This window comes from Trichosurus vulpecula, chromosome 3 (assembly GCF_011100635.1).
Source record: "Trichosurus vulpecula isolate mTriVul1 chromosome 3, mTriVul1.pri, whole genome shotgun sequence".
In the NCBI taxonomy this organism is placed as follows: Eukaryota; Metazoa; Chordata; class Mammalia; order Diprotodontia; family Phalangeridae; genus Trichosurus; species Trichosurus vulpecula.
Genome location: NC_050575.1, coordinates 11,475,631 through 11,720,171, shown reverse-complemented (window position 1 = coordinate 11,720,171; position 244,541 = coordinate 11,475,631). Strand labels below are relative to the sequence as shown.

The window sequence follows — 244,541 nt, the reverse complement described above, 5'->3', positions numbered from 1 at the left end:
AAGATGAAGAGAGAATACAAATAGTTCTAATACGATAATTACAGCACAGCATAATAATATAATAATTAAGTGCAAAGGAGTGTTAAACAAAGTGGCCTCGGAAAGTTCCCTCATAGTTGAGGAGAGTCAGAAGTTTCATGGAAGAAAAAGTTGTCGACAGGTGGAAAAAGTCAGGTAGGTACTCATCAAACGAATCTGTATTATATTTATCTGGGTACGTATCTTATCTCCAGTACTGGTCTTACCTTTCCCAAGGTTGCTCACTGTGATTCTGATGCCAAGTGGGGCCTCAAACAACTCAAATTCATTCATGAGGCTGAAGATGGGCCAATAAACAACCAAGGACAGACTAAGCCAGTCAGAGCTATTCAGAGGGCCCCCAAGCCCAGCCAAGGAGCAGGGGTGTGTGGTAAATATTTAACAAACCTGTGCTCTGAAAAGGAAAACACACACGATACACTTTTTAGTTTAACCTGCATTATCATATTCTCGATCACTTTCTTAAATCTAGACAATGGACAGAACAATAAATAAGGCACTGATTCTAAGCTTTGTGAATTTTTGAGGTGTAAATGCCCTGACTGAAAATTTACAACAGGCTCTCAGGAACCAGTAAGAGGTGGCTTTGATACATCCCTGACTAGGCGACACCGCTAATCAATCAACAAGCCCTCATAAAGCACCTACTGTGCTGGGATGGGATGGGAAGGTGGGGAGGGGATACAAAAATAGAAATAAACAGTGCCTGCTCTCAAGGAACTCACATTCTATGGGAGAGACATATGCATGTATAAGTATATACAAAAAATACAATAAATAAAGAAAAGGTAATCTTTTGGTTGTGGGAAGAAGGCATTAATAGCCGGGGGTAGGGGAGAATCAGAAATGCTTCCATGTGGAAGATGGGACGTGAATTGGAAACGTGAGCTTCTAAGCAGCAGACATGAGGAGGGAATGCGTTCTAGGACTTGCAAAGAAACATAAATTGAGAAATGGAGGAAGGTCAGCTTGTATAATGAATTAACAAGATTGGAAATGTAGATTACAGCCAGGATGTGAAGGACTTTAAATGATATAGGAGTTTATATTTGATCCCAAAGGTAATAGGGAGACACTGGAGTTTATTCAGCAGGAAAATGACCATGATCAGGTCTCTTCCTTTCTTCCTTCCTTCCTTTCCTCCTCCCTTCCGCCTTTCTTTCCTCCTTCCTTTCTTCCTCTTTCTTCCTTTCTGCCTCTTTCTTCCTTTCTTTCTTTTTTCCTTTCTTCCTTCCTTCTTTCTTTTTTCTTTCTTTCTTTCCTTCCTTCCTAACCTTCCTTCTTTCTTTTTTCTTTCTTTCTTTCTTTTTTTCTTTCTTTCTTTCCTTCCTACCCTCCTTCCTTCTTTCTTTCTTCCTTTCTTTCTTTCCTTCCTTTCTTTCTTTTCTTCCTTCCTACTTTCTTTCTTTTCTACATTGGCTTTCCCTGTTTGCTCAGTCTGGAAATACAGTGGCCACTCATAGGTCCATCCCCATTGTCGACTAGCACAGAAGCTTTTCACTGCTCTGTTTCTGACTAGGGCCACTTTGTCTCAGCCTGGGGGTCCCCAGTTCCTAGGGTCTCACCTTCTTGGTGCCAGACTTAAACGCCCAACTGGCTTTAGCCCTGTTATATCTCAGACCTTCCTAACTAAAGCAATGCACCAGCCTCAGCCTCTCCAGCAGCAGGGACTATAGACAACACCACCATACACATCGAGAATTGTATGTTAGGAATATCACTGTGGAGTAAGGATTAAAGAGAAATTTTAGGCAGGCAGACCCATTAGGAGGCTGATGAAATAAAGCAGGTGAAAGTGATGGATGAGGGCAGTGGTTGGATGAGGAAAAGGGACTAATATGAGAGATTATGGAGGGCAGGATCAATAAGGCTGATTAGATATATGAACGGAGGCAAAATGAGGAGTCAGGAACGACACTGAGATTGTAAACCCAAGTGATTGAAGGATGGTGCTGTCCTCTACAGAAAAGGAGAAATGGAGATGTTGAAGGCACCACTATACTCCATTTCATAACCTCATCACATTTACTCACCCCATACGGCTACTCAGTCACCAAGTCGTATTTGTATCTCCACAACATCTCTCACATACTCCCCTTTTCTCCCCATTTACACAGTTACCGTCCCAGTTCAGTTCTTTATCACCTCCAGACTGAAATCTCAATAATCTGCTAACTGGTCCCGCTGCCTCAATCCTCTTCCTACTCCAACCGTCCCCCACATAGCTAACAAAGCCATTTCCCTAAGTTTAGGTCTGCCATGCCACTTCCCTACTCAACAAACTCCAGTGGCTCTCTATCCTTCCTAATACCAAATACATTTAACGTCCTTCACAATCTGGCCCCCTAACTCTCCCATCTTCTTACACATACTCTCTCCTACATGGTCCAGCCTTGCTGGGCTACTTGTTGTTTCCCAAACATGACACTCCACCTTCCTTCTGATGTCTTTCTGCTGACTGTCCCCCACACCTAGAATGCTCTCCTCCTTCACCTCTGCTGCTCCCTGGGCTTCCCTCAAGACTCAGCTCAAAGGCCACCTTCTGCAGGAGGCTTTTCCCAATTCCCTCAGCTGCTGGTACCTTTCCCTCAAGATAACTTTTCATCTATTTTATATGTATCTTCTATTTGCTTATCAATGTTTATGTTGTTTCTCCCTTTAAAATAAAATCTGCTCGAGGGCAAGAACTTTTCTTTTAAACTTTTTCCTTTCCTCTCTAGTACTTAGCACAGTGCCTAGAATACAACAAACCCTTAATTAATAGGTGCTAGTGTTAATATTTATTCTCTATTTCCACTCCCTTTGTTGTCTCATAGCCATGTGGAGTCGATTCTGAGTGCCTGAAGGCTTCACTTATAGAGTCCAGACTCTGGCAAGCCTGGAATGGCTTTGAAGCTGAGCTTGGTAATAAGTTTATCTTCCAAAGACCAATCTTAATAAGGTTCAGAGAGGCTCGTTACTAAAAGTCTGGACTCTATGGGATGTTGGGTTTCAGGGTTTTTAGCCACAATAACCCATGAAGGAATGGAGGGTTTGTGGCCTGCATAAAGTAAAGGAAGTACTTATATGAACAAAATCACAGATCCATGAAATACTGAGGTATTCTAACATATTGGAGGGCTGCCCCAGAGTGCCACTTGTTCTCAGTCTGCCCTGGAGGGACCTTATCTCCATCAATCAACAAACATTTATTAAGTGCCTACTATGTGCTAAGTCAGTCAACTAGATGGTTCAGTAGATAGAGCGCTTGGGCCTGGAGTCAGGAAGATCTGAGTTCAAATTTGACTTCAGACACTTAGTCACTTAACCCTGTTTGCCTCAGTTCCTCCTCTGTAAAATGAGCTAGAGAAGGAAATGGCAATCTATTCTAGCATCTTTGCCAAGCAAACCTCAAATGGTGTTGGATACGACTGAAACGGCTGAACGACACCAACACATGCCAGGCACTGGGATAAGTGCTGGGGATACAATGTGTAAAAGACAGTCGCTGCCCTCAAAGAGCTTATAATCTAATGGAAGCCAATGCATGAAAGGAAGCTGAAAAGGGGGGTGGGGGGAGAGGAGGAGGAACAGGGACCCAGACGTGGGGGCGTGGTGGAGAAGTCGATCGGATGAGAAATGAGAAAATGCTGGAGCAGGTCTCTCTATTTTAAAAAAAATAGCAACAAGCGATTTTTGTATCATTTATTTAGTGCAAAATCAGTAGTGCAAAATCAACCTTGGGCTGTCCATTTTCTTTTTTAATTTTTTTAAAAGAGTTATTTGATGCCTTTTGTTGTTTTATACTCCTGCAACCCCAGCAGTGAGCCTGGTAATATATCTTAAAAGAAAGAGGGAAAAAATTCAACCAACATATGGTTGAATATGCAATATTACACGCCCATAGACCTCCACCTCTGCAATAAAAGGAGGAGGGTTCATTTTCTCAACTCTTTTCCCAGGCTCAGCTTGGACTCAATCCTCTTGCACTTTGTATCACCCCCATCACCTCTACGTATAGTGATAGTGATCTATCTATAAAAATTCAATAAATATCTATTGAATGAATGAATGAATGAATGGCGTGGCCTTCCCTTTACTCTCCCTTCGTCCAAATCTTACCCATGGTTCAAAGCCCAGCTCGGGTCCCACTTCTTCAAGGAAGCCTTTCCCAACCACTCCCAGCCCCCGCTGATCTGTCCCTCCTCAGAGCTCATAGGCAGCCAAGTTCATTCCCAGCTCCACCACTTATTAGCCGTCTGACCTTGGGCAACTTCTCTGAGCCATCGCCTCATTTTTAAAAAGGGGATAATGATACTTAGACTATCTAACTCACACATGTTTTTGTAAGCAGAGCACTTTGCCAGCCCTAAAGCATTACAGAAATGTAAGCTCGTATTTATTATTATCAACGCTGTGTAATTTAGACCTGAATTATTCTTTAATTGTTTTGTGTTCACCGTGTCTCCCGCAGAGACTCCCCTTGAGGGCAAACATTAATGATATAACCTCTGTAGGCTCTAGTACAGTACTAGGCACCTAGGCAGCACTCAGTCCAGAATGCTTTATATTCATTTAGAGCCGATAGAGCTCTGACTTACATCTCCTGTTAAAGCCAGGCTTGGGTGACACCCAGTTAGCATGTCTAAGATCCTGTAAGTGCTGTCTGGCTGAGGAACACAATTAAGTTGGTATCTTTGCAGGTCTCTAGGCAGGATTGGGCAGGACCAGCGCAAACAAGCTTCTACTAAGTACCTGACTTGTGGCTGAACAGAGACCTTAATGTCTGGGAGCTCATGTCCACATGCACAACAGCCTCGCTATCCCCGCCAGGTGAAAATAATGCACTTTGTTTCTTAACTTCTGTCAAACCTAAGGTCAGGGATTATTCAAACATAGGCACCCGGGCCCTGGGACTTTCCTCAGCTCTAAGATGGTCCTGTAAAAGTGGGCCTTGTAGGCCCAAAGAGCAGCAGACAGAATGCTGGCTGCTTGTGAAGGATTATTCTGAGCACCTCAAGGAAGGGTTTGTAACCACAGATGATGAGAGAGTGCCAGTGCCCGTGACCCAGCAAAGCCCATGGAGCTGGGAGGGAGCCAGCAGAGGACAACTCTTCTCCATAACATGACAGCATTGAAGAATCTGGGAAGCCACATCCTAGAGGTGAATGAATGCAATCCCTAACACTGATAGGGTACATTTAACATGTTTCCATCTTCCCACCCACAAGGTAACTACTGCCTTTGAGAGGCAGGATGGTGTCATGAAAAAGACCTTTGGTCTTAGCCTCAGTTCAAAACACAACTCTTGCAGGAAACCTTGAATAATTCATAGATCAATCAATCATTAAACATTTATTAAGTGCCTGCTGTATGCCAGGTACTGTGCTAATCACAAAATGCTGCAGAGCTGAAAGGAACCTCTGAGATCATCTAGTCCAACCCCATAATTTGCAGGTGATAAAAGTGAGACTCAGAGAATTTAAAGGATTTGCTCAAGTTCATACTAGTCCATGACAAAGTCAGGACCAGAACCCAGTTTTTTCAGATTCTAGTCACAAAGTTATCATAAGGATCCATAGAAACAATGGACATGAAGTGCTTTGTAATTGTAAAATCACAGAATCTTGGAGCTGGAAGGTGACTCTCAGACCACCCATACCTGAAGAAAAATCTGTTTTACAATATACATGAGAACTGGCCATCCAGCTTATTGAGTGAGCCTGAGCAAGGCTACCCTTACGTAGAAGAAATATCCTAAGGAGCATTTCAATGGAGATCTCATCAGTGTGGGTATCCCTCCAACCCAAGGACCCATCTACAACTTCTCATCCTATGCAACTTTAACTGTGTCCTCCAATAAAGCATCCATAGGAGGCCCATCCAATATGCTAGGACCCTTCTCAGGATCTTTTGACATTGCAGGATAACAACAGAGCACAAAGGATGTCCATCAGTTATCCTATAGTGTCCCTACATGACTAACAAATCTTCTCTTCCAATCATATATCCCTATTAATGTTTTATTTTTTGTTGCTGCTGTAGAATTCTTTGTTGGTAGCATACTACAAACTACCAGAGTCATAACTAGATATTCTGGTACTTAGGATACTATGGGGAGGAGCCCTTGGGGAGAGACTTCCAGGTTGTTGCTGGGGTGGCTACTGCTGGAGGAGAGAGCAAAGAAGGCAGCTCAAGAGAGGAAGCCACAGGGGTGCAGGAAGATCTTAAGAGCCCCACATATGGCACAAACTGGACTTTACCTTCATGGTATAATAGGTAACTTATGTAAGTCACTAGTAGACAGGTATGGTCAGATGCTAAGGGAAGGGTGACCTGTCTCCCAAAGAATTTCCCTGTAATCTCATTGATTGACTAATGACCCCTAATCTTTGGCTCCCTAATTCTTGGGAGAAAGTGAAGGCAAGGAGGAAGGAGACATAATATCGGGGAAAGACAGTGCTGGTCATTTCTCTTAACATTGGGGTGTGCAAAAATGTAAAAGAGGTGTAGCAGGGTGTCACACCTCTTGGGGTGCAACACAGTCAAGGGTACTAGTCCAAGGATTGAGTGAGAAAGCAAGGAAACTCATGTCTGGGATGGGCTGCTGGACTGGCAAAGAACCAACAGTCATGGGAATGGTGAGATGGAAGCACATAAGAGTAGAAAATGGTCTCCTCAAAACTTTGGCACCCTAGTTACCCTACCCTGGAAATAATGTTGCTGTTGTTTGTCCTTCATTCTCAAAGAGGACCATGACATCAGGAAGATGACCCCATGACTTGCAAGTGAATTGGATTTAAGTGAGAGAGGGCTGTGCAAGGTCCCCAGTCTCACTCTACAACCTCCCCATACCCACCATGCACCTCTCTCCAGTGTCCTTCAGAAGGTGTACATGATTTATTACTCAAATTTTCAAACTGTTTTATAAAGAGACAAATCATCCTGAGAGCTTATCTTCCTTGCTAGGACTGAAATCTTAACCTCAACAAAGACCCCACAGAGTATACCCAAAAGAACGATGAAGTTCAAAAACTTGCAAGTTAATAAAGGGGCAAGAAAATGTTGGCATGAGGGTTAGAACTGGGTTCTTGTCTAAACCTGTCATTAATTTATTCTAACACACAATGATATGTGATTTTGAAACCCCTTATGACTTTCTAAGTTCTATAACCATGAAGTTCCTCCTGGCTCTGACATTCAAAGTTTCACGACTCTGTAAAGGCTTTCCTGTTCTATGCTCTATGACTCTAAACCCAGACTCCAGCTTGATTCAACAGGGGGCTCTGATTTAAATCATCCATCTACACCTCTCCTAAAAAGAAGCTGGGTTTTTACCATAGCCTCAATTTCAGTTTATCCACCTAGGCTTGGCTTCTCTTCCTGGATTCCCTTCCCTTGGTCTCCATAGGAACCTCATCTGCCCTTGGGCCCAGCAAGATTAAGAGAAGGAAACTGGGTCAAAGGTTTAGCCCATCCTAACAGGTCTAAGCTAGAAAGAGGGGAGAGGGCTAGGAGGGAACTTGAGCACTGGGTTTCCCTCCCAGGGTGTGTCTCCTGTGTGAAAGAGTTACCTCATTTATAGATAGATTTCTGGCTCTTTTAGCCAAGCGTGCTTAAGTGACCTGCTCACAGCACCATAGGCTCACTCCCAACCCATGTCCGGCTCCCTCCCTCCAGCCCCACTGTGTCTTCTCTCCCAGAGAGCTAAAGGGGAGTGTTACTGTTATGACTAAAGAAAGGAATTTCTGTGCTAGAAACATTACGGGTGGGAGTGAGGTGGTAAAGGATTTTGTTTTGACTCTGACTTCATCATGACAAAAACCCACACTTCTATAATGACTTTCCTCGTAGAATGAATGTTTCTTCACAACACCCCCATGCGGCAATTGGTGCTAGAATTTGTCTCCTCATTTCACGGATGAGAAAACCGAAACTCAGAGAGATGAAGTGCATTTATCGGTCTAAATTACCAAATAGGAAAATGTTGCAGACAAGATTTAAACTTCTCTCCTGAATACAAGTTCAACACTCTTTGCAGTATAATAATAGCTTGCATTTACACAGTGCAGAGCAGAAACTGTTTCCTTTTTTGTCTCTACATCTACGGCGCCCGGCTCAGTGCTTGGCACATACTGTAGTTGGTACTTAATAAATTCTTGTTAATTGTTTTAAGATTTACAAAGAACTTTCTTCACAACTATCTTGCAAAGTAGGGACCGTTATTACCCCCATTTTCCAGATAAGGAAACTGAGGCTCAGAGTAGTTAAATGACTTGTGCTTGATCAAGTAACTAGCAAATATGAGAGCCGATATTTGAAACCAAGTCTCTTGTGACTCCAGCTCAACGAATCTTTCCATTACACTGGCTGCTTTGGCTCTCTTGTATACCGTGCTGTACAACAATATCAGACTGACCCAAAAGTTTGTAAGCAAACCATGGCAGCCATGAGCCAGAGGGAGAGATGATTTGAATTGTTTCTATAACAACCAAAGGAAGTAGCTTTTATTTGGTGGAGGCCTGACCTTCTCCAAAACCTTTGAATTCAACATCCATTAGACAGCACACTTTACTAGGGGCTGGGAACTGCAGACAAAAACCAGTCTCTGCTCTGAAGAACTTCATATGAGGCAGGGAGGGAAGGAAGGAAGGAGATAGAAACAGTACAGAGACCAGTAAATACAAAGCACATATAAAGCAACTTAAAGTACTTTCAAGAGAGTATTAAGGGGAGAGAGGAAAGATCAGGCAAGCCCTGGAGTGGGAGATGTTACCTCAACTGTGCTTTGAAGGAAAGTAAGGGGTGAGATTGAGGGGAGAGTGCATCCCAGACTTGGAGACGGGACCTGCCCCAAAGACAGGAAAGTGAAAGGAGGAGGGATATCCTGTAGAGTCATCAGTAAGAGAGTTCTGGAAGGAACTGGAAGAAAAAAAAAAGTCTGGAAACAGAGATGGGAAGCAGGTTGAAAGGACTTAAATGCCAGACAATAGGGAGCCATAGAGATTTGAGAATACAGGAGTGATATGGGCGGACTTCAGTTTTAGGAAATAAGGCATCGGCAGACACGTGGGTAATAGATTGTAGGAAGGAGAGTCTGGAAGCAGGTGGACCACGAGACCATTGTAGGGCTGATGAAGGCAGAGGCTTGTGTGAAAGGAGAGAAGGGAAAGGGAGAGAGAAAGGGAAAGGGAAAGGAAAAAGGAAAGGGAGAGAGAAAGGGAAAAGGAAAGGGAAAGGGAAGGGAAAGGGGAAGGGGAAAGGGAAAGGGAGGAGAAAATTTGGAACTCAAAAACTTGTGGAACTGAATGTTGTAAACTAAAAAAAAAATAATTAACCAAAAAAAAAAAAAAAGGAAGGGAAAGGGAAAGGGAAGGAGACAAAAGATTACATATGAGAAGACCTGAGGCTCCCCCCAATTTTGTGGACCTGGGTGATGGGAAAGATAATGATAACCTCAAGATAAATAGGGAAATCTGGAAATGGTATTCATCTGGGGGAAAACGTTTCATGTTGGACATCAGTTTGAGTTGTATTCAGAACATCTAGATGGAAACACCCAACAGACAAGTGATAAGGCAGAATTGGCATTCAGGAGAGATATTAGGAATGGTTATATGGATCTGAGTTATTTGCATAAAGAAGATAATTGAACCCATGGCATCTGATGAGATAATAGCTAGAATTTATATATAACAGCACTTTAAGGTCTATAAATATTGTCTTATTTGATCCTCACAACAACCCTCAGGAGGTATGCACTATTACACCTTCTATAGGAACCTTCCCCAATCTCTCTTAATTCTAGTATGTTCCCTCTGCTAATCATTTCCTATTTAGCCTGTATAGAACTTGTCTGTATATTGTTGTTCGCATGTTGTCTCCCTCGCTAGATCATGAGCTCCTTCAGAGCAGAGACTGTCTTTTGCCTTTCTTTGTATCCTCAGGACTTAACACAACATCTGGCCCATGGTAAGTACTTAATAAATGTTTATTAACTAGTTTTACAGATAAGGAAACTGAGGCAGACAGAGGTTAAGGGACTTTGCCTGGGTCATACAGCTAAGTAAGTGTCTGAGGCAGGATTTTATTTCAGGTTTTCTGACTTGAAATCTAGCACTCCCACCTCTGTACCACCTAGCTGCCTGGATCAACAAAGGAGAGGCTACAGAGAAAAAAGAGGGTCAATGACAGAGCCTTGGGTATGGTCACATGTGGTGTAGTGAAGGAGATGATTCAACAAAGGATGATGCCAAGAAAAAGCAAAGCCAAGAAAAGAGATTTTCCGGGTGGAGGTGGAGGTGGGGGTTGACAGGGTAAAAAGCTGCAAAAAAGTCAAGTAGAGTGAGGACTGAGAAAAGGTTATGGATTTAGCAGTTAAGACATTGTGACTTAACATTTGCTTGGGAGGCCCCTTGATAGATGAGAGCCATTAAGGCTGCTTTTTACCCTGAAAGTGTCAAATGCTTTTCTGTAATCAACAAGCCATAAGCACAGCAGGATTTTGTGTTCTTTTCACCTTTCAGTCAATCGTCTCCTAAAAGGAAAATATAATCTACTATAGAAAATCATTTCCCAAAACCTTCTCTTTCCCTTCTAATTTTTTCAACAAGGATATCCTTGTTATGTGTCTAGATGATTCTCATGAAGATTATATAAAAATAAGAAAATAGAAATAGGGCTTGGTAGCAATAGATGTTCTCCTAATCACTCTTTGGGGATCATAATATTATCCATCATTTTTCGCCATTCTTTTAGTATGGTCCCCTTCTGGAGCTCGTATATATCACCCTCAGTACAGAATTCCTCATTGTATACTTGGTCTGGTTCACCTGCTCTTCAGAGATTCATATTCGTAATGGTTTTTTCAATTGACTCATGCGGCACGATAGGAATTGATGTGTTAGATTGTAAATGGAGTAGTTTCTTTGTCCGTAATGGATAAAATAAACTATTAAAATATCCTGACAAATTTTTTTTCCATTTTCCATCTATGTATTTTCCCATCTACAGCTATATCTATGAATTTTCTTAGAATGATGTGACTTAACTGGGTGTCATAACTTGTGGGATCAATAACTTCTATAGATGCACCTAAGGAAGGTGTAGGTTCAGAAATGCAGGACAAATGAAGTAACAGAAGTCACAAGTCCTTTTGCTGTTGCTCATTCAGTTCTGCCTGACTTCCCGATCCCATGGACCACAGCACATCAATACTGGCTAGGGATTTTTCTTGGCAATGCTATGGGAATGGCTTATCATTTCCTTCTCCAGTGGATTGAGGCAAATAGGGTTAAGTGATTTGCCCAGGGTCACACAGCTAGGGAGTGTCTTGAGGCTGGATTTGAACACAGGTCTTCCTGTCTCCAAGTCCAGTGCTCTAGCCACTGAGCCACCTTGCTGTTTTCAGTTTGCTAAGTAAAGCTACATACAATCTGCATTGCTCTGACACTAGCTGCTAGGGGCATGATGGGAGGAGAAGGGAATTTATTTGCTCCAAACCAAATATCAAGTAGTCTTTGGGTTTTCCCATTGAGAGGGAAACAAAGTAGTAAAATAAACAAACAAACAAATTTGACCTGAGCACACTTACTGAGTTACTTCTAGGCTACTTCTCCCTAGAGCTGCTACTATCATCATCTGCCTCTCTGCTGAATTATGGCAACTGGTACAATTTTGTGAGTGAACTTATAGCTTCAGTGCTATTTTAACCCTTTTGAAAATCAGACCCTTAGAAAGTCACAGCCATATCTAGTCACCACCAAAAGAGTCCCTGGAATCAAATTTGTCTTTTTGGCTCCTTTCCTTCCCCCATCATTGAAAACGTCCATAAGGTCACTTGATATTTGGATTGAGATTAGTAAATTCTTTCGAACTCCAATCATGCCTTTGGCAACTAGCTCCAAAGCCTTGTAGTTTACCTTGAAGCTTTGCTTAGAAGTGCTGAAAGGGTGATGTGAAATAGGTGACATTTGTCCTGTCCTGTATTTCTATAACTACACCCAAATTGCTGCCTTCTTTATACTTGTTTTCACTTCTACTGCTTTTTTGATGTTTATGATGTGATTCTTCAGTGGTAATTATAAATTTGTACTTTATAAGTTTGTATTTTATAAGTTTGTATTTTAAACCAATGTAGCCCTTTCCTGCAATGTCTCTCTGCTTTCCAAGAAGGTCAAGTGCCTCCTGGCTAAGGCAGTTAATGAGCTCTTTTGAACTTGCTTCTATGGTGACTACTGGATACCAGTAAAACTTTCACGGGAAATGGTGATGATTGAGGTTAATATCTTTACCTTTTTCCATTTCCCACTCTTAGACATCAGTGGTTTGTTTGAATAGGACAGGCTGAAGGACTTGCAATTCTTCTTGGTTTTTTCTCATTTCTAGCCATCTTATTTGATACTGATGTGTTCTAATCTGATGTTGACCTTTGTTCTAATTGTTCAATGTTGTGATTACATACAGACAGCTGCTTCTAATACATTCCCAGTTTGTTTAGTTATATATTCCATTTCCCTTTTTGTGATGCTATTTGTACTTTCCATGTTCAGTGCTTCCTTCCTGCCTCTCTTCTAGATGTAAGTCCCCATTATAGGCATGAAGCTTGTGAGTTATCTACAAGCCATTATTCTCTTGCACTTCTCAAACCTAAGCCACATTTCCCATCATATTTTTCATTATTATTTCTTATGCCCAATGTCACATTGAAGTCATCATGCATTAAAGTGTATGATGACTTGGGTGGCAAGATTTTTTCAAATTCTTCTGCAAGAAGCCTCTGCTTCTGCAATCTTCTACACACACATGTATATGTGTGTGTATATATATGCACATAAACAGAAATTATCTTCATGGGGGTCTTTTTGAAAATGGTTGTCATGAGAACTGCAAGACAAAATGACCAAGTATTACACGAAATTATGTTTAGTGTTGTTTGGGGCACAGGATGAGACCACATATGTCAAATGCATTGTTCCTCTCTCTAACAAGAATCTGTGAGTCATCCTTCAATTTATTTCTAACTTATTTTTGTTTAATTCTTTTATTTGTGAGGATGATGTCAGTATTGATGAGTTCAGTTCTTCCCAAAGTATGTCTGTTAGTTGGTCATTGAAATGAAAATCATACATTTTAGTGTATGTACATGTGTCAAAATTTATAGATGACAAAAAATCATGTGATTCCTAATACCTGTTGCCTCTCTTTCTTTTACTATACTACCATTAATGTAGAAAGGCTCCACATGGGACTGAGAGACATTTTTTACTTTTCTTTTTCTCGTGGCTAAAAGACTCAATTCCAAGTAGCCAGCCTACAAATGATGTGTCTCCATACTTAGCTGCAAACCACCAGAGCCAGACAAGAGACACAATAGACACAATATGCCACTGGGACTGTCAGAAAGGCTATCCAGCATTGTCATGTCTGCCAAAACTTGCAGTCTGCTGACATAATTTTTTTTTAAAAATTATTTTTATTTCTAATCTCTCCCTTCCTCCATCCTCTCCCTTACCCATTGAGAAGGCAAGAAATACAATATCCATTATACATTTGAAGGTATGCAAAACATTTTCACGTTAGCCATGTTACAAAAAAAAACCCCAAGAAAAGTAAAATGAAAAAGTATACTTCAATCTGCACTCAGAGTTCATTAGTTCTCTCTCTCTCTCTCTCTCTCTCTTTCCCTCCCTCCCTCCCTCTCTCTCCCTCTCCCTCTCTTTTTCTCTCTCCCTCTCCCTCTCCCTCTCTCTCTCTCTCTCTTTCTCATGTTTTTCATCATTATTTCATCATTCCTTTGGAATTGTCATGGATCATTGTATTGATCAGAGTAGCTAAGTCTCTTACAGTTCATTATTGTTTCAGTATTGCTGTTACTGTATACAATGTTCTTCTAGCTATGTTCCCTTTACTTTGCATCAGTTCATATAAGTCTTTTCAAGTTTTTCGGAAGCCATCCACTGACATAACTTTCAGCTCTATGTTCAGCTCCATGTTCAACTCTATGCCACAAAGTTATTGCAGTAAAACTTTTTGGAATTGCTATTTTGTAATTTTAATAATGATAAAAATTTAAAAATTCTATTTCTAGACATAATGGTTCAGAGCTGGTAGGGAATTCTGTCATAAATCAATCTCTGTTGCTTAATGTGTGTCTGTCTTGTCTCCTCAACTCTACTATGAACTCTCTGAAGGCAAGGAAGGACTCCAGAGGTGTCATATAGTAAAGAGAACACCCAACTTGTAGTCAGGAGGTCTGGGTTTAACTTGTGGTTCTCCTACTAATCATCTGTGTGGACATCAGTAATTTTCTTTGCTTGAGTCTCAGTTTACTTCCCTATTAAACAGTCATACTTGTGCTCCATTATCTCATTTGCCTTGCAATATTTCCTAGGAGTGTTGTGATAGTCAAATGAGACAGTGAATATAGAGGGCTTCATAAATGGAAGTGACTACTCTGCAGATTGCACAAGACTAGGCTCGTTAGAGGCATCCAGTACACACTTGCTGATATGTAGGCCATAGAATCAATAGCAGTGTGGTATAGTTTATAGGGCACTGGACTTGGAATCAGGAATATCTGAGTTCGAATCCCACTTTAGACAGTTACTTAGCTGGATGACTCTTGGCAAGTTCCTTAACCTCCTCCATCTGCTTCATTTTCCACATTTGAAAAATGAAGTGACTGGACTTGGTGGCTTTCAACATCCTTTCCAGCTCTAAATCTATGAAGAGCAACTGTCTGCTTGTTCTTTAGTCCTTGATCAAAAATCATAGAGCCATAGATCATTCATTAGATCTGGAAGAGCCTCCGAGGCTCAGCTGAGAAAACTGAGGCATGAAGGGTTTAAGTGACAGCCCAAGGGTCACAGTTCTATGTCTATGATCTTATGATCCCTATCCGGACTTCAATTTCCTTATCTATAAAATAAGGGAATTCAAATAGATGATCTCTAAGGGCCTCTCCAGCTTTAATGATCTCAGACTATGATTTTTAGTCAATGACTAAAGAACAAGAAAACATTTGTTTTTCACAGGATTACAGGTGCAGGGGTGGGGAACCTTTGACCTCCAGACCACGTATGGCTTTTTAGGTCTTTGGGTGCAGCCTTTTGATTGAGTCCAAGTTCTACAGAACAAATCCTTTTATTAAGGGGATTTGTTCTGCGAAGTTTGGATTCAGTCAAAGGGCTGCACTTGAGGATCTAGAGGGCCACATGTGGCCTTGAGGTCACAGGCTCCCCACCCCTTTAGAGCTATAAGGAATCTTGGAGATCATGAAGTCCAACCCCATCATTTTACAAATCAAGAAACTTAAAGCACAGAAAGTGTCATTAACGTAGTAGTATGCCTCAGAGGTGGGATTTGAATCCAAGTCTTCTACAACAAGAGTCAGTGACCTCTTCAACTTCCCGCACAGGGGATATGACCTGTCCAGAAAGCATATGTCTTCATATTAATCCATTCATATGCCCAAACCACCCCTTTTATGACTAACAACTCATATTTTTTTCTTCTTCTTTCATTTGTTAACAGAAAGGAAGGGTATGTGCTTTATTTAGCTTTAATTTGATTAACATCCATTCTCTTTGACATGAGATTTGTGGCCTTTTGGTGTAGTCTTCCCAAGGACATTATATTATAGTTATCTCTGTATTCCCTAGAGAGCTATTAGAATGTAATCAATCAACCAACAAGTATTTATCAAGCAATTATCATGTGATAGGACCTATGCTAAGCTCTAGGGATCAAAAGAAAACATAAAAACAATCCCCGCCTTCAAGAAGTTTACATTCTAAAGGGAGAAATTACATGAATATAAATAGGTACATGGAAGATACAGTATATGTTGAGTAGGAGATCAAAGGTAACCTTAGAGTGAAAGGCATTAGCAGCCAGGGGGACCTGGAAAATCCTCCTGAAGAAGGTGGCATGTGAGCTGAGTCCTGAACTAAAGTAGTGGCTGAGGTCATGAGCAAAGGGTTCCCATAAAAGATATGTTGTAAAGGTAGAAATAACAAGATTTGGCAACTGGTGAGAGCAAAGAGGTAAGGCTAGACAGCTGTAAAAGTAGTAGATTTTGACTCAGAGAACCCGGGTCCACATTCTGTCTCTACTACTTAGTACTTGTGTACCCTTGGAAAAATCATTGTCTCTCTGGGGCCATGGGACTCCAATGATCTGGAGGAGAGGGTGAGGTTGATGACTTTGTACAGCTCTGCCTCGCTTAAATCTAATTCACTCACAAGCAAGACGTCACCCTGGTGATGTCATCGGTCTTCTTTGAGAATGAAGGCTAAAGAACAACACCATCTCTCTGGGCTTTAGTATCTTCCCCTATAAAAAGAGGGGATTGGACTGGATGACCTCTATGGTTTCTTCCAGTTCTACATCTTATAATCTTGCTTTACGCAATTAATCTTTTCCTCAAAGTTCACATTTTTGCCAATCAAAAATCATAGTCGGGGTGCCGGAGAGAGAGGTTGTGTTTTATAAGAGTCCCAGGCTGAGTCTTTCCATGAGTCTCAACATTGGGCCATGAAGATTGCAGGCACTTTAGAAAAAGGTTCATTGAATTGAGTGAATATAAAGTCCATTCTCCCCGCTCTATATAGGTTATAAGTGTGCAATCATGTAAAACATTGTCATATTAGACTAAAGATTTTAGAAGTCAATCGTGAGGATTGGAAGCTATCTTCAAAACTCTCCCACAGGCTCACTCAGTGACCTTAGTCAAGTCCTCAGTTTTCCCTTCTCTGAACAAGGGGATTTAATTTCTAAAGCCTCCCCACCCAACATTCCATCCTCCATGATTCTAACACCCCTTCAGCTCTGACGTTTAATGGTTCAGGTAGTTGTTTACAAGAGCACATTTGGGATTCCTTTCCAGGGTGGCTGAAAGGCTGGGCACCTGCCAATATTTATAAACCAGAATCATGGCTTCCAAATTCCTAAAAGGCATCCCTGCCCAGGATGTGGTCCAGGAATTTTTAAAAGACTCGTAGCCAGGTAATTGCAGAGTAGGATTAAACACATTATGTTTATATTTTCTTAGACAACAAACAAACAAACACATAGAATCATTATTCCACCTACTAATTAAAAGAAATAAGAACACCCTGATCGTTTGTTTGGAAGGAAAGCAGTATTATTAACAATAATGACATTACTTAGGAGGTGGCATCTGTCTCACATCTTCAAAGCAGCATGCAATTTCCGAGAGGTTATATGATAATTATCTCTTGAAATAACCCTGTGGGTTATGGATGCCCCATTCTGGAGATGGGATGGCTGAGGCCCCAAAATGGTAGGAGGCTTGCTTATCATGGCTTTATGTATATATTCAACAGATCCATTTGTCAATCGGAGAGCACCCACCAAGCTTCCTATTCTGTGCAACCCTGTATTAGACACTGGGAGTGATAAAGATCTTGGCATATGTGATCTTTAAATTACTCAGTCATTGAGACAACAAACGTTGAGTACTTACTATATGCCACGTACTTTTAGATAGTCAATAAGCTTTTAATAAATGCCTACTATATGCTAGGCACTGTGCTAAGCCCTGGGGATACAAAGAAAGGCAAAAGACAGTCTTTGCTTGGAAGAAGCTCACAGTCTAATGGAGAAGACAACGTGCAAATGGCTGTGTACAATGAAGATATATACAGGATTATTGGAGATAATCCAGAGAGAAAAGGCACTATTATTAAGGGGCATTACAAAGCCTTATTGTATGAGGCGAAGTTTTAGCTGACACTTAAAAGAAACTGGGGGATAGCTAGGTGGCACAGTGGATAGAGCACCAGCCCTGCAGTCAGAAGGATCTGAGTTCAAATCCAGCTTCAGACACTTATGAGTGGTGTGACCCTGGGCAAGTTACCCCCAATTGCTTCAAAAAATAAAAATTAAAAAAAAATAAAGGAAACCAGGGAAGTCAGAAGGTATAGATGAGGAAAGAGAGTTCCCCGCATGAGGAAGCCAGTAAAAATGCTCAGAGTTTTGTGTGAGAAACAGCAAGGAGGCCAGGGTCACTAGATTGCAGAATACATGGGGTAAGGGAGGTATAAAAAGACTGGAAAGGTAGGAGGGGGCTGGGTTTTGAAGGGCTTTAAACCTGAAAAGAGGATTTTATATTTTATTGCCTGGAGGTGATAGGAAGCTGCTGTAGTTGGTTGAATGAGTAGGAAATGGGGGGAGGGAAGGGAAACAAGACACTGTTGGACACCGTCCTTTAGGAAGATCACTTTGACAGCAATTAAAGCATGAGGGTGGACTGAAGTGGGGAGAGATTTGAGGCAGGGACCTCAATCAGCAGGTTATTGCAATAGTCCAGATTACTTTGATCACGTCTTAGTATATATCTTATATGTACCTAGTTATTTACATGCTATCTTCACCATCAGAATGTAGGCTCCGTGAGGGCAGGGATTTTTTCTTTTACTCTGTGCTAGGTAGAGTCTAGCACATGGTAAGTGCTTAATGATCGCTTGTTGACTAACTCATTAATAGTACTTTAAGCCTTACTAAAGATCTTAGTGCATTGTTAAGCTACTAAAGCTTCCAACTGCACTAAGACTTCTGGGACAACTAGTATGTTGCTCTCACATATGCATCTTGCCTTTTCTGCCATCGACCTCCTTAGTCTTCCCCCCTCTGAGTAAAGGGAAACACAGAGGATGGTTCTTTAACTACAGGAAAGGAAGATCTGAGCACAAACTCACCAGGCATAGCAATGCTGGACAGATTGACCAAGGAGAGCAAGGCTGTGGTCACTGAAATCATGGGAATGTGGGTTGGGCAGTAGCAAATTTAATAAAAAGTCCCTCCCTGCCAGAAAATGAGGCTCCCTCTTGCCACAATCAATCTTAGGAAGATTCTGAAAATCACTTGCCAGGATAAGGTACCAGACACTGAGGTCCTTACTCAAACTAAACTGCCGAGCATTCAAACTCTGCTTCAGAGAGCTCAACTTCGATGGGCTGGCCATGTTGTTTGAATGCAAAATGTATGTTTGCCAGAAAGACTGTTTTATGTAGAACTCACACAGGGCAAGCAGTCACATGGTGGTCAGAAGAAGCAATACAAGGACACTCTCAAGGTCTCTCTCAAGAACTTTGGAATTAATTGTGTGACATGGGGAGACGTTGGCACAGGACCACTCAGCGTGGCGTGCCCACATCAGAGAAAGTGCTGTGCTCTATGAGCAAAACAGAATTGAAACAGCTCAAAGGAAACGCTGATGAGCAAGTTTGAAGCATGCACCCCAAATGTTCACATGGACTATCTGTGCCTGACCTGTGGTAGAGCATTCTGAGCTCCTATTGGTCTGATCAGCCACAGTCAGACACACTGAAACTTGACACAGGGATGTCATTTTGGTCCTCTTCAAGAACGAAAGACAACAACCAACCAACCATCTAAGGTTCGTACATCCCACATCACCTGGGTCTCCATTTGGACAGGGCTATAAAGGACTGGAATCTTGTCTTCAAATGATATTCAGACAGTAGCCCAACCTTTAACAATAAAGACAGAGAACTGATCAGATCATGCCTGAGAACAGTACTTTACCATATACCAAGACAGCCAAGGGAAGGTATATGTTGTAAAAATCAGGAATATTCCTTTAAGAGAAAATGATGAAAGGGGCATGTGGCCAACAATCTTAAAGGAATATTCCTGATTTTTACAACACACACACACACACACACACACACACACACACACACACAATGGAATGCAGATGAAGGATCTCCCAATTTGTCATTATGGGGAAAGGGAACTCTGGTGTGAGAATTCACTCATCTATGACTTAGAGAAGTGCTAAGTTTTCTAAGGCAAATAGAGGTTAAGTGATTTGCACAGGGTCACATAGTAAGAGTCTGGTGTGCTGTGGTCCATGGGATCACAAAGATTGGGACACAACTGTAATGACTGAACGACAACAAAACACTACAAAATATTATGCTTGTGTGAGGTGTGACTCTTTATTGTTCTCTATTTCCATGCTTTAAGAAGCTGTGATGTTACCAGTGTGCCACCTCCCTGCCCAGTGCAGACCACATGGCCTCTCCATTCCTTAACAGTCAGCCTTTGTGAGTTTCTAAGGCTGACCAAAAAAAGGAATTTCTTTGTAGGCAGTTTTGGGGGGACAAACATCTCTGCGCTTGGAGAGGGTGATCCTCAGACGTCCTCCACCCAATCTGCTGCCAGACCTGAAGTGAAGCCTTTCCATCTTGAAAGGAAGTGAACAAGCAAAATCCAAACCCCCCCCAAAAAACTTTTGGAGGCTCTTGGGGTTAAAATGACTTGCACGCAGCCAGTAAGTACCTGAGGCTGGATTTGAACTCAGGTTCTCTATTGCGAAATCTTTAAGAACCCAAGGTCACCTCTACTCTACAGCGGAAAAGCAAGATGGTGGTGGGTTATGAGTATCATCATTGGCACCCTCTCCCCACCCCTAGCAATTCCTCATATGTCTCTAACACTTTAAGCTTTACAAATCACTCTCCTCATACCTGCAAGGCGGAAAGTATAATTTTGATTATTCCTAGCCACTAGGCAGCTGGTGGCACAGGGAATGAAGTGCTGGGCTTGGGGTTGGGAAGACCTGAGTTCGAATTTAACCTCAGACAATTATAAGCTGTGTGACCCTGGGTGAGTCCCTTTAACCTCTGTCTGCCTCACTTCCTTCCATTGTAAAATGAGAAGTCATAACGGCACCCCTCCCCCAGGGGGTTGTTGAGAGGGTCGGATGGGATCATATTTGTAAACAGCATTTGATGCAGTAGATGGCATGGAGTAGATGGTACATAAATGCTTATTTCTTTCCCTCCCCTTTTTGTCTGTTTTGGATCATTGATATAGAGAACACCTTCTGCCAGCAGAGATAGTCTTAGAGAATAGGCACTAAGCGTGTAAATGACTTGCTCGGTGTCACAGAGTCAATCTGTCCCAGAGTTAGGACTTGAACCCAAGTCTGGACATTAACTCTCTGATCATTATGTCATACTGCTTCTCATCTGTATTTTGCAGATGTAATAACTAAGTGAAATGGCTTGTCCAAGGTCACTTGTTAGAGCTGGGATGAAAGCTCGGTTCTTTGATAATAACTAATGTTTATATCGTGCTTTAAGCTTTGCGAAGCGCTTTATGTACATCATCCTCATGACAACCCTAGGAGGTACATACTATTACTTTACATATGAGAAAACTGAGGCACATAGAGGTTAAGTGGCTTGCCCAGGGTCACACAGCTGGTAAGTGTCTGAGGTAGGATTTGAACCCAACTTCTCCTGATACCAAGTCCAGTGGTCTGTCACTGGCCACCGAGCTGCTTGTAGACTTCAAACCCAGACAGTGGCACAGGCTTGGGATCCTACCTTCTGAGGAGGCTGAGACTAGCAGATCTCTGGCGCTCATGATTTTCAAGCTGTAGTGGGCTAATGGAGTCTGGAAGCAATATGGTGACCTTTGGGGGTAACGGGGCACCGCCAGGTTGTCTAAGGAGAAGCAAATCAGTCTAGGTCAGAAACAGAGCAGGTTAAAACTCCCAGATGATTGGTAGTAGGAATATGCTGGTAAATGTTTAACAACCAGCTTTTGGGGGGGAGGGGGAGAAATTTATGGATGACACACTTTTAAGTTTAATCTGCATTCTTAACAATTTCTTCATCACTTTCTTAAGTCTAGATAGTCAACAAAACAATTAACCAGGCCCAGATTTCTGGGGTGTAAAAAAAAATTTAACAATAGGCTTTCTCTCCTGAACAGGTTGTAACTGACTCTAGCACACTCCTGAATTAGTAATCCTTATGCTTTCAGGCCGGCTGAGATAGGGAGTTGTTTTTATTGTTTAGTCATTTCAGTCATATCCAACTCTTCATGATCCTATTTGGGGTTTTGTTGGCAAAGATACTGGAGCGGTTTGCCATTTCCTTCTTCGGCTCATTTTACAGATGAAGAAACTGAGGCAAAGAGGATTAAATGACTTGACCAAGGTCACACAGATAGTAAGTATCTGAAGCCAGATTTGAACTCAGGAAGATGAGTCTTTCTGACTCCAACACCGACACTCCATTCACTGCATCCCTGACATAGAGAGACTCAGTTTAAAAAAAAAATTCTTTTTAATAAAAATACTTCAAAACCAGTTACCCACAGTGCTTTTCTATTACCCCAAAGTGCTTTCATAAAGTAAATGTCCCTTTATAGCAGCTCTTTTTGGGGTGGCCAAGAACTGGAAATCAAGGGGATGCCCATCAATTAGGGAATGGTTGGACAAGTTGTGGTATACGAATGTAATGGAATATTATCATGCTATAAGAAATGATGAGCAGGCGGACTTCAGAAAAACCTGGAAAGACTTATAGGAACCAATGTTGAGTGAAGTGAGCAGAATCAGGAGAACATCGTACACAGTAACAGCCACAGTGTTCGATGACGGACTTTGATAGACTCAGCTCTTCTCAGCAATGCCAGGACCTAAGACGACTCCAAAAGACTCATGATGGAAAATGCCATCCACACCCAGAAAAAGAACTTCGGAGTCTGAATGCAGATCCAAGTGGTCTATTGGCTCTCTCTTTTTGTTTTCTTTTGTTTTTTCTTTCTCATGGTTCCTCCCATTCATTCTAATTCTTCTGTACAACATGACTAATGTGAAAATATGTTTAATAGGAATGTATATGTAGAGCGTATAGCAGATTGCAGGCTGTCTTGGGGAGGGGGGAGGAGAGGAGAGGGAAGGAGAGACAATGTAAAACTTATGGAAGTGGATATTGAAAACTAAAAATAAATTAATTAATTTTAAAAAATAAAGTAAATGTCCCCCAAAGTAGAGAAACAGTGATTACATAAAGAAAGGAAACTGAAATAAAACAGAATTGGAGGATATGTCTGACTTTCTGTGGCTCTCCAAAGGACAATGAATTTTTAAGCCTCTTGCTGTAACCTGGAATGAAATATTCAGTAAGGGTGTAATGTGATTCTTTCTCTGTGTCAGAAAAAAAAAGCAGTAAATGCCACTCATCCCTCACTGTTGCCCAAAGCTCCTGTTTCCTCCTGGCAGATACTACGCAATCATAGAGCGTGCCTGCTCACCAGCTATCACCGGCAAGTGTTCACTCCCCAACAAAAGATCCTTAACACAGGTGTGCTTCAGGGAGGGCAAGAAATGAGCTGCAGAAAAGCTGATGAGGACTCACTCTTGCTCCTTGGTGTTTTTTTTTTCTCTAAGAGTCTTATAAGATGGCATAAAAGAACTCACCAAAAGAAGTAACATGGCATGGCAGTTAGAGTTCTGGAGCCAGGTTCAAATCCTGATTCTCACACTAACTGGATATGAGCAAACGACTTGGACAAGTCATTTAACCTCAACTTGCTCATCTATAAAATGGGCATGCTTGCACAAGGTTATGCTTCATAAACTTTGAAATGCTCTATAACTGTGGATTGTTATTAGCACACGTCTATTCATTCACCTGTCATTCTCCTCCCATGTTCTTAGGTTTGGTCACCTCCTATTTTGTTTCTTTTTTTCCCCTTAGCTGGACCTGTGATTTCACTGGTATTAGGGGCCCCTGGTGAGGCACTTCCTTCTACCAAAGCAGATAGCCACCTTCTCTGAATCTTAGGACCTTATAGAGTCATCTGAGGCTAAAGGTTAAGTGACTTTGCCCAGTAACATCAGAGGCAGAGCTTGAACCCAGGGGTCTTCTTGACTCTGTATCCCCCAGCCATGCTACATGCTTATACAGGGTATCAGCAATAGCGTTTGCTGGGCTGTCCCTGCCATTGCACTCAGTTCTAAGCACAAAGAAATTCAAATTCATTTCCAGCACAAGAAGCATATATTAAGTGCAATTAGATAGTTCTTCCATGCTCTCTATTCAAAGTCTTTCCAGTTCGATAGGCTACTTGATCCCAAAGGAAACACTGGAGTTTCTTGGTGGGGAATGGGGAAGGATGACTAGACCTGTGCTTTAAGAACCTCACTTTGGCAGATGTGTGAAGGATGGATTGGAATGGGAAGAGACTTGAGGCAGGGAAGCCTACCAGGAGGCTTATTGTGGTTATATGAGTAGAAAGATGGAGAGAGATGTTAAGGAAAAAAAAAAACAAGATTTGGCAATGAATTAGATATGTGGGATGAGTAAACATAAAGAGTCAAGGATGGCATAGAGGTTGTCAGCTTGGGACAATGACCGGGAAAATGGTGGTGTCCTCAACAGTAATAGGAAAGTTTAGAAGATCGGCGTGTTTGGGAGGGAAAAGAGTGAGTGGCTTATTTTTGGTGTGTTGAGTTTGAGTTACCTCTAGGACATCCAACAGGCAGCTGGCAATTTGGAACTGGAACTTAGGAGAGAATTGGTTTGGACATACAGATTCTGGAAGTCATCTGCATAGAGATGATCATTGAACTGATATAGGCTGATGAGGTCATCAAGAGGGAGAATGTAGAAGGAAAAGAAGGTGTTGGGAGAGATGGCAAGGGTTCAGTGGACACCACTATTTAGTGGGCATAACATGTATTTTGCATCAGCAAAGAAGACTTAAGAGAGGGTGGAAAAGAAGGAGTAGAACCTGGGGAGAGAAGTGCCCCCAGAACTCAGAGAGGAGACACTATGCAGGAGGAGAGAGCAGTTTCAGATAAAATAAAGAGGTTGAGAAGAATAGAGATTGAGAAGGGACCACTAGAATTGGAAGACAGAAGATAGCTGTAGATGAAAATTTCAGTGAGTGATGGGGATGGAAACCATTTGCAGAGGATTAAGAGTAGAACGGAGAGGTTGAGGGACCAACTGTAGATGGCTTTTTCAAAGAGTTTGACTAAAAAAGGGAAAAGAGATGTAGGATAATAGTTAGTAAAGATAGTAAGATGGAGTAAGGGCCAAGGTAGTCGGCCCCTCCAGAGCACTTGACTTAGAGTTAGAAAGATCCAAGTTCAACTATAGCCTCAGACTGATCTTGTACAAGTCACCTGACCTCTCATAACACCACCCCCCCTGGCAGGGTCGTTATGAGAATCAAATATAAAACACTTTGCAAATCTTAAATTGCTATGTAAATACTAGCTGTTAATAATAATAATAATAATCATGGGGAGACATGGGCCTGTTTGTAGCCAGCAGGGAAGGTATCAATATAGATTAGAGATTAAGGAGGAGTGGGGATATAGTGGGGCAATGTGCTTATGAAGATATGGGGGAATGGGATTGAGGGTACGTGAAGAAAGGATGGCCTTGTTGAAGATAAGGGTCACTTCTTCAGCAGAGACTGGGGTAAAGGAAGAAATGATGACAAATTATGTCAGGGGGATGTAAGATGAGGAAGGGGAAAAAGCAGGAGTTCTCAGGGGTTTGCCTTGATTTTGGGGGTAAAGTGTGAAGGAAGGGCCTCAGCTGAGAGGATAAGAGTACAGTGGGAACCTTGGGGAGAGAGAAGATTTGTAATAGCCATTGTGGAGAATGCGACAGAGACTCAGTTAGGCAAGAATAAAAAGATTGCTTTGCTGCAGTGAGGGCCCATCTGAGATCAAACACCAAAGTTTCAGTAGGTCCAATCAACACCGTTGCAGGACTTTCTAAAATAAGATCTGTGATTTCCAGAGCATAGGGAGTGTACTGTGTGGGGACTCCCTCTACAAATTAAGTTGTCCCTGTACAACTAAGTACATAAGCAAGGGCAACTAAGTGGCTCAGTGGATAGAGCATCAGGCCTCATCTTTGTGAGTTTAAATCTGGCCTCCAAAATTTACTAGCTGTGTGGCCCTGGGCAAATCACTTAACCCTGTTTGCTTCAGTTTCCTCACCTGTAAAATGAGCTGCAGAAGAAAATGGCAAACCACTCCAGTTTCTTTGCTGAGAAAACTAGATTAAACAATAAAAGTGTTGAGTCCTGGGGAATTTCCTAAAACACAGAGAAGTTAAGTGATAAACCCAGGGTTACCAAGCCAATAAATCTGGGTTTTCTTGACTCCCAGACTAGCACATTTAATCACGCTGCCTCTCTATTTAGTAGGTTCTTATAAATGTTTGTGGAAGAAAGATAGGAAGGAAGGAGGGAGGGAAGGTTGAGAGCCAACCTTAGTTCCAAAACTTGGACAAAGATGAGAACAAAAAGGGAGTGACAGCATTTTCAAGTTATGGTTCTGCTACAAAATAGACTTTATTCTCATCTCAAAGAATGACAACTTAGGCAAAATAATTTTTTTAATTTGAAAAATAAGGTCAAAAGAACTAATTCTAGATAACAAAAACTATATAAAGAAACGTCCCTAATCACTAATAGTAAGAAAAATTCAAATTCAAACAACACTGAGGTTGTTTGTCAGCTGTCACTGAGTTGTCAAACAACTTAGCACCCATCATATTGACAAAGATGGTGAAAAAGGAAAATGACAATTTTTGGAAGGGCTGTGGGAGGACAGGCACACTAACGTACTGCGGGTGGCACTGCGAGTTGTTCTAACCATTCTGGAGAATGTTTGGAATTCTATCCCAAAGTCCCCAAGCTGTGCGTGATCTTTGATCCAGCGGCATCACTGTTAGGCGTATATCCCTAAAGAAGTCAAGGACAGGGGGAAAGCAACCGTGTAAAATACAAGAGTATTTATAAGGGAACTTTGTGTTGTAGCGAAGAATGGGGAATAAAGTTGGCACGCATCCACTGGAGAGGGAACAAATCGTTGTGTATGAGTATAAAGCACAGAATTATGACATGTGAATATTATTATACTGTACTAAATTTTTACCAGGGTGCGGCGGCTGCACATAGTATAGTTTCTCGGAGCCACAGGTGAGGGTTGATTGAAGATGGACTCCAAAGGTGGGTGAGTAGCCCTGAAAAGGGCTCGGCAAGCTCTCACACTGGAGGTGCTAGTCCTCCTGAACATCCCATATACTCCAGATGGGGCTGTAGATAACTGACAGGCTTCCCGTCCATCGGTGAGTTAGGGGGCGTCTACCCCAAGCATGTGAAGACCTCCCCCAGGGGAATGGGCAGAGGAGAACAATTTGTTCCAACGGCCATGAAGATGACTGAAGCGGGCACTGTGGGGAGGGCACCAAAGACACCGAGGTCATCCACTGCGTCCTGGGCCAGGCCATTTGTCCTGACTTTTGTCTTGCCTCTGGACTTTGATGACTCTGGAAGAAAGAGTGAAGCTGATAACTTTGTGCAACTCTACTCTGCCTCACTTAAATCCAATTCATGTGCAAGTCAAGACATCACCCTGTGATGTCACTGGTCCTCTTTGAAAACAAAGGATGAACACGATACTAAATGACAAAAGGGATGGATTCAGAGAAACTTGGACTTATATGAACCAATGAAGAGTGAAGTGAGTAGAAACAGGAGAACCATTTATTCAATGATTACAATAATGTAAAGGAAAATAACTTTGACTATTAAATTACCCAACCGTGACTTCAGAGTACTGATGATAATGCATGCCTACCACCTCTTGGCAGAGAAATGATGAAGGCCAGGTACAAGATGAGACATTCTCTGTCACAGCCAATGTGTTGATTTGATTGTGTACTTAATTGTTAATTGGTAATACTTAATTATTACAAGGGAGGGCTTCTATTTACTGGGTGGGGTAAGGGGCAAAGAATTGGGAGAGAGGGTAAGGATAATGATAAAAAAAAGTGTCTATGAAATACTTAAAATAACAGAGGAGAACAGAAGAAAATATAGAAGGGGCACGGATAAACTGGACAATTTTATTATTATTGTGCTAAATTAAATATATACCATTTAAAAGAAATAAATTGTACTCAAAAATTCACATTTGCATATAGAATTCTCCCGTTCTTTGTACATTGAAATATGTTCATGTTTGCAAAATTCACAATAAAAACAAAATGTTAAAAATCAGAAACTCTTAAAAGTGACAGATTTCCAATGGTGTAGGAGAAAGGTTATTTAGGATTTGGAGGCAAAAGCCCTGGTCTAGAGCCCTAGCTTTGCTATTTTATTAGCTGTTAGCAAGCTATTTCCTCACTCTTGAACCTCAGTTTCCTCTTCTGAGAGAAGAGAGCATCTGAGAGAAAAGTCCAGGCAGCTGGAGACCACTTGGGAGAAGGAGCACTAAGGTAACCTAGCTCCTTCTCATGCTTTGGAAGGATCCACCTGAGCCTGAATGATGAGATATGTTGTCTTTCCAATGATATGAGTGCTACCTTAAGAAAATGGAGCAAAAGTGACCCCCTTCGGCAGCTGGGAGGCATTTTATATTCCAATATAAATGTTTTAGTATGAAATGGAAATGCAAGCCAAATGGTAGATGAATTTACAAAGAAAGAACTCAGTCTTCTAAAGAGCTTGCTTGCTGTTTCTCCATGGGAAGCAGAGGCCGCAGCCAGTGCTCCACTTGGATGAGCTCAGAATAGAATTATCTACCTGACTCTTACCAGTGTATTAGCTAAAGTCTCCTGGTGACAGCTGGTTTGATAACAGCCTGGGGGTTGGAATGCCCTTATCAGGGAGTAGCCCCAGGCTGTTTGTGACCAGCATGATCTGTCCTAGGTTCACTGATGTCTCAGAGTTCAAGAGCTCACCTTCCCAAGCTTTGCCTGTGTCTGGTATGGGAAGAGGGATACTTTATTCAAGGATTCTGATGTGACACATATGTATATAAAGGGCTCCTATTCCCTTTTTCTTGAGAATTAAAAAAAAAAAACCACACTACTCCTATGATTTTTTTTATAAACCAGGAAGATTTTCCTAACTCTTGCTAAGTGACTAAAAAAAACAGTGATTCGATACAGAACCACAGAATTTGAGAGTTGTAAGGAACCTTTGTGGCCATCTAGTTCAGCCTATATAGGAAAGAAATGAGTGCTATAACATACCTGACAAGTGGTGGTGCAGGCTCTGCTCCAAGACCTCCAAGGAGGAAGAACCTGTGATCTCTCTAGGATAGCTGTGAGCATTAGAGAGTTATTCCTGACATTAAGCCTAAAATGACTTCTTTGAAACTCTCAGCCTCTACTCCTGGCTCTGCCCACCAAACAAATAGGAATAAACAGAACAAGTCTAATGTAAAAGGTAACCAAGAGGCCTCCAGCTGGTTGGTGAATTAGGGGGATATCTACCCTGAGCTTGTGAAGACTGGCAGAATGTGCAGATGAGAACAATTTCCAGAGACCAGGAAGGCGGCTGAAGAGGGTGCTGTGGAGTGCTTGGAGCTTGTTCAAACACTGATGATGCCAAGGTCATCCACTGCATCCTGGGTCATCACCAGTTGTCCTGACTTTTGTCTTGCCATTGGTCTTCGATGACTCTGGAAGAGAGAGTGGGGCTGACAGTTTTGGGTAACTGCCTCACTAAAATCCAATTCACCTGAAAGTCGAGACGTCAGCCCATGTCATTAGTCCTCTTCGAAAACGAAGGATGAAGGACAACAGTCCCTCTTCCACATGTCAGCTCTTCAAAATCTTCAATGTTCCCCCTCAGTCTTTCCTCAGTTCCGTTAACCTGTCTCCATATGCCATGAACTCAAGCCCCCTCACCATCCTGGTTCCACCGGCATTTATATGGTGTTTTAAGGTTTGCAAAGCACTTTATATGTTCTCTCACTTGATCTTCACAAGAATCCTATGAGGCAGGTGTTATTATCCCATTTTACAGATGAAGGAGCTGAGGCAGACTGAGATTAAGTGACTTGTGCAAGGTCATGTAGTTGGCAAATGTCTCTGTCCTTTTAAAATTATGACACCTAGAACTAAACATAATACTCCAGATGAAGTTTGACAAGGTGAGACTCTTGCTTCTATTCCCAGAAGTTATATCTGAAGCCTAAGAACCCACTAACGTCTTTGGGCTGCCATATCACAATGCTGACTTATATTGAGCTCCTAGTCCTCCAAAAGCCTCAGGTCATTTGACAAACAACTGCTGTCTGCCTATTCTTCTCCCATCTTATACTTGTGAAGGCGATTTTCTTGGTCCTCAAGTGTAAGATGTTACATTTATTCTAACTGAATTTCATCTCATTAGATTCAGCCCAGTGCTTTAGCCTGTCAACATCTTTTTGGTCTCTGACTCTGTCATCCAGCCAGTTAGCTATCCATGCCAGCTTTGTGCCATCTGCCAATCTGATGAGCATGCCATCTATTCCTTTACCCAAGACACTGGACAAAACGTTAAGCAGCACAAGGCCAAGCAGAGAAGCCGGGGCCACTTCACTGACAACCTCCTGCCATGTTGACATTGAACCATTAACAACTATTCTTCCAGTCCTGACATCCAAACAGTTCTGAATTCCTCTAATTATATTATCATCTAGTTCAAATCCTTTATTCCTCCCTGCAAAAATAGTGTAATCACCAGGTGTTACAGCGGCATGGAGGTATCTGTGCTCTCCTCACTCCCCACTCCTAACTAGAAAGAAGGTGTGTGTGTGTGTGGCTGGGGGTGGGGGATGGGGAGGCAACTCCTCACAGACTACTCCTATACCTTCCCCCTGGGTTGCTGCAGAGGCAGGACTTTTCCCTCTAGTGGCTATTAGCTGCCCCCCACCCCTTCTCTTGGATTATTGTGGGAAAAGAAGGTTTAACTGTAGGCTCAGGAATATGCTCACCACTCATAAGCACACCAGCTAATTCTTCTAGAGGAAATCCAACTGAACCCTGAATTCAGATTTTAAGGTACTATTTTGGGGCATATTTATAGAATCATTCATAATATTAAACTGTACATCAACAGTTACCAGGGGACAAATAGCCTCCTAACATAAAGGGGGAGAACTTCCACTTAGGGCGTTTCATGAGATAAAGGAAATACCTTGGGGTTATTCTCCACAGCACATTCTGATCCCAAATAATGACAAGACCACAAATAATGAGAACAAACTTATTTATTTTTGAAAAGAGTACAAATTCAGCCTCAGACACTTACTAGCTGTGTGACCCTGTGCAAATCATTTAATCCCAATTGCCTCCCAAAAAAAATCTAAAAAAAAAAGAGAGTACAAACTACCATTGACAGGGGGGAATAAGAACATAGGAAATCTAGGTTTGTTTTTTTTTTTTTCAGCTCTCTCTGAATGGATAGAATGGGGAAAAGAAGAAAAAGAGGGGAGGAAACTACCTTACACCTGGATTCTGTGGACTGGGAATGATCACTAAGCTTGGGGCTCACCTCCTGGTCCCATTGCTTTTCTGCTACCTCCAGTGGGTGAAGCTTCTTGCAAGTGCAGGACTCTATCCCTCCAGCCTCTTGTAAGTGACATCTCTACCACAGCAATGATCTCACTGCCACTACTATCTTTCCACTGCCTTGCCAACTCAATACTCCATTTCTTAAGTGATATCTTCTGTGCCTACGTTGCCAATTAGAGCCCTGAAAAATCAGATCCCATGTCATCCCCAATCCTAGAACATGTCTTCCCCCAAGGGGGCTGTGCCACTAGATTCCTGCATCCTTGTCCTATGAGGCTTTCATCTGCTGCCTTCTACCCCTCAGGTGGAAGGGAGGGCTACGTTGGTATGATATACTTCATTCAAAGCTTTGTTAGAATTTGGTAAGATATATGCACAGCAATCCATTCATCTATTTAGTTTAATCTTGTTTTTTAAAAAATCAAGAAAGGAAGCTAGTGTGGCATGACCTATTCTTTTTTTTAAATTTTTTTAGATTTTTTATTTTTAGTTTACAACACTCAGATCCACAAGTTTTTGAGTTCCAAATTTTCTTCCCCTCCCTTCCCTTCCCCTGCCCCTTCCCCACAAGACAGCATGGATATATGTTCTACATATACCTTAGCATTAAACTTATTTACACAATAGTCAAGTTGTAAAGAAGAATTATGACCAATGGAAGGAATCATGAGAAAGAAGAAACAAAACCAAAAATGAAGAGAAAAAAAAAAGAGAGAGCAAATAGTGGGCCTCGATCTGCGCTCAAGACTCTATAATTCTTTTTCTGGATATAGATTGCTCCTTCCATCATGAGTCCTTTGGAACTGTCTTTGAACCTTGTATTGCTGAGAAGAGCCAAATCTATCAAAGTTAGTCATTACAGAAGCAATACGTCTATGGTTGTATACAATGTTCTCCTGGTTCTGCTCCCTTCACTCAGCATCATATCATGTAGGTCTTTCCAGGTTATTATGAAGTCCTTTTTCTTATATCACAATAGTATTCCATTACATTCATATACCACAACTTGTTTAGCCATTCCCCAATTGACGGACATCCCCTTGATTTCCAATTCTTTGCTACCACAAAAAGAGCTGCTATAAATATTTTGTACATATGGCTCCTTTTCCCACTTGTGTGATCTCTTTGGGATACAACCCTAGAAGTGGTATTGCTGGGTCAAAGGGTATGCACATTTTTATAGCCCTTTGGGCATAGTTCCAAATTGCTCTCCAGAATGGCTGGATCTGTTCACAACTCCACCAACAATGTAATAGTGTTTCAATTTTCCTACATCCTCTCCAGTATTTATCATTTTCCTGCTTTGGGCATGACCTATTCTTGATGGTACTATCATGGCCCTTTGTAGTCAGTGCTTCCCTTACTAGATGTTCACCATCATCTCTTTAATGGCCCATTCTATAATGTCCTCAAGCCCATTGGCCTAGAGTATGAACACTATGTTCTTTCTCCTTTCCTGAAAATGATGGCAATCTTTGCTCTCTCCAATCCTATTTTCCATGATCTTTTATACATTACAGACAGTGAAAATCACATCGGTCAACTCGTCCTCCCAGTACTCAAAGGTACAGTGGCTATATCGTAGCTCATCCAGACCAAGCAACTCAAGCTCTTCAAGGGCATCTGAGCGCTCTCTTATTATTCCCTTACTGATCTTAGGTATCAATTCCCTGTTGTTCATTTTTGTTCTGTCACTTCTAGGGCAACAGTCATTTTCTTTGGCAGAACAAAAAAAGAAGCAAAATGACATTTTTGCAACTCTCCTTTTCACTGTTGTCAGTTAATATTGACCCGTCCATCTCAAGCGAAGTCATAGCCCTTCTTTGATCTTCCTTTTTCTCTAACATAGCTATGGCCATGAAGGCAGCTGGAGCAGGCAAGTTAGAACTTGGTCCGAGACATCAAAGGCACCAAGCTCATCTACTGCGTCCTGGGCCACCGGCAGTCATCCTGATGTTTGTCCTGCCACTGGACTTCGACGCCTCAGGAAGAAAGAGTGAAACTGATGACTGTGCGACTCTGCCTCCCTTAAATCCAATTCATGCTCAAGCCAAGACATCACGGAGCAGTTTCCTCTTCCAAAACAAAGGGTGAATGACAACAACCACTCCCCCCTCCTGCTTTTTGGTGTCCTTTACATCCTTTACCAACCTCGGCTCATTAGGAGCTTTCACACTCCTCTTGCTATTTTTTACAGGACGATACCATGTTCTTCAGCTCATCCTCTATTTTCTGGCCTTGCTTCCATCTTCTGAATACTTCTTAAAATCTAAATTGGTTGGTGAGATCCTTGTGTAATCAAGTCCTCATGAGCATCCTTCCTGACTGACTATCCCTGTAGCATTTTAGTCTGTGGGATCCTATTTTCATTCTGAATTCTTTTAAATCTACTTTCCCAAAATCATAGGAAAAACAAAAACATGTCACACTATGACCGAATTGCCCCTTTCTCTGTCACACGCTCTATGAGGGAGTGGTCCTTGAATCAAACAGAGCTCTTGTTAGGAATGCTGGTACCGGGGGAGAATTCAGTTGCTTGCCCCATTCCTCCCCCTTACCCCACAGAAGATAGTTGTCCCCCAGCTGGATGCAGTCTCACTGGCCCCTAAAGGTCACAAGGAGTGGAGGGTGTGGTGCAGGGAATAGTCTGCTTCAGAGGGGGTACAAACTAGACTGGACAACCCCTGAGAGAAGACAGAGGCTGAGAGAAACAGCAGGAAGAAGGCAGGATTTTTGAGAGACAGGCAGGGCTGGGAAGGGACAGAACCTTTGTTGGGCTTCCTGGCATGCACAGGGAAGTGTACTTCCCAACTCCCTCCACCTATGTTGGAATCTGGAGGTAAGGCCCTGATCATCCTACCCTGCTTATGGCTCTCTTCTCTGGACTTCAAAGTTCCTCATCCATGAAATAAGAGGATTGGACTGGGTGACTTCAATGCCCCAGTTTTGATGATCTATTTCCATGGTTCTAAGGTCCTTTCTAGCTCTGATGTTCTTTGTTCTATGATTCCTTACAGACTGACATTCCACATTTAATGTCTTTTACAACTCTGACATGTTATGTTCTATGATGCTAAGTTTCCTTTTAGCTCTTCCATTCTGTCCTGTGATCCTTAGGCTCCTAATATCCCATAGCGTAATGATTACATGGTCCTTTTAAGACTACCAGTCTATGTTCTATGGTTCTAAGGCTAGTTCTGACATTCTAGGTTCTATGATCTAAGATATTTTCTAGCTCTTATCAGTTTATGGCTCTATTTACTAGTGGCATCCTCATAATACTACTCTCCTGTTTCCTTTATAGACTATTCAGCTTTATCTTTAAATGTCCTATCTCACTTACGTGGGTTTTTTTAATTCAAAAAAGTTTTATTGATACTCATTTTTTTGGTACTCTACTTTTTACATCAGTCACCAGTAATAATTAACCTCTGTCTCTCTCCCATCCTCCCTTTACAACAAAGAAAAATAGTAAAGGAAAACCAAATGACAAATCTACCAAATCTGACAACCTATGCACCGTTTTGTACCTGTAACCTACCACCTTCTTACTGAGAGAAAGGATGTATAATTTACTACCTGAGATTGGCCATTGCATTTAATCTGCCTTCTGATGGCTTTTAATATAGTTTTAATTTACATTAATTTAATCCTTGTGCACACTGCTTAGATTCTGCTTTGTTCATCCTATGTCTATTCACACAAATTTTGCCATACTTCTCTAAATTCCTCATAGTTTTTTAAAATATTATTTTATTTTCAATTCATGGAATAAAACAAGCATTTCCATAATATAGCACAATGAAAAAGATGATTGCACACAAAACTGCAAATCTACTATGCACAAATTCCTATTCCTTCAAATATGCAACAAAATTATCATGTAAATTTCTTTTTTTTTTCTTTTTTCCCTTCCCCCCTCCCCCAGGTGGCTACCATTAAACACAAATAGGTATATACATGTAAAAATAGTCTATTCTTACACTTCTATTTATAAGTTCTTTCTCTGGATGCAGATAGAGTCTTTTTTTATATGTCCTTTACACATATTCGCCAATTCTTACAGACCAGTAATATCCCTTGCACCCATGCAGGACCATTTGTTCGTCATTTTCCAGTTGATAGGAAGCACTCACTTTGCTTCCCATTTTTTGGCAAAGAATCAAACCGAAATGGTCATAAAATGATCAAATACTGAGCATTCTCCACGAGAGCCTCTTTAATTTGCTGACTGAATGGGGACTACAGGATGTAGCCTTGGAAGATAAAGTTGCTCCCAAGGGACCATGGGAGAAGTCACAACATTATGACTAGGCTAGTGGCCTCTTAGATTTCTGCTAATCAAACAAGGGGCAGTTAGAGTGTTACAGAGACCTCCGGGGCTTAATGAATTACTGCATCGACATGCTTCAGTTAAACCCTCTAAATCTGAAGTGGATTCCCACTCCCTGAAGATCAATGAGTCAAGTGCTTGAGTTTAATAACCCATGTTGCCCTGCTTGGCCTAGGGAATCCGAGAAAGGCAACAAAGCCCCACCCCACCCTCACCACGGTATTGTAGAAGGCTCTCTTGGCTCTGGAGTCAGACCAGGCTTTGAGTCTTAACTTTTACCATTTACTACTTAGATGAGCCAGTGGTAGGATTCAAATGAATTAGGCATCGTCCCCGACACTGAAGTGGCTGGTGCAGGCCCCACCCCCACTAACAACCTGCTCATGGAACTCAGTCTAAAATTAGGTACTGGTTCTACCGAAACGGGGCAAACTGGCTGAATCCCACCACTGATATGACCTCGAACAAGTTATTTAACCTCTGATGGCTTCCCCCAGTTCCTAATGTGTAAAACAGGGCTAATAACCCCTGTACGGCCCACCTCATAGGGTCGTTGTGAGGAAAATGCTATGAACAAACCTTAAAATGTTAAAGAAATGTTAGCTCTTTATTTGTTATTATTGTATAAAGCCATAGGGCTTAGTAGTACAACAGAAAAAAGCACTTGTTCTGGAGTCAGAGGTGGGATTTGAACCCAGGTCCTCTGACTCCAAAAACTTATGTGGCTTTAAGCAAATCACTTATCCTCTCTGGGTCTTAGTTTCCTTAACTATAAGATGAAGGTTTTGGACCACAGGGTCCCTTCCAGCTCTGGATCTATGATCCTTTGATCATACGAACCCAATGGAATGATAGGCTAGTTTTATTTGGGCGTCTGTTATATTTGGACTTTTGTTCATCTTGCTTTGCTTCTTATTCATATATTGGATCATTTCTACCTGTTGATGGAAGTTAAAACAAATTTATCAGTAAATTTCTAAAAATGAGACCCTAGCATCCTCAAAGCATAGGATTTATAGGTAGAAGAGATTTTAGAGGTTTAGGACAGATAAGTTCAGTAACTTGCCCAAAGTCAGATGGGTAGCACATAGTAAAGCCAGGAAAAAATATATAAAGCATTTTGCAAAGTTTGACATAAATTTCTACTATAATTTTTCCCTCCTTTAAAAAAACAAAAATAAACCATTGACACAAATTCCTTTAAGATATGAGAGGTTTTTGATTATGTTATTGACATGATAAAGGGTGCTTAAAAACAGTTTTTTTTTTTTTAACATTTAGGGGCTTGAATTTTCCACTTTATACTACCTGTTTTTCAGGCTGGAAAAAGGTGCTCCTTTGCAAATTGGCCGGGGCAATGGTAATACCAGTCAGTCAGTCAGTCAGTCAGTCAACAAGCCTTTGTGAAGTGCCTACTAGCTGCTAGATAATGTTGGCACATTACCTGGGAGTGCCCAGCTTCATTGGGAGGTTTCACTGGCACTCTGCTAAGAGCCTCACCTCGCTGATTACAGGTTAGTGGCAACAAGGGATGCGTCCTGATGCGTGTTCTACTTTCCCAACCCTTCGAGGAAAAACTCATGAGCCTGTTTCTTCATCAGAGCTTTGTGCCTGCTCCAGGCTGACTCAGAACTCAGAACCGATGGCTTGAACATGGCTTTTACAAGACAAAATGTGAGGCTCTGGTGACTCTTATCCGTGACATTAGGGCTTCCTTCATGCTCACAATTTGGTAGGATGCAGCAGCTGGACTACTAATTAATCTGAGTCATATTAAGTCTCTTCTCACTGGGGACATATAGGCACTCACTTCGCTGTGAAAGGGCAGCTGGTGAGTTGGCCTGACAGATACTGAATGGCCCCAAGTCAAATTTTACCAGGGACTTCCTCCCAGAATCACTGCCTTGGTCTATGTCATAGAGAGAATGGTGGAATAAGATTCCAGAGACAAATCTCCACAGACTGCTTTGATGAGCCTTCATTCAGTCATTTTTTGCTCATGTCCAACTCTCTGTGACCATATTTGGGGTTTTTTCGGCAAAGATACTGGAGTGGTTTGCCATTTCCTTCTCCAGCTCATTTCATAGATGAAGAATTGAGGCAAAAGGGGATAAGTGACTTGCCTGGGGTCACACAGCTCCTAAGTGTCTGTGGCCAGATTTGAACTCAGGAAGAGTTTTCCTGGCTCCAGACCCGGTGCTCTCTGTCCACTGTGCCACTTAGCTGCCCTGTGAATCCTCATATTTAACATATACTGCAAGGATCTGCTATCTTTCCTCCACCAAGGCAGGTGCCAATCCCTACCCAGCTCATTCCATGATCTTCGTGAAATGTGGGCCTGAAAAAAATCCAGAGATGGATGAATGGCGCCTAATTAAACTCATACTTGAAACCTTCCCAGTTTGGAAAGTTAGGCCCTCAGGGTTTGTGCTCCACTTGCACAGTCTTTGAAAACCCAGGCTCACTTCCATGCTTAAGACGAGGCCCCCGGAGGAGGGCTTTTGTGGAGGTTCCCATAGAGACAATGTAAGGAATAGCTCTCAGACTCCTCCCAGAAGAGAGAGCAAAAAGCTTTTCACTGTCAATCAATCAACAAGTATTTATTTATTAAGCACTGTGCTTAATGCGGGGAATACAAAGACTTACATATGAACAATTTCTGTCCCCAAGGAACTTATATTTTTACAAATCACATGTACACGTAAAAGAATATATAAAATAAACAAAAGGTAATTTTGGAGGAGGGAACCTGCAGCTTGGGGGGGGGGGGGGGGGGGGTTGGTGTCCAGTGAAGTGTTATGAAGAAAGTTCATGATTACTTGCCAAACAGGTCATTTACACAAAGAGCAAATGTACAGTGTTACCCAGGAAAGGAGCTTATTCTAATAGATTCATTAAAAAAAATTAACATTGTTTGAATTTTCATCAGTACAAAAGTTTAAATACACGAATAAGAACCCAAAGATGATATTGGAAAATCTTAAACAATAATAAAAAAGGTAAGAAATCAAACAGAAAGGAAAGAAATCAAGTTGTTTGTCCTTGTTTTTGAAGAGGACCAGTGGCATCATGGGACGATGTCCTGACTTGCGGAGGAATTGGATTTGAATGAGGCAGAGTTGTACAAAGTCACCAGTCTCACTCTCTCTTCCAGTCATCAAAGTCCAGTGGCAGGACAAAAGTCAGATGCAGTGGACGGCCTTGGTGTCTTCGATGTCTGACCGAGCTCCAAGCACTTCAGCTGTCTTCGTGGACAATGGAACAAATCGTTCTCATCTACCCATCCTGCCAGGGAAAATCTTCCCATGCTTGGGGTAGACACCCCCCTAACTCACAGACTGGTCTGAGGTCTATTGGTTCCCCTCAACCTGGTTTAGCCCATCTGCTCAGATGGTTTACCAGAGTGTGGCCACTGCTCATGCTACAGCTTCTTGCAGCCACAGGTGAGATCTGGCTGTAGTGACTCTGCACACCCGCTAATGGGGTATACAAATTAGACACTTCCAGGGACTGGAACAAAAACAAACAAGGGTCTATGGATAACAATAATACCTAGCATTTATATAGGGCCTTAAGGTTTGCAAGGCGCTTTACAAATATTACCTCATTTTATCCTCAAAGCGACACCATGAGAAAGGTACAATTTTAACAGATGAGGAAACTGAGGCAGTCAGTGGTTAAGGGACTTGCCCAGGGTCATACAACTAGTAAGGGTTTAAGGGACGATTTGAACTCATTCTTGACTCCAGGTTCCATCCTTTATTCACTCACTATGCCATCTGGTTGCTTACTACAGGCCAGCATTGTTCTAAGCACTGGAGACCCAAAGAAAACCTAAAAGAAAGCAAAAGAACAAAAATGGCTCCTGCTCTGTAGGACCCTCTAATGGGAAAAGGGAGATAGGATTTAAATAACTCTGTTGTTGTTCAGTCACTTTTTAGTTGTGTCCGACTCTCTGTGACCCCATTTGGGGTTTTCTTGGCCAAGATACTGGAGTGGTTTTTCATTTCCTTCTCCACCTCATTTTAAAAATGGGGAAACTGAGGCAAACTGAGGGGAAACTGACTTGCCCGGGGTCACACAGCTGGGAAGTATCTGTGGCCAGATTTTAACTCAAGAAGATGAGTCTTTCTGGCTACAGGCCTGGCACTGTATCCTCTGTGCCACCAAATAACTGTGTACATTTAAGATATAGCATACAGTAGAAATAGAAAATAATGTCAGATGGAAGGCACTAGAAATGGGGGTTGGGAATGGGGGGAGAGGAAGACCAGGAAAGACTTCCTGCAAAATTATTATTCCAACTAAGACAAATCCATTGATTATATATACAATAAGGTAAACCTCTTTCTCTAGATTTTGTTCAATGTAGAGAGAGAAGAGGAAGGAAATACTCTATGTCTGCACAAGTAAAGGTTGTATGGAGATCCACATCTGACAGTCTTTGTTATGGTTATGAAATTCCTCTGAATGCTGATAAAAGATCCCTTGCTGGCAAAATGCTCCTATTTCTCACTAAGAACTATGTGTATATCCCTATAGCTCTACAAAGAAGGCCTTCTCCCTCCCCCTCTCTCTCTATGAGAGAAGGTGCTTCTCTAAGTCACTCATATAGCAGGTATGCTTCATTGATAAATGAGAAACAGAACTCCCCTCATCCCTCAATCCAATCCAATTCATTCACCAATCATTTATTCGGTGCCTTTAATGAGCAGAGCCCTGTACTGAGAAGAGCCCCTCTGCATTCCAAAAAAACCAAAACACCTTTCTCTTGATGTTTCTATCCTGTCCAGGTACTGTCCTAATTCTCTCTTCCCCGTTCACTGCCAAAGCACTAGTCAAATTTTCTACTTCCTACTAATCCTTCTCCTGAGCAGTCACCTACTTTCTCCTCAACCCCTTTCAATTTGGCTTCTTCCCCCACTATTCCACTAAAACTTTCAAGGTTTGGACCAATGACTTCCTAATTGCTAGATTCCTTAGCCTTATTCCCATCCTAATTTTTTTGACCTCTCTCTGGGGATTTTGCCAGTTAAGCACCCCCTCGCACTCAAGCAGAATGGTGTGGTGGGAAGACCTCAGGCCTTGGAATCAGGTTGTGACTTCACTAGCTGTTTGACTATAGAGAAGCTACTTTCTAGCACTTAGTTTCTCCATCAGCAAAATGGGGATGTTGAGGAAGGAGATGAAATAGTAGATGAAAGGTGCTTTGTAAACTATAAAGAAATGTGGCCTAGGATTATTGCTAGCAGAACTGGAGCAAGAGAATGGTCTTTTGCATCTTAAGCCACTATTCTTTTTAATATATTGTGTTGCTTCTACTATCACAAAAATCTGTTTCATTCCTCCACAGCCTATTTAGGGAGATTATCGGCTTTGGTACCCATCTGGATCCTGGAATACCATTGAATGTAATGAGAAAATGTCATTTATTTGTGTTTTGTCTTTATAAAAGGAGCACCTACTAATGGATTGACTGCTAAAAGCCAGAGCTCTGAAGGGTGATGAATAAGATCCTTGCCAAAACTTTCAGACAGCCTGTCTCACGCAGACTGGAACACAATTAGCTCAGGCAGGAGACTGGAACCTGGACAGTTCTTAGACACTGATGGAAACTCAAAGCAGTCTAGCTTTGTCATCAGCGTGACGAAAGGGAAATCAACCTTCTGATTTCCACTGTTCAAGGGAGAAGAATTCAAAGGAGAAACTTCTCTCTACGAGCAGGGGAAAAGAGATTGCTTGCATAGTCCTTAGCAAGAAATAGGAGCATTTTGCCAGCAAGGGATATTTCCACAGCAAGGAATATTTCGAAGAAGGAATCTCAGATCCACAAAACACAGGATATGTTAGCATCCAGAGGGATTTTAGAACCATAACACCCCACCCCCACCCTGACAATTTGCATGACAACAACATTGTAAAAACAAATAACTTTGAAAACCTTAAGGACTATGATCAATACAACTACAAGGGGTTTTAGAATCCTAGAACACAAATGTCAAAGATGGATGAGGGCTTAGATTCCTAAAACACTGCCTGTGATAGAAACGACTTTAGAATACTGGAACACAGAATGTTGAAAATAGAAGAGGCCTTAGAATTCTGGAAGACAGAATGTCACTTCTCAGATGGAAGGTGCCTCAGGAATCATCTGGTTCTACTCCTTGCTTTTATAGGTAAGAAAACTGGGGCCCAAAGAGAAGTGACTTGTCCAAGGCCAAATAGGTAGTTAGTTAGAGAGCAGGCGCTAAAACCCTGGTCTCTCTAGTTAGACCTCTCTCCATCCTAGTCTCCACTCACAAGATTTAGGGGACAGTGCTTTAAACCATCCACCAATCATTTGACGAATACTTATTGAGTACCTACTGTGTACCCAGACTTGTGCATGGTGCTGTGGGATTACAGCAGACATATAAGATGTCTTCAAGATGTTTGTAGTCTAGCGGGGGAGACAAGTCAAGTACATAAAACAGCATTAATAATACATAAGTTGGCACAGAAAGTTCGTGGTTACTTGCCAAATAAGTCATTTAGACAATGAGCAAAGGTACAGCGTTACCCAGGAAAGGAGCTTATTCTAATCCTCTCACTTAAAAAAATTAATTTTGTTTTAATTGTCATCAATAAAAATGTTTAATATATGAATAAGAACCAAAAGACAATATTGGAAAATCTTAAACAATAATAAAAAAAGAAATCAAATTCTCCAACAAACCAATCATAGAATAAATAAGCAATAAACACCCTAAAATTAAGTAAAATAATATGAAAATTGTGATTATGCCTTCCACATATTGCTGTCTCCTTTCATCACTTACCTACGGATCAAACAAATAAAGGCTTTGTCTGTTACTATCCGTTGTATTTACCTTGAGTTTTGTTCATGTTTGATGTTTTTTTTCTTTCTTTACACACTTTTGGTTTTTTTCACTCTGTCACTTCATATAAGACTTCATTTATGTGTTTGTATTCTCATCTTTGCTTCTTCTTATAGCCCAATGATATTCCATTAGAATCAATTTATTTAGTCATTCTCTAATCACTGAACACAGTTTATTTCTAGTCTTTTTTTGCTATTATAAATAATGCTGTTGCAAGCTTTTTTTAAGTTAGTACTCTCCACTTGTTACATACTTCCTTAAAATTATAAACCGTAAAATTGGATTTGGGGGTCAAAGGGCATTAACACTTTAAAAAAATCATTGTATAGTTAGATAATTGTATAATGTCACACTGCCTTCCATTATGGAGAAAGGGGACCACCATCACTGGGCCCATTCATGGACCCATCAAGCAACAACTGCTGACCAATTGCCACCAACAGGCAGATAAACACAGGAGCCCTGACAGTGACAATGACCTTCCCTCCTACCCAGACTTGCAGACCTCTGAGCTCTCACAATCATCATCTGGGGAGGTGGTTCCTATGAAGAAGGGGCTTTTCATACCCACCCAACTGCTAACCAACTGCTACTCAAAGGGCAGGAAAACCAGACTTATTGAAATAGTAAGGAACTGAGAGAGTTGGGGGAGAGAGGGGAGAGAAGGGAGAGAGAGAAATGGGTGGGAAGAGAGAGAGAGAGAGAGAGAGAGAGAGAGAGAGAGAGAACGAGAGAGAGAGAGAGAGAGAGAGAAGAAGAGAGAGAGGAGAAGAAAAGAGAAAGAGAGAAATGAGAAAAGACAGAGACAGAGAGACAGAGACAGCGAGAGGCAACAGCATAGATCAGACATGTCAAACCACCTTGACCACCATGTCCCACAAACTATGATAAAGACAGACCTTCCCCCTGAACCCAAGAGCCTTGAGAATAGCAATGTTTCCAGTACCTTCAGCCATTATCTTTGAAGCAGCCTGACAACAGCTCCTATAGGTGCTACAGCCACATCTACTGAAGATCCAGAAAAGAACATTTTTGTCACCAAAGTATTTGGCACTGTCAATTTGGTTCAATGTCAGAATCTGTTAAGATGTTATCAGTGGAAATGACATTAAAGAAGTACTAACTTTTGCTGCTTCACCCTAAGGACCATGAGACCTATCCATCTGACTTGTGGCTGGACCTTCCACGTGTGCTGCCTCCCCCTTTAAAATGTAAGCGCCTTGAGACTAGGGACTCTCTAAATTTTCTATTTCTACTCCCGGTGTTCAGCACAGTGCTTTGCACACAGTAAATGCTTAATAAATGCTTTATTCTCTCATTAATTCAAAATGATAGGGTCAAAATTTATAGCTCCGCCATCAATGAATTAGCATGCCGTTTCCCACAACCCCGCCAATGCTGAATTTTGTCACCGTTTGCTATCTATCATTGCTTGTTTTCTGAGCGTAGGAGGGCATCGCAGAGTTGTTTTAATTTGGATCTATTATTGATTTTGGTTTCAAGAACAAATTGTTCATATCCTTTGACCACTTATATTAGAGAATATTCTATTACTCTTATAAATTTATGTCAATCTTCTATAAGCTGCATTAGACCTGTGAATGGGTACAATCCTTCTGGAAAGCAATCTGGAATTACATACAAAATTAACTAAACAGTGCTTGCCCTTTGACCCAGCTACAGCACTGCTAGGCTTACACCCAAAATAGATCAAAGAAAGAGGAAGAGGTCCTTTATGTAAAGAAATATTTACAGCCGATTTTTTCTTGTGGCGGCAAAAAAATGGAAACTAACAGGATTTCCAACAATTGGGGAATGTCTTAAGTTGTGATATGTGACTACGATAGAATACTATTATGTTGTAAGAAATGAAGAAATAGGTGATTTCAAAATTACATGAAATTATATGAACTCATGCAGAGAGATACAAACAGAAAGAATAATTTATAACATCAATATTGTAAAAATGAAGAATTTTGAAGACTTTTATTTATAAGCTAATGAAGAATGAAATGAACAGAACCAAGAGAACAATTTGCAAGACGGTAAAAACAAATAAATTTGAAAACCTTAAGAACTATGATCAGTACAATGAACATACATGATTTCTGAAGACCAAGATTCAGTAGGCTATTCATTACAGAAAGGTGGTAGATTTAGGGTGCAGAAGGAGATACACACACATATACATATTTGTGTATGGCCATTGAGGGATTTTGTTTTGCTGGGCTATGTATGCTTATTACAAAAAATTTTGCCATGTTTGTTTTCTTTTTTATTTTCCTAATGGGGTAGAAAGTACGAGAGGGAGAAAATAGATTTCTGCTAATTTTCTTTTTAATAGATAAGTAAGGGGATGCTACAGATGTGAAATGTTATATGAACTTTCAGATGAGATGACTGTGATATTAGTTTTGCTTAACTCTTTTACTTTGTTACAAGATACCTCTCCCAAAGTGGGAGTGATTGTACATGTTTGTAATACAGAAACAAAATATATCAATGAAACTGAAAGTGTAAGACTTGTATTAGAGATGTTTAATGTAAAGTTGCCCTCTAGTATGTATTTTTCCTCTTAGTCTGAATGTATTGCTTTTATTTAGGCCAATTCTTTGTATTTTTATATAATCAAAACAAAATATTGTGTCTTTAATTACTTCTTCTATATCACGCTAAGACTTTTTCCTCCTACCCAGTTATACGAAATTTAGGCTTCCAATCTCCTGTATTTTTTTTTTTTTGTGGTACACTCTAATATGGATGTGTGGTCTTACCAATACGGAAGTACCCTTCAAAGATACAGATTGCAATGCATCCATGCAGTGCTTGCTCACACCCTTTCATAATTTCCCAAAGGGAGTCCACTAGACATGCTGAAAACCCTGCCTCACTTTTTCCCAACTGATATCACTTGGGGACCAGTGGAGCATCCCACTTGTGTACTTTCTTTTTAAAATTTAGATCATTGACCAATTTGGAATTTACCATAATGTTTGATGTTAAATGCTGGGCTAGTTTTTCCTGAAAAAAAAAATGTTGATCAGTTTTTCTTGGAGTTTTTGTTAAATTTTGCATTCCTTCCCCAGTGAATTTTGTTTTTGGATTTTTCTAATACTAGATGGCAATAAGTATTTGGTTCATAAACTTTGCTTACCTAATCTAGTCTGCTGATCTCTTTTTTTATTTTTTTTATTCCAGTATCAGGTAATTTTGATAACACATATCATTTTAGACCCGAAAAATGCCATTTCTATTTCATCATATTTTGCCCCATTTTCCTTTCTCTTTGCCTTTTTGTGCTTCTATGTGAATTTTGTTTTTGTTTTGTCCAGTTCTATAACATATTCTATTGGTGTTTTGATTGATTTAGTGTTAAATTTGTAGATTAATTTTGGTAGTAATGTAATTTTTACTATTGTGGCTTAGGCCAAAAATACTGAATTCTGGAGGTAACTAGTGGTACAGTGGATAGAGTGCTGGGCCTGAAGGCAGGAAGACCTGAGTTTAAATCTGTCCTCAGATACTTACAAGCTGTGTGATCCTGGGCAAGTCATTTAATTTCTGTTTTCCTCAGTTTCCTCAAATGTAAAATGGAGATAAAAATCATATCTGCCTTGCAGTGTTGTAAGGATCAAATGAGATGCTTGCCACATAGTAGGTTCTATGTAAATGCTTATTTCCCTACCCCCTTTCCCTTCTCCAGGTATCTAGTTCTTCCTTTATTTCCATTTTTAAATATTGCTTTATATAAAGTCTCTATGTGTTTTAGCAGGTTAACTTCCAGATATTTAACAATTTTGCTGTTTGTTTGAATGGTATTTATTTTCTATCCATTTTTCCTAGTTTTTAAAAATAAATATGCTGATGGTTTTGTGAGATTATTTTGTATCCTGCTACTTTGCCAAAGCCATTTATTCTCTAAATTAGATTTTTGCTGTTGATTATTTTAGTAAACCATCATGACATCTGGAAAGAGATATTTTAGCCTCTTCTTTGCCAATGTTTACTCCTTCAATTTACTTTTCTTGTCATGTTCCTATCGTTAGCACTGCTACAACTATGCTGAATAATAATGGTGATAGTAAGTACCCTTGTTTCATCTCTGTTCTTAACAGGTTGTGTCATATTGATGAGGACACAGTCTCTGGGAACCTCCTTGAACTCTCCTTGAATCTTCCCACTAGATCTGGCCTTGGCCTGAGGCTATAACCTTACATAATCGTTAGACCCAAATCTCTACCTAACCTTGCCCTTTACTGTCCAGCTACTTCCCACCCTTGATACTATCAATATCCTTCAGCTACTTCCCACCCTTAATCCTATTCTCTTGGTTCCTAGAGTCTGACCTCATCCCAGTCCCATCAAGCTCCTCCTAGACTCCTCCTCAAGACCCTCCCTAACCCCTCTTCCCATCACCCGGGGACCACCCTAAATCCCTCCTATAATCCTTGTGTATACAAGTTTCATCTTGCCTCCATAAAGGTGCTCAGATTCAATCTAGCTCAGTAGATTGTGAAAACAGGTGTCACAAAGGGTGGGATTTCTTAAGACAACCCATTATGGCAAACTTTTAATAAACTTTGTCTTTTTCCTTGGCTGAGAAGGCTTGAGTTGAATTCTTTCGGTAGGACCTGGAGTGTTGGTGTTTGGGGTCTTGAGCGCCCCTAAACCTATGGTTCCCTACCATCATCATTTTTCTTTAACCTCTTCAATATTTCTTCAATATTCTTACAAATAAAGCTTCATATTGATTTCAGATAATGCTTTTTAGCATGTTGAAAAAATATTTTCTATTGTTTTGCTTTTTGGTGTTTTCAACAACATAAAGAAGCATTGCATTTTATTAATGGCTTTTTCAGAATTTGTTAGATGAAAAACCAAATAGTTTTTAATTATTTTATTATTAATCATGCTCATTGGCTTCTTAATGTTGAACCACCCTTGTATTCCTGAAATAAATCCAACTTGGTTATAATTAATTGTTTTTGGTATATGTCATTATAATATATTTGCCAATATTTAAATATATTTGCAGTGATATTTATTAGTAATATAGGTCTACCATTATCTTTGCCTTATCCTTCCCTGCTTTAGTTATCAAGACCATATTTGCCTCTGGGGGGGAGAGAGAGACAGAGACAGAGACAGAGACAGAGAGACAGAGACAGACAGAGACAAACAGAGAGACAGAGAGAGAGACAGACAGAGAGAGATTACCAACAAAGAAGAAATCACAATAGAAGGAAAATAAGCAAAATTTTCAGAAACTAATATACATAGTTCTAAAAGAAATGAATAAATACCTTAAAAATATAAAGTTCCAAGACAAAGAAAGAAATAACTAACCTAAATAAGCCCATGTCAGAAAGAGAGATTTATTAGGTCATAAATGACTACCATAGAAAAAAAAGGAGTGGACTACACAGAAAGATTTACAGGTAAATTTTAATCCTTTTGCTCTAGCAAATATTCTCTCTCTCTGTCTCTGTCTCTGTCTCTGTCTTTCTCTCCTCTCCCTCTCTCACTCTGGCTTAGAAATAAATTTATTGATATTTTAACAGACAGATACTACCCAACAAACACCCAAATAGACCTCTTTAAGAGTTAGATTGTTGGGGTTTTTTTCCTATCTTGTGTTTTCACATTGTCTAAATTTCTCCCAGTATCCCTCTCCTTCCCCATCTATTCTAATATAGCAAAGAATATTTATTTAAAGAAAAAGAAAAAATCAGTAAAACCAATCAATATATTCAAAAGTCCAAAAATCTATGCATTGTTCCATACTTATAGACCTGGAACATCAGTGAAAGAATAAGGGGAAGGTGTTCTCTCATAGCTCTTCTTTCACCCAAGCTTCTTCTTTGTAATTCTGCACCATTCACTATTTCGTGGTTCTATGGTGGTTTGTTCTTTGCATTTAAATAGTGGAGCTGCAGGCACTTAAGGCACTAGAGATTGTAAAAGGTTAAACAATTTACCTGAGGTGAAGTAGTATAGACTCGATAGAGTCAAAACTAAAATTGTTTTAAATGGAAGATATGTATATAAGGGTTGTCTCAATATAGGCACAGACAGATATGATCTGAGGTCTGGCCCACCTCTGTGGAGAGGAAGAGAAAGCTGTCCTGGAACCAGAAGTCTGCCAGAATTGAGTCTTTTATGGCAGGTAGGCAGCATCCTCTGAAACCATCTGGAGTCACGTGTCCTTCCCCCAGGCACAGGGCAGTCCCTCAGCAAAACTGCCCCCGGCTTGGGTGTTGTTACATTAAAAATAAATTCTTTTGAAGCCTGTTGTTTTTATGTCTCAAACATTTCTAGCTATCCTGCCCCCTCTAACCGTGTCCCCACCCAGTGAACTTTCCCCTCTAACCGAGAAAAAGCTGACAAATCCAACAGTACCGTCTTCTGTACCATTTCACACCCAGTCTTCAAACCTCTGCAATAAAACAAGTGTATTTCCTCCTCTCCTCTCTTGGTCATTGCAACTACCAAGGAAATATCTGGAAAGCAAATTATCAATGAAACTCCCAAGGATTTTTTTTTTTAGGCCCATGTCCTTTTCTATTAATAATATAAGTTTCTATAATCTTTTGACATTACAATTGCTTTACAGTTAATTTCACACTAAAGACAAACACTGTGTTTGGCTTAGGTAGCAGAAAGTTTAGTATGTTAACTTACATCCTTGATATCAGACACTATATTTCAACAGTTTGAGAGAACCTTTTATACTTTCTGGAATTATATATGTGTACATATAGGCACATATATATGTATAGTTGCTTTTTTAGGATGACTTAATTTAATACAACATGGAAGAACCAATTAACTTGACATCTGTTTGCAATGGTGGGAGAACAAAAGACATCTGTATATGTAGCAAAGCCAAGACCCAAATATCTCTAAAGCCAAGGATGACATATCCTTTTCAGAAGTCTCAGTTTCTAACCCTGCACTTGCTACTCCTCTCTGCTTTTCCCAAGAACTAGATCTCAATCAAAAGTGATGTATTTGAAAATTGAGTGGGAAATGCAAAGAGGAATCTCTCCCAAGGATTTTTAATAGCAGAAAAAGAAAGGAAGAGAAAGGTAGACAGTCCCTGATCTTTTTCCTTCTCACAGCAAGAGGTGCATCTCTTTGCCCCCCTAAGCATGAGGAGCTGATTAAATGAAGCAAACCAGAAAAATATTCCATTTCAGCACCTGTAGTAGTTTGATTGACGGTTTTTTAAAAGAGCCCTCCAAGCCAGGGATTCTTAACCTAGATCTATGAATGTGGATGGGGGGAAAATACATCTTTATATCCAGTGATTTCTCACCGAAATTTAGCATTTTCTTCAATTATGATTTTTAAAATTGACTGATTACATAGTTCTCTTATCCACCAATTTTGGGCAACCCCAGGTGATTTAGTAGGACTTTGCAGTTCTTATCCCACTCCATATCCCCTGGGTGAGGCTCGTTAAGTTATGCCCACTTTATTAGCTTCGGTTTCACCATTGAAAAAAATTAGTCTAATAGTACTTGCTACCCTCAGATTATCTTGAATTTGTAAACTGTAATCTTCTATAAAAATTTGTTATCATATCACTTTCCTGTCTGTGGAAACAAACACAACTGTTGCTCCCTGCAGGATGCTGGGCTAAGGGTTAGAGGTGGAATAAGAAGAAATAATAGATGCTTCTATGTCAAGGAAGGAATCCCAGGCATTTAGCCCTTGACTATGCAGTGCTGGTTATTTTTTTGTTATGTCTATGCCCTGTTTGTTTCTCTAACTGTAATCTCTTTCAGGACTGGGACAGAGTTTTAGCCTTTTTTTTTCAAGTTCCAGGTCCTTGCCTGGAATAGGGTTTCATAGAGACATCATGATGTAACATAAAGGGTGCCAGCCATGTAGTCAGGAGACTTGTGTTCAGTTCTGGTACCACAATTTAAGAAGGACATTGATGAGCTGGAGAATATCCAGAGGATGGTAACCAGGATTGTGAAGGCCCTGATTCTATGTCATATGAAGATGGTTGAAGGCATTGGGGATGAGAGAATGGAAGAACAGAGAATGGAAAACTCAAGAGGACATGAGGGCTGTGTTCAAATATTTGAAGGGTCATTGTGATACTTTCATCTTGGCCTCAGGAGGGGAGAACAAGGAGCAATTTGTTGAAGTTGCAAATGGGCAAATTTAGGCTTGATGTAAGAAAAAAAAAAACCACAAAAACAACTTCTCAACAATCAGGAATAACAATTTGGATAAGAACAAGTAAAAGTGAAACAGATTTACTCTGTTTTTAAATTTAAAATGAAAATCCTCCTTTCCTTCTCAGATCTCCCCACTCCCAACATACACACTGAGGAAATAAGAAAAACAAAACCCTTGTTACATATATGTGTAGTCAAGCAAAATAAATTTCCCACATTGACCATGTTAAAAAAAGGTCTCTGACATGTCACCTCTCAAGCAGGAGATAGGTACCATGTTTCATCATTATTCCTATGAAATCATGGTTAGTCATTGTGATGAGGTTTAAGAAAAATGATGATGGTAGGGAACCATGTTTTAGGGGTGCTTGAGACCCCAAAATACCGATGCACCGAGTCCTGCCGAATGAATTCGACTCAAGCCTTCTCAGCCAAGGAGAAAGACAAAGTTTATTAAGGATTCGCCATATTGGGTTGTCTTGAGAAATGTTACCCTTTGTAATGCTTGTTTTCACAAGCTGGCCAGATTCAATCTACTTCTGAGGGCCTTCATGGAGGCAAGATGAGACTTACATACAGAAAGATTGTGGGAGGGATTGAGGGGTGGTCTTGAGTAGTCAGGGATGACTAGAGGAGGGGTTTAGAGTGGACTGGGGTGGGGTCAGACTCCAGGGTGGGAAATAGCTGAAGGCTACAAGACCACCAAGCTAGGGTATAGATATTTTGATCCCTATCAAGGGTGGCAAGCAGCTGGACAATAGAGGGCTAGGCTAGGTAAAGATTTGGGCCGTAGGCAAAGGCCAGATCTAGTGGGAAGATTCAAGGAGAGTTCAAGGGGGTTCCCAGAGACTGTATCCCATCAGGTTCAAGGGGGTACCCAGAGACTGTACCCTCATCAATTGCATTCACTGGGCTTCCTTTAGAGGTGATGGGTTCCCTCTGGAGGTCTTCAAGCAAAGATTGGATAATCATTTGCCCACATGTTATAGATGTCTTTCTTTTAGGATCAGATGGATGCCAAGTTCCCTTCCAACTCTCATTCTGTGATTCTGCGGGTCCTCATTCATAAAGTGGGGATAATACCATCGGTCCTGCCTGCTCCCAGGGTTATAAATGTAAAACATCATATAAATGTAAGGTGTTATTATTGTTATTATGGGTTGCTATAGGAAGCTAATGATGACATAAAAGACTACCCAAATGGCAAGGAAGGCTTCCCAAAATTGTAAAAATCCCTGGCCCCTCTGGTTAAAACAAACAAACAAACAAACAAATAAACAAAAAGTAACTGGAGGGGGAAATCCTGATCCCTCCTTCTCAGCTCCTAGCAATCAATCAATTAACAAGGTTTTATTAGCATATCCTATATGACCCCAGGCATTGTAGCCCACAGGAGAGGGGGGCCATCTTCACTGCTTCTGATCTTTGTCTTGCCACTGGACTCAGATGGGTCTGGAGGAGAAAGTGAGGAGGGTGACTTTTTGCACAGCCTTCCCTCCCTCAAATCCAATTCACTTGCAAGTCATGGCATCATTTTCCTGATGACCTGGTCCTCTTTGAGAATGAAGGACAAACACCAACACAAAATCAAAGCAGTTAGTACCCTCAAGGAGCTTTCTCAAGGCCTGGAAGGCCTCCAACAGAACGCAGCACTTGAGCTGCATTTTGAAAGAAAACAGGGGTTCCAAGTGGAAGATAGCCAATCCAAAGGCACCAAGAAGGGAGAGGGAGTGTTCCGAGTGAGGAGCAGCCAGCCCAGTTTGGCTGGACCACAGAAAAAAGTAAAGCTAGAAAGGCACTATGGGATCACATTGTGAGCTTTAAATGGCAGAAGAAGTTTTGATCCCAGAGATGAAAGAATTGTCAGACCTGAAGTTCAGGAAAATTACTTTGTTGGTTATGTAGAGAGTTGAGTGAAGAGCGAGAGACCAATTAGAAAGCTATTATAATAGTCCAGGCCAGAAGTGATAAGGGACTGAATAAGAGTTGTAGCAGTGGGAGCAGAGAGGAGGAAAACAATGCAAGAGAGTAGGCAGTTACAAATGACAATATTTGGCATCTGTTGATATGTGGGCTAAGGTAGAGTGAGGATACCTATGTTGGTGCCCTCAACAGAAGTAGGGAAGTTCAGAAAAGGGATGGGTTTGGGTGGAAAGATAATGAGCTCTGTTCTGACATCTGCCAGACATTCAGGTTTGAGATGCCCAAAGGCAGTTGGTGATATAGGACTGGAGCTCAGAAGCCAGACTATAGTTGGATCATTTCTCTCTCTCTCTCTCTCTCTCTCGCTCTCTCTCTCTCTCTCTCTCTCTCTCTCTCCATATATGACATGATAACTGAACCAAAGAAAACTGGTAAGATCACCAAGTCAAAGTGTGTAGAGAAAAGTAAGGACCTGAGATGGATGAAAATCCTGCAAAAGAGACTTTATTTATTCTCAAGGATTTTATTTTATTTTATATATCTCCCATATTATCACCAACCCATTAAGTTCATTAAGGTTCTGTTAGGGTTTCAAAAGAGACTTTTTAAAGAGTGTTCAGATCAGTAACAGGACAGCCAAGATAGATCAATATGGAAAAGGTCCAAAGGGTCCGGAGGGACTGAGGAGGAGAAGAGTGGAAAATTTGAATTAAAGGCTGCCAGAAAAGTTAGAGCATCAGCCTGATGTTTGAGAATGGACCATTAAATTTGGCAATTAAGAACTCATCGATCACTTTATGGAGAGTAATAAGATTAAGAAGAGTAAAGCATTTTAGAGTCAATCTGGTTAACCTCAGTTTCCTCATTTGTAAGATGAGGATAATACTACTGCCACTATTTGAGGGGGCTGTGAGGACAGGGCTTTGTGAACCTTAAAAACCCAATGAAAGTGAGAGCTTTTATTGCAGGTGAGTAAATTGAGGCTCAGAAAAGTTACTGAGCCAACCCTAGGCCATGTTAACTCCCCGCCCCCATTTCACCTCGCCCTACCGGGTAGAGAGGTAGGAAAGGGAGCCTTCTACCACCTAGCCGCTCCCTCTTTCCCTCCGCCCTGCCCTCCCCAGCCCCGCCGAACTACAGCCCTATCAGCTGCGATCCCGGAGACCGCCCTCCTTCTCCCGGGCCCGGTTCAGATCGTTTACTAAGGAATCTGAATGGATTTTGTTTACCCTCCCAAGGCATTTCAGGCAAGCAGAAAAGGATTTCAGGATTTCAGCAAAGGCCATCTCGGTGATTATTTGGGGCGGGCAGGGAGCTGAAGGAATAGGATCGTGGTAGGGGGTGGGGAGAAGCAGAGTAGCAATCCCATCTGCTTTGAGGGGAGCTTCAACCCTACCTTTTCAACCCCGTCCCAGGCCTATTTTGTACCTGTATTTTCAAAGCGCTTTACAGCCTTCTGATTGGCTGGTGGGGGAGGGGCCGTAATATCCTTTCTCTCGGAGCAGTAACTTGAACCTGCCGGGAGAGAGCAGGGGAGGGGAGCTTTGGGGCACCGGAGGGAGGAGACAACCACAACCTGAAAAGACTCAACCATCTAGGCGTCCTCCCCCCGAGCCCATCCCGCCCCTCCCACACCCCCTCGCAATCACCCAATCCGGCTGGAGCAGGGTGGGAGCCCAGCTCCTCTCCGCCTCTGGCCGGGCGCCGGGTCCGGAGGACTCCCGGCGAGGTGCGGGTGGAGTGGGGGAGGTTACAAGGTGGGCTGGTCAGCGCTCCTCTCCGCCTCCTTTCCTCCGATCCTCCCTCCCCCCGAGCCCAGTGCTCCCGCGGGCAGGCGGGCGAAGCCGGAGCTGTTACATTCGCTCCTCCCTCCTAGGGTAGGTGGGGCCGCCTCGGGCTGGGAGGTGGGGGGGCAGGGGGAGGGGTCTCTCGGTCTCCTCTCCTCCTCTCCTCCTCCTCCAGACCTTAGAGCCCAAAGCTTAGCCACCGCGAGCGGGCTCCCAGTGCGTTGAGTCGGGCCAGGCTGACGGAGGACTAGCCCAAGGCGGGGGCAGGACGCGAGCCGAGCCGGGACCTGTGTGCCACGGTGCGTGGTTCGGGAGGGCAAGGGCAAGGCGGCCGCATCGAAGCAGATGGCCAATCGGGACTGGCCCGGGGAGGGTCTCCCTCGGCCGCGGGGCCATTGAGACTTGCCAGATGCCCGAGCCTTTCTCCCGCACGGACCAGCCCGCGCTGAGCTCGGGGCACTGAAATTTCTCCGCCTCTCGCCCGGAGCGAGGCGGCCCAGGAGAGGCTCAGGTGCGCTTCGGAGAGGAGCGGAGAGCCGGGAGCCCTAAGCCCGATCGTCTGCGGAGAACAGGCTGCTGTGCAGCCCGGAGTCCAGCAGGTGCCGGCTCTCCCTCTCACCCTGCCTCCGGGCTGGGGGAAGGGGCGCTGGGGGAGTCCGTCTGCCCCTCCCACCCAAGGCAGAGGTGTTGTGTGGTCCGAGTGCGTTGGAAGGGGAGAACGGCACAACTTACGGAGATGCGAGAGTGACCGGGGAGCCTAGAGCAAGGGAGCGCGAGAGAGGGGAGGGGGAGGAAAAAAGTCTCTTCTCTCCTCCTCCCCACCCGAAGGTGTCCAGCGTCTCCCCCTCGGGGCCGCGATGGCCAAGAACACGTCGGAAGGGTCGGGCAAAGAGGACCTGAGCAAGGTTCCGGACGAGGAGCTGCTGCGCTGGAGCAAGGAGGAGCTGGCGCGGCGGCTGCGGCGGGCAGAGGGCGAGAAGATGGGCCTCATGGTGGAGCACGGGAACCTGATGAAGGACGTGAACCGGCGGCTGCAGCTGCACCTCCACGAGATCCGCGGCCTCAAGGAGGTCAACCAGAAGCTGCAGGATGACAACCACGAGCTGCGGGAGCTCTGCTGCTTCCTGGACGACGACCGGCAAAAGGGCAAGAAGCTGTCGCGCGAGTGGCAGCGCTTCGGGCGCCACACGGCCGGCGTGCTGTGGAAGGAGGTGGCCCTGTCCCAGCAGAAGCTGCGCGAGCTGGAGGCCCGCCAGGAGGCCCTGGTGCGGGAGAACCTGGAGCTCAAAGAGATCGTGCTCATGCTGGACGAGGAGCGCAGCGGCGCCGGCTCCCGCAGCTCCATCGACAGCCAGGCCAGCCTCACCAACCTGGCGGGGGGCGCGGGCGGTGCGGGGCCCCGCGACGTGGGCGACGGCAGCAGCACGTCCAGCACGGGCAGCGGCGGCAGCCCCGACCACCATCACCACCCGCTGCACCCCCACGGGCACCTGCCGCCGCCGGGCCCCCCGCAGCCGCAGCAGCCCACCGCCCCCGCGCCCCCACTTCACAAAGCGGCGGACGCCAAGGCCGGCGCTACCAGAAGGTCCTTGGACGACCTGTCCGCGCCCCTGCACCATCGGAGCATCTCCAATGGACTCAACGGTAAGGAGCCGGCTCTTTCTTTCCCCTCCCCAGGGGGTCTGGAAGTCTTCGAAACCGGTAGTGAAAGTGCTTTGGGGGACTCCGGCTAGCGGGGGAGAGTTGGAGTTTTGGAAATTCCATGGGGTTTAGGTTTTCTTGGGACAGTTCTTCAAAATGAGTTTTCTGTACTTGGGAACTTGGGACGCTGTTCTTAACTTGATCTTTGCTAGAATTAAAAGACTTGTAATAGGTGTTTGGAGGAGTGGCTACTCTGTGTGTGTGTGTGTGTGTGTGTGTGTGTGTGTGTATCTGGACTTGGAATGCTCTGGTCCCTTCTGAATTCTTTATAGTTCAGGACCTGGAATAAAGTTCTCTTCTTGGCCTCCCCTGGGTTTTCTGGTCCATAGAGGGCTTGAACTATTGGCGTACGGATTACTGCTTTCCACGGTTTGTGTGTACCTTCACCTGTTAACCTGAAGAGAAGTTGCTAGCCTCTGTCCCCTCTCTGATTCCATCGCCGCCTCTACTCGCCCCGAGTCAGGAAAAAACAATTTCCTTCTTCAGTTTTGCATTGCTTTCCAGGGGAGTTAAACAGATGCCCAAACTGTCTCCTGACACACTGTTTATATTTACCAGGAATACCATGTGGGCGGCCCAAGCACAGACTTGCAGCATGGAGTGGGTGATTGGGTTTGTGATAATGGCTTGTATGTGTGTGTGTTTAAGTTTAATAAGAGGGTAAGCCTAGCCAGTAAAGGAAAAACCATGATTTGGAAAGGAGGCCTGGAGGGTTGGCCAACTCCATAACAAAGGTTAAAGTTCTGTGGATGTAAGGCTGCTTTAGAATCTTTCAACCTTCCCAAGGGGGTGGTAGGTGGGTGGGAGGCATGGGGTAATTGTAATGATGAAGGGGATTTAGCTAGGGGCCTGGGGCCTAATCTGTTCTGGGATTATTTGCTCCAGAGAAGGAAGTTACTTTTAGAGAAAATGCAAAGGAGGCCCAGACCTTGGGGCTAAAGCTGAATTCTTCCTCTCTTTGTTGATATCCTAACATGAAAGCAAGGCTACATTTGTCTGGAATAAAATTTAAAGAATCCTTGCATGTTTCTCTTTAGGGAGGCACAGCCTTGATAACAACAAAACTGGAGTGTTAAGATTGAAATAAAATAATAAATATGCTTATCCATTTAGAGGGGTTATCCTGCGTTATAGTATAATGTTCATTTCTAGTTCTATCTTATAAGCACAATTTTGGTTCATGAGAATAAAGAGATATCTTGTTTAACTCACATTTGTGATGTATATGTGAATATATCTATACACACATGTATGTGTGTTATGTGTGTAGATGTATATATGTGTGCACATAGGTAAGTGTATATATACAAGTACATACACACATATAGTAGTCCCTGGCAAAGAATGTTAGTGGTAGTATTAGGTCTAAAGTGTTTTTACATCCATCATCTCATTTGCTCCTATGGGGCAAGCAATCAAGTAGGAGTAGCCCCATTTCACAGATGAGGAAATGGAGAGAAGTGAGTGTCACAGCACATCCAAGAGATGACAGAATAGCTGACAGTCTAAGCATATAGGAATGTTTCATCAATGTGAAAAGGATGTGAAGGGAAGACATGATTCCCCCGTTCAAATATTCAGAGGGATGCTATGGGGTAGAAAAGGTTAGATTTGTTGTGCTTTGCCCCTCGGGGCAAAAGTAGGAGCATTTGGTGGAAGTGACCCACAGATAGGAGGCTTGATATAAGGAAAAAAATTCCTGGCAAGTAAGTGCCCCTGAAGAATGCAGTGGACTGTTTTTGGAGATGTAATGGATTTTCAGTTCCAGAAATTCTCCAAGCTCAAATGACCCACCCAACTTGTCAAAGATATTGGAGAGAGAATTCTTATTGGTTATAGGTTGTAGCGAATAGTGTAGTTGCCTGAAGTCTCTTAGAAAACAAAGGCAGTGGTCTTTTTGTTACTACTGCCTTGCATTAGGTGCCTAGAACAGGATTCAGCTTTAGTATGAGTGTTTTTTCTTTTTATGCACTGAAAATTCATATGAGATGGGGAAAACAAAACAAAACGGTCATTCTATGCTCATAACTTTTGGATCCATTTTTCCTTGAGAAAACCTTGGGATTTAGGATCAGCAAATGCCTGTCACAGCCTGTTCCCTCTTATTCAAGTGATGCTTCTTATCTTCCAGGCTGTATCTGGCTCAGCTTTGCTCTCTCTCTCCTCCCCTCCAGAGCTGTGATGGCACTTCCTTGTTCTTCCACATTTTTGACTGTTCAGTTCCGGCTTCTGGTGGCTATTCTAAACTATTTGCCTGCAGGTGAAGATTAAACTCATCTTTTCTGGTGTTCCTTAAAAGGCATTTTGGAAAATTAATGAGGAAAAAAATCTATTTTTGGATTGCAGCTCCTGTGATGAAAATACTCTTTAAGCCCAGAAATCAGAGTTTGGTCTTTCAGGTCTTCTGGTAAACTGTGTACGGGGTGAGGTAGGGAGTGGCCCAGTAGTAAACAGAGGAATCCTGATTTGTTGGGACTGGGAGGGCCCTTTAATACCTTTCAGTTCAATCCCTTCATTTAGCTGAGGAGGAAGCAAGAGAAGTGACATAAGTGATTTGCCTGAGATCACATAGGTAGTTTTAATAGTAGTTCTCAAAGGAGAAAATAAGTTACTTATTCTTTTACTTGGCCTGGTGAAAGTTTATGTTTAAATGGATATTTTGTTACACATCAGGGATTTCATTCTTGACCTCCTTTTTGTTTCCAGTTATATACTATTCATTGGGCAGGACAGAATTTCTCATTGTTAATGTCTTAATTATCCCTGCCCCCCCCCCCCCCAAAAAAAACAAAGACAAAAACCCTAAAACACTTTATGGAACACCCAGCTTCAAGTTTTCTTTGTAGGAGTGAGAAGTGCTTGGTTGTCCAGAGAAGATGTTGCAAGTAAGCAGGTGGATTTGCCTATCTCTTATTCCAGCCTGAGCTTCTGTGTTTCTTCTGATTCCACAAACAGGCTGAGAATTTTATTAGCTTAAAGCAGATCCATTTGGGGATGGGAGGGGGGGATTCCTTCTTATGTACGTAGTAAGTGCTTAATGTTTGAATTGAACTTGTTGAATATCTTTTGGATGAGGTCATTTTTTATTATCCCTGTGTCGTATAGCATGTTATGGTTGCAAAGTACCTTCACATCTGTTATTTGCCTTACCAATACATTTCTTAAGCCCCTGTAGTGTATGGAGCTCAGTGCTGGATAGGTGAAATTAAGTTTAGCTATGTAACAACAATTCAGTAGAAGATGCACAGCAGGTAGCATTATCTCCATTTGACAGCTCATTTGGTCATGTTTTCACATGGGTGACTGAGCCAGAATTAGAACCCAAATCTACTCTTCTCCAGGTTCACTGGTTTTTTTCCACTGCACCAAAAGCCAAGGAGTCACCTGTCATCTTAACATTCAGAATACCCCGAAAGTCCAGAAATTGAACAAAAGGAGCAGTAGAAGCTTTCTGTTAAACCAGAAAGTAAGTATACAGAAAGGAAGTTTCATGATAGCAGACTGCTACACCATTGTGATGAAAGCATTTGCTTGCAAGCATGGCTGTTGGACTGAATGATTTCCAATTTTCTTCTAATGTTGATGCTCTACAGTTCTGTGAAGCTAAGAATTCATTCTGATATGCTTGGTGACTCAGTCTTGTTCTTTAGCTCTAGGGCCTGAGAATTGAACTGCTTTAAATTTCCCTTCTAGCACATGTAATTTCAGCAAACTGTATAACCCTTTCTCTTTGGTCTTCTGTTTGTTAGACAGCCTCAAGAAAATTTTGGTGACCTATCAGCACCTCTAAACAAGTTAGAATTTACCCTGTAGGGGGTTCTGTTTACTGTTTAGATAGTTAACTTAGGCATTGTGATGCTTTTAACTGTGAATCTGAAAGGATGCCTGTCAGTTAGTAAAAACAGAACCCAGAAGTCCCCAGCTAATGATATGCGTATGGTTGTATAATAGCGGACTGGTTCAGGTAGGAAAGATTTAGGTGATAATTATAGTTTAAAGATGGCATCAATATCCAGAGAAAATGAATGGAGGAAATCTAGAAAATCTTCTGAATACATAGACACATGTACCTGTTTCTGTGGCATTTTTGGATTGACAGAAGGAAACTTAGCTCGGTACAGTTTGATACAGAGACTAGACAGGGATAGAATGTTAGAACTAGGAGGGACCTTAAAGAGCATTTATCCCAAGCACCGAATTTCCCAGGAGCCCAAGGAGGGACAACAACTCTTCCAAGAGCATCCAGTCAGGAACAGAGTGGGGACTAGGACCCAGTCTCTAAATTCCCAATCCAGGCCTCTTTGTGCTATTAGGCACTGCTCCTCAAACACTCATTTGCTCAATGAAACCATGTCCTTCACTTTGAATCTCGTGTTCTGTCAGCTTAACTAGCTGGATCTTAGTGATGATAACAAAATAGGAAATTCAGACAGATGAGCTAGAAAAATCCAGTAAATCAGGTTAATGAATTGAGGAGATGGCATTTGCTTATTTTTGTGGTGAGGCAGTGTGGCATAGTGGAAAAAGTACTGACTCTGGGGTCAGAAGACTGTGTTCAGGTACCCAGATCTGACAGCTTTACTACCCGTGTGACCTTAGGCAAGTCACTCACTTCCCTGGGTCTCAGTTTCCTCGTCTGTAAAATGAGGGAGTTGGTCTAAAAGATCTGTGGGGATCCCTTCTTAGGCTCCATTTATGATCATATCTATGATCCAGCTATTTTTTTGAAGTCAAGGTTTCATGCCCATCATGCATTAAATTAGAGAAGCTCTTCTATTGCTCAGATGGGATTGCTTGCTTTTGAAGCTTTATTAAAACTTTGAGAAGGGAAAAAAAAAGAGAATAGAGAAAACCCTATTTGTGTTGGTTTAACAGAGAGGAAGGGAATGGATGGTCTTTATTCCTCTGCTACTTTGTTTAAAAAGAAAATCACTCTGAATGAACTCTTTATTTTGGGCCTTTCAGCCTAGAGCCGAGGCCAAGACCTAAGCTACTACATGTTACACTTTCAAAACATAACCTAGTCTAGTGAACAAAGGTCAGCAAAGATTGATGGCTGTGGTTAGATAAGGGTTTTTTCCTTTTCCTAAACATATTAAGTGATGCTGTGATCATGTTACTCCATTGGAAAGCCTTGAATGGGCTCCCAATGTCTACTGAATGAATCCTTTGGGCTGGCATTCAATGCCTTCTGTCATCTGGCCTCAGTCAGCTTTTCCAAACGTAACTCCCATTTTTTCCCTTCAGGATTCCTGTGCTCCACTCACATATTGGACATAGACGGACTCAGCCTTTCTACCTTTATTTGATCGATTTCTTTACTTACAACAGCTTCTCCTGGTCTGCATCTTTGCGTGCCAAGCCCTTCCCTATTCTTCAATAATAAATACTTTCCTGTTCTTCAGTAATAAGAACTTGAGAGCACACACACACACACACACACAGGCTTGACCATGTCCCTACTTTATTCTAGATGTTCCAGTGGCTCCCTCTTGGTTCTAGAGTAAAATCCAACTTCTCTGTCTGGCATTTGTAGCTCTTTACAATCTGACTCAGTCCTTGCCATCCTGAGTTATCCCTAAAGGGCACAGTTCTGTTCAGAATCTTCAGTGGATGAAGGCTAGGGTGGTGCATGATATGGTTTGTGAGTTTTCCTCAAAAAAAATGCTGAAAATAGAAACCTGTTTGGGTACTTAAACGGTTAATCCAATTATCTGGGAAATGCCATATGTGTAACAGATCATTTCTTCAGTGATGTTGGATAAATGAGGCATCAAAATTAGCTTGTGATTCAATTTTTATTCTTGTTTTGCAGACCATTTCATTGCCCCAGTGACAAAATTCCCTGTTTGGGTGATACTACTACTACCACCGCCGCCATCAATAGCTAGTATTTATGTAGCTCCTACTATGTGTCAGGTACTACTAGTATTACTACTACTACTACTTCTGCTGCTGCTGCTGCTGCTGCTACCACCACCACCACCACCACCACCACCACCACCACCACTACCACTACTACTACCAATAGTTAGCAGTTATGTAGCTCCTACTATGTGCCAGGTTCTACTGGTATTACTACTTCTTCTTCTTACTAATGTTGCTACTACTACTACCACCACCACTACCAACAGTTAGCAATTATGTAGCTCCCATTATGTGCCAGGCGCTGTGCTGAGTACTTCACAAATATTATCTCATTTGATGTTCTCAGCAACTCTGCAAGATAGGTCCTGTTGTCATCCCTACTTACAGTTGAGAAAACTGAGGCAAACAGAGGCTAAGTGACTTGTCCATAGTCACACAGCTAGTACATATCTGAGGCCAGACTCCATCATACATTCCTGACCCCAAGCCCAGCAGTCTATCCACTGGCCACATCCACTGTGCCAAAGATTTACAACTAATTCTACAACTTAGAAATCTTAGAGTGTGGTAGTTCTGGGAGGTTAAAATGCCTTGCCTATGGTTACGCAGCCAGTAAGTATACTTTCCCCTCTTTGTGCTCTGATTTCCTCATCTTGAAAAGAAGGGGAGTGGGCTATAATTTCCAAGGCTCCTACCACTTGTAACACTCTGATTCCTCCATGGAGTTTAATCTATTTGGATCAGTAGGTTTAGTTTTACATTGTACTGGGTTTCTTTAGCAATTCAAATCACTGGGATGGAGGGGGAGTGGATATAGTTCCATAATGTTGGTACCCAACAACTATGATCAATACAATGACATGTGGTGTAGCCATGACACAATTTCTAACAAACTTGACTGAGGAAATGTCAATAATTTGGCTAGTTGATATAAAGCAAGAGATGTCTCTAAAGGCCTCACAGTACCGAACTTCAAACTAGACTACACAAAGCAGTAATTACCAAAATTATATGATGCTGATTAAAAATAGAACAGTAGATTAGGTACCAGGTTCAGAAGCAAATGAACACAGTAGTGTAGTGTTCAATAAACCTAAAGACCCGAACTACTAGGGGAAGGATTCATTATTTGACAAAAAAAAAAAATGTTGGGCAAACTGGAAAGCAATCCTATTGAAATTAGGTTTAGAGGACCATCATGTCATAACAGGTACTTCAGTAATCTCCAGATGGGTGTATCACCTACAGATCTGGGATGTACTACTACTTCTGATACTTTTGGGTCCTCAGGATATTGGGCTGTCCTCAACTGTGTCTGAGTGGGGGAGGTGTTAGCACCATATCATGTATAGTAATGCAGCTCCTCATACCTTCTTATGAACTGAGATTTAAGCAGGTAATGAATTTACAAGTATTTATTGAGGTCATGTTATGTCCTGAAAAACAATTCCCTCAATACATATTAGGTTTTTTTGTTTTTTTGCTTTTAAATAAAAGTGGAGCAAAAGGCATTTGTTTTAAAACAATCGCTAACCTCACATAGTATCTTTTTGTACCTTAGAGTCCTTTGTAAGACTTGTGAAGGTGTTTATTAAAAATCTGCTATATTTTGAATACTGGTCTGGGTCCTATTCAAATTATGGAAGTACAAGATAACAGTTCCTGTCCCTGGAGAGACAAAACTAATAACACACAAGAAACAATTAGAATACAATTAAAGTGCCACACTATGCAATTAAAGGCAGTCCAACCAAATTGTTTATTTACTCCAACATCTTGATTATTTAAGTAATTTAAATGTGATGCTCAGATTCCTTTATTGATTTTTAAGAAACTGAAGCAAAGGTAAATTATTTTAACCCACTGTGGGACCTTAGGTTATTTCCTTTTGGGGGCTTTAGTTTACCCTTTTGTAAAAATTAGGGTGTTGAACTGGAAGTGGATGACCTCTTCCAGTTCTGACATTCTTTATTTTGATCATTTTAAGGCCCCCTCCAGCTTAATGTTCTATGACTGCAATTCAGCCTTTTTGGATCATTGAAGTTGCATGTACACTGTTCTTAGGAGAAGGATTTTCTTGGAAGCAGGTTAGTTCCATTTTCCAGGAATCTCCTAATAGCCATGAATTCTGTGAGTCTGAGATCCTTTCCAGCGCTGCTCTTCCAAAAATGAAAATTAAGTCTGAGTGTGCAAATGAAGTTTCCTTCTTTGTAGTTCCTATTGCCTCCCCTGAATCCCATTTCTTGTTATCTGAAGAGCAGTGTTGGTTGTGTTTTGTCTTTCCTATAGGGACTAAGGAAGGGACTTTTTGTGATTGAAGGCACTACTGGCTCACAAAGCCTTGTAAGGCAATTGATGACTTTATGGGATTTACTAGTGACTACCCTGAGCTTTACTATCCTCATTCTGCTGTCTCTGGATTCCTGATCTGAGCTACCGATGCAATGGTAATTCCCCAGCCACACTGACAAAGTGTGGTATTGTCTGTAACTAGGAGTCTGATAGCCCCTACTTCTGGAGAGACCTTTGTTACTGGAAACCATTGTTGACAAACTTAATTCTTTTGGATAAATGACTGTATTTTATGGCCACTGGTGGAACTACCCACTTAGCTCTGTCAAAAGCAATCAGTAAAGACTAGTTACAGTGTTAGTGGTTTGACTCTTTTGGAGGACCATCATCAAATACAACTGAGGCAGCTCAGTGTAGTGGAAAATTAACTGGACTTGGAAACCAGTTCAAATCTTGGCTCTTAACTCTTCTGGCCATGTGACCCTAGAGAAGTCACTTTACTGGAGCCTGAGCTGCCTCATTTATAAAATCAAGAAAAGTAATGCTTATAATACTTGCCTCACTAGTTGTTGTGAGGAAGATGTTTTATAAACCTGAGCTTTAGAACTGCTATTCGGAGCCATTATATGAGGACTGGCAAGCTGAAGTGGAAAGAAATTTGGTCAGGGACACTTTGGCATACTCATGCCTTTGATAATTGATTTACTTTGTGAACCTAGCTAAGTCCCTCACTCAGCCTCAGTTTTCTCTTTCTGTAAAATGAGACGGGGTTGGATGAGGTGATCTTTAAGGTCCCTTTCACATAGTAGGTTACTGAAAAGCTGAAAAGTAAACTCCAGATCTCCTGGCTCCTAATCTTTCCAGTAAATTGTTCTGCCTCCTTTTATAACAAAAGTAGGAAAGTGCTAAGTGACAGCCACATGAGGCATTGTGCTGTAAATGAGTAATGAAAGAAATCTGCCTTTTTCTCATTGGCCCATCACTGACCTGTGACAGTAGGAGCATCTTGGGAGTTATATCTTGATGCAGTTAGATGGACTTTTTCACGTGAGTTAATGTGCTTTTCACATTTCCACTCAGCATCTTCTTATCTGTGCAGTCTCTCCCATTCCCTTCTGTATACTCCTTATTGTAATTTGTGGAGGATTTGTCACAAAGAGACATATGAAGAGGGGAACCCTGGGTGCAGAATAGCCAGATATAGGTATGTAGTGCTGACAGACATACTCATGTGAGCACAGCCACTGAGAGGAAGTTGACCCATTTCTAAAAATAGACAGTCTACTGTCAGGGGAAAAAGAAGGTCTAATTGTCTACTCGAATCTGTCTTTCTGTTGACTCTAGGGTTGTAATATAAGGAGGTTAACTCTTGTCTTCTGAATTAACAGCTTCACAAGGAACACAGGCTCACCCTTCCCAGCCACAATAGCATCATTGTCTGTGGCAGCTGGTGAAGCTGCCCTCTTCCTATCACAGATCTTGAACGCCAGCATTTTCTCTTTCCTAATGAGCTCTTCTTTGAGAAATACATCCTTTGTGAAGGTAGTTCCGGTCACTGTAATCCTCAACCTGGCCTTTCAGAATGGGGTTAGTTTTTTGGTAAAGGTTGGGCAGCTAAGATTTCTGTTACTGTTTCCTACCCGTCTTTCAGACCTAGCTTAGATCCCAGCTCTTTTATTAAATTTGATACCTATTTATTAGCCAAGCGTTGCCCTTTTGACACTGGGGATACAAAGAAGGAGAAACAGCACCATCCTTGCCCTCTAATACCTCACTTTGCAATGGAGGGGGAGACAAACTGGTATGATTAAAAAAAATGATAGGAACAGAGTACAGATCCGGATAAAGGACCAAGGGATTATCGATCTAGAGCTGGCAGGGACTTTAGGTCATATAGTCCAAGCGCCTTATTTTACAGATGGGGAGACTGGGTCCCAGAGAACTGAAACGATTTGCCCAAAGCTGGATTGGTTCCAGTAAGTGGCAGAGTTAGCATCTGGCCTTAGGTTTTATGGCTCCAAATTCTGTCTTCAGAGTTCAGCCCTCCTACTTCAGGACAGCCTCCTGAATAGGTTGTGGTAGTCTTCATTGCTCCCACTTCTTAGAGTGTTTTCATGTTTACAAAGCGGACACACTAGTACATTGTCGGTGGAGCTGTGATTTAGTCCTCCTATTTTGGAAAGTGCTTCAGAAGTAAAAAGTCACTTTTGGTACTCCTAGATTCACTAAACTGTGCATGCTCTTTGATCCAGGGATACTGTTGCTGGACCTATCCCATAAAAAAAGGTGAAAAGAGCCCATATTGCAGGAATATCAAAGAACTGGATGCTACCAGTGTGTCCATTGGTTAAGGAATGACTGAACAAGTGATGGTGTATATGTCATTTCCATCACTTTCATCACAAGCTTCCCATGAGATTGGTAGTATAGGGCTTGTTGCTCCCATTTCACAGGTGAGGAATTTTAGGTTCGGAGTGAAAAGATTTCCTCTTGGTCACATAGCAGTGTTAGAGCTACAGTGTGAATCCAGGCTCGTCTCCTGGCTCCAGATCCAGAGCTCCTTCTATCACATAAAACATTACAGACTCCAGTTGTGGGAAGCCTGTTAAACTCCCAGATTTCAATGGGAAGGCTTTGGGATGAGTCCATTTATCTCTGCCTTATCTGTCATTTGTAGTAGCATTTAATATTTCCCTATTCATCTTCAAAGCTTAATTGTCTGATGGGTAGCAGGTATTATTATCTCTCTTTGTAGCTAGGAGAAATTGAGATACTCAGAGGTTAAATGAGTTAGTTGCCTGAGGTCCAGCCTCTGGTTATATTGGCTGAGACTCAGCATTAGGAATCAGACCGTTACATAAGACCCAGGACTCTGCTCTGTGCTTGGGTCTCCTGTTTTCTGATGGGCTAGAAGGGGAGATGAGAAGTGGAGGGTGGGGGACTCAGTAACATTGTGGATGCTACTGGGGTTTTTTTTACCCAATACATTTTTATTTGTATATATTTTCCACCATCTACATTTCCTAATAACAGCAGTGTTTCCCTTAGTGGAAACTAAGCATTTTTTATTTTGTTTCTCACAGTGCTATTTCTTTTTTTCATATCAGACGAGTGCCACTATATAAACGCGACTATTAGGATTTTTAATGGTAAGCACAGAACCAGGGTCTCTCCAAGCTGACATTTGCTTGTTGGTAATGGCATGGTTTTCTTATTGCCCTCTGCCTAGTTTTAGACAAAGTCTAGCCTTTTTTTTTTTCTGGGATAAGGAGATTTTCATTCTGTTTGTAACTAGGGGATGTATCTAGAGATATATCAAAAAATTATTGAGTCAGAAATGCGTGGAACTAGATAACTATTTTTATTTGTATATCTGTTTTCTATTTTTACATCACTTTCATTTTGGAATATATCCTCCCTCCCTCCCCTCTGCAGTGAGCCATCCCTTATAAGAAGTAATCAAAGGAGAAAAAGCAGTTCAGTAAAACCGATTAATACACCAGTCAGATCTGATAGGCTCCTATTTTCCATAGTCATAGTCCTCCTGCCTCTGTAAAGAACGAAAGGAGAGGCATTAAAATTATTTTTAAAATGCTGAATTTGAACACTAATAAGCTGAGCGTTTCCATATGGAGAGGAAAACAGAAAAGGAAAATTACACATACAGCCTTAAATTTGTACAATGGATGGCTTCCCAAATACACAACACCTTCACCTTTCTTTTCAAAGTGGCCCCGATTGTGTTTCCTGCTAACCTTCTCTCTATTCTCTTCTGTGCATTTTCTCAAATGCTTCAGATGACCCACTTTTCTTTTCTCCCACTCCCTTCATTTTTGGTAACCTTATCCCTAGTTCCTCTCATCCCTCACCCTCACCTTATTGAAAGAAAAACAAAACTCCTCAAGCAAAACCTTGGACGTGTCTATTCGTCACTCTGCTGTCAAAAGGTGGGTAGCTTTATTTATCATTGCTCCTCCAGAATCATCGCTGGTCATTGCATCGATCTGATTTCTTAAGTCCTTTAAAAATTATTTTTCTTTAAAATGTTGTTATATAAATTATTTCCTAAGATCTGCTTACTTCACTCCGCATCAATTTAAACAGGACTTCCTGGGTTTCTCTGAATCCGCACATTAATAGTTTGTTACATTTGTGTCACATAAATTGCCCAGCCATTCTCCAAACAATGGCTCCTGTCTTAGTTTCCAGTTCTTTGCTATTTTTGTACGTGTTTCCTTTTTCTCTTTCTTTGATCTCTTTGGGGAATAAGGCTGTGCACAGTCAAGTGACATTTTGGGCATATCTCCAAACTGCTTTCTAGAATGGCTGGACCAATTCACAGTTCTACCAACAGTGTATTAGTGTGCTTCTTTTCCTACTGTTCCTGCAACAATGGCCATTTTCTTTTTTTGTCATCTTTGCTAATCTGGGTATGAACTGAAAACTCAGATTTTAATATTTCCTTCTCTAATGATTAGCTATTTGGAACATTTCTTCATATGATTGCTGATATCTTGAATTTCTTCCCTTTAGAAATGTCTGCTCAGATCCTTTGGCTATTTACGTCTTGAGGAATGGCTGTTCTTATATAATTGAGTTAATCCATTTTATATCCCAAATTTATATTGTGTCAGAGAAATGTGCTGCTGAGACTTTTTTTTCTAGCCAGGGAGAAGCATTTTCTTAACTTTTCTCTTGAGCCAAACTTGATCATTGTAATTACAACCTATTCACTTCTGTTTTATAAGTCATAGAATTTTAAAGCCTTAAAAACGAAGAGACCTTAGAATCTGAGAATTATATTTTTTAAATAAAGAAATGAAATCCAGAGAGGTTACATCCTGGGCTGTATACGAGTTATGCGTAGATAGGACTAGAACCCTGGTCTCTTTCCTTTATGTTCTATTGTTTCATGTTATATAATCTACTTCTACAGTCTTTCTCCTTATTAGTTGCTTCTTTCTTTCTGCTATATTCCGTGTGTGGCTCTGGGTCCTCATGTCACTTTAGGAAATGAAAGCTCTCTTTAAATGCTCTTTTGGAATTTCATGCCCCATTGGGAATATTTTTAGGTGAAGTGTTTCTTGTGGGCATATGATCAGATATGATGTTACCTCTGTTGATACTAAACCCTTTTAATAATGATGTCAAGATAGGAGAGACTTTTATTTACATGTAGTTTGAAGGTATTCAGGACACACTGTTCTTACAGTCCTGATTCATTTTTCAACCTCTCATTTTGCCCTCCTGCTCCTTTGCAGCATGTGAAGCAGGGAGGGGGGTGGATTCCAAGAGCCTGGTGCCACTTTGATCTTTCCCTTGGATTTGCAGAGCTCTTAATCCTGTTCCACTGAGTTAAAAGCTTGTGCACTGCTGAATGTGAGGTTACGTGATCTGCCCCTGTTGTGTGTGAAGGTGGTATAATATGGTAAAATACTGAAGAAAAGGCCTCTTGTTTTCTGGGCTGTGGTGCCACTCTGGCTCATTCAGCTACAAGAGGGATGGGGCTATTCTCTGCTGTCTTCCCCTAGTTTTCTTTTATCTGGCATTATTTTGTCTGCATCAGGCAGACACAGGCTGGAATTGTGGGGAACAGGCCCTTCCAGCCTTTTGACTCAAGAGGAGGTATCTTCTGAAAAGGTATCTTCTGCAGTCTTTTTGTCTGCAATTTGAAGGCCAAGTGGTGTGGAAATAGCCCAAGTCTTCTGATTCCAAGGGCTAGTTCTGCAGTGAGCTTGACCTTGTCATCTTAGGCAAGAATTTTTATTTTTCTGAGCCTCAATATCCCCTTCAAAAAAATGCTTCATTCACCTCACAAAGTGATTGTGAGGGATCAAATGAGGTAATTAACTGGGTTGTAAAGTGTTTTGTAGTGCTGTAAAAAGTGAGATAGTTCAGCAAAAGACCCAAGATTTATTTCCATGTAACCTCAAATTAAATGAACAATAGTTCTCACCAGCCTACCTGGGGGAATGAAATAGTAATTAAGGTGGGACTTTGTGCTGTTCTTCTTTTAAGTGACCTTAAGGATTCTGGCCTTTGTTTGAATGGGGCAGATAAAGTGGCATTTTGCCTTGGAGTGTCATTAAGACAATCAGAGAGTCATTGAATTATATATGATACGATACTAGGGATGGGGGACTTTCACATAGCCCTCAGGACTCTGAACAGGATATAATTGAGGGGAGCTCCGCATTTGACTTTTGGGGCACACTCATGGAAGGAGTGTTGAGACTCTCAGCAAGCTGCAAAAAGCCCTCCAGCTTTGCAACTCAGATATTGGTGTTTCTCTGGTAACTATGAATTGTGATTTGAATCAGACAAGGTCTGTCTGTTGATGTTTGTAATTTTGTTTGTATATCCCTTGAAGTTCAGAGGGCTGATCTTTTCCTCCTGAACTGTGAATGATATTTGTATGTTTGATTAACCTGAGATTGTTAACCCCTCAAAGTTACTTTTCTTAGTAAAGCAGATCAAAGAATCTGTGTTGGCAGTTTTCTGTGTGCTGGTTGTCGGTGGGTCTTACTTCCTCCCCTATAGCAGCTCCTAGCAGATTGTTGCTACAGGCAACTCAGGCATCTCAGGTGAGTGAAGCTCAAACCTGAAATTACTTTTTATTATATTGACACATCGCTTCACCTGAGATAACAAATGTGTCAGAGATATTGCATGTGTCATAGGACTGATAGGGAAGGAAGGAAGGTTATTAAGCACCTACTATGCGCCAGGCTCTATGCTGAGTGCTTTATAAATATTATCTCTTTTGATTCTTACAACAACCCTGGGGGGTAGGTGCTATTATTTTATACCCATTTTACAGTTGAGGAAACTGAGGTAGACAGAGCCTCAGGGTCCTATAGCTAGTCAGCATTTAAGGTTGGTTTTGAACTCAGTTCTCCCTGATTCCAGCCTCAGTGCTCTGTCCGTTGCACCTCCTCTATTAGCTGCTGTTAGAGCTAGAAGGAACCTTAGAATCATCAGGCTTTAGAATGTTGAGTTGGAACATCATGGGTGCAGTCATAGCACACGTAACAGCAGTAGTAGGGATCCATATAGAAAATCCATAGCAAACTCCTCCAAACCCTTTACTTTATAGATGAGAAAAGTGAGCATCAGAAGCGGCTTGCCTGAGGGTCACACAATAAATTAGTGTCAAAGCCAGGACTAGAACTTGACTTCTCTCCAGCCATTAACAACAGGTTGCTACTGAATGTGTTAGCAGAGTGCTGTGGGTGGAAGGACAGAAGCCAATTTTTTAAAAAATTTATTTTATTTTTTTATTTTTTAAAATTTATTTATTTTTAGCTTACAACACTCAGTTCTACATAATTTTGAGTTCCACATTTTCTTCCCCCCCCCCCAAGATGTCATGGAATCCCATATAACTACCACGAATGACTTCGCATTGAACCCATCTACACACTAGTCAAGTTGTGGAGAAGAATTATGATCAATGGAATGAATCATGAGAGAGAAGAAACAGAACCAAAAAAAAAACCAAAACCCAAAAACAAAAACAAGAGAGAGAAAAAAAAAGGTGGGGGGGGGGAAGGTGAGCATGGAGTGTACCTTAATCTGCATTCTTTCTCTGGATGTAGATAGCATTCTCCATTGTGAGTCCCTTGGAGTTGTGCTTGCACCTTATGTTGCTGAGAAGAGCGAAGTCTGTCAGGGTTGGTCCTCACAGAATCCATATATCTGTGGTTGTGTACGATGTTCTCCTGGCTCTGCTCTGCTCACTCAGCAATATGTCCTGTGGGTTTTTCCAGGTTGTTATGAAGTCTGTATCATCCTCATTTCTTAGAGCACAATAGTATTCCATTACCTTCATATACCACAGCTTGTTCAGCCATTCCCCAATTGGGCATCCCCTTGATTTCCAATTCTTAGCTACTACAAAAAGAGCTGCTATAAATATTTTTGTACATATGGGTCCTTTTCCCGCTTGTGTGATCTCTTTGGGATACAACCCTAGAAATGGTATTGCTGGATCAAAGAGTATGAACATTTGGGCATAGTTCCAAATTGCTCCCCAGAATGGCTGGATCAGTTCACAACTCCACCAGCAATGTAACAGTGTTCTTATTTTCCCACATCCTTTCCAGCATTTATCATTTTCCTGTTTTGTCTTTTTAGCCAATCTGACAGGAGAGATGTAGTACCTAAGAGTTGTTTTGATTTGCATTTCTCTAATCAGTAGTGATTTAGAGCATTTTTTCATATGCCTGTAGATATCTTTAATTTCTTCCTCTGAAAAACTGCCTGTTCATATCCTTTGACCATTTCTCAACTGGGGAATGACTTGTATTCCTATATATTTGGCTCAGCTCCCTGTATATTTTAGAGATGAGGCCTTTATCAGAGACACTAGTTGTAAAGATCTTCTTCCAATTTTCTGCTTCCCTCCTAATCTTTGTTGCACTGGCTTTTTATACAAAAACTTTTCAATTTAATGTAATCAAAATTATCCATTTTGCATTTTGTAATGCTCTCTATCTCTTGTTGTCTCATGAATTCTTTTCTTTTCCATAAATCTGATAGGTAAACTATTCCTTGCTCTCCCAGATTGCTTACAGTATCAGCCTTCATTCCTAAATCATGAACCCATTTTGACTTTATTTTGGTATATGGTGTAAGATGTTGGTCTATGCCCAGTTTCTGCCCTACTATTTTCTAATTTTCCCAGCAGTTTTTATGAAATAGTGAATTCTTAGCCCAGAAGCTGGATTCTTTGGGTTTATCAAAGAGTAGATTGCTATAGTCATTGACTTCTCCATCTTGTGTACCTATCCTATTCCACTGATCCACGACTCTGTTTCCTAGCCAGTACCAGGTACTTTTGATGACTGCTGCTTTATAGTACAGTTGCATCTGGTAGTATATATAGTACCATACATCTGGTATGGCTAGGCCACCTTCCCTAGCGTTTCTTTTCGTTAATACCCTAGATATTCTAGACCTCTTGTTCTTCCAGATGAACTTTGTTATTATTTTATCCAGCTCTGTAAAATAATTTTTTGGTAGTTCGATTGGTAAGAAGTCAAAATTTGATACTATTTTATTCCTCCTTCCAAAAGTTTGGTTAGCAACTCCAACTAGGGCTGTCAGTGAATTGATTTGCAGGCCAATTTCTCCTCCAGGTTTCTAGTAACTAGTAACCACTGGTTGTTTTCTTAGCTTTCATTGCTTTAGTGATAAAGGGATCCCTGTTCCCACCCTGTGTTCTGAGCCTTGTTTTCCTGGGGATGGGTGTGTAGTGATCTTGTCCCTAACCCTAGCTCACCTATCAAAGTTCTTATCAGGTTTGGATAACAATCCAACTGAGAACTGAATTATCAAGTTAGAGAGATTTTTAGAGCAAAGGTCCTTAACCTGGGGTCCATGGATAAAGTTCAGGGAGGGGTTTCTGAACTTGAGTGAGGGAAAAAATTACAACTTTATTTCAGTGTAATTGGCTTTTTTAGTAACCCTATGTATTTTACTTTATTCATGTAAAAAAATTAGTCTGAGAAGGAGTCCATAGGCTTCACTGGGCTGCCAGGAGAAGTCCATGATATTAAAAAAAAGTTAGAACGCCTGTTGTAGAACATCATGGGACTCTGAGAGGTCACTTCTTCAACTCACTACATTTTCTGATTTTATACAGCAGTAAACTCAAGCCTAAAGAAGGGAAGTAAACTGCCTTATATGACACCGCTAGCTAATAGCACAGGACTAAGCCTTTTCCCTAGTACTATGCACTTTCCACATGATCTCCACAATGTACTTGGATGCACCTTTGCCTAGGCAATGAGTGAAGCCGAAGCTGCTGGTTTTATGCTTCAACTTTTCTGATTCAGTGCCTCATCCAGGCATTCCAACTCAGAATGTTCTTTTTTTAATTTTTTTTTGACTTCTGTAAAATAAGCATCCTTAAAGAACATTGATTTTAGAATTGGAAGGATTGTCAGGGATGTCAAGTTTAGTCCAGTCCAATCTTTTACAGGCAAGAAAATTGAGGCCTAGAGATGTTAAGTGACTTGCCCAATTTCATATAGATATTTAGTGGCAGAGCCAGGGTTTGAACCCAGGCCCCATGTAGATCCAGTGCCATCAAACCAATTTCTGTAATATCTCCTGCATTTGTTCCTTTCCATTCTGATTTCTACCAAGCTGGTTCCAGCCCTCACCACCTTACACTGAGATGACTAGAATAGCATCTACCTGCCTCCACATTTCTCTTTTAATCCATAGATCATTAAATATATTTTTAAAAAATATGAACATGTTTATATTTGATTTACTTAAGTATGCCTAATATAAACAAAAGTGGGAGAGACAAGTAATTAGTGAGAATGTGACAGCACCAGGAAAGCATACATTAACTCCAAGTATATAAAAGGAACAATGTATACAGAAATAAAAGAGTAGATGGATGATGCCTTTGAAAACCTTTAAGGCCTCTTCTAACTCTAATATTTTACAGTTTATGATTACAAGGGCATTTCTGGCTCTGACATTCATCCGTTCTGTAGCTGAATCCCTAGGCAAAGAGAGAGGGAGGGTGGGGAGGAGGGGAAAGGAAAGGTAGCTGCTTTGGACTATCAGCGGAACCCAGTGGGCGGCAGGCAGGGCACCAGCCATTTATGAACTATTATCAGTGGGAGCAGAATAGAAACAGAAAAGCCTTAATTTTCTTCTTTTGAATTACAACCTTTCTGCCTCCATCCTCCTACAACCAAAGAGGCCCTCTGTGTGCCCAAGTTCTCAGAAAGAAGGCATGGGAATAGGGTGTGGGCCTTGTCTTTATGCATCGTTAAATGCATGTGTTGTTTGTATGTCCTTTGTCTTTGTCCAAGATAAAGTTTCTTTGCGGGCTGCTCCTGCCTTATACAGGACAGCCTGGAAAAGTCAGCTGTTGCTCATCTCTTTTCAATTAGCAAAGTGAAAAATCTTGCTGCGAAAAGTACCAATTTATCTTCCTGCTGGTTGTGTGATTTTCCTGCCTTAGATTGTCTCCATGAAAAAAAATGTCATTGGGGGAAAGAAGGAGGCCCTCCCTCCCTTTGTTAAAATTGGGCATGTTGTGCTTTTTAGGGGTGGGAGACTGGAACAAGTTACATTCCTGAATTGTCTGATTTGCTAATTTACTGTTGGAAAAACTGGGAAAGAACTATATGAACTACATGAGTCAATCATGTTGGCAGTAATCCTGGGTGCAACTTAGAGCCCTGTGGGAAATAGAGCCCGAGGGAGAGAAGTGCTTTATATTTAATAATTGTAGTAATAAAAATTTTAAAAGTCTCTATGTATAGCTACTGAGCTCAGACAGGGAAATTTTTCAGGCAAGAAACCCTAAAGTATTTAGAAAGGAGAATTCTTCTTTTCAAAGATGAGGTTGAAGAAATCCAGAAGGGGTCTTACAGACCCAATTAGAGGTAGAAGAGACCTTACTAGTATAGAACCATACGTAAAGGCCCCTAGAATCATAGAGCCAGAGAATGCCTGAAACGTAAGGGGTCTTAAAAAATTAAAAACATAAAATGTCAGAGCTGGAAGGGACCTTAGAATGAATGAACAAAGTCCGTGAAGAAGTGCAAAAGGCATTTACTAAGCACTTACCGTGTGCCAGGTGCATAGTAAGCACTATGTAAATGTGGTTATACTGTTTTATTTGTGTCAGATGCTATTCGACACATGACAATATACAAATAACAAAAACCACAACATTCCCCGTTCAGAAGGGACTTTATTTTTTTTGACTGACTTTTTTTATTTAGTATTTTATTTTTCCCCAGTTACATGTAAAAATGATTTTTAACATTTATTTTTAAATCTTTGAGTTCCAAATCCTCTCCCTTCCTCCCTCACCACCCTCCCCCACCCCACTAAGAAGGAAAGCAATTCAATATAGGTTATACATGTGTAGTCATGCAAGACATATCCATAATAATCATGTTGTGAAAGAAAATACAGACAAGAAAAAAACCTCAAGAAAAATAAAGTAAAAAAAGTATGTTTCAATCTGTGTTCAGACACCATCAGGTCTTTCTCTGGGGATGGATAGCAACTTTTATCATAAATCCTTCAGGATTGTCTTGGATCATTGTATTGCAAGAACAGCTAAGTCATTCACAGCTGATCATCCCACAATATTGCTGTTACTGTGTACACAGTACACTTCACTTTGTATCAGCCCATGCAAGTCTTTCCAGGTTTTTCTGAGAGCATCCTGCTCATCATTTCTTATAGTACTATAGTATTCCGTCATAATTACATATCACAACTTTTTCAGCCATTCCCCGATAGATGGGCATCCCTTCAACAATTTCTAATTCTTTACCCCCAGAAAAGAGCTGCTATAAATATTTTTATAAATATAAGTCCTTTTGTTTTTTATCTCTTTTGGGATATAGACATCACTAGGTCAAAGGGTATGCATGATATTATAGCCCTTTGGGCATAGTTCCAAGTTGCTCTATAGAATGGTTGACTCAGTTCACAATTCCACCAACAGTGCCTTAATGTCTCATTTTTCCCACATATCTTCCAACATTTGTCATTTACCTTTTCTGTCCTATTAGACAATCTAATAGGTATAAGGTAGTACCTAAGAATTGTTTTATTTGCATTTCTCGAATCAATAGTGAATTAGAGTATTTTTTTCGTATGGCTATAGATAGATTTGATTACTTCATCTGAAAACTGATTATATCTTTTGATCATTTATCAATTGGGGAATGGCTCTTATGTTCATAAATTTGACTCAGTTTTCTATATGTTTGAGAAATGGGGCCTTTATCAGAGACACTAGCTTCAAAACTTTTTTCACAGTTACTGCTGAGGACCTTGCATTTTAACAAGGGAAGGTGACACATGTAGGACAATTGTGGCCAAGAAAGGAGTATTTTGGTCTGGGAAAGAACACAAAAGGGAGAATGAGGCAATAGGTCAATTGAGTGATATGTCTTTTTCAGGAATGAAATTATTGAATAACCATACTTAGTATTCACAGAGTTAGTTTTTGGGGATAGTGAGAGTACCAGCATCATGGCATGTAGATGGTTGGAAAGCAGAGTTCTGGGTTTGAGTCAGGTCATATATTCTAGCCGGTCAGTAATATGATATAGCTTATGTTGATGTGTAGTATTCTAAGTCAATATGCAGCCTTCAGATATATGTTTGAGTTTGACATACCACTGATCCAGCCTGGTAGCTATTCCTCTTCTCTGTCTGATAGATGGAATCTACCTTACTTAGTGTTTAAATAAACATGGTAAATAATAAGACCAAAAAAAGATTCCTAGGGAACTCTACTAGAAGCATCCTTTCAAGATAACATTGAACAATTAATGATTCTTCTTTGGGTCTGGCCACCTGATCAGCTTCACATCTACTTATCTGGAGTCTTTCCTAGACCACATTTCTCTATCTTATCCACAAGAATAGAATGAGGGCCTTTGTCTAATGTAAATGTAAATAATGCCATGAATTAAATGTAAATGAACCATAGCTATAATGCTCCATCCAATAAAAAAGATTATTTTGGCCTGACTTTTTGATTAAGCTATGCTGCCTTTTTTGTGATTGCTGCTTTCCTTTCTACTTGTTCACTAACCATGCATCTCATAATATATTCCAGCATTTTTACAGGGATTAAAATCAGGCTCACTTGTCTATAGTTTACACCCTCCACACTCTCTCTTCTCTTTTTTGATAATCAGGAAATGTTTGCCCTTCTGGTTCTAGAATATTTCTCCCATTCTCCATGATCCTTTGAAGACCATTGATGGTGAGTCACATCTGCCAGCCCTTTCAATGCTGGGGTTTAGTTGATTTGGGTCTGGTGACTTGAACTCATTGAGGACAGCGACCAAGAAGGGCATTCCATAAGTTAGTGGCAGAGCTGAGACTAAAACTCAGGCCTTCAGACACTCATTGCAGTCTTTTATCTACTTAATGCTGAAGTTGCACACAGAGGGAGAATATTGGACTAGGAATCTAGAATCTGGTTTCTCGTCCCATTATATAGTCAACAAATTAGTTACGCACCTACTGTGTGCCAGGCACTCTGCTAAGTACCAGGGATACAAAGAAAGGAATCCTGCCCCCCCCCCCCCGCCCCAAAATCTCACAGTCTAATGGGAGGGACCCCATGCAAAAAACTATGTACAAACAAGATAGAGACAGGAAAGATAGGAAGTAATTAATAGAGGGAAAGTACTAGAATTAAGGTGGATCAGAAAAGGCTTCCTATAGAAAGGAGGATTTCAGCTGGGACTTGAAGGATTCCAGAAAGGCATGGGGGGTGGGGGTGGGGGAGCATTCCAGGCATGGGAGGCTCAGATGAGTGAACTTCAGTCTTTTTATTCCAAGGCAATGCTGCAGAAGAAAGAGCACTAGACTGGATTAGGAGTCAAAACACTTGAATTTCTAGTTCAGGTGCTGCCATTTATTCTGGGAATTTGGGGAAACACACTTTGTCCCCTTGAGTTGCCATTTTCCCCCATGCAAAATGAGAGTTGACCTAAATCATCTTGAAGTTGCCTTCATTTTCTTGATCTATGAATGGCAAGTGAGTGGATTATTCTGGAGCTCAGTGTTGCCACTAAGGCTTTGGTGGAAGTCATGTGAAGAAAAATTAGTCGGTGGCTTTTTAAAAAATCATGTGCTGGGCAAATGTTCTTCCTGGCTATTTATTTATTTATTTCTACTGCTCTAGGCTGAACGATTTTCAACAAAGTACCAGATTCAGGCTAGTTGCAGATCTATGTGGTTTGTCAGAGTAGGGGGATAGGGAAGGAGGGAACAAGCATTTATTTGGTTTAGTTGTTTTTCGGTCATGTCCGACTCTTCATGACCCCATTTGGACTTTTCTTGGCAAAGACACTGGATAGTGGTTTGCCATTTACTTTCCTTTACAGACTAAGGCAAACCAGGTTAAGTGACTTGCCCAGGATCACACAGCCTGGTGTGAGGCCAGATTTGAACTCGGGAAGGAGTCTTTGACTCCAGACTTGGCATTCTATCCACTGTACCACTTAGCTGCCCAAACTTTTTATTGAACACCCACCATGGGCCAGGCACTTTACAAATATAAGTGCTTTACAAATATCTCAGTTCTGAATGAAATCATTATGAGGAACTGGAAGTCTCTTTTGGAGGGTGTGCTAATGTGTCCTCATGAAGTTCTCAGCAAATTTGTTGTTCAGTTGTGTCTGATTCTTTGAGATCCCATTTGGGGTTTTCTTGTCGAAGATACTGCAGTGGTTTGCCATTTCCTTCTCCTGTGGACTAAGGCAAACAGGGCTAAATGACTTGCTAAGGGTCACATAGCTAGGGGGTGTCTGGGGTCAGATTCGAACTCTAGGTCCAGCGCTCTATCCAGTGAGGCACCTTAGCTGTCTCCTCTCAGTAAATTTAGAGACTGCTTATTGCTGGGTCCTTTTATGGTTTCTTCAAGGGACTTTCCGTGGGTGCATCTTATTTTGTGGTTCCCTGAAGGTCTCACAAGTAGCCAGCCACCTCAAACTCCTTCTTAACATTATTCTTTAAGAGATCCACTGGGAGGGGAGGAGGGAAGACCTCATAGCCACTGGGGAGGCTAAATCAGATTATGATCTGAGCTGGGTGTTGCATTTGGGTATTAGGTTGGGCTCCAGGAAATCCAGTCCTCTGGCCCAAGAATCACAGAATTCAAGTGCGACAGGCCCCTGGAGCTCATCTAGCTCAGTCTGTACCTGGACGCAAGAACCCTTTTTTATGACATCCTTAAGGTCACATTTCATTTTAGCTCTCTTTCTTTGGAAATGTCTCATTCTATTGAGTAAAAATCTGCCTCTGCTTCTAGTTCTGGCCTCTCAGAACAAACAAAGCCAATATAATGCTTCTGCAGGACAGCCTTCGACATCCTGGAAGATGAGTATTGTAGCACCTCCAAGTTTGTGTTCTTGAGGCTAACCATCCCCATTTCTTTTACTATGTGCACAGTGAATAAGAATTAAGCACAAACGGTGCTTAATAAATGCTTGTTGATTGATTCTTTTCACCAGTTCTTGTGTGGCATGGCCCTTTTGGCATCCTCCATTTTAGCATCCTCCATTTTTCCATTAGTAGCTCTGCTTGGTTTGACTCGACATACCTCCCCAGGGATAAGCTTGATCACCTGGAATCTCATCCCCATTCACATTGACTCAGCTTTTGATACTTTTTGATAAATCTTCTCTACTCCCTCAGTTTTCTCTCCCTTCTGTTTGGGGGCTGGAGGGTGGAGCATAACTCCTCCCGAAGCCTTCCTTTATAGATGGCTCACAGTCTTCCTGGTAACTGGATGGATGGTTTCCACCATCTTCTCTGATTGGCTTCAACTCCACATGAGTTGAGTCCCCATCCCTTGCTTTTCAGCTTCCTTTTGTGTGTTGCCTTCCCCCATTAGACTGTAAGCTCTTTGAAGGCAGGGATTGTCTCTTTTTCTTATCCCCAGAGCTTAGCACACAGTAGGTGTTTAATAAATGTTTATTGAATCAAATCCTGCTTGGTTTTTTCTGGCCTCTATCTAGTCTGTGGTTCATCCCAGCCACCACTACCATCTTGTCTACCATCTTCTCTCAGACCCTCATGGTGACAGCTCCCAGGACCAGGAGCCCAAGAGCCTCAAGCATAGCAGTAGTCACCAAAACACCAGACCTGCTTCTAGCTCAGTCCCTGTAGCTGTCATTGAGGGGAGAAATCATCGTGGAGAAGGGCCCCTGCTTTTCTCCATGTCACTAGTAATAACTGCTGGCCAAATGCCACCAATGAGCAGATAAGAAAAAGAGTTCTGGGAGGAGCACCACCTCCCATGATACTGGTCCTGCTTCTAGCTCTGAGCCATCATTCGGGTAAGCAGCTTCTGTGTAGCAGGAATCAGCCATCCCCACTATCTGCCAACTGCCACCCACAGGGCAGACAAGCATGTCTGAGGGAGCAGGGCACCCTGATGGACAAACAGGAGGCAGCATGTGCCAAGTGAGTCAGTACCAACACCACCATCACCTTGACCACCACCGACCACCACGTCTCCCTCACACCCAAATGGAAATATCTCTGGACCCTGAGTCAAAGAGACTCCCCATGCTTTCAGGACAGTGCCCTAAGCCATCACCCTGTGAAGCAATTGCTGTGAAGATGTAGCCATGTCATGTTGTCTATTCAAGACCCAGAAAGAAGGTTCTTCCACAAAAGTCTTTGGCTAAGATTAGGTGAAAACTCACTTATCAGAGCATAGGATCCTAGCGGCAGTGGGAGTCCAATTTCCAGAGGTGGTAGGAAGAGGATCAGAGTGGCAGTGGCATGGTTTTGGAGTTGGTCTGAAAGTAGCAGCATGGCCTGGTTCTGGAAAGGGTGAAAACTCACATAGCAGTACTTATGTCTATTAAGTAATCTGTTAGGAATCTTTTCCCCTCTGAGTATATCATCATGACTCTATGGAAGAAGTTCTGGAATGAGAACTCAGGAAGTTAGTAAAAAACCAAAAAGTGTTAAGCACCTACTATGTGCCAGGCACTGTGCAAAGCAGTTGGGATACAAAGATAGGCAAAAACATAGTCCTTGTCTCAAGGATCTTATATTCTGCCAACAGACAAAAAATTGTACAGATGAGATATGTACAGTAAAAATAGATGGTAATCTTAGAGGAAAGGCACTAGTAGTGGAAGAGGACTAGGTTCTAAGTCCTGCTATAAGTTCACTGTATAACTTTGAGCAAGCCACTCCTTTGGGCCTTGGTTTCTTCCCCTGTCAAAGGGGTTGTACTCAAGAATCTCTAAGCCTCTAGGTCCTGGGATTCTAAGGTTCCTTCCAGCTCCAACATTCTGACCACTTGTGGATTTCCCACCACTTGTCTTTGGGCCTTGATTTATTCTCACTGGTTTAAGGAGTTGGACAAGTAACTGAGACCTTGATTCTGTTCCTTACGAGCCTAATGATGGGCACATTACTTTCCCTCTCTGACAGACACTCAGCCTCTCAGTCTGTCAGATGTGGGGATGAGACTCCCTCTATAAGACCCTTGGAGTTCCTTCATTCTGTAGCTCTATGATATTCCTTCTTCTTTAGACTTTCTGTCCTAGTCTGAAGTTAGAGCTGCTTGGAAAGTTGGGAGGTGACACATAGAAATCTGCTGATGCAGACACTTCCAGTTTCCATGTATCCTCCATACAGCTGTGCTGGGCTTGCATCACCCTGTGTGTATTGGGTAGGATCGTCATATCAGAGAGACAAGATGATGCTGTAGAAAAACCAGTGGACTTTGGAGGAAGACTCGAGTCCTGGCTGGGCCATTTACTACCTGTCACTGTGGGCAAGCGCTCTCCCCTTAATGGAGCTAATACTTGCATCATCTGCCTTAGGGTTGCTGTGAGGAAAGTGCTTCAGAAACAGTAAAGCATCAGAGAAATGGGCTCATGGAGGGCTTTTGGTCTGGACTTTCAGCATAGAGAACTTCCTGGTTAGAAAACTCTCCCAATGCAAATTAACAGCTGCTCCTGAACTTTGCAGTTTTGTCTGGTACCTAACTGGCATTTAATAAATGCTTATGGATTGCTGGGTTAGACAGTTGCCTGTCAGCACTGAAAGCTGAATGACTCACCTGAGGTCACACAGTCAGATGTGTGACTCAGATTCAGGTCTTCACAGCCAGGCGGCATAATGGATAGTGCTGGAATTGGAGTCAGAAAGACGTGAGTTCCAGTCCTGCCTTGGATATTCAGTAGCTATGCAAACTTAGGCAAATCGCAAACTTCTCAAACTTAGTTTCCTTATCTGTAAAAATGCAGAGAATGGTGTTGCCTATCTCATAAAGTTGTTGTTAATATACATAAGACGCTTTGCAAACCTTAAACTACTACATAAATGTTTTTTTTTTTACATAAATGTTAATTACTCTTGCAGACTCTTCAGAACCCCATTTGGGGTTTTCTTGGCAGAGATACAGGAGCAGTTTGCCATTTCCTTCTCCAGCTCATTTTACAGATGAGGAAACTGAGGCTGACAGGTTAGGTGACTTGCCCAGGGTCACACAGCTAGTAAGTGTCTGAGGACTGATTTGACCCCAGGTCTTTCTGACTCCAGGCCTGGCACTCTATCCCTTGTGCCACCTAGCTGCCCTTATTAGTCGTTATTATTTCTGACTCTGAGGCCTACGACGTTCTGAAAATGTGTCCCAATTGAAATGTTGGCTTCCCTTGAACTAAAGGCATTTCCCTTAGGTCACATAAGTTGGATAGGTTCCAGTCCTAAGTGGGGATGATGGCTATGAAAACTCTGAACCAAAAGAAAGCCTAGAAATTTGAAGATCCTGTCTTTAACAGAGTCCCCTATTACTTGGCCCTGTTCGCAATCTAGTGAGCAAACCAGAAACATGAGACAGTGTGAATATTTTCTAAACAAACGTCCCTTCCTGATTTCCCATGCTGTATGCTTCCTTGATAGCATTTTTCTAGCTTTTATTATTTTAAGACGTCTGCCTGGAGAGGAATATATATGTATATATTGCAATGGTACTGGCTTCAATGTCTAGAATTCTGTATTCTAAAATACACTATATCCTCTAATGATATAAAAAATTTCTATAACGCTTTGAGGTTTGCAGTGCATTTTATTGACAGGATTTTGTTTGATTCTCCAAATAACCTGTGAGGTAAATACCACAGACATTGTTATCCCCAATTTACAGATGCGGAAAAGCCGGATTGATAAGTGATTTTTCTCACATGGGTTCGGCAAGCATCCAGAATTAAGTTTTGAACTGACGTCTTTTGACTGCACTCGTGCACAGTACTAAGTTGACTTTCAGGGAAGCCTATTTCAATAGTAGTTAATATTTATCTAGTGCCTTGCAGTTCACAAAGCCCTTAATATATAATGATCCAGCCCTTTCTTGTTCGAAACCCACAGCAGGCCTGGGAGCAAAGTAGGACACAGTTTATTTTTATGATTTTACAGAGAAGGAAACTGAGGCTTGGGGATGGAAAGTAATTTGCTGAAGATGATGTAGGTGGTACAGTGGCTAAAGTTCTAGGCCTGGACTCAGGAAATCCTGAGTTCAAATCTGGCCTTAGCCACTTGCTGGCTGTAGTAACTTCACCTCTGTTTGCCTTCGTTGTCTCATCTCCAAAAAAGGAACAGTAAAAGCATGTACCTGTCAAGGCTGTTGTGGGGATCAATGAGCTAGTATTTGTGAAAGGCGCTCAGCACGGTGCCTGGCACATAATGGGCACAGTACGATTGCTTATTCCCTTCCTTCTCTCTGCCCCCACACCTCATTGGAAATATCAGCGGTGTTCTTCCTTCTCTAATGGGTCAGACTTCACTATAGTATATTGTAAAGTGTTTAGCAGCAGTGCCAGGCATATGGTGAGCTCCATACAGATGTTAGCTATCTACTGCTGCTGCTGGTACTGTCTCTACTACTACTACTACTACTACTACTTTTCAGGCCTTTTCAGCCAAGTCTGACACTTTGTGACCCCATAAACCCCAAATACTAGAGTGGTTTGCCATTTTCGTTTTATAGATGAGGAAACTGAGGCAAACAGGGTTAAGTGACTTGCTCAGGGTCACACAGCTAGTAAGTGTCTGAGGCCGGATATGAACTTAGGAAGATGGGTCTTCCTGACTCCAGGTCTGGCACTCTATCTGCTGCTGCTGCTGCTTTTGCCAGGTGTTTTCTGGAATTTTAGCTCTTTTTCCATGGGTTTGGCAAAAATGAGCTACCAGGACTGAAGACAACAAAGGTGATACACGTTTAGCCGTTATTTCAACCCCCCTACCCCCACTCCTTTTTTTGGTTAAAAAAATGTTCCTGTCTGTGACACTTGCTTCTTTTTGCAGAGGGCGAGGCAGGGATATTTACCCTAAACCGCTGATGTCAGAGCTTGGGGGTTTGTACAAGTGATGTGGAGAAGATAACCTAGAAACACAGAATGTTAGAGGTGGTCCCGATCGAAGTGATCAGCTGATCTAACTACCTTCTCATTTTACAAAGGGACACCCATAGAATAGAAGTAGCTTGCCCAAGATCACACTGGTAGCTAGTGTCCAGTGTCAGGCTTTCTGATATGCAAGGCCAGTGTGCTTGTTACTACAGTATTCACCCACCCCCTCAATCCAGTTACAGATTAATTTCTTTTCCTAGCCTGTTTTCCTTCAGGAGTTCCCTAAAATTCTGGCTCTGTCTAGGCAAGGCTTTAGCCTGGGAGTCAGAGCGTTATCTTCCTAATTTATTCTAGGATGGAGTGAAAGGTCTGCCTGATGTAGGAAAAACAGTTACTTATCTGGGATTAGCCTACATAAAGCAGGCTGGGGAGGCAAACTAGGCCAGAATCCCATCCTTTTGAAAGTGATGAATGGGCGCTGCCTGCTTTGCCTTTGTCTGTGACTGGGCTGTGTGGTGGAGGACTAGTTTAATGAGAACCAACCCAGAGCTCAGATGGTGACAGGCTTCATACATTATTTCTAATAAACTTTGTTCCTCCACCAGCAGAGAAGGAGAGAGGCCTCATAGAGCTGCCTTTCAGAGGCCTCTCTTGCTGTCTTACCCAATAGGCCCTGATAGAGGTTTTATATGTGTGTGTGTGTGTGTGTGTGTTCCTCTAACCCCACCCCCATCCCACTGATTTATTGCCAGAGAAGATAAAAAAGTCCTGCTTGATGGGCAGACCTCTAAATGTGACACTTCTACTCCAGGGACAGCCCTAATGTCTCAGTCACTTTAAAGCCTCTGTTGTCACTGTATTTCCCTGGCTACAACAGGGAAGCAGTTTCAGTGTGGGGGTGGCAGGCGCTGGGCTATCCATCTTTCTGCTTGCCTCCTCAGCTTTCATTCCCGTGGCCATATGGTATGGCGAGGGGCACACAAGCTGCCTTGGGCACCCAGGCTCACTGCCCTAGTGGGCATGTTAATTTAAAGGATTACATTTTTTACTCACCCTGAGGCAGGCTTGCTGCATCTTCCCTAGGTGGGGGGAAACAAACAACTTTAAAATGACAACCAAATCTAATCAGAACATCTCCCGCTTCTGTAATCCTCCCCAAATTGTTCCTTTTTCCAGAAAGCAATTGTCCCAAATTTCTAGTTTTGCTGGAGCAGGGTCGTCATGTGACACACTGTGTGTGTTTTTGAACTGGGGCTCTTTTTGTGGCTGCTTTTCAAAGAAGACATAGGACAGGATTTTCAGTCGTGTCTGACTATTTGTGACCCACGTAGGACATGATACTATCTCGAATTTTATATAGTGTGTTAAGGTTTACAAAGTACTTTTCTTACAACAACCCAGTGAGGTCGATGGAAGGAACAAATTTTATTACCCTCATTTTTATGGGTGAAGAAATATAGGCTCGGATAAATCGACTTGCCCATGTCACGTATCTGGGAAATACCAGAGGTAGAGTGGAAGACTAGTGTTCTTTTTTTCTACAGTTTTCCACAGTTATGAACACCTGCCTCTCTTTAAGCTCTGGGTTTTGGAGGGGGGGTGCAGAGAGTTAATTTTTGTTTTTTAAAAGATAAGGTAACTGGTGTCCTTTGAGCTTCTGACTTTTCCCCAGAATGGACCGTAGCCCCAGCTTATTCCTATTAGACATCTTCCACATAATTTTAAATGAAATGTCCTTCTCCTTTTCCTGGTCTCAATCACCTGGGGATATTTCAGAAAGGGTATTCTACCTTCCTTTTAGTTTGCTCTTTTTATGTATCTGTAGCCCTATTCCTTGTCCCCACAGGATGCTTCTCTGAAAGGCTATTCAGGAATCCCCTTTGGAAAGTGCCCTACTTTGGCCTCTGTTTGGGAGGGATGGGAATCTGAGAGAATCACAGACAATGACGGACAGACAATGGAGGGAATGCTGAAATAAAAGGCATGGTTGTTGGGGGTTTTCCTAGAATTGAGGTCAGTGGATCTGCCCCTGTCTGTTGCTGGCACAGGCCTATTGTCCACATAATTGGATTTTTGCTCATTGGTGCCTGGACTTTGGTGGTGGGGAGGATGGAAAAGTGCCTGGAATGGGAGTCAGACAAAGCAGCCCCACGTAAGGGGAGGAAGCAAGGTCTGGCAGAGCTGTTGCCTCATTAATCACAGTATCTTAGAGATGGAAGGCACCTTAATTGTCATCTGCTGCATCTTCTGTGGGTACAGTCAGAACAGGAATTACTTCTATAATGTCCCCAGCAAGTGATCATCCAACTTCTGTTGGTCCTGTGGTCCACAGTTGACCACATTTTGGGAACCAACAATTTGCATATGTTTATGCAAGCTCTTCCTTGTGGCCACAGTGTGTATAAATCATGAGTAGAAAAGGCCAGAATTTGAATCCTACACCACTGACTCCATATCTAGTAATACTACGTTTCTTCTTGGAGCACAAATGTGCTCAAATGCCTGATCTCAAACGGAGAATAGGAAACAATCTCTTATCTTGTGGCCAATCAGACATATTTGTGAAATAACTGGCTAGTATTAGGGGTCCTTCCTATGACTTTGGAAGAGAGCTAAATTAACTTGATTTTCCCCTCTGCAAAATGGCAGTGAGGATGAGAATGGAAAGTTGTACAAGCTGCAGGGGCCAACTAGAATTCCATGATTCCACAGGGTGTTTACAGAAGGACTCAACAAACATTTATTAAGCATCTATTTAATGTGCTAGTCACTAGGGACATAAAGATGATGAATACATGCCCTCAAAGAGCTTCCATCTTTACTAAAGGAGAGGGACTACAGCATGTACAGAGATAAAAATACTGCAAGGTATCCAGTGATGGGAGCAGAGGAGATCCAAAGTATGCTAGAAAAATTTTGCTGTTTTGAAAATATTCTCTTTCCTTCCATTTTCCCTTCTGAATGTAATAAATACTCCAAAAAACCCAATTCTTTTTTTAATTGTAAATTTTTTATTCTGAGTTTTAATACACAAAAAGTTCAATTTCTTTTTTCCTTATTTGTGAATTTTTTTAATATGGAACTTTTAATACCAGAAAAAGCATTTCATATACACTGCAGAACACAAAAGGAATCACATGTGAAACTGTGAAGCTCTATTTCATACCACTTGCTTTAAACACACACACACACACACACACACGCGCACACACACACAATTTCACACATTACTTTCAAAACTATCCTGTTTGCTTGTGCTTCCTTCTGAACCTCCTTTTTTTTTTTAATGTGTAAGTGCCCCTTTAAAAAAAATCACTGTTGCTAACCCTTTCTCTTACCACCTCCAGTTAAAAACTAAGAGAGAGAGAAAAGGGTGGGGAGGAAAGCCCTGTGATAAATAAACATAAAAACAAATGGTCATATGTAAAAATGTGTGTGTCCTTCTTTGCCTTGTGTCTGTCACCTCTTTGTAAGGAGGTGAGAAATTTGCTTCATGGAGGTCCTCTGGAGACCTGTTGTATCATTCAGAATTCTCTTTCTTTACAATGTTGTTGCTGTATGCATTGTTTCTCTGATTCTGTTGACTTCATCCTGTATCAGTTCATACAACCTAGGATCCTCCGGGGTCTACACTTTCATCATTTCTTATGGCATAATAGTATTCTGTTACATTTATGTACCACAGTTTGTTTAGTCATTCCCCCAACTGATGGGCACACACTGCCAGCTCCTCTTGCCCCCACCTTAGGTTTTAGTTCTTTGCTTTTCCATTCCCTGACTTTTTGTCCCAACTTTGGATTAGGATGTTGGTTTGCTTGGGGCTATTCTCTCCTTTCATCTTTATTTCTTCCAGTTAGAGTGAGCCTTCCTGTATAAATTGTGGAAAGCCGAGTCAAAGGGGTAGATTATTTTCAAACTCACCGACTCCATCTTGGGCTTGTTAGTACTGTTTTCTAACTTGAACAGCTTCTGTTACCAAATGAATTAAGGCAGGAGTCACCTGTGCCCACTACGACTTAAGCTTCTCCGAGAGCCTTTCCATTTTTTTCTTCATTAAGGTCTCCTTTTAGAAAACCTTTTTCTATGTCTAATCATGCAGTTTCATTATTAATCTATTTCCTTGAAGACATTCCCACTTAGCATCCCATAATTCTCAGAACAGGATGAAAAGGTTCCTCTTGTGACAATATCCAAATGTTCTCCACCCATGTGACAAGCTAAAGTAAAAGCATAATGCAGCTCTGACCATGCTAAAAGTCTAGTAGAATTTGGTGTCTCCAGGAACTGAGACTGGACTCCACTGAGGCACCTCTCACTGTCATCCTTGTGAAGGCAAGAAGCACCCAGAGCCATAGCTTCCTGTGAGGGGAAAGAGCCCTGGCTTAGAAAGGAGTTGGGAGGCATGAATTGTTGCTGTAGTTCTGCCTCTTTCTAGATGCGTGACCTCAGGTAAATCAATTGGCCTCTCCATTCTCAGTTTCCTCATCCTGTAAGATGGAGCTATTAATTCCATCATTCTTGTAAGCATTTATTAAATGCTTATTATGTCCCAGGGACTGTGCTAGTTGCTGGAGAGACAATAGCTTTTGTTGGGAAAACAACATGAACACAGGAAATGAATACAAATACACACACACACACACACACACAGAGTTTGTTGTTATTGACTCATTTTAGTCATGTCTGATTTTCCATGACCTCATTTGGGATTTTCTTGGCAAAGATACTGGAGTGGTTTGCTGTTCCTTCTCCAGTTCATTTTTAAAGATGAGGAAACTGAGGCAAACAGTTAAATGATTAAATGATTTGCTCAGGGTCACACAGCTAGTAAGTATCTGAGGCCAGATTTGCAACTCAGGTCCTCCCAACCCCAGGCGTGGTGCTCTATCCACTGGCTAGGTGCCCATATGCAAAGGTACAAAATAATTTTAGGGGTGGGGAGTGAGGGAAGAGTAGCAACTGGAGGAATGGAAATAGATCTCATGGTAGCCATTCAGTCATGAGGCTTGTCTCCAGACAGTTACATATAACCTTCAACTTTATGGTTCTACTCCCTCTTAGCTCAGACTCCTAACCTTTCCCCTTCTGAGCCAGGCATTAGCCCCTCAGGTCAATTGTAACACAACCCTCTAACCAGGTCCCTTTCATCAGAAACTGCAGGGTACTATTGGGAAAGTACTGCTAGGGATGCATGAACAAAACCAGGCTACAGAAATAGTGCAGCTTTCTTACATGGGTGTTATTAATGTAATATTCAAGGTACTTTACAATATGACTCTAACCTCCCTTTCCTGACTTATTCCATATTCTTCCAACTACGTTGGATTCACTGTTCTTTAGTCTCATCCTGGCCTTTCCCATCTCTGTGCATTTGCACAGTATGTTGTGAAACACTCTCTCCTCATTTCTACCTCTTGAAATGCTTCTCTGTCTTCAAGGCCACTTTCTGCAAATGCCACCTTCTCCATAAGGTATTCTCTGGACTTCTTAGCTGAAAGTGATCCCTTCTTAAATGTTCCTAGAGTACTTCTTCTAGATTTTTCTTTTGGCCCCTTATACTTCTCTGTGTACCTGTTATATTTTCAGTAGGGATGGATTGGGGATACATCTTTGAATTGTCACCATAATCAAAACCAGGAGAGCTTATAGAGATTACTGAGAGAAAGGGAGAGGGAGGGAGGGAGAGAAGGAGGGAGGAAGACAGAGAGGCAGAGACTCAGAGACACACACAAAGAGACAGAGACAGACAGACCAGACAGGCATAATACAGTTATTATGACTTTTCCCTCAGGGTAGGAACTTTGTCCTTTTAAAAATCTTTGTATCCTGTGTGCTTAGCACAGAGCCTATGAACACATCACTCAATAAACATTTATTTTACATATTCTGTATACCAGGCACTGGATAGCATAATGAATTGAGAATTGGACTTGGAGTCAGGACAACCTGCGTTCAAATCCTGGCTCAGACATTTACTAGCTGTATGAGTCCAGGCAAGTCACTTAACGTCATTCAACATTAGTTTCTTCATCTGAAAAATGGGGCTGTTATGTGGATCAAATGAGACAACACATGGAAGGTACAAAGACAAAATAAAATGTGAAGGAAAAAAGTCCCAGCCCACAAGAGCTTACATTCTACTGGGAGAGACCATCACACATAGAAGTAAATACAAAATAAATGCAGGGCAAATACAGAGTAATTTGGAAGGACACTAGGGGGGGAAGGGAAGAGGTCAGGAAAGGCCTCATGCAGTAGGTGGTACTTGAGTTGGGCACTGAAGGCAGCTAGGGATTTTAAGAGGTAGAGGTGAAAAGGGAGTCATTTTCAGTTAGGAGGAACAGGTTGGGAGTAGAGGAATTGAAATGGAATGTTGTGAATGTGAACAGTAAGTAGTCCAGTTGGGTTGGAATGTGGAATTTGTGAAGGGAGTAGTGTACACAAGCTTGGAAAGGTAAGTGAGAGAAATATTATGAAGGCTTGTAGATGTCAAACAGAGGAGTTCCATATTTTATGGCAAATTCTAGAATGGGGTAGGGAATCCTTTTATTAAGGGGATTTGTTATGTGACGTTTGGATTCAGTCAGATCACACCTCAGGACCTAGAGGGCCACATGTAGCCTTAAGGATTCAGGTTCCCCACCCCTGCTCTAGAACCTAGAGGCAATAGAGAGCCACTGAAGGCTTTTGAGCAAGGGAATAATAGGGTCAGACCCCTGTGCTTTAGGAATGGTTTGAAGTTGTGTAGTTATGCAGAGAATTGATTGAAGAGGGGAGAGGTTGAGGCAGGGAGACCATATTAGGATGTTTAACTATCATGTTTATGGAATTGAACTGGAGTTTTTAGGTAAATATGTGTCTGAAACAGAAGCTGCATGCTTTTGGTTTGGGGAAAGGCATTGCGTAGGGAAGAAAGGCTCCTGGTGTGGTAAAGAAATAATTCCAAGTTCACAATTACATCTCCATCCACTTGACACCTGCAGACATTCCACTCCCCCCACCCCCGCCCCATCCCTTTGGTCTTAAGCAACCACTTTAAGAGGTCACCATAGCTTTTATTTTTGCTTTTGACCTTTAAATAATCACAATTGATGGGTTGCTGATGGATTTTTCTCCCCTCCTCCCTTTTATAATATGGGTTAATCTCATGTATGAATGTGAGAAAGAAACGTGATAAAGGATTAGCTTGTTATGATCTTTTGGGGGAGAGAGCAGGTTTTACTGTTTACTGTGGGATTTTACTTTCTCTTTTGATCTCATCCTTTCCTGCATTCTTTTCCTTCTTCTATCCTCTCTTCCTTCCCTCAACTCCATTCTCTTCTTTCCCGTTGTCTACTACCCTTTCCCCTCATCTCCATCTCTTCCCTTCTCTTCTTCTATCCCTTCTTCCCTCTTTCTCCTCTTGTCCTCTCTTTCTCCATCCTCTCTATTGTGGCTGATAGCTCCAATCTTTCCAAGTTTTTCTCAGGAGGTAAGACTTCTTAATGAATCTCCAGTTGGAAATATTGCCTCATGCTTGTATGTGATATTTCCAAATAAGATTTTTAACACAGAAAACTGGGGTCTTTTGTGCATTTAATAGTTCACATTGATATAGCTCTTTGTAGTTTGTAGTTATTTTCCTTATGACCCTGTGATGAAGGTAGTGCATTGATCACAAGAGGCATCGTGATATAATGGAGAGACCACTGGCCTTAGATTCAGAAGACATGGGTTTGAATTCCGACTTTACCATTTACTCTCAAGTCACTTAAGCCCTTCAACTCTTGCTTTCCTCATCTCTGAGTGGAGATTAATAGTTCTTGAACTACCTGCTTCAGAGTTATTGCTGGGAAAATGGTTTGTGTGGCTTTTGTAAACCTTTTGCTTATAAAGTATGAGTGTGTGACTGATACAGAGTGAATTGATGGGGACCAGGAGAATGACTAACATGCTGACGATAATAACGTAAAGGAAGACTTCAGAACTCTGATCAGTGCAGTGCCCAGTCATGACGTAAGAAGACTGATGATAAAGCATGCCCTCCTGCCTTTTGGCAGAGAAATGATGGACAGGCGGTGCAAAATGAGGCATGTACAGACTTGGCTGATGTGTTGATTTGTTTTGATTTACTGCTTTATTTTTGTTTGTTTTCTTACATATGTTTTTACAGATTTTTTTTAGAATATCACTACAGTTTCTCCAGTTTCCCTCTCCTTCCCTCTCCCGGAGAGCCATCCAGTATCACAAACAGAATTTTTTAAAACAAAAGAAGAAAAAGAAGAGGAAAAAAATGAGCATAACTGACTAACATATCTCTGAAAATATGTGCAGTGCACAACACTTGTGGACTCATATCTCTTCTTTCAAACCATGTTTGTTCTTTATAATTTTGCACCATTTACTTTTGATTTTTCTTTGTGGTTGTTCATTCCATTTCCTTTGTCGTAGTCATTGTGTATACTGTTTTCTTAGCTCTGCGTCTTTTACTCTGCATCATTCATGTAGATATTTCCACGTATCCCTGTCTTCATCAAATTCATCATTTCTGACAGCATAGTAATATTCTAATACATTCATGAATCACAATTTGTTTAGCCCTTCCCCAATTGATGGACTTCTACTTTGCTTCCAATTCTTTGCTCTCACAAAAAGTGTTGCTTTAAATATTTTGATTCATATAGGGACTTTCTCCTTATCAATTACTTCCTTGGAGTATTAGCCTAATAATGGGATCTCTGGTTCTAAGGGTATGGACATTTTTGTAACTTTATTTTCATAATTTCAAATTCCCATTTCAACATTGTTGTAATGATTCTTCTTAATTCACCGTACTTATTGGTTACAAAGAAGGACTTCTATTTGTAGCATGGAATGAGAATAATGGAGAGAGACAGAGAGAGAGGGAGGGAGGGGGGGAGGGGAGAGAGAGAATGAACGAACAGAGTAATGATGAAATGTAGGAATATCCAGAAGACAGCAGCAGGCAGGGTAGGAGGGGAAACAGGCAATAATTATTAGATATAGTTGTTGATGTTTGTTAAATTTATAATCAAATTTAAAACACGAGTTATTTCCAGTTCTTAGAGGAGGAAACTGACTCTGAGAGATTGTCAGTCAACTAGCTTTTATAAAGCACCTACTATGTGCCAGCCACTGTGCTAAGTGCTGAGAATCCAAAGATAAAAAAGTCTTTGCTCTCAAGGAGCTCACAGTCAAATGACTTTTTATAACAACCATTTACGGAGCACTGTGTGCAGAGCCCTGTGCTTGGTGCTAAAGAAGGCCCAGTTTCGATTCCTGTCCTCATGAAATGTATGCTCTTTAGGAAAGTGTGACCTGTACACAGGTGAATGTACTATAAAACACAAGAGGAGCTCATGAGAGGAGAGGCACTGTGGTACAGTGGAAAGAACACTGGCTTTGTAGTCAAAAGACCTGGGTTCCAATATCAACTGTGACGTTTTCTGTCTCTGAGCCTTTTGACAAGTCCCTTACTCTCTCTGGGCCTTTATTTTATCCTCTTTAAAATAAAGGGGTTGGACTGGATAGACTCACCCAGTTCTAAATCCTTGGGGTTCAAACAAAGTAGTCTGAAGGAGGAAAAGGTTTTTAAATGACTAGGGGTAGGGAGGATCAGGGAAGCTCTCTTAAGGAGTTGTGGTTAGCCTTTAAAAGAGGGGTAAGAATTTATCAGGTAAAGAGAGGAAGGGTGGAACATCCCTTCAGTACATAACAGCATTAGTAAAGGCACAGAGTTGAGGGGGAGAAATGTGTATTGAGAAAACAGAGTTATTCCAATCTGACTGGCACATAAAAATACATGGAGAGGGAGTAGAGGAAAAGGGGGGAGGACTCAGATTGTGGAGAGGCTCGAACACCAGGCAGCAGATGTTGAACTTTAGGTTCTGGAGGGTGGCAAGGAGCAGGTCAGATTTCTGCATAAGAAAGGTCATTTGGGAGGCAGTTTGCTGAATGGATTGGAGGGCACAAAGAATGGAGGTGGGAAGGCCTGTGAGGATTACAATAGAATATTCTGATAGAACAGGCAGATTCTACTAAGGTTGTATTGGTAAGAATAGAGAGGAGATGATAATTTTGAGGAAGAGGAATTGAAATTACTTGATGACTGATTATATATGAGGAGTAAAATAATGACCATAACCAACATTTAAAGAGCTTGCCAAGTACTTCCCAAACATTATCTCAGTTGAGTCTCCTAAGGATTCTGTGAAGAAAGTACTTTACAAATATTTTCCCTGTTTTACAAATGAGGATAATAGGGCTCAGAGGGGTCACGTGATTTGCTCATGGTCACAAAGCTATTAAGTTCTGGAGGCAGATTTTTATTCCAGATTTTGGGTCTTCTTGATTCAATGTATCCACTGTGCCAAAGATTAATTTAATTTCTACAAACATTTATTAAGTATCATCTCTGTGTAATGCCCTGTGATAGGTGTTGGGGATAAGTCCATGGGACTGAAGTTAAGGAGAGGAATTAGGACTGGTTATAGTATGAAATAGTTCCTTCCCTCAAGGAACTTACATTCTATACCGGACAGGAGGAATGGAATGCAAGACATATACAGAGAAATGTAGTGTAATGTAATTTGAGGTGGGGAGGGGAACCCAAACAAATGAGTCAGGGAAGGTTGAGATCAGCCCTGAAGGGTGATAAAGTGATAAAGATGAAAGGCTTTAGAGGAGGGAGGGAGATTACATCCCTGGCTTTTTGAGAACAGCTTGTGCTTGGCACACGGTAGGAGCTTAATAAATGTTAGTTGACTGACTGATCAGCGTGGGTAATGATGTGTTGAATAGTCGTTTGGCTTGAATTTAAAGTATGTGAAGGGGAATTGAAATTGGGCTGCCAAGGTAGCTTAAAGTCAGATGGTAGAGGACCTCATGTGCTAAGATTATGCATTTCACTGAACAGGCAGTAGGGAACTTTTAAGCAGGAAAATGGCATTGCTAAACCTATGTCTTTGGAAGATCCTTTTGGCAGCTTTGTGGGAAATGACTTGAAAAGCCCAGAGACTGGAAACATAGAGGTCAAGTAAGAAGCTTTTACACAAAGAGATTTACAAAAAGTGATAAGAACCTGAGGGCAGTGGTCGTATGGGTGGGGATAAGGAAGCCAATGCAAGAGATGTTGCAGGAGTAGAAAACAGAAATTGACAACTGCATAGAGAGGGGGTGAGTTGGGCAAAGGAAGAGTTGAAAATGGACTCTGAAATTATGAACCTGGGTAACATGGGGGATGACGGTGCTCCCAGCAGAAATAGTAGAAATAGAAACATTTAGAGAAGGGGTAGGCTTGGGTTATATGTGTGTGTGTGTGTGTGTGTGTGTGTGTGTGTGAGAGAGAGAGAGAGAGAGAGAGATGATAAATTCTATGTTAGGCCCAATGAGTGTGAGGTGTTGAGGGAAAATCCAGGTGGAGATGTCTAGAAAGCAGATGAAGACATGGGACTGAAATTAAGGAGCCGGATTAGGATTGGTTTATAGACAAGGGAGTTGTCCGTATAGGAATGATAATTGAATGGACTCTCTGCCCAGAGGAGGGTAGATAGATAAGAGAAGGCCCTAGATGGAACTCTCTTGAACAATCATGTTTGGAGGGCAAGAGTTGGATGGCGATCCACTGAGGACTTACCAGACAGGTGAGATGAACCAGAAGAGGGTGGCCTGTTGAGTGGCCTAGGGAGAAGAGTATTAGGAGCAGTTGGGGTGGAGGGTGGTCAACAGTAATATAAGCTGTAGAAAGGCCAAGGGGAATGATGAGGATTAAGAAAAAGCTATTTGATGTAGCAGTTTAGAAATCAATAGAGTGATGGTTTGGAAGCCAGATTGCAGAGAGGTGAGTAGAGAAATGGCGAGGCACTGAAGAATCGTAGGGTTTAGCACTGAAGAGTGCTAATTCTAGTCTCATAGTCATCAAGTCTAGTATTTTTGTTTTACAGGTGAGGAAATGGAGGCCCAGAGAGGTGAAATGAGAGGCAGCGTAGTGTTTTAGATAAAACCTGAACTTAGAGAAAGGAAGATCCAAGATCAAATCTTACCCCAGATATTTGCTACCCTGGGCAAATCTGTGCATACCTGTAATTCAGTTTCCTCATCTGTAAAGTGAACGGGTTGTAGCTGATGGCCTTTTAAAGCCTTTTCCATCTCAAAATCTATAATCTTGTTTCTATGACCTGTCCAGTGTTGCCAAGCTAGTACGTACCTGAGGTGAGATTCAAAGCTAGGTCTTCCTAACGCCAATCCATCCACTGCAGTGAGTACACATGATTCTTTCTAGGAGCTTGAATACCTTGGTGAGATGACGGTCGAGTGAAAGTTTCTAAAGATGGGGGAGCTGGTTTGCAGACACTGGGAAAGAAGTTGGTAATTAGGAAGAAATGAGGAGTAAGGGAATGTTTAATGGGGCGAGCACCGAGAGGAGACAGGATCGAAGGCCCAAGTAGAGAGGTTAGCTTTGGCGAGGAGAACCTCATTCTGAGAAGTTGCAGCAATGGAATTTCAACTGGATGAAGAGTCTAGAGGTGTGAAGTGGGGGAAAGGACATGGTGGATTGCCTTGGTTTTCTCAGTAAATAGAAAGTGAGCTCATCTGTTTAAAAAGGAGTGTTGGGGAATGGAGTAAAGTGAAAGTTTCAAGAAGCTACCGTGGTGAGTGATAGTAAATTAAGAATAATAAAAGAATTACCATGCAATAGTGAGAGCCCAGTTGGGATTACATAGTGTGAAGTTATAGCTGTCATGGTTATGTCCTTTTCCGTAGTAACCTCTAACTTCTAAAGTGTGGCAGGGAAGCCGGAGGATGTGAGTGACCAGAAAGTTTTGAAAATGGGAATAAGGATAGGAAATAGGGGCTAGACCTGAGGTTTCATTGATGTAAATTTTCATTTCAAGAAAGCCTGTGTGATAAATAATACACCTTGTGTTGAGAATTGTCCGTCTTTTCTTTGCTTCCTTGTTTTTCTTTTGTTCTCTGCTGTGCACTTTTTAACTTTGTTCTTTTTTCCCTTCCCCCCCAAGCCCCCAGAAGGCTACAGTATAATTTAGATATATTTCACGATATATACATACACTTTATACATATACACATGCATATATAGCATATACTTTCCCAAACATACTCCACTCCTGATCCCTTGTTTTTATGTTTGTACGTATCTTTTGTTTCCTATCCCTCCTGCCTCCTCTACTTTACTTCTACCTGCTACATCACCCTCCTATTATTTGCCTACCCCCCTCCTCCACCAACCACCCTGCCCTCCTATTACTTGCCTTCCCCCCTCCCCTATCCTCCCATTCCCATTAATCTAAACGCCCTTTACCTATTCCCTCATTCTCCCCTCTAAAAATCCCTCCCTTATCCTATCCCTCCCTTATCCTATCCCTCCCTTGTCCTCTCCTCCTGACTATACCTCTACCATTTTATTTCTTCTAAATTTAGAAGACTTTTATACTCTTCTAAATATATATGTATTGTTCTCTCTTAAACCCATTCCCAAAGAAAGTAGGTTACCAGAACTATCAGCCTCCCTCCCCCATCTAAATCCTCTGTATCCTTTCTTCCTCTTGTATCTCTTTTGTATAAAATAGTTACTCTTTTTTTAACTGTTTCTAAATGGTTTTAATTTTTAAATTCATATCATAGTCAGGTTTATCCCCCTCTTTCTTAGGAGCTTGACAATTATTAATAAGAATCTTAGACATATATTTTACATTTTATATTATATAAAAGGTAAACAGTCTGTCCTTATGAATGCCTTATAGTCAGTCTTTGGTATGTACCAAAATGTTTCTCTTGGTTCTTGCATGTCAAATCTTCTATTAAGTTGAAGATTTTTTTTTTAACAAAGTCTGGGTGTTTGTCAAATGTCCATTTTTTTTTTCATTCAAGATAATACTGAAATTTGAAGGGTATGATATTTTCGGCCAGAGCCCCAGGTCTTTTGCTATATTGTGTTCCAAGACCTATGGTCCTTTAATGTCTCTGCTGCCAGGTCTTGCGTATTCCTCGTCAGCAGAGGTTCCCTCAATCTTCCTGGGCTCAAACACACGACTCCCCTCACTATCCGGGGTGAAAAGTTCCAGTGGCTGGGGCCAAGGCAGCCTCTCAGACCAACTAGCCCCAGGACTTGCTGCTAGTTGTTTAAGCAGCTTGCCGCTTGTTTCTTGTGTTATGTTAACTTGCTCCCTAGTGATAACTCACCAGTTCTAGTCACCTAGAAACTCGGTTCACATTTTCCATCTTCAACCCTCAAAATCAACAGGCCAAAAGGGAGAAACTGTTCTACTTGCTGGCTGGAGCCTTCCTTCTCTGCTTGCTTGAGGAGGTAGAAGGCGAAATAGAAATAAGGGGATTTCCTGCCGAGATGTTGTTGGTTTCTGAGCTTCCTTAGATGTGGTATCTATTAAGTCACTCTCCTGCCTTTCCTTTTGGACTTGAAGCTTGATCAGTTTCTAGGATATGCTTCATGAAGCATTGCTTCCCAGATGGGTCCTTGGAGAGGGAAGCGAGAAGTATTAAGTCACTCACTTGAAACTAGAGAGTGGAAAAGGACCAGATATTGTTACTAGAGTATGTCACTGGACCATTTAATGCCTGTCCAGAGACCAAGTTCCTACTGATCTGTTCTCTTCAATGTGATGAGAAGGGATCAGATGCCTTAAAAACAAGTGATGTTCTTACCTACTACATGTGAGACCATGTTCTAGGTAGCAGGGGAAATACAAAGATACCTGCCTTCTAATAGTGATAACAAGAAACAAATGGTTAATATAAAATAGAATGTGGTAAGTGACTTGAACAATGTGATTTGAGAATTCTGAGCTAAGCTAGATAATTTCCCACTAGGGAGATTTTGATGGGAAAGAAAAGGGAATTTCATGGAGGAGATGGTAATTAAACTAGGCTCTAAACAGGCTCTAACTCTAGCATTGGGGCCAAAGACTTTTTGTATAGAAGAGATTATTACATAAGGATGGAAGTGGGGAAACATTGGTGTGGTAAGGCGGAAGCAGGGGGGCTGTTTGTCCTGTTGATTGGACATTAAGGGAAAGGGAGTATATGAGATAAGGCAGGAAGGCTAGATTAGATTCAAGTTGTGGAAAACCTTGAATGCTGGGCTAAGGAAGGAGTTTGAACTTTATCCATTAGGCAGCAGAATCCACCTTACATCCTTTATCATTGGATCTCAAAGTGTGGTCTGGATACCCCTGGGAGTCCCTGAGACCTTTTCATGGGGTATATAAGGTCAAAAACCATTTTTATAATGATACTAAGATGTGTAATTTCTAATATGGTAAATATGAATAGGTATGACCAATATAAACAAAAGCTCTTTGGGGTCCTTGATAATTTTTAAATGTATAAAGGGCTTCTGATACCTAAGAATTTGAGAACCATTACTCTATATTGATGTGAGTTCAAGTTTAAGTTTATAGTTTCAAGTTTTGCCTCTGTCATGTTGACCTGTCTGACTGGACAATCCACTTCACTTCTCAGGCTCCTTGCAGAAAGGCTGATGAACTGCATTGGTAGAAGTCTGCTCACCTGGGAGGTCCCTACGCCAATGAAATCTCAGATCTGCTCCCAATCCCTATAAGTTATTTTGCAGCGTTTTCTCAGTTAAACCAATGTGGTCAGGGAGTGGGAACTTCTGGTTAATAGTTACCACATATCCTATGGGATACATGGGAATATTAGCTTTGTGCAAGGGTGTAGGTAGCCACAGGGCATGCTAGAACAGGAGAGTAAGGTTAGGCAGGAAGATTCTGACAGCCATCACAAGTCAAGGCCAGGGGATTAAACAGTATAGGGAGTAGTACTAGGAAGCTCATTATGAGTCAGTAATGGGATATTTAATTCAAATAAAGCTAATGGGACTTGAGGTTCCATCGAAAAGCATAGTGTGGAGGACCAAGGAGGTCAGAGAGTCATAGAGTGAGACCCGGAAGGGACATCAGAGGCCATCTAGCTTAACCTCCTCATTTTACAGAGAAGAAGTCCTAGGGCAGAGTTTGTCCAAGGCCGAACAGGTTCTAAGTAGCTGAGCCTAGAATCCTGGAACCCAGGTCCTGACTCCAAGTCCAGCATTCATAGGTAATAGTTCTGCTGTGTTCTTCCTGTTCAGATCATTGTAGGAGTATTGTGTTTAGTTCTGGGAACCATGTTTTGGAAAGGATGTTGATAGACTACCGAATCCCAGAGGAAAGTGACCTTATCGTTTTGAGATGACCCCAAATGAAGATGTGTTTGATAAGCTGAAGGTGTTTTACGTGGAGAAGAGCAGACCTTGATGGGACTTAAAAGTCATCCTCAAGTACTTGAGGAGGTAATTGACCTTTTCTGTTTGACTTCTGAGGACCAAGAAGTAAATTTATGCTTGGGGGGTTGGTGGGGTTGAGGACTTCCTAATAATTAGAGCTGTGTAAAAGTAGAATGAATAGGTTGCCTCTGGAGGTCATGAGGTCCTCCTCTTGGAAAGTCTTCAAGCAAAGATTGGGTGACTGCTTGTTGAGTATATGGCAGAAAGGATTCTTGTTTGTATACAGGTTGGACTAGACAGCCTCTCCCATCTCTGAAATTTGGTGATTCCTGTAAATCCTGATGCGCTGGGCCCAAGGCCTGGAAAATATGACAATATCAGGAAGAGGAGGCATGTTATGCGGATCAAGAAAGACAAGCAGAGGCCAAACTGTTGTAAGGTCAAAGAATGAGGGAGGAAGAAACAGTTCAGGTGTAAAAGATATATTGGAAAGAGGCCAAGAATAGGAGTCAGGTTCTGACCTTTTTTGCATGTGTAACCCTGGGCACATCATATGCCTCTTTCATTTGCTCACCTGTTAAATCCTTATTTTATTTTATTGCTACTGTTCCAAATAGCAATAGCAAATATGAAAAATACACAGAAATCCATAAAGACTGATAGTAATGTAAAGCAAGGTCAGCAGAATAGGGATAACAAACGGCGTCAGTTATATAAGGACATAGATGAACAAAAGCTCAAATGGGGACCAAATTATTGTTTTGTCATATGTAATATTGTTTCACGTAAAAATGTAAATAGTTCAGATTTTATGACTTTATCAAAGAAGATGGGGGGGTCAACTTCTTTCTTTCTCCCCATTAAAAAGTGAAGAAGCTTGGATAAACTGTGTTGCAAGTTCCCTTCCAGCCCGTGCCTTGCATGTTCTAAGGACAATAACTTAAATTTGCCTAGTGCTTGACAGCTTCCAAAGCATTTTCACATGCATGATCCCATCTGATCTTCACAAGAGAGAGAGCCTGGACGGAGAGAGGTATTCCTCAATAGGGCTGTGACCTGATCCTAGGGTAGAAATCATTTGCTCTTTGTTGTAGTTTATGATCCTCCTCTGAGTAGTCAGGTAGACAAGAGCCTACAGAGTCCACAGTGAGTGTTTGAAGTCAGAGAAAGGCAAAGTTCAGAAGCTCTTTGCTGATCTTATAGCCACAGAGCCTAGAGACTGAGATCTTCCAGGGTTTTGAAAAGTTATTTTGTTGTATATTTGAAAGGAGTGGCAAGTTGTGCGTAGTAGATTTGCAGTTTCATGTACCGTCATCTTTTTTATTGTAATAGTACAATGTTATTTATGGAAATGCTTGTTTTATTCCATAGATCAAAATTAAAATTAAAAAATTTTTAAAACATCATAACCAAGGACTTGGGGAGGTTGGGGGAAGAGGTGATAAAGAGGGACAGCTGTTCCAGTCTGTTGTTTATTATGTTGAATGAATCAAGCTGGCTTCAGTGACTAATCTGTATTCCTGTAAGTTGCTTTACCTGCGTTTTAGATCCCTGCTTGCTTTTCACACCTATTGGATGCTTAGCTCTTCCTGTTTCAGCTTGTGCATCACCGAGATCCCAAGCTGTTCTGGCTCGGTTACCTTGTAAAAGAGCCTTTCCTTCAGGATGTCAGTGCAGGGAGGGTGGGGATCAAGTTTCCTGTGCGTCGTGAGCAAGAATTATCCACTGTGGATATTCACTATGGCTGAGTTGGCAAGAATTGCTCACGATGAAGAGGAGACTTATAGGTCTTACCTTGGCAAACTTGGAGGTAGGATGATTCATTAAAAAGATCCTGCCTCTAGCCTTGATAATTCAACTTCTTTGTGCATGTGACCTTGAGTGAGTAATTTCTTTGTACCTCAGTTTCCTTATCTGTCAAATGGGGCTAGTGGTTATTGGCAGACTCCTTGCTTTTAAGATGGTGCTTTCTAAATCTAATTATTAGTTATTAATTAGCAGAGAAAATCTTTCAGAGCTCCAAATATGCATGTGTGACCACAAGCAAGTCACGTAACTTCTCTACCCTATTCTTGTAAAATGAGGGTACTGATGCTGGTGCTACCTACCTCCATAGGCTTGTTATGAAGCTCCAACAAGATAATATTTGCAAAGTAATCAGCAAAATTTAACTGCCAGATAAATGCCAGTTATGATTATAATGAGTTTGCCCTTAAAATCTGTAGATAAAATATCAAATTAGAATAATGACCCAATTTATAGTTACACAATAATGCTGCTGCTGCTGCTAATGACTATTTGCTCGATGGTTACAAAGCTCTGCCACACACATTATCTCCCTCCATTCTCATCACACCTCAGCAAGATAAGTAGCAAAAGTTTCTTGTCTCCATTTGACAGTGGAGGAAGCAAGCAATGCATTGTCCTAGGCACACTCACTCATGAAGACTGCCCAGTACAATGGAGGGAGAAGGTGGGTTCCCTGTGCACCTACACCAGTCAACACCCAGAGCCCTGAACTATTGAAAGTAGGTCATCTTTGTAGCCTTCTATTATTATTATTGAAATTATTTTAAATAATAAATTAATGACATAACGCACATTTCTGTCATGATTTATAGCTTACAAGGTGCTTTCCTCACAACGAAGCCATGAAGTACGTAGTGGAAGAATTATTACACCCAATTTACAGATGAGAAAAGTGAGATTCAGAGAGGTGAATTGCCTTGCCTCAGATCATGCTCCTAGTAAGTTCGTATGGACTATTTGTCCCCTACCTGTGGTGGAGCCTCATGAGTTCATATTGTTCTGATCAGTCACAGTCCAACACACTGCACCTTGACTCCAACATAGTGCTGTCATTTGGGTCCTCTTTGAGAATGAAGAACAAAACCAACCAATTACTAGGAGGCTATAGGTCTTATGAACCCAAATCCAAGGCTTTTCCCACAACACTGAATGTGGGTTTTGTCCTATATTTTCTACAGCATATATTTTACTCGGACTCATTCCTCTCATCATATCATAAATGGTCAATGTTTGGTTTCCTTTTGCCTGTGGATGGTCAGTGTTTAATTTAAGCAAGTTAGAAAGCAATGATCCTCCTGTTCGGAGCATCAAGAAATGCTTAGAAGTGATCCTTTTCCAAGAGCCATTTGAGTTCCTTTGAATGAACATATCCTTCACCTCTCTACCTATCAGTAACAATTCACAAGCATAGGCTTTTTTTTTTCTTTAGTCCTGTATATATTTAATTCTCCATCTGGTCACACGCTCTCAAACACAAGCCAAAGGAAAAATCAGGCATTATCTAGAGGAGAGATTCCCCCCTCCCCCCAAAAGGGAACGTCAGTAAATTCAAGGCCAGTAGGCTGTTAAAGGAGTTTGGTCTGCTGAGACTATTTAAGTCTGACAGTCCAGCCATGTGGAAAACTTGGGATTGCATCAGCTATAGGCAAGACCCGGATGCCCACTATCAGTTTTCTTCTAAAACGTAGACTGCAATTGTAAACCTTGGGAAAGTATTGTCTTTGTTTTCACAGCAGCCCACCCCCTTCTGGAATCACTAGAGTTCATATTTACCCCTGGATTTTCCCTCTGTCATGGTTAATTCTGATAATTGGTCACTTGATTGAAGATGGGCCATGTCACAAGCGCACTCCATATAAACCCCACAGAAGGCCCTGGTTCCCCAAACCTGATGAAGCATAGCAGAACTGTACAAAAGAATCGGGAGATGAGAGGTCTTGGGGTAATTGAATCACAGAATGTTAGAGTTGGAAGGGATTCTAGAATATACAAAGCCTAAAAGGACCTTAGAGAACATCCAGCTTATTCTTCTCATTTTAGAGATGAGAAAACTGAAGACTAAAGAGTCACCCCACTATGTGTCATCTCTCTTCTTTGTATTGTCCCATGTTCTAGAGCTTTCCATCCATTGAAATTTACAGAGCCTTATTAGGTAAATGACTTATGGAGGAAATGTAGGGTAGAGGCAAGAGAACCGGAATCTGGAGACCCAAATTCTTGTCCTCTCCCTGCCCCCCCACCCCCGCCCCCACCTCCCCAGCGCGTGCGCGCACATGCACACGCACACATACACGTTAATATAATACACACACACGCACACACACACACACACACACACACACATATATATATATATATATATATATATATATACACACACACACATATATCCACATAGATAGATAGATAGACTTTCAATATAATTGGTTTCTTTGGTAATCCTGTGTATTTTGTTTTATGCTTTTAAAAAAGCATTATTTGGAGAAGGGCCAGTGACACAAACCCCTGCTTTAAGGAAAGAGAAAAGGATTAAAACTCCCCTCTCCCACAAGCACAAATTTCCAGCTTGTTCCCATAGGGCAGTAATTCCTAATCTCAGTTTGAGACCCAATTAGATGTCAGTGCTACAAGCACTAATGTTATGTCATGTGATCATGTTGATTTTCAGGCTATCAAGAGCAAATACTCATAGGATTGAGAGCTGGAAGGACTCTCATTTTACAGATGACTGGCCTGAAGTTGGTCCTGAGAGAGAAACCAACTTGCCGAAGCTTGCAGTTAGTACATAGCAGAGCAGGGAGTTTGGACCTGAATCAGTTGGCTCTGAATCCAGCGCTCTTTCCAAGAGAGCACACACTGTCTCACGAACAGGAAAAGGGACATGTGTTTACATAGGTTCAGGTTGGACCGAGTCTAAAATACCAGTGATCTGGCCAACCTGGCATCTGGGATTTGTCAGTTCTGTTCAACAAACATTCATGCGGGACCTGCTGTGTGGAAGGGGGAAAGGTGGGACACAAACAGATAGAGAACTGTCCTTGGAGTTGGGATGACTGGATTCAAGTCAATCCTCAATGAGTCCAGCTCTCCTGAGATGTATTAGCTGGTGCAAGTTACTGAACTTCTCACTGCCCCAGGCAATTCCTTAAGACTGTCATTTGCAGGGGAGTTTATGTACTGGGAGTTTTCCCATAAGTAGCGGACCACAAGCTTGGGCCCCCACCACCCATTCCCATGTAATAAGTGTTAGGGATACAAAAATAAATGTTAGACTGGGCTCTTGAGAAGCTTACTGTCTAATGGAGATGCTCACCACCTGACAAGAGTCCAGGCTTAATGTTATCCCTTCCAGAGAATTGAAGAACTGGGATCTCAGGTCCTTCTACCTAAAGGAATCCTTGAGGGAATGGCCGTTAGTGACAGGCAGCATGCCACAAAGGGTAAGAAAGGGATTTGATTTGGGGAAGGGATGAGAGAATGAGGGAATGTTGAGACAAAGTCCATTGGATTCAGGGTAAGGCTGGGCATCTCTAAATCCCTTCCTTGCAGAGCACAACGGCACTGAGATGTTTAACCAATTTTGTTGTGAAGCATTAAAAAATAAGTGAATTTCTAGTGCAATTTTCTCTCCTTTATTAATCCGAGCCCTCCTAGGGTCGATAGAGACTCATTTCAGAGTATTACAGCTCATTTTGTACCTGAATTGCAGTGCTTGTGCCTGGAAAAGATCAACAGTGCAAGCCAAAGCAGCAGACCTTGATAGTGTGGGTTCTCTCCTGTTTCAGTCAAACAGATTTGATAAAGTTGCTTTATGTTCCCTGAAGAGACAACAGCTCTCCAAGCATACGATCCCAGGGAAAAAGAGGTGTTTCTGCTTTCAGGATTTGTCTTAATGGCCAGAGTCCAAACAAGTAATTGTTTCTTGCTTGCATAAAGCTGAGATCCTCCTATAAAAAGAAGATATACATACCCCTCTATTGCGTGTGTGTACGTGTGTGTGCGTGTATATGTGTGTGCTTATATATTAAACCATACTATACGTACTTCTATTTACCAGTTCCTTCTCCGGAAGTGGATAACATCTTCCTCCATAGGTCCTTTGTAGATAATTTGAGTGTTTATAATACTCAGATAACTTAGTCATTCATGGTTGTTCTTCACATAATAATGCTATCATTGTATATGACATTCTCTTGGTTCTGCTTATTTCACTTCCAATTATTTCGTGCAAGTCTTTCCACGTTTTTCTGAAATCAACCAGCTCGTCATTTCTTGTAAGTACAGTGATATTCCATCACAATTGTACACCACAGCTTCTTTAGCCATTCTCCTGTTGGTGGGTGTCTCCTCAATTCCCGGTTCTTTGCCACCACAAAGAGAGATGCTATAGATATTTTAGAACATGGAGGTTCTTTTCCCTTTTTTTCCTGATCCCTTTGGGAAACAGACCATAGTGGTATTGCTGGGTCAAAGGGTATACACAGTTTTATAACTTTTGGGGGCATAATTCCAGATCTCTAAATCTGTTGGATCAGTTCACAGTTCCATCAACAATGTATTAGTGGAGTTTCTAAAGTAAAGCTATTATTTCATGAGTTTGTGGTGGAAAAAACACTGCTCTTGGAGACAAAAAGCATGGATTCAGATCTTAAATTTGATACTGATTATGTGGTCTTAAGCAAGTCAGTTTCCTGTCTGAGGAAAGTTTTAAAATGAGGGTAATACACTAAGTGTCTCATGGAGTTGGTGAAAACACATTTCATGAAAAACCAACAGCTTAGCTAGGAGCTTTAGAGCCAGCCATGCCCCCTTATGCTTCCATACAGAAATGTGAGAAATTATTTCAAATGCAAAGAACTCTGGCTGTTCAATTAGAGAACCTGCATCATAGATAGCATCTTAGAGTGAAAGCTGGAGGAGGAAACTTGTGAGGTCATCTAATACGGCTCTGTTATTTTGCAGATGAAGAAAATGAGGTTCAGAGAGCTTGTGGCTTGCCCAAGGTCACACAATAATAAATGTCAGAGTCAGGATTCAAACCCAGTTCATTTGATGTCAGAACCATGGCTCTTCCCACTGGACCATACTGCAACTGAGTCCTGGCACTTGTGGACAAATGACTTCAATGCTCTCAGGATAATCATACCTGTCAATCCCCAAAGGATTATTATGAGAGCACCAATTCTGAATTATAGAATCTCAGGATTGGATGGGACTTTGCAGGACTTGTTATAAAATTTGTACCTGAATGAGAATTCCCTCTACCTCAGATCTCACAGACAGCTATCCATATTTTGCTTAAAGACCTCCAGTGAGTTTCTTCTTTTACAACATGGCTAATATAGAAATAGGCTTTGCATGATTATACACATATAGCCTATATCAAATTGCTTGCCCTCTTAGGGCAATTTGGAACTCAAAATTTTATTTAAAAAATGTTTAAAATTGTCTTTACATGTAATTGGAAAAAATAAAATACTATTTATAAAAAGACTTCCAGTGTGGGGGGAGTGACCCTTTACCCCCCAAGTTTTTATTGATATCTTCTGTTTTTTACATCACTACGGTTTCCCCAGTATCCTTCCTTCTCCTCCCAGGGAGCCATCCCATATAATGCCATTAAATGCTATTAAAATAGCATCTTTAAGACAAAAAATAGAAAAAGAAGAGGAAAAATCAGCATGACTGATCAATGTTTTGAAAATAAAATCTGAAAATGTGCAGTGTACCATACTTGTACCCAAGACCTTTTGAAAAGATATTCTTTTGAAAAATATAAACTTGACAAGTATCAACAAACATGAATGCCTCCATATTAAGTGAACAGAAAAAAGGTGATTATATATGAAACTATGAATCTCTACTACATAAGCATTTGGTTTTTTAAAAATGTGTGTTAAATTTAACATAATGGTACCATACCAATGATGTCCTGTTTGTGTCCCCTTCTAACTTGTTTTAGTTCTCTTTTGTGTATTTTCTAAAATGTTTAATTGATAAATGAAAATAAGAGTTGGAAGAGATTTCAGCTAACATCTAGTCCAACACAAAAGGTTTCCTGACTATTTCATCCCTGCAGAGTGGTCATCAGTCTCATATTGATGGACCGTGACTTCTAAGGAGGAGGAACCCACCACCTCTTGAGGCAAGCCCTTCCACTTTTGGTCGCTTCTAATTGTTAAGAAGTCTTTTTTCCTTCAGACATTAAATCTTAAACTGACCTCCTTGAAACTTCCATCCATTAATCTTGGTTCTGTCCTCTGGGGCTAAACAGAACAAATGTTCTTCATTCAAATACTTGAATATAGTTCTCATGTCTCTCCTCCCCACCTCCCCCCAACTTTCCCCAAAGTCTTCTTTTCTCCAGGCTAAACATCTTCAGTTTTTTCAACTGATCTTCACATGTCATGAATTCATGGCTCTTCACCATCCTGGTTGCCTTCCTCTGGACACTCTCTAGCTTTTCAAGTCCTTCTTAAACTGAGGTGCCTACAACTGAACACAGTAATCTAGATCAGTTTTGACGAGGGAATTATCCCATTTCTGGAAGCTATTTTCATCCTCCTACCCCAAAATGCAGTCCAAGATTACACATATATTGAGCTTGCGGTCCACTAAAATCCCAAGATCCTTCTTAGGACAATTGCTGTTTATACATTTCTCCCCATCTTATATTTATAGAGCTTATATTTTGTACCTAAGTACAAGACTTTATGTTTATCCCTATTGAGTTCCATCTTATTACATTCAGCCCACTGCTCCAGCCTGTCATGATCTTTTAAGATGTTGGCTTATCCAGTGGGACCATCATCTTTCCCAATTTAGTGTCATTTGCAGATTTGATGATCATACCGTCCACACCTTTAATCTAAGTCATTAATGAAAAATTTAAACAGAACAGGTCCAAGCACAGATCCCTGGGGTACTTCACTGAAGACCTCTTGCCATGCCACCATGACATTTAGTCATTGACAACAACCCTTGGGGCTGGACATGCAATGAGTTTCAAATTCATCTAATTCATATTTCTCCATCTTCTCCACAAAAGTAGTATGAGATTCTTTATCAAATCTTTGGTAAGTCTAGGTAAACTATGCCCGTAATATTCGTCTCATCTATTACTTGCCTAATCCTGTCGAATAAGGAAAGTTGTCTCTTGGTAATCACCACTTTTCCTTTCTAGATATTCACACCAGCTATCTCTTTCATGGTCTTTGCTAAAAAAATAAAAATAAAAAGTCAAGCTCACTGGCCTATAATTTACCACTCTGTTTTCATCCTTGTCCCACCCCCTCCTTTTATTAAATCTAGACCACCTTTGCCTATCTCTAACCTTGAGCTGCCTATCTTGCTTTCATTATCTTACTTCCATTATCTTTCAAATCTCACCCTACTACATCTTAGCAATCACAGCTACAAGTTCTTTCAGCACCTGAGTATGTGCTTGTATGGGCCAGGTGATTAGAATTTATTAAAGGCGCTAGGTTCTCTCTCATTATCTTCTTGCTTATCCTGCAGTTAGTCATTTTTGTTCTATCCTTTCCAAAGAAAAAGGTCATTTCTCTTTTTCAGAGAAAAGAGAAAGAAAATAAAAATTGAGTTCCATCTCCTCTCTATTGTCAGTTATCATCTCTTCTACCCCAAGCAAAAATCCTATCCCTTCATTGAATCTCCTCGATGTTCTTTTCTTTTCAAATTTTATGCACCACTAGCATGAGTAGGATGTTGTAGCCATAATGGCTTTTGTTTTCTTTGAATGGCTCAGCTTGCCTCATTGAGCCTCTGGACACTGTGGCTTGCTCTTCCGGGGAGCATGCCGGGAAGCAGACAGCTTCCTGTGTGAGGAGTCATGGGGCTGGCTGAGGGGAGGTGTTAGCTCCAGAACCTGGTCTACCCTAGGGGGAGGAGCCAACTCAGGAACCAATCGGCCCTGGTCATTTGGGCGGAGCTTGATGATGTCAAAAACCCTATAAGAGGGGAGAGGACAGCTTGAAGATTCTCTCTTTCCTTTTTCGGTTGGAGCCAGCGACAGTTACGACAGTTACGTCAGTTACAGCGACCGTTACATCGTCAGTTGCAGTTGCAGCACAGACACAGACACAGCTGAGGCAGGAGCTGCCAGTAGCAGAGCTGATCTACGGGAGGAAGCTGAACAAAGACTTCAGGCCAGTGGGTAATCTTATTACCATCGAGGGGGAAACATGATTTTGCTTTACGCAATCATGTTTCTCTGTAGCCTCCTGGTTACTCTTTCAAGGCGTACTTATTGGGCCTGGAAGATAATGATCAACATATCAAAATGGGGCTTCTGGTTCATGGGTTGGTTACTGTGGAGCCTAAATAAATGTTTTGATTCTTCTGCCTTCTACTTTGAGAGTTTCTTATATCCGGCGGTTCCGAACCTTTCAGACATGTTTATGATCCTCTTTGAGATTATAAACTCTGTCCTCCTGATACAGATGTTTAACATGGAGAGGAGAAGACTTAGGAGAATTATGATAACCTGTTTTCAAATCCTTGAAGGACTGGCATGTAGGATAGGGATTAGGTTTGTTCATCTTGGTGAAATGGTTCGGAATTGTAGAGTGGCACCTGTAGGCTCCCTATCAGGAAAACCAGCTGACAGTGGGAGCTGTCCAAAAGTATGATGGGCTGCCTGAGAAAGGAGTGAGCTCTTCACTACAAATATTCAAGGGACAGCAGGATGATGACCACATGTTGGTGATACGCTACCTTGTTCAGGTAGGAATTGGACAAGGTAGCCTTTCGGGTCTTTTATGACTGAGAGATTCTGTGATTGTAGAATAAAACAGACCACTTTCAGTAAAGGTCAGTCTTTTGAGAAGGGAGGAATCCTTTTGTATAATTATATAGATATATAGATATACACACATACATACACATGTGCATAACCAGACATGTGTATGCATGCATAGACACACAGGTGCAATGTACACCTACCTACATGTATATACATACATTCATACACACACGTGACCAGCATGTGACCTTGGACAAGGCACCTAATTTCTGGAGGGTATGAAATAAACCTGGCTTCTTGGGTCTCTATCATAATGGAGCTAGCTGCCTTTTGAACATAGCCTATAATTTGTTTGGGTGGGTACGTGGTTAATATGACCTTAGAGACTGAAAGGTCAGCTTTTGTCTAAGGCACAGAACCCTTTATTAAATGGGAGCCAGGATTCAGTTTTGATAAATAATTTCTAGGTTTACTTAGGTCACGAGGATCATGAGATTTTAGAGTTTGTGGGCACTCTAGAGAACATTTTGTTTATTGTGCTATGTTTTAGAAGCAAAAGGTACCTCAGAGTTCTTCTAATCTGTCATTTTACAAATGAGGGAACTGAGGCCCAGGGAGGCTAAATAACTTGGTAAATGTCACTCAAGTGGTAAGCATCATCTGAAAAGGGTAATAGAGTAGCCATTAATTAGAAGGCAGTGAGCCTCAGAAGCGAGCTTTAAAGCCAGGCACCTGTGAATTCAGACCCAGGACCAGTGTTCTCACTACTATGCCAATTCCCTCCCCAACTCCAGTTTACAAATGAATAGCCCAGAGCCACAAATCCACTTGTTCGAGAGTCGCTTAGATAGTAACTAAAAGATCTGAGATTCAGATCCAGGGTGAGGTTAGTGTCTTTCTTCTGTGCTTATTTCCAATTTATGAAACTTGTTTATACATAGTTATTTGCATAATGTCTCCCCCATTAGACTGTGGGCTTCTTGAAAGCAGAGACTTTTTTTTGTGGGCCCCCCCCCAACCCCCCGCCCATCACTTAGCACCATGCCTGGCTTATAGTAGGTGTTTAATAAATGCATGTTGTTGTTTACTTCTGTTTCAAAATCCAGTGCTTTTCTCCCCATACCACCCTGTTTCTAACTTGTTATCTCCTCAATGAAAAAAAAGAAATTAAACTGTGCGTTTTACATACAAAGAGCTGTACAGGATGGGTTATTTTTACAGTTGTTTCGGGTTGTAAATTCACTACCATCTCTCCCTTCCCCCTCTGTTATTGCATGACCTCATTAAATCATATTATGTAGCCAACCAGAGCTGCTTAGGATCTACAGATAAAGGCTGTAGCTCTTGTTAACCTGGGATGTGAGTACTCTCTCAAATCACCCATGCATCATTTTGGGTTCTTATGCAGTTATAACATGGTCAAACCTTTGATTTAAAAAATACATTTTATTAATATCTTTCATTTTTACACCATCTACATTCCCTTAACCCTGCCCCACCCCACCTCCCCCACCTCGAGCCATCCCTTACAATAAAGAATTTTTTAAAAAGGCGGGGTGGGGAAGCTCATCAAAACTCATTAACATAAGAAAGTCTAATGAATTATGTCTCATACCTGGCAACCCACCTCTGAAAAAAAAAAGATGGCATCTATCCATTCTTTGGGCTCAAGTTTAATCATTTAATGTCAGTTTTGACTGTCTTGTTGACATTAAAGTTGGAATACTTGTGTGTATTATTTTCCTGGATCAGCTTATTTCATTTTATATCAGTTTCTGTAAGTCTTCCCATGATTCTTTGTACTCGTGATGTTGTTTCTTTTTTCCTACTTGTTTTTTATTTTTTCCAATTACATGTAAAGCTAGTTTTCAACGTTCACTTTTATAAGATTTTGAGTTCCAAATTCTCCCTCCCTTGCCCCCTCCTAAGACAGCGAGCAATCTGATATAGGTTAGACATGTTCAGCATGATACTGTATTATTATAGAGCACAGCAACATTCATTTACCACAACTTGTTTAACTTTTCTCCGATTGATGGATGTGTACTTTGTTTCCAGTTCTTTGATACCATAAGAAATATTGTTTACAAATATCTTGATTGACTTCCTGTGGCTAGCTGTGGAATGTCTGGGTCAGTGTGCGAATCTTTCCATAACTCCTCCACCATTTATTATTTGTGTCTTTTGCCATCTTTGCCAATTTTAGAGGGATGTGAGATCATAGTTATAGATTTAGAGCTGGAAAGGAACTTAGAGGCCATGGAGTCCAAACTGAAGCACAGAGAAATCAAAATGACTTGCCCAGGGTAAATGTCCATTGCAAAACCAAAATCTTGGAATAGCCCTTAGTTTCAAAGATGTTTAGAAATCCTAGGATTCTGAATTAGAGTTAGAAGGAGCCTTTAAGAATCCAGTTAGTCCAGTCCTTTTGTTTTTCAGATGTGGCAACTGAGGGCTAATGAAGTGAAGTGACTTTCCCAAGCTCATACAGATAGTAAATGGGAGCTAGGATTTGAAGGCAGATTCCCTGACTACAAAATCCAGCATACTTTCTGTTGTACCACTGTGGCTTGTTTTGATTTGCGTAGTTGTTAATAGTTTACCATTCTTTTGATAACTGTTTGTTCATATCCTTTGAGCACTTATTTATAAAGGAATGGATTTTGGTCTTGAATAATTCTGGTATTTGTCTGTGAATCTTAGGTATCAGACTTTTATGAGGGACAATGGATATAAAATCCACTCTCCTCCCCACTCCCACCCCATCAACTGCTTTCCCTTCTTATCCAAGTTGTATTAATTTTCTTCTGGGCAAAAGTTTGTTGATTTCATGCAATCAAAATAATTTTATCTTTTGTGATTTATGGTTAAAATTCATTCTTTTCCAGCCTACCTATCCTTATAGCTGTGAAAAGATTATGTTCTAATTCTCTTAAAATATTTTTAAGGTATCTTTAATATGCAGTTCATGTATCCATTTTGACTTTTTGTATATGGTGTAATATATTGATCTAAAACTAATTTGTGCCAGAGTGCTTTTCAGTTTGACAAGTAATTGTGGTCAAATACAGTTCTTTTTTTAGGGATTTTCTATTTTCAGTTTTGTTAAATACTGGCTTAATGAGTTCCTTTATTTCTGGTTCTTCCTTGTCTGGCATTTTCCATTTATCTCCTTTTTCATTTTTAAAAAATCATACCAAATGGTTTTTGATGATTATTGCTTTATAATATAGCTTGAGATTTGAAAGTATGATTCCTTTTGGATTCCTTGCTTCCCCTTCCATCCTCCCTCATCATTTCCTTTGGTATTTTAGAGTCTCAGTTCATTCAAATGAATTTTATTGTTTTTGTCTAGCTGCTTAAAGTATCCTTTTATGATTAATATAGCACAAAATCCATAAATTAATTTTGGTAGTACTTCCATTTTTATAAGATTTGTGTGGCCTAGCCACGAGCACTGAATATCCTTCAAATTACTTTTCTTTATTCTTTTAAGGAACATTTTGTGATTAAATCTATCTAGGTATTGATTTTCCATTGACTTTAGAGATTGTGGTATTCTGATGACTCTTAGCAATTCAGCATTAATGTACCTTCCAGCTTTGACTTTTTATTTCTTTGATTCTGTAGCCCTTTCCCTCTCTGATACTTTATGGCTCTATAAATAGGCAGCAAGGTGGTGCTCTAGATAGACTCCTGGACTTGGAGTCAGGAAAATGTTCATTCAAATCTGTCCTCAGACACTTGCCAGCTATGTGACCCTGGGCAAGTCACTTAACCTCTGCTGCCTCAGTTTCCTCATCCATAAAGTATAGGCAATAGCACCCACCTCCCAGTGATATTATAAAGATAAAAGGAGATAATATTTGTACTATAAACCCCAAAGTGCTATACAGATGTTCTCTATTATTGTTAATGGAAAGACCAGTGTTTTAGACTTAGCTGAGTTGGAAAGGGCACTGGGATCGTAGTCATGGAATGTCAGAGCTAGAAAACAACCATGGAACCATAAAAATCTCATTGTTTGGGATGTCTCAATCATTACTCCTCCGATCCTCATCAGAGGGCCCTGTGACAAGACCGACTATGCCGTTTATGAAAATAGAGCCTTTGCTTTGTGTTTTGCTAGTAAAAGGCTTTCAGCAGTTGACATCTTGGCGTTTTCAGCTGGCCCTACTTTCTGTGCCCTCTTCCCTGTTCTACCCTCAGAACTAATAAAGACTGGGCAATCCAAGACACCAACATCCCTATATAAGACACTTACCCACTGAACTTAGATCCTGACGCAGGTTCCCTCTCCTCGCCTCCCCCCACTCCTTTTTGCCATATGGATTCTTCTCTGGGTGGGCTGATTTACTATGTCTGAGGCACAATGCACATACAACAATCTTCCTGAAGAAGAGGCTCATTCTAAATAAGATGTTTGCTTCTTCTCTCTGAATTCCCATGTAACACATAATATGCCACAGGGTGCTTTAAGACCATTAATTAGATTAATTAGCTGTTTCATACAATCTTTATCCCAGGGTGGGTTCTCCATTGTCCCATTTTACAACCATTTATATAGAGCTTTAAAGTTTACAAAGGCTCCCAGTCATTAGCTGATTTGATTCTTGCATCAGCAGCCCTGTGGCATGGGCTCGACAGGGATTATTAACCCCAATATACAGATGAGAACAATCAGGTGCAGGGAACTGACCTGGTTTGCCCAAGGTCACAAGGGTAGCCACAAGTGTCAGAGTAGGGAATAGAGTTCAGGTTCTGTGATTCCAACATCAGTGCTGGTTCTGCTATATCATGTCTGGTCCTTGGTGTATTATTAAAAAAAAAAAAGATTGCTTTCAAAGTCCTAGAGCACTATACCAATGTAGGGTGTGGTGAATAACAACAGTCATCATCATCGTCTCCTTATTTTTTTCAAGGAGTTCAGATAGAAGTAGTCTGGAGACAAGTCACTTCTTTTATATTTAATGCTCTTCGGACTGTTGCATCAACGGATAAAATGACTGCTTTTTCTGTGATGTAGTAGATGGAATGCTGGATTTGAAATCAGGAAAAACTGAGTTCAAAGCGCACCATGGAGAGTTATTAGATGTGTGACCTTGGTCAAGTCACATTTCCTCAGTCTATTTCAGTTCCCTCATCTGTGAAATGAAAGCACCAGCCTCATGACATCTCAGGTGTGCTCCAGCTCTAAATCTATGCTCCTATGAGCTTGATGGGATATAAGCTTGTCTTCACAGGCTCACTGAAAGGACATCATAGATCGAGAGGTGGAAGGGACCTTAGAGGTCAGCAAGTCAAACTCCCTTAGGAAACACGAGCCCGGAATAGTTAGGTGACTTGTCTAGGGTCATGTGGCAATTTTCAGACAGGATTTGAACCTCTGTCTTCTACTTTTCATAGCAGAAAAAACAATGAAGTTAGGTACCTAATCCTGCTCCTATATGATTTTGATTTCTTCTGCTAGGTCTCTATATTTTGAGTGTTTTCTGTTCCATATAGCTTGAAGTTTATGATTATTTGGTCTGGTGACATCTGTTTAAATGTTCTTGAATTTTTGTGGATCAATGTTATGTACAGGAGATTGTAGGTGATGGTTCTGTCTATGATAACGTTCTGCATGACGGAGTAGTTTTTTGTTTTATCGAGGGTATTTTGAGGTATGTAGTTATAGTACAGGAACTATTAGTTTACAATAAATGGCAAACATCTGATAAATAATTCTAGCCACTAAGTCACGACTTGCATTATTGGGTAGGTGATGAATTTTTGTAATTTTGTATTTGATGTATTGTACTTTTTTTTCCATTCACTTGGATAATATGTATTGATTGATCAATGCATCTGGACTCCTTAAGGATAGAACCCATTTGTAATTGCTGGTGGTGCACCATGGTACTGTGAAAAGTGTGCTGAATTTGAAGTCAGATCTGGGTTCAAATGTCAGCTCCACCTAACTGCAACCTTGGGCAAATCATATAACCTTTATTGACCTCAGTTTGTTTATTTGTAAAGTGGGTGAGGGATTAGCTGATCTTTAAAGCCCCTTCCAGTCCTAAATCTGTGACTACTATATTTGTTTCTGTGAAAAAAGAATCTGCATGATGTTTCTTTGTTCACATATTGTAAACTGAGGTCAACAGTGGATGTCACCCTTGGGAAGGCCTTTTGATTCTGTTCTTGATCTTAGCTGTTTCATAGGCTTCATCCCGAAGTGACCCGCTTTGGGTTAAATCCATTCCATCCATGTCTTCTCATCCTTTGTGATTCTTGTCTGTGTTTTCCAATATACTCTCTGCAGAAGACTCACCCAGCATCTTCAAGGCCCTCATGTAGATTCAGAAACAAACCTAGACATTTCATGTATACTAATACCCGCCTCTCCAGTCTTGGTCCACTTCCTTCCCTCTTCTTCTGTCTTTAATCTAGCTTACTGACATCCTACCCAGATCAGACTCCACCCAATTCCTCAGTGAAATGTTCCTTGATCCTCACAGGTAGAATTTCTCCTTCTTACCTGTTCTTTAGGCTTTGTATCGGTCACATTCACTTTCCTATCCCCCCATGAACCTGAGATTTGTATGGAGTGTAGAACACTCACACATCTGTAATGATTTGACGCTTTAGTCAGAGGTTTTCCTGAGACACTGAAGTTAAGTGACTTTCCTAAGGCCAGTGGGCCAGTATGTCAGAGTCAGGAGTTTAACCCAGCTCTTACTGACCTGAGGCCTATTCTTTATCCTCTCTGCCATATGTTCACATTCTAATTTGTATTATATCTAATTTTGTAAATATCTTAGTGTGGAGTGGTTGTCTCCATCTTTTGCTGGTGGAGAGAGTGGCCATACTGATGAAATCATAGATTCATCTGTTACGTAGGGCACACATTTCAATACATCAAACTTATCTCAAAGTAAAGCCATACTCTGACAGTTTTTAGAGCTTAGAGGTCATTGGTCCAATCCCCTCATTTCACAGATGGGGACATCTAGGCTTAGAGAGGTGACTCATGCCTGGCTACATAGGTAGTAAGTAGCATCTCAAAGGATTATTATGAGGATCAAATAAAATTATGTCCAGGTATTTGAATTTAGGATCATGTGATCATAGAATCTGGAGGTAGGAAGGAACCTCCGGGATTATCGTTTTCAACTGTATTATTTTCCAAATGAACAACAAAATTGAAATCCAAATAGGTTAAATGATGTACTTGGAGGTTGATTTTCCTAAAACTTGGTTCTCACCATGTCACCCCTCAGACTGTTTGGTACAACAGAAAGTCAGAAGTTAGGCCAGAACTGGGTTCAAGTTCCAGGTCTGCCACTTTCTACCCATACGACCTTAGGGAAATGATTTATTTTCTCTGATCCTCAGTTTCCTTATCTGTAAAACCTGGGTTTTGTTTGGTTAGATGACCTCTGTTGTCCCTTTCAGCTCTAAATCTATTCTCCTGTGAGAAGAATTTCAGCTGGTAGGATTGGGGAGGGAAAGAGGAATCCATTCCAGAAAATGAGGGTATGTCTATAGAGGTGGGAGGAGGCAAGGCCAGATGAAGAGCATTAAGTTGTCCTGTTTGGCTGGAATGTATAATACATGATGGAGAAGTGGTGAAAGAAACACTGGAAGGTGGGTTATTGCCATGTTTTGGAGAGTTTTGGCTTTCATTTGTGAGGAACCACTGGAAATTTGAACCTGTGTTCGTCACAGAGACTGCTTTGGCAGCTTCTGCTAGGTGGGTTAGAGAGAGGAGAGCCTGGAGGCTGAGAGACCACATGGGAAGCTATGACAATAATCTAGGGAGAGATAATGAGGCCCTGAGTAAGGATAGTGGCAGCGTGAGTGAAGAGGATATGTGTGTGTGTGTGTGTGTGTGTGTGTGTGTACGAATATGTGTATATATATATACACACACGCACACACGCTATTTGAGTGGAGAGAGGAGGATGATAAATGATAGAGGTAGAATTGCCGATTGATAATTATAGACTGAGAGAAAATGAGAAATGAAATGTGGGTACTATATGAACTTGTGACTGTTCATAGAATAAGACAAACATTCAGTACTAAGCAAACAATTGGGCAAAATGACATTAGAGAGTATTTGGGAATGATCGTACAGTGTAAATAAACACATGTAATGTTAACATTATATATATGATAAAATATATAAATAAATAAAAACATAACTACATAAAATATATGGATATATGTATAATATATGAATCAACAAGATTTGGCTGTTGTAGGTGAGGGAGAAGGAAGAATCAAAGATAATTGCAAGGTTTAAAACTGGGGTGAGTCCTGAGAAATGGAAGATTGAGAATTCTATTTCAAAATGGTTTCTGGCAGCACCCCCAAGTTCTGCAAGGTTTCACCTGTCATCCATTTTCATGTCCCCATTTAAGAGACACAGTGTGGTGTAATGGATCTATAGATGTCCTGCTTCCAATGCAGGAATAACCAGATTTTTGGCCTGCCACACTAGGTTTGTGGCCATGGACAAGTTACTTAACTTTCCAGTGTTCTGGTGACTAAGGTCTAGTCTCTGTAACTAGGATGATGAATTGCAGAGAAGATTCAGACCTGCATTGGGAGAGGGCATTCCCTGTACTAATAAAATCACAAGTCCCATCCCTGTCATTTAGCTCTTAGGTGGATATTGTTCCTTTAGTCTTTTGAGGAGTAACACTTCAGGGTTCTGGAGAAATGTAGATTCTAGAGCAGGGTGTTCCTAACCTTTTATTTGTGTGTCATGGACCCTCATGGCAGTCTGGTGAAAACTATAGGCCTCTTCTCAGAATAATATTTTTAAATGCATAAAATAAAATACACGGGATTACAAAGGAAAGCAAATGCTGGCGAAAATAAAGATGCGCTTTGTTTTTGCCCATTCAAGTTCACAGACCCCCTGGAATCTGTCCATGGACCCCAAATTAAGACCCCCTGCTGCAGAACTTCTATTTTCTTAAGGTGGATGATTTAAGTGACCACCCAGGGTCCTTGTTTTTAAGACTTAATCCAGAGACCTCACAGGCAGAGGTCTTACCAAGTGGTGACAGAGTTGACCCTCTGGACTTCTAACGTGGGCCCTAGGGTTCCTCACACTCAGTGGCCCAGCTGGGAGCTCTAAAATCCTTCTCTTTGTTTTCTTAATACCACCTACTTTGAAATTCAGGGTCCAGCATTCACTAATCCCATAAATACCTTCCAACCATTAATCCCCCAGGGGGTGGGGGATGGGGGTGGATTGTGCTACCCCTAGGCCTTTTGTTTTCTCCTCTGCTCCTTTTAATTTTTTTTTTTTTTGAAGCACTGAAATTATTTAACCTTTCAAATAAGCAAGAACAAATGCTCTTAGTGACAGTTATCTAGGGTATTCTGGAAGCTCTACTCTTTGGTGTCTATGGAAGAATGTTTGTTTCTATTACTCTCGATTCCCCAGGGAAATAAAAGCAGATTGTCTGCAATTATTACAAGGGGGATATCCAGGAATCATAGTGTTTTAGAGTTGATAGAGGCTTAAAAGATTTCCTTGTCCAACCTTCTTTTTGCAAATAAGATAAACTGAGGTCCAAAGAAGCCTGGTCGCCGGTACCTCAAATGCAGCATGATCAAAACTGAGATGTTCCACCACCATCCTTTATCCTGGTGTCTATTTCCACTGATGGCTCTCAGTTATCCAGGCTTGAAACTGGAGAGTCATCTTCACCGTAAACTGTTGTGCTATATAAAGTGCACTGAAGCATTTCTCTTATGGGCATTGTTGAGTTGTGGGGTTACTTTGTGACTGAGGGATGGGATCAGTTGGCATGACTTTGCAGGCATTAAAAAACCTTGCTGTTCTTTCACAGGATTTGGTGGTAGGGCTCCATGGTTCCATTGTTGGACAAGGAAGTTATGTGGAGGCATCTGTCCATGGATGAGTAGATGTAAGATAGTGATAATGCGGTTTGGGGGGGCAATCTTCTAATATCTAAAGGTATAATAGTGATAATAGCTAACATTTATGCAGAGCTTTAAGATTTACAAGCTTTATAAATATTATCTCATCCTGTGAGGTAGGCGTTCTCATCATCCTCTATTTCACAGATGAAGAAACTGAGGCAGGCAATGGTTAAGTGATTTGCCCAGGATCACACAGCTAGTAAGTGTCCAAGGCCGGATTTGAATTCAGGCCTCCTTACTCTAGGCCCAGCACTCTTTTTTTTTCTTATTTAATATTTTATTTTTTCCCAATTACATGTAAAAACAATTGACATTCTTTTTAAAATTTTGAGTTCCAAATTCTCTCCCTCCCCCCTCATTGCGAAGGCAAGCAATTTGACATAGATTATACATGTGTAGTCATGTAAAATACATTTCTATGTGAGTCATTGCGTGGAAGAAAACACAGACAGCCCCCTTCCCCCCAAATAAAGTAAAGAAAGAGTATCTTTGATCTGCATTCAAGCTCGACCAGTTCTTTCTTTGGAGGTGGACAGCATCTTTCATCATAAGTCCTACAGAATTGTCTTGGATTATTCTATTGCTGAGAATAGCCAAATCATGCACAGTAGATCATTGTACATTTGTTACTATGTATAGTGTTCTCCTGGTTCTGCTCATTTTCACTTTGCATCAGTTCATGTAATTCTTCCCAGGTTTTTCTGAAAGCATGCTGCTTATCATTTATTGTAGCACAACAGTATTCCATCACAATCATATACCGCAACTTGTTCAGCCATTCCCCAATTAATGGACATCCCCTCAATTTCCAATTCTTTGCCACCACTAAAAGAATAACACCCTTTCTACTGAGCTACCTGGCTGACTGGGCTGTTACTGATGCTTCTCCTTCACAAATTATCCTTTTAATGATGTTATAGAATCATAGAATCAGGGAGCTGGCATGAGGGAAGAAGAGAATTGGATTTGGAGTCTGACAATCTGGGTTCAAGTTCTAGCCCTGTGTTTAGTTCCTATGTGATTTCGCACAAGCTTTTCAATCTCTTGGAGCCTCAGTTTTCTTATTAGTAAAACAAGGGGAGATGAATTAGATGGCCTGCAAAGTTTCTTCCACTTTCAAATCTATGACCTAGAGCTAGAAAGGGTCTTGGGAATCATCTAATTCAATCCCCTCATTTGTCAGGTTTTATTTTTTGTGCAGTCTTGCTGCACTTAATGCTTTGGAATGTTTCAAACAGAGGACCAGAGAGTAGAGATGACTTGGAGAAGATCTTACAGCTTATTAGTGGGAGTCAAGACTGCTTGTTTTCTCTGTTGTTCAGTCATTTTCAGTTGTGTCTGATTCTTTGTGACCCCATTTGGGGTTTTCTTGGCAGAGATACTGGAGTGGTTTGCCATTTCCTTCTCCAGTTCATTTTACAGGTGAGGAAACTGAGGCCAACAGGGTTAAGTGACTTGCCCAGGGTCACATAGCTAATAAGAGTATGAGGCCTGATTTGAACTCAGGTCTTCCTGACTCCAGGCCCAGTGCTCTTATCCACTGGACCACCTACGTACCCAAGCACTACTTAATTAGGCACTTTTCCTTTTTCCTCTTTACCTCTGCTATCTCACTCTGACAAAAATAAAAAAAAAAACCTTTAGTAAAATATGTCTTCTCTTATCTAAATTTATTTAAACCATGGAAAAATATATATGAAGTTAAATTCTAGTCTTGTTATTTAAAGGTTCAGATTCTTACAATTCATTCCCTTTTATAAAAACTTAATTTAAATCATATCACCTTTATTCCCAAATATATCCCTCCCCCCTTCCCTAGCCAGTATGCCATTCCTTGTAACAAAGATTTTATAAAGCAAGCAGGGTCACAGGGGAGACATTTCGGCACAACCAACCAACACATCCACCATGGCTAACAGCGCATTCAGTATTCATTGTCTCCCACTTCTGCAGTAAAGGGTGGGGGTAGCATTTTCTTGAGGGTCCCAGCTACCATAATAGCTCTTTATGGTGAGCTTTTCCCCCCTACTCTGCCAGCCTATTTCCTGGCTTCAGGCTTTGATATTTGGACTGTGCTCTGCTACACTTCTGTATGCAAGGTCTGGGCTGGTCCTGCCATTGCTTTCTTGGGGTTTTGATGGTTGTGTTATATCAAGATCTTAGGGACAGGCGAGGGACCTGCAAGCTTTCAGTGCTCCCAGAATATCTGATCTGGGCTAAGGTCTGATTGCTTTCTCTTCTACTCTGAGCTTTGCAAGTTCCTGACCTGAATTACAGTCAAAGCAATGATAGAGGATGCTAGACTTAGTCCTTATCAATCAGCTAGGAAGTTCTGATGGTTCAAAATGATAGAACTGCAAGCTCCTCTTTGGTCTGGGATTCCTGCTCTGCTCATTCCTCTGTATGCTGGGTTAGATGCTAGAACTGAGATCGTGTTCTGCTTCTGTGGTTTGAGCCAAACCCCTGTCACTTATTTCTGAACTTACTCCTTTCTGTTAAACTGTGTAGGGCCACCTGTGTAGGGCAGGTTCCCTTCTCAGTCCCTTAGCTATGTGGCCCAGAACTGGGGAGCGGGGCACAAAATTTCCAGTTGGCATCTGTACCAGTTGCAATGCGCCCCATTATGGGTCTGGAGATGCCTCAGTATGGGCCTGGGACCTCTTCTTGCCTTGTCACACAGCCTCTCTGCCTGAGTATGCCACCTACAGCATGATCCTGCCTTGACCCAGTCTCCAGTGTCAGTAAATTTCTCTGTTTCCCTAGGCTAACCCAGGCTGGACAAAGGCCTTAACTGTGACTTTTTCTGGATCTGGTCTCATATGCTTTTTCTGGATCTGTTTAGAGGCATATCATGGTTGGGAGTTCCACTACATTGCTTCTTTCTACTCCACCATCTTGGCTCTGCCCTTGAGGTTAGATTTTCTTGACTCTTCTCCAGGGCTGTTCAGGATGCTATTCCACACATCCAGTGCAATGGCTCAATTACTCAGAGCCAAGGATTCAAACAACCAAGCACCCAAAAACCCTTATTCTGTACCCCAGCTAGAAACACCTCCCAGCGTGGCCAATGGAACTTAATAAAAGGTGAGAACATATACAAGAAACCAGGAAGAAGGCAAGGGGGTTCCCTGAGGTCTTTGAAGCTCTGCTGCAAGATCCTAAAAATTCCTTTTGAAAAACTTTCTTTTTGCCCAAAGCTGGGTATCAGATAAACCCACCTTGGGATGAAATGATCTGCTCTTGCTCCAGGTCTGTACCACTACTTCCTGGCTTGCATTGGCCTTGACTGGTATTGTAGGGGTGACGGTGGGTGGGGGTTAACTCTTGTCTTTCCATTTCCAATTTCCATTGGCCCCTAACAAGGACCAAGCTTATAATTATACAATGTTTTTTTTTGTTGTTGCTAAGTCATTTTTCAGTGGTGTCCAACTCTCTGTGATCCCATTTAGGGTTTTCTTGGCAAAGATGGTGGAGTGGTTTGCCATTTCCTTCTCCAGCTCATTTTACAGGTGAGGAAACTGAGGCAAACAAGGTTAAGAGACTTGTCCAGAGTCACACAGCTAGTGAGGATCTGAGTCCAGAGTTGAATTCAGGACTCCAGGCCCAGCACTGCATCACCTAGCTTCCTCTACAATGTTTAGTTTCAGTTTTATTTCTTTCCATTTCTATGGAGTCATGGCAGATACTATTTTCCAGCTTCTGCTTGGCTTCAGTCAGCATTAACATCTATATTTTCCCATGCTCTCCAAAGTCCTCATATATTAGCTGTCACATTCATGTACCACAAAGCTAGTCACTGGGCCTCTAATTTGCTTCCAGTTTTTTGCTACCATAAGAAGTGCTGCTATATATTTTGGCGGGTATGGGACCTTTCTTTTTGTCTGTGATCTCTTTGGTGTATGTTGTAATTTGTTCTCATACCTAATGCCACAGAATAAAAACTCCTCTTGATGTCAGGGGCATCTTTGTCAATATAATTACTACCTGTTAGAAGCTTCTAGACATTTCAGTTGATGTGTCATTGTAGCTCATCATGGGAACATAGCATTCTGATGACTGAAAGAAGTCTTGTTCCAAGGTCAAGTGCTACTCAGGCCCTGTACAATCAGGGAATAAACAAAGGAATCTAGTGCGTCAGAGGTAGCATGGCATAGCCAAAAATGTCCTGGGTTTTGAGTCTGAAGACCTGGGTTTGGATTTACACTCTTCTATTTTGCTCCCTTCCCCCCCATCAGTCACTGGCTCTCCATCTATAAAACGAAGGGAAGGACTTGTTGATCTTTAATTCTCTTCCAAATCCCACAATCCTACAACCTGAATGTTTACAATGTGTCCCGGTAGAAATCATTAAAACAAAACAAAAACAAAATAAAATAAAACGCCCTTCACTGGGTCTCAGTTCTCCTGTTTCTCCAGCTTTCCTCTCCAGATGCTTATTTATATTTGTTCAATGGGAGACTCTCTGTTTGGGTTGGAAAGCTGCTGGAGAACCTCACGGTAACATAACAATGAGATAATAGGTTATGAAGCCTCAGTGGGCTGGCATTCTGCCTGTACATTCAACATAGACTCCTCACAGGTGAGAGCAGATAGAGGAATTGCCTGGCAATTAATTCCACAAGCCTGCTGACAACCTCTCTTCTCACACTGCCCAGAAGGGAGGGACTGTCAGGTAAAGCAGGGGCGACGGCCACACACAGAACTGTAGACTGACATTCATACTTGACTTGCCTCTGACATTAATTTTCAGTTGACAAAAGCATTTTCCTCACCAGAGTCATGTGAGGTGGGTAGCATATGGATTATTATCCCCATTTTTTCTTAAATTATGAAGTGGAAAACCCCAAAAGGAAATCCATGATTATACACCTATTGAGAGGTTTTATGACTTTTTCCAGGGGTGCTTCAACTCCGGCCTTCTGTTGAATATTAGTCAGTTAGTCAGTAAGCACGTGTTAAGTGTCTCCTGTGTTCCGGGCACTGTCCTTAGCACTGGGGGATTCAAAGGCAAGCCAGAGACAGTCCTCACTCTCAAGGGGCTCACAGTCTAATGGGGGTTGGGAAAGACTTCCTGTAGAAGGTTGGCTTTTAATTGAGACTCAAAGGAAGCCAGAGAAGCCAGGAGGAAGAGAGAAAAGGAAGGAAATTCACAATCCAGGAATGATGTACAGCCAGTGCAAATGCCCAGAGTTGGGAAAGGGAGATCATGTGGGGTAAAGTGTAAGAAGACTGGAAAGGTGGGGGAGGGGTGCCTAGGTTATGAAGGGCTTTGAACACCAAGAGGATTTTGTATTTGATCCTGGAGGTGATAGGGAGCCATTGTAACTTATTGAATGTGGTATGGGGTAACATGGTCAGACCTGCACTTTAGAAAAATCACTTAGGGATCATTTGGTCCACACTTTTCTTTTTTTACTATGAGGAAACTGAATTTCAGAGAAGGGCTTACTTAAAGTCATATGGAACAGCTAGGTGACAGTGTCGGGTCTGGAGTCAGGAAGACTCATCTTCCTGAATTCAAACCTGGCTTACTAGCTGTGTGACCTTGGTCAGGTCACTTAACTCCGTTGGTCTCACTTTCCTCATTTGTAAAATGAGTTGGAGAAGGAAATGGCAAGCCACTCCATTATCTTTGCCAAGAAAACCCCATGTGGGATCAGGATGAGTCGGACACAACTGAAAATTAGTAAACAAAGAAACAGTGAGTTAGTGACAGTGCTTAGAAAGTGGAATTTTCTATCTCTAATTTTTGTAGGGAATGAGTTTGTCACCTTGGTTTAGTTTTCAGTTACGTTAAGCTGTCATATGTGCGGTGCAGTAGAAAGCATGCTGATTGTTAAATGAGAGGACCTAGGTCCACATCCCAGTTCAGCCTCTTCCTTACGTAAGTCACTTATGTGCTCTGTGCCTCAGTTTTCTCAACTGTAAAATGAGCGGGTTGGATCAGGTGACCTTGATGGCCCTTCCCAGCTCTGTCTCTGATGTCTCTTAGATCCCTCTTCCAGTGGGTGTATGCAACCTTGCCAGAGACAATTTCTGTGTGTGTGTTGGTTTTTGTTACTTATATGCTCCTTATGTTCAATAAATGTCACATTCCTATTCAGCTGACTGCTGAAGATTAAAAGAAAAAAAAACCAAAAACAAACACACTTCCTGCCCTCAATGATCTTTCATTCTAATGATTTCTTTATGTTTTAATGTTCTCAACTTTAATTTACTTGTTCTCTGGCAGGAGATAATCATGATCATGGGAGGCTCCACCGTTCCAAGTCCACTGTTTAGTTATTTGAGTATTCTGGGCCTGCATGCTGGTGTCAGCTGTAGGGGCCTTGGCATAGATTGAGGAACGTCAGAAATGGAAGGGGCCTTAGAATTTCAATTTGATAGAACATTTATCATGCAGTCTCTGAATTCAAAGGATGAATTCTTGTCTGAGTACCCAGTTTATATATACTGAAAGACCTACGGGCCAGCCAGAGTCATTGGGAGTTTGGGTGCTGAGAATAACTTGGGAGTAAGTAATGGGGAAGGGGGGAAAGGAGAGAGGAAAAGGGGACCCAACATACAACTCAGTCATACACGCTAACATAGAGTATGACTCACGTAAGGGTTGTGCTGCATTAGGGAGCCCAGAGTGCATTCAGCAGAAAGGGGAACTCCTGCAGGGAGGCGTACTCTTCTGAGAGTGAGGTCCTCATGTTCTGACTTCTCATGGCTGAATTGCACATCAGGGTCCAGGGCAAAATATTATTTGGGGGACGCAGCTGTATTGACCTTTTAAAAATATTGTCAGTAATTTTCCATGAGTATATTCTTATAAGCTTTCAGCCTCCTTTAAGGGGAAACTGTCATGGTGGCCTCAAAACCTCCAGGCCTAATCTGATAACAAGATGCCTAGTTGACCCTGATGGCCACATACTCATATATATATATATATATATATATATATATATATATATATATATATATATATATATATATATATATATATATATATCTTATTTCACCAATTATAATACCATCTTGTCTGAAGGAGGGGGTGATCGATTTTTGCAAATGTTTTTTCTGGTGTTGCTTTATCAAATTAATATCAGTAGTTTACTTTTCCATAGTGCTTTCTGGTTCATAAAGTACTTTATCTTATTTGGGCCTCATAGTAGCCCTGGGAGGGAGAAGCTCTTACTAAACCCAGGAAGAGGTTAAAGGCCTTGTCCAACATCATGTAACTAAGTTCCTCAGGTGGGATGCAAACCCAAGTTTTCCTGGCCCTGCGTTCAAGGCCCAATCCACTACAACATGCTACCTGTCTGTGGCATTCCTTACTGAAACTGGCATTTATATAGTGCCCTACAAATATAATCTCATTTGATCCTCCAAACAACCCTGCAAGGCAGGTGCAGTTCTTGTCCGTATTTTACAGTGAGATAACTGAGGCAGATGGATGGTGCCCAGGGTCAAACAACTGGCCAGATGTCTGAGGCAGGATTTGAATTCAGGTCTTCTGACTGTTTAGAGATGGTGAAGATATCTGAACGTGCTCAGGTATAGATCGAAAGTAGGAAAGCCAATGAAATGTCTAGTGTAGGCATCTGTATCTGCCTATTGATTAATCTATTGACAATTTCTCCTTTGCCACAGGAATATTTCAGCAATTGTTGGATAAACTTTACATCCCCATTGTATAATGCATGTACCATCCATCATAGCTTTACCCAAGTGACTATGGCTGGGTACCCAGGGGAGAGAGTTATACCTCCAAAGCAGTCAGTCCTTGAACTCTGGACCTGGAGGTTTCATTCAGCAACTGAACAAGTACGAACAACAAGAAATTTGCTCTTCTGAGCTCCCTTTAAGCAGCAGTGGAAAGCGTCATGCAGAGAGATGGGGACTAGGAATTGGGTAACCAAGGTCTGAGCCCCGTCTTTGACACTAACTCATTCTTTCACCTGGAGAAAGTAATTGAACTTTTCTGATTTTCAGTACTTCCCCGCCTCCTTTTTTTTAATGGAGGGATTGGGCAAAGCGTTGTTCTGAATAACCTTTAAAGGTCCTTTCCAGCTCTGAAGACCTACAGCCCAGTGGTTCTCTGGAGGTTAGTTAGGGAGGTTAGCCAGTGGTTACTGGCTTTGACTTCCTTCTCTGAGCTGCCTCTTCTCTTACACACTAAATTTAACCTTCCTCCTCTCATCCTTTGAATCTTTTCCCCCCCTTCTCTCCTAGAGAGAGCTGGTCTGTGGGATTAGGGGCAGGGCAAGAAATTGGGGAGTTGCAATTCATGCCATTTTAAAAAGAAAAAAGGCACAGTAATAGGAGCGAGTGATTTTGTATATTACTGGGCTTGTTCCTTAAGAGCTCCACACCTCTGCAAACACTGGCTTCCTGCCATTGCATTTGTAACATATTGGGGATTTCTGTTTTTCTGCAGATTTGACTAAGAGAAGGCAAGGAGCTTCAGAAACATATGGAAAGGGCCATATTTTAAAGCTCAGCTCAGTGATGAATATCCTGGCCCAGGTTGATTGTTTTGACAACTGCAGTTGGAGACCATTCTGTTGGCCAATAGTGTTCAGAGACTGAGATATTCCATGTTGTCTAACCCCCAGAAAATGAGCTCCGCTGCCTTTCCTTCCAAACGGGGGTCCTTAGTCAGTGGTTCAATAAGTGCCTGTCAAACACTTGCTGCTCAGTTCCACCATAATTGAGATTATTTTAAGTTTTCTTTCCATTTATATTGTGGTAGTCATTGTATAAGAATAGCTGGGTGGTGCAGTGGATAGAGTGCTGGGCCTGAAGTCAGGAAGACTTCTCTTCCTGAGCGCAAATCTGATCTCAAAATCTTACTAGCTGTGTGATCATGGGCAAGTCAACCTATTTGCCTCAGTTTCCTCATCTGTAAAATGAGCTGGAGAAGGAAATGGCAAACCACTTCAGTATCTTTGCCGAGAATAGTTGGACGATTGAACAACAACAACAAAGTCCTTGCTTTCTTGGCTTTGCCTGCTTCAGTTTGCATCAGTTTATGTAAGCTTTCCTGTGCTTCTCTGCATTCATCATATTCATAATTTTTTTGTAGCACTGTAATACTCCCTTGCATTCATGTGCTATAATTTATCTAGCCATTCTCCAACCAGTGCAATCTGATTTGTTTACAGTTTTTTTCTATTATACAAAAATGCCACTGTAAATATTTTGTGTATATGGAACCTTTCTTTTTGTCACTTTCTATCACTGACCTCTTTGGAGTATATGCCTAGCAGTGGGATGTCTTGGTCAAGGGACATGGACAGTTCCTTCGTTAGCATAATTCCAAATTGCTGCTAATGGTTGGAGAAATTCACAGCTCCCCTGACAGTTCATTAGTGTGCCACAACCTGTCTAACATGAACTGTTCTCATCTTTTGTCATCTTCTTTGAGATCATAGACTCATAAAGTGCTAGAGTTTGAAGGGACTTTAGAATCACAGACCATAGAATGTCTGAAATGGAAGGGACCTTAGGATCACAGAATGTGGAACTGTAAGACTGAAAGCAACCTTGGAGTTTAAACAGAGAATTCAGTGGGAAACTCGGGATTCAGACCCAGCTCTCTTTGCTCCCAGTCTATCCCTTTTCCATCAATGTTACTCATCAGCTCTCTGGCAAATTTTCATTAGTATATTTTAAAATTCTCCTTCTTCCCCTCCACCCTCAAGCAGCCAGGAGCCACTCATTGAGGATAATAAGAATGGTCTCTAGCTGAGTAATTAGCTGATTTCTTGTCTGCAGTATACTATACCGTGTCATGTCATCAGAACTGGATGGGTAACTAGAGCTTTCATCTTCCTTCAGTGAGTCCCTACCTTTGAGGTAAGGAGAGAGGGAGAGAGGTAGGAATTTATTTTAATTTTTGTGTTTGCATTCACAACACATTTGCCCATGGTAGGTGACAAATTATTACTGAATTAAATTAAATTCTTCCATGACCTTCCATATGACCAATTCTGGTCCATGGGTTGGTCTTTGCCTATGGAATGATTTGCTTTCTGTTCTATTCCATCTCTGGGCTTACTATGTTTGGTCCTTTACTCGGGGCTTTCAGAGGAAGGATAACCAAAAAGGGCTTTGGATCTGGAATTCTTGCTCACAAGCCTCCGAGTTTCTTAATTAAAACACAAAGCTCAACGTCAGGGGGCTAATGGGAGACGGGGCAATAGAGAGGAAGGCGAATCGGCAAATAAAGAGCACTTTGGCCAGCTTTAGAGAGCATTAGCCTTGGTTCACTGGTTTGGGAAAGAATAATTTTTTGCTTAAGAATTTCTCATTGCTCCTCAGAGACTGATGGAAGCCAATGCCATTCTTCCCAACTGACATCTTTGCTTCTCGCCAGACGATTAAGGGAGCATGTCCTTAAGAGTTGTGAAATTGAGTTGAAGTCCCAGGCAAAACAATCAGCACTCCTCTCTCCTCTATTTCCCTTGGGACGACAGCTCTATTTTTTACATGCTAAACTCTCTGCTGTGATCCCAGCTTTGCCTTTGTGTGGCCTTGGATAAGTCACCCAACTCTACTGGGTTGAGACTGAATTTCAAGTCAGAAGACCTGGTTTTAAATCTCAACCCCACCCCTGGGGAGCAGCACTTGATCTCCCCAAGTCTCAGTTCCCTCATCTATAAAATGGAAGTAGTGCTACTTATACTGTCTCATGGAGTTGTTGTGAGAAAAGTGCTGTAGAAACTTTGGAGAGAGACTGGACCTTCCCCTCTACCGATATATAACTTAGAGATCTCTGCAACTTACAGTCTTAGTTACCTACAGCAGCTTGGTTCCCATTAGTGGTTCAGAAACTCCCTGAGGGGTTTCCTCTGATGGGCCAAGGGTTTCACACTAAAAATTCTTGAATGGTGCCTTAAGCAGTAAAATACTGGCCCAGTTATGTTGCAAATATTGCAAACCTTTGTTCAAATGAAAAATCCACCATCTAAATCCGTTTGTATGTAATCGTTACTATACGTCTTCCTGCTTGTAACTTATTTCATTAAAATGTTATTTTCATCCAACAAAATGTCCAAAATAACAGAATTTAATATAAGGTCTTGCAGATAATAGCCAGCATATAAGCTGTTGAGTGATTATTTTCAATTCTAACAGGAAATTGCACATAAAGTGTTCATGATTATTTTATAGTTAGTTTTATGATTTCATATTTAGAGGTTCCATAATCATAAGTAGAATAAAATTTTATAATTATTCTCGTGTAATGAAAATTTTAGTTTGTAGCTTTTGGGGGCAAAAGTTATCATTGTAGATATTGTCAGCACTTAATGAATACATCTAAAGGAATATTATGAGCAGTATATTAAGTTACCCTGACAGTTCACAGCACGTATTTTTTTTTGATTGAAAAGGAATTCAAGGGGCAAAAAAAACTGAACCACCGGTGTAGAGAACTGAGCAGTTAAGTGACTGGCTCAGAGTCACACAGCAAATATGGAACAGAAGCAAGACTGGCGCCTGGTCTTCCTGCCTTTGGGCCCTGCTCTCTATCTATGATACCATACACTGCCTTTGCAATCTTAAAGCACTATAGAAGTGATATTTATTGAAATGAAATTTATGTTTATTAATATTATGTACGATCTTAGATTGAAACTGGATGTAATGACTATGCTGCTGTCACCGGAGATAGCATTAAAACTTGGTTTGTGTATTATGAGGTACTTGGTCTTCATTCTCCTCCTGCAGACAGCTGGGTGACAGTGAATAGAACACTGGGTCCGCAATCAGGAAGATGTGAGTTCAGATTCAGCCTCAGAAACTAATTAGCTGTGTGACCCTGGGCAAATCACTTAACTTCTGTCTGCCTCAGTTTCTTCAATTTAAAATGAGGAAATAATCGCATCGACCCTGCAGGAACAAATAAGACTATATTTGTTTAAATAAAAGCGGGGAGGAGGATGTTGGGGGGGGGTTGTCAGCCCAGTGCTTGGCACATGGTAGGTCCTAGATATGTACTTATTACTTCCCTCTTTCCCCCTCAGAAAAAAGGAATGAAGTGGGAAAATAGGTACATTAATAAACTGTTGGTGAGTTTGGGAACTGGTCCACTCATTCTGGAGAGTAAACTGGGGGCAGCTAGGTGGCGCAGTGAATAGAGCACCAGCCCTGGCGTCAGAAGGACCTGAGTTCAAATATGGCTTCCAAGAGTTGACACACTTACTAGCTGTGTGACCTTGGGCAAGTCACATAACCTCAATTGCCCTGCCTTCCCCCCTCCAAAAAAAAAGTTACTAAACTGCATACCCACAGATATCAAAGGAAGAGGAAAGGGATCCATATGCACAATAATGTTTATAACATACCTTTTTGCAGTAGCAAAGAACAGGAAACTAAGGCGCTGCTCGTTAATTGGAATGGCTGAACATTTTCAGAATGTTTCAGAATGAAGACTTAAATGAACTGATTCAGAATGAAGGAGCAGAACCAGGAGAACAATGCATACAATAACAAGCCATTGTAAAGACAAATACCTTGGAAAGACTTGAGAACTAATCAGTGCAGTGGCCACCTGTGGTTTCAGAGCACTCTTGAAGAAAAACGCTGCCTACCTCCCGTCCTAAAGGTGATGGACTCGGGGTGCACATTGAGACATACATTTTTTGGACAAGGCCAATGCAGAAATTTGTTTTGCTTGACTGCATATTTGTTCCATGAGTTTTGTTTTTCTTTCTCTTTCTGTGGGAGGGAAAGGGAAGGAGGAAGGGAGAGAAGGCGGATTTTTTGCTTGCAAAAAATTTAATTTTTCAAAAGCGAGCCACTGTTTTGAGCACAGAATGTTGACAGCTGCAAAGGAACTTAGATGTCATATAGGTGAACCCTCACATTTTGTAGATGAGGGAACTGAGGCCCATGGGAGGCAGCAGGAATTACATAAGGTTCCATAAAAAGAAGTGGTGGGTCTGGGATTCACATCCAATGCTGCTTAGGCCTTATCTAGTGTTCTTTCCACTTTACTCTAAAAGTTCCATATCTCTAAAGTAGGGTGTACATAACATGGGGAGGGTGTCTGTGGAAAGAACGTTAGAACTTATATTCATATTTTTTTTAATTTTGTTTTTTTGTTTTTTGGAGGGGGAAAGGCAGGGCAGTTGAGGTTAAGGGACTTGCCCAAGGTCACGCAGCTAGTCAGGTGTCTCAGGCTGGATTTGAACTCAGGTCCTCCTGACTCCAGGGCCGGTTCTCTACTGACTGTGCCACCTAGCTGCCCCTTATTCATGTTTTTTAATCCAAGAAAGAGGAATGAAATTGAGCTTGACTAATATTTAAAATATGGATTGATGCCGGTACTCTTGCTGAGTTCGAATGTCAGAGTTAGATGCCATATCTGATAAACAAAGTGTCGTTAGGGAAGAATAGGAGTCCCACCATGTGGAGGCGTTGACAATGTGGTGTCTGTAAGATTCATTTATTTGCTTTCAATGTATAGTGATATATTACATTTTAAGTGGATTTACCGATTATATATGGAGGCAACTAGATGTTGGCACAGTAGATAGAACTCTAGAACAGGAACGGGGAGACCTGAATTCAGATCTGGCTTCAGACATTTACCAGCTGTGTGACCCCAGGCAAATTTTTAATCTCTGCTTTCCTCAACTGTAAAATGAAGATTAAAAATAGCACCTGCCACCCAGAGGTATTGAGAAGGTCCAATGAGATATTTTTAAAGTACTCTGCAAACCTTAGTGCAATATATAAATGCTACCTATTATCACTATTTTATAGTCTTTAACTAAACCAGTGCTTATAAAATGGAGAAACGGCTTAAAAAAGGAATCCTGTAAAGGACCTGCAGATTAAAAATAATATTAATAATGCCAATAGCTAACATCCATAGAGTGCTTTCAGATTTGCAAAGAGTTTTATAAATGTTAAATCATTTGATGCTCACAACAACCCTGTGAAGTGGGTGGTATTATCGTCACCCCCATTTTACACAGGAGGAAACTGAGTTTGAGAGAGGTTGTGACTGGCCCAGGATCACAACCTTGAAGTAAGTACCCGATGCAGGATTTAACTCCTACGTTTCTTACCTCTTAAGTCCATTGTAACACTAAGCTATCTCACAAGCAATAAGAAAATGCCACAGCTGACATTTCTTCTGCTTCTAATAGAAGCTCTTGGTTGGCCACATTGCAAGGTTAAAAACAAATGATGATTTAATCAGATCTGACAAACAGTTGCCCTTCCCCCTCTCCCTGAAGGGGAAATTATCAAGATTATTCTTTAACTACATTTTATTTTCCCCCCAGTTACATATAAAGACATTTTTTAACATTTATTTAAAAAAATTTGAATTCCAAATTTCTTCCCTCTCTCCCCCTCATCTCCCCCTCCCTGAGAGAATGAGCAGTTTGATATAGGTTATGCATGTTCAATCATGCAAAACATATTACCATATTAGCAAGATTATTTCAAATACAGTTTTACATTCATTATCATTAACAGGGAACCTTGCCAGAAGGGTATACTGTGCCTTGAGATATTAATTAATGATAGTATGAAGCCATCATGATAAGCAAGATGTTTAAAAAACTAAGCTTTTGTTGCCCAAATTGTATTACTTATAAAAATTCTTTTATCTGTACACTTAATTTGGAAACAGTTTTTCAATTTGTAGAAAAATCTACCAGATGAAGATTTTCAGGGTGTTTTGAACCCTTTTGTTTAAATATAAAAATGTAGTGTCTTTGTAAGCACAGCTGATTGCAGTCAGGTAATATGGACATTGACTAGCTGAATTTCAACAGAAATCTTTGCATAGTTGGTGAATGGGATTGAAAGATTAGTATCCTGAGATAGTAAGGTATGGTCAATGGTGCATTTCTTCCATTTAGATCTGGAAGTGTCTTTGCAAGGGGACTTTGCCAGTTGTGATGGTCATTAAAGCCAAGTAACAGAATGAAAAGTAGCATCTTCGTGACCATCCCTACCTGACCTTCAAATTGCTGTGTGATAGTGTTAAGCCAAGATTTTGGAAAATAATGAAATATACTCAGTCACATCGCTCTCGCTAAAAGCTCATTAGCAGTATTTTAGAAAGTGAAAAGGTTTTCCCTGCCATTAATAAATAAAATAAAAATTATCTGTGATTTCATTTGTATCATTCTTTTGAATTTCTATTTTTTGTGTATGTTTCATGATGTCCAAAATATATTAGTACCATAGTACTAATGGCAGCTAGGTGGCTCAATGGATAGAGCTCTAGGTCCGGAGCGAAGAAGACTGGAGTTCAAGTCTGGCTTTGAACACTAGCTGTGGAACTGTGGGCAAGCTACTTAACCTCCTTTTAGCTTAATCCACTGGAGAAGGAAATGACAAACCACTCCAGTGTCTTTGCCAAGAAAATCCCACATGGGGTCACAGAGAGTCAAACATGACAGAACAACAGTAGTACAGTGTATAATTTTTAGGAGGGCATGGCCAAATTTTTCTTATTGATAAAAATTATGTTACCAAAAAAGGTTGGGGACCGTTGCTCCATGCCACACTGATGTAATTATTCCTTTTTGTACCCATTCCATATGGAAATATATTGCAATATTTTATGCAAAATCTGTGGGAAGAGCCCAGAAAGGCAGTGATATCTATTGCTTTAGGTAGTCAGGGAAGGCTGCCTGAAGGAGTGTTTGAGCTGGACTTTGCTTGCTGCAGGACGCAGATTACAACTAGTCCTTACAGGTTTTATGGTGGAGAAGAATTCTAGGGCCATGGCTGAATGGATATGCCTGGCTACAGTTTGATACATTCTCACCTCATGTATACATTTCTATGGTCAGTATAGAAATGTTTAACCAAGTGGGAATTGCTTTTTGGGGAAGGTGCTATTTATTTACTTGAAACTATGAACAATTTTTTTAAATTTAATTTAAATTTATTTATTTAACATATTTGGTTTCCAGCATTGATTTTCACAGCAGTTTGAATTACAAATTTTCTCCCCATTTCTACCCTCCCCCCCACTCCTATCAACAATTTTTTATTAGGGCTCCATTCTGTATCAAACATTTATGTTCTGTGCTCTTTAGGATGGATTTTTAAAAATAGAAAAAAAAAGAGATTTTCCCCCCATCCCCAATTCCTGTTGGTCTTTCTAGTGGTCCCTTTCCCCCCCAAATCTGATACTTTGATGGGTCTGCTATAATCTTGCCCCAGTGATGCTCGTTACAAGGCGTCCTCTGTCACTCTTATATGTCCTCGTAAGTCTGCCACGGGCGACTTGCCCACCATGTTGAGTGTCTTCTATACATTGAGAACTTGAGAGCTACACCAAATCCCATGTGTAGAAAACCTAGGTATGACTCACTGTTAAACTCTTAGTGCTATAGATTGAGAAGCCACAAATTAAGCTGAAACCTTTGTTGCTTTGTGGAAATCAGGTAGTTAGGTAACCATGTGAGAAGGTTACCAGACTTCTCCTGCTGGCTTCAAAAAAATGCTTTTCAAATGAAGTGGATGGTCATGCAGGTGCTCTCTTTTTGGGTTATTAGGAAGAAGAAAATGAAAGCGACATAGAGGATCAGTAACATTGAAAAAGAACAGAAATGGCTTTATTTCAGTGGGAAGAAATTTTTAAAATTAAGTCCACAGAAAAAAAAATTTATAGAGGGCTTTTGTATAGTTTTGTAGAACATCCCCCCCTTTCAAGGAGGGAGTATTTTAGTGGTGTGACTTACTCAAGGATAGTCTATATTTGGAGCGGCAAGGTGTATTTTTTGGAAGGTAGCAAAAAAAAAAAAGGTTTTGTTTATAGAGGACCCTGAATCCTCTAATGGAAAACCTGATTTGTAAAAGATATAGGTAATCATTGCTTAAATCCACCAATGAAAGAGAGCTTGCACATGGAGTAGGGATTCCCTAGAGGTTACTGGGGATTTTCCAGAGAATGATAGGCTGAGAATAAATTTCAGAAGTTTCCTTCGGTCTCTTAGTTCAGGAGTGTCACTGCAAATTCAGCGCCGTCCCAGCTTTGATAAGTCAGAAAAGCAGAAGATGAGAGATAGAATGCAGTAGTGAAATGAACATCAGCCTAAGAATCAGGAGGCAGGCATGGTTTCTTGTCCCCTGTCCCTGCTCTGTCGTTGATTCACTGTATGATTTTTTCCCTCACTGCATCTTACGTGCCTCTTCTGTAAAATTAGAGATCTGAATAGAAGGATTCCTGAGGTTATTCCCAGATCTCTCATTCCTTTAGAGAATAGATCAGAATCTATGAGTTGAATATGTAACTAATGTTGTACAAACCAATTTGGGTTTACAGTAAAGTAGTTAACACCATGGAATCGAAGCCCTCTCTGAGTGTTAACGTCATATTGTTTAGTTATACACCCCAGGAACACACATAAGGGCTTGGAACTTTTAATGATGTGCTGCAGTTGTTTCCTCTAATGTCATCAATTAGCATTGACTTTTTGAGGCACACTATTAATAAAGCTACGTATTGGATTCTAACCATGTGTGCATAGGCAAAGGTCGAGCCTTTTGAGGCTGGTACCGTAATGGCATGGCTACTGTTCCTTCCCCCTTTCCATTAATTCCAAAGTTAATGAGAGTTTCCTCCATAGCCCAATTAAGGCTATTTGAGGAAAATCTTCAGTTTCGAGAAGATCCTCAAAAGGTTTGAGAAGATCCTCAAAAGGTCCCTAAAGCATTCATTGGAATTTTATGGTAATTTGTCCCAGTTACTGGGGCAACCAGGTAGCACAGTGGATAAAAACCACTAGCCTGAAGTCAGGAAGACCTGAGTTCAAATAGGACCTCAGGTGCATACTAGCTGTGTGACCCTGCACAAGTCACTTAATCTCTCTCTGTTTCAGTTTCTCACCTGTAAAATGAGGATTCTAATAGCACCTACCTTCAAGGGTTGTCGCAAGTATGAAATGAGATGATATTTGCAAAGGGCTTAGCACAGTCTCTAGTGAATGCTTCCATCCCACCTACCAACTTACAATTCAGGAGAGCTGGTACAGGCAGCTGTTTAAACTAGGAGATACCACAGAGCTGGGAGCAACCTCAAAGGTCATTTAGTCCAGTCTTTACCTGAGTAGGAATTTTATTACATAAAAACTTGGAATCAGAAGAAATCACATAGGCTAGATGGTCCAACCTGGAAAAGAATTCCCTTTAAAGGCTCCCCAGAGCATCGTCATACATGCTCTGATGGAAGACTTCCAGTGAGGGGGAATCTACTACCTGTCTCTCTTTTTATAAGTTAAATTTTTAAAAAATGTTTCAGTTCCAAATTCTCTTCCTCCCTCTATACCCTTCCCCACCCATTGAGAAGTCAAGAAATGCAATATCTTTATACATATGAAGTCAAGCAAAAGATTTCCACATTAGCCATGTTGCCAAAAAAAAAAAGATAGGAAAAGAAAGTAAAAAAATATGCTTCAATCCGCACTCGAGTTCTCTCTGTGGAGGTGAATAGCATTGTGAGGCCTTTGGAGTTGTCAAAATCCACAATGACCTCTTGAGGTAGCTCTTCTACTTTTGTGTAACTCCGTTTATTAGGAAAATTGTCCTTAGACCACATTGAAATCTGTCCCTGCACTCCCACTTAGTGTTCCTAGTTCTTCCTCTCTGGGACCAAGTAGAACAAATCCAATCCCTCCTACACATTTTAAGACTTTAAATGTGTCATTAGAAGGCAGCTATTCTGTCACTATCATGTCTTCCTTTCCCTAGTCCAAACATCATCTTTTAACTGGCCCTTGAATGGCAGGATACTGAAGGGCTTTAAGATGTTGCCTGCCCTCTTAGACATTGTCCAGCATATCAATGTTTGTCCTAAAATGTGGTGAACATAATATTCCCGTGTTGGTCAGATCGGGACAGAGAATATCCCCTCCTCAGCCCTGGGCAATGCAGCCAAAGGTCAGCTGGGCAATTTGGGCCAAGGAGATTGCTCAGGGAGGGGGCAGTGGGCTACGAAAGGGGAGGAGGAACCTTTTAAAAAATTTTCTTGGTTTTAAGAAGGAAAGACTTTTTGGTAGTAAAACTTTTGGAGGCTGGAAAAAAATCTGCCTAAGACTGGGGACTGTGAAAAACCCTGAACTTTGACCAGTTGAGGACATTAGCCATCTAAGGGTCTCACTACCTAAAGTGTGATGTTTCCTGTTTGGGATGTGATTTCACTGAACCTCCATCTAGAAGGGGAAGAAAGACATTCACGAAGACCACTAGAGACTCAGTTTTTCATCCATGCTCTAACTCTGGTTTGCTGTGTGACCTTGGGCAGGTCATTTGATCTCTTTGGGCTTTTGGTTCTTCTTCCCTAAAATGATAGGGTTGGACTACCTGGACTTTAATGTCCTTTGTGGCTCTGAAATTTTATAATCCTATAATCAATCCAACTAACCTGGAAAGTGTTACTGCTTCCTTTTTGCTATTTTTGGTTTTTCTAGTGGCCAAAATCCCATTTATAATATTGTTCTTATAGAATTAACTGCTCTCCCACCTTCCTTCCATTGCTTCCACCTTCCACTGTTCCCCATATTGTCTCACCTAATTTTGTGGAACCATTGAGAACCTTCAGTAGGAACTTTCATAGTGGGAAATTAAAGTGATAAGGTGGGTAAGGTCCAGATTGTGGAGGGCTTTGAATACCAGGTTGAAGAATTCGGACCCTATTTGGTGAATAATGGGAATCCCAGAAAGTTTCTGGGCTGGGGGCAGAGAGACTGGGGGGGGGATGAGAAGAATCATATGATAATAAAACAGTGGAAGTATAACCTGCCTCTCCCATCTCCCCTTTCCCTCCCCCAAATGCATACACATTCATACTCCAGCACCCTGAAGCTCGAGGTTGAAGCAGTCAGGGGGTCATTTATTTTAATTATTAAAACAGCAGCCACTTATACTCTTCCCTTTTTGTAAGGCCATTTAATTAGCTAGGACATTGAACTGTCTCTGCATCTCAGCAAACCAATAAATCAATTGAGGAGAGTTGTTTAATGGATTCTACCCAAAGACTAAGGCAGATGTTGAAGCCTTCTTTCCACCCCTCAGTGGCACTCCCCCCAGTCTCCCCCCTCCCCACGTCCCTCCCCCCCTGCAAAAGACCAAGCCACTAAACTACTCCCAGTGAGGGGAATCATGCCGTTTCCATAGGTTTCAGTCAGAGTCAGGGACATCTTTTTCTCAGCCCTCTCCATTTTTAAAGGCATAACCACCCTCCATCCCACCCACTACCTCCAGTCTCTGTCCAAAATCTTTTATTCTGTCAACAATAGTCCTGGACAGATGGCATAGACTAGTGTATCTGCCTAAGCAAGCTAATTGTTCATCCTGTCAGAAACCAGTGGTGGCTACTGTGGGGAAGGAGACACAAGGGGATCTTTGGCCCCCGGCACATCTGACAATGACCATAGATCTTTCCCAGTACATGGTGCCCCTCTCCATTTCCTGGGGCCCCAAGGACAGGACATTGAGGGCAGGGATGATAAGATAGTAGCTTATGAGGTGCCATACTGCTATTTTGTGTTTGCCAGTCAAAGGGAGGATGCAGTTGATGGTGAGGGGGGACGTGTGTGTAGAAAGTATCTTTAACCTTTCAACATCCATCACATAGCTGACGTAAATCACATCCCTCCCCTCCCCCCAGGCCAATTGCTGGGCTCCATCCGCCAACATTCCCAGCATGCTTCTTTCTCTTCTCCATTAAGAGTCTCTCTCTTCCCCTCCCCCCAATTCAGGATGAGGCAGAATGTGCTAATTCCCTGACTTACACATGTTTGACAAAAGATTTCCAAACAAGCCTTTTTAAATAAGTTTCTGCTCTTCCCCACCCTACCCCTCACCCTCAATGTATCAAAGAAAAGTATAGGAAATGATTTCCTTTCTCTCAAATACCACCCCTCTCTACTGCATCCCCCATGCAAACTAGACAATATACAATCAGAGACCCTTCCTTTCTTCTTAGCCAAAAACAACTAAAATCCTCTTAACACGTCGCTCTATTGCCTTTCACTTGCCTCTGGATGGCCTACCATGCCAGTTTAGGATTGGAGTTGAAAATTAACTCTGACCAGTGAAACTAGTGAGTGACAGAGCAGGGTCTATAGCCCATCATCCACTGTCTACCTGGGAATATAAAAAGAAACAGGAAACAGAAAAAAAAAAACACCCTGCGGCTCGATACCCAGGCATGCCACTATTGATTATGTTCAGGAACACAGGCCCTAATAGCACCGACAGACCCTTGCTAAATGAATGCTCGCTGAATGAATGAATGAATGAATATTCTCTCAGGTCTATCCCATGTGGCTAAAAGCAATGTCCTATTAAAAAAAATCCTCAGAGATGACTTTTAGAAGCAAATCATATGGATGGATAGTTCAGAATCTCGCTAAGGCAAGACCTTTCAGAAAGGCTAAATTCAGCTGGGGGTGGGAGAGAAGTTGGAAGAAGGAAGCATCAAGTTTAGGACACAAGCTTTCTAAATATAATTCTCACAGAATGCTTTGCCCTCAAATCCTGATTTGTTCATTGCCGTTTGCAGCCATCTTTCTTTAAAGGAAGAAGAGTGGAGTGGGTTCTTTGAAATGGCCTTTTCTCTGGGCTATTCCAACCATTTCAGTTTGCAGTTAACCAGTCATGCTTTGCTTTAGAATGGATCATTGATTTTAAATCTCTCCTAGACAGGATCTGCAAAACATGCTATTTCATGGTAGGCTTTGGACAACACATTTGGAATTGACAAATTAAACCCCTATTTCCATTAAGAAAATATAAAGGGAATGCTTTTGTAGTAACAACTGTAGAACATATTCATAAAGGACTTTATAAAGTGCTTTATGTGTTCTCGTTTGATCCTTATAACTATGCTGTGAGGGTATAGGGTATATAGGGCAGTTACTGTTATCCTAAGAGACAAGGAGTTGGAGGAAGAGATAGGAAGAGGACACTGAGGTTCAGAGGTTAACTGATTGGTCCAAGGTCACACTACTGTTGTATTGGCCTGATATAGGCTACACTGTTCTCCTGACTTTGGCTTTGTGAGCCATAGCAATAAATAGATTATGAGTTCCTTGAGGGCAGAGACTGTTGCTTGACTCTTTTTATATCCTTAGTGCTTAGCATAGTGCCTGGCACATAGTAGGCACTTAATAAATGTTTATTGACTGGCTGACTTTATACAAAATGTGAATAGCACTAATAAGGGGATTTTTTTCTCTAATACCCGCATATTTTATTCCTTTCAAAGAGATGTCATTTTAATAAAATGGTTTTATACACAGGGGTCAATTTATATTCCTTTCAATATAGTATTTTAAAGTCAGACCAAGACCACATTTGAGTACCTGACTTTTCAATTTGCACATTCTTGATAATACGGCACCTAGAACATTTGTATGCTGTGTTGCACCCCCTCAACCCCATGACACAGTAAACAACCCAGCTACATTCACATCTCAATACATAGGAGCTGAAAGGGATCCCTCTATTTGTTATGAGGCTCAGAGGCCTCTTCAGAAACAAATCAGACTAGTAAGTATCAGAAAGAGGCTTTGATTTTGGTGTGTTTTTCTTTTTCTTTTTTTTTAATTCAGATTTTTTATTTTTAGTTTACAACACTCAGTTCCACATGATTTTGAGTTCCAGATTTTCTTCCTCCCCTCTCCCCTCCCTCCCCAAGATGGCATGGAATCTGATGTATCTTCTACATATACCTTCACATTAAACTTATTTACATAATAGTCAAGTTGTAGAGAAGGATTATGACCAATGGAATGAATCATGAGAGAGAAGAAATAAAACAAAAAAAACCCAACAACAAAAATGAAAGAGAAAAAATAAAAAAAAAAACAAAGGGAAAAAAAGGGAGAGCAAACAGTATGGAGCATGCAGACTCCATAGTTGTTTCTCCGGATGTAGATAGCTTTCTCCATCATGAGTCCTTTGAAGTTGTCTTTGCACCTTGTATTGCTGAGAAGAGCGAAGTCCATCAAGGTTAGTCATCACAGAATCCACATATCTGTGGTTGTGTACAATGTTCTCCAGTTCTGCTCCGCTCACTCAGCATTATGTCGTGTAGGTTTTTCCAGGTTATTATGAAGTCCGTATCTTCCCCGTTTCTTATAGCACAATAGTATTCCATTACCTTCATATACCACAACTTGTTTAGCCATTCCCCAATTGATGGGCATCCCCTTGATTTCCAATTCTTTGCTACTACAAAAAGAGCCGCTATAAATATTTTTGTACATGTGGGTCCTTTTTTGGTGTGTTTTTCAATCAACCAATAAGCATTTATTCAGCACAGTTAAGCTCTGGGGATACAAAACCAAAAATGAATTTCTCTTCTCTCAAGGAGTTTACATTCTACCTACTTAGGTCAGAGAATGGGGCTGGGCCAATGAAGAGAAGGGCTTTAGAGCAAAGGATAGAACTTGCTTATTGGAGCTTTGTTCATGATAGTCTTCTGGTCATCACAGGAGGAAGACAAAGAGCAGTCAGTGATTTCTCAGAGAGGTGATCTAACACTTGGGACAGCCGGTTCTGCTTCTTCTCCTTGACAGTGCAGGGGTGTCTGGATTATGCCTTAACTTCTCCTTTCCATACTTCTCCTTGACCCCAAATACTCTGCGATCTGGTGACACCATGCTTGTTGCCCAGATCAAACACTCTGTGTTCACTGGCTGGCCCACATGCCTGGAATGCTCACCCTCTGTGTCTTGCCTCCTGGCTTCCCTGGCTTCTTTTAAGTCCCATCTTCTGCAAGAAGCCTTTCCTGATCCACCTTAATGCTGATGTCTTTCCTCTATTGACTATCTGTATATGTTTCTTTTGTCCACAGTTGTTTGCATGTGGTCTCCCTTATTTTACCCTCTTTTTGTATCCTTAACACTTAGCACAGTGTCTGGTACATAGTAAGTGCTTAATAACTTCTTATTGACTGACCAATTGTATTACATAGGGTTGTAATGAAGATATGAGATGATGTTAAAGTGCTATGCACTCATCCCTTCCACATTGAGACTTTCACCATGATGGTTTCACAGTTTTGCTATATCGCTGGTTGGCATAAGAAATTTAATGTGATTTTTTGGGGAGCTTTGCAGAAGCCCTAGATGACACCCAAAGGCCAGCAGATGACACAAAGCCTATGAACAAATACTTAACCCAAACTTTACAATAAGGTACTGTAAATACCCCATAAAAGAAAAAACAAATTCAGGCAAATTTTACATGGATTTTTCCAGATGTGAAGGTGGGGGGTGGCGGGTGCTGGGTCGCTAACTCCCATGCCCCTAACCTCTCATGATTTGGAGGTGGTAACTGTACATATGTAAGCTATATATGTTCCTAAAGTTCATTCCAGCTCTAACATTCCATTTCAAGATTCTAAGGTATCTTCTGGCTCTGAGATTTTATTTGATTAAAAGAAACAAAAAACAAATGCTTACTGTTTTTAAGGCATTATGCTAGGCACTGAGATAAAAATGGCAATGATTTGCACGTAGCGACTGCGTCTCTGATTCTACTGATCTAGCAACCTCCCAGGTAAGGAAACTCCATCTACCAGTGCAGGTGCCTTCTCTGCAATCTGTAGTATCAGAGAGTTGCCCAGAATACTGAGAAGTCAAATCACTTGAAGTCTTTCTGACTTTAAGGTCAGCTTTCTATCTTTGATGCTAAGCTCCTTCTCTCTAATAAATTTTTGTTGAATTGAATGACACAGTCCCTGTCTTTAAGGAGCCTAGAGTTTCCTTCGTGTGTGTGTGGGGGGGAGGGGGACGGGGGTGGGCGTGGGGAGGTGAATAGTCCTTGATACAGATAAATGTAATACAAGGTAGAGACTGAGGTGGACAAAGGAGAGATTCAGAGAAAATTTCCTATGGAAATTCACAGTGGGAAAGATCACTTCAAGCCCAGCCAGTCCTTTTGGCCCTAACTACCACTGCACATTTTGTGAATTGCTCTACAACTTGTTAATGCAGACCAGCATTAGGAAAACATTGCTTGTAGTGGCCAGAAAAGTGAATCAAATTTATTCATGTTCCCTTGGGCTGGCCAGCAGCATAGACTGAGTTAGCATTATTAAAAAGCCCTTTGGGGAACATTTCTGTGGAATATCGAATCTCTAGTGAGGCCCTCGCAAGCCTGTTCCACATCCTCCCTGGGGTGTTTTATAGACCGAACCCTACTGAGACACACTTAGGGTTTGGCATGAGGCATGACTCTCGGCAGGAGAGAGGAGGATCTATTTCTGGGAGGCCGTCCTTGTGAGTGACTGCAAAGCTGTGAAGTGTTTGAAGATTCTTCTGTGGCTCTGATCCCCCCCCCCCCAGCCTGAGTGTTGTTTTTTGTAGTTTGTTTTCCCTTCCCTTTTGGTGTTTTAACATGTTGGCATTTGGTTCAGTGCATCTTCAAATGCTTTGTTTCTCGGTGGCCAAGCTAAGACAGGCCTTTCCTACAGTAAGTATCCTGGCAAGAGCTTTGGTTCTTTCAGCTCTGTGACTCCGAGTTATGTGTACCAGCCCCATCAGGCTACTTGTGCCTCATCATGCTACTTGTGCCTCATCATGCTACATGTGCCTTTGGGGTATGAAGGTATAGGGTGAGGTTAGGGGTGGGAGAATTCCCCATTCGAAAGATTTAGGGTAGTTGAAAACTGAGTAGGCTTGGGAGAAAAGATAGCTAGTTCAGTTTTGGATATGTTGTTTTGGAGATGCCTCTGGGACACCCAGTTTGAAATGTCCAGTCGTTAAGGGTGCGGGAGCTCAGGAGACAGAGACTAGGTATTGATCTGAGAACCCTTCGCCCAAAGATCATCATTGAACTCATGGGAACGGATGAGTTTCTCAAGAAAAAGAGTGCCTAGAAAAGGTCAGAGGGCTCAGGACAGGGCCTTAGGATACACTCACAGATGTATTAGCCGGTAGACTAGAAGGAATCTCCTCTTAGTGGGCCCACAAACCAGAGTTGTCACCATAGTGATAAAATGGAGGAACTTTAAGGAGGAAGACTCTGTCGGTCATTTCCACAGTCCTGTTGGTAGTGTGGCTACCACAGTGCCTACTACTTCTGCACCTCAGTTTTCTCATCTGTAAAATGGGGGTGATAATCACATTTACCCTCCTAGGATTTTGAGGATCAAATGTAATAACATATGTAAAGTGCTTCGCAAATCTTAAAAGTATTATAGAAATGCTACAAGTACTACTACTAAAATAGCTACAAGAATCTATCGCTACCACCATTACTGAAATAGCTATAGAAAGGCTACCATTGCTTCTACTACTACTACCACATTTATTTCATCGGGTTGTTGTAAAGATGAAATGTGGCATGTAAAATGTTATGCAAAGCCCTACTACTGCTGCACCTTCTAGTCATGGAACACACCTCCCTGGTTTGATACTCCTACTCTAATCTCTCCAGTTGCTTCATCTCCTGGTTCCCTGCTCCAATTCTAGTTCCAGAAATTTGGCCTCATGGACAGCCTTTGGTTCCTGCCCTGCCCCAGCCTCTGATGTATGCTGGTGACTTCATCCCTCTTTCCTCAGTGACTAGTGTCCTTAGCCTGTGGGTCCAATGGCAGCGTATCAGTATCGGAAAGAATGTTGGACTTGTCGTCTTTAGGACCCAAGTTCCCAAATTGCCTAACTAGCCACTTCCTAAGTCGCTCTCCTTTTCTGGGCTCTTCTTTTCATATTCTGTCATTGCTAATTGCTAATATTCCTTCTAGTTCTGACATTCTTTCCGTCTCTCCTGTCCTGAGATCCTGACAAGTCCAGTTTGGTTGGGATGCCTGGGGAAGTAGTGACGTCAGGTTGGGAAGGGAAGATGCCTCTTGGTGGTGGAGAGTCTTCAATGCCAGGCTCAGGCGTTCGGGCTCGATTCAGTAAGCAATGGGGTATCTACATTGTGTTGGTTATTGGTGTCCCTTCATTTAAAGCTGCCTTTGTATCTTTGTGTGTGGCGGTAATGATGGTGTCCAAACAGCATGCCTGGACAGCATGGTACAGTCGTAAGAACCCTGAATTTAGAGTCAGAGGACCTGGGTTCCAATGCTGCTTCTGCCACTTTATATCTGTATGGCCTTGGGAAGTCACTTAACCTCTGTATACCTTGCTTATCTATAAAATAAGGTCGTTGGACTGGGTAGTCTCAAAGAGACTCCTTGTGCTTTATATCTGTGAGTGAATGAAATTAATAAAAAGAATAAAAACACACTCCTCCACCACTATATGTACTGTGCTAAGTGCTGGGGATCCAAGGAAGTAGGTGTTTCTTGCCCTCAATGAGCTTATATTCTAATGGCAGAAGATAGCACATTAAAGGGGAACTAGAACTGGTGGCCTGGGAGAAGGCATATTGAGGCAAGGCTTAGAAATGACCAGCATGAGGGGATGATTCTCTGAGCAAGATAAGCAAACACTCACCTATCAGAGAGCCTAGGATCCCAGGGGACAGAGTCTGGGTGTTTCTAGTAAGAGGTCTTTAACGAGGGTGGCTGGAGGGCAGGGGGCATTGTCTGGAAATGGCCAGGAAGTGATGCCTCCTCTGAACTCATGATTCCAAGGCTTAGCACAGTGTCCAGCACATAGTAGGTGCTTGATAAATGTTGATTGGATTGAATTGATATGGCTATCCTTTAGGTCCCGGTGTCTTCTATTTGGTGGCAATTCTAGCCTGGAGGTAAATCAGGTTTCCCAAAACCTTAGGCATAAATATTTTTCTCTTTATTTATAAGCAGAAGGCTGTGTTTTCTTGGCATGGAGTATTCCACTCCAGGAGCTTAACTCTGTTTTCTCTCATTGAGCCAAGTTACTAATGAAGGGATTTGCTGCAGTAAAGAAGGAGAACCTAATCTATAGGATTGAGGAAGAATTTCTGAGTATCAAGAAAATCCCAGATCTAGCAGCAGGAGGGCAGCTAGGTGCTACATGGATAGAGCACTGGGCCTGGCATCAGGAAGACTCATGTTCAAATCTGGTCCCAGACACCTCCTCGCTTTGTGACCCTAGGCAAGTGACTTAACCCCATTTGCCTCAGTTTCCTCATCTGTAAAATGAACTGGTGAAGGAAAGGCAAACCACTCTAGTATCTTTGTCAAGAAAACCCCAAATAAGAGTCACAAGGAGTCAAACGTGGATTGAACAACAACCGCAAAGGTCCCTCCTAGTGCCATAGCGATAATCAAATGATCCTTACCTTCTCTGGCTTCATCTGTATGGTAACAGACTCAGTAATGATTCTACTAGCAATAAATCAAAAAGTGGCAGGTGAGGTAAAGCTGGGAATTGTGTTGAGTTGGTATTTATGCCTGTTCAGTTCAATTACTGACTCATCACTGGATTTTCTATACCTCTGGAGGAGACCTTAGAGATGCCAATAATATCATAGAATCATAGGCTTTAGAACTGCAAGTGAACTTACACACCATCCAGTCCCATCCTCTCCTCCTACAGCTGAGGAAACTTGGACCCAGAAAGGCTTGCCAAAGGTCATAGTGTTTTAATGAAACCGGATGAGTCATGCTAAATGGTGTTCATTCAGTTCATTCGAGAGCTGTAGTTTGCCGTAACTGAAGAGAATCAATTTGGAAACTAGGTCTAAGAAGGCCTGAATCTTCTGGGTGTTAATGAGGGAAAATCATTAGCAAAGAAATTTGTGGTTTGGCATCCCATTTGGGCAAGGAAGAATTCACTGGCTTGATTCCTTAGCCAGTGAAAGGATATTCCTAACGTTTCACTTAATGTCGCAACGTAGGGTGACTGTGACCCAGGAAGGGGCCTCAGTGTGGTGACATGTAGAAGAAGCCTGACCTTTGTCAGCAGCAGTAAAACTGTAGGATATGTGGGACACTGGCGGGGTGACTGGGTCACACTTCCCCTCATTGGCTGATCACAGGAGGGTTTGGAAAGTGGGACATATATTCCCTAAGCACTCTCTTGAGCCAAGTGGGATGTCTGGTTTCTGATTTTAACTGTTTATCCAAAGAATTCCATTGTGTTTATTGCAAATCCAAAGCTCGTTTCACGTTAATGGGGTTTTTGTGTACCCGTTGAGGAGAGACTGTGTCCCTAGATGTTTGAATGGCTTTCAGGGAAACTGTTTTAATTAAGGCCAGTAATAAGAGTATCTTGATTATGGAAGCATTCATAGAATCATGGTAGTAATTAGCTAATATTTATATAATGCTTTAAAGTGTGAAAAAACAGTTGTAGGCTCCTTGGTGAGTGAGATAAGTGCTTCACGTATTATTATAAGCTTTTTGCTCTTCCACGTTGAATATTTGGACTGGAAAGGACACAACAACATAGCCAATACGGATTTGAAACCCAGCATAAGAAGGAGTTGCTATTATGGTAACGTTGTCCTTAATGAGCTGAAGACCATAGGCAAAGAGGAAGTAGATCCCAGGGTCCAGGTAAAAACTGAAGGATGTGACTGAGCCACTGTCAGTAGTAGTCTCCGTAACATAACAGAGACTTGAAGCAGTACTGCAGCCTGGAGAAGGCAGACCTGTCTTGATTTTGGAAGAAAGGAAAATCATGGAGTCTGCCAAAGAATATAGGCCTGACTTGGATTTCTGGCAAAGTTCTAGAACACGCTATTAACAGAATGGCTAGTCAACTCCTAGGAAAGGGAGCAGTAATCACAATGTGGTCTGGCACCTAGGTGGCGCAGTGGATAGAATGCAGATCACTCTGATTGAGTTCAAATCTGGCCCCAGACTCTTACTGGATGTGTAACCTGGGCCTCAGTTTCTTCATCTTTAAAATGAGCTGGAGAAGGAAATGGAAGGAAAGCTATCACTGCCAAGAAAGTCCTAAATGGAGTCATGAAGAGTCAGACACTACTGAAAAATGACTGAAAATATCATGAGCCATTATGGCTTCATCAAGAACAGGTCCTGCCCAATTATAGACTAGAAGATCTTGGGAATAACTCACGTTATTCTTGTAGACAAGTTGTAAAAATGCAGACTAGCCAGTAGTATGCAGTTAGGTGGATTCTGGATTGGTTCAATGGCTGGATTTAGTTACAGGAGATACTATCTCTTCCCCCTCCCTCCATGGACCAGAGAATGATCCTGTGAACTTTGGCAAGGTTAGGGCTTCCCACTGTCAGTAACACTGGCCCCTGAACATCAGGAGCTGAGGCTAGCATCTCAGCGGCTGCTGAAGACAAATCAGACATGCTTAAGAGAGGCTGCTTCAGGACTCCATAAGGGTACTAATCCTGGATCCCAGAAGAGAGCTGTGCACATTGAAGGGGAAACTTCATGGGGATTCCTTAAAGGGAGAAAAGGACTTCCAGGAACCAGGAGCTGTTGGTGACTTCTTTGCCACATTTATGTGACTTGAGCCCGCTGTTCTATGGACTTTGTATGTGCTTGTGGGAAATTGTCCCAGACTTTTTTTGGGAGGGCGGAGTGGAGTGTTGGTTTTTATCTTTTAAAGTCAGCTGTTTTTATTATGTCTGCTTAGCAAACACTCCTAACTAAAAGCTAATTGGTAGTGGCTGACCACCTGGTGCATACCAAATAAAGCTTCATGAGCAACACTACAGGAGAAATCACCTCCACTCCCAAGGGGAGTGAGTAGTTGCCAGCTGCTCTCTAGGGAGAGGGAGTTGGGCAGAAAGAAGCCCATGTGGAAGAGCTACAGTTCCTTTGGTTGGACCATGGAGAGACTACAAATCTTCAAAATGTAACCGTAGTTTCTTTTTCATAGCCTTTGGAGCAGAGTTCTCTTTGCGAGCCATTTACAACCCACGCATCTGGAATTCGGAACTGACCACTCACTGAGTGAAACTGTACTTTGGACTATGGAATATAACAAGTCATAAAAAACCCCATGACTTGCACATAGTGGGAGTAGCCATGGAAAGGGAATGAGCACAAACCTCCCTCCCTCTCTCTCTCTCTCTCTCTCTCTCTCTCTGTCTCTCTCCATCTCTTTTCCACCCCCCTCTACTACTAATACTAGTAGCAATTTTCATTTATATTATATATTTTTATTTTATATATATTCTATTTTTTGAGCTTGCTCTTTCTTCACAACAGCAGCTAATTTTTATATAGGCCTTTAAGGTTTGGAAATCACTTTAATTATCTCATCTGATCCTCAAAAATAACCCTGGGGTGTAGGTGTTATCACCCCCATTTTATAAATGAGGACACTGAGGCAAAAAGAGGTTAAATGATTTTCCTAGGGCCACACAGCTAGTATCTAAGTAAGTGTCTAAGGAAAGATTTAAAGTCAGGGCCTCCTGAGTCCAAGTCTGCTGGTCTATCGCCTACCTCCCAACAATCCTGTCATTAGATAATTCAATTAATTGCAGATGTGGAAAGTCCAGGGAGATTAACTGGTTCACCCAAGTCATGTAGATGGTGATCAGAGTTGGGACTCACTCCCGCTTTTTCACTTAGGCGGGTAAGTGGTATAGTGGACTTGGAATCAGGAGGACCTGACTTCAGATCTTGCTTCACACATTTACTAGTCATGTGACTGAAATTGGAGGACAGCTTTCACTCACATAAAATGTTAAGAAAGGGTGGCTGGGTGGTGCAGTGGATAGAGCACAACCCTGGAGTCAGGAGGATTGAGTTCAAATCCAGCCTCAGATACTTACTAGCTGTGTGACCCTGGGCAAGTCAGTTAACCCCAATTTGCACCTGGTCCCTACCAATAAATAAAATGCTAGGAACCAAGAAAAGGATTGTTTATTAGTCACTTAATCCAATGCTTATTATGTGCCAGACACTAAGTATGGATTATAATAGCTACCATTTACATAGACTTTAGGTAATACATGTAAAGAATTTTGTCATAGAGTTTAATGGCTGGGAGTGGGCAGCTGGTAGCAAAGGTAATGTCAAATGGTTCCTAAGGCAGCTGTTGGTGGTGACCTTCCATGGGTGCTTCAGAGCTCATGAGTGCTCTGAATCTTTGATCTCTCTGCTTTGCAGCCACTGGCTTGTCTGTTCTCCAGCCTCTGTTAACTGGGCAGGTGGTGGAAGTGGGGAAAAGGACAACCATCATTTAGGCAGGGCTCCCTTTCCTTCCCTTTCTTAGAATCTAGGAGAGGAGATGAGATATGGATACTCATAAAAAATGGAACAAGTATAAAAAAAAATTCAGCCTAGTGCTATTTTAAGATTCATGGAGGGAGAGATCTAATCTGGCCTAGGGAATCACAGAAGGCCTTTTTGGAAGAGGCAGGATCTGAGTTGGACTGTGGAGGATGGGCAGGTTTCCAGCAGGAAGGGGTGAGGAGAGGTGGGGAGGTAGAGAAAATTCTCAGTATAGGAAGAAGGACAACCAGAGACACAGAGGTTATAAAGTTCAGGGAACTGAGACTAGTCCAGTTGCCTGGAGCATAGACCGCATAACAAGCATAGCAACAGTATGACTTTAAAGGCAGCGGTGTACCATATTTCCTTTATACCTGTCTAGCTTCTCTCCGGGTGTATGTTTCTGGGTGACTAGTTGGGGCAGTCCTCTGGTCTTCCATTTCCATGGCAGCCGGTGGGAGGCAGGACGCAGCATCAGTCTCAGGTCTTCCTGACTCTGATCCCAAGCACTCCATCTTCTGCTTAGAACTTTGAAGCACATCTGAGTTCAGTATCTCCTTCCCCTGCCTCCCACAACCTAGGGACTGTTTTTGTTTTGTCTTTGTGCTCCATGGTGCCTCGAATGTTGTAAGGAGGCAATACACACTTGTTGAATTTTCAATGAGAATAAAGGTCACCTCTCTTTACTGTACCTGAACGGAGGAGAAACTAAGATTTCAGTCCTTGAATGACTTGTGAGAGCAAAGGAGAAGTAAGCTATGAGCCTCCCAATTTTTCCCTTCTTCCTGAACCCTCTCACACACACCCCACCTGCTTCCCTGATGTTCTAGGCTTGGATGTCCCAAGTGTGCCCCAAAATGCTAATGCCATGTTAGGTTGCATACAAAGAAAATATAAGGAAATTGATAGTCTTATCAACCTGGCCCTGCCTCATTGGACCACACAAGGACTACAGAGTTCAATTCAGGGCGTTGAGTTTCAGGAGGGACATTAACAAAGTGAAGCACTATCAGTGCTGGCAATCAGGATGATGAAATGATTAGAAACCAGTCTCTGGTGTGGAGGATCCGGCAGGACTGAAGGTGTTTAGTCTAGAGAAGTAAAGGCTTAGGGGAGATGTCATAGATGCAAAGGAATCCTTTCTGATAGTTGGTAGGACTCAATTCTGCCTTTTCCTTCCTTAATCATTTAATCACCCAATAAGCATTTATTGAGGGACTGTTGCATGTCTTATACTGTTCTATGGGGAATACAAGAGAACTACAAAATGTGGTTTTTGCATTTGAGAGGCAAAACCTAATATAGATGACAAGCTGTGCTCATAGGATGGAGTATAGAGAACACTGGAGATAGGGCTTAGTAGAGTGTTTAATTATACAAGGCAATGGGAAAGAACATTCAGCTGAGAGCGTGCAAATTCTAACTCTGCTAATTACTTCCTGGGTGACCTTGGGCAAAGACATATTGCTTCTCTGGGCACCAGTTCCCTAATCTGTAAAATGAGGGGGTTGGACTAGATGCTTTCTCTGATCCCTTCCACTTCTGGTGTTTTATGGTTCTTTGTTCTCTCTGCCATCCTTCCTTCTCTCCATTTAGCTAAGGTTGTGATTTGGAATTCATATACCTAGAAATGAGAAGTAAAGATTTCTCACAGGGGCTGTTGTTGAGTAAATGATGTGTCATGGCAACCTTTCGGCCCACTGGGGAGGGAAGGACTGAAAAAAAGTAAGAGAAATGTGGGTAAAGCATCCCAGGTCATAGAAACAAAGAACCAACAGGAACAGGGCAAGAAATTTAGTACTCGAGACAAGAGACCCCCTAAGAGTGTTTGGAATTCTTGCTTGAAGCAAGCAGATGACTAGATGGGGAAGTTAGAAGGGATCTTGGAAACGACATAATCCAATTCTCTCATTTTGCTGGTGGGCTCAACTGAGGCCCATAGAGGGGAAGTGACTTGCCCAAGGTCGTCTATCAAGTTGGTGCAGAACCAATAAGTCTCCTGTTCCCTCACTTCCAGTCCAAGGTCCATTCACCCAAGCCTGACTACTGTTTGTAAAAATAACATCTCACACTTGTGTAGCACTTTTTTTTTCCACTTCTTGAAATGACTTTAACAAATCAATTTGTTCTTACAACATGCTTGGTTTAGGAAAAGATTGGCCAGTGGGTTTTTTTTCCCAAAATAGCGCTTTTTTTTTTTTAAGTGGAACAAGCATGTGACAGTAAACTAGACCTTCTACCAATTTCTTCAGTCCACAATGATTTCACTGTTAGCTTTTTACGGAATAGGGAACCTTGTTTGCTTTCTCCACAGTAAATCAGTCTTGCCTAATACTAGTCAAACACTCCGAACCCTGCCCATTTGGAGGAACACTTCCATCTCCAATGCAGCATCCCTATTGTTTTCCCAAGAAAAGGCATGCGTAATGATTCCAGAAACAAAGTATCAAAAATTGAGAGGGACCTTGATTATCATCCAGTCCAACTGTCTTACTTCACAGAAGAAAAACTCAAAGAAGAGAAGCATTCATCCCTCATAGAAATATCCTATACAACGTAATAAGCATATCATTTAGCACCCATTGGGCTACGTCCTGGGGAAGGCAAAGACAAAATGAAAGAGTAATTTATGCTCTTAAGCTTCTATGTTACCAGAGGCTGGGGACAGGGGAGAAATACTGCATGAAAAGAGAGAAGTATATTCCTGATAACTGGGAGGAGAAAGAGCAGCGGTAGGGACATTGGAAATCAATGAAGCCAGGCCCTCGAGGACCGGAGAGGTCTAGTAATTAGTGGTCTAGCTTAGGGTAGAAGCGAGATCTGTAAGAAATCTATTTGGTCTCTCTGAGCAAGGCCAGTCTCTGGCCTTTCCTTCTGCTTAGCGTATTCCATCTCCTGAGGTGGAAGTTGAAGGATGAGCTTAATAGATGTCTATCAATGGGAATGTTTTCAGTTTAGGCATAAACAACTCTTAAAGTGTGACCCCTAGGAGAAGAGTTTAAGGCAGAGGGCTATCTAATTTCCTGTCCAGAGGGCCTGGAATCCATCTCACTATCTGAAAGGAGTCCTGATAAACCTGATTGCCTCCTTCATCCTCTTTAGCTCACACTGAGCTTTCTCCTCTGAAGACATAGTCCACACTGCACATTGGCGCTTGGCATCACATTCTGTATTGGTTCCTGTTGGTTCGCTTGGCTTTCTCAAATGGATTATAAGCTCCTTCAGCGCTGCAACCAAATTTTATTATTTTTCTCAATCGCTCTTCTAGAGCAATAACTCAGTAAATGTTTGTTGAATAAATTGAAATAAATGGATGTCTGACAAATGTATATTATTAATAGCTGAAATTTCTATGGTATTTAAAGTTTACAAAGTGGTTTTCTCGTACCATCCTCGTGCTGTGAGGAATACATATGTTGTTAGCCCCATATTCTAGATCAGAAAACTGAGGCTTAGGTGAATGTCTTATCCAGGGTCACATACTTCGTAAATGGCAGAGCCATAATTCAAACCTGGGTCTTTTGAGTCCAAACCCAGTGTTCCTTCTATTATGTCATATGCATCTCTGTCCAGTATAACACATAATATGATTGAAATGATATGTTTTCTAACAACCAAATTATAAGCCCTTTCAGGGTAGATCCCATGCTCTGCTCATCTCTTCATTCCTCTCAGTGCTTATCCCACCAGCCTATATGGGGTAGGCAATCAATGCTCCTTGATAGTGGGAATAAGTGAATCAATCTTATTTAGTCGAGAGGAAACAGAAGCAACTCCGTTATGTAATTATGTCGTCAACAATATACAAGGAAATTATTGCAAGCTAAAATGAAAAGCATCCTTATTAACTTTGGCTGGAAAGGGCTGTCAAGTTTAATCTGGGTTCTCTCTGTGCTCCAAATCCACAGAGGAAGAAATTAATTTAAATTTGAATTTTAGTACTTAATAGGAATCACATATATGAGACTTTTCTGGGCTTGATTTCATACCCTGAAAAATGAGGCAGTTGGAGTAGATCGATGGCCAAAAATATGTCTTACGCAGAACCTTAGTTCAAATCTCACCTTTGAATCTTATTACCCCCTGTGACCTTGGGTAAGTCATTTAACCCTTCTGGGTCTCAGTTTTCTCATCTGTGAGGAGGTTGGACTTGATGGCCCCTAAGAGCTTTATAACCTCTAAAATCTCTGATGCTATGACTCTACTGTCTTCCAGCTTTAATATTCATTTCAACAAGCATTAAGTGGCTACTCTGTGTTGAGCAAAAGGTAGTTATACAAAGGCAAACAAGAAAATAGCCCTTACCTTTCAAAGAGCTTACTCCACTGGGGGAACACAATGGGTACTGAGTAAATTTCAGGTAATTTGAGGAAAGAGGAGGATGCACTAACAAGTAGCGAGATGAGGGAAAGCTTTGCAGAGGAGTTGGCGCCTTTACTTGAAGCAAGATGAAGAAGAGATGAGGAGTATATGAAGTTCGGACAAGGGGGAAGGCATGTGTAAATGCTTGGAGTTGGAATGTAGAGCATAGAATGGTGAGTGATCCTGGAAAGGTAGGTTGGAGACCCACTGTTGAGGCCTCAAGTGCCAGGCTGAGAAATCTGTACTATTGTAGAGATTATTGGCAATCAGTGAAGGTTTTTTGATCAAAGGGAGTGACAGGACTAGACTTGTGTCTTAGGAAGATAAATCCGATGGCTCTGTGAAGAATGGATTGGAGAGGGAATGTCAGAGATAGGAAGAACAATTAGGAGGCTATCGAGTGAGTGGTGATGGGAGCCTGGATCAGTGTGGTTGTGTGAATGAAGAGAAGTATGTAAGAGATGCTTGCAGGCAGAATTGACAAGAGCTGGCAGATGACTTAATGTAAGAAATGGGGGGAGGGAAGGAGGAGGCGAGAGAAGAATCAAGGAGTGTATCATTACCCTCATGACTAAGGATTTTGTTGCTCTCAAGAAATAAGGAAGTTTAGAGGAGATTGAGGGGGAGATGGATGGGTTCTGTGTGGGGCAGGCTGAGTCGAGATGTCCATTAGGAAGTCAGGGATATGGGACTGGTGTTCTGATTGAGATATAATTTTGGAAGGCATCTGGGTAGGTGCAATAACTGAAGCCATGCGAGAGAGTGTATCTAGAGAAAAAGGAAATGTCCCCAAGGCCAGGCTTCGAAAGACAGGAGTGGATAAGGAGTGATCCAGTCCAACTTGTGGTTAGTAAGTTTCTTCTGTGTTCTTGGGTCCACTCTGTGCTATAGATCTCTATGTGATCTTCTGTATGCTGTATTGTGAGCAGCTAGGTGGTGCAATGGATAGTGTCATCTTCGTGAGTTCAAATCTGGCCTCAGATACTTCCTAGCTGTGTGACCCCGGGTAAGTCACTTTAACTCGTTTGCCTCAGTTTCCTCATCTGTAAAATGAGCTGGAGAAGGGCCAAGAAAACCCAGATGGGGTCAATGAGGAGTCGGGCATGACTGAAAAATGGCTGGACAACCAGGGCATCCTGTCTGGATTATGGTGAATGGAAAGGAAATGTGCAACGGGAAGGTCTTATAGATCTGGGTTTCAAGAAGCTTTAAATGTCAAACGGAGAAATTTGCATTTTATTCTAGAGGCAAAACATCCCGACCAGTCAGTCATTTATGAAAGCCCCCTCTATGCCAGACACTGTGCTAAGTGCTGGGGACATAGAAAGGGACAGCTAGGTGAGTAGAGCACCGGCCCGGGAGTCAGGAGGACCTGAGTTCAAATCCGGCCTCAGACACTTGACACACGTACTAGCTGTGTGACCTTGAGCAAGTCACTTAACCCCAATTGCCCTGCCTTCTCCCCTCCAAAAAAAAAAAGAAAAGATAGAAGCATGGTCCTTGACAGCCTCAAGGAGTGTCCAGGGATGTGGTCACAGCAGTACTTCACGGATGTCGCGTTGATAACTATGTGAAGGATGAGGGATAGACTTGGGGCAGACAGGAGGCTCCTGCGATGTCCAGGCCAGGGGCGTAAGAGATCAGTGTAGCAGCCAAAGGAGGGGAGATCATCTGGGAGGTAGGGAGGGAGTGGCCGACAGTGATCTGGGCCTGGAAGGGAACTGATGCCCACCCAGAGTTTTTGATGTGTCCACGGTCAGGCAGGTAGCCGGTAAGAGAGGGAGCAGGATTCAAACTCTGTTCCAAGGATTTTTTTCACTGCCCCCCAGGGCGGGGACTCCGGGTCATTGATCTCAGAGAGAGCAGTTTCGGCTGAAGTGGGTTTGGTCGAGAAGTGATCGAGTGGTGGGGAAATAGAGATGGAGAGTTTGCAGCTCTTTCTAGGAGTGGGGTCATGAGAGGGAGGATGGATAGAAAAGATGGTGGGGTCAAGAGCAGGTATTTCTTTTAGGATGGGGAGGAGACCAGGGAATGTTTGTAGGCAGCGAGGCGGTAGAAAGAAAGATTGAAGATGAGAGAGAGGGAGGGAATGATCAATGGGGAAACCTCCTAGAGGAGATGGGACGGGTGAGTTCAAGGGCATGACGAGAGAGGTTAGTTTGATGTTTCTCAGGCCCCCAACAGCTCTGATCCTAATGCTTCTATAATTATAAGGCCCCTTCTGGCTCCTGGCTCTGACATGCTATGGTTTTAAGGCTGCCCCCGGCTCTGGAAGTCTGAAATCCTACGGTATTAACACTTAACTTGATTTAATGACGTTCCATTGTAACACTTTTTGCTGAGTGTATATTGCATGTTCTGGAGAGTTTGGCAAAGTCCCTTTGCTTAACTCACCCTCTCCCTCTCCATTTGATCTGATCATGGCTCTAAGACCTATATAGACCCATGGCAGACAGAGCCCAGAAACATAGAGGAGACAATTATTTACCTTAATCAAGAATGATTGAGTAGTTAGAGCAAATACCTCCAATTTTTAAATTAACCTAATCATTAGTTTTGTTCTATTCCAAATAATTTTTTCTCTGCTTCCACTGAAAATAGCATTGTCTTGCCTCTTACATATAAATTAAGGTGGTGCGTGATGAGGTGAATTCCATTAAGCACTGGAAATTACATTCTGATTTATCACCTAAGTTGAAGATGTTTTTAGATTTAATTACTATACATCTTCCCATCTATGGAGAGATCATAGGTATCATAAGGTTGTAGATTTACGGCTGGACCACAGAGGCCATATAGTCTGGGCCCCCCCCCCCCATTTTACAGAGGAGGAAACTGAGGCCAAGAGAGGTTAAATGACTTGCCCAAGGTAACACAGCGAGTAAATGTCTGAAGCAGGATTTGAACCCGAGGCTTCTGACTGCAAGTCCTGAACTCTTATCTTGTCTCAGCTATGTGCGAGCATGGATTCATAGATGGTATGATCTGCCTAGTAGGTCTTAGAAATCCTTTAAAAAATAGTAAATTACAGATCCTTTTGTGAATGAAAATGAATTTCAGTCAAAGGCAATAGCTGGGTCTCTGAAGCTGCCAAAAGACAAACCCTCCGATAAAGGCTAATTTTTGTTTTATTTTTTAAAGCACAGGATTTCCAATTCCAAACCAGTTCTGTATTAGTGGTCATGGGGGCAACACATCAGAAATAATCCCAGAAATACTGTATAGTATCTGTTTGAGGGAATGTTGCTTAGACCCTGTGGTGCCATGGTGACCAGGCAGGCTACTTCCTGTTTTAGGTACTCAACACTCAGCCGGTGTCCAGGAGCATCAGATGGGATCATGGCCAAGGAGCATGCAGTCTTGAGAATGGGAATGTTTGTTTTCTTTAGAGCCTGTCCCCAAATAAGAACTATATTCCAGGGTTCCAGAGAGGGATATTGAAAATCAAGTCCTGGTCTTAGGTATGCAGAACATATTTCGTTAGAGTGTGCACCCAGGAAATTTTGCTCTTTTAAGAGGAACATATATGTAATATTTTTTTTTTCCTTGGAGGCAGCTTTCAAACGTTTTATTCACTTTTGGATGTGCTATAAATAAGTGTTTCCACTATGGAAAAGAATGTTATGAGCGCAGTACATGTGACTGGGAATGGATTTGCTGAAGACATCTGCGAAAGGGTAAAAGCTTAGAAAACAACCTGGAGGCTGGAATTAAAAAATGAAACAAAAATAAAGAAAATAAAGGGAAAGAAGGCGAGGCCCGTGAGATGATTTATTGCAGTAACACATCCTGGTCCTTGGTCTCCTTCTCAGGCGCCTTGGGGCTCCCAGGCTCTTGGCTGCCCGCCTTCTCCTCCTCCGCCTTCTCCTCCTCTTTCTCTTTCTCCTTCTCCTCCTTCACCGACAGCTCTGACAATTTCTCCACCACTTTGTTGGTGATTTCTTTGCCTGCTCCTGCTTTCTTTTCTCTTTCTTCTATCTCATTCCTGCATTCTTCAGATTTTGCCTTAAACTTCTGGGCATTTTCTGCGTTTAGGAATCGAATTGCCAGCAGCTCAGGCTTGGGGCTCTCATCAGCGAAGTCGGCGTGTGTGTTCCAAACCCAGGCCCTGTCGCTGCCTGCGTGGGCTTCAGCTCCATCAACGGTGTGATACAGTGATTTGCACAGATCTTTAGGGTTTTGTCCCTTCTCATGAGGAGGCGAATCGTCCCCTTCTCCTTGTGCTTCAGCAGCTTCACGTCACCCGTCCCTCGCTCTTTCCATTCTGGAAGGTCATTCTCAGACGCAAATCGGAACAGTTTGGCCCGCATCTTAAAGAGCTCTTCTTCATCTTCCTCAAGGGTCTTAATCTCCTGCTCAGGGAGAGACACGATGGGCTCAAACTGCGGATCGTGGTTGGAGTCATCCACATTCTCTGTGGAGGTGTCATGCTCCTCATGAGCTTCCTTAGCAGCCGCCATCGGAGCGGGGCGGCGATGCGGCGGAGGCGGTGGTTGGTCCCGGCGGTGCGGCGGCGCTCAGTCCGGTCCGTGCCTCGTCTGGCGCTGGTGCCTCCTCGCCCCGCGCTTACCTCAGCTCAGTCCCGCCGCGCGCGCGACCCCGGCCCCTATATATGTAATATTTAATCATAAAAGACATGATTTTTAATTTATTAAACAAGTAGAAAAAAAACCCTAAAAATTAACTAAATATTCTTAAGATTGACAGCTAAACTACTTTAAAAATACGAGACACACACATTTGAAATCTTAGGGTGTAACTGGACACACTTACTCCACCTTGTATGCATTCTTATGGTCCTGGTTGTTTGCCACCTGCTAGCTGATTAATACCAACCTGCAGGATCAAATAGCATGCTCTTTGCTTTGTAGTCAGGCCCTTGGCATTTTCTGGAGTGGAGGAAGAAGTATATTCACTGAAGCCTGTTTGCCTCAGTTTTCTCATTTGTAAAAATGAGTTGGAGAAGGAAATGGCAAACCACTCTAGTATCTTTGCCAAGAAAACCCCAAATGAGCTCACAAAGAGTCAGAGACGACTGAAAACAAATGAACAACAAAAATACACATCAACGGGACAGTCAGTCTGAAACAACTAAATACTGTGACTGAAACAACTGGGCAATTTTGGGCGAGTCACTATCCTTTTCTACACTTTAGTTTATCTGCCTTTTCTCAATTAGGGGGTTGGACTAAGTGGCCTTAAGGTCCCTGACAGCTCTATGATCTCTATCCACAAGCATCTCCAGCCAGTATCTGGCCTGTATAGGCCACAATTCCTTTAGCTCCCTATACTTATTGAAAAGAAGAAAAAGTCTAGATGGGTCTAAGGCCTTTAATAGTACTGTTTGTGAATGATTGCATATTTCTAAAAGAAGTCCAGACTTAGCTATGAGAAAGTAGAAAAGGTTACCTGCTGAAGTAATGAGTTTCCCATCCCTGGAGGTGTTCAAACAGAGGCTGAAAGACAACAAGTCTGGAATTTTGTGGAGGGGATTCCTGCTTACACCGAATGATTTCTAAGGTTTCTTCAGGGTCTAACATTTTTACCATGACATGATTCATTAAGCAGGCTAGATCCACTTAATGCCCGGAGAACAGACAAGACGCCAGTTACGAAATTCTTCCTCCATTCAAGGAGGATTCTTTGGAGAGAATTCTTCTGTTTATGGCACTAAGAAGAATGAAGACTTTGCCAGGCACCTCTCCAGATGAGCAGAGCAGATCTGCTACCCCCAGTGAACTTCAAAGGAGTCCACACAAATATTTAATATCACAGACTCAGAGAGCAGAAAACTGAAATCATGCAGAGATATCAGATTTCAACAGCAGGTCTGCTGGCTTTTTTTCTTTTTTTCTAAACTAAGGCCCTGGGATTGTATAGATATACAGCTGATATGAAAGAGCTAATAGTGCTAGTGGACTAGATAGGGCCCAAAGGCTGGCATTGACTGGAAGATCTGGTGTTGGGAGTTGCTTCTTTCAGGGCAGATCCTCCAGGAACAGGGAGGAGATAGAGTTCTACCGTATTCTCCCTTCATCAGATTTCTTCTGGACTATTGTGTTGATTCATGGCTACCATGGTCTAGGAAGGACATCGGTGTGCTGGAGAGTATTCATGAGAGGGCAGAGTAGGGGAAGGTCCTTGAATTCCTGACCTGAGGATCATTAGAGGAATTGGATCTGGTTAGCCTGAACAAAAGATGACTGGGGGACGTGTGAGGGGCTGTCTGCAAGTATTTGAAGGTCTCTTATATGGAGGAGGAATTAGACTTGGTTTTTTGGCACTGGAGAGCAGAACCAGGAGCATTGAGTGAAAGGAGAAAAGAAGCCAGTATGTACTTGATGTCAGGAAAAACTTCTTAACCCCAAAGTGGTCATTTGTTGGACATGTTACATAGGGATTTCTTTTATGTATGGGTTGTACCAAATAGCACCCCAGATCCCTTCCAACCCTCAAGTGGCTTGTGAAATTATGTCTCTTATAATGTTGGGGTCTGTGATGAAATTTAGTCCATTAACACCTTTTATGTGCTCTTCCAAGGCAGACTGGTGGCCATCTTCCCATTTGGACAAAACTTCTTTATGTTTTCTGGCCTAATTATGATGAGGGTATCGATGTTGGGATGATTCATTTTCTTCAGTGCTGTATTCACTTCTTAGCTGTATCTAAGTTAATTTAGGGTATCTAAGTTAATTGGGGCAGCTAGATGGCACAGTGGATAGAGCACTGGGCTTGGAATCCAGAGGTCTCAAATTTCTGAGTTCAAATCTGGCCTCAGACACTTACTAGCTGTGTGATGCCGGGCAAGTCACATAACCTGTTTGCCTCAGTTGCCTCATCTGGAAAATGAGCTGGAGAAGGAAATAGCAAACCAGTCCAATATCTTTGCCAAGAAAACCCCAAATGAGTTTAACTCAAGAGTCAGATGTATCTGAAAATGACAGAACCATAACTCTTGCAAAAATAAGGAATAGAGAGACAAAGGAGACTCTGTATAGTTGTCTCCGATTCCAGGATGAAACAACTTTCTCTGGCTGAGTCATAACATGGAGGGAGGACATATTTGGCTATCATCGTGTCACAGGGTAGCTTATGAAATCACCAGTGAGATGTTGGTTGACTTACAATAACACTGTTGTCTTAGCATCAGAGTCTTAGAAGAGAGACCACATCCTCCTTTACAAAGCAGTTGGTCAGGGGCCGTCAGTGCTGGCCCTCGACTGATCTGGTTCAAGGGCTTCTCTCTGTTCTGTGGGTTAACAACAACTCACACTGAAAGGTTTACACAGTACCATTGTCCCGACAGCCCTTTGAAGCACTGGAGCACAGAGGGAAGTCATAGGATTATACCTCTAGGGATGGAAGTGACCTCAGAGACCACCTGGTCCGACCTCTAGGTTTTACAGACCAGCAGCCTGCGGTCCTTGGGCAGATTCAGGATTCAAATCCGGGTCCTTTGACTACAGCCAGTAACTTTTCTCCACTGGACTATGTACTTGACCTTGTTTTGTACTTACTGTTTTTCTGACTTTGGGGTTACCTTAGAGTTTCCTTATCTGTGACAGAAGAGAGGATTGGACTGAGTTCTCTAATGTCCTTTATAGCTCTAAATCCTTGGTGAAGCAAGGGAGCTTTGTTCATTTTACAGATGGGGATACCTGCACAGAGAACCCACGTTGCTCAGCCCAGGTTAATATCTGGGTTTCCTGAGTTTAACAGAATTTATCGCTTCCACGCTTTAATAGATGGTTCTTCATGACTGACGGCGACGTGGTGGCCATCTTCTGTTAATGGATCTCTGCATGTAGTCCTGGACGTGGAACACTCCAGCTTTGAAGAATGTGATTTCCCACATCAAGAGATAAAATTTTCCCAATCAACATCCTTCCAATTCCATTGTGATGATGTTTTTGTTTTTGAAATCACTTTCTTGTTATTTGGAGGTGGAATTATTTATTCAGAGCAGCTAGGTGGTGAACTAGGTAGAGCGCTGGGCCAGGAAGTCAGGAAGACCTGAGTTCAAATGTGGCCTCAGACACTTAGTAGCTGTGTGACCCTGGGTGAGTCACCTACCCCTGTTTGCCTCAGTTTCCTCATCTGTAAAATGAGCTGGAGAAGAGAATGGCAAATTACTCCAATATCTGCCAAAACAACCCTAAATAGGGCCATGAAGGGGCAGACATGGCTGAAAAGTAACTGAACAAATGTGCTAAGCCCTTTACAAATGTTGTTTCCTTTGGTCTTTACGGTAAAACCCTGCAAAGTAGATGCCATTATTATCCCCATTTTACGGTTGAGGAAACTGAGGCAAACAGGGTCACGCAACTAGTGGGTATTTGAGGCTAGGCCTTCTTGACTTCAGACCCAGAATTCTATCCACTGCACCACCCAACTGCCTTTCTCAGAGCTGAGCTTCAAAGCCAGTTTTCCTTACTCTAAATCCCATGTCCTCTCTACTCTAGACCACCTCAAAGTTGTATGCTGGTAAGGACTTACTTTAATTACTAATTACTAATTAGCACGATCCAGCACTAGTGCTCTGGTATTCACTTTGGTGCCCCTTTGCCCCAGACTTTGTCTTATTACCCATATTTTGACCCTTTCACTGATTATCACCAGTTCAGAGAGGGAGGGAGATAACTGGCAATCAGTTTTAGGGAGGTAGATCTTGATTCATTATAAGGAACCGTTAGGAAATATCATTTCAGTTGTTTTCAGTCTTTTCCCAGTTGTGTCAGACTCTTTGTGAATTTGGGGTTTTCTTCATCTAAGTTTTTAGAGATATAAAACTTCCTTTACGAACTGCTTTTGCTGCATCCCATAAGTTTTGGTATGTTGTCTCATTATTGTCATTCTCTTGGATAGAGTTACTGATTGCTTGACCTAACTCATTCTTTAGAATTAGATTATGTAGTTTTCAATTGATTTTAATTCTATCTTTCCATGGCCCTTTATTACATATAATTTTTATTGCATTATGATCTGAGAAGGATGCATTTAATATTTCTCCCTTTCTGCATTGAATTGTGAGGATTGTATGCCCTAGTGCATAGTCAATTTTTGTGTAGGTGCCATGTACCACCTAGAAAAAGGTATATTCCTTTCTATCCCCATCCAATTTTCTCCAGAGGTCTAGTATAGCTAACTTTTGTAAAATTCTGTTCACCTCCTTAACTTCATTCTTGTTTATTTTTGTGGTTAGATTTATCTAGTTCAGAGAGGGGGAGGTTGAGGTCCCCCACTAGTATAGTTTTGCTGTCAATTTCTTCCTGTAACTCCCTTAACTTCTCTAAGAATTTGGATGCTTTACCACTTGGTGCATGTATGTTTAGTAATGATATTGCTTTATTGTCTATGGTGCCTTTTAACAGGATATAGTTTCCTTCCTTGTCTCTTTTAATTAGATCTATTTTTGCTTTTGCTTTGTCGGAGATCAGGATTGCTACCAACATTGGGGCTTTCTCGGCAAAGATATTGGAGTGGTTTGCTATTTTTTTCTCTAGATCTTGACTCAGTATAAGGAAACTATCAGAAAATATAAAAGCCTTTCTTACAAGGTAGTGAGTTCCCTGGCATTATAGGTGTTTAAGTAGAGTCTGGATAACCACCTGTCAAAAACACTGCAGTAGAATGAAGGTTGGTCTAAATTATTCTTAAACCCTAACAGTGGCTGAGCTCCTAAGATTCTATGATTTTTTTCAACTCTTAGAGCTCTTGAACGTTTTCGGTTGCATGGGTTTTACTTATTGACTATATTCATTTCTCTTCTTTGAAGCCAGTCTTGTTCTTCATAATTTCACAACATTCACTTTTGATTTTTGGTGGTGATCCTTTCCATTTTCACCATTGTACTTCTCATATATATTGTTTTCTCAGCTCTGCTTCCTTGACTCTGCATCGCTCATGTCAATCTTTTCATGCTTCTCTGCATTTGTCACATTCATTATTTCATTTTAGAGAAAGAAATAAACCTAAACATATGAAATACTTATGCTGTTATACATAGTAATATTCCATTACATTTATGTACACTTTTTTTTTGGCCATCCCCTTGTTGATGGGCATCTATTCTGTGTCCAATTCTTTGCTATCACAAAAAGTGCTGCTATAAATATTTTCATGCAAATGCATACTTTCTTCTTACCAGTGGCCTCCTTGGGGTATAAACCTAGTAATAGAATCCCTGGGTCAGAGAAAATTAGCTCCATTTTAAGAGGAGAAAGTTGAGGCTCGGAGAAATGAAGCAATGCTTCTATAGTGTCCCTGGTCGTCACCGGCTAAGTTAGCGATCCAATTTGAGTCTCTTGACTTAAGTGCGAATTTGTATCCAAGGAGGTTTATCACCTAGCCCCTTCACTTTCTCCTCCACTATGAAACAATGACGGCTACTGTTTGGTGTAGAGATATGTTCCTTGTAGAGACCCAGGAGAATAATTGGCCTTAGTCCTGCCTTCCATCCAGCTCTGCGTTTTGTGAAAACGATCAATGTTGAATCCATTCTTGCCGTGTGCCCGGTGACAGAGGCCATGATGGTGCTGGTGGTTAATGTTGACTTTGCCCCAGGTCCCGGATAAGTTTCTGACTCAGGCTTATCTTCAGTGTGCTGACTTAGGGAAAGCCTATTTGTTTTGACAAGTTTTGTGTAGGAAGGTAGGTAGGTATAAAGATTGAATCTGTGATTTCATTGGTAGGAGGAAAGCCCGGGTGAGAAAACTCCCTCTACCAATATAGGCTGCCACTTTCTCTGTTCATTGTAGTCTTAAGAGTTACCTAAAGCACCAAGGCATTAAATTACTTGCCCAGGGTCACACAGCCAATGTGTATCAGAGGAAGGACACACACACGCGCGCACACACATGCGCGCACACACACGCACACGCACACATATATATGCGCACACACACACACACACACGCACACACACGCACACGCGCAGGCACACGCACACGTCAAATCAGTGAGGAATGTTTTCTGTAAGGACTCATTTTATAGCCAAGTTGCCTAATTGGTAAATTCAACAATTCAGTTCAGCAGATGCTAATTAAGGACCTTCTGTGTGCAGATACCGGGGTTACCGTCTAGTAAGAAGCAGTCCGCTCCCTCAAGGAATTTACATTCTCCTTGGGGGGGAGGGAGCAGTGTATACGATAACTAAATGCCAAGCTAAGCGAGTGATTTCAGAAAGGAGAGAGTCCTAGTAATCGGGGAGATGAGGGAAGCGTAATGACTTTTAACCATCACCTACATTTCCTCTGCATTCTTCGTCCGCTCCGCCCTTGCAGCCGTCTCTTATGATGAAGTTTAGAGAAAGGAAGGAGAAAACCTAACATGAATATTTATACTGACATAGACGGTATCCCATTCCCCAGGTCTCTCTGTGCTGCGAAGGAGAGTTGGGATGTTTTCTCCTATGTCTTCTGGTTCAGTTAGGCTGGCTTGCCTGCCCCCTGTGTGGAAGTTAAAGTTGGCGGTTAATGAGGCTAGCTGGCCCCTTGTCCGCTGGCTCTGCTTTCAGTCCAGCCCTTACATCCGGGGAATGGCTCTTGTGGAGAAGGGGGCCAGTATCCCCACTGACTGACAACCACCCGCCGCACGCAGGGCGGGCAAAGCACCCTGAGGGAGAGACAGGAGGCAGCATATACGGGGCGAGTCAAACCACCGTCACCACCTTGACCGCCGTGTCTCTCTTAGAACGCAGAAGGAGACAGCGCAGAACTCTAAGACCGAGAACCCAGGGAATAGTTGTGTCCCCCAGACCGCCAGATCTGCTTCTAGCCCGGCTCTCACAGCCATCGTTGAGAGAAGAAGTCTTTGTAGGGAGGGGGTCCACCTTCCTCATCACCACTATCAACAACCATTGGCCAACTGCCATCAATAGAGCGATAGACACGAGAGCCCTGGGAGTGGCAGCACCTCCTCAGACCCCTGGTCCTGCTTCTCAGCCCTCACTGACATCATTCAGGGAAGGATGTTGTGAAGGGAAGGGACCAGTTATCCTCGCCACCTACCTAACTGCCATTCATGGGTTGGGCCAACCAGCCCTGCCGAAGCAGAAGGAACCCTGGGGGCCAGGCAGGGGTGGGATAGGGTGAGGTGGAAAGGTAGGACAGGAGGCAGCAGCATGTACAGAGCAAGTCAAACCACCATCACCTTCTCTTCTCTTGGACTCAGATGAAGACAGTCCAGGACTCTAAGATCAAGAGCCTTGGAAATGGTTCTGACCCTCAAACCGCCAGATTTGCTTCTGGCCTACTGCTCACAGCTGTCATTTAAAGCAGAAATCACACTAAAACCCAGCGCTGTCATATAGGTCAACATCAGAAATGGACATGATTTTATCAATGGACATGACATTGAAGAAGACCTTTTCATTGTTACAGCTGAAACCTTCCATAGATGTTGTCTCCGTTAGAATATGAGTGCCGTATTTGTATCCGCAGAGGTTAGCACAGCGCTTTGCACATACTAAGCCCTTAATAAATGTTTTATTCATTCATCTTTGTGGTTATTACACTTCTGCAGTATTTAATATGATTGCTTTGTTGTGGCTCTTCCCATTTACACCGTTGTGGTCATTGTGAATATTGTCCTGGATTTATTTATCTTACTGTGCATCAGTTCATGTAAGTCTTTCCATGCTTCTCTGTATGTTCATTATTTCTAAAAAACATAATATTCCATTATATTACCGTATCACAACTTAGCCATCTCCTGCCTGGTAAATGGGCATCTACTTTGTTTCCAGGTGTTTGCTCTCACCGCTATAAGTATTTTTGGTATAGTTGGGGCCTTTTATTTTGTCGCTGGCCTCCTTTGGGTGTGTCTACCTGGCAGTATTTACTGATTTATTGATTGAACTTCCTCACAGTGACACCGGGCTGGATGACTGACAAGGCTATAAAATTTCTTCCGGTGGACTTTAAAAATAAAAGATCTTAATCTTTTGTGAGTGTGGCGATGTGTCCGCATACTGAAGGCGGTGGGGTGGACTCCATGCCTTGTCCGTATGAACTGGGGCCCTTTGTTTCCCATGTTACCTTTCTCTTTTTCCTCTCTCTAGCCTGCCAGCGTGCAAAGGTTTTCTTCTATCCTCTTGACATTTCCCCTACCCATTACATAAAAACCCAGGATTAATTTAATTACATACTCATTTCCACTAGCTGTGTGACTGGCAGGAGCATAATAGATCTGCCAGTCCTCAGAGAGAAAAGGTGAGGTTAGTAACGGTGAGGTCACCCAACCAAGAAGCCAGATATGTCCTGTTCCCTTCCCCCATCTCTAGCATAGACATGCCCTCTTTAGCTCGATGCCTTTCTTCCTCTATCAGGGGGCTCTTTTCCTAATGAAATTCTGATAAGATAGCTGGGGCCTTGCGGTTCCTGGTGACTGTCACAGATCTTTTCATTCCCTGATGAAAATGTCGTTTCTGGGATCTAGCAGGGATAAAGAGAGGGTAGGAGGGAGCTAGCTTATCCAAGGCTTACAGACTGCCTTGAGACTGGTTAAGCTCCATGAGAACGATAATGAGCCAACAAGAATGGACTTGGGAACATGCACAGCTTAGTGAAGCCTCTGAACTCATATTTAAAAGATACCTGATTGCAAGAGTCATACTAGTGCTCCAACTTCTGCCCCAATTTTTGGATATCTCTATCTATTTAGTTGCGAGGGACCTTCCTTTGGTGTGCAGCTGCCAAAAAAAAAAATCTGCCTTTGCATAGGTCTGGACATATCTCCCCAACTTGGCTTCTACTTACCTAGAAACATTGTTCCTTTTTGCACAGATGTTGGTCTAGCCAAACAAGCTTTCCTACTGCTCTTCATACATGGTGTTGTTCTATCCATCTCTGGGCCTTTGCACAGGCCTGAAATACACTTCCTTTTTCACTTCTGCTTCTTTTAATTCCTAGTTTCCTTCAATTCTCGACTTGAGTGACACCTTCTATAAAACCTTTAGGATCTCAATTTTTTTTTTTTTTTGGTCATGGATCCCCTTGGCAGATGAGTGAAGCCTATGGACCCTTCTCAGGTCTTCTTAATGGAAGGAAATGCTAAATTTTAGTTAGAGGTAAGTTAAATTAAAGATGTAGTTCTTTACCAACACAACATTATAGTTTCTTTGAAATCTATCCAGAGACCCCTGGGGGTGGGGGAGTTCATGGACCATAGGTTAAGAAACTATCCTAGAATCTCAGTGAAGGCTTTCTTTATATCCTCCAGCTTCCCCCTGCAAATTACCTCATATCTATTTCGCATATATTTGGGATAAAACTATATTTGTATCTTTCCCACAGCAAAATATAAGCTCCTTGAAGGCATGGACTTCTCAATTTTGTCTTTGTATCCTGACTGCCTAAAACAATGTCCCGGCACACAGTAAGCCCTTAATGTTTCTTGACTGGTACCATTTATCTACTCAAAAATCTTCATGTTCCCTCTATATCCCACACCCATATGTCACTATGAAGTCAGTCAACAAGCATCTTAAGTGCTTACTGTGTGCCAGGCACTGTATTAAGAGCTGGGCATTCAAGAAAGACAAAAACTCTGCCCGCTCTCAAGGAGAGTTACATTCTAATGTTATTTACTTTCTAATGGGGAGAGAGAGCATGTAAATTAAGTACAAACAAAATACATGCTGTGTAGCTGTAACATGAAAGGAGAAGGCCATAGCAGCTCTGGGGGCCAAGAAAGGCCTCCAGAAGAAGGTGGGGTTTGAGTTAAACCAAAGATACTAAAAAGAGAAGGTGAGGAGAGAGAGCGTTCTTCGTATCTGGGACAGCCAATACAAAGATGTGGAGTCAGTCATCCATAAACGTTTGTTAAGCACATACTAAGTGACACCACTAGGCTAGGGGCAGGAATTTTCATGTGCAAGGAATAGCAAGTAAGCCAGTGTGGCTGCATAATAGAGAGTGTGTAGAAAGAGTAGAATGTAAAAAGAGCAGAGAGGTAGGAGGGGGTCGAGTCGGGAAGGAATTTAAATAACAAACTAAGGATTTACATTGGATCTTAGAGATAATGGGGAGCCATTGGAATTTATTGAGGTCTGAAAAATCCAAATAAAAATGTTTGGCCTTCCTTTTGTACCAGAATTTTTGAATTTTTTTCTGAATATTTTATCAAATAAAATGGGATGTTTACAGTACCTTATTGTAAAATTTGGGCTGATATTATGCAATGCAACACATTTTATGCATTTCTGAATTTCTAAACTTTTCTGTTTCATCTGTGGCTTCCATAAAACTCCCTCCAAATTCCCATTTAATTTCTTATGCTGACCTGAGATATATTGGGGAAAGTTGTGATGTGGAAGGGATAACTGTAGTCCCTTGTTCAAGGTGAGGAGGGCTTGAAAAGGGTGGTGGCTGTGTGCTTAGAGATAAGGGAAATTGTAAAAGAGATTTTAGGAAAGTATGATTGGATATGTGGAATGTGTGCAGAGAGGCAGGACCCAAATGTGATAATTCAGACCACCGCAGAGGAGAGGACCAATTGAACCCTTGAGTGCCAGCAAAAATGTGGTTATCTCAGGGCGGCTAGGTGGCTCAGTGAGTAGAGCACTGGCTCTGGAGTCTGGAGGACCTGAGTTCAAACCCAGTTTCAGACAGTCGACACACTTAGTAGCTGTGTGACCTTGGGCAAATCACTTAACTCTAATTGCCCTGCCTTCCCCTCTCCAAAAAAAAAAAAAAAAAGAAAAAGAAAAGAAAAAGAAAATAAAAATAATTTAAAAAATTAAAAAAATGTCGTTGTCTCTGTGTGACCTGTAGCACCCCAGTGGGGCCTGTCGGGGCCACAGCAGAGAAAGAAGTCAGGTCCTGACCAGGGATTTTACCAGGAGAAAACAGACCAGGTGAGGCCAGAACCTATAGTAGAACTACCAAGCATTGAGGAGGGGAGTGAGACCTAATACCATTCACCCCATTCAGCTTGGCAGCTGCACTGGCATCCAGACTACAGAAAGGATAAGACCAAACAGGGTCTATCCAACCTATCCAAGAGGGCTGGAGCAGACTGGTCTGAGCACCAAGTTCCAATCTAACAACTGAGTCTGCAAATATAACTAATAGAAGAAAACACTGAACACAATGAAGAAATCTATGGGTTAAGAGAAGTCCCAGAAACAAAACGAGAAGAAGATAGTATAGATTTTTTACCAGACGCTGGACACACAGCACCTATAAGCCCCAAAGGCTGCAGAGGGCACAGTGGCTTGACTGCAGGATTCCAAGGGTAAAATTGGAAGAAAGGAAGCAAGAGAAAAGAAATGAAATTAGAAATAACATGAGAGTTTGGGAGAAAAAAAGTTTGGAAGCTTATACATTTGTCAGCTTCTCATGGCACCTTTATAAAAAAACTGACCGTAAAATCTCATAAAGAAATGCTGAAAAATAAAACTTTAAGCACATCTTTTATGGACAACAACATAATCATTAAAATCAATAAGGAGCCTTTGAAAAGGAATCACATGGAGACTGAATAAAAATAAAGAATTGATGGATCAAAGAACAAATTCTGGAAAGCATAGACAATTTCATTAAAGAAAATGACAATGTAGGGATAGCATGCCAAAACTTTTGAGAAGGATAATTCAGTAAATTGGGTATGCCACTAAAAATAAATTAGAAAGACAACAAATCAAAATGTCCCATCCAAATATAAGAAGAGAAATGATAAAAAACAGTGCAATAAAAAATGTCATTAAGTTGATACAAACTGCTTTTTTCAAAAAACTAGTAAAACATAAACTGTTACCTAATCTGATGAGAGAGAGAAAAACCAAACTGCCAATAGCAAAAATGAAAAAGAACTCACAGTAAATGAAGAGAAAATAAAGGAAATTATTAGAAATCATTTGACCCAATTATGTCAACCAGACTGATAACTTAAAAGATTTTTGCAATAGAATAAGAAATAGAGAATTTAAATCACTCAGTCACATCGAAGAAATTGAATAAGCCACAAATGAACTTCTAAAGAAACAACCCCAGGACCAGATGCTTTTACTAGTGAATTCTATCAACCATTTGAAGAAAAACTAATTCCAATGTTACATAAATTGTTTGTGAAATCTTGGTAAAGTATAAAAATGCAGCACAAATTTAGGATTGTAACATCAGAAGTGTTAAGCATAACATATGATTCACCTTAAAATTATAAGAGGCTATCTCACAGGTTGGGGGTGCAATGACCTTTATAGGATGTTACTTTATGTGTTTAGGGACTCAGGGGTCTAGGATCATTTGAGAAAGATATACTGAGCTGGGAATGTAATTGCCTAGATTTTAGAAGATTTCAAGTCATATTTATATTTCCTCCCGTGGAGTGAATCATACTATTTGCCCTATAATTTTTCCTAGATTCTCAGATTTCCTGGAATCTCAGAACTGTATATGACTTCAGAGATCATTAACTAGTCCATCCCGTAAGCTGAAACAAGAGTTACCAGTATCTCTAAAAAATGATCATCCAACCTATGCTTGAAGAGCTGTCTGGTGACGTTTCCTCCTGAGACAACCAATTCTACTCTGGGTTAGGTCCGATTATAATAAAGGTTTTCACTTTTGTTTTTAATATCAAGCCAATGGCTCCCTTCACCCATGAATCCTATTGCTTGTTAGTGCCAAGTAGAATAGATCCTAGCCCTTTCCCACGTTAGCTACTTGAAGAACAAAATCACCACTGTTTTCTTCCGTTTCCTCTTTTCTACTCTAAATATCCCTAACTCCTCAACTGATCCTTGTATGACGTGGTCTCTAGGCATGCCACCATGCTGGTTACCCTGTACTGAATGTGCTTGTTAATAATGTCCTTCCTGAAACAAGGTTCCCAGAACGGAACAAAACACTCCAGATGATAGTGAGATTTTCTCGTTTCTCATTTTGATCTTTCTTCTGTGAATGCAGTGTAAGATTGAATTAACATTTTTGAATGCCAGATTTTATTTGTATCCAGGTGAAATGAGTCACAGAACCCTGGATAGGGCGAGCAGGGAAGGACTTTAGGGATTGCTTAAATTAGCCTCTTCACTGGACACATAAGGAAATTGACACCCAAAAGGGGGAACTCTCCTAAGGAAGTATTGGCCCTAGAGTTTAAACTTTTATTGTTGTTGTTCAGTCATGTCTGAGTCTTGGTGACTCCGTTTGGGGTTTTCTTTTTTTAAATTTTTTTTTATTTTTAAATTTTTTATTTTTTGGCAGGGGTGGTTTCTTGGGTAAAGATACTGGAGTGAAGGTTTGCTATTTCCTTTTCCGGATTACTTTACAGATGAGGAAACCAAGTCAAACAGGGTTACGTGACTTGTCCAGGATCACACAATTAGTAAGTATCTGAGGCTGGATTTGAACCCTTTTCTAGAGTAGCCATGCATAAAAAGAAGGTATCAGTGTTATTGAAGAGAACCTCCTTTAGTGCAGGCTGGTTGCTGAAAGAATGTCAGACTTGAGGTCAGGACACCTGATGTGCCATGGCCAAAGGACCCAACAGGAAAATATACCTGCAAGTGGGTGCAATGGGTCATGGGGTAAGAGGGACCCATATGATTCAAGACTGATACCCATTTTTAAGAGGCATTGTTGTGTAGTGATGTAGAAACCACCAAGATAGTCAGTGGCTTTTACTAGGCAATCAGGAAGCCCCCAGGGAGTGGTAAGTCTTTGGAAAGTCAGGAATTCTGGGTTTTCATCCTTTCAGTGATGGGGTCTGGTTGTTCTGATACTTTGGATGTGTCATCTCATTGATATGGTCTTCCCTCCAGTGATACAGCTCCTAGTTTGTCCTTAGCTTTTCATTTTGTGCAATTCTTGTCCATGTCTTTTGAGAAGAGGAAGGGGAGGAGGTGCTGTTATGTTCCACATTTTACAGATGAGGGAACTGAGGCAGACAGTGTCTAAAGGACTTCCTTGCCCAGGGTCACCTAGCTAGGAAGTATCTGAGGCTAGATTGTAACTCAGGTCAGCCTGACTCCAGGCCCAGTGCTCTATTCACTGCCCCTACATAGACAATGTCCCCAGATGCCCTGGAGGCCAGGGTAATGTTGATAGGCTCTCTGACTAGCCTTGTCTCCCTTTGCAGTCCTATGTCTCCTCAGTAATGTCATTAGTACCACTTAAAAGAATTGTATTATTGCTATCTTTTGCTTTTCTATGATCTTCATTTTCCATCTTGCCTACTACGAAAGTCATCCTTTGTAACAAAGAATAAAAAATGAAGAGAAAAGAATTGCAGCAGAATTAACCAACACACTGGCCATTTCTGTTGTTGTGTATAATATTCTACACCCCTCGTTCCCCACCTTTCAATTTTGTCTGGCACGTAGTAAGGTCTTAATAAAAGTTTATACATTAATCGACTATTGATTATTAGCTAATCATGATTAATTAACATTGATGTTGATTGGTTATGCAGGTAATTATTGACAATATGCTTCATTCTACTTAAGGCCAGGATACATCTATCCACTGCCCTGTGTTACCTGAAATCTTGATTCCTCTGAGATCCTCAGACAAAAGCTAAAATCTTTGAGTCATTACCTCGAATGAGCTCCCGATATTCATTTCTGAGGCATTTGTTCAGTTACCTGAGACCTAAGTCCTTCTGGCCACAAACCGGAGAGTTGACCATAAACCTGTCAGAGACCTCATATTTATAATATGTATCTGATTTCAAAGGGAACTGGAGAAGAGAAGACACTGGCTGGCAGTTTGGGAGCAGGGAGGGAATTTAACTCATCATTCAGTCTGTCTAAGCAATCCTCATGAAAGACTGAGCCAATGTAGAATGGGCAGTCGTCTTTCCTTGTGGGCCGTAGAAGAGAACTGGCAATTTAGAAAAAAAGAAACTAATTGGGTTTAGTGCTATCAGCATCTTTTCTAGACGAGCAGGCACAATTCTCATAGCTCACAGAAGTGATTTATCCAAATGGTCATCCCGCTTCCACAGGACATCTTGTTCATAGCTCACGTTTCGGCTAGATTAGGCAGCTACTTGTCTTTTAGTAACAGATAAAAGAAATTCTGATCCCAGGTTCTAAGAGTATTCACTTGTTCTCATCTGAAGGGGGTGTGTGTGTGTGTGCATAGAGAAAAGTGTAAGCTTTAGATGAGAGATATTCCTTGTCCTCCTAAAGTTTGCAGTTTAGTGGAGGTATTAGATGCATATGTGGTTATCTATAATGTTGTAAACATATACAAAGCAGGAAGAGTAAGTAGAATCAGGGCTTGCTAATGGAGACAGTATCTGAGTTGGGCCTTGAAGGATGGGTAAGAAGCAGGTTGTTGTGGGGTGAAGGCACTTGAAGAATAAGGAGCAGCAAGACCAAGGTCATAGAGGCTGTATATGTCAGGCAAGCACCAGAGGTAGCTAGTTGTCCTTTTTGCTAGAAACAGGTTGAATAGAGCTGTTAAGATAGGGCAGTGCTGAACTGTGGGGGGCATTGAATTCCAGCAAAGAGACCCTGAAGGGTTTTAAACAGATTTATAAATAATATAAATGTAATATGTATTTAATAATACAAATTTATAAATAAGGAATATTAGTTTGGCATTGGTGTGAAAGGTAGTATGGATGGGAGAGAGAATAAAGGAAAGAAGAGGCTATTGTAATAGTCAAAGTAGTTGGTAATAAAGGCCTGCAGCAGAATGGGGAATAGGGAGGAGGAAATAGATCCAAGAGATGAAAAGTAAATAGGATTTCAGTATCTGATTGAGGTGGGGGGCAGCTAGGTATCACAGTAGATAGAGAACTGGACCTAAAATCAGGAAAACCTGAGTTCAAATCCAGCCTCAGACACCGACTAGCTATGTGACCCTAAGCAAGTTATTTAACCTTGTTTGCCTCAGTTTCCTTGTCTGTAAAATGGGCTGGAGAAGGAAATGGCAAACTACTCTGGTATCTTTGCCATGAAAACCCCAAATGGAGTCATGAAGAGTCAAAAGTGACTGAACAACAACAAAAAAAAAAACTGATTGAGGGGCAGTACACTACAGCTAATAGAGAACTATCCTCGAAACCCAGAAGACCTGGATTCAAGTGATGCCTCTGACACATACTACCTTCCTGTCATTCAGCTTTCAGTGCTCATAAGACTCTTTGGTTGCCAAGATGGTGCTGGCCTGCATTGTTGGAGGGAGTTTTCTCATCTGGGATTTCCCTATGACAGTAAAGGGAAGAGAAAGGGAATAAGCACCAGGGGGTCACACATTTATTAATGTCTGCTGTCTTCCTGATTCCAGGCCCAGGCCACCAAGCACTGCACCACTAGCTGCCTCATAGATCCAGCCCAAATCCCTCTCCCTATGAGAGATAAAAGAGCGGAAAGAATAAAAGATCATACCCGTGTAATGGCAAGCAAAGTGGGACTTTTTTGGTTGTCTTTGTTTTGGAGTGCTTCTCAGCACTAAGGAATCTTGGATTGAATCTGGAGTCTTTGATGACCTGCTTACTCTCAAGGGAAGGCCTAGTTCTGAGTTGCATGGTTGTGACACCCTCTGACCCTGAAGAAGTGTATATAAACTCAGAGGTTAGCATTTTGCCTTTGGGGTCACACTCATTGAAAGAGTGTTGGTGATAAGACTCTGGATAGCTGTTGAAGGCCTCCCTCCCCCTCCCCGCATGCTTTGAAAACCCAGATGTTGTTGCTTCTCTCTGGTAACTATGTATGTATTATGATTTGGTCAGACGGATAAAAGCCTGTCTGTTGATTTGTTTGTAATTTGTGTTTGTATTTGCTTTGAAGTTCAGGGTGCTGGCTTTTCCCCCTAAACTAAGTGAATGGTATACGTATGTTTAATTAAAGTAAGATTGTTAACCCCTTAAAGTTGCTTTCCTTAGAAAAGCAGATCAACGAATCTGTGCTGGCAGCCCTCCTGTGTGCTGGTGTTACTGGCCTTACACAGTCATAGTAGCGGCAAGTAGCAATGTTGTTAGAACCAGCTTTGAGAATATGGGAGTGGGAGTGAATGATGGTTTTGGCAAAAAGAGTAAAGAAGAATAGTTATAAGCAGAAAGTTTTCTCAGATTTAAACCAGTATTGTTTTTTACTCAGTGACCTTCTCTTCAGTGACTGTTCCAAAATCTAATTTCCATCTTAATTCTTCAAAAACAAATCAAGGATTGTTAACTCCATTTTATGGATAAAGAAACTGAGGCCCAATGAGATTACACAGTGAGTTAATGCATTCTCCTTTCTGCCAAGCACTGTGCTATGTATTGGGGGATAAAAATGGAAAAATGAAACAATCTCTGTCCTCAAAAAAAATTTTACTGGGGAGTGTGACATGCTAAAAGATGAATATATGAAATATATTCAGTGTGTAGTGGTAAATGTTTAACAGCCAGCACTAAAGAAAACAAATGTTCCCAGGACACACGTTTAAGTTTAATCTGCATTAATATTTTGTCTATCACTTAAGTCTAGACAATCAACAAAACAGTAATGCTCACACTAAAAATTTAATGTTCATCTCTTGTGAGCGGGCTCTAACACACATATAAAATACACAGTAATGGGCCTGGTGCATTAACAACTGGGAGAGGGATAAGTCATTTAAGGAAATGGCGCCTCGGCAGAGCATTGATGGGAGCTAGAGAATGAGCAAAATGGAGATTGTGAAGGAGGTGGGGTGTGGTGGGGTGTAGGGCAGTCTCCATTTTTAAGGGCTTTGGGGTTGCTGGGGCCTGAAATACCTGGAAAGAGTATGCTTTCTAGGGGTAGTACTTAAAGGCATCTGTCCAGTTTGTGTCTGAGAAAGGAAGATCTTCCTGAGCCACATTCCTCAAGGGTGAGGCCGGAGAAATAGGGTGTCAGGGGAGAGAGAGTGCCCAGGAGTAGGTTTGTGAGTCATTCACATTCCTCCCCACTGGTTGTGTGGAGTGGAGTGGGGCTGCCCCTGGGCAGGGGTGGGTGGGGAGGATAAGAAAGCCTCTGGAAAGGTGCCTCATCCAGCTTAAAAAAATAAAAGTAAAAAACTGATAACTTGAAGGTCAGAAAGGGAAAAAAGAACTATTCTGAGAATGTGGTTTCTGATAAGGGATTTGTCAGCTGTTTGTGTGAAGTTGCAGATTCTCAGTCATTCGCATTGGGACACTTAGTTGCTAGGCTACCCATTTGGCCCACTTCTTTGCCTTCCATCTTCCTCCCCTCCCCCAGTCCCATTTCCCTCCTCCACTCTCCATCACTCCCTGAGGACTGCATAAAATCATGGACTGTCAGAGAGCATGGGAGCCAATCATTAGGACCAAGCCCCTGGTTTTACGGATGAGGGAACTAAAGCTAGGAAGAGGGGATTGCCTTAGGGTCAGCATAGAGACCCACACCCAGCTCTCTTGACTCCTTTTCCTGGGCTCTTTTACTATACTACATTGTGTTCTTAAAAAGAAAAAGGCAGAAATACATGTTTTGTGTTCTGTGTCTTTTTTCTTTCTAGATAGGGAACACATATAAATTTGAATGCTAGATATGCAGTCAGAGGACCTGGGACTGATCTTTGACTCTGCCATTTGCTGTTTCTCTAGCCTCCAAGATCCTACCCAGCTTTAAATTAAAGATCTATGGCCTTGGTTAAATTGCTCTCTGCATCTCAGTTTCCCCATCTGTAAAATTCAGGGATGATCTCTGGGTTACCTCCCAACTCTAAAATGCTTTGATCTTCCCCAGACTTGGGCAGGTCCCTTTCCTTTTCTGAGCTTCATCTATAAAAGGAGAGAGTTGGATTAAGTGGCCTCCTAGGCCCCTTCCTTTCCCAAAGTTTCCTTGGAAAGTGTCATAATGTAGTCTTCTGGACTTGGAACCAGAAAGAACTGGGTTCAAATTCCACCTCTGACATTTCTTATCTGAGGGACCACGCACAAGTCAGTTAGTCTCTCTCAGCCTTTTTCCTCTTCTCCAAAATTGGGCTAATCATCCTTCCTATATATGCCTCACAGCTCTCCTGGTGGGAGTGAGCATTATAGAAATTTGAGCAGTTTTCTCATTTATTCAGCACATGGGCATTTGGTATCTATCAGTTGTGCAAGAATGGTATCCTTTTTTTGTCTGTTTTTAATTTTCTGGCATCTTCCAGTTTTTCATAGGAATGGTCCAAAGCCAAGCCTTAATGCTTTCTCAAGATCGTAAGGGAGCTAGCATAATCATCTGGCCTTTCTTTGTAGTCCCTGGTAATGGGGAGTGATATGAGAAGAAAGGTGGGAACTAATTATCTGAAATTTACCTACTTCAGGAGGAGAGAAATTCCACTTTTTACTCACTCTTCCCTCTTTGTCTCTGTTCCTGTCCTCCTCCATTCCTCTTTCTTCTCATCCTCAGAAAAGAGGTCAGATGAGATGGACTCTAAGACCTCTTCTAGTCCTTGTTACATGTGTCTTGTGATGTTCCCTTCAAATTCTGAATAGTCTCTCTTATTTCCTTCCTCCAGAGTTCCCCCCTTCCCCCCTTATTTTTTTGCCTTCTAGCCTAATTATTTTCTCCCTCTTTCTCTCCCTCTCCCCCTGTAGTAGCAATTTAGATTTGAAGATCTTTCCTGCCCATTAATAGGCCGTGTGACCTGCTTATATCACAGGAAGCCCAAGTCACATGTGGTGGGAGGAGCTTCCTGACGGGAAAAGGAAGTTATGTCCCAGGAAATGCTGAGAGAGAGGGAGAGAGAGCAGTTACGGCTGCTAATGGCTGCCCTCCTGATAGTTAGAACTGAACAGGCTGTGACTTAGCTGTACTGTGAGTTTGTTTTAGGGAAGACCCCAACGGGGGATTGGAGAGGTTTTGGGATGGCGAGGCTCCAGCCTGTGATATGGTGTTTTAAGTTCCTTGCTGTTATAATAAAGTGGGCTGACTGACTTCGGGAGCTGAACATTTGGTTATGGGATATGGTTCTCTGGTGTCTGAATAAATGGTTTCCTTCTGTCTTCTCTGTGGAGAGTCTTGTATACTTTGTGATACAGAACTACATGGACATTTTGACAACTATCATCTACATTGTTATTACTGCCTTACTGATATCCCCCCATCTTTATTTCTCTCTCTTCTTTCTTTCTCTTCCTTCTCCCGTCTTCCTCTCTTACTCCTCCTTGAAAGACATTCCCCAAGATGCATTTCTTCCTTACTGTACCTCTCTGCTTTGCGCCACCCCCCCCCCCCCCCCGATCTTCCAACATTTTTTATCTTTTGACGTGTCCAACATTAATGTTACACAGCAGATGTTACACCTGGCTCACCAGGTCTGAATTGGGGAGATAGACAAAGCAATGGGATGAGATGTGGGAAGTGAACATTCAGTCAACTGTTGAGAATTTTATTGCAAAAAGTACTTGAAGTCTTCAAAAAAATCTTGTCTGACTGTTGGGGAATGGATTTAATTTTCCCTTGTGTAAGTTTCTTTTTTTAGCCTTGGATCATAGATCTGAGAATCATTGATTCATAGAATGTCAGACCTGGAGGGTGCCTTAGAATTTTAGAACATAGAATGCTAGAGGTAAGAGAGTTCATAGAATAGTAAGAAATACAATACCAGAGCTGGAAGGAACCTTAGAATCACAAGTCATAGAATGCCATAGGCAGGAGATGTATGAATGTCAGAGCTTGAAGTGGGGGAAGGGTTAGAATTATGGAATGTCAGAGCTAGATCAGATTTTAGAATCATAGACCTTAGACTCATATGTCAGAGTTTAAAGAGCCTTCAGACATCCACTATCTTGTCTAATCTTTTGGAAACTGAGGGCAAAAAAGTGAAATGATTTGTCACAAGTCACATAGCTATGAATGGGATAGGGTCAGGTCTAGAACTCCTATCTCCTGGCTGTCAGTCCAGGGTTCTTTGTATTATACCATAGACCTTCATACCTTTGGGGAAGCTGGGAGACTTAGCTTCGGGGAAGGCGCATGAGTGCTTCAGCCAGGATTTCTGTAGCAGTATTGACTCTCGTGACCATATTTCCTTTGTAAATAAGTTAGGAGGTAAAAACTATTCCCTTAATTTGAATTTACAAAATAACTTTAAGAAGCATCCTCTCATTTCATTAGAATATGCCTGTGAGGTGGGAAGGGCAAATAATCCTCATTTGACAAATGGAGATATAAATACCTAGAAAGGGGAACCGGCTCAGCCATGGTCACAAGCCTAACATGCTTCAGAGCCAGGACCAGCTCTCTCAGTTCTCACACTTGTACCTTAGTTATACCTGGTGGAAATTCTGTGTGGATGGGATGGCAATTAATTTGGCCAAAGGTTAACATGTTTTCTCCCTTTCTCTCTTTTTGTCTTTCAAGACTCCTCTTGCAATTACATCAGACAGCTGGAAACAAAGGTGAAACTGCTGGAAGATGACAACAAGCTTCTCTCTCAGGTATGGCTGGAGCTGTCCATCAATCCATGCTGCTCGTGAATGTTGATGTATGTTTTCCCATGAACAGTACCATATAATATCCCCATGACTTCTTCCCACTCCTTCCTTTTTTCCTTCCTCCCTCCCTCCTTTCCTTCTTTTCTTCCTCCCTCTCTACTTCCCTCCCTCCTTTTTTATCTTTCTCTCCCTTCTTCCTTCCTGTCCTCCCTCCCTCCCTCTCTCCCTGTCTCTATCACTCTGACCAATTTCTTCTGTCTATGATCACCACTCTTGCTTGGAGGTGAAAGAGAAAGGCAACATCTATTTCCATGGTGCTGCTATATACTTTTCAAAGAAAAATCTGATTTAACCCTCACAAGAATGAGGCATGGACCTAAGGTGTGCCCTCATTGTATTAGTAAGGTAGTGAAAAGGACACTAAGTCTGAGAGTTATAATGCAACCTGTCCAGGGTCAGTCAATAAATCAGTAAACATTTATTAAATGCCTACTGTGTCTACTGTGTGCAGACACTGTGCTGGGGATACAAAGAAAGGTCACCCGGGGTGTTAGGCAGCAAAACTGAACAAGAGCTAAGTCCTAAGGCTTTCTGTCTAGTGTCACAGTGCAGGAGCAGGAGGTGTGAAAAGGAATCTGGAGGAGGAAGTAGCATATTTAGAGTCAGAGCATTTTAATTAATTGTTCCACCAGCTTTAAGAGGAAGGAGCCAGATTTTTGCCTTTATATTCTCTTTGTCTTTCTGTCTCTCTTGCCATCTCTCTCTCTTTGTGCATCTGTCTTTCTGGTTTTTTCCTTCTCTTTGAGATCTTTAAATTTAACTTTCTAGCTCTGATGTTTAGAGACTTTTGATTCTTGCTCCTCTGCCCGTGACTTTCCAGACTTCTTCCTCCACCATAACCCAGCAGCCTCCTCACCCTGAAAGGCTTCTTCCTCTGATTGGTTAGTTCCCCCTGGAACCTCCATTTTATGGAGAAGTGTCCAGACCAGCTGTGTTCATTCCTTTATTCTTCTCTGGGCTCCACTCCTGATTCTGTGGACCTCTTTCTCCATCATATACCTCCATACTCTCTCCCCCAATCCCTCAGAATCCCCCTTTCAGCTTCATTTTCTCTGTTGTCTTTCTCCATTAAGATGTAAAGTCTTTGAGGGCATTCTTTTTTGCTCATAATTAAAATGATGAAGTGAAGGGTACAGATGGTGAGATGCATATTAAGGACCGTATCTGGGTAAATTCCTTTAGTCAGGGAGGGCTTCATGGAAGAAGCATTCAATTCAGCCAACTTAAGCATCTGTGTGCAAAATACTGTGCTTGGTACTGAGGTTATAAAGATGACAAATAACCTACACTTCCTCAAGGAGCTTTCTGTGTGATAGGAGGGATGCAGCCTACACAAAGACAACTGTGATACAGAGTAGAACAAAGGACAGATCCAGACAAGGTTAATCTAAGAAAGTGGGAAGAGGGAGAGAGTATTTTCACCCATGCGATTCAGAGAAGTCATTATTATAGAGGAGATGCCACCTGAGCTTTGAAGGATGAGCGAGTTTGGCTGCTTAGGCCTAAGAATTAGTGTGGTGGCCACTTCTATTCCAGGCAACTGGAGCAGTGACAAAGAGGACTTTTTTGTGGTATGTCCACAAGACAGTGAGGAAGTTGGCCTGTTTGGAATGCTGGATTAGTGTTGGAAAGTACTGATCACAGAAGGCGGCATAGAGTGTGGAGAGGAGAGGCATAGACAAGTCCCAGACACAGAGGGAAAAAATGAATGCAAACATTTACTAAGGGCCTGCTGGATGCAAAAGCATGTATTATGCTCTGTGGAGATAGAGCGATGAAGACCAACTAGTCACATAGACTATGACTTCTGTAAGGGTATTAACAGGACGAGGATTAGCCCATGGAAGCCATAAGAGGAAGATTTCAGATGCAAATAAAGAAAAAGTTCCTAACCATTAGAGCTGTCCCCAAATGGAATGGGCTTCTTCATGAAGAAATAAGTTCTCTCTTATTGGAGTTTTTCAGGTAGAGGGTAGATAACCTTGTGTTGAGAGTGGTGCCCAATGGATTCCTTTTAAGGCCTGGTTTGGCCTAGGTGGCATCGGGCATCATTTGAGGGCTCTGGAAAGGGGAAGTTACTTCAGATTGGGGTGGTCAGAGGAGCTTTTCTGAAGAAAGTGGAATCTGAGCTCAGATCTGAACTTCCCTTAAGACATGGATGAATACAATTCACTCTTCTCCTAACAACCTTGTAATGTAGGTATAGAACAGTTACATTATATATATATATATGTGTGTGTGTGTGTGTGTGTGTGTGTGTGTGTGTGTGTGTGTGTATCTATATATGTATATGTATACATATACATGTACACACACATATACACATATACACACATACAATGTTACTGTTACTGTGTATGATCTTCTGGATCTGCCCCCTTCACTTGGCATCAGTTCGTGTAATTCGAGGGAAGTCTTTTTTTAAAGGTTAGTGCTGTGTAAATATGTGTTGTTAATCAGCCAATAAACATTATGCACCTACTATGTGCCAGGCACCATGCTACGTGCTGGAGATACAAAAAGAAACCAGTGACAGTCCCTGCCCTCGGGGCGCTTACAATCTAATGGGAGAGAACATGTAAACAAATATATTCAAAGCAAGAGGATAAATAGGAAATAATTAACAGAGAGAAGGCACAGAAATTAAAAGGGGTTGGCGAAGGCTTCCTGTAAGAGGTGGGATTTCAGTTGGAACTTAAAAGAAGCCAGGGCCTCAGAGAGCTTACAGTCTGATGTGGGAGTGACCATCCAACAAATACGCACAAAGCAAGCTATGTACAGGATACACAGGAAATAATTACAGAGAAGGCACAGGAATTTAGAAGGTGGGATTTTAGTTGGGACTTAACAGGGTCAGTAGTAAGTGTGGAGGAGGGAAAGCATTCTAGGCTTGGAGGGAATGCCCAGAGCCAAGTGTGTGGAGTATCTTGTTTGATGGACGGGAATGATTCTGGAAAGAGCAGAGAGGGGAGTCGAGGAGAGCAGGTAATAATAAAAATAAAAATAAAAATAATAATAATGGAGGTACAGAACTGAGCTGGATAACACATCAGATCTCCTAAGCCTAAAAAAGTGATTACCACTTCCCTCTTTATGTGCCTTATACGTAGGTGGTATCTGTCACCATTTATATATTGAGGGCCAGTTTTCTCTTTCTCACTGCCTGTTGAAATCTTTTTATTTCAAGGCCCAGATGCTGCCTCATCCATTGAGCTTCCCTATCTTTTTCCTGGCCCCTAAATAGCTTCTTCCTCTTGAGATTTCATGTGTTTGTTTGATTTTTGGAGGGGGGAAGGCAGGGCAATTGGGGTTAAAGTGACTTGCCCAAGGTCACACAACTAGTAAGTGTGTCAAGTGTCTGAGGCCGGATTTGAACTCAAGTCCTCCTGACTCCAGGGCAGATGCTCCACTCACTGCGCCACCTAGCAACCCCTTGAGATTTTCTTAGAGCAGCCTTTCTGAATCTTTCTTTGACCCTTTTCAATCCAACCTTAAATTATTTGTGTAGTACCATATTCCTTATTAAATTGAAATGTCTTTCAGGGCAGGAGGAACTATTCCCCAGTGTCAAGCATAACTTTTTGTACATAATAGGTGCTTAATAAATGTATTAGTCAATTTCTTGTATATTCACTTTTACTTACATCTTCTTTCTAGTATTAGACAATAAGCTCATTAATGGCAGGAGATGGTTTAAATTTTTTTTTTTTTTTTAGCTTAGTGCCTAACACAGTAAGTGCTTAATAAATGCTTGTTAAGAGATTGTTTGTGAAATGACAGCCTGAACTAGATGACCTCGAGGTCGCTTGCAGTTCTCTCACTCTTTGATTCTGAGGTTCTTTTCAGCTCTTGCCATTCCATTATCTGGATGCCACAGAAAATGGAGAGGATGTTTTGCTCTGCATTTTCCCCGGGCCATCTGAAATCCTTTGGTGTGCTGCAGGTTGTGCAAGCCTGGTCTAGACTATAAGCTGCTAGCTTACAAGCGCTGGCAGAGTGGGGACTAATCTGTAGTCAGGTTTGGTATCTCCCCTAGAACCTGACATGTTTATCTGTACACAGCAGGTGCTTAATAAATATTTGTTGGCTGAAGGAATGAGTGGTTCTTTGTAAGAGTCAGACGTTCCAGGCTCTGAGATTCCAAAGCCTCAGGCCGTGTTCTGTGATTCCCTGGAACCTTCCGCCTCTGACATTCTCAATTCTAAGCCAGGTGAAGGGAGCCAGGGCGGGTGCCTCAGGACCGCGTTCTCACCTCTCCTCCCCATCACTCGGCCTTCGGTGCTGCATCCATTCTCCGAGCAGGGCTGTGTGCCCTCTCTCTTATTTTGAGAGAAAATTACAAGCGCCTCTTGCTCTTTTGTGAGCTTCGCTTTTGGGGTACGATACCGATTTCATTTATTAGCCCAGCAGGGGAGTCAGCTGGAGTGAATAAGCGCGATGTGGACTCCAGTATCAATTACAGTCTCCCCAGGGGGATGGCATAGAAAATTCGACGGAGAAATAACATGTATGGGGTCTCGGGATGAATCACTTAGAGGAAGCAGCTGTGTTGATGAAATTTTTAGGCAGAGATGAGAGAGACAATACAAAAGGCAATACAGTAATTTAGGCTGTGAACACCCCAGTGTATTTTTAATTAAAACTATTTTGGTGTTAAATAGAGGCCACACTGAGGAAAAAAAAAGCCCTCATGGAGGAGTTGCTTTCTATTTCCCTACCAAAAATCCCACATCCTATCCACCCTTAAGGTATTTCAGAGAATAATTTTTCTTATTTCCTCTCACTTTCTTTTTTCTTTTTGTTTGGGGGTGGGGTGTGTGTGTGTGTGTGAAGTAATTGGGGTTGAGTGACTTGCCCGGGGTACAGCTAGTAGGTGTCAAGTATCTAAGGCCGAATTTGAACTCAGATCCTCCTGACTCCCGGGTCTGTGTTCTATCCACTGTGCCACCTAGCTGCCCCTCTCACCTTCCTTTGATGAAAGAGTTAATTCCTCCCTTTGACCTGTGATGGGGGGATGGAGGAGGGGGCGTAGGGGAGGCTGTTAAGGGGAAGGTTAAATGGGAAAGTGTACTGGCCTAGGAGTCAGGGGAACTAGGTTCATGTCCTGGTTCTGATTCTATTTGCTATGTGACCTTAGATGGATAAGTCACTTCAGATGCTCCAGTCTATTTCCACTGCTTTAAAATGATAGGCTAGGGGGCAGCTAGGTGGCACAGTGGGTAGAGCGCCAGCCCTGGAGTCAGGAGGACCTGAGTTCAAATGCAGCCTCAGACACTTGACACACTTACTAGCTGTGTGACCTTGGGCAAGTCATTTAACCCCAACTGCCCTGCCTTCCTCCCTCCAAAAAAAATATGAAAAAATGATAGGCTAGGACTCATTGGCCCCTAAGATTACAACCAAGTAGGGTTTCAAATTGGCCAACGTTCAACTGACTTCACTGGTATTTTTTTACAGAAGCCAGCTTTTGTGTGACCACGGACAAGTCACCAAACTTCTCTACTCCTCACTTTCCTCACCTGTAAAAGGAGTTTGGAACAAAAGACCTCTAAGCAGCCTTCTAGTTTTAAATCTGGGATCCTATAATCTGATCAAGGTCTGATGCTGGTAACCTTTCTAGAACTCCAAAACCCCTTCCAGCCCCGAAATTTTATTTTCTGTGATTATAAAGTGGCTTCTAGCTCTGCTGTGCTCGATTTTATGACTTTGTGGTCAATATCCTTTATTGCCAATGTAATATGGGCATTGATGGATTGTCCTTCACAAGCTGGCACCGCCTTACTTTTCTAGCCTTATACTAACCTCCTTCAAAAAGTCTCTGCTATTCCCAAACTTGCCATTCTCTGTACACATTTGACTTTTTGCTCATCATTTTCTGCGTCTCCATTGTCCTCCTTCCACCTCTTTGTCTGTTGAAATCTTAACCACTCTTTCAAGTTCTGCTCATTATGACCTCCTCTATAAAGAGCGTTCCCTGAACGCTCCACTCGGTCATGCTCTTCCCCCTCGAGCTTTGCTCATTTACACTTACTGTATTTACCCAAGATCATAAAACTTCCTAGTGAGAAGTCATCTAATCTGACTCAAATTGAACCAGAAATCTTTGTGCAACATTCCTGACAAGTGGCTGTACAACCTGCTCCTGGGGAACTGTCCCTTCTGTTTTTGTTCAGTGGGGTCACACAGCTAGTAAGTGTCTGGGGCACATTGAAGATAGTCTCTAACCCGTCAGTGGGTTAAGTGACTTTGCTTGTAAGCCAGTTTCTCTTCTCTGCCCATCCCCTCCAAATAGTCTTAGCCAAATGCTGCTTACCCAAAATCAAGCTAAACTCTAACATTTCCTTCTCTAGCTCATTTTCCAGGTGAGGAAATTCAGGTAAACAGGGTTAAGTGATTTGCCCAGGGTCACACAGCTAATAAGAGTCTGAGGCCAGATTTGAACTGGGGAAGATGAGTCTTCCTGACTCTGAGCACAGTGCCACTCAGAACTGGATGTAATGATGGAGGGGCCTCATTTCCATGCTCTGGATAATGTGTTTATATTAATCTAAGTGAAGGTCTTCATTAGCTTTCTTTCTTTGGCTTCCATGTTACACGTTTTACTTGAGGGAACTTGAGCCAAATCCACAGCTCATTTTCAGTTGAGATGTTGTGTAGCCATAGGGACTCCTTTGTGTAGCCCTTTACATAATTCCTATTAAACTTCATTCCATAAGTTGGAAGTTGTTGGTGCTCCCTTGGTTTCCTTTTTGTGAAATGAATAAAAGTCCGAGGTATTTTTTTTCCTACCCCTTTGCATTTGGCTCAGTCCATCTTCTTTTCCCCTCTCTGTACTGCTCAGTGCTGAGAATATCTGGGACTGTGATGTTAATAGCCAAGTGTGGTGGCTCTACTATCCTTGGTGGCGAAAATATTTGTTGTGAAAATCTTTGCAGATCTTCTCCATTTTTCTTGTGTCTGTTTTCTTCACTTTGCTTAGGTGGATCTCTCACCAAGCGGATTTTACCCTCCCACTGCTTCCTCTGTTTTGTGAGGAGACACTGCTTATAATATGTCATCACCCTTCTTAAGGTCTTGCAGATAAGCTTACTTTAACCTTTCCAGAGGGAGGAGTGGCTGATGGACAACTCATTTGTCCCACAGTTACCTTTGAGACGTCGGGAGAGATAGAGGTAAATCCTTGGCGTGGTGGATGGACTCCTGTGGAGAAATTATGGCAGGGTCTGGGCTAGAATTACGCAGGATCAGTGGGCAAGGAAAGGTTGCAAGCTGCGTCACTGGAGGCCACATGGCATGTATGATTACCTTCATGGATCCATTTGAGAACAAACTTGATCGTATTAGATTTGTTCTATTAGTCTTTTTTTTTTTTTAACTTTGCGTTGAATTAATTTATGCACTAGTCAAGTTGTGGAGAAGAATTTTGACCAATGGAATGAATCATGAGAAAGAAGAAACAGAACCAAAAAAAAAAAAAACCCAAAAACAAAAACAAGAGAGAAGCAAAAAAGGCGAGCATGTAGTGCGCCTCGATCTGTATTCACACTTCACAGTTCTTTCTCTGGATGAAGACAGCATTCTCCATCTTGAGTCCCCTGGAGTTGTCCTTGCCCCTTAGGTTGCTGAGAAGAGCGCAGTATGTCAGGGTTGGTCCTCACAGGATCCATATATCTGTGGCTGTGCACAACGTTCTCCTGGCTCTGCTCCGCTCACTCAGCATTATGTCGTGTAGGTTTTTCCAGGTTCCCCATTTCTTATGGCACAATAGTATTCCATCACCTTCATATACCACAGCTTGTTCAGCCATTCCCCAATTGATGGGCATCCCTTTGATTTCCAATTCTTGGCTACCACAAAAAGAGCTGCTATAAATATCCTTGTACATATGTTTCCTTTTCCCGCTTGTGTGATTTCTTTGGGATACAACCCTAGAAGTGGTATTGCTGGGTCAAAGGGTATGAACATATCTATAGCCCTTTGGGCATAGTTCTAAACTGCTCTCCAAAAGGGCTGGATCAGCTCACAACTCCACCAGCAATGTAACAATGTTCCAATTTTCCCACATCCTCTCCAGCATTTATCATTTCCTGTTTTGTTATTTTAGCCAATCTGACAGGAGAGATGTGGTATCTAAGAGTTGTTTTGATTTGCATTTCTCTAATCAGTAGTGATTTAGAGCATTTTTTCATATGCCTACAGATAGCTTTAATTTCTTCCTCTGAAAACTGCCTGTTCATATCCTTTGACCATTTCTCAATTGGGGAATGGCTTGTATTCCTATATATTTGGCCCAGTTCCCTGTATATTTTAGAAATGAGGCCTTTATCAGAGATACTAGTTGCAAAGATTTTCTCCCAATTTTCTGCTTCCCTCCTAATTTTTGTTGCATTGGCTTTTTTTGTACAAAAACATTTCAATTTGACATAATCAAAATTATCTATTTTCCATTTTGTAATGCTCTCTATCTCTTGTTGGGTCATGAATTCTTTGCTTTTCCATAAATCTGATAAGTAAACTATTCCTTGCTCTCCCAAATTACTTGAATCACACTTGATGTGTTATTTTGTATTATAGCTATTTTGGGGTGTGCTCTGTTACCCCCCAATAAGCTTGAGCCCCGGGCATGCATGTTCGGGGCGCTGCTTTACCTGTAGTTTGTATCTCTCTCTGGAGGCCGTACTCCCTATAGGAAGCTTTGTCCATAATTTATCTATTGGTTTGAATTGAATTTTCAAGCCTCGTAGCTCTGGCGTGCCATGTTCCATGATATGGGACTCTGGAGTCCGAGGATCTGAATTCAAATCCCACAGCTACTATTAATGACTCATAATGAGTCACTTACCTCACCAGAGGCAGCTGAGTGCACACGGGGTAAGAGCCCTGGACTTGGAGTTAGAGAGATCTGTGTTCGAGTCTTGCCTCAGACACTTACTAGCTGTGTGACCCTCTGTAAATCCCTTAACCTCTCCCACCCATAGCTGCCCCGTCTGTAAAATGGGGATAATAACAGCACCCACCTCGCAGGGTAGTTGCTGTGCTTTGTAAACCTTGAAGTGCTAGACAAAAGCTAGCTACTGTTAGAATCAGTGTGGGTATTTGTATAATGAAGCAGTTGTGCTGGCAGAACTCTGAGCTTCCTTCCGGCCCTATCTAGGATTCCAACCTATGTCATAACCTGTGGCTGTCTGAACTCAGGACGCGTACTATGTTGCTGGGCTGAACTTGTGCTGAAAACCTTTGCAGCTCTGTGGGACCTCCCCGACCTTCTGTTCCCTTGCCCTAGCATTTCTGAGCCCTCATCTCTTTTATTCCCTAAAGAGCCATTAGAAGTGGAGGGACACTCCGCTAATCCCCAAATTGCCCTGTATATATTCCTGAGAAAGACTCCCCTCCCTTTCTTTCTTTCTTTTCTTTTCTTTCTTTCCTTCTTTCTTTCTTTCTTTTCCTTCCTTCCTTCCTTCCTTCCTTCCTCTCTCTCTCTCTCTCTCATATTGAATAACGATGCCAACAGCTAAATATTTTCACAAATGTAATTTTATACCTTAGCTAATCCCCTAATAGTCTCTTGCCAATCACTAAACCTCGTCCACATGACAGGCTGCACTGTTAGTTAAGAGCTCTAATCTCTAGTTCTCCAGTGGACCCACACGTATTTGTCTCAGCCTCAGATCTAGTGCTCCAAGACTTCCTAGAGGTTTTCTTGTTCAGCCTCCTTGTTTTGCGGTTGAGGAAACTGAAGCCTAGTAAGGTTGACTGACTTGCCCAGGGTCACACAGCTAATAAGTGTCTGGGGTCAGATTTGAACTCAGGAAGATGAGTCTTCCTGACTCCAGGCCAGGAACTCTATCCACTGAGTCACCTAGCTGCCCCAGTGATTACCTGTGTTGAACTAAAATTTGTACTTCCCTTGGACTTGAACCATTTGGTTTTCACTGTAGGTTTTGGAGCTATACACAAATCTAATCTCTTTTTCTCATGACAGATCTTCAGATTCTTAGAACAACAGCTACTCCCCGCCACTCTTCTACACTCCTGCATTCCACAATGTTAACACCCCCTAGTTTTAGTCCAACCTAACAGGCCTTTATTAAGCACCTACTAAGTATAAAGGCATTGTGCTAAGGCCCTGGAGAAACAAAGACAAAATCTAAAAAGGCAAAAAGCCTTTCTTCAAAAGAGGTCTCATTCTACTTGGGGAAATACAACATATAAGCAGATAAGTTCGATGGTTTCAATTGTGTCCATCTTTTTGTGACCCTGTTTGGGATTTTCTTGGCAAAGATACAGGAGTAGTTTGCTATTTCCTTCTCCAGCTCATTTCACAGATGAGGAACTGCAGCAAACAGGATTGAGTCACTTGCCCAGGGTCACACAGCTAGTAAGTGTCTGGGCCAGATTTGGAATCAAGAAGATTCTAAGTCTGGCTAGAAGATGGTAGGGCTGAGCTGCTTCCTAGCATCAGCTGTCTCCATACCACACTAAGAAATAAAAGCCAAAAGTCCCCGTATTCAAATAACAGTGGTGGCAAAGAGAAGAAAACTGGAAGCAATCTACCACAAAAGAATTCTTAGACAAAGAAATAAATGAAAACCAATTCACCAGCTTGTTGCTCCAGGTACTCCTATGGCAGCAGTTATCCCTACCCCATTCCTCTTGATTCCTGCCATCTGAGACACCTGGCTTTTGGACGGGACCACTTTGTATTTTCCCAAGTGGAAACTCCACTCCAAGTTAAGCCCCATGAATTAGATGAATTCTTGTTTTGTTTCTAAAAATTTCTTTTTTGTTATTATGAATTTGACAAACCTTTTTTTAAAATGACCATTTCGCATGTAAAGAACAGAAAGAGAACTGAATATAAAATTGTTCCTCTCCACTAGGTAGTTTATTTTTTAAAGTATATATTTCAGATTTAACATGTTAGTTCTAACACTGCCCTGCTGAAGTGTGTCCTCTTCTGAACTTCTCTCTTCTGTGTATTTTTAATGATTCATTGACTCTTTTTTAGTTCTTTTCTTCTCCCTTTGTTGATATCACTATAACCAGCCTCTCTCCCTCCCCCTTAACTCCACCCCCACCAAAATCTTCTCTTATAACAAATAAGGAGAGTTGAGCAAAACAAAGTCACACATTGTCTGTGTCTGAAAATATATTTTTCACTCTTTACTATTTGCTAGCCAAGAGGTGGGAAGAATGACTCATCATTAGTCTATTGGAATCGTGATTTGTCATTGCATTAATCGTGATTATTAAGTCTTCCACAGTTGTTTTCCTTTACAATGCTGTCTTTGTAGAAATTGTTCTTCCGGTTCTGCTTCTTTGCTATGCGTTGGTTCATATGTGTCCTTCAAGGTTTCTCTGAATCTGTCTCTCTCATCATTAGTTATAGCACAACAATATTCTATTACATTACTATACCACAATTTATCCAGCCATTCCCCAACGGATGGGCACCTACTTTATTTCCAATTCCCGGCTACAACCCCAAAGCACTGGTATATATATTTTTGTACGTAAAGATCTTTTCCTTCTCTCTATCTTTGACCTCTTTGGATGATGTGCCTAGCAATGGTCTTGCTCGGTCCAAATGGAGGCAGTTTGGTTGTTCTTTAGGTGTAGTTCCAAAATGCTTTCCATGGTGCTTAGACCAGTTCACAGTTCCACTAACAGGAATTAGCGTGCCTTTCTTCCCATAGTCCTTCCAATAGTTGTCATTTTCCTTTCTTTGTCATCTTTGCCAATCTGATGGTTTGGGTTTGGAATTTTTTCTCATGGTGTTTGATATCTTGCCTTTCTCCTATTAGGAACTGCCTTATATCCTTTGACTACGTATCATACATATCTCTCAGAGAATGGCTCTTGTTATATCTTGACAGCAATTCTCTATATGTCTTGGTTATTAGTCCTTTATCAGAAAACTCTGATTTTCCCCAGTTCATCGTTTGCCTTCTAATTCAGATTGCATTTTGGCTTTTCAATTTTATGTGAGCACCATTGTCCATTTTTTTTCTTTGATCCTTTTTATCTGTTGTTTGGTCAAGAACTCTCCTATCCCCACTGCAAACGGTATCTACTTTCTGACTTCTTTAATTTGTTTTTCAATGTGTGATGCACTTTTCCATTTTTCAACCAGTATCAAAGAGTTTAGATATCTCATAATAATCCTTTAGTAGTTTCATTGGGATGGTATTGAATTTGTAAATTCATTTAGGTAGTATTATAATTTGTGTGATGTTGGCATGACCCCACCATGAGCAATTAACATCTCTTCGATTATCTGCCTTTATGTCTGCAAAGAATTCTTTATAGTAGTTGTATTCATATAATTCCTGTATTTCTCTTGGTAGGTAGATGCTCTAGGATTGTAGGTGGTTTATAGGGTCCTCTGAGGTCAGAATCTTGCTTCAATATTCGGGTATGTTTGCCCAAGCTAGTATTGTCTTCCTTGGCAGGACTTGGCTTCTAGGACCTGGTGGTTCTAGCTGTCTGTGTAGTCCTGGGTATTTGAAGTAGGTCACTGTGTTTCTTTTTGGGTTTCTTGGTCATTATTCAAGCTGATACCCTTTTTAAATCTTTGTTAGAGTGGGAACACTAGGCTCCCCTTGGATCTTTTACATTGTTATCTTAACTGGAAATCTAAACTTCTATACTTTATCATACCAGATTTATCTTATCTATATGGACAACTTTCTCCATCTTACTCCTTTTTTTCAATTTAAATCCAGCTTTAGTTAAGACTCTGGGCAAACGGATCATTTTGCTTTCTTTTATTATTAGGTGTATTCTTGCCCTTTTTAAGAGCCCATCACGTAAGTGATTTAAGCCATGGTCCAGAAATCTGAATTTCATTCTCAGACTCCCTCTTCTTAGTCAGCCACTAACTCACAATATCATTCTTTCTTTTCTGAATCCTTGATGTTAAATTGACAGTAAGGGGGGGAAAAATCCCACCATTCATAGTCCTTACATCTCCAGGTTTTTTGTTCAAGGTTTCATAATCTTTAACAATGCTTCCTAGATTGCAGCATTCATTCCCACACAGATCACCAGAAACAGGTAGCATCGTCTGGCTTGGTAAATCTTGAGAGGTTCTCCATCACATTCCTGCCTGTACCTTCTCAGAAGGTAACAAATTTATCTGTCAGGTTGACAGATGGCTGCCTCAGTATCTCATGAAGGAGTCACCAGCCATCACTACTTATCTATGACCTTTGCTGGGATTATCTCTTCCTTGCTAGCACCTGTGGAGTAATGACGGATTGCTGTAGCTCATTAAAGTTTGTGAATCACTTTGCCTATTTTTTTTCTCATTTGTCCTTTGAATTAAAATGCTCTACATTATCATTCCCATCTTACAGATGAAGTCAAATTGGGAATTTACTCAGCCACATATCTAGTAAGTGTTTGAAGGAGGGTTTGAATCCAGGTCTTCCTGATACCAAGTCTTATGCATTATTCCATGAACATTTCCTTAAAATAAAAATGGAGAAAGGACATCTCATCAGGAAAGCTGTGCAACTTCATCTCCTCAATTGCCATGGGCACCTCTTAGCAGATTTTTGACTTTTTAGTTCAGATTGAAGAGCCTTAATGGTTTTTACTGTAGCAGATTTATAAATTAAAAAAAAATAACAAACAATTTTATCTTTTGCTGTATTGTAATTATCATAGTTAATTTACTCATTCAAAAAATTTTAACTTTAGCCTTTGGTATAGGGAATAGAAAGCCAACATAAGTGAACAAATCTGGGGCATAGGTTATGTCCTAAATGAAAAAGACTTTGTCGAAGCCCTGAAATAGATCAGCTCTTCCAGGTCCCTGATATTCCTCTTGATTTATTTTTTAATTTTATTTTTTTTAAATTCTGAATTTAGCAAATGCTTTTAAATAAATGCATCGCTGTATACAAAGTTGAATATAAAAAATATAAATATTCATGAAACCATGAATCTCCATTGTATACAGCTTGCTTTTTTAAAAGTATATATGTTCAACATGTTACTTTCAAAGCTGCCCAGCTTTATCTGTAATTCTCTTCTTTGCAATTAAAAAATGTTTCAGTGGCTTTTTTGGGCATCGCAATCCCTAGCTCTCTTTCTCCTTACCTGCCATTAAAAAAATAGCGGCAGGGGAAACCTTTGTAAAAAATAGGCATTGTCAAGCAAAATAAATCCACACTGTGTCTTGAACTGAATAGAAATGTCTCTTTCTGTGTTATGAGTCCATTAACTCTCTGTCTAGGGGTTAACATTCTTCACAAGTCTTCTGGAAACAAGATTGCCATCGCATTGATTAGAGTTCTTTAAAGTTATTGTTTTTTTGGGGGGAGGGGGGAAGGCAGAGCAATTTGGGTTAAGTGACTTGCCCAAGATCACACAGCCTCAAGTGTCTGAAGTAGAATTTGAACTCAGGTCCTCCTGACTCCAGGGTTGGTGCTGTACTCACTGCGCCACCTAGCTGCCCACAAGTTATTTTTCTTTATAAAGTTGTTGACCTTGCATACATCATTCTTTCTCCTGGTTCTGCTTACTTCCCTCAGCTTCAGTTTATTCAGATCTTCTTTGGTCATTTCTTACTGTGCAGTAATATTTCATTCTGCTCATACAACATTGAACTGGACAGTTTTCACGTATGATTCCTTGAACTACAGTGTCTGGGTTTTGGTTTTTGTTTTTAATCATGTTTTTCAGAAGTCTGATGACTTAAATTTTCTTTAATATTCCGTGTTTTCTTTTATTCTAGTATTAACTAAATTATGGAGTCATTGATTTTTACTTAGTCCATTCTAATTTTGAGAGTTACTTGGGTAAAGTTAAATACTTTCTGTTCTAAGCTATTTATACTCTTTCCAATTCTTCAAGAGTTTTTATTTTATTGTTATATCTCTTGCTTCATTTTTTCCCCCCAGCAGTTCTTTTTTTTTGTGGAAAATTAATTTTTTCTTTGAGTGTCTGGCTTCTAGGTTGTTACGGAGTTACTTTCTTCTTCTAGGTTGGATTTTGGGTACCTTTGATCTATAATTTTTTTATAGTATGTTGTTCTTGTTCAGTTGTTTCTGACTCTTCATGACCCCATTTGGTGTTTTCTTGGTAAAGATACTGATAAAGATTTGCCATTTCCTTCTCCAGCTCATTTTACAGATGAAGAATCGGAGGAAACAGGGTTAAGTGACTTGCCCAGGGTCACGCAGCTATTAAGTGTCTGAGACTGGCTTTGAACTCAGGTCTTCCTGATTCCAAGCCTGGCGCTCTATCCACTGTGCCATCTAGCTGCCCCTTTTATAATAGTAGGTGTCTTCTATTCATCAGTCTTAGTTACTGAATTGAGGATTTGGAAGTGCTTGGTCTCAGCCTGGGTCACCTGGATTCCTATGCTGGTCTTCATACCCCGTTTGAGTGCTACCATGCCTCGAATGGCTTCTTGTCCCTTCTGTGGATTCCCAGTTACTCTACAGTGGTCCCATGGGAGCTCTCCACTTTTGTTACCTCCAAGTATAGAACCTTGAAAACTGTAGGTATCTTTGGTTCATCCCTGGTCATGCTATCAGGCTGCCATCTTGCCTGTCTGTGGTGGGCTTCTAGCTAGTGTTTGGTTCAGTTCTGACATGTGTGCAGTTACTGTAGTTTCTCCTTTGATTTCTGGAACATTATTTAGTCTGTTATTTTTAAGTTTTTCACTGGAATATCCAGTTTGTGGAAGCTGCTTCAACTCAAGCTAGCTGTCTTAGACAGAAGTCCGGTGCTATTGATTTAAATATAGCCCTTTAAGGAAAGTTGATAGCTTCATGTCTTAAAAAAAAAAAAATCGAAGTTCTTTAAGGATGTCAATGCTGCCATCTAACTAAATTCACTTCTGTGCCTATGAATTAAGTGCTAAGTGTTAGGCTCTGGCGATAGAAAAACCAGAAAGTGAAACAACTGTCCTTGGCATCAAAGAGCGCAGATGCTCCCTTTTCCCAGTTAACTCAATCTGAAACATGGTTAGCAAGCATTTATTAAGTACTTACTGTGTGCTAGGCACTGTACTAAGTCTTAGGCATGCAAAAAATAAAAACAAAACGTTGTCTCTGCCCTCAAGGAGGTCTCATTCCAATGGATAGTTCACACAACTGACAGAATTGTTCTCTTAAATCTGTGGCCATTTGGTTCCTACATGGGAACAACTGAAAACTAAAATCTATGATAACTTCATGACCTAAGCTTAATTTTCCAAATAAGGTTATAATTGCTATGAACTGAGAAGGAAGTAGTTAGGAAGTCACTCTCAGTGGAATTCCTCTTGAAATTTAATTCTAAGTAATAACTGGATGGCTCTTTGAAGGGGAAACTACACTGACAATTCATAACTTATGTTTGTATAGCATTTTAAGGTTTGCCAAGGTTTTCTCCTTGTGGAGTGGAGTTGGAAGGGAACTTAGAGGACATCTTGTCAAATCCCTCTTTTACAGGAGGACACTAGGCCCATGGAAGGTAAGTGACTTGTCTAAGGTAATACAGGCAGAGGCAGTAAGTATGAGAGGTGGGATTTTTATCCATGTCCTCTGACTCCAAAACCAGTGCTTTTCCCACTGTAACATAGTGCTTTCAAGTTAAAAGAATCCTGATTCCCTATAGAGACCTGAAGAATATGTTTGGCAATGAATGGTTCTGTCAAAAAATTCATCCCTAAGACATCTGGATTAGAGAGATTGTTTCCCAATGGGTGATTTCTCAAAGAGTAGCTACCAGAATCAAAGGTTGGTCAACTTCTAATTAATTTAAACATTTAAAAATTCATAATCACAATCTAAAAATTATCACAGAGAAGTCTGTGGGACAAGTCTAGGGGGATCTGATCTGCATCTCTATCTAAGAGGCAATGTTACTTAATAATCATCTCTTCCTTGCTTATATCTACCCTTGAGATGAATATTTTATTTTTTCCCATTACATGTAAACACAAATTTTAGGATTCATTTTTAATATAAAATTTTGAGTTCCTCCCTAAGATGGTAAGCAATTTGATGTAGGTTATAAATGTGCAGTCATGTAAAACATATATCCATATCAGTCATGTTGTGAAAGAAGAAGCAGGACAAAAGGGGAAAAACACCACCAAAAAAAAGTGAAAATAGTATGCTTCAATCTGTATCTAGACTTTATCAGTTTTTTCTCTAGGTGTGGATAGCATTTGAGATAAGTATTTTAGACTAGATTGAAAGTAATCATTTCCTCCTTAAATGTTTCAATATAAAAAACTGACATGATTTTTATTAACGGAAATAAACCAAATAAGATTTGTTTCTATCTGCCTTGCCCCTCCAACCTAAGCACCACTGGGTTTTCCATTTAACCTGCAGTTGAAACTTCCAATACATACTGAGAACGAGTTCCTTGAGACCAAATAGTTTTCTCTATGTGTATCCTCAGAACTTACCACAATACTTTGTACATAGTAAGTGCTCAATAAATGCTCATTCTTGACTTTCAGCCTAAAATTCTTCCAAGTGAGGAATTGGACTAAATCCCTAAATGATCCTTTTTAACACTAGTGTTCAATTCAATTCAGTTATATTCCTTTTAATGCAAAATCTGTTTATTATTAATACCTTCTGTGCCATGTTCTTTGGAAGATAAGTATAGGAAAAAAAACCAACAGCTTTGAGGTTACTGAATCTCATTTGGAAGGGACCCCAGAGGCCAGGTAGTCCAATTTACATCCTAAGAATTCTTTCTCCCCTCTAAAGTATTCCACAAGTGTTCATCCAGCCTTAGATCCATTGCTTCCTGAGACACTTCATTCCAATTGGCATAGCTTTCATTCTTAGGAAAATTTTCTGTACATCAAGCTGAAATCTCTTCACCACCATCCATAGTTCTTGTCTTATCTTCTGGGGCCAACCAGAACAGATTTAATTCCTCTTGCATATGACTGCCGTTCAGATAATCATATTGGCACTTTTGACTGCCTAGTGGATCTGTTGACTCATGTTGATCTTGGAATTCACTAAAGCCCTCAATTCCTTTTTTTCACATTAATTGGTGTCTAGCCATGCCATCATCTTTGATTCAGGCCCTATTTCTAGACCAGGAGATCTTAACCTTTTTTTATATCATGACTCACTTTGATAGTCTAGCGAAGCCTATGAATCCTTTCTCAGAATATTTTTAAAGGCATAAAGTAAAATACACAGGATTCCAAAGGAAAGCAACTATATTGAAAAATAGTTATCAGAATTTTTTTTAAGTCACGGACTTAGGTTCAAAGCTTGGTTCTGTTACTAACAAGTTTTGTGACTTTAAGTAAAATCATTTACTCTCTTTGGGACATAAATTAATTCTGAATGATAAAAGACTTGAGCTAGACGATCCCTGAATTCTCTTCAATCTCTTAATTCCTATATAAAAATAAATAAGACTTCATGTTTTCCCTTTCCATCCTTCCCAGTCCCCCAAATACTTAGAAATCTGAAGGTTCCCAACAGACTCTTCAGCCTCTTAGCTGGTCCCCAAGCTAGCAGCGAGTGCCCTGATTTGTGATTATTCCCCTATCATGATTCATGTTTGAATGGAGATGAGTGTAAAATCACCAACCCTCCCACCCTACCCCCTCCCTGGGCCTTAGGGTATTCTCTTGCTTTTTCCCTTCTTGTTTTCCCTTTGTCTTCCTTCTCTAGGCTAATCCCCTCCAGTTCTTTCAGCCTGTGTTCCTAGAGGCAGCTAGTTGACCCAGTGGATAGAGTGCTGGGTTTGGACTCAAAAAGATGAGTCAAAATCTAGCCTCAGATACTTATAGTTGTGCTTCTTTGGGCAACCACATTGCCTCTGTTTGCCTCTGCTACCTAAACTGTCAAATGGAATGATAATTGTCCGTACTACCTTCCAGGGTTGTGAGGGTCAAGGAGGGTGACATTTGTGAAGCTCTTTGCATAGTAGCGCTTAGCAGGAGCGCAATAAATGCCAGGTATTATCATCACTATCATGATTGTTTTTCAGACTCATCACCCTGGTGGTTTTTGGGTAGGTTCCACGTCCGTCAATGATAATGACCATGGCAGATATAGTCTAGTGTGCGTTTACAGAACATTTTACAGTTTATAAAGCACTTTTCCATCCATTGCTTGAGTCGATCCTCACAGTGGCTCCAGGGAGGTTGGAAGGGCAGAGCAAAATTATAATCTTCCCATTTTTCAGATAAGGAAACTGAGTATCACAAAACTCAGGTGACCTTTGCCAAAATCATCCCAAGCAACTGTCTCAGCTAGGACTGCTATGCAGATGGGTATTCTTCCCCATATATCCTTGGGTCAGGTGACATAACTGAGGGCCGGACAATTTAGGTGGCTGAAATCATGGTCATATAACTAAATAGTAGAGGAGCAGGCACTTGTGCCAGGCCTTGAGAGACAACGTGATACTGTGGAAGGAGTTCCAGAGTAGAAACAAGGAAGCCCAGGTGCTAGTGCCGTTTGGGGCATTAGCTGTCTGAGAGGCCGTCGATATAAAATCAAGGGTTTTTTGTCAGTCCCCCTTCGCCTGTGCATCCTTTCATACTTGCCCATCTCTGTGCCTGTATGTTGACCAAACCCCAAGTCTGAAATGCACTCCCTCTTTACTTCTCCTAGAATCCTGACCTACCTTCTAGGCTCTACTCAAATGCTACCTTTTACATCAAGCCTTGCCTGACCTTCTCACATCTCCAGTCCCCTCCCTCCAAAATTACCTCATATCTTATTTTGTATTGTTTGTATACGCGTCTCCTGGCTAGATGTAAACTCCTAAAGGGCAGACGCTGTTTGACTCTTGTCTCTGTATCCCCAGAACCCAGGACAGTGCCTGGTACATAGAAGGTTCTTAATAAAATGCATGTTTGATTGACTGTCCCTTTCAGCTAGATATTCTTTACCTCCTTGGCTTCAAAGATTCCACACTCTCTTGGTTCTCTTTCTCCCTCTCTGATGGTTCCCTCTCTCTCTCCTTCACTGGTCATCATCCTCACCCGTTAATGTGGGTAATTCCCAAATAGCTATTCTTAGACATCCTTCCTGTCTTTCTCTACTCTCTCTACTATTACGAATGAAAATCCGAGAGCCACTTTCTGAGTAATTAATAATCAATTTATCGATTAGGCTAGCTAATAATGGATAAATTGAGGGTCAGTGGTTTCTCTCAAAGACCCCCAATGAAGGCACTGAATGCCTTAAATGTCCCTGACAAATGAAAATCGCCCCGATTGGTGGACATTTAATGAGGAGGTGGGCTGGAATTCCTCAGCTCTACCTGCTGAGAACATGGCTGAGAACATGACTCAGCTGCCTCCAGCAGTCTGGACAGGGGAATCCATCTCTGTCCAGACTACTCTGATTGGTTTTCTTCTTCATGAGCTGGGTTACACTAAACTCTAATGGGCAAGGACAGGTGCTCATTTCCTTTGGGTAAGAACTCACCTAGACTGGATTCTGTTTATACTCCAAAGTTCCAGAGGTTCCCAAACTTATTTGGCCTACCACCACCTTTAAAAAAAAAATACTCTGCACTCCCTGCCCGGAAGTCTACTGTCTTTAACCCTTTAACTTTTTTTTTGTTTGTTTTAATTTGTGTCATTTCAAACTACTATTGCCCCCTGGATCATTCCAGTGCCCCCTGGGGGGCAGTATTCCCCCCCCCCCCCCCCATTGGAGTCATTGGAGTCTAAACAGAAGTAAGGTCTCCTCTTTGGGTGGGAAGCATGTTCCCTGAGGGTTAGGGTTAATCCTAATTAGCCATATCCTTCAAAGGCTGACCTTCCACAGGAGCTGGATCTCAGTGAAGAAACAGATAAGAAAAAACTTGGATCTTAATTTAATAATCAGTTATTAATAAAATAGAAAAATAAGTTCTCACTACCTTCTCTTTTGTTTTCTGTTTATTTTAATTTGTGGAATAAAAAAAAACATTCCCACAGCATAGTATAATTTAAAAAAATGATTAAACATGAAACTACAAATCTATCATGTACAACTTGCTGTTCCTTTTAACTATATAATAAAGTTATGTAAATTTCTTTTTTCCCTTTTTTTTCCTTCTGTCTCTTCCCCCACCCCATCCTAGAGATGTCCTTTGTAGTTAATTTGGGTATTTGTAATAGCCAAATGACTTATTTGCTCAAAGTTGTTCTTAAAACAACGTTGCTATTTACTATATACAACATTCTCTTGGTTCTGCTCATTTCACTCTTCGTTATTTTGTGCAAGTCTATCCAGGTTTTTCTAAGCTTGTTGAGCTCCTCATTTCTTATAGCACAGTAGTACTCCATCACAATCATATACCACAGCTTGTTCAGCCATTCCCTAACTGGTGGGTGTCCCTGCAATTTCCAGTTCTTTGTCACCACAAAGAGAGCTGCTATAAATATTTTAGAATGTAGAGGTTCTTTTCCTTTTTACCCAATCATCTTTGGAAATAGACCTAGTAGTGATATTGTTGGGTCAAAGCATATAGACAGTTTAAGAGCTCTTTGGGCATAATTCCAGGTAGTTCTCCAAAATGGTTGGATCAATTCACAATTCCACCAACAATGAATTAGTGTCCCAGTTTTTCCATATCTTCTCCATCATTTGTCACTTTCCCCTTCAATCATTTTAGCCAGTCTGGTAGGTATAAAATGATATCTCAAGGTTGTTTTAATTTGCATTTCTTTAATCAACCATGATTTAAAACATTTTTTTTATATGACTATAAATTGTTTTGATTTCTTCATTGGAAAACTGTCTGTTCATATCCTTTGATCATTTATCAATTGGAGAATGACTCATATTCTTATAGAATTGATAAAATTCTTTAAATATTTGAGATATTAGACCTTTATCTGAAAAACCGTCTATAAAATTTCACTCCGTTCCCCACCCCCCAATTTTTTTTTTTTTTGCTTTCCTTCTGATCTTGGCTACATTTGTTTTGTCTGTTTGTTTGTTTGTTTGTATGGAAACTTTTTAATTTAATGTAATAGAAATTATCCATTTTATACCTCGTTGTTTTCTATCTCTTGTTTATTCAAGGCTGATGAGTAATATGTTCCATGTTCTTCAAATTTCCTTGTACTTTTCTTTATACCTAGGTCATGTGTTCATTTTGACCTTATCTTGGTAAATGGTGTAAGATACTGGTCTCTCACTAGTTTCTCTTATTTTCTTTCTGTCCTTGAACTACAATTTGTGGTGGTTGTGTATTTGCTTATGGTGGGTGGCGGTGGGAGGGAGACAAATTTTTTGTATTTACCATTTCCCTACCATTATTTTAGTCTGAAAAAGACTAGGAATCAAGAGACTTCTTTTTTTTTTAGGTTTTTTTTTTTTTTTAGGCATTTACCTTGTGTAAGCGCTATTAATGAAATGACATATCTTGGTGATTTTAGATCTCTTCCCAGTGTGTGACCACACTCTGTCCCTTTTCAGGTAACAAGCCGCTACATCCGGTCAAGGAGCTGGCTTCAGGTAGAGGCATGCTGTGTTTGGAGCTCTGGGCTGCAGTGTCTGGGGTTCAGGCGAGGGAGGTGTGCAGTGTTTTCACTACCAGTGTGTCTTCTGGGTGATATCTTATTGAGTGACTCCTCCTTTCTTCTTCAGAGATGACAGTTTCCTTTTTCTCCTCGCTGTGATAGATCACCACCTTCCAATTCTTCCTAAATGTCTTTCCTTCTTTTTGGTTCTGCTTTTAAACATGCAGAGGTGAGCAGTCTGATCTTACTGTTCTCTTGGCTTCTGCATGAGGAAGCAAGGCAGGGGTTACTGTCCCCACACTACAGATGAAGAAGCTAAAGCACAGGAAAGTGATTCCCTTATTAATAATGATGATCACTCACCTTTATCCAGCCCTTTACAGTTTGCAGGGTGCGTTGGAGACCTCTCTTCTCACACTAGCTTTGGGAGCTATTGTGACCAGTATTATCACCATTTTAGGGAAGAGGAAGCGGAACCTCATGGTCACCACAACAGCAGGCAGAGTTGGGATTGGAATCCAGGTCCTGATCACTTCACTGGCCATTTCTAGGGATACACACGCACACACACACACATTTGAGGTGAGAGTACTCCCACCTCATCCCAATTTTTCATAAAAGAAGTTAGACAAAATCCCATGAATCAACTCATGATTAACCTTTGAATAGCGCTTTATAGTTACAAAGGACTTTAGACCTAGTGTTTCTTTTGATACTAAATGATGTTATTTCGGTTTCCTGTGAGGTAAAACTAGTACAAGTATCATCAGTCCTATTAGTCCCAGATGAGGAAACAGTCCCATGGAGATCAAGTGATTTCTTTGCAGTCGAATAAAAACTTAGTAGCAAAGAAAGAGCTTGAACCCAAGTCTCCTGATGCATAGCCATGGGCACGACCAAAATAATACAGAAGTGGGCCATTCAGAGAGTCTTCTGACTCCCAGGTCGGTACTGCTATCTTGTGGGATCACAGAATCTCAGATGAGATAGGGATGGACCACCTAGTCTAACCTGTGCCCAAGAAAAGCACTCCCTTGCCAATATACCGAAAAGATGATTGAGTCTAGAGTTGGAAGGGGCTGTGGAGGACATCTAGTCCAACCTCCTCATTTTACTATAGGAAATAGAATCCCTGAGAAGGGAAATGACTTGACCAGAGCCACATGGCTAATACAAAGTAGAGCCAGGCCTGGCGCAAAGAATTGGAATGCAGGGCACTCTACTATGCCACCTTTTCTGTCCACCAATAAACATTTATTAAGTGCCTAGGCTAAGCTGTCCTCTCTTCCTTTGCCTTTCTTTTCCTCGCTTGCCTTGGCCCAAACCCTCGTCAACTTTGAATACCTTCAGGTAGAAGAAAAGTGGTAATGTTATCTTGTCTAATTCCCTATTTCCAGATTAAATGGGACAATTAACCAAGGATATGGACAACTCTAATGTCTATTTGTAAAAATCTTTGGGACCAGAAACGTCACAGCCTCCTTTGTTGTAATGTCCAAGAGTTTAATTATCACTTTAACTATGCAATTAACACTTACGGAACATACTCCCTGGTAGAAACCAGGCAGAGTTTTTCCATCTTGTAGCAACAAAGGCACCAGGTGACTCAGATAAGGTCGAGATAGAATCAGAAAAGGAACTTGGGTCTTTCTGTTTTGTGTGGCCACCCTGGGGTGAGGGTAGGGGTCTTAGGTGATTATTTGTCTAGTGAAATACTTTCTTTGTCCTCTGTGGAACTAACTAGAACAGGGATTTCTAGTCTTAGAGAAATTTGGGGAATTGGTATGACATAAGGAAAAGAGCCCTGGAATTGGAATTCAGCACACATTTGAATCCCGACCACCTCTTTTCGGCCCTTGTTTGGGCCTACGTTTCATCATCTGTAAAACAGAGATACCAATAATACCCCCATCAGCTCACATACTGGTTGTGTGAAAAGGCATTATAAATGGTAAATGTCAATGTGAGTTATTATTATGCCTTACCATTTGTTTAATTTTGTGACACCTCACTCTCACCCTGACCCTCTCCAGGAGAAAAAAAGTATTGGAATAGCTTTGTTTTTAAAATTTAGATGTATGAAATTTAGCTTTTGTTTGGGGAGGAGAGGGCAGTATTTGGACGGTTCTTGAAATGTTTCAGGACACAATGGAGGTGTTAATGAATGCAGGCTTAGAATTGTTGACTAAAGGGAATAGAATCTTAGATCTTTGACTCTTAGAACCTTGTCCTAACTATTATCTTTACTTCCTCTCTCTGGCTCTCTCTATATCTCTCTCCTGTTTTATTATATATGTAATACATAGCATATAATCTTCATTTTCTACATACTTTTTTTTGTTGTTTAGTCATTTTCAGTCATGTTTGACTCTCCATGATTCCATTTGAGATTTCTTGGCAAAGGTACTGGAGTGGTTTGCCATTTCCTTCTCTAGCTCAATTTACGGATGAAAAAACTGAGACCAACAGGGTTAAATGACTTGCCCAGGGTCACACAGCTAGTAAATGTCTGAGGCCATGTAACCAAAGCTATTCCTTCCAAAGTAATACATAATCTCTTAATTGCAAAGTGTGATGGCTTTTTCCCAAACCTTACCCTTTTTCACCTCTCTGCAGCACTTTTCCCTCTTGAATACTGTCTCCCCTCTGGCCTTTTCTGACCCTGTTCTTATTTGGTCTTTCTCCGTAGTCTTCTTTGCTAGTTCATCGTGCCTGTCATGTTCACTAACTGTGGGTGGACCCCAAGGCTCTGTCCTTTTTTCTTCATACTCTCTCATTTGGTGATCTCATCAAATCCCATAGATTCATTTTTCTCTCTGAAGATGACTCCAAGTTCTCTATATCTACTCCTAAGTTTCTCTCCTGAGTGTCAGTCCCACATCATGACTGCATTTTGGATATTTTAAATTGTATGTCCTGTATGTTGGGACCTGAAGCTGAACAGGTTCAAAACAGCTTACCAGCTTTCCTCCCAAACCTATCCTTGTTCTGACAAGGATGCTGCCAGCCTTCTAGTCCCTCAGTTCCATAATCTCTGAGGAAGAGGAATTGTGTGTGTGTGTGTGTGTGTGTGTGTGTGTTGGGGGGGTGGCAGGTGAAAATAAGTAAGTCAAGTTAAGTTTTATGAATCATCTTCATCTCTAAGGTCCCTCGTAGCACTAACCTTCTATGACATAGTACATCTGGATTTCAATAAAACATTTTACAATGCCTCCCACAAAGTGCAATACACCGCCTTCAGAGCTCCTTCATAGCAGCCTTCACATGGAGGCTGGATAACCACACCTTTAGGGGCTTTTTGGAAGGGCATTTATCAATCAGTCAATAAACATCTATTAAGGGCCTACTATGTGCCGGGAACTTAGGGCACTTACGTTTCCATTGCAGTAGCTCAAAAGAAGCATAAGATGTGCAGATTTAGAGATATCTCCACTCCAGATGTTTTATTTGTGCCTGGCCTGTGGTAGAGCCTTCTGAGCTTGTATTAGTCTGATCAGCGGGAGTTGGACAACATGTCCCTTGACTCCCAACATAGTGGTGTCATTTTGGTCCTCTTTAAGAATGAAGGACAACAACTAATAAACCAATGTGCCAGGCACTTACGGGTTGGAATAGATGTCCTTCCAAACCTTTGAGATCCTATGACTAGAAACCAGATCTTCTGAAGTCTTTGAATCAAGTGCGATCTCCCCCTCCAGTTAAGTAATTTTCCTCATTTCAGCAGCTGCAGTTACCAATGGATGCAAATTGTTCAGATTTTTTTGAAGTGTCTCCACAAGATGAACCCAAGTCTAATGAATATGTTCATTCCTTTCCACTCCCTCTTCTTCCTGTCCTCAATTATGGGCCTTAGGATGGATGATTAAAGGCCTGGAATTAATTACGGCTGCTAGGGCCCAGCCCCAAGCACTCTGCTTCCCATGCGGTAGGCTTTCAGTAATGTTTGTTAGATGCCTGGATTTTACCTTGGTGACCTTTCTGTGTAAGCATTTCCCTGGGGATGTTAGGTCTCTCTGTGTTGTGATGACATCCGTGAATTATCCAGAGACTGCAGGGCATCCTTACCTTTCTTGACATTCCTAGAAAGCCCGGATCTTAAATCCCGCCTTTGGCTCTCTCATTCTCATTCTCCTCACACTATTTTTTGGTGGCAAACCCAGAGTCCCAGGCAATTAGTGACTGGGTTTGTTACCTTAGATTAACCTAGCTTACGTTTGCCGTGCGCTTTATATCCATTACCTTGGGAGATCCCCAGCAAACAGTGATCTTGTTTTGTGCAGATCGTGAGCCAGCTTTGGAGTTAGCATGACCAGGGGTTAAATCCTGTCTCTAACATATTTTACCTGTATAACTCTGGGCCTGGGCATGTCACTTTATTTCTCTCAGTGCCACAAACGATACTCCTATTATAACCTGCAGACCTAGTGCAGAGCTGCACCGATTGAGGGAATTCCCTCACTGAAGGATTTTTACGTCACTGAAATCCCAGGTCGTGACAGTATTCCCATTTTATAAGTGAAGATGTTGAGAAAGCTGTTGACTTGCTCAAGGCTAGTAGGTGAAAGAACTGAGGATGTAGCCCCCAGATCTTCTGACTGGGTCAGACTCCTTTGCACTTTCTAATATACCACCCTGTCTCTAGTGATTCTGTTGCTGATGGAATCATTACAAAGTCTGTTACCACACTGATGAAGCCCAATAAGACAGGGATCATTCAATCACAGGTAAAGAGCTAGGAGGGACCTTTATGGTTGCTGTTCAGGCATTTTTCAGTCGTGTTTGACTCTGTGACCCTATTTGGGGTTTTCTTGGCAAAGATACTAGAGTGGTTTGCCATTTCGTTCTCCAGCTCATTTTACAGATGAAGAAACTGAGGCAAACAGGATGAAGTGACTTGCCCAGGGTCACACAGCTAAGCATCTGAGGCCAGACTTGAACTCAAGAAGATGAGTTTTCCTGACTTCAGGCCCAGTGCTCTATTCCCTGTGCCACCTAGCTGCCCTAGGAGGGACTTTGGAGGCTATCAAATCCTTTGCCCTAATTTCACAGATGAAAAACCTCAAGAAGTTAAGTAACTTGTTCAAGTTTACACAGATAGTAAGTGTCTGAGGCAGGGTTTCATCTCAGATCTTTTCCATCCCTAAGTCCAGTGACCTATCCACCATACCATTGAACCAAGCCACAAGGGAAGCAAGTAACCGCTGAAGCCAAATATTCTGCGAAGGGTACCAGCTTCTTTCCACTCATTGGAACAGAATGTTTAGGTTGGTGGTTACTCTAGGGTGTCCCTTTCCACTATTTCTGTAGGGCTGTTTGCCTTGGGAAAAGCAAAAGGCAGTAACAGTGAGATGAGCCTTCTTTGGCACACAGTAGTGCTGGTCTGGGGAGGTGGGGGCAGGGGGAGCACACCTACTCCTTTCCCTCTTGGTCTTTATGTGTCCCTGGTGAAGCCTCATGCTCTAAGCCATGTGGTGAGTTTCCTGAAATCTTGGATAATGGAAGCACTAAAGGCTATGGGGAGGGTGATGGCTCTGTATCTATGCCCGAGTCCATGCCAAACGCATCTTTGACATGCCCTTCTCAGCCTGTCCGGGCCGTCTTAGCTGGGCTTATGTTCAGGACCCTAACAGATTCCTTCAGTGACACATGAGGGAAAGAGTATTGATTGGCCTGGGAATTGGAAGATCTGGGCTCTCATTCTGGCTCGGCTGACTTTGGGTAAGTCACTTCATTTCTTGAGGCCCCAGTTTTTTCCTCTGTAAAAGACCTTGGACTGGATTATTTCTGAAGTCCTTTCAAGCTCTTCTCTCTGCGTTCTGTGATTCCAACAATCATGTGACTTTTCTAGGGGCCCTCTAGGCTGAGGCAGGCCTGGTCCAGGGTCTTTGTTAGCTTAGGTTTTCTGTATTGCAGGATGAGGAAAAAGGCAGTAAATGAGAGACAAACTTGGGTTAATTGTTAATTGGGTTAATTGGATCAAATAACACCCGGATGTATGAGTCAGTCACAAAAATATTTTTACAAGACATTCTCCGTTTCTCAGCATTCTGTGCCCCCCCTTCTCTTCCCACCCCACCCCCAGTCTCTGCTCTTTTCTGGTAAGAATCGACCAGTCAGTCAACCACGAAGCATTTGTAACCAAGCACTCTTTAGGGGCTGCAGAAGGCATCAGAGATGCCACCCTTGCCAGTTACTTACTGCCCTCTATGACTTTGAACAAGTTATTTAACTTTCCTGAGACTCAGTTTCTGCCATCTAGCTTTGACTAGAAAATCTTCAAGCTCAATTCTGGCCCTAAATCCTGTTACCTAGGAATGAGAAGCTTAGCGATCCATGGTAGCACTAGTCCACTTATTTAATGTTGTTGTTTGGTCTTGTTGTTGTGTGTTCTTGAAGAGGACTATGACATCAGGAAGGAGAATTCAAGTGAGGGTGGCTGTGTATAGTTACCAGACTCACATTCTCCTCTGGAGCTATCAGGAACACTGGAAATGGCCCCAGATGCAGTGGGAGACTTTGGCCTTTTTAGGCTAAGGTCTTTCCCAGATCTCAGTGTGACTGAGGCAGCGCCTATTCAGTGATTCCTCTGCTCTCCCTCTCCCTCTCCCTCTCCCAATATAGAAGCACCTATTGTGGGCAAGGTCCTGTGCTTGGTACTGTGGGAAATTTAAAGACAAATAAGACACAGCAGCAGCTGGCTTAAAGGACCTCATAGTCTAGTGGGTAATATAAGACTTGTAGGTAAATAACAGTGACTGTTGGTGTAGATCCCAGTGCTATAAGAGAGGTGTAAACAAAAGCATTGAAAGTTAGTAGCGGGGAAAGGATCCATCAGCTGATGGGTGGATCGTGGACTAGCTTGAGGTGGAGAGTGCCTATGAACTTGGTCTTCAGGGAAGGCTGCACTTTTGGAGACCGGGAGCCGGGATGGCGTAGGTGTGCAAGGCCTACAGATCAATGCAGGCAGAATTTCGGAAAGAGGGGGTAGAGTGTGTGTGTGTGTGTGTGTGTGTGTGTGTGTGTGTGTGTGTGTGTGTGTGTAAGTAATAGAGTAACAGGGAGATACATCTGGAAAGGTAAGGTGGGATATCTTAGAAAAAGCTTCACATGGTTAATAGGGCAGAGTTCATGTTACCGACTCGTGTTTATGTGATGCTTTAACATGTGCAAAGCATCTAACGTGTGTTAATTCACTTACAGCAACCTTGTGAGGTGGGTGCTATTATGATCCCAGTTTTATAGACGAGGAAATTGACTTGTCCGAGGTCACACCATGAGTAAGCATCTGGGACAAGATTTGAATTCAAGTCTTCCTGACTCCAATGCTTTATCCACTGTTTTGCATTGCCTTTCACCATAGAGCTTGAATTAGAACCTAGTTCTTCCAGCTCCCCGACCTGCAACATTTCCATAGTTCATGAAATGAGACAGATCCTAGAAATAAAGGATTTAGGAAAATGAGAGACTCCTAGCACCAGGCAGGCATTGACCTTGGTTTAGCTACATAGCCCAATAGAATGCTCAACGTGGAGTTGGAAGTGGCTCTGACATTGGCTTTCTAGGTGACTTTGTCACTTAACATCATTTTTCTCATCTCTAAATTGAGGAAATTGGAATAAGATGGCCTAAAATCCCTCCAACTCTAAATCTACGATCTTATATATCTTCTTGTGTGTTTAGCAAGCAGATGGCTGCTTCACGCTCCACTGATCTTTCATCTCATTGACGCAGGCATTTCCCTCTCCTGGTGCAGATCAGAATCAGTACAGACCTTCTCATCCTGTGTGATTCTTGTCCAAGTCTCTCCTTAAATCCTCAAGTGCTCTCACCCAGTGCCCTGGAGGCACCTGCTGGTTCTCTTTAAGTTTTGATGGTACCAATGTAACATTCTAGTTGTCTTTCTTCCATCTATCTTTGTTGCTCCATGACCAACCCACCATGCCTTTGGTCATATGTGTCCTTGAAAATACCTTTCACAACATGGCTATATGTTTGTGTACTGTTTTCCCACCTCTGCCGATACCAGAATTGCCAATGATTGCATCCTCCTTACATCCATCATGCAGCTCTCCATTACTCTTTGGATCACTGGTGGCACTCTTGAAATTGTAGTATTTCTTAATTCTCAGCTGCATTGTTTTGTTGAGCACAAATGGATTTGTGCAGTAGCAGGCAGCTCAGGATCTATAAGAGCTCTGTGCCATTTCCCTGGCTGACTTCCTAGTCAATTCCTGGCTTATTTATTGTTTGCCACACCTGCCCAAATGTTGTACGTGTACATGTGTGTGTGTCCATGTATGTATGTATATATGTGCACATGTGTGTATATGTATGTGGGCAGCTAGGTGGCACAGTGGATAGAATGGTGGACCTGGAGTTAGGAAGACTCATTTTCCTGAGTTCGTATCTGGCCCCAGACACTTACCAGCTATGTGACCCTGGGCAAGTCACTTAACTCTGTTTTGCCTCAGTTTCCTCATCTGTAAAATGAGCTGAAGGAAATGGCAAACCACTTTAGCGTCTTTGTTAAGAAAACTCCAAGTGGGGCCCTGAAGAGTTGGACAGAACTGAAAAACTGAACCACGATGCATATACGTGTATGGATGCATATATTCATGTGTATGTGCGTGTGCTTGTGTAGTGTGTATATATGTGCATATATATGCTTATGCACACACACATCTGTATGTATGGCCAGTCTAGTGTTGGAGAGTGAAAGATCTGTGAGCGCAAGCTAGTCTCCATGAGACCTTGTTAGATAAGAGCTGCTTCTGTGCCTTCTGGCCAAGCTTTCTTTCACTCACGGGGAGACACAGAATATTTTTCCCCAAAGAATGCCTATTTCCAGATATCTGTGCGTTCACTTAAACGATGATACTATTGAGAAATGATACTTGAAGTACGATTGGATCTAGCCAAGCAATTTCAGCTCCTGCCTCATTTCAAGGATGAAAATGAGGCGAAGTCATTTCATTTTGTGACGAAGTGATAATGCAAATACCAGGGGGTTTTAATTCGGCTCTAAGTAGAATGATGGTTAATCATTTTTGTGCATCATTAGTTATATTGCCGGTTAATGAGAGACTTCACATTTCCCCTGTCTGCATGTAGGACTTCGTAAATCCTAGGATCATAGATTTAAAGCTGGAAGGGACGCTATAGGTCATCTCCGTGTTTTACAGATGAGGAAACTGAGACCAGCGGAGATCAAATAGCTTAATCTAGCTCAAGCAGCCAGAAGTAGTGGACCCAGGCCTGCAATCCAGGCCCTCTGATTCCAAATATCTTGTTCTTTTCACTGTACCACACTGATAAGTTCTAGTCATATGTAAGTGTTTATAAATGAACAGAGCGCTCATGGGAAGTAATTAATTGCAGCTTGTTAATTAAAAAAACTTCTATTCCTTAAGAAATAGGAGGTTTTCAGGATTTAACCACATGAATGCTGCTTAATGAAGTCATTTCATTAAGGACTTGACAGTGTCCTGTCAAAGGGGGATGAACCCAAGTAAGAAGAAATGAGACGTGGTGTGTCAAAGGGGAAAATGATGTTGGTACTTATACCCCCGAAATGGGGGTCAGCCCTCTTAAGTAAAGAACAGCTCAACCATTTTCTCTTACATGCTTCCAGATGGCCTATTTATGGGGCATGCAGCCCCAGGAAGCTAGATATCATTTAGACAGAGCTGGGAATATCATAGGTGCTAAGCACTTTAAAGTCACAAGGAGACAGATTATTAAGAGATACCTAAAAGAGTTTGTCTGTCAATGGAAAGGGCTGCCTTGGGAGGTAGTGAGATCACTGTTAGTGGGAGGATGTTTATTTGGAAACTGGATGTTGAATAGAACGTTGAATATTATTCATGCTCAAACTAAGTGATGTCTCCAAATTCTTTGCACCTGTGATAGTCTGGTTCTAATGTCTCTTATGTTCTATTATCTATGGTCCCTTCTAGCTCAGTCATTTGTCTTATAAATCTAACAGCAGGTGGTACCCTGTTACTCTAGGGTGTTCTTTGCATGTCGTGCCTTTTAAGATGATGTGATCATTCAAGAGGGAAAAAATCCTGTTTTAACGGATAGTTGGGAGACCTAGTTTCTGTAGAATCATAAAATTTTAAGCATCGGGAAAAATTTTGTGATTAATTTTGTCCAGCCCCTACCCAAATCATGAATCCCCTTACAACATCCACAGCTCTGCCATTAACTAGCTATGTTACCTTTGAACAAGCTTCTGTCTGGGCCTCAGTTTTCTTATCTGTAAAATGGAAGGCATGTAGTCTAATATTATACCATTCGATAGGCCTACAGGTCTGTGTGATCTCAGAAGGCATCTAATCCAGCCTCTTAATTCATGTGTAAATGTATAATAACATGAACCTTTCCTGACTGGTGAACGGTTAGTCTCTATTTTTACACATCCAGCCAGTGACAGGGAACTAAATACTCCATGAATCAGCCATTCCACAGCTACTCAGCTCTGATTGTTAGGAAGTTCCTTACTATATTGGTTTGACATCTGCCTTCTTGTTACTTCCTTTTCTGGGCTATAGTTCAGTAGTCCAGAGGTGTAGAGGGCGAATCTAATCACTTTACAACTCTTGAAACATACTTGAAAACAGCCATTTTGTTCCACTCAAGTTTACTTTGCTTCATGCTAAACCTTCTTGGTTTCTTCAGCCATTCTTTATATGACATGATTCCTAACCCTCTCACCATCCTGGTTCCCTCCCCGCCACCCCCCCCCCCCCAACCCCCGTCCCTGCTCCTTTATTTCAAGGTCCAAAACTTTTGCCAGCCAAGTGCCCTGTTTAACCTCCGAAGGCTCCATCCTCAACATATGGCAAGTTCGTGTGTTCCTGGGGCACTCTAGCCTCAGCTTGTTCTACAAAGGTGAGCCATTGCCACCTCCAAACGGACCAGTTACTTACAGTTCCTCTTCTCAGCAGGAGCTATTGGCAGCTCTGAATCTTAGGAGTTTAGGGTTACTTCCCTTTCACGCTTTTTAGCTTCCCAGCTGAGAGATCATCCTTCTCTTTCCCTTCCTCCCCCTCCTTCCCACACCCAGTGAGAAAAGTGCTTCGGGATTGGCCACCCCAGCATTCCCTCCTTCACTTCCCCTCCCAGATCTGGTCTCTCGTCTCACTTTTTTTTTTTTTTTAAACATGCAGTCCAGCTCTATTTATGAAACATTCCATTTAATTTTATTACCCTGATGGTTTCCCCTCTGCTCCTTTGAAGTGTAAGATAGCATTTCGTTCAGAAAGACAGCTTACAGGTTGAAATGGAGTGAAAGAGATGGAAAAGGTCATGTGTTCCATATCAGTCAAAATCTGGGGACAGTGCTTGCTGTACCCTGAAGGAAAAGTGAAACTTAATGAAGAGTTTTATTGGGATTTCACTGCTTTTCTTCTTATATCTCAGATCTTTGCTTTCTTTTCCTTAAACCTCTAGCCCCATCTTTTCTATTCCCCCCCCACCCTATCCCCACTGTCTTCCTGGAGAGTTTCCTAGCCCTTTCTTTTTTGCCTTGGGACCATGAGGCTGTAATGCTGGGAAAGTTCACTTCTAAAATGAACACCCTCTCATCCTCTAAAGCCTTACTGGGACCTCATTGAACACCCCCAGCCTCCTTTCAGTAGGGGACACACTCATTGATTGAGCCCTCGAGGTCACTTAATCCTGCTTGGGGCGTAGAGTAAACCCTCATCCGGGGTGTTTGTCTTTGGTGGCATGTTGAGGTTCAAACATCATCCCCTGTAGTGCCTAAGGTTTGTTGTTATCATTTTGTGAGGTGAGGGGTGGTGAAGGATTTGGAGAGAAGGAAGGAAAACTATAGCTTTGGGCAAAGGCAAAACTGCAACTATTTGTCTGGACAAGGATCCATCAGGATTGCCAAAGACTCTCTAAATGGAAAGGTCAATATTTAAAGTCTCCAATACCACAGTTACTTCAGCTTGGGGTGGCAGGAAGGGAATTAGCAACTGGAAAAGACATCGGGAAAAGCTTTGTAGAGAAGGTCATGTTTCATCTGTGTCTTGAAGGATGGATGTGGGGAAAGGAGCTCATTCCAGGCATGAGGGATGGCCAATGCCAATGCACCCAGTTGGGAGATCGAGTGCTCCTGGGATGAACAGAGAAAAAGCCATTGGTTGGATTGTAAAGTATGGAAAGGAGAAAAGGGTATGCTAAAGTGGGAAAGTGGGAAAAACAAAGCTTTGAAAACCAAACAAAATAGTTTACTTTATCCTAGAGACAACAGGGAGTTTATGGACTAGAGAAGTGCCGAGGTCATATCTAAACTTAAGGAAAATCACTTGAGTAGAGAATTGATTGGAGTGCGCAAAGATTTGAGGTTGAAAGACCAATTAGAGGCCATTACCATAGTCCAGCAAACAGTGATGAGGGCCTAAGCTCAGCAGGGGTTGTACAGGTAATGTGGAGACCAAAATGAGAGATGGTGAGGACAGAAATGGCAAGATTTGCAAACCAATTGGTTATTGAGGGGCGATATGTCATAGTGAATAGAGTAGCAGACTTAGAGTCAGAAAGACTGGGGTTCAATTCCTGGCTCTGACATTTAGTAACTGTGTGACCCTGGGTAGTCATTTAGCCCCACTGTGCGTCAGTCTCCTCATTTTACAATACAAGAGTTGAATGAAACGGCCTCTTCCAGCTCCAGTGTGATCTCCTATATGAGGAAAAGTAAGCATTTGAGGATGATACCAAGGTCGTGTACCTGAAGGATTAGGAGTATGATGATGCCTTCTACAAATGGGGGAGTTCAGTAGAGAAGTGGCTTTAAAGGGAAAGAGGACTTTTGTTTTGGATATGTTAGATTTTGAGATATCTACGGCATGTTGTTCATTCAATCATATGTGGTTCTTCATGACCTCATGGACCAACTGTCCATGTAGTTTCCTTGGCAAAGATACTGGAGTCGTTTGCCATTTTCCTGTCCAGTTTTGTGTAGGCAGGGTTAAGGGACTTGCCAGGGTAACACAGCTAGTAAGTGTCTGATGTCAGATTTGAATACTGGTATCCAGGCCCAGTGTTCTAATCCCCATCTATGGCATATCTAGTTTAAATGTCCGGTAGGCATCAAGTGATGTGATAACACAGCTCAGGCCAGAGATTGGACCCTGTAGGAGGAACACCTTTTTTAGGTCGACTGCTTCCTTTGAGGGGGCAGTGAGAATGTCCTCTGGATTTGGTTGATTAGAAGGATGAGAGCTTCAAAAGCCCTAGATGGCATTCCTAGTGTTTACCAGAATTCCTACTCCCCTGCAGAGGTCCCTCTGACTCAGCTCCTCATCCTGGAAAATGTCCAGGAGGATTTTCCCTCTGGGGAGAGAGGATCAGAGTCTATTTGTAATGAATTACATCTTTTTAATCTTTTTATGAGTAAATTTATTTTAATTAAATTTTAAGATCCCTAAGTGTTTTCTTGCATTTTCTAAATTAATGGACCATCCTGAGCTAGGTCAGACCCAGAACATAATGGACATATAGATCTGTGGGTCATTGGTAGCATGATGATCAGTCAGCAAACACAAAACAGCAGGCTACCAGGCATGGTGCTAAGAGCGGGGGATATAAAGAAAGGCAAAAACCAGCTCCTGCTCTAGGGCTCTTGGGGGGAGACAATATGTAAACAACTATACAGACAAGACCTATGTACAGGATCAATGGGGGGTAATCTCTAAGTGAAGTCTCTGCAGGAAGGTGAAGGAACACCATCGTGGCAAAAGTGGGATGTAACTTACTCTTACTTGAAGGAAGCTCGAGAAGCTTGGAAGTCTGGATGAAGTGGGGGGGGTGGCATTCCAGGCATGGGGGACAGCCAGTGAAAATGCTAGGAGTCAGGAGATGGAGTGTTGTATGCAAGGAACATCGAGGAGGCCAGTGTCACGGGATGTGGAGGAGAGGAAGGTCTGAGAAGACTGGTGAGGGACAAAGGGGTTGAGTTGCGAAGGGCTTTGAAAATCAAGTAGAGACTTTTTTTTTGATCCTTGAGGTAATAAAGTGCCATTGGAGTTTATTGAAGAGAGGCAGAGATATGATATGGTCAGTTTTGTGTTTTAGGAAGATTAATTTGACAGTTGAGCAGAGGGTAGATCGGAATGGAGAAAGACTTGAGGCAGGGATACCAACCAGCAGACTATAGTCCAGGTATGAGTTGTTGGGGGCTTATACCAAGGTAGTGGCAGTGTCAGAGGAGAGAAGTGGCATATAGTAGGCCATGATAAGCTCCAGTGAGGGGCAGCTAGGTGATGTAGTGTATAGAGAGCCAGGCCTGGAGTCAGGAAGACCTGAGTTCAAATCCAGCCTCAGGTATTTACTAGCTGTATGTTTCTGGGTAAGTCACTTAACTCTCTTTGCCTCAGTTTCTTCATCTGTAAAATGAGCTGGACAAGAAAATGGCACACTACTCCAGAATCTTTACCAAGAAGATCCTAAATGGGATTGGAAATGACTAATTGAGTCCCCCTCCCAAAAAAAAATGTTTCTTTTTTTTTTAGTCTGCAGCACTCAGTTCCACAAGTTCCCGGGTCCCAAATATTTCCCCCCTTCTGCTCCCCCTCTCCCCCAAGACATCATGATATAGGGCTCTATACATACCTTTAGTGAAGGTTTCTTAAGGGCGTGTTTGAAGGCAGTGTGGAAGGAAGCAGTTGCTAGGGACAGATCAAAGAGCCATGACTAAGACCTTTGTCTCCTCACTCTGCCAGGTCAGTGTTCTTCCCACTGAACCTCTATTTATTTACAATTTAGTTAAAGCACATACATGGATATCTCGCTTTACTAAGCCATTCTCAGTTACCTCCACTGAAGTCTTCTGTTAGCCGTGTGGAGGCGATCCTAGGTTTACTTTAAGCCTTTGCCAGTAGAAAACAAGCAGGAAGGTTGGACCAGGTTAGAAAAGTTTCAGATTCGGACCTGCTGGTCTGTTATCTGAGGACTACCTTAACTAATGAGAGGAGTTCGTCGCTGTAGGGTTGATCATAAAGCAGGGAACTTTTTTCAAGCTACAGCAACTCACGTAAAGCGGCTACCAAGGCACAGAGGGGTTGTAACCTTCACGGGAGGGGAAGGCGAGAGAAGTAGCAACACCGATGGCGTCCATGACCCTTCAGTAGTGTGATTCTTTCTTGGGTGTTAGATTTTTCTCCTAAGATAGACTGCAGGCCAGTGGAAGGCTGAGGTTATGTCATCTTGGTTTGGGTTTTTTTTTCCCATCTCTTTTTAATTTCTTACAGGGCATGATGGAAACACTTAACTTACTGATTATTTCTAGAATCATAGAATTTCAGTTCTGGAGATCTTAGAAGAGTGGTCCCTTAACATCGTTTTCAAGCATATAGGTACCCGTCGTAAAGGAAAAAAAATTAGAAGGATCTTAACATGGTAATTGCCGTGTCGTTCATATCCATCGATTGAAAAAATGGATGATGACCGGAAGTCACTAAGAATTCAATGACGTTTAAAGATTTTATTAATCACAACAGCATTTGCACTTACTTGAAAATACTGATTATATGTTTGCAAACTGAGGCTCAAAGACTTTGCAATGTGTTAGAGGTGAGATCTGTGCCCAGGGTTTTCCTGATTCCAAGTTCATCATCCTTTCTACTACACAATGCTACTTTTTATGGATTGTAGACCCTTTGCAATACCTCTCTGTCTGCCCTTCCACTCAGCCCTCCAAGTTCCATGGGCACTGGTTAGGAAGCACCGTCTTAGTCCAACTTCATTTTCCGGATGGGGGAAACTAACTTTGTCAGGGGCACATCAAGTTAATGGCAGGATCTAAATAGAATCCAGACAGATGCAAAGGCATTACCCATGATGCATTTCACATGATTTTTCCTTTTCTCTTCTTTCCCGTGCCACAGACCAGTTCCGGGGACTTCAGAACCCTTCGGAAGGGGCTGTCTCCATATCACTCAGAGTCACAGCTGTCATCGTTGCCACAGTACCAGGATGCCCTGCAGAACGTAAGAGCCCTTTGTGCTGGCCGGCTGGGAGGGGGGTGATCTGTGGACCTGGAGTGAAGCTTAGATGAGAAGTGGAAATACACCGCAACCCTGTGGCTTAGTACTTTAGGATCTCTGTGTCTCCCCAGTTTGCCACGTGCCTGCCGGGTGACCATTGGCAAGTCGCTCCTCTGGCCCTCATTTTGTTCATCTCTATTACGAGGGGGCTTGGGGACCTCTGAGGTCTGGCAGAATTATGATGCTCTCAGGCTAATGGAAACTTTTCACAAACAGAATATTTTCTTCTGAATCAAGGAGGTGTTATTACAACACATGACATGGCACAGTCAAATGATTTCTGGATTCGAGATCACAAGGCTCCCTGTGAGGTTCAGATCCTTATGTGAACTTAGGGAAGTCATATCACCTCGATGAGCTTCCATGTCATCATCTGAAAAATGAGAGGGTTGAACTAGATGACCTCTAAGATCCCTTCCAGGCGGAGTATGTGAGGCAAGTAGGTGGCATAAGGATAGAGTGCTAGATGGGGAGTCAGTTCAAATCCAGCCTCTGACACTTAACTCTGGACAAGTCACTCACTTACATCTACCTCAGTTTCCTCATCATAGGAATTCTTATAGTACCTACCCCATAGGCTAAAATGAGGTGATATTTATAAAGCACTTTGCAAACTTAAAGCCCTATATAAATACTACCATCAGAGGCTGCTGGGTGGCTCAGTGACTAGAGCGCTGGGCCTGGAGTCAGGAAGACCTGAATTAAAATCTAGCCTCAGACTAGCTGTGTGTCCCTGGGCAAGTCACTTAACCCTGTTTGCCTCAGTTTCCTCATCTGTAAAACGAGCTGGAGAAGGAAAGGGTAAACCACTCCAGTATCTTTGCCAAGAAAACCCCAAATGGGGCCACAAAGAGTTGGACTCAACTGAAAACAACCAAACAACAGGATGTCATCATCTTTGTCTTCATCGTCATCATCTGTTATGTCTCCCTCAAGTGCTGTAGGTTGTAATCTAGCTAGGCAACCAAAGTGTAGTGAGTGCATTGTAAGCACACTAGCCTGGTGGAGTTACCAGGCCCAGGCTTTTCCATTGCCTAGACCAGGGGGGGAGAACCTGCGGCCTCGAGGCCACATGTGGCCCTCCAGGACCTCAGGTATGGGCCTTTGACTAAGTCCAAAGCTCACAGAACAAATCTTTTATTAAGGGGATTTGTTTTGTGAAATTTGGGTTCAGTCAAAGGGCCGCACTTGAGCACCTAGGGGGCCACATCCGGCCTCGAGGCCACAGGCTCCCCACTTCTGGACCATGACAGGACCTACACTCTAGGGTCTGGGGGCTGTCCCCATGTTTCATTTTAAGAAAGGTTCTCTTGTTATTGGTATTGGTACCGAACTTGAATGTCTAGTGTCTGTCTGCTTACTTTCCTATAAAGGAGGCCCAGCTTAGTTAAACACAGGCCTTGCATGCTAGATGAAAAGAGGTGGGGAAAGTGGGTTTGAGGCTGGTCTGGGGAGGCTTCAGATTCTGTGCCACTAGCTCCCCTGTTACATGTGACACATATGACCTTTAGCACCCCTTCCAATGTGAACATAAGGACTTTGGGCTGTCTCCTTTCCCTCCTTTCTCCCTCCATCCTCTCCAAGTTAAGGGAGTTTTATGTTCATATATATATACACACACATTGGGCTTTGAGTTAAAATCTGACCTCAGATACTTACTAGCTGTGTGACCCTAGGCAAGTCACTTACCCCTGTTTGCCTCAGTTTCCTCATCTGTAAAATGAGCTAGAGAAGGAGATGGCAAACCACTCCAGTATCTTTGCCAAGAAAGCCCCAGACAGGGTCGAAAAGAGTAGGACACAACTGAAAGAACAATCCTGATGTAAGGTTGCATGTACCATGATCAGTTATGAGAGAACATTTATTAAGTGCTTACTGTGTGCCAGGCATTATGCTAAACTATATAAACATATGTGTATGTATGTAAATATATGTATATAAACCCTTTTTATGTTTGTGTGTACATGTGTATATGTATTTTTGTGTGTATTTTCCTATGCTAGGAAAGAGAAAAAAGTTTGTCTTCAGTTTCTTACTTCTCTATCTCTTTGGTGCACATATAGATTGTTAGAACTGGAAGGGCACTAAGTCCAAATCCTTGCCCTGAGGGGCATGGACTGGTGTGTGTGTGTGTGTGTGTGTGTGTGTGTGTGTGTGTGTGTGTGTGTTCATATGTGTGTGTGCACACACATGTAGGGCAGGGACGATCTGGTTAGTGTGTGCATGTATGTATGCACACATCTACAGACACAAGTTACAGGTATACCATATAGACAGACGTATACCAAAAGTGTATGACAGATGTATGAGCAGGGACTGTCTTGTTCACATGAGGTGGGGACATGGTGCTCTATGTGTACACATGTTTGCATTACACATATACACGCACGCAGGCACATACACATATGTGCAAACAGGGTGGTCTCTGCCCTTTCTAATGCAGAAGATAATACTTAGGAAGAGGTGCTGAAGGGGTAGGGAAGAGGGAATGGGCATCCATGAGAGGGGATGGCGCTCTGCTGTGGTGGCCTGGTTCCCAGCTAGACCAGGCAGACACTTCCCCTATTAGGGCCAGAGTAGAGTCCTACTTTCCAAAGGGTTAAAAATGATTGAAGGCAATCGCTCATATTTTCCGTTAAGTTTTGGGGGGATGTATATATAGCAGATACAGTTGGGAGCCCTCTGGGGATCAGAGTGTTTTAACAACATCTGTCGATAAGAATTCACAAAGATGACAGATTTTCCATAGAGGATCCAGTCAGTGGTTTGGAGGCCTTTTCAAAATAACAACAGTAGCGGCAACTCATGCTTATAGGAGAACATGTGATTCTAAATGTTTCCCATCTATTCTGTCATTGGAGCCTCACAATGCCGCAGTGAGATTTGTAGTGCAGCGCTGTGCTCATGTTTATAGCTGAGCAAATGGAGACTCAGAGGTGATAGGATTTGCAGAAGATGGAGACAGCTGGTGAGTAGCAGGAGGAAGGCCTCCTCTATAGGCCCCCTGCCTCCTGCTACGTCCAATCGCCTGACCAGAACCTAGGCGCAAGGGGGAACTCCAGGTGCTGGGCACATAGCCCCTGCTTGGCTCAAGCCAATGACTCTCTCTGGTTGGGGAAGACCAGCCTTAAAGCCGCGAAGTAGCCAGGGAACTGGGGCTGATAACATAAGAGTTTCAAACCCTGGCGTGTAAATGAGCACGTCAAATTGCTCATCTGAGAGAGGACACATGTTGCCTCTGGCTTGGGGATGGCAGGAGGTAGGGTTGAACATTTGGCCAGGGCAGGGGAGAGGGTCTGGGGAATGCTGCAGCTTTGCAGAAGCTCAAGGAACAAGGTAGTGGAAAAAGCTCTGGCTAAGGAGTGAGGAGGCCTGGGTTTAATTCAATTCAAACATTTTCAAAGTACTGCCATGTGGAAGACATAGGAACAACACAATTTGTGCCCTTAAGGGACTTTTTTTCTTGCTAGTGGGTATAGGAGACTGTGTATGCAAGTGAATGCCGAGGGCATAGAAAACGATCCAAAGAGGAAGGTAGTGCTTGTAACTGGAGGGATCAGGAAATGCCCCCCAAGCTGTGCTTTGAAGGGAATTGGGGATTCTTTGAGTCAGAGGTGAAGGGAGAATGCAGCTCAGACACTGTAGACCATTTGTCCAAAGGCAGGAGCTGGAATCTTTTGTGTAGCGAGCAACAGCTAGCAAGGGTTGAGTCCCTGCCTTGGCTCTGCCAGTAATAAGCTGTGCAGCCTTGGGTTACTTACCTCCCCCTCTCTGAGGCTTGGTTTCTTCATCTGTAAAATGAAGGATTTGGATTCAGTGACCTGTTAGAGCCCTTCCAGGTCCAGAAGTCTATATGTATATGAAAGAGACAGAGGTGTTAAGAACTGAAGACAAACTGTTTTTTCCCCCTCCTTCCCAGCACAGTCCAAGACTGGCCTCCACTTTCTCCGTGCCCTGTATTTCACAAATATCAGACCAATATTTCCAAAGCCTTTTGCAGCAGCACACAGTGGAGGCCTCCTCCAGACGTCTAAAGAACACAAGGCACTTGGGCAACAATCCAGGTCCATTTAAGGAGTTGACTCTGGGCTATCTTGCCTACACCCTCAGGAATCCACGTCCCAGAACTGAGGGCCTAGCCTTTTCCCATCCTGTCCCCACTTAGCCTGTGGTACGTGGTTGAAGAAAATAGTGGAAAGAGCATGACAGTCTCGCAGTGGTCAGAGAATGAGGTATCGATCTTGTGCCCCTGTCATAATGCTCTGTACAGTCTTGGGCCAGTTGCTCTTGGGGCCCTAATTCCGCTACCCATAAATAAGGGGCCTAGACTAGGTGATCTCTAAGGCCCCTTCCAGCTTTTTTTGTTCTAGATTCCAACTTTCGTTATTCTGCAGTTCCTTCTATCACTTAGATTTGTACGTCTAAGTGATGTCTCTAAAATAGAACCCGTGATTGACAATCGCTGTTTTATGTCACTTACAAATCCATTTTGGGGAAAGCTTATTTCAATGGATCTCAGTTTTTTGACGAGCTAGACAAAGATTCCCCATCCTTTTGGATGGGATGTGCTGTGGCTGGTGGTGATGGGGGTGGATATGCATTTAAATAGACCGTCTGCTTCTTGTGACATATGGCAGGTGACCAGGGTGAGGGGCGGCCTGACTGCAAGTGACAAATGGATTCTGGGCAGTGTTTTACCAAAGATAGTCTGCTGCAGATATCCTTAACCTCTGAACCATAGGTCACCTTCATTATAATCTTTCACTGTTGGAACAATCTCCCCAGCAGTACTCGGAAGGCCTCAAGGGCAAGCCCTTTTCATTAAATTTAAGAAAGCAGTAACTTTTCTTTTCTCTTTTCTTTTGTTTTCTTTTCCTTTCCTTTCCTTTCCTTTCCTTTTCTTCTTCCTTTCTTTCCTTTTCTTCTTCCTTTCTTCTTCCTTTCTTCTTCTTTTCTTTTCCTTTCTTTTCCTTTCTTTTCCTTTCTTTTCCTTTCTTTTCCTTTCTTTTCCTTTCTTTTCCTTTCTTTTCTTTTCTTTTCTTTTCTTTTCTTTTCTTTACTTGTCTTTTCTTTTCTTTTCTTTTAGTTTCTTTTCTTTTCTTTTCTTTTCTTTTCTTTCCTGTACTTTCCTTTTCTTTTCTTTTCTTTTCTTTTCTTTTCTTTTCTTTTCTTTTCTTTTCTTTTCTTTTCTTTTCTTTTCTTTTCTTTTCTTTTCTTTTCTTTTCCCTTTTGGAGGCAACAGGTTAAGGGACTTGCCCAGGGCGATGCAGCTAGTAAGTATCTGAGGCCAGATTTGAACTCAGTTTCTGACTCAGGCCCTGTGCTGTATCCACTGAGCCACCAAGCTGTCTCTAGTAACTTTTTTGATGGGAATATGAGAAAATGTGATGATGATGATGACGATGATGATGCATGGGATAGTAGATAGAGAATAGGCCTAGAAGCCAAGAGGACCTGGGTTCAAATTCTGCCTCTGACACATTGGCTATGGGTTCCTGGGCAAATCCCTTAACATCTCAGTGCTTTGGGCCAATGATATCAAATTCAAATAGAGATAAATCAGCTGCATATTGACTTATTAACATTATGTTGTATTGTATTTTTATTCATTTAAAACATTTCTCAATGATATTCTAACCTGGTCAGGGGAGATGTCACGTGGACACATCTGCTGAAATTGCCCAAAAGGTGCTGACTTGCATTAGCAGAGGGAGTTTCTTCGTCTGGGATGTCTCTATGTCAGTGAAATCATAGCTCCACTCTATAGTGTTGTCACTACTACGGCTGCTGCTACCGTTTCCATGATTTTACCTTTCTACATCCCTTTCCATCACTGAGGGGCAGTTAGGTATTGCTGTGGATAGAGCCCTGGCCTGGAGTCAGGAAGACCTAGGTTCAAATGTGGCCTCAGACACTCACTAGCTGTGTGACCCTGGATAAGTCCCTCAACCCTGTTTGCCTCAGTTCCCCATCTGTAAAATGAGCTGGAGAAGGAAATGACAAACCACTCCAGACACTGTTCCCAAAAAACCCCAAATGGGGTCACAAAGAGTCAGACATGACTTAATATCACTTTCTAATTTTCCCATTTGATCTTTACGAATGTTGGCAGAATAGATATGATCATCCCATTTGACTGATGAGACACTGAGGCCCCAAAAGAAGAAATGACCTACTCCAGTGAGTGATAGAGCTGGGATTTTTCTTGGTGCCCCAGCTTGGTGCCTCCAGCTGGAGCTGGCAGTTTGCAGAACCAGAGTGTGGTCTGTGGAATTCTAGGATCTTCAACAAACTTCAGCTTAAGTTTCGGGTCATGAACTGCTGTCTTGCAGTCCTGGAATGAGGTGGGCAGTCTTCCACGCTTGACCCGTAGGACAAAGCTGCATTTGAATTGTCCATCCTGTTCTTCAGGGGAAGAAAGTTGGTCTGAGTGGCAGTCACCCTTGCTTTACTTATAATTGTTCTCCCCTGAGGAGCCAGGAGCAGAATTCAAGCAAGCTTGATATGAAAAGAAATGACTCCTGGGAGCCACAATTGTGCAGCTCCGTAAAGGAGTTTGTCCAGAATGGGAGTGCTAGAAGCAGAGCTGTGGACACATCGTGATAAGCTGAGTCTGCGTAGGGACAAATGATGGGATGGTTTCCAGTAGGATGCTGGGCTGGGGTTGGAGAATCCATCAAAGGCACTGGGGATGTTTTGCCTGGAGATGAGAAGGATTAGGGGAGCCTCGATCCCTTCATTAAAAGTATTTAATAGGTCATCACTTGAGGAAGGGTTAGTGAAAAGGTGAAAAAATTCTGAACGTGAGTTTGAATCTTGGTTCTGTAGCTGTTTATTATCTGGGTAAGTCAAGTCACTTAACCAGCCTCAGTTTCCTTATCTAAAACATGGAGAGGTTAGACTAGACCACTAAGGTTCCTTCTGACCCTAGATCCATACTGCTTTTATCTCTTTTCTGCTTGTAGAGCAAGGACTAGACTTGTTCAACTCAGCTTCCCTAGCCTAGGTCCTGATAGAGGATTGTCTTTGTCCCATGTGGAGGTGGTTATTTGCATGTTGTCTCCTTCATTAGAATGTGAGCTCCTTGAGGGCCTGGATCCCTAATTGCTGTTTTGTTTTTGTTTTGATCCCTGGTAATTAGCACAAGGCCTGACGCATAATAAGCGCTTGATAAATCCTGGCACAGATAAGCACCGGGCAAACAATGAAACCGCACAGTGGCCGCATCAAAAGAGGATCTCGTCTTTTTCTGTATCTTGTATCCACCATCCCTCCATCAGGAGGTGGGTAACAGCATGCTTCACCATAGGGCCTCTAGAGATCTGGTGGATCCTTGCGGTGATCAGCTTTCTTACATCTTTCAAAGTTGTTTTTCTGCCACCTTTCACTCTGCATCATTTCAGAGCTCCTGAGAGTCCCTGATCTTTCGTCATTCCTTGGGGTACAATAATATTCTGTTACATTTGGATACCACATTTTGTTTAGCCATTCCCAATTATCTCCAGAAAAAAAAAAAAAACTAAGGCATCCCTGTAAGTCTAGTTCCTTGATCCGATACCCTCCCCCACCCCCTTTAGTCCCCACTTCAGGATCAGGAAGTTGGTTTTGTTTGTTGTGGTATCTTCCCTCTTCACCTTTCCCTATCCCTACTTGTTTCCCTGTTAAGTTAATGTGTCTCTACACTGAAGTGTGTGTGTGTGTGTGTGTGTGTGTGTGTGTGTGTGTGTGTGTGTGTGTATGGCAGGGGGCATTCTCCTTTGTCCATTTCAGGTAAGAGGTTCATCCGATGCCCACCTCTCCAAACCTTCCCTCCATATTTGCATACTTTTCTCATATACTCCAATTATGAGAAAAAGCAAGTTCCGTTTCTTTCCTCTTCTCTATACCAGTGTATCCCTTTTAATCTTCCATCACATTTCTCTCTTTTGAACCCTCAGAACGGAATAATCTATACCTCTGTCATTTCATTTTCTTACTTAACTTCCTCAATATCCTTTGGAGATATTACAGTTCTGAAGGACATTTGCTCCTCCCCCTGTTACAATGTTAGCACTATATCATCAAACAGCTCACTCCAGTTGCTCAAATGAATTTACTGTGGGTAAGTTTCTCTGGGCTCTTGAGTGTGTATTTTCATGTACCCGCTCAGTTCTGGGTTTTTTGTTTTTTTTTAATCAGAAATGTTCAAAAGTATCCTATTTCAGTAAATGGCCATTTTTCTCTATGAAAGATTGTCTGCAGCTTTGAGGGGTGAGTTATTCTTGGTTGTAAGCCTTTCTCTTTTGCCTTTTGAAATATATTCCAAGATCGCTCCTCATTGATAGTAGAAACTGCCAGGTCCATGTGATCCTGACTGGTTCCTAGGTCCTTGAGCTGCTTCTTTCATTATTTTTTTTTTCCAGTATTTTCAGTATTTGGAAGGACTAAATTTTGGCTATGACATTCCTGGGACCTTTCCTTTTGGGATTTCTTCCAGGAAGTGCTAGGCAGATTGTTTTTATTTTTAGTTTGCCTTCTGGTTCTAATAGATCTAGGAAGTTTTCACTTATGTTTCTTGAAATATAGTGTCCAGGCTTTTTTTTTTTAACTAGGAAGTCCAATGACTTAAATTCTTTTTCTTCATTTTTTATTTCTTTTATTTTCCAGATTTATTTGACTTATTTCCAACTTGCTTTTAAATCTCAGTTATCTTTTTCAGCTTTTCAATCATTTAACTTTATTCTAATAGTATTTATTTCATGCAATCACTAATTTCTGTTTAGAATATTTTCAGAAAGTCTAGTACTTGGGTAAAGATGAATACTTTCTGTTTATTCTTCTTCCAATTCTTTCCTGCAACTATTTTTTTTTTAAATCTCTTGCTTCATTTCTTCCAGATAGCCCTTGTGGAAAATCCATTTTTCCATTGAGTTTCTGCTGCCAGTTGTTGCTAATTTACTTTGGGAGAGATTTCTAGATTTATAGTAAATTTCTGGACTGTTTAAGGACTTTTTTCATTTACTGATCGATCAGGTTTTAATCCTTGAAATGGGGCTTTGTGCCAGAGCTGGCCTCTGCCCACAGCACATCGGGCAGAGTGGCTGACTCTGCTTGTTGGGTCTGGGTCACTTGGGTTACTATGCTGACTTAAATCTCCTGGGCTAGCCCCTTCTGGATCTTTGAGGTTCAAAGGGCTAGATCTTAGGGTCCTTCTGTGGCTTCTCAGGATAGAGTGCTGGGGACCTCAGAGCCGCTGGGCCTGGGATATATTGGTCTAAATGCTGCTATGCTTCCCTGGTTGCTGTAGCTTGTTGAAACTTCCAAGGTCTCTACCTTAGGGCTTTTTTGGTAGCCCTTTGCTCTCAACACAAAGTGTTGTAGGCTGTACATGTCTCTTGCTCATTTGGGGAACACTTTGAGACTCCTCAGAGTGGTTTCCTGTGCCAGCACTAACTGTTTTTGCCATTGAGTGGTCCCCTTTCCTGTTCCCTGTGGGTTTCTGGCTTGCTTTCAGGCAGTCCTGTGGTAGTGAAAGGATGCATTTACTCTAGTTTCTCATCGTTACTAGATGTAGTGTGATTTTTAATTTTTCTCAAGTAGGTATGTGGGGGGGGGAGCTGGCTGGTTGGACTCCAGTTAGGTCACCATGTTGGCCAAAAGTTGTCTCTCCTTTGCTTTTCTGTGGCAACATCACTTGGGAAAGATGTTTCAGGAATAAAGAAAGATATTAGAACTAGAAAAGATTTTAGAATCCTTATGGTTCACCCTTCCCACTTGATAAAGAAGATATTGATGGGAGTGAAATTCAGGTCAAAGCAGCCTTAGAAATTCTCTTTGGACTTGGTGTCCCAGCTTCTCTTTAGGTCCTCCCTTTACCCTCTTTTTCTCCCCCATCTTCTCCCCACCCATAACCACATAGAATCAAATACTGATTGCACATTGGCTTCCAAGGTTCCTAGACTTGTGATCCCACCATCTTATGAATAGATGATCTCTAAGGCTCTTTCCAAGTCTGACATTCCATGACTGTGAGGTCCCTCCTGGTTTTGACAGTTTCTGGTGTGCTGATTCTAAGGTCTCGTCCAGCTCTTACATTATCAGAGACTCATAGAACTAGAGTTGGAAAGCCCACAGAGGTCATCTAGTCCAGCCTTTACTTACCCATGTCATGAATCCTGTCGATGACATCTTCAGCAAATAGTTCCCACTGTAAGGTTCTGTGATTCTAAGACCTCTTTCAGTTCTCAGGGTCTAAGTCTCCATTAATTGTTGCCTCGACCTGCCAGTTTTGGGGGCCGTGCTGCCCGGCAGAGACACTAGGATGATTCAAACTTGCACTGAGATGTCAAAGACAAGCTAAAAGGTATAATTACTTCTCCACAGGGTCCTGCTCACATGACAGCCGAGCTTTCTTCCTCCCCGGCAGTGGGCTATGTCCCTATGGGACAGAAACCTGAGGCAGTAGTGCATGCCATGAAGGTACGTCTCTGTGTCCCTTTCTCCACCCCTACCCTTCTCTCTGCTGTACACGTATATGCTCAGAGAGCACCCTAGACCACAGTAGCCCAGGACTCTACGTCCCTGACGTGCCACCGACTGAACGTGTAACTTCTTTTGATTTTTTCATCCCTTGAAGAATCTCTTGTCATTTTTTTGTGGGAGTGGGGGTGGGAGGGAGAGACAGAGAGAAAGAAAATACGTGTGTGTGTGTGTGTGTGTATGTGTGTGTGTGTGTGTATGCATGTGTGTGTAATGAGAATAATAGAAACAGACTCTTAAAAATCTTGGATGTGACATTTAGAGTCCCGCTTCCTTGCTACCAGACAGGGTTACCTCTGACCCTATCAGGAACTTAAGCGTCTGCCTTTGGTTATTATGGATGGATCGATGTATATATGCACATCCATCCGTCCGTCCATCCATCCATACACATATACACATATGTAATATAATGTTTTACATTATTTAAATATAGTATATAATACATAGAAATGCACACATATATACATATACACACATACATATTTGCTCAGAGTGGATTTTCTAAAAGATAACAGTGTCAGAGCTTTTAAGAACAGGATTTTTTTTTGTGCTGTCCCCCTTTATGCCATCTTTATGTAGTTCCAGAACATAAGCAGCAGTGTAGCCTCCTGGAAGGAGTAGGCAGTGGACCCCAGTCCCAGGTCTGGTTCTTCCACTCTACAGCTTTAGACGAATCGCTTAACCTCATTTGATTTCTACAGAACAGGAAGACAGATATGCCTCCTTACTTTCCTCTCAGGAAAATGATACAAAGTAATGGGAATATTGATAACAATGATAACTCACCTTTATGTGGTCTTTAAGGTTTAAAAGAGACTTCCCCATAAGAACCCCAAATCATTTTGGAAATGTGCAGGTTTTATATAAACAATAGTGGCCATTAGAATCATAGGTCACAGAATGTCAAAACCAGAAGGGGCTGAAAGTCATAAAATGTAGTGTATTAGAGCTGGAAGAAATCTTAGAAATCATCACGTCCTACCCCCTCATTTGCTACATGCTGAGACTGACCCATAGAGGAGAGCAATCACTTGCCCCGGATCACATCCATAACTAGTGGAGATGAAAGATCTCTCTTCTTAGAGCAGAGAATGGTGTAAATGTTGAGCAACCAGTGTAGATGGGACATGAAGGGGAAGTACGGTGTCAGCATCAGGAGGGTCTCAAATGCTAGACTAGCAAGCTTGGACTTTATATTGTAAAAGGTATAGAGTCTCATGGTGAATTTTGGATTATAGCTGGTCAAGGAACAGAGATTGGATGTTATTAAGAGTCCTTCAAATACAGATCACTCAATCCTCAAGGACTCACATATCTAATTATGAGACGAGGAGGGAAGAAAGATATTTTCAGTTTATCCAGCAGTTGCAATAAAAAAAAAAAAAGTCTAAGAGTAAACCTCAACTGGAAGAAAGAAATATGCCCTAATAACCTTTGTGCATCCATTTGTCTCTAGGTCTTGGAAGTTCATGAAAACCTGGACAGGCAGATACAGGACAGTTATGAGGAGGACCTGAGCGAAAAGGAGAAAGCAATCGTCCGTGAAATGTGCAATGTAATGACCTTAAATTCTATGGGATCTTGGAGAAATTGCTCTCTAGAATGGCTAAGGCTTGGGTTCCAGTCACCAAAGGGCACTTGGACACGTCCTCAGGTCTTCATGCGAGAGGCAGGCTGGGCGAGGCCTGCCTTCCAGGCCAAGCTCTGTCATCTGCCAGTTGTGGATGAGTCACCTGACCACTCTGGGCCTCAGTTTCCTCAAGTATGAATTGGGAATGGAATGTTCTTGCTTTGCCTCCCTTGCGAAGTTGTTAATAATGAATGGGAATGGATTTTGACAAGTAAAAGGTTGATTGAGAAATGATTTTTTTTTCTGGGAGGTTGGAAACAGTCATAGATTTATTTTTAGAATGTTGGCCTTAGAGATCGTCTTCTGGATTAAAACTTTCATTTTACAGAGAAGCGAACTGAGGGCCAACAGTAATGGCAACACGCATTTTAAGTGCCTCCTGTAAGCTAACCGCTGGGTGACAGCTCCTGTTCTCAAAAAGCACAGCAAGCTCATAGGATTATATATGGTTTTAGAGCTGGAAGAGATCTTAGAGGCCATATAGTCTAATTCTTTCATTTTATAGTTGAGGAAACTTGGACCTGGTGAGATTAAGTGACTTGCCAACCCCACATAAGTGCATGCAACAAAGGCATGATTTGAACCCGGGTCCTCTGACTCAAAAGCCAGCGTTCTTTCTGAATTAAACAGAAGGCAGGGCCAGAATTCAGATCTGATTGGTTTCCAGGGGCCCACTGACTGAATGGAATGATCCCACTTCCTTCTTGTGGGCAGTGGTGTAAGTGACTCGCCTAAGGTCCTACATGTTGGCTCAGACTCAGATCTCTTAACCAGAGCTCTTTCCACCACACCAAGGATTGGCAAACGACCACCTGCTCCCATGAGGCCTAGGAGCTAAGAATAATTTTTATATTTTTAAATACAAACTTTATTTTAAAATGTAAATCCATTTTTAGCTAAAACAGGTAGCGGGCCAAATTTAGCCTACAAGTAGTAGTCTACTGACCCCTGTACTGCCCCATAGGCTCTCTGCTCACCCTTAATCACCTGAGCCCATAGGCAGCATTGGTCTCATCTACTTTGGGAGGAGGGTGTTTCTGCGTCCCAGGGTCCGTGGCTTCTACTGTCTATCCAAAGATCAATTCCTCTGTCTGTACAGGGAAATTTGGGGGCCACCATTTTCTTGGGGGAAAAGTACATTGTCTAGTATTAGACACAATAAAGATCTCGTCTCAGAGTTAGGAAGACCCGAGTTCATCTCCGGCATTTGACCAGTGACCATGTTACCCTGGGGCAGTCACTAGGAGGTACAAATATCCATTTGTAGAGGGTTTTGGTTTTTTTTTAATTGAAAATGTCCTACATGCATAGCTAGGGTCCCTGGGCTCACATGCCTCTGGTAACAAGGTAAGTGCTGCCCTCTACCGACCGATGCCTAGAACAGGGACTTTGTGTTCTTGGAGTTCCACCCCTCCTTGGCTGGGTGACCCAGGGAAAATCACTTCACCTCTCTAGGTCACAGTCTCCACTTTCGTGCGTGTGGGGCTTTGTTGCTGCTGCTGTTGGGTGTTTTCAGTCGTGTCTGACTCTTCATGACCCTGTTTGGGTTCTTTTTTGGGCAAAGATGCTAGAGTCGTTTGCCATTTCCTTCTCCAGCTTTGTAGATGAGGAAACTGAACCAGGGTGTGAAGCGACTTGCCTAGGGTCACACAGCTAGTAAGTGCCCGAGGACGTATTTGAACTCAGGCCCTCCCGACTCCAGGCCCGGCATGCTCTACAGCACTACAGCGCCACCTTGCTAACCCTGAATGGTGCTTTAGTTTATAAAGCCCTTTACATTCATTTTTATCTTAAAGCAAACTGGTGAGGTCAGTAGCATGAATATCATTGCCTCTTTTACAGGTGAACAGACTGAGGCCTGGAATTTAAGTGACTTACCCAAGGCCACGTAGCTAGTAAATGGTAGAGCTACGAGGGAAACTTAGGTCTCCAGACTTTACAAATTTCAAAAAAGTGACCTTTTTCCAGGTAGCATCTATTTAGTACCTTCCTGTGCATAGTGGTAAGTGCGGCCGCTGCTCACAGTGACTGTCACAACAGCGGTATCTTCCTGCCCAAGGAGTGTTCTAGTTTAATTTCATACAAGTTTGTGCAAAGCTGTACGTGTGCAGCTTTAGAGCAATGTGACTTGGATGAAATCCCTTCTCTCTGGGCTTCACTTTCCTCACCTGGAAGATGATGAGACTGGAAGTAGATGGTCTCTGTTTGCTTTTGGCTCTAACATTTCGTGGTTCCTGCTCCTGGAAACTTATAACACAGGCATTCCCTTGACTCTGTCTACCGGTCCTCATGGGGTGAACTGAGGGGTCCGTAGAGGGAAAGAGCATCAGAGCAAAGTATATAATTAAAAGATCCCTTGCCTTGAAGGCCAGAAGAATTGGGTTTGAGCCCCACTTCTAACTGAGGGGCTGTTTTAACCCTTTGAGTCTCCATTCCTTCATCTGAAAAATGAGGAGAATTGCTACTGTGTTTCCCTCCCAGGATTATTGCGAGGATCACAGGAGATAATAATGAATGTTAATACTTTGTATACTCTGAAGTCCTTTACAAATTTCTATTGTTATAGGGGAAGCCGAGGAGAGCAGAGAGGTGACGTCAAAATCACATGGAATTAGTAGAGGAGGCAGGAAATTTGTATTTGGATATTTGAGTGACTGCTAGGCTAGAACTCATTCGACTTCATCGACCTGTTGATTGATTTGGCCTGTTCACATCCTGCTGTCTCCTTGTCTGAGGGCAGTGATCCAGAGACACTATTATTTATTAAGGAGGAGGCCTCCCCGGTAACCCGGATATAGCGAGGCTTCATTGCTAAAGATTTGACCGGCTGATGCCTGGGCCTGGAGGGAGACCTTGGAGTCTGGTTCTTCTGAGCTTCTCGTAGCCCATTCATCTCCACTCTTCCCCCAAGCCCCCCCGAAAGCATCCTCCTCAGCCTGGGGTTACATTTTTCTTGGCCAGATTGATTCCTAGGCTTGGAATTAGTAAGGGTGGAAACCTCTTGGTTCCTTATGAATGAGATTGCATTTTGGATCAGTGTTGCCATCTAGTGACTTTGCCTAACAGTACAGGCATAGAGAACTCAACTCAGAACGTGGAAATCAGCAACCATCAGCATAAGGCTAATTGCTAAGCGCCCATCTCTGTGGGGGTGGGGTGTCTTCTGAGAGACACAAAGTCATAGGATTTTGAGATGGATGAGACCATAAGGTTACATTTCCTTCTCCAGGCCTCAGTTTTCCCATCTGAAAAAAATGAAGCAGGGGGGAACAGAGGAGGCTTCTTCCTGCTCTGACATGCTCTGCTAAATCGTAGACTGTGTTCTAAGACAATGTGAAAAGTTGGAGATTAAGATTAGTCGCACTGTCTTCTCCCCCTCTCCCTCTCCTCCACGCGCCCCCTCCCCCCTCCCCCCCCCCCCTGCCCCAGCTCTCCCCTCTGCATTACATGGGAAAGTTCCTCTCCCTGGGATTCAGTTCCCGCTTCTTTAAAACAAGGAAGCTAGACTTCGATGATCTCCGAGTTCTTTTTACAGGTCTGTTATTCCATTACTATATGAGACAGTTAGAAAGCTATACAAGGCACTTAGTGATTGTGTGGTCAACGAATGAGAAAGCAACTATGGTGGTTTTGGACCACTGAATAGCAGCTTGCACTAGGTCAGTAAGCATGGGCCTTTATTCATAGATTCGTCTCTGTCTCCCACAGGTTGTATGGAGAAAGCTTGGAGATGCAGCAAGTTCCAAACCTTCCATCCGACAGCACCTTTCAGGAAACCAGTTCAAGGGGCCCTTGTAGGAGCTTTACTTTGAAGACTGGGGATGAGCGTGTACAGGGAAATGACTTCTTAAGAATGGGACAACGGGAGGTGCACAAGAGGGGAAGAGGGAGGGACCTCTCACTCTCTGGCTGCCAGAATTATTTTTGTGGTGTTCTTTGTAAATACGGCAGCTTTGGCCTAGGGTATTATTGAGGTCCTGGGATGGCTTTTCACTGGGGAAGCAGTTATTTTCTATATACTGCAAATGGAGTCCTGATCATCCTGTTTCAGAAATACCCAATTGGAGAATTTTGGGTGGCCCAGTGGAGCCTCTCTCACCTGTTTGAATATATGGACAGCTCTTCCCATCTTTGGTACTGAAATGGCTTTATCAAGAGTTGGAATATGGTGCAAGTTCCTGGCTGGGTTGTTCAAAACCTAGCCTAGAAGTTCCACTTTCCTTTTTTGGGGTTGTCAGCCATATAGTTCCTGGAGTCATGGTAGTATGAGGGGGGGCAATTTCTGATAAGCCTAGTTTGTGCTCTAGGGGAAAAGACCCTTGAGATATCCGAAGATTCATCTCATCCTGTCTCATGCTTAATCCATCCCAGAAAGAGCCTAATGAGGTGATGGGCTTCTTTTGTTTGTTTACTTAGCCCAGAACAAAGGCTACCATGTGGTTTTTTTTTCCTCATGTGAATAACTTTGGTCATGATACCATGGAACACCAGCTCATGCTCAACATTTCTGTCTTGATAAATCTGACAGAGTATCTCAATGGTAGCCAATCCCCACAATCCACCAGCTTCCTTTTCGTAGACCAAGTCTTTTTTGCCAGGTGAAGTTTCCTTTGAACTCTGAGGTTGAGTCCTTTTAGGCAAGTAAACAATTCTCCCATCAGGGTCTGGAGTGCTCTGTGAAACACTGGGGAACTGGTCCACAGCTGCCCATTAGTATTAGCTAATTCAAAGACAAAAAATGAGTCTATACTTTTTCTATAGCCTACTTTTTCTCCCCACCACGTCTTGGTTGAGAACTTGAGATCTCCAAGGATTTTAGAAGTGTGGGTTTTCTCCTTACTACACTTTCCACCATAGGAGTTCTTCGTTTGTTGTGGTTTGTTCCTGGTGTTGAGTCTCTCCAGACAGTGGATGATCTTCAGGTGAAATAAAATTCCTTTGTTGGGCACTTAGTGGAAGCTTTTCTAGCTTGAAAGGACTGGGCAAGTCTCGTGCTCTGCTGACCTAAGACTTTGAGAATCTAGGGAGGTTCTTATCAGAGGGGCATAAAGTGATATTTATAAAACCTCCAGGGTTTTCATTCTCCTCCATGGGATGGCTCCTTGCTACACTTCCTGATGATCTTGCATCACAGGCTGCTTCCAATTCAGGGACGTTTCAGTCCAATTTAATTGAAAGGGAAAACAAAGGAATCTGCAGAAAGCAGACATTGCCATCTCAGAAAGCATCCTCTGCTTATTCACCCAACACACATACACAAACGCACGCGCGCGCGCGCACACACACACACACAAAATTACATTAACATTTTAGAGCTGGAAGGGTCTTCAATTGCCATCTAGTCTAACCACATCTGGGAAATCCCCACCACATGACGAATGGTCATTTGGCCTTTGCTTAAAGACTTCCAGTGAAGGGGTGAACCTACTGACACCCAAGGCAGCTTATATCTGCTTTGGGGCAAGTAGATAGCCCTAATTATTAGGAAGTCTCCCCCTCATATTGAACCTAAATTTACCAGTATTTGCAATTTCTACCCATTGCTCCTAGTAATATTCTCTGTGGCCAAATATAGTGAATTTAATTTCTCTTCTACGCTATATAAACTCTCAAGTATTTGAAGGCAGCTGTCATAACATATCTCCTCTCCCAGTCCCTTAGACCATCCTCATATGGAATGAACGTAAGGACTTTTACCGTTCTAGTTGCCCAACTCTTCTCTCCCTCCCTGCCCAGTTTATCCATGTTGTTTCTAAAATGTAGTAACCGAACTGAACACCATTCTTCAGGTGTGGTCTAACAAGGGCCAAATACAAAGAAGCTATCACTTTATTCCCATAAAGCTATGCCTCTCTCAACACACAGCCCAAGAAAACAGCTTTTCTTGGCTGCCATATACTGTTGACTCATACTGAGCTTGGATTTTAATAAAATCCCCACTTTTTTGGCAATGAACCACTATCTAACCCTATCTTGTATGTGTAACTTTTTGGAACTTGTGTAAGCCTTTACATTTATCTGTAGTAAATAGCCTCTCGTTCGGTTCAGCCTGATTTTCTAACCCATCGACACTTTGTGGCATCCAGCATCTGTTGTGCTTGGTTTGCAGAGTTGCTAAGGATGCCATCTCTTCATTTATCTGAATCTCTGATAAAAACTTCCTAGTCCAAGCACATAATCCCTGAAGCACTCCCCACAGACCTATGAAATTCATAGGGAACTATTAATGACACACTGACCATGGACCGCTGATGAATCAATTTAATTGTACTGGTATCTATTCAACATTTCTCTGCTTTGCTAAAATCTAGGGAAACCATGTTTGTTTCCCTGATGTATCATTTAATAACTATGTTGAAAAACAGAAATAAGTTTAGTCTGGAATGGCTTGTTCTCGACCTTTTAATTAGAAATGAATTTCGTTTGGAACCAGTTCCCTCCAAGCCTCCATTTGGAGACCCAGAAGTTAGCTGGAAGGCCTCCTCTCAGCACCTTTGCTGGCACTGCATATGGGCTCTGGCACCATTTCCAATTCTTTTAGTCAGTAAATAGGAATTAATGGTTGTGTAAGCAGAGCCAGACCTGAGCTGACTGGAAGCCAGGAAGGAATTTTCCAAAGTCGAAGAGAATTAAGGCACTGCCCAAGAAGGGACTGGATAGGAAGCCCAGCACTTAACCATTGGGATATCAGACCTGACCCTCAGTGAGGTAAAGTGAAAAGAGCACTGAATTGGGAACCCATAAACCTGTGTTCTAGTCTTCCCTCAGCTATTTATTATATGGCCTTAGCTTAAGTTCCTTCTCTCTACGGCTATTTCCTTATGAAAAATTTGTCTCCCGCACATGAGTGTCGCCAGAATCAAGCGAGGCAAAGTGAGAAATGTGACTATTCTTCTGGAAGGTGGAAAATGTTCAAATTTAGTCACATCAGCTGTGTACGATGAGGGGATTGGACTGTATCTCAGCCCTAATATTCTGCATTCACTGATGGCCTGCCAGTGTTTTTGAGTTCTCAATGAATGTCATTTCTGATAAATTGTAGGTGACATCGTCTCTTTTCTCGCCCTCTTAGCTTCTGTCTCCTTTGGTCTCCTCTGCTTCACATAGAGTTTTCATGAGTCACTTTTCCCTTCTGACATATTATGGTGATTTGAATTCCCTTCCTTGAGAATTGAGGCAGTATAACATAGTGGTTGGATTTGCCCTTAAAGATGGCAAGATGTGATCCTGGACAAGCCCCTCAACTTCCCAGGGCTCTAGGCAATTTTCTAAGGCTCCAAAAGTTGCAGAGAAGTCTTAAATTGGTAGAGGGAGTTTCCTGTACCAAAGAAATCATAGATCCAGTTCGTATGCTGTCTTCAAAAGTTAACATTTTTAAAATGCTGAATCCAAGCCTTTATTTGCTCATGGAATTCATGATTTTGCGAGGCCCCCCTCCCACCGCTCAGTGATTTTCCCTCATTTGTCTGACACTGCTGCCAACTTCTCTCAGTCATCTTAGAGCTTTGGAGGGGTAACAACTTAGTCTATTAATTCAATCCTGAGATGCAAATAAGAGTTTGCAAGGATGAAAGCCATTTTTGTAACAGTTGTAAAAGCTACAGGGAGGTGGATTTACTATCACTATAAGTGAGTACTTCTGAACATAGTGGCTTCGAAGAGATTCCTTCATTGGATGGGCGGCCCTTTCTAATAATGTTCAGTTTTTCTCTTAACACTGCAGACCCGTAAATAAGATGACAAATTCAGCTTGATAAGACGACAGACATCGTCAATGTCTTATTTAGAAATGCATTGGCTAAGACAACTCCGCAAAGAATCAATAACCAACACCAATTTGACCTGTAAATCAAAAATGAATAGTAGAGTGATCTTTTAAGTATCATTTAAGCTCTTTTTTGCTAACACCTGCTTCCAAATTGGGGTACAAGGTATGACAGTTTTCCCATAGAATCACACATGACCTATTGGCAGCACCTTAATATGTAAATAATTTAAAGTCTGTTAATGTGTATTTCTCTGCCAGAGCCAAAACCAGAAAGATAGCTTCCAGATTGAAGATGGCACCTAATAAAGTTCCCAAGTTTAATACGGGATAGTGTTTCCTCTATGGACTTTGAGTTTCAATTTTTGAGGGACACAGGAAACCTAGTGAGAAGTACCTAAAAAGTACCTACTTTTACCAAAGTTTACAGTGGTATAGTCCATCTAGAAGTGGAAACACCAGAATGCTAACTTATGAATCCATAAGCCTAGATTCTGGTTGTCCTTAAGTCTTCCGGAGCAACTGAACAGCATTTCTGAAGTTTCAGTAAAACAGTTGTACTGCAGTGTTTACCACCAAGCTGTGCTGGGGTGACCCACTGTACCTCAGAATCCAAACCCATTGAGCATAAGGCACATTTTAATTCAAATGTCATTAGCATTATGTCAGTGTTTAAACAAAAGGAAAGTGACCTTTCATCTTTTTTGAATGGGGGAGGGCAAGAATACTACTACTGATCTTTTAAAGAAACAAAGCGTGTGAATATAAAGTGGTAAAATTGTATATTTTTCAAAGTGGGGCATGTCCCTTTGTGCTGCTCTGTGGAAATCTGCTGGAAAGTGTAGGATTTCTGTATAGCCTGTGACCTGACAGAGCCCCACCTACCCCTCTCCCCCCATTTTCCGTAGACTGTGATTTACATGGGAACTGGAACAAGTATGTTCCTGCTGTTTGTGTACACAGCAAAAAGCCCTTTAGACTTTAGCACGAATTTTTACCTTTTATTGAAACCACTTTGATTTTCTTGGGAGGAAAATAAGATTTTTTTGGATAATGTGTGGTTAAAAACATTGATTTGGAATATTTTAGTAAAATGAAGTCAAGAGATAATGATTGTGATAGTGTATACTTGTAGTTAAATGAAATAAAGTAACTTCTTTGTAAGCAAGCTGTGATGACTTCCAACTTTGTGATTAAGACTGGAGTCCCCTTACCCATACATCTCAGCCATATATGCCTACCTTTAGGTCCTCCTGGGAGGCAAACACACACCTTTCCAGGGTAATCCATTACAGTGTTCTAATTAAGATCTCAGTTATAAAACCTCCCCTAAGGGGCCTGTAAAGTACTTCAGCATGACTCATGGTCATTCAGAGGACAGAAAAATGAAGACATTAAAGTTAGGAAGTCTAACTTACCAATGGATTTTTCCCTCCCTCAAGTT

The 244,541-nt window shown here is 41.8% G+C and overlaps 1 protein-coding gene and 1 pseudogene across 2 annotated transcripts; one reads left to right on the top strand and one right to left on the bottom strand.

Moving 5' to 3' along the window:
* The first annotated feature begins 54,521 nt into the window (after positions 1-54,521).
* Positions 54,522-242,619, top strand: CCDC85C (coiled-coil domain containing 85C). 2 transcript variants are annotated; one of them, XM_036749653.1, is made up of 6 exons: positions 54,522-55,950; positions 184,537-184,613; positions 223,023-223,124; positions 233,544-233,639; positions 235,159-235,257; positions 239,041-242,619. In XM_036749653.1, exons 1-6 carry the CDS (start codon positions 55,164-55,166, stop codon positions 239,128-239,130), a joined length of 1,251 nt encoding a protein of 416 aa, XP_036605548.1. In that variant the 5' UTR covers positions 54,522-55,163; the 3' UTR covers positions 239,131-242,619. The 2 variants fall into 2 exon arrangements, with proteins under 2 accessions (XP_036605548.1, XP_036605549.1); XM_036749654.1 differs by lacking the exon at positions 233,544-233,639.
* Positions 162,027-162,732, bottom strand: LOC118841941 (annotated as a pseudogene).
* Positions 242,620-244,541: the final 1,922 nt, after the last annotated feature.

Excerpts from the sequence above, each read along its gene's own strand:
- CCDC85C (XM_036749653.1), top strand. The coding sequence starts at position 55,164 with ATGGCCAAGAACACGTCGGAAGGGTCGGGCAAAGAGGACCTGAGCAAG. Across the intron at positions 184,614-223,022 it reads ACAACAAGCTTCTCTCTCAG|ACCAGTTCCGGGGACTTCAG; the intron begins GTATGGCTGGAG and ends CCCGTGCCACAG. Across the intron at positions 223,125-233,543 it reads ACCAGGATGCCCTGCAGAAC|GGTCCTGCTCACATGACAGC; the intron begins GTAAGAGCCCTT and ends ACTTCTCCACAG.